Consider the following 252,476-nt stretch of genomic DNA (forward strand, 5'->3'; position numbering starts at 1 on the left):
TGTTAAATTTCATAATTGTTTTCATCTCAATATTTATTTATTGACATTTGGATTGTTAGCTTATTTATATAATTACACATAAAGCTTAAGAGCTTTCCTCTTTTTGGGTTTGGTTTTTTGTTTCTTTTTGCTTAAATACTTTATTTTTACTTTTTGCTTATTTTTATAAAAATAAAGTTGATAAACATATGATAAAAACAAACGTTTAACTAAATTCGATCAAAATCGGAAACATATCCATGTGTTACAAAAAAACCTTTAAATATAAAAAGTATAAAAAATACATGTAAAACTACTTTTTTGACGTATGTGTAAGCTATATTATCAGGTGTTAACATAAGATGTGTCCGTTTTTTTCCTAATTTAAAAATGATTACCAAAATAAAACAAAATAACAAAGTTTTAAATGTCATTCGAAAGAAAATTTTCTGTTGTACAAAATATTTACATTAGCTCTCTAAGATTTTATACAAGTTTTATTAGATGTAGTATTTACTTTTAAGTTACACACATTACTTTTTTTTATAACGAGCCTTTAAATAGAATTTCAAATAGACGAAAGTGAGCATTTTCGACACGTCTTTCTATTCACGTTCCATTGAGGGAATAAAACTTATATTTTTCACCTCTCATCACATGCCCGAAGTACTCAAGATTTTATTTTTTTATGGCCTTCCGTGCCTCTTTATCTTTTTTTATCTGTTGGATGGAGAACGTCATCGTTTCGGACTTTTTTTCGTTTCGTCCACCGAGGAGATTTTTAAAATCTTCCTGCAGCATGACGTTTCAAAGGCTTCAATCTTTTTTGAAGTGACATAGGCATAGAATTAAGAATAGTCCAGAAACCGCATACTCACATCAAACAGAAGGCGACTCAACTACTCATAAATGAGAAGGTTTACGTTTTGACCCATTAGTTTCATTGTAGACATCGCTCAGTATGCAACTCCTGATTTGTATTCAACTATATCGTGTTGTGTTCTTTTAAAGTTTAGAAATACTGCTAGGATCTTAAAGAAACAGGATGGGATCACATTTCATCTGTAATTTGCAAATGAATGTGCATATAACAAATGCATTACTTAAAAATTGAATTCTTTTTCCATCTGTCAGATTGTCGGAGAAACAAAATGGAAATTTCGTTAGTGTTGCCAGGGTAGTAAATTCTTTTACCCTACTTTGCTCATCTAATGAAAGAATTAATGAAAATTAGACCTCAGATTAAACAACGCCATGGGAGACATTTGAACGACATTATCTTTAAAACAAAAAATGTTAATTAACATGATATAGAAATATCTGTTTTATGTCAAATAAAATTTGTTTTATATTTTAAATTCAAAGTTCATTAATTCAATTACTCTTATTAAATGACTCTTTACTTATCTACTATGTTGGGCCAATTAATGTTTTCGCGTGCACAATAAAATTTTAGAGAAATTAACAGATTACTTTTTTTTAACTTTATTTTTCTGTTTTGATTTTTTTTTCCCCATCAAGCAACATTACCCGGCGACTTCACGAATGCACGCGGCGAAGGTAAAGCTGAGTGGGGGAATTATTGGTCACAGTCCGATGTATTCAGATATGATTCTACGCTCCTTCTGGACCATTCTTAATTCTATGGGCATGGGTGATTTCATTCTTTATTTTGTCAATTGAAGTATAACGAAAGGCATACATTGACCCATAGACGAACTAACCTGACTTGAAATTAATTATTTACAGCGTTTCGTTTCGTCAATGACATAATACATAAAAGTTTTTGATGCAAGTTTTTATTGCCGTAATTTTATTCTTGATATCTTTGAAGTAAAATAAAAATGTATAATGATCTCACATTGATTTGAATGGTACATTTTGTCGGTGAAAACTTGCAGTAATGTAAGTGTGAATTTGAACACAAATGATGACGGGTTATTTTGACTCAATGGATATTCTCAAGTAAAAATCTTGAAAAGGGAAATCAAGTAGAGATCGCATCAAAATGTAGAAGTCGGCGCGTTTGCCTCCAATTTTCTTTGGTTCGATGCATGACAGGGTTAATACGAAATATTGGTTTTACACGTTGTATATTTATACTTATTGGGGAGAAAGAATTTAAAAATCTCTATGATTTTTTTTATTAAAGTAACTCATTAGCTATTGCGATAAGACTTTTCTTAACCGTTAAGAAAAAGAAAAGGTAAGAAATTAAAAAATATATATGAATAGATTTTATTAAATTTATAAAAATACTGTAAGGGACATAGACTTTCGTAACTGAATTTGATACAAGTAAACACAGTTTTTCTATCGTTCGTGTTTGCAATATGGACATGAGGAAGAAGCCCTCCACATAATTTGGCAAACTCACAGTAAAAGGGGTAGTGAAATTAGTAGATTAGTAGTAATTCAATTGAAATCGGATTAAAATCATTTATTGACAATTCTTAATGGAATTGCATTGTATTTTTTTATTTTATTTATTAGAGAAATCAACAGTAATACACGTAAAAAAATATAACAAATAAAATAAACAAGGAATAAAACCAATGACAAATATCCACAAAATAACATGAAATAATCGTACAATACATATAAGTGCGTTTGTGTGAGTGTAGGTGTGAGAGAGGGTGGGTGAGTGGGTGTTATAATGGAATGAAGGTGGACATGTGTGTGTATATTATTGCACAAGTGTCAAAAATATATAAAATATGAAAAATTAGATAAAAAATAAGAATTTATTATAGAAACCACTATGTTTAAAAGAAATGATGTAAAAATACTTGCTACACTTCCGTTTATTTTTCCGACCAATTAGCGCTTTTGCCCTCTTATGGGCATCTTCAGACTTCATACAGCCTGAAGATGCCCATTATAGGGCGAAAGCGCTAATTGATCGAAAAATTAGGTGGGCGTGTATTGTAAATTAAGTATTTTTAATTAGTCACTTATATGATAATATAAGTTATTACATCATTCAATTAAAATCGCGAATTTTAAGAAGTGTATGTCGTGTATTGAGAAAAACATAGCTTTTTTGTATTTTTGAAATTGATAGGAATACCTAAGGTCTTTAAAATGGTTTTTGTGTATGGAGAGGAAGCACTGTAATAATACTTGTCTGCTGACAAATATTCCCCTAGGAATCTATAACAGCCACGGGTGGATGGTGAGGTTTAGGATCCTCTCAATGCAATGCAATAAGACTGATCACTTTACCTTTTGTTTGATATAATTGATCCAGATAATCTGCCATTGGAATACCAATGTAGTGCCCATTGCACCACTGGATGCGGATAAGGAAATAATGATAATTTCAATTATAAACCTACAGCAAAAGAATTTAATAAATCTTAAAACCACCTTAACGCATAAAACAAAGTTAAACATAAATATTGGCCACGCCTCGCTAGATCTTTAGACCGGATATTTCCTCTTTGAGGAGGAACCGGATGGGGCTTTCCGCGCCCCGGAAACACTGTTTGTCAGCCATGGCGGGGGTGTCCGGTTCGCTTTACTATACCCTTAATCATCCCTTAAGGGAAACTCAACTTTTTGCAACCCTTAACTTTACACATTTACTTTTATTATAAAAAGTTTTTGCCTAACGATCTTCTATTTTTGTTTTTTTTTAATGAAAACTATTGTTGTACTTTGAACTAAATTGATACGGCCTGCTTAATGTTTGTTTATCTAAGTAAATGATTTAGTTTATAGCAAATGAAAGAACAAAAAATACCGTTTTTTTAACATTTTTAAAGTAATAAAGGTTTATGAAATACTGCCCAGTAAAAAAACAATTTTTAGCTAATAATAAGTTGTATAATAATATAAATCGGGTTGTGGTCCTGTGGCTAGTGTCTCGGACTCACGGAACAAAGGTCCGTGGTTCGAATCCCACTCTACCCCAACTCGATTCCATTTTCTAATAGTGAGTTATTTACAACTCGTTGAAAATGGCCCTCAAAATTAAATATTTGGGAAAATCATAAGAACACAAATATTTCTTTTTCACTTTTAAAATAAAATAAAAAATAAAAAATACTTCAAAATTTGTCATTTTGAATTCCCACAAAAACGGTCATTTTATTAGCCACGTCTTTAATACGTCGGGATTCATGTTTATTTGTTCCTGCTCATTAAAATTTGTGTAGAACAATATCGCAAATTTTGACGTCACCACAACCAAGGCCAAACACAGCGCGTTTTTCTACGAACGTGTTTTTATTGAATTTATTTTTTAGGTTTCTGTATTAAAACATTTCATTACAATATCCATATTTATTTTGAAACTACAATTAATTATTCTAATTCCATTTCATATATTTTTTCGGTATTCGAAGTATGTGATATTTTCCTATTATACACTTTTATAGTAACCGCACTCGCTTGGAATAAAATGATTAATCAGTGAAAAAGGGCAATACATCCAGATCAAAGCACTAATTTTTAGTCTATAAACTACAGTCCTACATGTGACAAACCTTGTTTTCAGTCAGATCTTCGATCGATTCAGGAAACGCAGTCAAAGAGTCCGCTGGATCAGCAAAGTAGCGTTTTGCTGGACAATCTTCGACGATATGCTCGATAATTTGCCTTCGGACACCAGTCATAAATGCAGCTTAAATATAATTGGCACAGTCCCACAAGAGTTAAACATTGTATATTAAGCTCCGAAGTGTAAAGCCCCTGTTGGTATGTGTCAACCCTTGTGGTAAAGGGTCGACAATGGTATGTTTGACCACGCGACAAGAATTCTGTTTCTCTATTGGTCAGTTTATTTGGTGACGTAATGAAGCTTCATCGGGGGGGGCATACAAATATTTAACGCTTTGGTGAGTTTGCATTTTGTGAAAATACTGCCTTCATAATTTTTTAGGCGATTTTATCGCCACATGCTGACCAATTTTGTTCATTTATTCACTGTCCATTTTATTATTATTTTTTGTAATTAATAATCACAATGGCCTTTAATAATTTAAATGTAGATTTACATTTTTTGTAACTCAGAGCGAAAACATTTTAAGAAGGAAATATGGAAGTCTAGGCATTTACAGAGCTTATGGCCTGTCATTGGCTGGTTTAAGTTAAAATGTTTTCCCTCTCTGTTGCAACAAATTTTGATCTAAATAATTCCTTAGGGAGAAAATCCAGCCTCGTTAGAATCATTTGGAGCTCTCATACTCAAAACATTGTTTATTATATATCAGTGTAGGTCCAACGTCTCATGCACATCCTATTATTTATTTATTTATTTTTTTCTCACTAAAACAAAACACGTTATGGAATTTATAAGATGGTTTCAATATGTCGGTAGAAATATATATTATACAAAATGTGTCTCAATTACATTATGAGGATAACTTTTATGTTATCAGTGTTAGTATTGCATATGTTAGGATCAGCACAAAGATTCAGCACAAAGATGCTAAAGCTACCAGATTTCAGAGAGCTCCTTCGGGCAGGTTTTCTCATTTGACAACGAGCAAATTTTCCGTGTATGTGGGCACCGCCAAGGAGACTCATGTCCTCAGGTGCGGTGTGCGGTATGTGGTGGGCAAGCTTTACATGTTAGGATGGGTGAAGATGTGTATGGGTGTGTGATTTTTTTTATGTATGTGACAATGTGTAGTATGTAAAATATTCTAAAAAGTAATAAAAAAACAAGAAAAAATAATACGTACATGTAAGTACTTATAAGGGTGTGCAGTGGTTTGACTTTGTGAGGAATGAAGTAAAAAGGGAACGGACGCAGCAAACTCCGGTGACAACTGATATCAAGCGGAATCGATTTTGCCTACTTTACAAGGCATCAGGTTCTCGACGTCATGGACGTCCTCTGCTGACTGTTCGTCGGCAGTTTGTGTCAGAACCTGACTTGGGAGGATAAACAGGAGCTAGGATTTGACAGGGATGCATGGGAGATCTTTTTGGACACCATATGGTGGCAAATGCTCCAACTAGGGAGCGGACATGGAATAATAATAAGTACTCATATTCACACATACATATATGATTACATGTATTTATGTATATGTAAATATTTAGGATGATTATTTTAGAACATGAATAATGAAGTTATTTATTCATATAAAAATAAAATAAAAATTAAATAAACATTTCAATTTACAAAAACATGCATATAAATTGTAATACGAATAATTTTTACAAAACTACCTTAAACTTATTTTTGTACTGCCATGCCGTGTCATGAAATATATCGAGATTTAATCGTTGCTCATTTCCAGTAGAGTAAGTTAAATTGAAAAATTAAATGAAGATAAAATTGTTGTAGTTGTCGAGACGCTTGACTCACACATGGACGGTTCTGGATTCGATTCCCGGTGAGAACACAAAAATTAAATGTGATTTTTCTTAAGCCTGGGTGTTACGTGATGTAATTCACCACTGTAATTGGGCCTTCTGGCCTGTTGTGGTGCAAAAAAAAATCTATCTATGGTTGGCCATGTAGTCACTTATTGAAATATTGTAATAATGAATTGATCAACTGATAATTCAAGGGAGTAGGTGGACTTACAGAAAAGGGAATGTAAGATTTACAGGGTTGTTCTATATTTATCTACTCTCACCCTATGCTGATTAGGGCACTATATTGAAACATGTAAATGCAGTGTATCTGAATTTTATTTTAAATAAATAATCTGTTACATGACGTTAAGGTTATCAATCTAAGGCATGAACCGGTCCAAATACAATGAAATAATGCAGTATTAAACCACCTACAAAACATTTTTTTACATCGACCCTGCTAAGAGTCGAACCCGACCAAGCATGGTAGATGAATAAGCCAACCACAACACTATGAGGCTGAATTTTTCCTACTCGTTTTGCTTTTTAATGATTCTTCTCATCCAAGATTCTGGTTCTATTTCACACACACAACTTACTTTAGTGTTTTTTCAACATTTTTCTTTATTAATTCAATGGAATTTTCACTTTTTTTAATAAAGTTCTCTCTTTTGCCTATTTATTATATTATATCCAGATGTTTCCTATAAAGATACATTATTTGATAGAATCTCGCATCCATTAAGGTTTCAGCATCTGTTTTTAGAAAATAATGAAAAAAATATTAATATTCGAATTCAGCCGTCTTGGAACATTAGACAAAAAAAACGGCAAATAAGTTAAATAATTACTAGAGCATAGGATTGATAGGAAACGTGCTGTTAGTAGCTAACACTAACGACCAATAACAGCATGTGTCCTATCAGAAAATATTTATATTAGTATTTTTTGGAGTGTAACTCAAAAAATTTAATCCACATGATAGGACACATGTTGGTAGTGCTCGTTAGTGTAAGCTACTAACAGCACAATGGTTTTAAATTATTGAGTAACATTTAAAAAATGCTCATGTGAATTTTTTTTTAAATAAAAGAAAAAGTTAATCCAATGACAGTATTTTATTTTGGATACCTTACCAAAATGGAATTCTACCAATTAACTGCATACTCAATAAACAAATTATTGAAAGACTTTCAAACTAATTCGGCCTAGTGGTGTAATGGTCAGCGTATTTGCCTGCCATGCAGGAGGTCTCGGGTTTGATTCTCGACATGGTTAAAATGAAATATTTATTTAAAAAGGGTGTTTTCACATAAGAATATTTCATAGTCCCTGGACTAGTACCTAAAGCGTAAGACTGATCATCTTACAGTCATGTAACAAAAACCATCAATATTTGCCGCGATTGGTATACCAATGCAGTGCCCTGTGCACCATTAGGTGCGAAAATGGAATGATGATGATGATGATGTTGAGATGTTTCGCGATGTGCGTGTTTATGTTTACAGTTTCGCCACATAATTACAGCCCTTAAATCACGGCATTCAATCACTACCCCGTTTCCCTCTCGCTACCCCATAACATGGAAATACTTGTATAAACGCGTCGTCAACATGCATTTATACATGAGGAGAGGTGTCATACCATATATTTTGTCCCGTTGGGGTAAGGCGGGGAGAGTGTCATCATGGGCTATGCCGCACTGAGCTAGGCGAAAACCAGTCAACCCGAAGTTGTTTTTACTAATATTTCAAAAGGTGTTAAACTAACATTTCACAATTCCTGTATTAACACCCGAAGTGTTAAATTGATCACCTTACTTTTCTGTATTTAAAATACGCTATTGACCTGCACAAGATTTTCAGCGGAAACGGAAACTTATTTAAATAGGTTAAAAGTCACTTCAAAACGCCCAAAATTTGATGTTTTTCTAAATTTTATTAAATAATTGTATAAAACCACTTACCAACTTTTCTATGTCTACCGGTTTCGAGACGTACCCATCTTTTCATCAGGACACCAATTAAAACAACATGCAATACCAATAGTTTAAATAAAAATTCAATAAAATAACATCACATATCACTCGTCACACGGGCTGTAAGAACTGTTTTATTTAGGTGTTTTTTTAAGTACGTACGTACATGTTTTGTATATTTTTTAGATCATTAGAAAGTGAATTGTAAAAATTGATTGTTGTATACAAAAAACTGTTTCTTTTTCTGTTGGTCCGCTAATTCCACATTTTTTTAATATTTATTTACAATATGGAGTTGGGACTTACGTCTCATGAAATGTGTAATAAACTAAGTAAATAAATAAATAAAATAAAAATTTCATCTTTTTATGAACACTTATTTTCTTGCACAGATGATCAAAATACGCTGCATTCAATTTGACAATGGATCAAAGCTTGATTTATTGACAATATCATTTAAATTGTCATCTCCTTCTCTTTCCTAGTTCCTCTTCCTGTTTCTTTCCAAACGCATTTCTTGATCCCACATTCCTCGTCCTTTAATGTGTATATCTTTAATATTTTTGATAGACACCTTCTTTTTAATTTTAATAATAAATAAAAAAATAAAATGCATACTGCAAATAAATCATGTTTTTGTAACATCAGCATATGTTAATTTTGTTTTTCTTTTCTTTTTCTTCTCATTTATTTTCATGGTCATGTCATACCTTATTTAAATGCTATAAACTTGTTAATAATTAAAAAAGGAATGTCCTACGCTCAGACGCTGAAGTCTTTGTGGACATTTTTTCCAATTTATGCCATAGCTTAAATTTAAGATGTATTTTTGAAAGTGAATTTTTGTAATTAACATTCTTTGTAAATATATGTATGGAAAAATAAACAAATAAAAAATAAATATTTTCGTACAAATTTTTCACCGACTCCTCTTTCGACCAGTCCGTTTTTTGGTTGGCTGGAAAAGATTGCTTTTGCAATGAGTCCGCCAAAGTAATTATTCTTTTTTTTAAAATAAATAAATAAACTTTTTTTTTTCATCATAGATATATATAATTCGTGTGCGTACATTTTTTGTTATTATTCTCTATGTACCAACAAACATTTGGGCAAACTCAAAATATTGTTAATATACTATTTTCAGTAGTAAAAGTATTGTTTAAAACCGTATATTTGAAATAGGAAAATATCACTTCTTTTCAATTAAAAATTAGTACGTATTAGTAGTAGTAGTAAGGGTCTATGAAATATTTTCGAGTAAAAAAAAAAAATTTTTGTACTTATTGGTAGCATACAAAATATTTTTAAATTAATCATTTTACATTCCCGCCAAAACGATTCATTGCATTGGTCACGCCTCTAAGACGTCACAATTCGGTTAAATTTCGACGTTTCTTGGGACGGCTTAAATTTGACTATAACATGGCCACGAATCTTAAGGTCACAATCGTCAAGGCGAAATATGTCACGTTTTCGTTGAGACATATTTTTTAAGAATTTTATTTTGAAAATTATGAATAAAAACATTTTTCCATAATTTCCACAATATTCATTTTAAAAATACGATTAATTTATCTAAATCATTTTCACATATTGTTATCGGTATTCGTAATATGAGATATCTCCCTAATTTCAGTTGTGGGTTGGCTTACTTTAGCATTACACCGTTTAGTCGAAGGTACCGAAGGGTGGGGTATATTGGGGCACGAGGGTGGTATGGGGTTACTCGGCACGGGGTATGCTCAAGGGAAGCCCTGGTGGCGTAAGCATTTAATTACCAGAATTGAATTCTCACCCGTAGTGATATTTCATTTTTCGCATTAATAAATTTTGTGACGGTGGGAAAATAGGTAGGAATTGTTAGTGATATTAAAATATTTTTTGCGTTGGATTAATTTTCCGTTTGCAGTTCTGTAAAGAAATTTAAGATGTGATTTCAAGCTCAAATATTGTCCTTTATGCTTTTTTCATTTAATACGATTAGAATTATTATCGGTTATCCTTTAAAGCGTAGTGGTTCAAAATGTGGCATGGAGCAATCGAGAGTCACAGTTTTTTAAAGATGGTCTTAATTGCTCAACTTCTTTTTTCAAAATTATTGTTTAATTGGCATTATTTTATACTTAATTATAGTTATTCGTTCTTATAACTTTTTTGTTTTGGGGCAATTTACAACTAATAAAAAATAACTTTGCCTGACCACGATTCGGTTCTTTACTGTCTTTTTTGGTTACAATTTGCATTTTCTTCTTCTTCAGCCTTGTTCTCTCTTGTTCCCACAACTGGATAAAGGCCTCTTCCAAACGTCTCCATTCCTTCCTATCACCCGCTTTCATCGTTCATGTTTTACCGGCTATCGAGGCAATATATATTTTCTGTGGCCTTCCAACACTTTTTTTTTACTAGCCCATGGTCTGAACTTTATTATTCTGTGTGATTACCTACCATCATTTTGCCTCACCAAGTGTCCTTCTCACTGCCATTTTAATTTTGTTAGGAACCATTATTTTTTGGATGATTTATTTTGTAAAACAGTGGCCTGTGTACAATGAATTGTTTTTCAAAATGCACCACGTGCCACATCTACTCGTATGTTACATACAAAATACGAGTGCAGAACAATCGGTAGTGTATAGCTTATTGCATGTAGTATTTTAAGGAAACCCTGGGAATATTGTAAAGATGATAAAATTATATTTTTCAATATTCTATATCAGATATTTGTACGATTTAATGCATGTTATTTTATATTTTTTATTTAGACAACAAATAAAAATACAATATTACTACAGTCATTTCGGGTGACATTGGACAAAAACCTGACTTATATATGACTGATTACTTTCTAAAAGAATAAAAAAAAGCTTTTTCAAAATATATTTTTTTATTTGTGTGGTACCACCGCTTGAGCCCAAGAGTAAGTATCTTTTAGGTAATGGACACAAATGCATGTTTTTTTTAATGCTTTAGATTGGAAGAGTATTTAATATCAAAAAAATATAGTTCAATGTTACCCGGAGAGATTTTTTATTCAAAAATCAAGAAATTCGTTCATAGAAAATACTTAAGTCCAAAGTTACCCAAATATCAATATAACATTGAACCACCCATAAAAACATCACTAAAGTTATTTTTCCATGTAATTTTATAAATTTTGTGGTCAAATTTAGTTATATTGAGCATTCAGAACACCAAATAATTCATAAATTTGCAGCTAGCTCAATGCAATAAAAAAAAAATTAGAAAAAACTTGTAGAAGTGGTCCAATGTTACCCAAAATGACTGTACTGAATACAATATTTGTTTATTACACACAATTTTTTTTCTTGTGTTATTGAAATATTTTCATAAACAATCCGAAAATATAAAATTCAGTACTTATGTGTATATTAAATGAACACAAATGCAGATTGATTTAAAAAAATGTGTGTTCAAGTTTGTTGGAGGAAGATCGTTGTATGTATAAAAAAATATAGTAATACTTCATTCTCAAATTTAAAATAATTATAAAATAACGACATTTTTTAAAAGTCTTATTCATTGACCAATCACATATGTGTTTATTATTAAAAACATTTTTTCATTTAAAACCAGATACCAGCTAGAAATGAGTAATTATTAAGGAAAGAAAATTCAATCATTTTTAAGTGAAATCAATTATCATGACATATTATTTCTTTATTTATGGACTTATTAAATCCATTCAACATGGGGAAAACACATTTCCTTATAATACATGCAGGCGCAATTGAAATAAAATACAACTAAAAAAATCAATCTTAGACAAAAAAAAAAAAAAAAATACTACCTCGAGACAAGATCTGGTATATCTTAGTTATGTTTAAATCGAGAAAGACTTAAACTAAAAAATAAACATCAATTACATATTTATAAGGCAAAATATATGCAAAATAAACATAAAACCGGCCAATGCTTATTTAAAATTTGTGGATTCAAGTATCCCTTGCAATCGTATTTTATTATACCGAAAAGTGAATTAATTTTTCAAATATATCTTTAAACGTCTAACTTATTCAAGTTTTAAAAACATTTAATCCTGTCTACGGCGAAGATTTCTGATCCTGAATCTACCCTTTTCCACCCTCCCTACATATCTGAAGTTCCTTCAATTCTTCTTACTATTTCTTTTGTCAGAGCACCGAAAGTCTGTTCTAAATTCACCCCAAATCACCCACCCCGGATATAAATGTCATGGGGAGCAGAAGTCGAGGACATTAAGTGTGATCTAACGGCGGTGGCTGGATGTGTGGAAGGCCAAATAAATAAATATTGCCGACTGCGACACGGTATCAACCGCCAGTACTTAACACTCGTCTGACGTTGCTCTCGACATTTTACACAGCACGGTAGAATAATGGTTAACACGTTCGCAGACACTTTTTTCTCATAGCATCCACTTATATGTGCACATGCCAAAATATTTTATTTGTTTAATATTGCACTTCCAATTAGACCGAAGTCGATGGTTTGAAGTAAATTTATTTGATAAAATAAATAAAAACAATTTCTATTTTAACCATTTATTTTTTTTACCGACCGGTTTCAAAGCGTACAAGATTCTTCATCAAGGTATACTTAACTAAAGAATTATATCATATTTTATTTTAACAATAATTACTAAATATTATGCTACGTATGGAACTAATAAATCATGTATTTTTTTCTTATAAGAATCTTGTTTATTTAGTCATTTATTTATTTTTTCTGTGAATCGTTTATTCAATTTCTAAGATTTCCAAGTTGTCTTATTTTAATATTTTATTTTCAACGTAAAGAACTTTTAATCCAGTGTATTTATTAAAATGACGATTATTATCTATCAGATGGTTTGCGATTTAAAAAAAATAATATTATTTTTGTAACTAAAGTGTTTTTTTTTAACTCTAATATTAAAGTATCTTATACTTTTTCCTATGTAGATGAAATTTATTTGACTTACATATTGAGACACCTTCGTTGTTGGCGGTTTTTTAATAGGGACGCAATATCACCTCCCACTATATAATTACTTCAGTTTAACGTGGGCTATAGTCGTCTTTTTACTACTTATAAATTATACACTGACAAGACCACTATTTAGTTATGACTGTAGAATAATGTTTAAATGATTTATTTCACAATAATAAATAATCATTATACAGGTAGCGCTGTTTTTGTTTTTATGGAAAACCGTTTATGATTACCGAGTGAAACACAGTACAAACTTGACTTCACTTGACTTTAGTCTCACGTTGTTATGAAATCTTGATATAACTTGATGTCAAGCAATAAAGTTAGTTTATTTCATTTTTTCTAGTAAAAACTGTTTAAATTATTTTTTTAAATATCTCTGGAAAATGGCGTGGTGATACATCTGAAAGAACCACACGAATGTAAACGGATTTGTCCTTAGTAACTTTATTGAAGTGTTTAGTATAGTGGACACAACACGATATTTATTTCCGATTTCCTCTACACTCATCCATCTTAAATTGATCGTATACATCAGTAAACACTCATCTCAAAAATCGAAGTCAATTCTTGCATTTATAATTTATTGTGTACAAATAAAAATCATTGTTTTACGTAGTGAACGATTTCTTATTTTATTTGACAATACAAAAATCAATTGTAAATTATATTATAATACAATTTACAAGTTTTAAGCAAATATATTATTTTCATACTTCGGCACCCATACACACGCACCCTCTCCTCATTCATTCCCACACGCACATGTATCCTCTCCCTCATTCATTCACGCATACACACATTCACATACACATGAATACAAACGTCACACAAATACAATTACTAAACTTCTTTTCTTATATATTATGTGTCATTATATTTACAGTGGATTTTTTTAATTGGCTTTAGTATTGTTAAGATTTTTCTAATTATTTTGTTTATGTAATAGCTGTGAAAATCCCAAATAAAATAAAATAAAATAAAATAAATAAAATAATAAAAAAAATAATAAATGTGATCATGGTTTATTGACAAAAATAACAATTACTTTAACTACTTCATACACACTTAGGTAATAAATTTATCTGGTTCATTTCAAATATGCCTAACTAGGTACAACCTGTTTTAAGGCAGACATTTTCATGCAGAATAAACAATAACATTACTACCTACTAGTTAATTTATTATACACTTATACAATATTAGTTTATTCCATTTATTATTTAAGAATGTTTTTGAGTAAATTTTTCCGACTTTTCTCGACCTTTTTTTCACCATTTTACAAGTTTATTTAATTGAATCCGGGTCATAGTTTTGCAATGTTTGGGTAAAATATTGAATATTTTAGGGCCCAGAAACCTAAAATTTCTTTACCCGAATTCAGAGTTTGTAGTGGACCCCATGACACATCTTTTAGTTTGACTTCAGGTAGTGTGGGTGTGTTCCTTTTGAGTTTGGTAGAATAATTTGCTTTCACAAATATTATTATGCTTAAAATCTATAATTGCCTTTTATCCAAGGTCTCAAATTCCTCAAACATCTTGACGCCGGGGTACATAAAGGGTTTTTTTTTAATAATTTGATTATTGATTTAATAGCAGATTCGAGAAGTTTTAATATTGATTTATTAGTGCCTCCCCATCCTATTATGCCATAAGTTGTAATTGAGTTACACAAAATAAAAAATAGTTGTTTGAGTTTAATTAGGGATAAGATGTTACGTATCGACTTGAATATATTGGGAAAGTTTTCTAATTTTTTGTGTTTAATATATTTTATGTGTTCTGTCCATTTAAAATATTTATCAATAATTATTCCCAAATATTTGTATTGTATTTATGCATATTTAAATATTTCGACTAATCTAAGTAAATATTATGGAAGTATACATATTTGATCATTTTATAATGTTTACCATGACGTGATGTATTTTTAAAGTGTGTGTCCTGACGAAAATACAAGTATGTCCCGAAACATTGAGAAGTCGGAAATACTCTGTTTTTAATAACAGTTACATAGACCTTTGGCGAGTTTTTTTACTTATTTTTTATCTAAAAACTACTCGTATAATGAGTTTGTTTACGAACTATTTGTATGAATAAATACATGTAAAAGCATGGGAACTCATACCCAGTTGGAGGTTGACAGAAGAGACCGATGTTTTGGGTTGAAGTGTATTTATTACATGATTAATAAATAGAGTGTCGGAGAAACTGCGTAAACGTTTTAATTGAGTCACTGAGCACTTAACTGAACTACATGTTGGAGCAGATTGACTGTGTTATCTGACTGTGTTTATCCGAACTAAATTTTGTAACTGCATATTTAAACTGAGGATATTAAAAGTTTATTTTTTAATTTTTTTATTGTATTATTATTTTTGTTTTTAATATTAAATAACTCTTCTGTGTGATGTCACTGAACTCTTCCTAAACAGCTTAACCGATTTACGTGCGGTTTTCAAAGAAATGTAGATCTTTGCTTTGCGCGTGTTCATAGATTTCAAAATTTTTAATCGAATATGTAAAAAAAAGTTAGAAGCATAAATCTTATTTTCATCGACCTACCAGACGAGAATGCATTTACAAAAAATGGAAGGATGTTGTTTTTTTGTGTTAAAAAAAGTTTGTGTTTTGATGTTCACAAACAACATTCGTTTCTTATGGATCTGATTCTCTCCTTACATTCCTTATAATTTCATCCCATTTATTTCTGTTTACCGGATTTTTGGAAACACATATTAAAATAATATTAACTGGCATTGTTATAACAATACATTTTTAAAAATCGCATTCCTAAATAAAGTGGACCCCTGTTGGTGAGAAGACCGGAGTTTGACGTTTGCAAAAAGAATGCTATATTTGAAAAAATATTTATTTTATGTTTTGGAATTCAACCATAAAAAAGTACCAAAGTACCTACTTAAATGGAATATTTGAACATGAATAATTTTTAATTTTAGAATTAAACCATAAACAAGTACTTAGCTACCTACTTATCAATGAAAAGTCTTTTTCCGAGCTAATAGCAGGTAAGCCAACGTTCGGGCAGGACAACGTTTGTCGGGTCAGCTAGTTGTGTATAAAATTTTAAGATTCAGTATAATTCCTTAAAATGTGTCCATGTACTTGTAATTTTCTCAAACTGAACGGTTTGGGTAGGTAGTAAGAAATTGCCATAAGGTAATGGTAGGCAAACTTATTTGTCAAAAGAGCCGAATATCAGCGGTACGACAATTAAGATTTATTTTGCAAGCCAAATTTATATTCGTATAAAAAGGTTTCCTCAAAGCCAACGGGCCTTATTATGTGGTAGAAAATTTGCGTATTCTTTCTCTATTTCAACTAAAAATTCTTTGAATTGGCAATTCTTGACCAATTGTGTTGACAACTTTGATTACTAATTCCAAAATATTGAATTTCTTTTGGAGATGTCTTCGCGCTATTTGGTGAATGATGCAACGATAAACACGTATTTCACGATGATAGAAACAGAACCTTTTTTATTTCCGGTCACACTTTTTGTCTCATCTGTTGAAATTTAAACTATTTTATCGAGTGTAAGATGATGTTTCTCTGTTCGTTTAATAACAGCGTTTGCAATATCCTCGCCACGTGTTTGCCCTTTAATGGCAATAATCCTAAAAGTTCTTCATTAGGACCAGTTAACAAAATAAGCGAAGAGTGAAACTTGGGTTGTATGAGCCGCGCTCAAGTGCCTAAAGAGCCACATGTGGCTCGCGAGCCGCGGTTTGCCGACCACTGCCTTAAGGCAATATGCCCGCCCGTATATATTGTATATAAAGTGTAAAAAAATAAATATATTTTCTTGTGTTCATTTTACTTTGAAATTAGATTTTGAGGTTGTGTACTAATTCTATGTTTCTCATCGATTTAATATCCGCTCGTATCAGCAGTTTGTTAATAGTCAATTGAATGTTCTGATTAAAAAAGAACACGTTAACCAAACTAACTAAAGATAAAGCAAATAAATTATAGAAATTTAAAAAAAAATCGAATTGATTCTTTTTTACATCCCACCTTACTGCTGACTTATTTTCAAACAATGTTTCTCATTATTACCATATAGCATTATTTTTTTGGTGTATTTTTTAAATTTTCCGAGTGAAATATTAACCTTTGCATTTATAATATTAATATAGAAGTATGGATGTTTTTATTTTGATTTTTGTTGCACTTTTGTTTTTTTATTTTATTTTCTTTCGCATACTTTTTGAAACTAAAATAATATAAAAAACTCATTTTATTAATTGGTAGGGAGAAATCGTAATTTAGCAATAAACCTGACAATGTACAAATATGTGCTTACAATCTTCTTCTTCTTCTTTAGCCTTTTATTCTCCCCTACGGGATAAAGATGTGCCTCTTCCATACCCTTCCATTTCTTTCATTTGGTTGCTGCTTGCAGCCAATTTTTACCCCCCACAGCGGCTATGTCGACGGACCATTTTCTTTGAGGTCTTCCGACGCTTTTTCAAGGTCTCCATATTAACATTTTTGAGGTCCATCATGTAGAGTCTAGTCTTGCAACATGTCTTGCATATTGCGAGTAGAATGCAGCAATGTACAATTTCTTAAATAAATAATTAAAAGTAAATTTAAAACGAAATGCACAAAATTCTCTGAACAGTTAGTAACAAATTAAATTTAATTGCGTAAAATAGTTAACTTTTGGTCATGGATTTAAATAAAAATAAAAAAACATTTTAATAAATATAGTTCTGTACATTTACAAAATATAATAAACACCCTACATCAATGATAATTAATTATCCATGCATGCCAACCACCCCTATTTTAGCATTACAAATTCTCACCCTTGATTCCACATACATTATTTTATTTCTGACGGAATTCTGTCGCTAGACTTCGATACTTCAAAACATTAACTATCTACCCCTTGTGACGCCAATAGCACAGAATAGACAAGCATTTATATTTGACCATAGCGTTTGATTATTCTGAAGGGGCATCATGAACGAATATGAATAAATTTGGCCAAAAACGTGTGCCTTTTTGCGTAAATATTTTTCCTGAAATACTTTCAGATGGATTGAAATGTGAAAACGCGTCTCTTGAAATTGATTTCTGCATAAATGGAAAACATTTTTGAGAGAGAAATTTTGAATTTCAGGCATTAACAGGAATTATGTCCTGTCATTGGTTGTTTTAAGTGGCAACTTTACGCACTTTGTAACATTCACCATTCTTGGCAGAATATGAAAGTTACAAAATGCAAACAGGCACTTTTTGCATATTTCATAAATGCATATTTCATCAATTATTTTTCGTGTTTATTTTTGTGAAATTAGAGGGCCTGAAACCTTCATTGATGCGGCACCCAAAGTTGTTTTTAGATGTTTTTCTTATTTCGCTTATTTGAAAAAATAAATTCGTTGCTAAAAAAAATCATAATTTTTATTTCATTTATTTTGTAATCTGAAGCCCCAAATTTCTTATTTTTTCATGTAAACATAATTTGTTTGTGCTCTGAGCCAAAACTCAAAATGAGAAAAGTTCGTATTTATCTAATACAAGTCTTTGTATATGAGTATAAGTGGATCAAAATGTAAAAAAAAAAAAAAAATAGAAATATTTTAATTTTTTAATACAAAAATGGTGAACGTTTCAAATAATAGAAAATGGAAGCCTGGGTAATTACAGAATTTATGACCCGCCATTGGCTGGTTTATGTGGGTACTTTACGCACTGTGTAACATTCACCATTCTGCCTATATATGAACATTCGTATTTCTTAAATTCCTCCATCTGCTGATTTTTGTTGAGTTAAAGAGTTAAACCTTCATTGATGCGTATAAGATTTGTCTGATTAAATTATTTACCTAAATATCGCGTATCCATAAAACAGTCATAACTCGAAGTGGTAAAATTTCTCGAAGAGCCAAAAAACTAAATTACACGTTCCGTTGTCTAAAAACCACGTATTTTTAGAGCGTTTTTTTCTTTTTCTTTTTACCTTTCAAAGCAATGCCGATGTGTCATATACATCTAGATTTATCTTAAAAAATGCCATAACACTTTGAAATAATCTCAATTGCCTTAACTCACCACATAATTATGTTTTTTTTTTTTAATTTCTTTGTTTTTTTTTACAATATACATAAGAGGTTCAATAAAGTATTATAAAAAAGATAATTACATAGAAAAGAAAAACAATGGTAAACTAAAAATCCCACAAAAGGCATGGCCTGTTCGTGGGTATACAAGAAAGGTTTATTGATTTTTGCTCCTATAATAAATAGACAGTTTTAATATTTTTGTATAACTTCTGTAAAAAATTATTAGGCATTTTTATAGTAATTAAAAAAGGAAATGAAAAATATAAAAAAACCTAAAAATAATCCTTATTTTTAAAGGGCAATAAAAAGCACCCTGCAGTATTGAAAATTATTATCCATTACTTACAAATTTATTTTTATACGAATTTTTTCCTAACAAAGTCATAGGATTTGTAAAAAAAAACTTAACCTAATGTTTTTTTTATGATTGAGTGGATATTTCAATGTAAAAATAATATAGAAATATTAAAGAAAATAGCTTAAAGGGCGACTTTTCAAACTGGGTCTTATATGACCCCACCACTGCCACAAAAGTATTTTTTAAAAGTCAGCGGGCTTTTAGAGTTAGATAAAATCATTTAAATATGACACCATCTGAGAAGGGCGGCATAAAAATAGGTGATAGTGTGTTATACAGCCATCAAGCTGGGTAAATCATAATCTAATTCCATTTTTTTTAGCATATGATGGTTTTTTTCAATAATGCATGTGTACTTTCCGTATGTATGTTTCTTATATCGATTATTGAAAACAAATTTATTTAAAGCATATCCCGAAAATAGACATAAATAAAATGAGTTTTGGTATGGCGAAACTATTTATAATAGATTGTAATTCTGAAATATCTCCAAAAACATTAACAATATAATGTCCTCTCTAAATATCCTTTTAGCATTGTATTACATCTGTAAATCCATCTTGACCCTTGTAACATTTACTGGGGTAGATTTCATTACACAATAGTTTTGCATTTAAATGAACACGTCAGAATATTATTTAAATAATAATTATTCCCTGACAGATGCGGTACACATCTTTACACGGCTACACCCCTCCATTTATCATCCCCAATGGAGTCGATGAGGTCATTTGAATAGATTTGACATGTAAATAAAATGCCGTAAACAGTTTAATTTTCATCACATGTAGAAGTAATAATTGTACAATGGAGAATTTAAATTAAATTGGAGTGATTTATTGTTTATCAAATTCGTAAATTTAATGTTTAATCAATCGAACAACTTATAACTAAACGTATAGTATGTATACACAGTATTGTGTATTTAATGTAAACACACACATGCAGATTTAATTATTTAAAAGTGGAGTTTTTATCAAATAATATATAAATTTACAGTACTGGTTTATATACATATATTTGAAACAATCTACAATACCTAGAATATGCGACCAATATAACAATAGATTTACCGAGGCTGATATTTTTCGTGACAATGTATGTAAATTTAGGTCAAAAATCATAGAAGTTTTGAGAGAAGCAGATATTAAGTTTATTATTATATACATATTTTGAAAGAAATTGCCATTTGGCAATAAGCCCGCCAATATACAAATAACATTATGTACAAAAAGTTAAATAAATATATAAAAATAAATAAATAAATATTTTTTCATTTCGTTTATTTTACATTTGTTTTAACAAAGTTTAAATTGTATTAAGTGTAAATAATTTTTTTGGTGTGCGCATGAGTGTCCTATACTGATATACAAAGAAATTGTCAATATTTGTGTACAAACTGTTTGTTTACCCAATAAAATAAATAAATATATATTTATTTATTATTCAAAAGGAGATACATACATATTATGTATGACACCATGCCTGAATGATAGCTTCAATCATTCTTACGTTTATTTAAGTTTCAATTACATTTTTTTTAACACATTTATATTTATTCTAAAATATATATTTCAAATAATACGTCACACAAAATAAATTGACAGTGCAATTTGAATGTGAAAAATTGTAAAATAAAAATACATAATAATTATAGTAAAGGGAAGCCATCCACTGTGAATTTTCTTTTAGCACCGTAGAAAAATGTCGTTATCCATAGAGATGCAGTTCAGTAAAGACATTGCTCTTTCTACTGGCTTTATAATTGACAAGCTAGTTCTAAAAACTATAAAATAAAACAGCTTAAACTGCCAATGTCTAGGGTGGTCATTGAAAACACATAAAAATACTCTCGATTACTCTTAAATTGATCGCAATCTCACATATCCATCGGAAAAAATACATAAACCAATACGCATTTCTTATTTTCTCCAAACCACTGTAGCCAAGCATTTCCAATAAAATTACAATCACGGATAGTATTCGTACTCTCTTATACCTCAGAAACTTCTTTAGAACCATCTCTAGCATAATGATTGTACAATGCATTAAAAAAAACCAACCTGTAGCCCACAGAATCAAGAAGATTCACATTGTCATTCTTAAGATGTAACATGGATGGTGCCGAATCGTGCTAAAAGATTAATTACAGCTTAAAAACAGTACTTTCTGGTTCGCTTAGCAAAAATGATTCTTATACTGTTTTATAAAATTCGTTAATCCACGAAAACACGTATAACTCAGTGAAAGTAACCAAAAATCGCTTACCAAATACATAAATAAAATTTTAAAAAAAAAACATTTTTAAAAAAAAATCTGTTTATGGAAAACAAAACTATGTCCACATCGGAAATAGCTCGTTTAAATTATATTTTTTTTCCTATTTCAAACTATAAAATTACTGAAATCAAGTGCGATTTGGCGAAAATTAAATGTACCAATTTTCTTTGCGTCCCCAAATTTATACGATATCATATAACATTCTATTAGAATCATACAATTATCTGTGTCAACCAGTTTCGCATCAATCTTCAATCAATATAAACCAATGATTATTTGTGACAGCATGTTCCTCTTATTATTATTGTAAAATAATATTTTTAATCAACGAATTAATAAATCAATGAACGCGAAAGTCATCACGATTAAAATTTTAGTTAAATATTTGTTTTTGGTTTTAAAACACAACGTTTTTATTTCGTCATTACCATAACTTAAATTGTATAATAATTTTCTCCCCTTGCGTAAGTTCCTAGTGGCCGTTGGTGTAAAGTATTGATGTGTAATAATTGATTAAGATCTAAGTCACTAAGCACATCATTTGGTGAAGTTGACTCAACAATGCACTCGATTTTTTATTGACATAAATAATAGCTACGGTCCGCTAAATCGTCATAAAAAGGCCTTTGCAATTGCTTTACAATAATCCTTTGTCATGTTGGTGAATTTTACGGATGGGTCAATCTAAAATCAAGATCATTATTTAGTTTTGTTTGTATTACTTTATTTTATTTTAAATACTCTTTCGTCTAAGCCTCACTATGAGGTGTGCCTTCTGTTCGCCCTGCTAAACCTTTTTTATGTTTTTGATTATTATTTTTTATAATGCTGTATTATTTTGAGTCAGATATGTGTTCGAAATGGGAGAATAAAAAATATTATTTATTTTAAATTAAGGCCATTAATGCTTGCATGAAATAAATATTACATTTCAATGTGCAATATTTTTCAATTACAGTTTTGTTTCCGTTTTACCGCGGTTCCAAAAATGATAATATTCCGTTGAGTAAATAAAACGAAAGAAATTTTTAAGTTTACTTTTCATTATACTCAAATGATTATTTCTTTAATAAATAATGAAGGTAATTTAAATTCGTTATTTACAATAAAAACCATGAGTATGAATTTTGTTTTCTCTAATAAATTTAATATAAAATAATATCTTTTTAAATAACTAACGTATTTAATTAAAACGTAATCAAAATATTAAATAATAATTTAAGATTGAACAAAAGGAACCTAATATTACATAAAACTCACTCAATTCGAAATTTCATTGCATTTGTTCATGTTATTTTATTAAGTTTTTAATTAAGAATATTCAAATAATTAAATGAAATCTCTCTCTTAATTCGGCCATCTTTGTGTGTTGTAAATAGCAAATTATATATAAATATTTCAATTTTATACTATTTACAGCAATAACGTGATTATATATATACGAGGATAGTCTTCATCAAATCCAAGATAAAATTTTACTCTTGAGATTAGTGTTAAAATATAGAATTATTTGGTATAAACTAAATACCATCATTTTCGTGTTAATCTTAATCTCAATTTTGCAACTACAGAGCGCATGAGAAGTTGGGATTTTGGTTCCTTGTTTATAATTTAATAACCAATAAATAAAAAATCTAAAAATCTTGTACGAATTGATTCTTTTGTAATTTTAATGACTTTTAAGTTACCAAAAAAAGTCTTAAATAACGGTATTCATTATTTATTCAAAACAAAGAATAGCTTCTCCTTTCTTTGAATGAACTAAATATGTTTTGAATGCACTTTCTTAATTTCTGCAGCTTTTTGTCAATAAACAATATTGAAATGTCGATAAAGTAGGAATTGCTTACGCTTCAGTATCATCCCTTTTATTCACTATTTATTGTTCAGAACAAAGCTTCATACATACTTTAAACAGGGGCGCGTACTACCGTATGGGAGACGGGGAAATATTTTAAAAGGAACTATTCTCCCTTGTGTCATTGGGGGGTCTCAACATGTCTGAAGACTTTAATATTTATGAATAACGAAAGCGAGTTCTGAATATAAAAATATTTTTCTACGCATTATCTTAATTTATCTTAAGAAACAAGTACACGAATTTTATGCATTGCAAAATTAAAGTTTTAGTTTTTGAAAATATGTTTAAACAATTTTTTGAGTACGTCAAAATGTTTGTGTAAATGCTAGGAGTGTGAGAACTTTATTTTCCTTAAAAGTTATTTATCCAAATTTTACACCCACTTTTCACACTGTAACATTCACCATTCTGCCTATGTTTACATCCACATTTCCTCAACCCTTTCATCTACTAAATTTTGTGGCAAATTATTTTTATTATTTATTTATTTATACTTTTACATTGTTTGTATTATTTTTTTATACATAATAATGTTCCTTCACTGGGGTCCCGTGCCGAGGGAAACATTTTACAAAATGTGAAACATGCCTAAGATTAGCTATTTAACAAAGTTAACAAAACAATAACGATAAAAAAACGTAATTAAACCAATTAACTTAATTATAATTAATATAATAAACAAAAATATTCATAAAAAACATAACCAATTTATATGGACTAATTCATAAAATTAAAAAACAGTGCATACATTTTACATATTTGGCTTGATCCAATTCAATTTGTTAGTATTTATATAACACTAGCGGACTTGACAGACTTTGTCCTGCCCGAACGTTGGCTTGCCTGCTATTAGCTCGGAAAAAGACTTTTCATTGATAAGTAGGTACCTAGGTACTTGTTTATGGTTTAATTCTAAAACTAAAAATTATTAATGTTCAAATATTCAATTTAAATAGGTACCTTGGTACTTGTTTACGGTTGAATTCCAAAACATAAAATAAATATTTTTCCAAATATGGCATTCTTTTTGCAAACGTCAAACTCCGGTCTTCTCACCAACTGAGGGGTGTACTTATGTAGGAATACGATTTTTAAAAATGTATTCAATTTAATATTATTTTATTATTATCAAAATTACAGTAAAAAGAATAAATGAGTAGAAATAATATGAAATTTAAGGAAAGAATCTGATTGAGATTCACAAAAAACAAATGCTGTTTGTTAACATTAAAAAATAAACTTTTTTAAATACACAATAAAACAACATCTTTCCATTTTTTTGTCAATGCATTCTCCTCGAATGCAACCCTGGTAGATCGATGAATAAAACTTGTATGCACCTTACTTCTTTTTTACACGTTAAATTGATGATTTTAATGTCTACAAACACGCACAGCGCAAAAATCTATATTTCTCTGAAAACCGCACTCAAATCGATTAAGTCGTTTAGGAGTTCAGTGACATCACACGTACAGAGGAATTATATATTTAAAGATATTTATTTTACTTCTACTTCCCCTTGTCCCTACTATGTAGGCGATGAGGATGTTTAGAGGATCTTGAAAGTTTTAAATGTAAATAATTTGTTCGCGGTTTTCCTTACGAAATTTGGTTGGTAGAGGAAGAAATATAATTAATTCGTAATGAAAAAAAAATCTTGCTTAGTTGAGTAAATTTGATGAGAGACATCTAGTCTTTAAAACATATTTGGGGAGGTATTTGGTGGATGCTTTCAATGTTTGCTTTTGTGAAGTGAAAGGGCTGAAACCTTAATTGAAAAACATAAAAAAGTGTTCTCATGCGTTGCCTGGTAGGTGAAATAATTCAGTCAGATAAATCTCACCCACATATTCCAAATTTTTAGTTTTCTCTCTCCATTGCAATAGAAGAAAAATTTATGTATTCGTTTAGAACAATGTCAATTACATTGTGACATTTGTTTATAAGATAAATTTAAAAAAAAATCATTGTTATACGAGGTATAATAAAAAATGTACAAAATGTTTGCATTCCAAATTTAAATACCTTTGCAATTTTTCTAGCCTATTTTTTCATCATATGTATATTGCTACACATGTTCATAATTAATTAATTAATTTTCAACCATTTTGGACACGTAGTTGGTTTTTGACAGACAAACTAGTAAGACGCGTTTCGGTGTGATCGACGAATTTTTAAGATTACGCTTCTTGGCTTGTTCTTGACTTTTTGACAAAAATCCTGGCTGCGTTGACGCCTCTGCCGCCGTATTTACAGGACTTGACCTCCTGCAACTTGTCACGTTACCTTCGTTCTTCTGAAGAGGATTATGCAAGGACGACGTTTTGTGACCATAGAGGAGATAAATTCCGAATCGCTGACGGAACTGAAGGCCATACATAAAAGTGCGTTGCAGAAATGTTTCGATAATTAAAAAGTACACTGGCAAAAGTGAACCTGTAGCAATTGCACAGAAATCTTTAATCCGAGTCATCTTAAAAAAAACATTTCGCTATCCAAGTGACTTGCTCTTCAAAGAATTCAGAGTACTGAATATTATTCAACAGTATATATTGAGAACGGTAGTGGTTACACACATAAAGAGAGACATTTACCCAAGCGTCAACCACAACCATAATACAAGATACTCTAATAGGGATCTGATACTAATTGAAGGGGTCAACACTGTTCTGGCATCGAGACAACACTATAACGTCGGCAAAAAGGTCCATAACCTTTTGCCAGAATCGTGGAAAGACGGGAGTGTTGTCAAGTTACGGAAGGTGTTGACCTCGCTCTTTCATGACATTGGTCGTAGGAAGTCAGAAAATTTGATGCATGCCACGGATTGGAGAACCTTACTGGATGTCAAAAATAAAATATAAAAAATAAGGAATAATTAAAAAAATATATATTTATAGATGACAACCATGAAGTTTCGCATAAATAAATTGTCTATGTTTTTATGAATGTATGTATGTGTATGCGCATGGGTGTATGTACGTGTGTGTGTATGTACATGTGTATATATGTGTATATTTATATATACATGTGTGTATATATGTGTATGTCTGTATGTATATGAATCAAAATGTGTATCCGAATAAGTTTATATTTTGTTTGTCTGTGCTCTATATTAATTTGTTAACTATTATTATATATAAAAATGTAATTGCCTAGCTTGGAACGGGGTATGTACCCTTGTTAGCTGGGCAAAGTGAATATGGAATTGTATTTTGATAAAGAGTGTGAATAAATAAATAAAAAAGTGTAAATGAAAACTAAATACCAGCAGGCAACATTCAGCTATCGTCAACTGTTTTATGCTAGAGACTTCGGCCCTCAAGGCCTCATTTTTCGGCTCTTCGCGCCTTTGTTGATAAGAATCTCGGTCACCTAGAAGGATCGTCCTTTTGGGCTTAATTTTTTTAAGGGCCACACAGATTTAAGCTTTTTTTAAAAAGAGAATATAAACTGCCAAAATCACAAATTTCGTTCAATTATTTAGTAAAAGGGACTGATTTAATCCCGGCTAATACTCCGGACTGTTAAAATAAAGTAATTTCACTTTTCATCCGTGAAATGTTCCCATTGAAACGGCCCTTTTAAGGGCCGCGGGTGAAAAGGCCCACACCGGGGGGTCACCTATTGTTCCCGGAAAATCCCCGCAGTGCACCTTTTTATTCGTGACCCCATTTGTGTCCCATATTTTTCCCTGTCACCAAAATTCTTAAATGATGCCATGTCGATACTTGGGGGTCGTCAACATTTGGTAGGTGACATGCTGATTTTGGTTGCTAGAAAGTTCATTCAGGGATGTGAAAAAAAATTCTTTGCTAATTAGTACATATTTTGCGCTTAGTTGAAATAAACCAAACAATTGTTTAAAAATATTTTATATTTCTTTAACGATTGAGAATATTTTGAGGTATTGAAATAAAATGTGACACAAACGTCACATTCCAATTTTCTACATTTTTTATTCGTTTCGAAAAACAAAAAATACTTGTTTTTTATTTGCAGAAAGCTTTCAAAACATTTGGCTAATTTAAATTTTAAAAATTTAGTTACAAAGGGTCAGTTACATAAATATTTGCATTTTCTTCATTAACGTTTTCCTTAAATAATGACGATTAAGTGGCAATTTATAATATAAATAAAATACGAGTAATACTTTAATCCACAAATTCGGAATATCCGGTGACCGGTTTTATCGCTTTCGCGTCTTTTTTGAGACTGGTATCATTATTAAGGAGTTTAATATATTTATACAAACTTACTTTACCTTTGTTTTGTATAAATACATTGAACTCCTCGAAGATGTCGCAAAAGCGATGAAACCGGTCATTGGATATTCTAAATTTGTGGGTTAAAGTATCACTCGTCTTTTATTTATATAATAAATTACAATGAATTCCATCAAGAATTTTCACTTACAAACTTAAATTTTTTAGATTAAGTAGTAGAAAAGTCATTTTTTAGATGAACGTATGGTGATCAGTTTTACGATTCAGGTGCCAGTCTAAGACAGTGAGTTAAAATACTGCATCGTAAAATCACTTTTAAATGAAACATTCTTTATTTATTTAACATTTTCATAAAATGTTATTTGTACATTGGCGGGCTTATTACCAAATGAAAAAAAATGAAATAAACGTATTTGTTTATGAATTACCTTAAATCAATACTATTACTCAATGGAAAAAAGGAAAAAAGAGGAAAGAAGAAATGAGGAGAGATTAAGGAAGAGAAAGGAGATGTTTCTTCAGACGTGATTCAAATAGAGATACTGTAGTAACATCTTTGATGGTGGATGGGAGATGATTCTACAGTCAAACCGCATGGATACTATATGAGTTAGAGAAGAAAGAGGAATTGTGGATGGGTATTAAGATAGTGCCTTGAAAATTAGAATGAAGAGGTTACTCATAACCTGATAAGCGTTGAAATTTTTCACGCAGGTATATAAGAGCGTTAGTACTATGAAGTACATTGAACAGAAGTGAGAGGGATTGATAGTCTCTCCAGATATTCACGTGCCAGAATCGAAACCGGGACCGCAAACACGGTTGGCAAACGACCAAACCATTACACTACAGTGCAGACATATCTCCAATGAAATTTCTTATTCTCGATTTTAACCTAAGAGCATCAATCGAGTCTAAAACAAAAACTCTTGTCCAGGATTTTGGTTCTATTTCACAAATAGAACTTTATTGTTTATTCCCATTGATACTGGTAGCTGAAAATGGCAACCATAATTGGAATTCTTGGATAAATCATAAGAATGTATTTTTTTTTTTTTTAAATGGTTTTCGATCCCGTACCATCTTAGTAAAATGTTGATTTTAGTAATGCTTCCTTTGTGTCTGTTATAAAAGGGGGAAAATATTTTGAGATTTTAAGAATATTTTTCATTGTTAAAATATTCCTTCACACGTTCCCGTCTAGCATAAAAAGTGAAAAGCACTTTAAAACTATTCGTGTTGTTAAAGGCAGGTTAATCTTTAATTTTAAGGTCAACTTGAGCATGTAAAATCGAAAATAGCACCCGTAACTGGCGTATTGCATAGACTTCGAGGCTTGCTTCCTCATTCCGTTTTGTTTGCCGTCTACTACGCTTTAATTCATTCCCACCTATCTCATTTATCATGCATATGGGGTTTTGCCAGCAAAATTCAGATCTCAGAAATACAAGTTCTTCAGAACAAAGCTCTAAGAAACATTCTTGGACTTAAACGGGATTCCCATGTCAAGGATATCTACCGACAAACAAAGATACTTCCTTTCAAGGTAATGCCACTGCATGACATAACCAATACTATTTTAAATATCATCAACTTTTCTGCTCACTCAAATTTCAAATACACATTTGGTCATAATATTCATAATTACAATACGCGTTATTCAGGGAATCTTCATGTGTCTAAGTTTCGCTCAACAAAGTTTGGCAGTTAGTCCTAAGAAAATATTGGCCATTCCGAATAAAATAAACTGCCTGATGAGCTAAGACACGAAAAACTGAATAAAAAATCCCAAAGTTTCGCAATTAAAAAATATTTCTTAAATCTTTTTGATAGTGATAATTATTAATGTAGTTTAAATAAGATGGTGTTTTATGTTTCTTATTCAATAATAATTTCTTTTTATTTCGGATGTATTAATTTGTATGATATTATGTATTGTCAAAAAAATGTTTTTTCTACCTACATCTATGCATATTTTGTTTTATATGTGGAGCTACCCACAATGGCTCCATAAGACAGAAAAATAGGTAATACCCTCTCTTCCTTTATTCCCATTGGCAGGTATATTAAATTTTTGAAATGTCACAGCGCAGATGGATGATTTGTTTATTTTATTATTTTTTCATTAACGCCCATAAGGCATTTACAAAAAATAAAAATAAAATTCACGCTAACATACTAAGGAATAAACACAGAATATACAGAAAAAATATGTGAAATTAGTTAGAAAGGATATAACAAAAAGTTTTGCAAAGTAAAAAAAAACAATTATAACAAAGGTATGCAAGAAAAAACAGTAAGCATATAAACAAAAAATGCAAAGGTTTAAGCTTATGAAATCAATTCCGTAAAGCAAACAAAGTAAATAAAGTGTTACGGTAAGCAAGAAATACAAATTTAAGTTAAATTAATAAAAAAGCAAGCATATCTTATCGCGAAAAAAGAAGAAATAAAAAGATGTATATGATAAGGAAATATAGTAATTGGCCTTTGAAGATTTTTCTACTTGTTCTGGAAACTGGGGTAAAACTTTACAATGTTATGTCTTCGTTTTTTTCGACGCAGTAAATTTATTTTTGTTTATTGTTAATTATGTTTTATATTTAGCGATGCGTTTTGAATCGGAAATCGATTAGCGATTAACATGTAATTCTATTGAGTTCAAACCGGACTCAGGTGACAAATAATAACTATAATATTTGTATTCGAAACTTCATTTTCGGACAGGATTCAATTTGGCGAGAGAAAAGGAAACGGGTCTAGGAATTTATATACACATTATCAAAAACGACCTTAATTAAAATTTTCCAAGAACAAATCTCTACAGAGAATCAACGCCTTTCATTACAGTCCGCAGAATGTGATAATAGGGTCAAAGCACGAATGAATGACCATTTAAGGTTCAGTTGTTAGTGAAATTTACAATAAAGGTATAAATTTCATTATTTAAGCGTACGAATAAAAGAAAACAATAAAAAACCCTTTAATTTCCCTAAATACTTTTACTTTTTTATTGAAATACGAGTATTACAATTATAATTAATATTACTCTAAAAAATAGCAGAATCGCCAGTGAATGACCACTAACACCCCAGTAAAAATAATTCTCAGATTTAGTTACATCATTACATTATAAAACACCCTTACACATTAGAATATGGATATATTCAAAGAATTGCATAAGAAATAGCATCAAATATAACACTTACCACACCTTTTCTTATAAAAACTTTAAAAATTATAAAATTTTCTCTTCCTTAATCTCTCCTCCTTTCCTTTATCCTCTTTCCTCTTTTTTCCTTTTTCCAATTGAATAATAGTTTTGATTTAAGGTAATTTATAAACAAATACGCTTATTTCTATTTTTGTATATCTTTAGCTTTTTAATATTTTTTTTCTATTGGATATGTTCTGTAACTTGAATTATAAAAATAAAACTTTTATTTAATTGGTTGGTTGGAAGAAATTTCCATTTGGCAATAAGCCCGTTAATGTACAAATAACATTATGTACAAAAAGTAAAATATAAAAAATAAAAAAAAAACGCACTATTACCTTTTGACAACTCAGTTCAAAACTGATGGATTTGTTTCTTACCAAAAGATGTGTCCGCCTACTGCTTTTGTCACAGTTTCTAGTGTTAAAAGTTTTTTGACTGGACACATGTAGATATTATTATTATTATTGTATTGTGTTATATTGTGTTTCATTAACCAATGGTCATTTACTGGGGGGGTGGTCATTTACTAGTGCTTTGACCCTATAAGAAGGAACCTTCACAATCTTATAATAATTCCAATAAAATACATTGACATAATAAACTTATTCATTTAAAATTCAGTTAATTTATTCTGAGGTGGTGTTTTTCCGACATAAAAATCTAATCGATTTGTCTGTTTGCTATAAATAAAATAATCAAAACCAATTAAAATCTTTTTCGCATTTCCTGTCCTTTAATCAGCGTTCTCTTTGTTGGAATTGCAGCTCTCAAAGAGATCAAATATCATTTTCAGTTTTGTATTTTTGTTGGGAGCTTTCAATTAAAACCATTTTTTCAAATTCATTGCGCGTTCGCTCGATTAAACAGCAATTATTGTTGTTTATTAAAATTTTCCAATTAATTGCACCTAACTGGGGTAGAAACAAGATGTACAATAAAATTGAAGGAAATAAAGGGTAGGTCCAGCCACAGATCAAAGGGACGAAACAGTTTATACTTAATTAAAAATCAAACGCCCGTCGCAATTGCTTTAATCAGTTCTTAATAGTTTGATTTTGCACAGCTATTTCGAGAGAAAAAAAACTTAATGTCTTCTTCATTTATAATAGTTAAAATACGTATTGAGTTTTATTACACTTTTAATTTTAATTTTTACCAGTGACCGGATTTCGTCGTAGCCGATTTATTCATTCAAATACAGTTCCACCAATAAATTTCAATAGAAATACTCCATATCCTTAATTTGTTTATTTTTTAAGTTAGTTTATATTACAATATGTATATCTACTAATATTTACAAAAACTTTGATAGCATAATATATGTTTATATCATCTTACAGTAAAAAAAAAAACATTGATTTTTTAATTCATTCATACTCTTTTCTTTCTTTATGCATTCAGGCATCTCATTATACGTTTTTAAACTTTTGTAAATAATGAAATTTTGTAATTATTTAATTTTTTTAAATGACAATCTTATTATATATATTAACACTCCATACAATATGTACTAAAGAGAATTGATAGGTTTGATTCATGCTCTTCATTCATAATTCGTTTAATCATTAAATCAAATGCAATTTTCCACTCTCAATCATCCTTTACCACTCCTTATCAATTTCCTTCTTTTCCTTTCCACTATCTTCTTATTTTGTCCATATTTATCTTATTTTAATATACAGTATTTTTATTATTTATATAGTTTAAACTTCAAGCCGTCGTCGCTTTATTACAGTATTATTTAGTGAATACATATAATTGGATGGCAGGCCCTACTATGTATACATTTTATATAGTTTAACAAAAAAATTAATTTAACCTGTACATCTGTTTGTGTTCGAAATAATTAAAATAAAATAAAATATCTTTATTTATAGTTATATACTTATGAAAATGTTTATTTAACATTATTGTATTATTAATGAAGTATTTGGGTATTGGATTGTTTTAAAAAAAAAAAAACGGGATATTATGTACATATAAGTTAATTTTTCATTGGTATCCAATTGAATCCTTTTCGCATTTTTCTATTTTTTTATAATATCTACCTTCATTTTACGCTATTATCATGAAATTTTTTTGAAGTATTTCTGATTGATTTCAAAATTCCGTCATTGATTAAAAATAATACTGTAGAGCAGTAATCTATATGAGGAATAATTATTGTTTTATTGAATGAGTTCTGCAATGTTTCTGTCTAATTTATTCCTTAGTCTACCGAGAAAAAAATATATTGTTTTCAAAACATGCACAATGTTTGCATTCAAAGTTAATTTCGAATCTAATATTAACCCAAATAATACTAAATACAATAAGTCAAATGTAATTAATGTAAATAATAAAGCTAAAATCTGAAATTTGTATTACCGAGAAAAAAATATATTGTTTTCAAAACATGCACAATGTTTGCATTCAAAGTTAATTTCGAATCTAATATTAACCCAAATAATACTAAATACAATAAGTCAAATGTAATTAATGTAAATAATAAAGCTAAAATCTGAAATTTATCGCAACTCAGAGAAAATAATTCTTTATTTAGAGAAGAATATGGAAGTCTACGCATTTACAGTGCATATGACACATAATATAGACTAGTTAAAATCGAAAAAAAATATTTTAAATCTCACTACCTGTTATTATGTCAATATAATTATGATTTCATAAGCTTATATTTAAAAATAAATTTTATGCAAAATTACGCGAAAATGTGTTAAGCTACGTCAACCTCAAACGGAGATAATGAGGAACTTTAGTTCTACGGGAAATTGGACACACATTTTTTTTAAGTGCGCCAAAAATTAAAGCATAAAATTGTACTGCAAGGTATCTTGAAAACGTATAAAAATGATTTTTTTTATAAAAACGAACTACTTTGAAAGACACAACTAGTTCATATGAATCAACCAATGATAAGAGAGTTATGAAAGATTTGCGGTTTACGGTTAGTGAATGGAACGATCGGCAGAACTGACCGAGAAGAAGCGGAAGAGAACTTGAAACGTCAAACGCAGAGTAATTTCAGAAATACAAAATTTCAAAAAATCATAGCGCTCATAATACATACATAAAAATTTGAAAAAATACATTTGGCCTAGTTTAAAATAAAAAACCACTGAACTTCCTTATTGATGTTTAATATTGGTGCATTTTTCAAAGATATGATTAATTATTTAGCTTAGCTGCTTAGTTAAATATATAAAAAGTTCATAATAGAACAATAAAAGGTGATAAAGTTGATATTTTTTTTTTATGAAAATTTAACAAAATGTGGGCTTACACATTTTTACAGAAAACCCTAAATGCCTTTGTAATTACAATAGTGCAATACTGTTTTAAACAATGTTACTTCCCAAAAATAAGGACATGAATCTATAATTTTTACCTTTTTTAATGTAAAATTATAAGTACTTTGATGTTATGGAAAATTTTGAGATTTCTTTATAATCAAAATTCTAATGAAAGCTTCATGTTCTAAACCAGACGTTAAAATTACCTTGCGATTTACTTGCGAATCCCCAAATTACAAAAAGTTAGCTGCCGTTTTTAACAAACAAAACTTGTCGGCAATTCCGGCAAAGGAAACGTCTATTGCGGGCTTAACAATTTTTTGCATTATTGTTATCATGTTAGTCACATTTTGGTTTTAATTCACAACAATACTTTATGCATCTTAATACAGTGTTAATATTGTGTTTAGTCGAGTTGCGCAGTTTTTGGATAACGCGTCGAGATATTACAGAGAATTTGTAAGTTTATTTTTTTTTTTATTTTATTAGGGAAATCAACAGTTCTACATACATATTTTTAGTAAACAAACAGATATAGTGTATAAACTCAGAACCAATAACAGATTTCCACATAGTATACAAAGTTAGTAAAGAATATATATATTACATATCAAATAAATACATACAATTTATACATATAAAAATGTTATTTTCAAGTACTCAATAATCAAAGATTTTTTAAATATTTTTTAAATAACTTATCAACTTATCAACTATTTTTAAAAATTTAAACTTATCAAACTATTTTAAAAGTAAGAATATCACTCTTGGATCATGACATTAACTATTTTTTTTCGATTTAATGGCTTGACACATTTTGCATAACTCCGTCCAATCACAACACATGTACGGGTTATCTGCTTGATAAAGCCGTATTAATTATCTCGTATCAATACGTAAAAAGGGCAAACACAATTAAACAGTAAAATCTTAATTAGATAATCATTTATTTTACAGTTCAATATAACTTTGTCTCTTTTGAAAGGGGGCGAACTTTGTTATGTTGGCATATTTTTTTACTATATTTTTTTTTCAGGTGTCATCCATAAACCGAGTTCTGCGCAATTTAGCTGCGCAGAAGGAAAAACAATCGCAATCCCCTCCATCAGGATCTCCGGGTGGAGTTGTGTATGATAAACTTAGGCTACTTAATGGACAGGTAACTAAATTACCCTTTATCATTAATTTCAAATCAAATTTTGTTCATAATTCTTATAACTGCTTAGAAAAAATGACACCATAGAATTGTCGTAGTGTATTACAAAAAATATAATTATTAATCTTTATAAATATAATTCTTCTGTACGTGTGATGTCACTGAACTTCTCCTAAACGGCTTAACATATTTAGGTGCGGTTTTCAAAGAAATGTATACCTTTGCACTGCGTGTGTTCGTAGATATTAAAATTTTTCCACAAAATCTTGCACCTGAAACAGACTTATCACCTTAACTTTATAAAACAGATGATCGAAATACGTTGCATTTTGTTTGTCAATACAATATCCTATGCGCTACTGGGTGCGGATAGAGTGATGATTTTTATTTTTATTTTCATTTCAATTATCCAATGAAATAAATATAAATAATTAGACACCTTGTATAAATATGCATTTACATTTCATTTTAATTATTTTTTTATTTGTGGATGTAGCCACTTCACAGGCCCATAGACACGTTCTGGAATGTCTGTGTATTATTTTTTTCCATCAATTACAATTATTGTTTAATACTTTGACACATTTAATGTTTACATCTTTTACATAACTTATGAAAACTTAATTGGTCTTTTTATGTTATAAAATCTTTTTTTTTTTAATACTTATTGTGTATGACTATGTTTTCTGAATTAAATAAAATAATGTTATATAAAAAAGAAATAAGAAAACGGATTTTAAAAATATATGCGAGAAAAGAAAAAAAAAATTGAATAACACTCTGAAATACTACACATATTATAAATTATGTTGATGTAATAAGTTTCTCGATGAAGAAACGGGTTGTTTTTAAAAAACTAGTAGACTGAAAAGTCGGCAAGTGGTTCATATACAAATATTTTCTAACATTTGTTAAAAGATTTTATTTTAGTAATAAAATTAGGGATGAAATCACTCATACCATTTGATGACACTTAAATCCACAAATCTAAAATAACCAATGACCGGTTTTATCGCTTTCGCGACATCTCCGAGGCTGGTATCTTAATAATAAAGTTCCATGTATTTATACAAAAATAGTGAGGTTAGAGAATTAATTAATTAATTATATAACAGACGAAAAATACCGAATATGCTAACCGAAAAAATCTCATTAATTATAGTTAAATTGTTCTTAATTATCACACTCTGAAATTTTTGAGAACGTACTTATAAAACGTAGAATCTTATGGATGTATAAAAAATAAATACAACTGTCAACATAATGTATTTTCAAAAAAGTGCTCCTAATATAAGATAATCAGATTTTTTAATGTTGCGTGCAATAATCACATATGAAATTTATATTATCGCTCCACGAATACTCAATATGGCATCAGGCTTTGCACTAGATCCACCCCATGTCTTTGATTTAGTGGTTTTTTTTTAATGAACCTTTTCTCTGGCAAGCCTTCTAATTGTGTTTTGGTGTCAAGGAGCCTAGAACCTGGATGCAACCAGGAAAATATAAATTAATTTACTTCTACTAGAATTCCATTTAAGAAACAGCACTTCATATTAGGGTCTCCTAGAATCCCACGTTAGGAACAAGATCAGTAAAAACAGAAGAAAATTTACTTGAATTTAACTTCAAAACATGATGAAAACATACAATTAAGACTATAATATTGTCGATCAGTAAAATACTGATCATTTTGAAGGAAAAAATATTGAAAAATAATTCAGTGAAACTCACGTATATACCAAATCAGAATGGTACAAAAACGTAATCACTGCATCTGGACGGGAACTAACATGTTTTGTTTGATCGTTGAAGTGGGCACGCTGGATTATACAAGACGTTTTTGCTTGGTTTTTGAGAAACATCCTTATCTCATATAAGGAACGTGTGCCATATTTGGTACATCTCCTCTAGTAATTGAATTGAATTGTTTTTGTTTGAAGTACTTTTTTACAAAGTGTTAGTTATTGTGAGTTTATGTAATGTTATTTTTATGAGTACATACAGGGTGTTCTTTAAACCCTACATCCGAAACCACAATGATCAGTATGAGCAAGAAGACATATTGGCACATGAAAATATTTTTTTAAAACAAATAAAATTTAAAAAAATAAAATTTCAAAAAAAACAAATGGTTGCTTACTTCTGCAGGGGTGACACGAGGAGTGAGAAGGGGGAGTCTGACACTGCACCGCGCTCCCTTCACTTCTCCCCTGCAGAAGTAAGCAACCATTTGTTTTTTAAATATTTTATTTTTTTAAAAATTATTTGTTCTAAATATTTTTTTTAAATATGGTAATATGTCTTCTCGCCTATACTGATCATCGTGGTTTCGGATGTGACAGTGTTTAAAGAACACCCTGTATAATGTTGTGGCTCAGGTTCTTGATTGTCACATCCCTGTGAGGCTAGTGACGGTCAATTTCTTTAGTAAATTGCAATTAATGTTTTATTGAGCATGTTCTTTTTTCTTTCCATAGAGTGCAGGCTGGCCCCGCGCTCCTTGGTACCCCGCCGCCCGCTCCCCCTTCCTCCCCACCCTTAGCCCGGGCCCGCCATCGCATCTTGTTCCCGACCTGCCCACACCAAAAAAACGTAAGTCACAAATATTATTGTACACATCTGGATGACGTATTATAAAATAGACACGTCATAAGCGCTTAGTAAATTTATCTATTTGCTTCAATTTAAACGATACATTTTATTGGATTGAGTGCATTTCAGCTTAATAGGTAAAACGCGTGTTGAGCGTAAACGTTAGTAATATAAAAAATAAATGGGATGTACAAAATAATCCAATGAAATTTATTTTTTACGTTGAATAAAATAAAATTTATTTCGTGGGTAATTGCCTCCCTTACGTTCAGTCTATAACGGACTTTCTTCATGATCAGAGATCACACTATGCAGAAAATGCCGTCGTATGTGATAAGAAAACGTTTTTTTTTCTATTTTGTATTTCACAACAAAAAAATATGCGGTTGAAATGAAAATGTATTCCCCACTAGAAAACCTGTGCTGTGGAACACATTTAACAATTTTAATTAAATTTTTGTGTGTTTATATTTTACGTCACACCTGGCTGGCCATCGCAGAACTACTAAATACGCGGTGGACATGCTTGAGTTCATGAACATGTCATCATTTTTAAAGGCTCAGGGCATGTCTATGTGTATTAATATATCAATGGGTTCATAAGTATGTATTTGATTTTTCAAGTATAGGTTCTTTATATATTCACGCACTATTAAATTTTACATGTAAATATTTTCTTACAAATTTCTAACTAAATGTGGGTATCTTAGATTATAGGGGGACCACGGTTTCAAAGTAAATTGTATTTCCATTCGTTAATATATTTTTTTTTATTCCTTCTTGTATTTTGAGTATTTTGGTATATTTTGGCAGACTATTAAATGTATTAAAATGATTTAGGTTCAATGCATAAGTAGGTACATTGACCATAGTATATTGTTCTCTTTCTAAGTACCAGATGCAGTTCTTCAATGGCTTTCCCGGTTTCCATGTTATAATAATTACACTCTCTTTGTGTAAAATGGAAGATATATATCACATCATTTGTAAATATAATGTAATTTCAGTAGGCAGAAAATTATTAATGTTTTAATCACATTTTTCACCATTTGATAGCCAGTTTCGTAGATAATAATGAGTTACACTAAAATGAAAATCTAAGTTGCTATCCTTTTTTTTTAAATTTTTGCACTAAGGCAATAGATGCACCTTGTTAGGGAATAACGTGTATATTTAAATCACATTGGTGCTTTACGAGTAAATATAACCAATTGGATAATTTTTAAAAAAAGAATTCAAGCGCACGAATCGACAGCAGCACTGCCGTGCTGAGCTTAAACCGCCAAAACTCAAATTGTGTCGTTTTTAAGTTGTTTATTGATTTGCAATCAGCATTTAAGCTTTTTAGCCAAAAGTGTATTCAACTCTCGTTTCACTACGGTAACTGAAAAATTATAAATTAAATACCTACGCATGAAGTAACCTCAAGTTTTTAGCCTATAAATGATTAAAGAACAGAGATGAAGAACATTTAATTGAAGGTAATATATAAGTATTTTTAAACAAGTAAATCTCAATGATATTGATAAAAAAAATCCATTTTTAATTTTTTTTAAAAGAAAAGATTTTCGAATTCGCATGAGTAACTATAAAATTGCCCAAAACTAGTTCAAACGCAGTATTAAAACTTGATATGTCCGGAAAAAAAAAGCTACTTTAAGTCATTATTACAGCCTAATAGAATTCAAGGACTGACGTCGAAAATAAAAGGCCACATTGTCACATGGCATAGTAATGATCAGACAGGTGACGTGGCGCAGTTGGTTAGACGGCTGACTGTGAAACTGGCGTCGCGGGTTCGATTCCCGCCAGTTGTAACAAGAAAATCCATAAAAGATTTTCTTCTCAATTGGTCTGGGTGTTGTGGTGAATTTTTCACAATCCACTCTTTACCACCTGCTGACAAGCCTCTAAAACAGAAGCTTAGCGGGTTATTCCTTTAATTTTATTTTTTTTAATCGATGTCAGTATTTAAAAGTAATTTTGATTTTAAATATGTTTAATGTTGTTATTTTGTGTATTTGATTATGTATGTAACGAAATTTGTATAATTTATATTTTAATATTTATATCTGAATATTTTTTTATTGGTATTGTCTTTGGAATTTTATTAATTATACTTATTTTTTTGGATTGTTATTCGATTGCATCAAATGTTATTGTAATTTAATTCATTTTAATATCTATTTTTTATTGTTAATTATTATAACTTAATACGAGCACAGGCTTAAAAGCCTTAATAAGTTCTTGAATATGTAAACGAGTGTAATTTTGAATAAATAAATGTTCAGCGTTTTGATAATTTAGATGAAATCCTTGTTAATCCGAATCGTTTAACAATGTTAATAAATGTTCAATGAAATGTTTATTTTTAATTATATGATAATACCGAGTTCAGACATATGTTTGGCATGTCGTCACAAAAAGTTTTGCCAAGAAATATTATCGCATAACACGGGCAAGTTAGTAATTAGGTTGAAAAGATGAGGAACGCCATTTTATTCTGAAAGCGCGGAAAACACTCCGGTGAAAATGGCGGGGAAATTAAAAACAGAACTTCAAACCTTGTCAATCTGTGCGTGTAAATATTTTCAAAATCAAACTCTTAGTTTGACTTTCTATCTGCATAATATCAAACATGCATAGGGCACTTTAATAGCACACTAACCAACAAAAATATTATTGTATTTATTAGTGAAACGGGATCGCTGATGAACAATGTAAGGATAGTCAGACGAAGGCGAAGTAATAATCATTCAAAAAAAAAAAAAATGGTTTATTAACAAAAATTACAATTTCTTTATCTACTACATACATACTTAGGTAATAGATTTTTCTGGATTATGTCTAGTCTGTCTATAACTAGGTACAACCTGTTTTAAGACAGACATTTGTATGCAAAAATGACATATTATAATAAAATCACATGATTACCCACAAGTTAATTTATTATAAAGTTATACAATATATTTACCATTTATTTTATAAAAATGTTTTTTAGTGAGTTTTCTGATTTTTCTCTACCTAAATCCAGTAACCCGTTTATTATAAATTTGTTTAATAGAATTCGGGTCATGGTTTTGTAATGTTCGGGTAACATATTGAATATTTTGGGGCCCAGAAACCTGAAATTTCTTTGCCCAAATTTAGAATTTGTGGTAGACCCCATGACCCATCCTTTAGTTTGACTTCTGGCAGTGTGGGAGTGTTCCTTTTGGGATTTGGTAGAATGATTTGCTTTCACAAACATAATTATTCTAGATATATATAATTGCCTTATATCTAATTTATCAAATTCCTCGAACAACTTGATGCTGGGGTACCTGAACGGCTTTTTTAAAAATATTTTAATAATAGATTTTTGAGCAGATTCGAAGTAATGTCTTGTTTATTGTAAAATTCTCGCTCTACTTGTGAATATGGAGCGTAATCGTTCAGTATTAATTATAAACTAGAATGTCATGAAGGGCTTTTTAGTTATTTTTTAATTAATTTATTTTATGTACAACTTACGATTCCCGTTCGAACTATCAGTTGTTAATGATTCTTTATTATTTTTTTATCCTCTGTGCGTCCAATTTAAGAAATACATTCCTTAAGTCAAGAAAGTTTGGGAACGTGTTGGTATTAGGCATTTTATACAGCCACAGTTAGGAACGGGTCAACTCGGGCGGAAGATTTAATTTCATTTTTATTCTTTAAAACATTCTTTGATGGCGGGAAACCCCCGCCCCGCCGCCACCCACCGGGTGCCACGCGGCATCGCTTCACATTAAACCTGCGGTTCTCAAAAAAAATCTTCAGAACAGATACATCATACTTAGTGAAATATATATACATGTATTTAATTATGTATGTTCTCTATGTATATATTCGGCATACTCAATGGTATAATCGATGTGCCATTATTATTGGGGCGGATAAAATTCTATATTCCGACTCGTAGGTAGAGAAACAATGAAGTATTGTTCATCGATAAGCATAGAACAAACAATGACTTTAATTCTTCAAAAAGACACGTCTTTGTCACTCGAGACAAGAGCTGGACTTTTTTATTTAAGTTTACAACGTTTTAAACGAGCACTAGATGAATAGTCCAAATCTTGTCTTGATGTCCTTTAGGTTTATCAATGTTTCTTTTCTTCTTTTTTAATGTTTTTAACTGTTTTTTTATTATTTTTTTTATTATTAATCAAATTTTATTTTTATTATTATTTATTTATTAAAATTTATTTTTATTATTAATTAAATAAATAAATTAACACATTATTTTTTTATATATTACAACAGAGATGAAGAGCACTTTAGAGAAGGGAATATAGAAGTCTGACATCTACAGGGCTTATGACCTCTCATCGGCTAGTTTAAGTGGTGACTGTGTAACATTGACCATTCTGCCTATGCTGGCAAGATTCATCTGAAATTATTGAACCTACATAAGTAGGCAACTACGGATAACATTTTTTAATTTGTATACTTCTTCTTCGACTACGTGGTTGATCAAGATGTCGCCAACCCTATAAATGCCTAGACTTCTATATTCCCTTCACTTAAGTTTTCTTCATCTCTAATGTAATATGTTTATGTTTACAGTTATCTAACGGGTTGAATCAAGTCCTTGTCAACAAAAATTTAGACAAACATTAAAATTTTATTTATGTTTTTTATCGTCATCATTCTTTCTCTGCATCTAATGGTGCATAGGGCGCTGCATTGCTACACCAATCGCAGCGTATTTTGGTCATTTTTATTACATCAAGGTAAGATGATCAGTTTTCAGATCGACACTTTAGGTGTTAGATCAGGGACTATGAAACAGTGCGGTTTGAACAATATTTTAAATCTGTATATCAATTCAGAGTCACGCATCTTCACCACTACACTACTTCAGTTTAGAATATTTCTGGCTTTAACTCCAAACCAAAGCTATTTTTCTTTTAGTAATGTAGACATAATTGTTTTTTTTATGAGAAAAACAGCGAAAATAATCATTCTTATGATTTGCCCATTTATTTATATTTTGGAGCCATTTTAAACTTAATTTTATTAACTCAGTAGCAGAAAATTGTAAGTGCGTATTGAATTTTCTCGAGTTATTGTGCCGTGAGATGTTCGCACTCTTTACTCTCTTTTCTGATTTTTCAGATCCTATTACAGCGTCCAGATCATACTTGACACACGGCAGAATATCCTAAAAAAACTCTATGAAAGACTAAACGTGCGTAAAAATATGATAAATCTAACGGGAATTTCGTTGTGGTAGAGCCGTGTTAGAACCTCGGATCTCTGATCCGTGAGCCTACAACAGTACGCGATAACACAACCCAGTTTATGATAAAATCAACATTTTTTATTTCCTGTTGGAAAAAAAAACATCAAAAACAAAAAGCTTTAAAGCATACGAAAACAAAAATACAGTTTTTAAAATATGTTTTAAAGAAGCAGAAAAATCGTGCTCTTAAGCTTGTTTTTATAAACCTTAAGCCTGTTTCTTAAATGCACTGTTTAAAACTAATTATTAATGTCGTAATGAAACTTTCTTTTTCATACAATTTTTTTCTCTGTTTTTGATGTGTATTATTATTTATTATTATCTTTTTCTGAAATTAATGAATCAAATATTTTTGTGTACCAGATATTATGTTATTATCTTATTTACACTTACTGTAAACTATTTTTTATTATTTGTTTTTAACAATAATTTGTTAATACCATTTTTTTTATACGTACAAGTATATGTATATTTTTTTTGTTTAAATTCTTTACAAGTTATTCTTTAAAATTCTTTATAATTTTCTTTTAAATTCAATTACTTTTCTTATATCCGTATATATATTTTATTTTTTTTACTATGTACAGTTTCACTTTTTATTTTGCTTGGGAGTATGCTTTTTATTGTTTCTATATGTATACAAAAAAGCGCTGTTTATTTTTTTAATTATTACTTACTATGTTTGTACTAACCTGTATATTTTTTGTAAATGCTCCTTGGGCGTATTGTAAAATTGAATAAAGAAAAAATAAATAAAAAAAATAAACCGTACGTTTATTTTTCTTCTTCTTATGTTAACGACCTTTCACCTTCCTACTGGGGTGTTCTAGCCAAAGCCGAGTTTGAAAACCGTAAATTTGATGTTATTTATTTTTAGTTGGATTTTATTTGAAAAATACTTTTTATTCGTAAGTTTGAGAACCGTTTATTTATTCATATAATGTTTTATCTCCTTTCAAATTACTTAAAGGGAATCTTAAATACATAGGTATCTTAATAGATTTTTTTACCGAATGTTGTATTTGATTATGAATATAAATAGGTTGCCTTTTTTTAATAAAAAAAAACGGAAAATATGTATTTTTTATTAAAAGCACATTTAAAATTGATTGATTTATTTTACCGCAAACATCACAATAAATTCTTAAATAATATAAAATAGTTTTTGTTAGAATATGGCTTTTTTATTTTTTAAAGGAAAGAAAGAAACAACTTTTTTTATGCCTTAATATCCAGAATGTGTAGATTAGTCCATTCGACTCACTACTTGAGAGTTCTTTGGGATAGATCTTCCGGATTTTCGTAGATCTTTTTGCCATTAACACAATGTGTGATAAAAAAGAAGTGGCATAGTTGATCTCGAAGTGTTATTATTATTTTTATTTATTTAAGAAAAACAACAGTTGTATAAAAATATATAATATAAAAAATAGTACAGACATCCAGTTAAAGTTTTTTACCAATATGAGAGAACATGTTACACAGTAACGAGAAAAATACTATATTTTTTAAGACAACAATATGAATGTTACAATATTTTGAGTTTGTCCAAATGTTTGTAGACAAAAGACTGGATTTCACCCCCTAGGAAGTCATTAAGGGTAACAAATTACAACACGGATGGAGAATATTTTAGAGAGCGGAATATTTAAGTCTAGGCATTTACGAAACTTATGACCTGATAATACGGTGTATAAAAATTAAAAAACAAAATACATAAGATATTTCACATACTAGGCAACGCATACTTGGACAAACTCAAAATATTGTAATAAAACCAACTGAAAATTGTTTTTTTTTTTAATTGTGTTAACTTTACGGGACAATGAGGAAGTTCAGTGGTTTTTTTTTATTTGTTAATAGACTTAAACTAAGCCAATTTTTTTTTTTAATTTTTATATATCGTATTATCAGCGCTACGTTTTTTCAAAGTTTTGTATTTCTGAAATAACTCCGCGTGTAACGTCAGAGGTTCATTTCCGCTTATTCTTATTCAGTTCTTCCCATTGGTCAAATCTTCCATAACTCTCAGATCATAGGTTGATTCACATAAACCAGTGACGCCATTCAAAGTAGTGCGTTTTTATCAAAATATTTTTTATTATTTTTTTTGTTCCTTTTTTAAGAAACTTTGCAGTACAATTTAATGCTCTAATTTTTACCCCGCGTAAGAAAACATTTTTGTATCCAATTTCCCGTAGGGCTGAAGTTCCTCATTTATTGAAATACGCTCTAAGAGATAAGGACTATCGATAATATTGTTTTATAATTTTGAAAAGAAAAGACAGATGAGAAATGTTTCCCCGTTTATAAGGAAAAGTTAAACCATGGAAGGAAGAAGATTCTTCGTATCAGTCAAAATAAGTATAAGATTTTCGAACCAGAAGTTTAAAGAATCTATTCTGTATTTTATCTAATTGTGATATATACAGGATTTTAAACAATAGAAGCAAACTCAAGATGGCTGCGAACGTGTGCATTTTATAAAATTTTGAATGGTGCAGTTGTTTTGAATGGTTGAGTGTTGCGTATAATAAAGCCCAGGTTTCTGTAAGATTTATTACGGATGCCTGAATATTGGAATCAAATAAGAAATTTTTATCAATTATTACACCCAATTTTATGTTGATCGTGTTTTTAAATATAATGCATAAAATTATTTCATTGCCCTTGGTTGTCTTTGCCACATAGTTTTGTGTTCTTTTTGTTCAGTTTCTTGGACATATGTTTCTTCATATAACTGTTGTTATTGACTTGAATTAAAGTACATGTTATGTACTTCTGGATTACCTTCTTTCACCACAAATATGTTAAGGCTACCAGAGTAAAGAGAGCTCCTTTGGGCAGCTTTTCTCGTTCGGCAACGAGCAACTTTTCCGTGTATGTGGGCACCGCCAAGGAGACTTATGTCCTCAGATGCGGTGTGCGGTATGTGGTGGGCAAGCTGTTTTCATACAAACGTATTCCCGTATTTTTTTCCTGGATTATGGCACTAGAGCAATGATCTATCACTAAAATTATTAACTATTAAAATGAAATCCCTCTTCTGCAATGCTAATCTCAACTTGGAAATAAGGCAAAGATTGGTAAAATATTATGTGTGGTCTATATCGTTGTATGGCTGTGAGACTTGGATTTTGAAAGTGAACACTATGAATAGGCTGGAGGCTTTTGAGATGTGGTTGCATCGCAGAATGCTTAAGATGTCTTGGACAGACCTGATAACGAACTCAGAAGTCTTAAGTCGAGCTAGAACGAACAGAGAACTCTTAACCACCATTAAAGTTCGTAAAATTTCATAGCTGGGGCATATAATGCGTGGAGAAAGTACCACTTGCTTCATTTAATTTTGGAAGGCAAGATTGAAGGTCACAGAGAGGCTGGAAGAAGACAGATGTCTTGGCTGCGAAATAAACGAGACTGGACTGGCTTCAGGTTTTGTTTTATTTGATACATTTATTATAGTAACTTGGGCCATTTAAAACCCTTAAAAGCGCCCAGTTTTATCTGCCGTCTTTAAACGTATTGTATGAAAATATAACTATTTTTGAAATAAAGAAAATGCATCAACACAGAATAATTTATTCTGAGACTCAGGACAAAAACGAGACAGCGAAACGTCGATTTTGTTGATTGTAGTTGGACAAAATGAGTTCGTTATGCAGTTGTCTTTTTTGCACAAAATTTATTTATTTCTACTAACAATGAAATATATTTAAAATACAGATATATTCAAATTAAAAAATACACCATTTATTTTTAAATGAAATTTACAACTTAGATGATAAAATAAAATTAACAATGTTTTAAGAATGTCCAAAATGTTTGTTGATTATGTGTTAGTAGGAGGCTAGTAGGTGAATTGGTTCAGCTGGATGAATAAGACAGCGGAGAGAATATCACTCCCTCTCACTTCTGTTCAATGGACTTCATAGTCCTAACGCTCCTAAATACCTGCGTGAAAAATTTCAACGCTTATCAGTTCATGGTTAACCTTTTCGTTATAATTCTCAAGGCACTCTCTTAATACCCATCCACAATTCCTCTTTCTTCTCTGACACATATAGTGTCCATGCGGCTCGACTGTGGAATCATCTCCCATCCACCATCGAAGATGTTACTACATCATCTCTGTTTAAATCACGTCTGAAGAAACATCTCCTTTCTCTTCCTTAATCTCTCTTCCTTTCCTTTTTCTTCTTTTTACCTTTTTCCCATTGAGTAATAGTTTTGATTGAAGGTAATTTATGAACAAATACGTTTATTTCTATTTTAATATATCTTCAGATTTTTTATCTTTTTTTTCTATTGAACATGTTCTGTAACTTGAATGATAAAAGTAAAACTTTTATTTTATTGGTTGGTAGGAAGAAATTGCCATTTGGCAATAAGCCCGCCAATGTACAAATAACATTATGTACAAAAAGTTAAATAAATAAAATAAATAATAGCGGTTTGAACTCTTTTACCTCACAAAAGTCAACAGATGGAAGAGTTGAGAAAATGTAGATGTTTAAACAATGTCAGAATGGTGAATGTTCACAGTATGTAAAGTGGCCACCTAAATCAGTCAATGACAAGTCATAAGCCCTGTGAATGCCAAGACTTCTATATTCCCTTCTCAAAATGTTTTCCCTCTCTGTTGCAAGAAATTTAGATCAACAATAAATTATTTTAAATATTAATTTATTGATATAAAACACATTTTGTAAACACTAATAAAAAACATAAACGTGTCGGGTAGGCATTTACAAGAGAGTGACAAAAAAATCTATTAATCATTTTTTTTCTGGCTCCATCTTTTCTCTTAACTCTCATTTTTATTATTTCTTTTGATGGCTGCAGAATAATACGCGAATAAATAAATAAAAATGTGTAACGAAATAAAACAATAATCCCATTAGGTCTGGAATGTCCCATGTTTTTGAACCAATTGTAGCGTAAAAATCCTTTGCTTTCTCTCTGTCTCTTTGAGCCAGAATGAATTTTTTGAAACTCATTTCGCTTTTTGGGTATTTTGTATTTGAAACCAGGTGGCTATTGTTAACTGTGAAAAACCCGTTTTTACAATTGAATTCAGAACTCTTTATTGGCTTTTCGGGGTGTATATTAAATTTAATACAAATGCAATAATATTGTTTACTTGAAATATATTTTTTTAAACCCTAAATATTTTTTGCCTATTTTGCTGATTGTATGAACACCTTTTTTAATATAAAAAAATATTTGTAATTCTCCACTAAATACCGGACAATTGCCCAAAAAAAAACAAGTTAAAATCACATTGAAATTTTTAGTTTAAAACACTAACTTGGTGATTATTCATTACAATTAATGAAATATAAAACAACTTTGTTGTTAACGTCTTTTTATTTTTTTACGAACCGGTTTCATTGCTTCACAAGCTTCTTTGTCAGGGTATAGTTTATTAATGAATTCTATCCTTTATTAGTTTAACAGCGATTACTGAATATTTACTCAGTAAAAATCAAATGCCGCCTATATAACACCTGCACAACACCTGTTCTCTTCTACGGATGCAAATCGTGGCACCTCACTAGAGCCCAAAGCAGCGAAATTCTGAGTTTTGAGAATAGGTGTCTTAGAAGAATATTGGATGTGCGGTGGTTTGACTTTGTAAGGAATGAAGTAATAAGAGAACGAAGGCAGCAAATTCCGGTGACAACTGTCATCAAGCGGAGGCGATACTGTTGGCTTGGCCATGTGCTGCGGATGCCTCCTGAGAGCCTTAACCACGCTTGCCTACTTTACAAGGCATCAGTTTCTCGACATTCTGGACGTCCACTGCTGACTGTTCGTCGGCAGTTCGTGTCAGAGCTACGGGACGCGAACCTGACTTGGGACGATGCACAGGAGCTGGCAGCTGACCGAGAGGCTTGGAGGATCTTTGTGGACACCATACGTTCCAACTAGGGAGCGGACATGGAATAAACAAAAACTAAATATTACATCGATACATTTGGAGTTAATATTTCGTGTATTTTTGTCTTATTGTTCTTTTAGAGATGGGATGTGTGAAATAAGACGGATACGATCTTTAAAACTAAACAGGTGTGGACTAAATCATTAGTTAACTATACCTTGATTTACCAAAAACTGATGTGCATTGTTAAGATTAAAAACACAATCTCTTTCGTATTCTAAAAATGAATATCCTCTAATTTTTGGTAGTATATGCATTCTTGTTGAATGCAGCTTGATATATATAAACAAACTTAGTCACTATGGTACGTTTTCGAATCTTTACTTTTAAAAATCTTATACTCTATAAGGCGCTTCTATGTATTAATTTGACAATGTTCCAGATAATTAATTTGTATAAGAGGGAAAAAGTTGCCTATAAATTATTTTTTTTGTTTTGTTTATTTATCAAAAGCATACGAAAATTAACATATAAATTATCAAGGTCCATGAAAAAGTATAGAAATATAAAAAATAACATTTTAAGGCGTTGCCTAGTATGTAGTTGAAATAATTCAATTTTATGAATCTCACCCGCATAAATAAAGGTTTCAGCTCTTTAACTTCACAAACATCAACAGATGAAAGAATTGAAGGAATATAGATGTCCAAATATAGGCAGAATGGTGAATGTTACACAGTGTGTAAAGTGGCCACTTAAACCAGCCATTGACAGGTCATAAGCCCTGTAGATGCCTAGACTTCTATATTACCTTCTCTTGAATGTTCTTCATCTCTGTTGTAAAATGTTAAATTATCAAGTCCTACTGAACTGCATGAAATGCAGTTCGTCAGCAGATGCATATAGTTAAGTTCTAATAAATATATTTAAATAATCTCATCTCTTAAATTCTATAAACATATAAAAACTCTTATTACTATGGAAAAAAAAAAAATATATGTACATCGATAATAAAAAATGGTCTGAATAAAAAAAATAAAATTTCCATTTAAAAAACCACGTTCCAAAAGCCAGATTTTCAGCAGACGTCTTTCTCTTGAGCCAGATAAGTTTTTTTGATTTTTTAATTTAACTGGGAGCATATATTTATGAAGAAAAAAACATATCAAAATTTAAAATAATGGTCAAGACATATGATAAACAATTTATAAATTAAATATATTTGCAATGTTATTATTAGAACACACATAACAATATGTATGATATGTGTGCCCTATTTTAAGATTTAAATAAAAAATATTATACATTTTTGGTATATTGGACTCTAGTGCTCTTTGGCAAATATTTTTTTTTGTACAATTAAAAGTACATGATGAAATATTTTGTACATAAAACCCCAAACACACAAAACCTGATTTTTCCTTAGTCTCACTTTTGAATTCAGATTTTTTTAAATGATGTTTTTTGAGTTAGTGACTTTTGCCGAAACGGCGACGATACCATGTATTCGTACTTGTATTTACACCAGTTAACATTTAAACGTTTGTGGTTTGCAATGTATCATTGTTCACTATCGGGGTTGTGGTTTGTGGTTCACATAACCCCTATCTGCGAAGTATACCTAATACTTATTTATCCCCTCCAGTGGGGGTACCTTAGGTCTACAGCTATCACATTCGATTAAGGGATAGCGAAATGCAAGCAACGTTTTGATTCAAGGCTAATCATTAGCTCTGTAAAAGCCCTGAAATCCACATTATATTTTTCAAACGACTCAACAAATCTGTTCTAGTATCTATTAATTTTGATGAAATACAATCGTCATCATCATCATTCTCTTCTCCAAATTCAGTGGTACATAGGGCACACCATCGGTAAACCAAATGCAACGTATTTCTATCATCTGTTGCATAAAAGTAAGGCGATCAGTCCTCCACTTCAGGTGCCAGTCAAGGAAAAATAAAATATTTAAATAACCATTACAATCAATATTTCACGTTAATTCCATGCCTGCAGTCGAACCCAGGATTTCAAGAATGGTAAGCGAACGCGCCAACCACTACACGACCGGGCCGACTTTTTTCTACTCAATTTCCTAATTCGGGATTTTTAGGAAAACAGCTATGGATTCAAAAACAGTCGTCCAGGGTTCAGATTTTTTTCACATACTGAACTGTATTCGTCGGATACTTGGGCCCCGATTACAATGAGAAGTTAACAGTTGTCTTCGACTGCCTATAAAGAAGGGTCTGATATTTGAGTACGAAAATGAGTATATTTGCATGAACATTTGAAGCATCCTCGTCGGCAAAATATAATTGAACATGCTTAGAAGAAAAAAATGTTTACATATTCTGCTTTTCATACAAAAAACTTAATTTAACTTAGTAGATACAATTTAAGATAAATGTTAACTTTCCATTGTAATCGGGGCCCTGGGCACAGATCTTGTGCATTACTTGTTTACAAATAGTTGGGCATATTTAAAATATTAGACGGCACTCAGGGAGTCGAACCCCGCTCTACCACAACTTGATTTTTTTTTGATACGTCGTTTCTCCGCAGTGATAGGCAGAGATAATAGAATGCCATGTTACTCTGCATTTGCATACATACCTCGCTTCCTATACATTGATTCATCTTCTCATGCACGCGCGCTGATTTTTTCAACTTTAGGACACGTCCATCTACAAGTACTTGTTGGGTTTGGTCATGCCATGTCTTTCTCTCCTTCGTTTACTGAGTATATCAACAATTACATCGTTAATATTTTTAGCTGTTCTTTTATCGTCCATTCGTTGTACGAGTCCAAACCAACGCAGAGCTCCGTTCGTGATTTTGTCGATAATGCCTTGAATAATACACGGATCTCGACATCTGTGCATCTATCGTTCATTGTTTTACCACACAACCGCCTGAGTGATCGCATTTCGACATCATCCAGCCTGTTTTTATCCTTGTTTTTTTAATTCCATGCTTCGCTTCCACAATAAGGCTAATGAGTAATGCTAATTACTGCTAGCTAAACGGGTGAAAGCGCTTCTAGGGAAATATCACATTTTTTTACAATTTCTAATTAATATAGATCTATGAAATACTGTAGAGTAAAAAAAATATATTTTTTTAATTTATAAATTTAAATGCCTGCAAAAACAGTTCATTGCTTTGGCCACGCCCCTAATACGTCATGAGTCAGATAATTTTTTTAACTTTGTGACTATAGGTACGAAGGTTTTCACGGTCACTGTAATCAGTATGTTTCTTTTTTAAGCGAAACCGTGTGTGTTGGATTTATTCCGACGTTTCGACTTCCATTGCAGGAGCCACCTTCAGGTTTTTCGGCTACCATTGTCGGAGCCATCTTCAGGTCTATTGTTTGCGACTGTTTAAATTTCAATAAAACATCGCCATGAATCTTGACGTCACAATTGTCAAGCCCAAACATATTGCGTTTTTGTAAAGATATATTTTTAACAATTAATTTTTTTAATTATGTACAAAAACATTTCTCCACAATATCCATATTAATTTTGAAAATACAATTTATTTAATTAATCTGTTTCACATTTTTATATTTTTACTCGTAGAATGTGATATTTCCCTATTGGTCAAATAAATAAGTGGAAGTGTATTTGACATTAAGAATTGACAAAAAATAGCATAAATTATTATTTTTTATTTTTTTTAAATAGTTCTACATAAAAGTAGTTTCAAACTTAAATAAATAAAAAAATCCGATACAAAAACAAAGCATATATTTTCGTACGTAAATATTTCTGATATCTTCAATTTGAGTTTCCGTTGTTTCACCATGATTTGGGCACTTAGGGGTTGCGCGAATGGATGTTACGGACACGAAGCCTGAGGGTGAAATTGTGATCAAAGTGATATACCCCTGCTGTGTATCTACCCGACTCCTCCCCTTACTCCGACCCAGAGCCGCCCGTGGCTACTAGGGATGAAAAGGCCATTAAATAATGTATCAGATTATACCTTTGACGATGTACAACTATTTCAATTGGGGTGGCGAATTAATTTAATATGTTTACGCATTAATCTGTCTAATGTTATGGTACTCACATGTGATTTGTTTTGCTGTGGGTTGGCTAATTAAATGATTTGAATCAATTTTATGAATGGCTCAAGGATTTCCGTCTTAAAGGTTGATTTTCTTTGGAGGGAGGGATTTCAGTTTTCTTTCATAATATTGTTCGTACTTTGTTTATTTTTTATAGTTTTAAATAATAATTAGCCCAGTTATATTTCATTACGTGTTCATGTAAGTGTTGCTAGTAGTAAGTTAGTGTTGTAAAAATAAATATATACATTGCAAAAAATTCAATGCAATTCGAAACGTAGGTAAGTTCGAACGACACACGGCACAATAACTCGCAAAAAAATAAAACAATTTTCTTTTGACAATATTTGAGTTTGCCCTTCTTCAACTTATTATGGAAGGAAAGAAAGAGGCAGATAGAGCAGGTGGGGTATGGGACAGAAAAGAGCATCATGGCTCAGAAATCTCAGACAATCTGGTTTAGTGTACCGGGTGCAGCAGCGCTGATTAGACTGGCCCAGGATCGTGATGAATTCAGAATGATGGTCGCCAACTTCCGGTAGGAGCGGCAAAAGAAAAAAAAAGAATTCAACGTAAAAGCAAACACATTATCTTGTCGAGCAGAAAAATTTCGTTGAAGTGCCGTAATATTTTACCATTTTGTTTTACTTTTAGTGCTTATTTTCAAATTAAAAAAAAACAGACACAACTTATGTTGACGCCTAGTACTTAAAAGGTCCATTGCAATAATTATAAATATCCTATCAATGTGGTTTTTTAGATTTTTGCTTTTGAAAATTTCAAACGGTTGATGCAAAACTCCGGTTTTAAGTTAAATAAAAATCATATTACAACAGAGATGAAGAACATTAAAGGGAGGGTAATATAGAAATCTAGGCATCTACAGGGCTTATGATCTGTCATTGGCTGGTTTAAGTGGCCACTTTACACACTGTATAACATTCACCATTCTGCCCATATTTAAATATCTATATTTCTTCAATTATTTTATCTGTTGATGTTTGTGAAGTTAAAGAGCTGAAACCTTTATTTATTCGGGTGAGGTTCATCTAATTGAATTATTTCACCTACATACTAGGCAACACCTGAATTTTTTATTTTTTTTCAATTTCTATTCTTCTTAATGGACCAGGTGGATTTATCAACAATAATTGTTAAACATCAACAGATGAAAGAATTGAAGGAATATAGATGTTCAAATATGGACAGAATTGTGAATGTTACACAGTGTGTAAAGTGGCCACTTAAACCAGCCAATGACAGGTCATAAGCCCTGTAGATGCGTATACTTTTATATTACCTTCAATTAAATGTTCTTCATCTCTGTTGTAATATGTTAATGTTAACAGCTACCCAGGGAGTTAAATCCAGTCCTTGTCTACAAAAATTTGGACAAACTCAAAATATAGTTGTTATGGACAATTAAGAGTGGGCTGATAATCTTTTTATCCTAATTTTGAAATGAAAGAGGTCTAAAAAGTTGCCTTTTGGATTACTCGGAATGCAAAACGTATAAAAAAAAATATTCAATACTACTTTGGCCCTCAATCAGAGCTTCAAGTTTTCGAAAAAGTCGATTTTTGGCCGGCTGTCATTTCGTATTAAGTTGAAAAATCAGTCCAATTAAATCTTGTTAAATAAGCATTTTAGGGCGTGAGTTGCACTGTGTTTTGTAATAAACGGTTAGCATTGTTTTAACGAGTTATTGTTTTCGTCAATATTAGCCAGGCGCTCAACGGAATCAGTTCCGCGGAGTGTAAACTTTTTGCATTTCGGTAGTTTTAAAACGTGTTAGAATTCGTAATGTGATTAAGTTATATCTTTAAGAACAAAAAAATTTTTTTATCAATATAAATAATCAACAAAATGTTCAGACAGTAATAAACTTCAAACCTCGGTTGAGGGCCAAAAGGAGTATGGAATATTTTTTAAATAATTTATAGGTTCAATGTGATCCAAAATTCAACTTTTTAGACCCCTTTCACTTTTATGTCTAAAAAAATAAAAAACTTCATATATCATCGGCCAACTCTATGAACATTCATCATTATTATTTATTATTGCTGTAAATGTTTGTGTTGCTAAGCATTCTAGTCATGTTTCCGTATTTGAATAAATGATTGATCACGAATCTGACGGCAATTTTGTTTCTTTAATGAGCAAATTACCACCTGAAGAAAGAAATCAAATTGATAACCTAGTTTAAATTTGCGATATTTTGTACATTGATCATTATTGCAGTGAACCCTTCCCTTACTAATCGGTATTAGGTCTACCAGTTTGCATAGTATAGGGATGAGAATACAGTACAGGGTTAAATCTGGTGCCAAGCCATGCGGAATACAAGATACCGTATCCCGTACAACTGTAGTAACAACTGCACCCAACACAAACGGACCTACACACCCTTACGTTACACGTATTACGTCACAGGTGGGGTACATCCGGTTCGCGAGCCTTTTCCGGCCACCAACTTCCTGTTACGAGTCCTTGCATCAATTATTTATTTGTTTGGTTTATTCACGACCGACAGGCGTTTTCGTATCAGGCAAATATGATTGGTATATTATAAAATCAATTATTTTGTGGCTATTATATACTTACACATCCATATTTACTTATTTTTTACATATTTTTCTGGGCCGGAGGGTTCTCAACAATTTTACATCGATCGATGGTTGATAGGTTTCTTCATTTAGGTTTTTAAATAAACAAATAATTTTTGATAATCATTGTCCAATAAGTCCACTTCTATTCACTTTACATAATTTTAAACACGGCATGAATTCAAATGGAAAAAACAATTAATCTTGTTAATTAAATCGGCATTCACTTTGTAACACTTCATTATAAATTATTATGAAAATAAAACTTTGTTATTAGTGTTACACAATATTTATTATTTTACAACAACACTACTACAGTTTCGGGAGAGCACTCACTGCACTTACCCACTTAGACCCGCGTCTGTTCACACTCTTTTAGCCGAGCGATGTCTTCCCACATAATCTTAGACTCAATTATTGTGATGTTCACTAATATGCTAAATTTTAAGAAATAAATTTTACCTAATGTCCTTTACCTCATTGATCATGTTTTCATATCTGTACTTTAGATAACTATCCATTTATATGCTAAAACCTTAGATAAGTGGAATAAAACCCCCCTGTTCTAAGTTTCAGTGGTTAGTTTTTTTATTTTTTGTTTAAATTCTATGACATTGTGAACAATATTCTGTGTTTACTTTATTAGTTTTATATCACCCGTCGATGAGATGCTCTGCTGAAACTATAGTAGTGTTCTTGTAAAAGAATGAAGATTGTGTAACACTAATAACAAAGTTAGATTTTCATAATAATTTTAACAATGAATCGGCTATATTTAAGTTTTTATTGATCACACGAAGACATTTAATCACCAAAATAATGAAGTCAATACCTGGGTAATTGCTAGCTAATCTGAGTATTGAGTAATCTGGGTAAAAAAAGGCAAAACTGTACGTAACTAGTTTTGTGGTTTTATGTCTGGAAAACCTGATGTGTGTATTTAATCATTTTCACATATTTTAATGTATTATTGATAAATATTTCATAGATGTAAAACATCATAAGGGCGAAATATGGAGTTTTAGGTAGTTACGCTTATGACTCTTAGATCCTTTTAGCCGTTCTTTCGCTGTTCATTTGCTCTACATGTCCAAACCAACGCAGCACCCCTTTCTTGATTCTGTCAATGATGCATGTCTCAGTCTTACACAGTCCATGGATCTCGACACTCGTGCACCATTGTTTTACCACACATTCGCCTGATCATTTTTCCAATAGAGCTGGCATTAGAACTCCACTGTTTATCGTAGGAGGTTATCCTACGATAAACATATGTAGATTTCAGTGCACCGTTCACCCTGTTCCCGGCACTCACCCTCCTTTCAATATATTTCTCGGTCTTTCCATCCCTAGTAAACATACTTCCCAGATACACAAACCCTTTTCCGTGATTCAAAATATCTTCGTTTACACTGATCTCACATTTAATTATATTTTCATCCCTTTCAAAAACCATCACTTTCGATTTATCAACATTCATAAGCAAATCGTTTTTCTTGCATACATCGTACACTTTTGTTATCAAGAATTGCAGGTCTTCTTTGCTGCTAGCAAAAAGCACGGCATCGTCAGCATACAGAAGACAGTAAACAATTAAACCACTCATTTTTGCTCCCATTCTTAATTTTTTCAGTTCTTTCTTACAATTATTGATATATATGTTGAAAAACCAAAACAAGCCATTACTTTAATTGAATTTATACCAATACATTGAGGTATACGAGTATTTTTCCGAACAAAGATTTTGATTTTTGAAAAAAGACTCGATAATGTTGCTATTTTGCTAATTAAATTATTGATGTAAGCTGTCCATTTCAACTGTCTGTCTATTGTTAGTCCTAAATATATAACATGTCCAATTTTAATTAGTCGTTCTTCGTTTATGTAAGCTTTTATGTTATGTTTTTTTGAGATTGATTTGGCTGGTTTAAATGATTAAAAAGTCCTTAAAGTTTTATTATGATTTTTACCCAAAGTGGGTAAAAATCATAAGAACACAAATATGTATTTCGACTGATCTCTCAGGACGCCCTTCATATATTACACACTGTCCCATGTTTGACGCCGAGGAATTAAACTGTAAATAAATGTACCAAACTGTAAACAATATGGCATATTTTTCGACAACTAAAAGAAAGTAATGAAAAACAAGGCACTGCAGGAAGACATATGGACATTTTGAGGACCGTAATGATGAAAATATAAAAAAAAAAATAAAAAAACTTTACATGTAAATATATATAAAGCAGCTGATTTAAAATAATACAAAAGATAGATACTTTTTTTCTAAAGTGGAAGTTACGTGAAAAATGCTTAAATGTGATCTTTCACTCAGCAATTACAGTACTTGTAGTAGCTGTAACCAAAATATAAAAATACTTAAAATAAGTACTATTTTTTTCTATTCTCCAATAAAAAAAACTTGTAAGTTAGTAAAAAGAATTCTCAAAGATGATCAAATCGCTGAAAACAGGAAAAGTTAAATCCAATATTTAAGATAAAAGTAACCACTCTACGACCCAAAATTTGAACTTATTTTAATATTTAAATTTTCTTCTGTTTTAATAATTTAAAAATCTTCTACAAAGCGTCGTACAAAAAAAAGCGTCTCTTGAACAATGCGCACTTTTTTTATTTTCCCTACAGCATTTTAAAATTCCACCTTCGTTATTTATTTGAACATTTTTTTTTATTTCTACGTTTTTTTGTTTATAACTTTGCAAAGCTAACAACAGAACATACCCCGTTGTAAACAAGGCTAAATATACAAAAATAGAATTGGTAGAATAAAATAAATATTACGAGAAGCTTCGTTTCCTTCGACTTAAATCAGTCATGTTTATTTCGAGCGTAGAGAACGGTCGACTAATCTATTTTCGGTATCGGTAGTGATTAAATCCGTTGACTTTGGCATCAGCACCACAATCCTCGGTAGTATAGTGGTAAGTATCCCCGCCTGTCACGCGGGAGACCGGGGTTCGATTCCCCGCCGTGGAGAATGTTTTTTTAATATACATTTTGTAATTCTCTTTGCGCAAGTCAGATAGCAATGAAGAAGTTCACTGTTTTTTTGTTGTTTTTCTTACTTTTTTAATAATAGACTATTTACTTTCGGCCGTGAATAATTTGTTCAAATTGTAGAACATGGTTAAAAAATAATAAAATGTACAATACATATTAAGTTTATAAACCTTACATGCATATTAAGGAACATTATGTATTATTAGCACGCACATATATAAACTTTATATAAAATTATTATTGACTTCTAACATTTAATTAGCTTTGCATTTATAATTAAGGAGTTTAGGCTTTAGTTTTTTACTATTTTTTTTATCAGTTTTGAAATTTTTATACTTTAAAACATTAAAAAACCTCCATCTAAGGTCAGGCTGAGCCATGTTAGATGGATACTATTCTAACAAGAGGACGCTCCGTATTAATTTATTCATACTATAATTTTATGCAGATTCCGTGGTATTTATTTATTTATTTATTTTATTTTTATTTTATTAGGGAAATCAACAGTTCTACATACATATTTTAGTAAACAAACAGATATAGTGTATAAACTCAGAACTAATAACAGATTTCTACATAGTATACAAAGTTAGTAAAGAATATATATATTACATATCAAATAAATACATACAATTTATACATATAAAAATGTTATTTTCTATTAAATAAATATACTTATTTGTGCAATTTATTTATAAAATAAAATTAAAAAAAAATATAATAATATCCACATATGCACATTATGTATGTTGTCTACGTTAGTAGATAAAACGAAAAGAATTATTTTTTTTATTTGTTGCATTGAAATTACTCCACCAGTGACATCACAAGTATTGGTGAATTGGTTTTCTTTAAACTGGAAATCTATCACAAAACTATCTCATTGGTTGATTCACAAGACCTCGTCACGGCATTCAAAGTTAGTTTTAATTATTTTTTTTCATATTTTTTTCATATAGAGAAACCTCGTCCGACATGCTCTAATTTTTACCGCGTGTAAGTAAATATTTTTTATATCCAATATCCCGTAGTACTGAAGTTTCTTATCTCTTCCAACCTTTTAAAACAATAAAAAGCTTATTATTGTATGGTGTTGTTTTTCTGAAAATAATTGAAGACTCTGGTCTCTGGTATTGCAGGGTCCCACAAAATTTGGACCGCTGAGCATGCAAGATAGTTATTTTGGGGGCTAGGCAAGCAAAGCAAGAGCAAGCATAATCTGGATACAAAGCAATTGTAGTGTCAATTTAGTACCCAATGCACCACTGGATTCTAAGAGGGAAATGATGATGACTATCATCAAACCCAAAGAGGATCTTCAATACCGTAATGACAAAATTGCCAATCATCAAAAAATATCAATCACTCAGGTGGTAATATTAGTTAGATATTAAACCAGTGAACTGGAAACATATACGTTTTAAGGACCTCTTACCGGATTATGATGATCTTATTAAATCCTTCAAAGGGGATGAAATTGCACGCTAAGGAGTGGGTAGGAGGAGTTTGGCACTTTCTAATTATGATTATCCATACTCAGAGTACACCTGTTGACAGGAGAGCTCTGAAACTTAGCACTAAAATTACACACGCGAACCCCTGAAACCTGAAATTCAGGATAATAACTTTTTAAAGAAAGTGTTATATAATGTGTTTTAATTTTTGCTTTCGGAATTACGTAGTTTTTTTTAATATTTTCGTTTCCTTGTTAAATTACGTATACATTCCTGTATTTTAAATATACTCGAAAAGGGTATACACGTGCAGGCGCACGAGCGTTTTAATCTCTATGACTACCCTAAAGTAAAAATTCCTACCATGCGTGTAATACCGAGTTTGATTCCCAGCAAGGTCGACGAGAAACTTTTGAAACGTTATTTTTCAAAGTTTTAAGACTTTTATTGCAGAAATGTCATTTGAGTTCCACACTGAACAGTTACGAAAAGAGACTTTAACCCTTTCTCTTCAAAACGTTAGAAACTAGAAGAAAGGTAAATGATTTATTGTATTTATATAAAATTGTTAACGGTTAATTGGAAAGTTCAAGCTGTTTGAGTTATATAAAAATTAGTGTTCCTAATGGTCGTACCTAAAGGAACTCAAACATATTTCACGTGGATTCGTTTAAGGATAATGTGTCCTTCTTCAATCCAATACAAAAAATGTGCAGATTATACAATAGCACTGAAAACGTAGAGATTGACATTTTTGACACTTGATTGTTTAGGTTTCAGAAGCATATACAATATGCTTTTTTATATTAATTTATTCATTTTTACAATAATTTGATTTTGATAACTTACATTGCTAGTTTTATTTTGATACTAATTTTATTTGTTGTTTTTATTATTTTTATAATTATAAATGGACCTCTCACAATGATTATTCAATTCTAATAATTTGTACTGTTACTTTTCATCGTATTTTATTTCATTTTATTATTGTTTATTTATTTATCCATTTAAAATTAAACTAGTTTAAATATAAATGAAATTATTAAGGCATTTTAGGCTATGCCCATATTTTTAATAAATATTGTTCCAACATTTTTTCATCTAATTAAGAAATATGTAAGGTTTTATACATTTTTTTCTATTTTGTTCCTGCATTGTATTATCTCAGTATGAAACACATTAGGATCTACATATTTTTTATAAAATGTTTCTACATTTTTTTATCGCTGTGGAAAACATATCATAGTTCTTCATATTTTTTAATATATTGATCCTACCTTGTATTATCTCAGTAGAGAACGTATGCAACGCTTTACAATTTAGATATTTCGTTACCATATTCATTTTAGTTTTATTCGAGGATTTGTGTGGTGCATAGGTCACATGAGATGGAGGGGATTTGCTTCGGTAAAAGGTTTAAATGGTCTTATGCTTTACTTGGCTTATCTGGTCGGTGGATAGGAAAGTTCAGGTGGGTGCTTCGCCCCCCGGAACTTCTTCATCACACTATCCAGGACAGAGATGCATACTCTAGGGTAATTGTCAACACTGGGGTAACTCGGATAGACACAAAAATAAGAAACGTGGTAAATGAATAAAATAAACCTCTAAAGGAATCATGTAATTTATGAGAAGTGAATTTATTTACATATTCAAAATTACACTACCATAAATATTAATGATCTTATTAAGGCTTTTTGAGCTATGCCCGTGTCAAGTCGTGATAATTAACAATAAACATATTACATAGTAAAATTAATTTGAATAAACTTTAATGACATGAGATGCAATAGAATAACAATCTAGAAAAAATGTATAAGTAATAAATAATAAAATTCCAAAGAATACGATGCAAAAAAAGGAAACAGAAATAATTTTTAAAATATAAATTATACAAATTAAGATTCACACATAATCAAATATACAAAATAATGGTATCGTTAAAATCAACAAAATTATAGTAAAATATAGTAGTATAAAAAAAACAAAATAAGAGTATCATTGAAATCAACAGAAAAATAATGTACTCGTATTTATAAAAACATAATTAAAATGATAATAAAGATATGTTTTCAAGAAACTCACTCAATACTTCAGTAAGAAATATAAGAAATAGGAGTAATAAATAATATGCTCAATAATGTTATTAATTTTAAGGCGATAAAAAAATATTCGCAATCTAATTAAAAGATTTGCTATTCCGGAACGCCTATGTGCCAATTTAGTGACTAAATCTACGAAAAATAAGAATTTAAAACAAAAAACATATTTTGAAAACGTATTTTCTTACCTTAATATATTTTTTTTGTGGGGTTATTGAAATTAATATAAAAAGCAAGCTTAATAAAAACAATTGAGGTTGCACTGGAGCAAAATATAATTTAATTATAAATTAAATGAGCAAATTATTAGCATTAACTCTTACATACACACTGATTATGAACTTCAAATACACAAGTATTATGTTTTTAACCCCTAACAATACACAGCTATCAGCACTATTTAAATCGCAGTTTCCTCCCTTAACGTTCTATCCAGTTAGTGTGATTAACAGCCTGAATATTATAGAGGGTAAACTGACGGGGTAGTTTTTACTAAGTAGGGTGGTTTAAAATCATAAACTCACCTCTTCGTTACAATATTGACACATGTTATTATGCTTTTGTTCTGCCAAACACTTTATATATTTATTTTCTGCATATCAGGTGTTTTTCTAAGCGTGATATAATTCTGAATTAAAATGAAATAAAAAAAAAAAAATTCGAATACGTTTGTTTTCAACGTGTTCAAACAAATAAAAACAAATGCATATTTATATCCCACAAATAAATTAAAGTTACAATGCAGAAAGCAGTTAGTCCACAATTTCTAAAAAATAGATTTTTATTTTCATTTTCATTTATTTAATTTTAGTTACATTGAAACATTACAGAGTATCCAATTAATTATCAATACATTACAAAATATACATATCAGATTTATTAAATAGAAAAGAGAAAAACAAAGGCATGTCAAATTGACATACATATTACAATTTGGAAATTGCCCTCCTAAGGGAAATCCCACTGTCATGAAATATATGGACATCCGAGGCGATACGATTAAATAACACGATTGCTGATTGATGTTATCGGGTGTCGTCAGGTCAATTCTTTGTTCTGCTAAAAACACTTAGGCCGATTTCATACAAAAAGCTGTAATAATCAGTGCAGAGGCAGTTCAGTGGTTTTTGTATATTTTTTATTTTTTAATATACTATTAAACTAAGCTAATTTTTTTTTAATTTTTACATATCGTATTATCAGCGCTATGATTTTTAAAAGTGTTGTGTTTTTAAAATAACTCCGCGTGTGACGTCAGAGGTTTCCATAACTCCTATATCATTTGTTGATTCATATGAACCAGTGACGTCCTTCAAAGTAGTTCGTTTTTATTAAACTATTTTTTTTTTTTCGTAAATTTTCAGGAAACTTTGTTGTACAATTTAATGCATCAATTTTTACCACCTGCAAGATAACGTTTATTGAATAAAATTTTTCGTAGAGGTAAAAATCCTCATTTACAGAAACCCTATAGTACTAGAAAAATCTTACGGTATAGATGCTGATGCGATCAAGTTCTCTTTATAATTTATTGAACTGGATAAATACATAACGATCTAATTTTCATAAATTCTTTAATTTAAAATTATATATTTTAAAAGAGGAAGTCACCACCTCATATATTCAAAGTTTAAATGAGGTATCACTGAATATTAAATCTGGCAGTTTTCTGCAAAATGCATATTTTTGGTTGTGGTCAGCCAGACTTTAAAATATCACCAATATACCTATACCGTGGTGTAGTGGTCAAGACGCTTGACTCACGCACGGAAGGTTCCGGGTTCGATTCCCGGTGAGAACACAAAAAATTAAAATGTGATTTTTCTCAAGTCTGGGTGCTCTGTGATGTAATTCACAACTGTGATTAGGCCTCCTGGCCTGTTGTGGTGCAAAAAAAATGTAAATGTAAATGTAAATATATCATATAGTTAAATGATTTTAAATCTGGAAATATAATACATCACTTTAGTTTAGTTAGAATGTAAGTTTAGTTATACAATTGTAAAGCGCCCTTGAGGTGATTTTTTACAAAAATGGCGCTATATAAATCAGCTAAATAATATTATTATTATTATCATACATGGTAAAATAGTAAAAATAATAATAATACGACACGAAATGCCGAACGCTCTCAAAGTGGTACGGAAGGTCTGTTGATGCCTGTCAATAGTCCGGCTTCTCCTGAATGAGTTTTCTGTGGTTTCCTCGTCTTAAAGCAAATGCGGAGAAGTTCTTTAACAAGTCCACAACCGATTATCCAACTAGATCCTCACGCTATAGTCAGAGTAATTAGAAGGAACATACCTTTTGCGACAATGTTTGATTATGTCCAAATGCTTGCAGACTGGCTGGATTTCCTCCCTAGGGAGTTGTTCATATTTAAATTTATTTCAACAGAGAGGGAAAAATTTTTGAGGAGGGAATATGGAAGTCTAGGCATTTACAGGGCTTATGACCTGTCATTGGCTGGTTTAAGCGGCCACTTTACACACTGTGTAACATTCACCATTCTGCCTATGTTTGAACATCCACATTTCCTCAACTCTTCCATCTGTTGACTTTTGTGAAGTAAAAGGGCTGAAACCTTTATCACGTGGGTGAGATTCATCCGGCTGAACCAAATCACCTACTAGGCAACGCCTGAAAACAATTTTTCAATTTTTATACTTCTTCTTTTACCAGGTAGTAATTCAACAATGTTTGATTATGTCCAAATGCGTCAAATGTGGATGTTCAAACATAGGCAGAATGGTGAATGTTACACAGTGTGTAAAGTGGCCACTTAAACCAGCCAATGACAGGTCATAAGCCCTGTAAATGCCTAGACTTCCATATTCCCTTCTCAAAAATTTTTCCCTCTCTGTTGAAATAAATTTAAATACCTTTTGCAGTTTATATAATCCTTATAAAAAAAACTTCTCATCCACCTTGCTCGGAATTGAAACTAAAACATTAGCACGGTAGGCGAACACGCCAACCACTACACAACGTCACAACAAGGCGGACTTATCTCCACTTGGTTTCCATTTTGAGGATTTTTTAACTTAATAGTATCCATAGAGTCGAAATCACTCTACTCGGGTTCTGTATCAAAGCATTTCACACACAGATTTATATTATTCACCTGCCGGAGTTTGTCACAATGTCCGCATTGATTAATACGTTTTTTCAGACTTTTCTCAATATTATTTTTAGCACCAGATAAAGTTACTATCATCTTTACCTTATCCGCACTCAGTGGTGCTTATAGCACTGCATTCGTTCTCCGAATTGCAGCGTTTCTGAATGATTCCTCCTCTTCGGACTAGTTTCACAAAAAAGTTAAGTAAGGTTAAAAAATTCCAAAGTAAAATAATTATTGTTGCGTTTTCAGAAAAATTGTGAAAATTAGCTGTGTAAACAAAATAAATTTCACCCGTTTTGACAAAGTTGCAACAAATAACATTAAACTTTTTTAACTTGACTTTTTAAAGTGCAACTGGCTCGCTTTTACACGCTTCAGATTCCAGCCAGGGTCAGTATTACAATGAAAAGTAAACAGAAATATATGCAATTGTCTATGTACAATCGAATTTTTGGTATGTGTTTTTGTTTTTAATTTTCTTATTTTTTTATTTTTATCTATTTAGGAAAAACAACACTTGTTATAAAATATTTAAAAATCAAAGTTTTTTACAAATAAAATGAGAGATAAAACATGTTACAGACTAAAGATAAAAAATAATATTATATTATTTAAGACAAGAAAAAAAAAACTAGTAAGAAGGTTAAGGGATAAGGAAATTGAGTGGAAGAATGAAGGAGAGGGATTTTCATAACATAATTGACCGATTCAAAACTTAAATATGACATTAACATGAACATAATTAAAGGAACATAAATATAATAAATATTTCATTTTACAGTTTGTCAAAAAGTAATTTTTTGAAGTCACAAAATTATGTTGGAAAAATTGAAGTATTTTCGTCAGTTATGTGTAACTAAACATGTTTTGATCCTAAAAACATCAAAATATACACAATTTCGTTCACTTCTTCTGTTATCGGTGTACAAAACCTTACAGGTAATGAACTGAACAAACAGTAGTACTAAAACAAAGAAAACATTTCAAAAGTAATACTCGACTCGGAGACATTTTTTAAATTTTTGATTTCCATATTTCGACATGATATTACATTACAAATGTGGAAAGTAAGTACTTAAATGTGTCATAATTTAGCAACGAGTGTCAGCTTATTTAGTATGATATGTGCAGATGCGAGGAAAATAGGGTAAACTAGGGCGTATTGTGTCACGGGTAGGGTTGTCAGATATCTGATTTTAGTCTACCCATTAGAGGCAGTTTTTAAAAAACTGCACTGTCAATTTTTTTTTTAAATTTATTTAAAACTTTATGACATGACAGGTACATTATTATTTACAAGACGGACCAAATTAATTTATAAAGCTTTTTGGTGGACATAAAAAATATTCAGAAGGGTTCAGTTTTTTTTTAATGAGAAAAAAATACAATGTTAACCATATTATTTTTTTCAGTGCGACGCGACGTTTGATAAATTTCATTAAATGTTTCAAAATACGCACATTTAGAATTATCTAAAAACGAGAAATTTTGCGCTCTTTGGGACAAGCGTCATGTATGTATTTCATAACCGCGCTTTACTTGTAAGCAATGTTTGTTAGAAACGCACTCGGTGAGCATGGCGTGTGATGTCAAAATAAAAACTAAATACGGCAATTAACTATCATTAAAAGCGGCGGCATCGAAATCAATTATTTTTGTGTATTTGGTTATTAAAAAACATAATTTTTGCTAGTGAGTTCGATTCTTGGCATGGTTTATATAAAATGTTTATAAACAAAAGGTGTTTTTACATTAAAATATTGCATAGTCCCTGGACAAGTATCTGAATTGTAGGCTGATCACCTAACATTCGGGTTACAAAAAATATCATAATACGCTGTGGTCGGTATACCTTTGCAGTGCCCTTTTCACCATCCAGTTCAGATAAGGAATGGTGATGATGACGAGTGCATTTTATTTTTAAAAATGTACCGTCCATTTTTTTCTGGCAACCCTAGTAACTGGGCATTTTGGCACGGAAACACGGGGTAAGTCTCTCCACAATGGGGTGGCGTTGTATCCCACATGAAGATAACATGGGGTGAGATTGTAATGCCCTATAATGTCTCTACCCTAGTAGTTATTGACTTTGTAACGCCAATAAATGTAACATGATTAAATCAGACATTTTATATATAACCATAATTTGGGGATCCGAAACATTTTGCTTTAGAATAGAAACATAAATTATGAGTGATCATTTGAGTGTGCAATCGATACAATACTTAATAATTTCCCTTTCTCATTTATGTATTTAATGGTGCATAGGGTACTCAATTTATTCATCAATATTTGGCGCGTAATAAACTAACCAAATTTAACATTTTTTCAAATTTATTATAGTTTTTTTCATATTTGTCGGCGTGTATAAAAACTGGTTTTTCTTGTTAATTTATTTAAAAAAATATTATTCTTAGTATATTATAATAAATGTGGAACTCACCCGGAAACCAATGTCCACTAAGCCTGACCTACTGTCGTCTTAAAAACCGTTCAAAAGGTGAATCACGCGTTTTCTGTACCTATGTAAACAACAATATAATCAAAATGTCCAAAATACTGATTGCCTGGAGCGGAAGTCAAATTACTGAAAGAATTGCTACGTTGAAAAAATGGCGCTAGACTGGTCATGTTGCTCGCAGTTCAGACGTTAGATGGACCAAACGCCTCCTGTTCTGGCCTTCTAGGACCACTACTAAAAACTCCAGACGACTTCAATTGCACATTAAAATTAAAAGAAATAGTCATTTGGCTACTAGTTTTGTTGATTCTTCCATAAATAGTGATCATTTACAGCAAAGGGGAATCGTCCAAATAAGCTGTTATGCACAGCTTACCATTATATTTGACTTTCGATAATAATGTTTATGGTAACTATGTTTATGGGAAAATTAATTAAATAATGTATGTAATAACTTATATTCACATATAAGTTATTAATTTAAAAATACTTGGTACACTTCCACTTACTTATTTGACCAATTAGCACTTTCACTCTCTAATGGGCATCTTCAGACTGGTCTGAAGGTACCCATTAGATTTTATTAAATTAATAACCCAAGTATATTAAAATTATAACTTATATGTTAATATAAGTTATGACATCATTACCAAATATGAATTATAAAACATAATATTAGACGAGGAAATATGGAAGCCTAAGTATTTACAGGGCTTATGACCCATCATTGGCGGTTTTCAGTGGCCAATTTGCACACTGTGTAACATTTACCATTTTGCCTTTATTTGACCATCCATATTTATTCAATTCTTCCATCGGTTGATTTTAGTGAAGTTTATGAGCTGAACTTTTTATTGTCTCAAATGGGCATCTTCAGACTGGTGAATATTATACAGGGTAAGGATAATTTATATAAAACTAAATATTATCTTAAGTGTAGGTACATATAAAAATAAGTTGAAAAATATACAATACGCAATATTTAAATGGAACAGAGTGAGACAAATTATTGAAACATGTGTTGGCGGTGTACTTTAAGAGAAGATGTCGACATATTTCACGACAGTGGGCCTTCCCTTAGGAAAGCACTTTCTAACTTTTAATTTTTCTTTTTACATTTTGTTATATTATTTTAAGAACATAACTATCTACTATAATTTGTGATCTATTATTGTATTAAAAATGAATTGGGTCTTTTTTCTGCAATGTTCTAAATATTTGAATAAATAAATGAAATGAAATAAAATCTACTCGGCCAATTCCACGGTGGTTTTGCTGCAGATGGCACATCATCATCATTCCTTTTCCGGATCTAATGGTGCATAGGTCACTGCATCGGTACACCAATCGCAGCAAATCTTGATAACTTTAGTTACATGAAGGTAAGATGATCAGTCTTACCAGTCTAGGGACTATGAAATATTCTAGTGTGAAAACACCCTTTTCAAATAAATATTTCATATCGACAATGTCGGGAATCTAGCCCGAGACCTCTTGAATGGTAGGCAAACGCGCTGATCATTACAACACGAGGCTGACAAATGATGATGATGATGATGCAAATGACACAAGAGAGCATTAACCCAAGTTGTCTCTTCTTTACACCTGCGAGCTCCTGCTGTCCTAGAAGGCCATCAACGACAATGTTTCAGCCGTATTTATTTGTTTAGATATACGCCCAATGGGCATTTTTAAGGACATATTTATACATAAAAAAATATTATAAAGGAAAGTAAAAAAACATAATGGTATATAATAGACTTGGTGGGAGTGGAAGCGGGGAAGAGGTGTTTATAATTGATTTAGTGATCGTTTGAAAGAAGACAACTTGTTATCAATGAAATCAAGACTGGTATGTTTGTTGGCAGACCTAAGAATTCCGGGCATAGGGGAATGAAAACCATAGTTAGTTCTATGGTTATCGGTATGAAAGAATAAGTTTTGTCTAATGTTTCTAGATGGGATATTTTATTTGATTAAGCATTTGTATTTGACAGAACTTAGAGACACGAGATTCACATGAGGGTAGCTGAAAGTGCTACTAGCATTTTTGCTGGTCTCCTGGCGTCTAGTGATATCAACATACTAAACTTAGAAGCAAATATGGAAAAGAAGAACGTGAGCCTTTGCTGTGACCCAAAAAGCTTAATCACAGTAGTGAAATAAGTCACAGATTACAATTTCCCTAGTGGTGCATAGAACACTGCATAAGTACCTAACTTGCGGTGGACCATCTCATAGACTGAGATAAGGTGATAAGTTTTACACTTCATGTGCCAGATCAGGGGCGATAAAACAGTTCAGTGTAAAACTGATGTAAAATGTATCTCGTCGACACGCATATCATCGAATGTGGGATTATGCTACGCAGTAAACTGTACTAGTGATCGACCGAAATTAGTTATAGTTAGGCTACTGTTCTAGTTTCGGCTGAAACCGAAACTTATTTAACCCTGTCAATACCAGAGTAAAATATTATTTTTTTTGCATTTATAAATTCTTCACCTTTTTTTTTAACTTGCTTAGTTTCCAAAAAGTATGTACTTCAGGCATGACATTGGGGTCAGGGGGTGTAAAATAAAGGTACAGAGTACAAAAAACTGTTTATATGAAAAAATGCTCAAAATCGCATAAAGTAAAAAAATGCATGAGATTTTTTTTAATTATGCATAAATTATCAGTATAAAAATAAAAAAGAACTTGATTATCGTGAAGTTTTTTTTAAAATTAAAAACAATTAAGAAAAGAATCGTTTTAAAATACAAACGTCAGAACAAGCGTGAGTTACCAACATAAAAATCATATTGTTTTGTAAATAATATATTTTTGGCTAAATCCATGCAAAAAATGGGAAAATTGCTAAAGAAAATAAAGATATATTATTATTTTTCTTCGAGTACCTGAGGAATGACGCTGGTAATGAGAGGGTTAAATTAATTTATAGTTACTTCAAAATGCCAATAATTTGGCGTTTTTATTAATAATCATTAAAATAAAATAAACAATGAAATAAACGGCAAAGATTTAATGAGTCAATCAGTCCATTTTTAGTATTTTTTGTTTCATTGTTGCAATATACATATAACTTATATATAACAGTTATTCAATGTACGCTAAAGGAAATGTAACTTATTAACTATAAATGAATCACAACAATGTAAAGGATCTTGGAAACGAACTATAGTAAACCAATTACAAAATCAGTCCAGTTTTAATTTTTATGTTAGATCATGACAATGAAATAACTAATTATGGACAACAATACTATAGTTCTAACTGTGCTTATTTTTAACATGTAAATAGCAATGTATATTTGAGATACTTTCGTAAAAAATAAAACATAAAAGTTTTCAAAAATCTGCTTGTAAAAAAATATTAAAAATCGGTGTTAGGGAAAATCGAAAATGCCTGTCCGACGCGTGCTGCTGTGAATAATGTAATCCGGCACATCCCGACCACAGGTTTCGGCTGAGCCAAACTTCGGTCGATCACTACACTATACTAATCATCAAGAAGAGTACTTATACTCGACTTTGTTAAATTAGATTTTGTTTTTTTATTATTTTTAATTTAGAGTAGCCATGAAGTCAAAAACACAAGTCCGGGGTTCTGGTTCTATTTCACACAAAGAGGTTGAATAAGGTTCCATAATGCTGATTTTTTTACCCTCCAAGACAAGGAACAAAATGCTTGAAAAATCGAATTTAATTATCGAAATTTTAACCTGGAATAATCCATTGCAATACGGCACCCGCTGGCATTCATCATATCACAAAATGATATGATGAATTTTCTGAAATTTTTATGACACCCCATTTGTCACCGATTCCCGTTTTCCTGCTTAAATTCAGTTTCATTTAAGGATTTTTGCAATTCAAAGACACGCATTTATTTAAAAATTATAGCGCCCCCAGACAGGCTAAATTACCAAGTTATTAATGCAAAAAGTCGCTGTGTGTTTTTCTGACAGCTCCAAATCTTTATGTTCCTCCCTTTATGCCAATCCTATAAAGACCATATAAAATGGATTAAAATGATCTCGTTACAATGTTTGCCAGTTAAAAATACCCCAGGGTAACGTGGGGATAACAGGGCTATGGGGGAAGTCACGTTCGAGTGGTATTTACCCTGTAAAATTGTGTTAAGCTCCCCAACATGATACTTCCTTTGTGTTGAAATGATATTTGATACATTAATTGAGTCACACCGCTTTACTTTTCATTGCATATGCCACTTTACATCTTAAATATCTATTTGAGATACCTTCTGTTTATTTACGTGGGGGTATCTTAATTCGAACAAATTAATACAAATCTTTATTTAGAAAAAGCACGTTTACAGACTTCTTAAAAACATGAAAATACACCGAAACATAGTTTTACTCAGTTTTTAAAAAACGCGATCCAAAAATCAAATAAAAAAAAAATCAGCATTATTTTTTTAATGCGTAATAGTTTAATGAATATACTACTATCAGGCAACAGTCGGCTATCGGCACTTCAAGCCTCATGTAATCGGCCCTTTGGGTTTCGTTTTATCGGCCCTACGGGCATTAGTTTTCAGCTAATTAATAATATGTGGATTATGTGGTCAAATTCAAATTCAAAAGTTCAAAGCTTTCATTTTATGTCTAAATTAAACTTCAACTGTAAATAGGGTCTAGATTTTTAACCGCCCCTTCGCTCTGTCACTGCAGAACATGTAATCTAGATTCTATTTTTAATTTGTAAACCATTATTCATTTTTGTAGAGCGTAAATGTGGGCTTGATTTCTAAATGTCCGTGCACATTATTTTTACCTATTTCCTTATTTTTCCCACTGCGAGACGTGCTGTAATCTAACTCCCATATAATGAGAAGGTTCAGTGTTATTATTATTATTATTTTATATATATATTTTATTATTTTTTTTTTACAATAACCATAATAATAAAACAGAGTATTAAAAAAAAAAATATATATTTTTAAAAAAAACACAAAAATATTCCTTATTATTAAAAGGCAAAAAAATAAATCATAGAAAAAAAGAGTTCGTATTATTAGTTTGAATCCAGGAAAGTGTATGTTTTTTAAAAGAAGGAAAATTTTGAAAGTTTGGAATCAATGAAATAATTAAAAAATTTTGGGCCTATAAAATATGCATGTCTCTGTGCGAGCCTCGTTTTACAATGTGGTATTTCTAGCCCACGATTCCTTCTTTGACTTGATCTATTTGAATTACTCGTAAATAAATTATGAATATGTTAATTATTTTTTTTATTTGTTAATTGATTATTAAACTATGCCAAATTTTTATTTTTTTATTTTTTATTTCGTATTATCAGCGTTACTGCGCGTCTGACTTTGACGTAGTTCTTTTCCGGTTATTCTCGATCAATTCTACCTATTAGTCTATCCACGGCAAGCAAACCGGAAATCTTCCATAACTCTCTTATCATAGGTTGATTCATATGAACGAGTGACGTCATTCACAGTAATTTGTTTTTATAACAATGTTTTTTATTATTTTTCTCGTACATTGTAAGAAAACTTTGCTGTTCAATTTAATACTCCAATTTTTACTGCACTCAAGAAAACATTTACTGCATCTAATTTGCCGTAGGGCTGAAGTTCCTCATTATTTAAATTTAATATTATTTTTAAAAATTGCTCTAAATAAATCACGAATATACTGAAAAAATTGTATTTTAACCTTTTTTGTATAAATTGTATTTTAATAAATTAAAATTAATAAAATTGTATTTTAACCTTTCGTAATAGTTAAATTTTATCACAAATTCGACTTATCAAGAATTAATTCAATCGAGCAGATTTTGTTCGATATTTTGATAATAATTTATTAGAAATGTGTATCTGGGTATTGTTTTCACCTGTACGGGCTTTTTCCTCTTTATCGCATTATTTTGATTTGAACAAACACAAGTTGACAAAATATAAACAGAATACTATCACTAAATAGCAAAGAAATTAAGAATTCTATGGAATTATTTCTTCAGACAATTCGAAAGATTGTTCAATGTACCGTGAAAATATTAACAATGGTGTCCTTACTTTGAATCTGTATTATGAAAATTATTGTTAACGTTTTGGTAAAACATTTCACATGTTAGATTATTCCAATTTATTATTATTTAATTAAAGTTATAAGAAAAACATATTAGGTGTTAAAATAAGTACTGTCTGTTTTTTAGTTTAAAATTTTTTAATTCAATTACTTTTATTTTAACCATTTTTTTTTTCTTTTTTACTATGTAAAGTTTCACTTATTATTTTGCACAGCAGTAAGCTTTTTATTGTTTCTACATGTATACTAAAAAGCGTTGTTTATCTTTTAAATTATTACTTTCTATGTTTAAACTTACCTGTATATTTTTTGTAAATGCCCCTTGGGCGTATTGTAAAATTAAATAATTAAAATAAAATAAAATAAATAATAACAAAAATACACTTTTAAAAAATACATCTTAAAATGAAGCTATAACATGAATTTCAGAATATGCCCACAAAGCCTACAGCGTCTGAGGGTGGGCCATTCCTTTTTAATTATTAAAAAGTTTATGGCACATATATATGGAATGACATGACAATGAAAAAAAAAATTCACTATTAGAAAATGGAGTCAAGTTGGGGTAGAATGGGATTCGAACCACGGACCTTTGGTCAGTGAGTCCGAGACACTAGCCACAACCCGATTTAATTTTAATTATGAGCGCTAAAGTCAAACAAAATGGTAAAGGCTATACGTCATTCGAAAACAAAATTTCTGTTCTACAAGATATTGTGTTTACGTTTACGTCATATATATTACAGCACCCTCTGTTGGCCGGTCTCGCATATTGTGCTATGTTCAGGCACATGACCTTCCAGCTGATATGCAATTTGGCTGGGCTACTTGTTTATTATAAACATTTAATATTATTTTAAAATAAAGTGCATATTCTTTTTCAAAAGAAAATCTGGAATAACAGTGTCACAACTCAGAATTTCAGTGAATAAGTGTCATAACTAAATATTCCCGGGAATAGCCGTTACAACATAAAATACTTATTTATGTTTTTATTAATTCGTTAAAAATTACACTCGTTTAAATATTAATGAGCTTATTAAGGCTTTTTTGGATGTGCCCATGTCAAGTCATAATAATAAAAAATAAATACTAAAATTAATTTAATTTAATTATAATGACATGTGATACAATAAAACAACACTCCAGAAAGACAACATATAAATAATAAATAATAAAATTCCAAATAAGGCAGTGAAAAAAAATCTAATATAAATACTAAAATACAAATTATACAAATTTAGATTCATTTATCCTCATTTATAGATAAAATAATAGAACCATTAAAGTGAATTGATTTTTTTATATTTGGAATGATAATTGTGATATTTTCTAGAAACTCACTCTATCCTATAGTAAGTAATAGAGTAATAAATAATATGCCAAATAACAGTGAGTAGGTACTTAGTACAAAATAAAACAGTATAAAATAAAACAAAAACACATAGTGAAAAAAACATAAAAATATCAACAATTTGTTGATAAATTACCTGGTCCATGAAGAAGTATAGAAATTGAAAAAATAATATTTTCAGGCGTTGCCTAGTATGTGGGTGAAATAATTCAATTAGATGAATCTCGCCTGCATAAATAAAGGTTTCAGCTCTTTAACTTCACAAACATCAACAGATGAAAGAATTGAAGGAATATAGATGTTCAAATATAGGCAGAATGGTGAATGTTACACAGTGTGTAAAGTGGCCACTTAAACCAGCCATTGACAGGTCATAAGCCCTGTAGATGCCTGGACTTCTATATTACCTTCTCTTAAATGTTCTTCATCTCTGTTGTAATATGTTAGTAAAAATATCAAGTAAGTAAGTACAAACATAGTAAGTATTAATTTTAAAAATAAACCACACTTTTTTTTTGTATACATGTAGAAACAAAAAAGCATGCTGCAATGCAAAATAAAAGGTAAAACTTTGCAAAATACAAAAGAAAAAAAAATGGATGTAAGAAAAGAGTTTAAAAAGGTAATTGTAAATAACTTGTAAAGAATTTAAACAAAAAAATGGTATCAACAAATTAATGTTAAAAACAAATAATAAAAATAAGTTTACAGTAAGTGTACATATATAAGTTAATAATATAATATATGGTACACAAAAGTATTTGATAAATTAATTCCAGAAAGAGATAAGGTAATAATAATACACATAAAAAACAGAAAAAAAAATGCAACAAAAAGAAAGTTTTATTACGACTTTAATAATAAGTTTTAAACAATGCATTTAAGAACGTTTTAAAATTATAAATTGTTGTATTAAAAATGTCTATTTCAAAAGTAAATTTTTTGGCTAAGGAATGTAAACGCGATAGAAGAGGAGTGTAAGGAGTGTAAGGAATGTACATTACAAGACCATGAAAAATTATCAAAAATTGATGTTATATTGAGTTTTTCTACTGACATTTCTTGGTGGAACTGCATTTTAATTATAATAATAAAAATACTTTATAGTTTTATTCCACTTTTATTTATAATTATTTTATAATTTTTTTACCAGTGACCGGGTTTCGTCGTGACCGACATCACCAGTCTGACGATGTCGGTCACGACGAAACCCGGTCACTGGTAAAAAAATTATAAAATAATTATAAATAAAAGTGGAATAAAACTATAAAGTATTTTTATTATTATAATTAAAAATTGATGTGATTGAGATATTAATGTGATTCGTTATGCACCAATTGGAGTGGATAGAAATTATGATTATTATTATTAATTTATTGTTACCATTTAATTTTTGCAAATGTTACCATTTTTTTCCAGTTTAGTTCCATAAATTTATCTAGACGCATACAGTTCCGGGATATACCTTGGAACTAGGAGCCTATCTGATAAATATCGCCATAAAGTGAAAGTCCCTTGTACGTACAGTAGGTACTTTGTATGGAGTAGAAAGAGCCTTATACTGGGAACGTAGATAGCGAGAGGCCTCCCAAGAAGTCTGGAGGGAGGGTAAGGTGCCACAAATCCAGGGTAGGATTGAGTATATGTTTACGTAATTATTATTTTAATTGTTACTTTTTTTTTAAATGCAAAAATATAAATATTTGCGTCTTTATAATTTATATGAATATTTCAATTTTGAGTCTATTTTTAACGAGTTGTAAATAACTCGATAATAGTAAATGGGAATCAAGTCGGGGTCAAGTAGAGTTCGAACCTCGGACCTCTGCCACGTAAGTCCACAACAGCTACAAGACCACAACTCGATTATTACAATAAGTACTTACCATTTTTCTGTTGCATTTAATTACATTTTAGTTTGTATTGTTTTGTTAAAATTATAAATTTCTGAAATGCAATTTTTAATTCATTTTGACATTGTTTTTTATCAACTAGCTTTAATTTAAAGTCTTTTGACTTCTTTTAATGTCGCTTTTTATATTAAAAAATTCAAATATTGTTTTTTTGCTAAACTATCTGAATAATCGCATGTTTTGTATTTTTAACTTGGTAGTACACTAAAAAAACCAAAAAATTAATATTAAAAGTAATAAATAAAAATTACTGAAAGTGTATCGGAAAGGGAAATAAACATACTATCAGTTATTTAAATATAAGATTCGGAATAAATAATAATTTTAAAAAATGATCGAATTCGCATTTTTTTTTTTTAAAAAGCATATATTTTAAGCAATCAAATAAGTCATTATTAAAGAAATTAAAAGACAAGAAACGAAAGTTAGTTTTTAAGAACAACAATCTAAAAAAGAGTAACAAATTACAACAGAAATGGCTAACATTTTAGAGAAGAGAATATGGCAATGTAGGCATTTACAGGTCTTATGACCTGTCCTTGGCTGGTTTAAGTGGCCTCTTTACACACTGTGTATCATTCATCATTTTGCCTATGTTTGAACATCCATATTTATTCGATTCTTCCATCTGTTAATTTTAGTGAAGTCAAAGAGCTGAAACCTTTATTCTTGTGAAGAGATTCATTTGATCGAATTATTTCACAATTTGTCAATCTTAATGACTCCCTAGGGGGTGAAATCCAGTATTTTGCCTACAAACATTTAGATAATCTCAAAATATTGAAATAAAAAAGAGTGACGAAATACGATGAGACTATTTACTCCATATTTTTGTAATCTTGAAAGTAATAGAGGGAAACATTTTCCTTTTTTTGTGTTCAATTTTTCGGAAAATTTAGATTCCGTGTCAGTACGGAAGCAACTCAATAATTGTTGTATATGCATTGCTGTGTGAAGGACGCAACGCAGACAAACATATAGTGACCGAAGGCCGGTTGAATCGATTTTATTCCGATGGAAATGGCATGTTTACTTTATTTTTTCAAATATTCAAACGACCAATTTAGATTTATGATTGTTTCGTTCCGACTTAACAATAATCTTAGTGACTTATTGAAGTTAATGTAAATTTATTATTTAAATTATTGATCTTAGTGACTTATTTGCGTTTATGTCATTTTGTGAATAAATGAAAACATGAGTTTGGTGACCTGACATAATAAAAATAATGTCATTATCTTATTTTTCCTTTTGTTTGTTTTTTCCAATCTAATGAGGAACTTCAGCCCTACGGGAAATTGGATACAAATAAATTTGTTTGCGCGTGATAAAAATTAGAGCATTAAATTGTACTGTAAAATTTCTAAAAAATGTACCAAAAAAAAAATATATATATATTTTAATTAAAACGCACTACTTTGAATGATGTCACTGGTTCATATGAACCATCCAATGATATGAGAGCTTTGAAGGAAATCCGGTTTGGTTACCGTAAACAAACCAATCGGAAGAACTGTCATAGAACAACCTCTGAAAAACTTTAAACAATCGTAGCGCTGATAATACAAAATATATATTTTTTTTTTAATTTTTAGGTTAGTTTAATATTCTATTAACAAATAAAATAATAAAAAAGACACTTAACTTCCTCATTATAACTCGTTTAATAAATGCCTTGTTTAAACCTATAATAATTTATTTTTACTGTGCTTTTATTTCATAGATTCTAGGCTGAAAATTCAAAGCCTTTGGTATAATATTTAACTCAAAATTTGGTGCTTACTTCGAAAAATATGAAATAATCGACAAAAGAATACAAAGGTGTCACAATTGACATACTTTTGTTGAATTTCCCAAAAAGTTGATTTCTATAGTTGAGTCGTTTTAGTCCTAAAGGTGCGATATAATCAGTGCATGTGCAAACTATTCGCTTTTAACTTCATTTTGAACATGCTTATTCATAAGAATTTCAATTATTTAGTTAAGTGTATTATATAACAAAATGCAAACAAAATCAATGGCGGGTATTCCGATACGCGGGCAGTAATTGCAAATACTGCTCGTTACGACATCATTTCTCAAAAATCCCTCATTGTACCTCTACTAAAAACCACATTGGCTCAGCACTGCCACTACTGTAGTGGAATAAAATTGTATTAACTACCTTCAAAGATAAAGAATATAAAACCACCACAAAGGTTTTTCAAGACCTGTGGCGATGTGGCTTTCGGGTAAGGTACAATGCCCTCGAAAATCAAATTTAAGAGACTGCTGACTTTGTAGAGCGTCTTCGCTGTCGAACAAGTCCGGTATCTGTATGCATGACAAAGACGATGCTCTACAAAGCCGATTTGGCCGGCAGTTTCTTTCTTAAGCCCGATGTCGTTTATTGAATACCGGCTGCATATTCATTTTTTTATCACCCATATATATATTTACTGTTCTTATAGGAGATACATATTTCGTGAGTGGTAATAGCGGGGTGGCCCATTGTCATTCGAACAAATATAAAACTATTTCAACAAGTAATAATAGATCGCCTTGCCATCTCCTCTTGTTGACTATTGATGCGATACCCCACCAGGCATATCATACAACTTGAGTCTATCTTGAAACGGGTAGACCTACATAGAGTATGGTAGTTATCCGTGGCTCTATTCCACTGGGTTCCTCTTGGGTATGCTTGGGGCCAATAGTTTGCAACTTAGAAGGGATGGGTCTACACTGACCCATTTTTTCAGACTGTTAAGGGGTTTCATCGATAACTCGGCCATTTTAGAGAGTATCAATGTTTATGTTCCTGATGGCTATCTCCGACAGCGTCAGCACAGACTGTTTTACCTCCCGGTTTCCAGAACCAACCTGCCTCTGGTCATGCCGATTGGAAGAGCAGTCAAGCAGCTGAACATTATCACTTTGGAGATCGACATCTTTCACATTGGTGAAACTATGTTTAAGAGGCAAATACTCTTGCTATTAGAGAGTATTATACCTTAATAATGTCGAACCATTGCTCAAGAGTTCTTGGTTTGATATAAAGTTCCAATTTAACGTCTTAAATCATGTGTTATTTGTTATGTTACTTTGTGAATAAATAAATTGAATTGAATAGATAGATGCAACAAAAACTATTAAAAACAATCAATAATTTTATAATGTTCACATTTTATATTCACCAAATAAATAAATAAATATAATATTTGCAAATTGCAAGAGGGATGGAGAGCATTTTCATCATCATCGTTCCCTTTCCGCACCTAACGGTGCATAGGACACTGGATTGGTACACCAATCGCAGCATATCTTGATTAATTTTGATACATAAAGGTAAAGTGATCAGTCTTACGCCTCAGGTACCAGTCCAGGGACTATGAAATATTCTAGTGTGAAAACACTCTTTTAAATAAATATTTCATATCAACCATGTCAGGAATCGAACCCGAGACCTCTTGCATGGTCGGCAAACGACCATTACACCACGAGGCCGATTTAAATGGAGAGCATTTGAGAGAAGAAAATATTGAAGTTTAAGCATTTATAGGACTTATGACCACTTAACACACTGTGTAACATTCACAGTTTTTCCTATGTTTGAAAATCCATACTTCTTAAATTCTTCCATCTGTTGATTTAGTGTAGTTAATAAACTGAAACCTTTATTGTTGTGAAAAGATAAATCTGATTAAATTATTTCACATAGTAGCAACGCCTGAAAACAGTTCTCCAATTTTCAAACTTTTTCCTGGCCCATTTTGTCAGATCCTTTCTTTTGTTTAAAAACATTTAAACAAACTAAAAATATTGTATATACAGTAGTGTTATCAATTTTTTATGTGTTTATTATTAAATGCGGGTCTGTATGGGCGTCCCCACTTCTTGCGGGGGTGCGGCGCGCGCATTTGGGCGTAACTAATGCTCCTCCCTTATATGGGGTCTTACCCGCCCCTCACCCCTCACAGACCGGCATAGGGGTGTCGCCCACCCCACCTTGACGGCTTACCGAAACCGGTCGCCGCTTTCCTCATACACAAGTTTATGAATATTTTTAGATGAGTTTCGGGTATTTCCGACTCGAGAGGGTTAAAAACATTTCTTTGATTCGGATGTTTATTGATGTCGATTGAGAGTTAAATTTAGGACGATGGGTAAAATAAATTCTTATAGTAAAATTCGTTTAGAGATCTTAATTATAATCTACGCGAACGCATTTTCTACGTGTTTATTTTATTAAAACATTTAAATAAAATAATATATGTAGGTTACCTTTATTAAAATGTCGATTTTTTTGCTAGATTTTTGCTAGTTTTTACAGAAAATATTTTAAGTTATAATATTAATTGGTTAAATTTTACATGTTTATAAATTATTTTTATAAATTTCCTATGAAATTATGACCCTTAAAAATACTTCTTAATTTTTTTTTTTTTATTATATATAACCTTACTTATGCATAATTATTATGATCTTTATAAACATAAAGATAAATGTGTTTTTAGTATCATTTTTACTTCAATAATAATAGATAAAAATAATAGCAATGTAAAAATGCCCGTTATGAGAGGCCTGCTTTACAATAATTTTACTAGGATAATAATTTTATACGAATTTCATACTTTTAAAAAACATGCAATTTCTAGAAAGTTTTGTTTTTTTAAATTAAACGCCGGTGACGTCACAAGTTCTCGTTCTAAATTCTAATGACTGCTGCGTTGGCTACCCGAAAAATCTATCGCAACACTATCATTGGTTGATTCGGAAAAAATTGTGACGTAATTCACTTTTGTGAATTTTTAACACTTTTTCGATAAACTTCGCTGTACAATTTATTAATACTCTATTATTTACCGGATGTATAAAATCATTTTTTAGATCTTATTTTCCGTTGAACTGAACTTCCTCATTACAAAATTACACAGAATGGATAGAATTATATTTGACAATTAATTTAACTTGGTTGTGGTCCCGTGGCTAGTAACGCAAACTCACGGATCAGTGATCCGAGGTTTGGACCCCACTCCTTCATTTGATTCCCGTTTCAGAATTATTTTCAACTTGTAAAAAAGGCCCCCCAATATAGGTAAATATCTTTTTTTTTTACATTTTAATGTAATAAAGATCTATGAAATAATATCCCGTAAAAGAAAATTCTGCTAATTTTTAGTAATATATATTTTTTTTTAAATTTGTAATCTTGTAAATCCAACATTAAAAAAAAAATCTTTACAAAACTCGGCTCTTAAGTTAATTAACAGATCAGCTAGAATTGATAAGTAAGAGGTACCCGAACTTTTTAAAAAGCAAGGGTGCCTGTCCGTAAATACTATTCTATGGCTCAAATTTGTTACTAGATATCGATTTGATAGTAACTACCAGAAAAGGTATTTACATTCACATAATACAAGGCTAGCACAAATTGAAAGCCTGTTAGTACCGAGGTATGTTAACAAGTATGGCCATAGAACACTTCATTATACAATTGCTAAAATTTTAAATAAAATTCCTAAGCAGATTTTGAAATACAATGTATATTAAACTTTTAAGGAAAAAATAATTAAACGGCTCATATGTAACAAGGCTTTATATTGATTATTATTTTATGTTAACAATCATCTATTTATTTTTTTGCATATAAAATTTGTGTAAAAATACGTATGCTTTTAGTTCTTAATAATGTTTATATTACTTTTTAAAATTATACAATTTCTCTAACGTTTTTCTTTTTAAAGGAAAAATAAGAAACCTGCTGACAAGCCGGTCTGGGTCTCATTATTTTTCCTTTTATATTTATTCTGTTTATGTTTTACCTTCTTAAATAAAAATAAATACAAAAAAAAAAAATCCCAAAAACGATCATTCCATTAGCCAAGCCCCTAATACGTCGCGATTCATGCTTATTTGTTCCTGATTATTCTAATTTGTTTGTAACGAATCTTGAAGTCACAACTACCAAGGCCAAACATGTCGCGTTTTTCTAGCAACGTATTTTTATTAAATTTCTTTTTTAAATTTATGCATGAAAATATTTCTCCACAATATCGACATTGATTTCAAAAATACAATTAATCATTCTTAATCCATTTTTCGTAGCATGTGATATTTCCCTTTTGTAATATTTTAGTTAATCTTAATAACACAAATTAGTGTTTACATAAATTTAAAAAACGAAAAAGTTACACGCGTGCAACGAATATTTTCAGTATGCATACCTAGCTACTAGCTACGTATTCGTATTTCCTATATCAACGTATGTACTGAATATCTAGGTATCTTGTCCTTGATAGTAGTCGTTGTATACGCGGGATGCTGCTTGTCGAGTTGCGTCTAGTCCCCATAGCAATCGTCCGAATTTTCACGCACCCGCTTTAGGTTCATTACGTTTTTGATTTTTCCTAGGAGACTCAAGAAAGATAAGAGCATCCAATTTGTATAATGCAAAGAAAAACAACTCCAATACAGTTTAGGATAAGGCTTGATCTAGCGTATTATTGACATTTGGCCCAAATTTAAGAATGACTGTCTCAGGACTCTCAGGTCATGTTTTAGGTGTTTTTATGCTTATCTCCTTTTCACACCAACGGGTACCGTCCTAGAAGACCGTCGATGGTGATCTTTCAGTTTTATTCGGCGGAATTAAGAGACGCGAAATTGACGTTTGAGGAGGCAAAAGTGCTGGCCAACGATACGGCCTCCTGAAGGCTGAAGGGTGGTGTCAACATGAAGAAGAAAATAATAACACCTACAGCTTCACCTCTAGACGCGCCCGTGCTCCGTCAATTTATTGATCGTTAACTATTATTTTTTATATTGTAATGGATAACGTATATAGCGTATTACATAATTCCTTAAGCGTGCTTTACGGAAGTGAATATATTCGAAACTGAATTTAATTTGACTTAAAATTTAAGAAACAGTTTTTAGAAAAACAAATTATTTTGTCATCACTCGCTGAGAATTTATTCAAATCAAAATTTTGTAAACCATAAATAAACATATATAATATAAAAATTTGATGTGTAAAGTTTTACATATAAGTTTGTATGTATATCTACGATCATACATACTAAAAATAAGAACATGATTATTTTTTGTCAGCATCCCTACTGATAAAAGTCACCGCACGCGCCTGGTGCCAAGCAAGTCAACTATTTGGCGTGTAATTAAAGATTTTTAATTTTTTCATGAATTGGGAGGTAGGGTAAAGTGTGGGTGACAATGCTGCCATCGTACACCTGATAATATTGATTTGGCGAGGTAGAATATTTGTGAATGTCCGGACACCTCTCATTGAGGTCGCGCTTAGGGATTAGGGTGTTGGAAAACTATCACATTTCTGGAGCCCGAATCAGATCAATTGGGTCTACAACATTTGTGGTTCTAACCGGATCATGCCACGTCATACACATCTTAGCTACGATGCAAATATTGCGAGAATCTTTTCTTGGCCGAATAATGTCAAAAAGTGGTGATATCGACTGGCTTCTATGATCTCCTTATTTGTTTATCCCCGACTTTACCCAATGGTTGTACTTGATAAGAAAGGTGTACACCAGAAAATCAACCACAATATTGACACTTAAGAACATCATCCGAAAAGAAATTGCCTATTTAACACAAGAAGTCTGCAAAAATGTCATTATAAATATGCTTGAAAGAGCTAGTTTTTTGCTAGGAAAGAGGTGGTCACTTGATCGACATTATATTAAAAATGTATTGTTAGAAACCACGTCAATCATCAATCAATAAAACATTAATTTTGTAATAGTATTTCATTGAAAAGATATTAAAAAAAACATCGGCCTGGAACATGAAACGCACCCTGTACATACTTATGTCTGGGAACAAGGTACTGCAGGGAAAATTATACATTCATCGGGTTAGGAAGTAATAATAATATGAAAGCAGGAATTTCTTTGTGTAGGCTCTTTAGCCAAAGGCTCATCTGGTAATAAAGCTCAGCTTTATACATAGACAACTTCAAAGGGCATTTATCTATACACGCTTACTTACATAATATAATACCAGGTCGTATATGCCAGGAGCGGTTTTTCAATAATGCAGATTTGGCTATTTTTCCTAAGTAAAACAAAACATCTCAATGAGGCTACAGGTACAAATGTTGTGTTTTGTTACGTGAGACTCAAAATTTTAGCATTTTTATACTATCATAACTTTAAATTTTCCATGTTACACACTTGCCATGTCTGCCTAGATTATGCCATGACTATACCTATTGGTTACGCGTGAATGTTTACTGCCATTTATATGTTTTGGCTGTCGGCTTTTCCTTGAGAAGTAGGAACCTGAGCAGCCTGGCAGTACCTACCGCATTGCAACAGTTCACAAATTCCATTTTCAAATAAAACTGACAGCTGCAATTTTTTCCTTAAAACAAATGATGGCTTCTGCGATCCGCACTATAAACTAACAACAACAAATAATATTTGTACCGCTATCTTGCTATATGCACAAAGCAGAATAAGAAAGAATCTAACATCCGCATCATTCCCGCATTAATACCTGGTGGAGCAAGAGGTAACACTTCAACACAGGTGAGTCGATTTCCATTGCATATTAAGTGGCAGAAAACGTCCTTAGTAACGTGTGTGTTGGCTAACCTTGTTGGACCATCTTGGATCAGTTCATGCGATATATAAGCTATCGAGGAATTAACTTTTGCGCCTCTCTCTCGCGTCACCACCTATTGAACATTTAAATAGATTCTAAGATTGTTCAGGTCAATTATGTAAAATCATTGTATTATATATCATTAATGCCAATCTTTTAGATCTTCCAGAAGCTTGTTGATTGTTGACTGCCTTAAAAATTAAATATATATATTACAAGAGAGGGGAAAATATATTTGAGGAGGGAAATATGGAAGTCTAGCCTTTAACGGTGCTTGTGATCTTTGTGCACTATGTAAAATTCACCATTCTGCCTTTTTAACATACACATTTCTTTAACTCTTCTATCTGCTGACTTTTGTGAAGTAAAAGAACTGAAACTTTTATTGAAGTGGGTGAGATTAATCAGCCTATCTTTAAACATTTGAATTTACTAAAAGCATCAGTAATCATAAATTTATTTTATTCTCTAGTAAGAAATCATCATTTCTGAATAGAGTCCTGGAGCCGACCCTTATGTATGGAAGCGGTGTATGGAATCAGGAGAAAAAAATTAAGTTAGCTTAATGCTGTCGCAATACAATCTCTCCGGCAAATGTGTGGTGAAACTATGTACGATAGGTGCACAAATGTAAAGATCTCTCTGTTATGTAAGGCTGAGATAAGCATTATCGATGTTAGCGTGCGTTGGTGGAAATTTAGGTCAGCGAAAGACTGCTAAAATGATTTTTTGATGTTAATGTTAATGGAAGCAGAAAGCGAGGTAACCGAGAAAGACTTAGCATGACCAAATCCAAAAAAAATTTGAAGGTGAACCGGTAAAAATTTGAAATAATCGGCGTCCCCGCATTAAATGTATTAATGTAGAGGAAACGAAGTATGATTGCAAAAAAATAAATTAAATGGCGTCCCCTATGGGAAAATTACTTTTATTATTCTGTAACACCATAATTTATCTATTCGCACGAGTGATGCATAAGGCACTGTATCGGTACTCCAATCGCAGCGCATATGCATTATTACAAGTAAGGTAAGGTGATCTGCTTACTACACATCCCTGTCCAGGAACCCTGCCAGGAATCAAACCCAATCAATTTTTAAAATAATAATAAATATTTGTGATATTATTATTATTGTTATTTGCCGAAATATTTCAATTTTAGCGCCATTTTCTTTCAGTCGTAAGTAACCGTGTTAGAAAATGGAAAACAAGTTGTGGTTGAGCGGAATTCAAACCTCCTGCTCCGGAGTCCGCGACACTAACCACGAGACCACAATCAGATATAAGATATCCTTTAATTAGAAAATACAGTGGTTTTTAAAAAAGAAAAATATGTATCGTATTAACATCGCTATGATTGTATAAAGTTTTTTTATTTTTTTACACCGCCCGTGATAACACGAATTGTCGTCTGTGAGTTGTGCTGCCATTTAAAAGTAGAACCCTGCAGATGTAAAAATACACTAAACGTTAAAAAAATGGCTACTCGGAGACCGAAAATTTACCACAATACATAACAACGTTATAATTGATTTGTTACTGTGTGATTTGTACAGTGTCAAGAATGTTCAGATTATACAACACCATTGAAAACGTAGAGATCGACATTTTTGACGCTGGTTTGTTTAGGTTTAAGAAGTGCATACAAAATGCGTTTTTATATTGATATATTACATATATACTTTTGATGTATATACACTTGATGAATTTGATTTTGATAATTTTTATTGTCAATTTTATTTAAATATTCATTTTTATTTTATTATTAATTCGTTTAATTTTCGCAATTTCATTGAAATTTTTACAAAAATTGCAATTTAACTAAATAATTTATTTTGCTAATTTTATATAAATTTGTATTTAGTTAGTGTTAACATGTAATTGATGAAAAATAAGTAGTGTCTATTTTTTTTATTGTTTCAATATTTATGTGTATTGTGTATTATTTTTTCATCGTTTGTAAACTAAATAAATAAATAAAAAAATACTGTTCACTAGAATTTGTGACTTTTCAAAGTAGTTCAATATTTCTAAAACCAATTTTTTTTTATACGTTTACGCGAAACTTCGCCCTACAAATAAATGCACATTTTTTTACCGCGTATAAATAAATATTTTTTTATCCAATTTCCCGTAGCAGTGAACTTCTTCATTGTAGATGTTTGTATATAGACATTAGTAAAGTACGTTTACCTCAACAATTTACTCCTTTAATTAGAAAGCTGTTTCAAAATTATTGAAAACTTTATGTCCTGAAGAAAACTAAATTCATTTTCAAGGAAATAGTTTTGAAAATCGGATTGTAAATAACCTTGTGATAATTACACGATTAAGTAGCGTCAAATCTTCAATACTAAATTTACCGTTGACAAGTAGTTAATCGAGTTAGAACAGTTATTAACCACAGTTAGTTAATTTGACACACTAATTTGACTCTCAAAGGGTTGATTCGTTTCAGTAGTATGAACAATATTTTCATGAGATATATGTATATAGAAATACTTCCACATCTACCTGAAATTACATATATTGACGTCATTGACATCTCATACACATAGACATGCCCCGAGCCCTCAAAAATGATAACAATAGGGAAATATCACATACTACGAATACCGATTAAAATATATAAAATGTATTAAGAATTATTAATTGTATTTTCAAAATCATTATGGATATTGTAGAGAAATGTTTTCATACATAAATGTAAAAAAAAAATTTGATAAAAATACGTAGCTAGAAAAATGCGACGTTTTTGGCCTTGGTTGTTGTTACGTCAATATTTGTGATATTGTTCTATACTAATTTCTATAGCTAGGAACAAATAAACATGAATCGTGACGTATTAGGGGCGTGCAATTGGAAGGACCGTTTTTGCGGATATTCAAAATTACAAATTTTAATGTTTTTTATGCTGCTAATAATTAGAATTTTTTTCTAGACCGTATTTCATAGACCTTTATTACTTTAAAGATTTAAATGGAAAAAACGTGAAATTTCCTAGTAACTCATGCACAAACGCTCAGTCGTGCCCAGCGCGTATTTAGTCTTTCTTTAAACGCCATTTCAGCCAGGCGTGACGTTTTGCATCGAAGCCGAAATGTCTGCTTGTGTAATGAAAACGTGCAAAAACTTTTCGGACAAACATTGTTAAAAAGATTGTGTAACTATTCATTAGTAAATATTTGTTCATGAGTGATTAACAAAGCTAAAAACATATTTTTTTCCATACGTCAAACTACGCCTAGCGGCACAATTGCGAAGCTCTTCTTAGTTTGCACTGATAGGAATACGTTTTTAAAATATAATAAATGTGAGTTAATATTATTTTTATATTCCCAAAAATCAAGTGAAAATAAATAAAAGGGTGGAAACGTAAAGGAATTTAAAGAAAGAATCTGATTGGGATCTACTAAAAACGAATATTGATTGTTAACATTAAAATACAAACTTTTTTATGTACCAAAAATAAGCATCTTCCAATATTTGGGAGCATATTCATGACCGTTGAACGCAGCCTTATTATGAACAAACAAACTCAGTAACTATGGGTACGTTTTCGTGTCACTACTTTTTGAAATATTTAACTGTATAGGGGCGCGTCTGTGTATTAATATGTCATTGATAACCGTGTATTTAAATCAAGCCAAAGAAGCCACAGAGTCTCAAAAATCCTTATTTGGGTTCACTATCTGCTATAGTTACCCAAAGAAATAAAAGAAATTGAATGCCAAAAAGTTATTACACAATTAGAAATATAATCTCTTAGGCTCGGGGCAGGCTTGAAAATGCTTCGGTGATATGGTGTTCACACGAGGCGAGATATTCCCTCATGTTGAGGGATCAGAAAAAAAATCTGAGGTATCTCCTCATGAGGGAGTGTGGTAGTTATGCGTGGCTTTATACCACTGCATCCCTCTTGGGCATGCCGGGGACCAACAGTTTGCAATTTGGAAGGGATGGGTTCACACTGTCTCGTTTTTTCAGCATGACAACTCAGAAATTTTAGAGATTATCATTTTTTATTTTCGTAGTTCTTTTGTACATGAGATTTCGCTTCATTACCTGTATAAGATAAAAAATAACTCAAGCTTTATTATTTTGTTGCTTTAATCCATATTTATTACCGCTTTTAAAAATGCACTTTTGACGAATATTTAAAGAGGTTACACTGTAGGGGCAAGTGGTGTACTTTTGGACATTTTTTTTTTGTTTGTTTTTTTTCTCATATGTTAACAGAGATAGATATTTTTTTGTTTCTGTTTCAGATTTATAATTTTATTGCCTATAGCTTACTAATTTTCAAAATGCTCGAAATTGTACCCATTTTATATAATAGCTATTTTCACAAAATATATGTTTTTGTCCACAGGTACACACATATGAGTGTACCTGTGAACTCCATCTCTTCCAGAAATATTTACGCAGTCTTTTCCAGCTTTCTCATCACGAATCCAATATTGCGGAACATAATTCTATTTTGCAATTCCCAATTGAAATGCGCATTTTCTCACCGTTACAGTGTTCCAAAATGAAGATTAGGCAATCATGAATCTGCTTTTCATCTTCCTGGCTAAAAATATTATTTCTTGCTTAATTGGGAGCCTTGATATGTTTTGAGCGTGTGTTTTGTGCGTTTTCATCATAATTAAAAAGCGTTGCTTTGGAAACCTTATATTTGGCTACCGTTGCTCAGATACTCTTCCCATCAATAAATCTGTCCTACTGAAAATCTCAAATTCACATTTCAAAAGTCCGTTAAATTTGAGGTTAGAAGTGTAATAAACTCGTGCTTAAACACTTTCAATTATACACTTGTAATATACAAACAGTAAAAAACATACGTTATCATGTGATAAAAAACGTAGTAAATATTGCACAAAAACAGACATTTTGTTGCAAATAAATTCAGTTCACAATAACCAACGTATTATGAGTAATGACAAGTTTAACAAAAATGTCTGGGAAATTTTTATTTTTTATGTAGGACCATCATACTTAAATTTATTAAGGGCCAGTGGCACTAAAATAAGTTCAGAAATTGCTTGGTTTTGGTAAAAAGTTAGCAAAGTATTACAAAACAACGCATTTTTTATGAATTTTGACAAAAAGGAAACAATTATTGTTTAGCAATAAACATTTCAACTTATCTTTTAAGAACCCGGGCATTATTTTTAAAAATTCTCTTTTTATCTTTATTCTAGGAAAAACAATTTAACATATTGAGGTACTGCTGCCAGATTTGATGTATTTTTATGTAAATATTGTTTTAAGGGTGTTGTAAATTCTGATAACGAACCGTTTCGGGAGAAATTGGTATCGGTTCATTTCAGACGATTATTCCGTAGAGTGGCCACGCTTTGACACAATTATCCGTGTATGTAAATCATTGCAAAATAAAGGTCTGTTAAATTAATTCGCTTTCATAATCTTCAAACAGACAGTAATGTAATGCGCAGTACACGCGTGTAGGTGTAGGACGGTTATGTCGATTATCAGTTAAGGGAATTTACCCATGAGTTGTCACTCATTGGTTCAGAAAGACCTATGTTACTAGCGTATTAAGTACTCCTTCACGCGTGCGTTACTTCGTTACAGGCCATAACAGCGCATTTTATTATTTAAGCTTATACTTTACACTTCAAAGCCCGCTTTTTAAACCCCGTGCGGATATGTAGGCCGTGACGACCCTCTCTATACACGTGTATTTGCGTCGTTTTCATTTATTATGATCCGCGGCTCATCAAACGTTGGAAACGGAAGAACCATTCACTTGTAATTAATGTACCCCTGAGTTAGGAATACCTAAATAGTCGCATCCCCTTCCACACTCTCGTCTACCTTCTCGTTCCTCCTACGCGCCGCAGAACGCTTTGCCACCTCAGTCGGGAAATATTAAAGACGGTATCTCACTTATCTCGCGAGATTTATAGCGGTTGGGTATGTTACGTTTTGCAAATGCCTGATTTAAATACTTTTAACAATTAGGTCTCTCTGGACTTACTTTTTCCACATATAATTCAAACATAAAATCAAGCGACGCCAAAATTACTAATTTTAATGTAAGACAGTTTTGAAATCAAGAAGAACACGCAAGTTCTATCAAATACATCGCACACTGAGAAGAAGACTGTTGTAACTCAAAATTACTGATTTTACAGGAGAGCAAAAATTTAGTTTCAGTATAGGTACATAAAGTTATACTTCTAAGAAAAAGTTAAAAGTTTTTCAGAATTTTTTAAATATTGTATTTGTAGTTACATCAGGAATAAATAAAAATGTAAATATTTTTGTTTAAATATGGAAAATATAAAAACATATAATGAAAACAATAAATATAAGAAATTGAAATTATTGGTATAACTTCTCAGATATTTGTGATAGAATTACGACTGTTTTAGTTAAACATGCAGAACGAAATTCACGTTTTAACTGTGCCCATAACTCTAAATCGATAAATTTTAAGCTAGATTATAATTAAAGCCCTGAGTTACAATAGTCTTCCACTCAGTGTGCGATATATGAATTACACCAAAATTCAACAAGCCAATTTATTTAAAACATAATTCTTTTTAAAAAAACCTTGCTATTCATTGCACATTAGGTGCGGAAAGGGAATAATGATGATGATGATGATGATGATTCATTGCACATTAGGGTGGGCCGATATTTTTTTTCGAATTTCGAAATGAAAGGGGTCTAAAAAATTGCCTTTTAGATTGATCGAAACGCAAAAAATATTTGTTTAAATTTTTGATACACTGGCCCTCAACCAAGTTTTCAAAAAAGTCGATTTTTGCGCTAAACCGGCTGTCATTCAGAAAATCAGTCCAATTAAATTTTATAGTGTACATTAAACCTTATTCAATAAGCATCTAAGGGCGTGAGTTGCACTTTGTTTTGTAATAAATGGGTAGCATTGTTTTAATGAGCCATTGTTTTCGTCAATATTATGTAGGCGCTCAACGGAATCAGTTCCGGGGAGTGTAAACTTTTTGCATTTCGGTAGTTTTAAAATGTGTTCGAATTTGCAATGTGATTAAATAATATATTTACTTAAAAAAATAAAATTTATCAATATAGATAAATAACAAAACATTCAGACAGTTATAAACTTCAAACCTCAGTTAAGGGCCAAAAGTAGTATGGAATAAAAAAAATTAAAAAATCCTTTCAATGTGATCCAAAATGCAACTTTTTAGACCCCTTTACTTTGATGTCTTAAAAAATAAAAAAAACTTCAAACATCATCGGCCTACTCTATTGCACATGTTTAAAACATGAAACAACAGAGAAGAAAATAAGGTAATCTAGACATTTTCAGGGTTTCTGACCGGCCATTGTACCAATATTTGAACATCCATATTTTTTCATCTGTTGATGTTTGTGAAGTTAAAGGGCTGAAATTATAACTCCACATCTCTTAAAATATGTTAATCATCACTTAGGGGTGTACTTCAGTCCCTGTCTTCTAAAATTTGGACCCACTCAGAACATTGTTGATACATTTTTTATGATGCAATTTTTGTACATTATATTAATAAAAAAAGGAATAATTCGAAAAAATAAAAATGAAACGTACCAATATTTTTCGAAATAAAATTATGTTCGCCACGTAAATTAAAAATTAAAAGAACTTTTTTTTTTTAAAGTTCAGTTAACACATACGTTTTACCGGCGCAACGACATTTATGAACTTAATATTTTCGTGCGCCAATGGCGTATATTTTATCTTCAAATACAATTTAAAAGAACCATAAAATTTTATATAAAACATTATATAAATTATATATAACCCGTTTTTGAAGCCATAAATCACAGAGTAATGTTTAAATAATAATGTTTATTAATCTTGTTTTATGTTGTCGCATGAACCCTTATTTTAAAAATGGGGGTTGTAAATAAGAAAGAGATAAATTTAAATCAGGTACATGAGTTTATTTTATATACGTTCGCCGTACAAAACAGCCCTCTTTGCACCTCATGCATTTTATATCCTTTTTTATGACAACTCTGAAATCTTCCCTTGTGAAGGCGAGAGAGGGGGGAGAAACCCTTGAATTTTGGTCCTGACAGCTTCAAAATATATCGGGCAAAATAAATAATAAGTCACACTCCAATTTTTTTGCTCTTTTTAGAAAAAAGAAAATGCAGTGTACAATCTATGAGCACTCAAATACTAGGGTGTTTACTTTTGACAATGTTTTGAGTATGACTAAATGTTTGCAGATAGGCTGGATTTCCTCCATAGGGAGTTATTTCGATCTTAATTTGTTGCAACAGAGATGGAAAACATTTTTGACAGCAAGTCAACGGAAAGGAGAGTTGAGAAAATGTGGATGTTTAAACATAGGCAGAATGGTGAATGTTACATAAAGTGTATAAAGTGCCCACTTAAACCAGCTAATGACAAGTCATAAGCCCTGTAAATGCCTAGACTTCCATATTCCCCTCTCAAAAATGTTTTCCCTCTCTGTTGCAACAAATTTACATAGTATATGTTTACATTACACGCCCAGAAGGAATTTACAATTAAAAGTTTCTTAAAAATAAAAATTGACAAACAATAATAAGCTGTAATTATTATGCCTCTTACACAGTAAGAGTAATAATGTCCATAAATCATTTACTATATTAAAAAACATACAACAAATATTATTCAAGTGTGCAAATCAATGTTTTCATATTGTTAATAAATAAAAGAATCACTAAGTATTAAGATAGAATTAACGAGTTAGTAACCGTGCAAATAACAATCAACGAAAATAAGAGTCAGGAACTAACCCGTCACTGCCTTATTCTTGCATTCAAACTAAAAATATATATTTGTTAATATATTTTTATGTAGATACTGGGATTATTTTTTCGGTCTGTTTTTTCAAATTTTAGGTATGTGGACAATACTGCTGTCATAAGAAAGAAGGACGTTTCTACATAAAACTAAAAACGGAGAAAATAAATATTTTATAATTCCTAAATTGGAAAATTTGCTGTTTGAAAAATTCTACAAAAATTAAATATATTATTATAGGACAGAATGTATTATGGTTGGCCCTAACGGAATATATATATTAATTTCAATAAATTTTACGTTACATATTTAAAAATTATCATTTTTATTTTCTTCTTAGTAAAAAAATACAAGAAGATATGTAATACTGTAAAGAAAAGACGTTTCTGGCTAGAAACGCCCTTTTTATTTAGTAATTAAGTAAATGTCTTTATTTTTTAGTGTTAATATGCCAATAGATTCTACTCAACTAAATAAAATAGACGTTACTGCCCATTTACTGCTTTTCAAACTAGTAACGCTGACCTAATAATCAATTAACTTCGAAATTACCAGCAGATCTTAAATTTAATTGAATACAAGTGGGTACATTCATTTAAGATGTTTTGAAAAACGGAATGGAAGAAAAAATAAGTATTTCAATCGGTCTTTTACAATTATATAAGTCAAAACAGCCTTTTATATTTAGTAATGTTCAAGACTTTTTGCAGTTAAGTCTCATTTATTAGTAAAAATAATGGGGTTGTGGTTATTTTAGAAAGATAACTCAAGTACCAGTAGATGCGTATTTTTTTCCTGGTTCCGAATATGTATTTAAATCATTTTCGAAAAAAATGTTAGATGCGTCCTTCTTTTTTATGACTGCAGAATAATTGTAACTCAACCCGATATTTCTCATTTTTCGATAAAATTCTCCTTAAAAATCGTTATTTTAATAAGCATTTTGATGATTGCAAATAACCAAAGTGTATTTAATTGGTCTGATTGCATGACTCGAGTGTAAAATCACTTTAACATGCCAAATTTAAAAAAATCACCTAATCTGATGAAAACTGACAAAACACAAATAACTGTTTTGATGTGAACAACTTTTTTTTAAGGCTCCTTAGAAAAATCACCATTATTTTTTTTATTAAATATTTTTATACAAATGACAGAAGTATATACGTATTAACATACTTCTAGATGATTTGATATAATTGAATAAAAAAGCTTGTTAATCTCTAGAAATAATTGATAAAAATAATATCTAAACGTAACAAATTGTGTTTACAACACTATTGCCTTACGTATTGTTTATTGTTTGTGAATAAAATTAAATTTCTAATAACTGTAGTAAAATCATATCAAAAAGGGGAAAACCTTTAACGAATTTTATCCGAAAAGCTTGCCGCGGTCCTAGAATTAGTTACTAGCAATAACTCCCATAAAAAGTAAATAAATATTTACACTCAAAAATATAAATGAATTAAATTAAAATAAAAAACTGTAGATTTTTACCCTGTAATCAATGTTGGTTAACATTTTTCTTGAAGTATTTATTCGCTACATATTTGTAGTAGACCAAAAATATTATTTTCCATATTTAATCCTCCCCAACCCTTACATTTCTATCATTTCTTTTCGTTTTATTCCATTTGCCGGTCCATTGTCATGTTATCTTAGGCCGGAAGAAGGAAAATCGCTCGGAGGGGATGTTGCGTCTCGCTCAGGGGTGGTTATGTTGCGAGAGAAAAAGGGACAAAGGACTTTTTCACACCGTTTTCATCGACAAAAATTCAATACGACTCAAAGACAGTTCTTTTTTAAATTGACTTCTTGCTCTACGGTTTTGGATATTGATTTTTTCAATTTAATTGGAAAGAGGGCGTTTGATTGCATTTTTAATTAATTTAAATATTGACAGATGTTTGAATAGAGATGGAAAACCACGTTCAATAGATAATTTGCAAGTTTAGGCACTTTCAAGGCCTTTGTTTTGTCATTTACGTATTTATTTGATATATATCGCACGTGTATTTCTAATATGACACAACTCGAAAATCGACGTTATTTTTACGTTTTGTTACTTTTACCACTATTTTGTATATTTGATTATGTGTGATTCATAATTTGTATAATTTATATTTTTAAAATTATTTCTGATTATCTTTTTTGCATTGTATTCTTTGGAATTTGATTATTTATTACATTTACCTTTTTCTGGATTGTTATTCTATGTCATAATAATTTGATCTATTTAATTTTACTATGTGTTTTTATTGTTATTTATTGTGGCTTGACACGGGCATAGCCTAAAAAGCCTTAATAAGTTCATAAATATTCAATTTTGTAATTTTGAATGAATAAATAAATAAATATATATTTATTTATTTATTATTGTATACGGCCTAAACCAATTGTAACAACTATATGAAGTAACATATGTACAAGAAACTGAACAATAAGAAAATAAAACTATGTAGCAAAAACAAACAAGGGGAATAAAATAATGGTATATGATATATTAAAAACACGATCAATATATAAACACCGCGAGCTAACCCATACCAACAATAGGGAGGAAATCCAGCCAGTCTGTAAGCATTTGGACATACTCAAACATTGTTTAATTAACTACCTGGTAAAAGAAGAAGTATAAAAATTGGAAAATTGTTTTCAAGCGTTGCCTAGTAGGTGATTTGGTTCAGCCGGATGAATCTCACCCACGTGACAAAGGTTTCGGCTCTTTTACTTCACAAAAGTCAACTGATGGAAGAGTTGAGGAAATGTGGATGTTCAAACATGGGCAGAATGGTGAATGTTACACAGTGTGTAAAGTGGCCACTTAAACCAGCCAATGACAGGTCATAAGCCCTTTAAATGCCTAGACTTCCATATTCCTTTCTGAAAAATGTTTTCCCTTACTGTTGAAATAAATTTAAATAACCCATACCAATCCGTCTTTGTCCCACACTGTTTAAATATCGAAGAGATCTAGGAAAAGCCGGAAGATCTATCCCAAAGAATTCCAAGTTGTGTGGCGAATTGACTAATCTATTCATTCTGGACCTTGGGGCATAAAAACAATAGCTGGCTCTCCGAAGATTTGATAAATAGCAGATTTTGACTTCTGGCGACAACGTTGGGAACGTGAAAATAAATTAATTGCTATAGAAATCGAACATCACTTATAGGGATTCATATTTTGACAATGCATAATTGTGCCACTTAAGAAATACATGTACGATATTCATAAAACAAATATTCAATAAAAAAAATAACATTATAAATATATTATACCTTTATGTCACATTGTTTCTGTCCCAAAATAAGGTTTCTGTAACTCGAGGTAGTATTTTTTTGGTATGATTTAATAAAAAATAAGGATAGGAATACTTTTGAAAATATTTTTGTTTAAATCTCCGTTGAGTAACGGTTAAGATGCTTGACTCACACACGAGAGGTTCTGGGTTCGATGTCCGATGAGAACACAAAAACTAAATATGATTTTTCTTCAGCCTGTTTGTTCTGTGCCACCATTGTAATTAGGCCACTGGGCTGTAGTGGTGCAAAAAAACTACAAACTGTCTGATAAAAGAAGAAGCATAAAATTTTAATCGGTTTTTTCCGAAGTTGCTTATTAAAATAAAAAATTGAAAGAGGAAGTTCAGTGCTACAGGAAATTTGATTTAAAAATTAGAGCACTAAGTTGTACGGCGAAGTTTCTTGGGATTATTATTATCGAAGTATGAAATTTTATTTCTTGTTATGTAATTATATTATTTTTTATTTTTCATATTGCTTCAAAAGCAATTATTTTAACTTACTGTATATTTTATTGTTAACTATTATGGCTTAAAACGGGCACAGACTAAAAAGTCAAAATATGTTTGGGAACATGTATACAAATATAATTTAAAATGAATAAATAAATAAATGTATAAAAAGGCATGAAAAATAATTTCAATGAAATTGAACTACCCTAATTGGTTGACACATAACAACAGAGAGGAAAAACATTTTAGATAAGGTAATATAGAAGTCTAAGCATCTACAGGACTTATGACCTGTCATTGGCTGATGTAAGTGGCCTAAATTGTTCTTCTCATCATCATCTCTGTTGTAATGTGTTAATGTTAACAGCTCCCCAGGGAGTTGAATCCAGTTCTTACGTACAAAAATTGGAACAAAATCAAAATATTCTTGATAAATCCACCTTAATCGATGTCACGAGTTCTTTTATATCAACCAACTTTAGAGTGATATCATAGATTTTCATTTTCTCCATTCAATTACTTATCCTACTAAGCAACTCCTTAAAATAAAATTACTTTTCATCTTTCTTCTTATACCAGTCAGTTTGTATTATTGTATGTTTTACACCACAACAGGCCAGGAGGCCCAATAACAGTGGCACAGAACGACTTTAAAAAATTCACATTTAATTTTTGGGTTCCCACCGACCATCGAACCCAGAACCTTCGGTGCGTCAGTCAAGTATCTTAACGACCACTCAACGGAGATTGAAACAAAAACATGTATATAAAGTCCTCATGTTTGTAAACAAGACTGGACACTTAAACCAGGGCCTCGATTATGATGGGAAGATAAAGACGTCATACCTTCACCTTGACGGTATAGTTGAAGATAAATTCCGTCTAGCGATTATAAAGATATACTACCGACCCACATTTTCAAGTTTTGGGTAGGTACATCGATATGAATCAAGGGGAAGCGTACGTCACGGTACACAAATCTACGCTCTAAAATGACAAAACTTCAGTATGACGTCATAGTTGAAGATAAAAGTCTCCCGACCGACTACAAAGGTATAATACCGATACCCCCAGCATCAAGTTTTGATGTAAGTACATCTGTTTCTACCGACAGGTCTAGAACCCCTCGATACATTTATCTACGCATTAAAAGTGTCAAAAATTTTGTCCCACCGAGCAGTTTTTCCTTTTATTATGATTTATTAAAAATTTTAATCATTTTGAGGTTGGCATTTTTTTTCATAAAAGCCTATTAAAAATATGAGAGAGAAGTAAGTAAGTTTTGAAGTCGAATTAAATTCCGACATAACTGTCACTTTAATAAAACGAACGCCTTGATATGAAAATAATGTCGCTAGGTTCTATCCTATTAACAAATAAGAGTATCTAGGCATCAGACACAGATTATATGCGTCAGAAAGTTACCACTCTAAAAAATAAATAAATAGAACACACAGAGGTAAGATACAGATAGTACAGAAGTTAAGTATACCGTCTCGATTTATACAGATGAAGATAACGTTCATAATCGAGGCACAGCCAACGAAATGTCATAAGCCATTAAAAAAATATTAATGCCTAGACTTGCATGTCTGATTTTTCTCGAAAACGTTTTCCCTCTCAGTTGCAACAAATCTCAATCTTGATTACTCCCTAAGTGGTGAAATCCAGCCTTGTCTACAAACGTTTGGACACATTAAAAACTGAAAGAGCCTTTTCTCCAATTCTGAATTTTGTTAACAATATACCGCAGCAAGGAAATCTCGTTACCCCGTAACAGTACGCGTCATATAATCAAACTGACATATCCATTATAGAGAACGCTAGAATTTGCCGGAACAGGGTGTCCCAAAAGTATTCGGGTTATCAACTTAAATATTTATTATATATTATGTATTAAATACGTACATTAAACACAGTAGACCTCGGTTCATTCGAGCTCCAGTCATCCGGATTGCCAAATATCCAGTAGAAGTCGGGTTGTGGTCCCGTGGCTAGTGTCTCGGACTCACAGACCAAAGGTCCGTGGTTCGAATCCCACTCTACCCCAACTTGATTCTATTTTCTAATAGTGAGTTATTTACAACTCGTTGAGAATGGCCTTCAAAAATTAAATATTTGGGTAAATCATAAGAACGCAAATATTTCTTTTTTCAATTAAAAAAAAAAAAAAAAAAAAAAAAGTTTTTGATTTTAATTTGATTGCGCAATCAACTTTGCTGGCCATTTTCAAGTCAGGTTTTTTCAGTTCAGTTCCGAAAATCGGTTTTTATTAAAGAAAATTCAATTGAAATAACATAAAAATATCATACATATCTATTTATTATAGGAGCAAACAATTCATCAACATGTTTTGTATACCCACGAACAGGCCATGCCTTTGTGTGATTTTTTGTTTACTATTTTTATTATTAATCTGTATTTCAATGCTTTGTAATTATTATTTTATTGAATACTCCGTTTTATCTCTTATGTACATTGTAAAAAACCAAAAATATATAATAAAATATAAATATGTTCTTTTGTTTGGAAAAAAAGGAAAAAAGGAAAAAAGGAAAAAAGGTATCTCTAATACAATAAAATTATAGACAAACATATTAGGCACTGTAAATCCTCACTAGATATAGTAAATAAAAATAAAAACAAAATTTAAACAGCAGATTAAGAAACATTCGTTAAACAACTCATTAATTAAATATATGTACATTGTTATTATTAGAACACAAAAAATAATATTTTTATATGTGTCGTATTTCAAGATTAATAATAAAATAAATACCTGTTCTGAGGTAGGACAGCATTTACTTATTTTTATAAAATTTTGCATATTTATGTCTTTTTGGTATCTAGAGATGATTTAAATATCTTTAAAAAAATAAAAATATATTTTAGAATTTGAAAAACTTACCACAAATTATAAAAATAAAAATAATAAAATCTGGCAAAGTGTATGAAACTGAAAAAAGCATATTGAAAAACTCCAAGAAAGTATAAACTGACAGAAAAATAATAAAATCAAGTTTATTTAAAAATGTTTTTTTTTTTTTATATAAAAAACAATTGTTTTAAATACGACACAATACCAAAAAACCATCGAATCACACACAAACTCTTAATGAGGAATTTCAGCCCTACAGGAAATTAGATACATAAAATGTTTTCTTGCGCGCGGTAAAAATTAGAGCATCTAATTGTACTTCAAAGTTTCTTGAAAATGTAAAAAAAAAGAATAAAAAATATTTTAATAAAAACGTACTTCTTTGAACGACGTCACTGATTCATATAAACTAACCGATCATATGAGAGCTGTGAAGGATATCCGGTTTGCTTACCGTAAACGAACTAACCGGGAGAACTGACAGAGAAGAACCTCTGACGTCACACGCGGAGTTATTTCAGAAATACAAAACTTTAAAAAAATCATAGCGCTGGTAATACGATATATAAACATATTTTTTTACATTGGCTTGGTTTTATAGTCTATTAACAAATAAATTCAAAATTAAAAAAGACTGAAATTTCTCATTGCTGCTCCAACTTTCATTCCATTTTTAAAAAACAACATTTTAAATAAATTTTTAATTTGTTCCCCGCTAAACATAATATTGTGGGAGCTTATTGCATATACGAGTTAGTAAATTTTTAACGTGATTCCAAATTGCTGTATTATTTAAAAAACAATAAAATCTGGCACTCATCTATCTGGATAATAGGAGTTTTACTGTAATACTTCATAAATTTACAACATAATAACAAACTCAAAATCAAGGCTTAAATTTAAAAACTGATAACTACTTGAATAATCATATTTTTTTATATTTAATCTAAATTTTGAGAAGAGAATATGGGAGTCTGGACAATTACAGGGATTATGACCTGTCATTGGCTGCTTAAGTGGCCGCTTTACATACTATGCAACATTCACTATTTTGCCTATCTTTAAACATCCGCATTTCCTCAAGTCTTACATCTGTGGAAAAAAAAGAGCTGAAACCTTTATTATATGGGTGAGATCCATCCGTCTGAACCGATTCACCTACTAGACTACGCCTAAAATTTTATTAATTTTTAAGCTCCTTATACTAGTTTGTTTAATCAACAGTGTTTTTAGTATGTCCAAATGTTTAAAGATGGCTGTATTTTCTTTCTCGGTAGTTATTTCACTATAAATTTATTGCAACAATGAGGGAAAACATTTTTGAGAACGGAAAATAGAAGTCAAGGTGTTCGTTTTCCTCATTGCATTTTCATAATTTCAAAAACGTTATTTTCAATTCTTATATTATTTACTTGGTTATTTATTTAAATTTAAGCAATTTTAGTTTTTTTAACAATAGTCTTTTAATATTAGGACAAAACTACTTATAATTTCAAACGCAAAAATCGCCATCTTAGGACAGGCTGAGCCACGTTAGGAGGCTAACCTTACCTAAGGACTTAAATGAAATTAAAATTAAAAGTGTTATATAGATTCTTTGGTAATAAATATGTATATTTGTGCAATAATTTTTTTTTTTTTTTTTTGAGTACGTAAAATGGTGTTTGTGCTCTTGTGCGTGTGGGTGTGCTTTGAATTGTGAATATAGGTGGGAGAACTTTATTCCTACAGATAGCTACAATATGTATTTTTTGAAATAGGTGAGTTTTTTGCGAATTAAATAAATCAAAATAAGTGGTCTCTGAATAGGTGCTACAATTTACCAGCCTCAAAAGCGCGTCCTGTCTCCTCGCCTTCTTGTACCCGACTCTGATTTCCAGTAGTAATAGGATAATTAGCATTCGCATTCGCATCGTTAATAATGAACTTTGATAATATTAACAAGTGCTAAATGACCTTTCTAAATTAAATTAAATGCTAAGCATAGTAAAATTTGGTTTGGCTTTATTACTTTATTATTTAAGTAATGTAGGTACTGTTCGAATTCGTATTTATGAAAGCTAGTGAAAAGCTATCAAAAGTTTTTTTTAAATGAAAACTTGATTATTTTATTCCGCTATTTAAATGATAATGCCCCGCCCATTAAATTGTGGGGCAAAATTAAAAAAAAATGTAAAAATAATTTTATTTTTCATAAAAACGAACTACTTTGAATGACGTCACTAGTTAATGTGAATCAACCAATAATGAGAGATTTGTAAAAGACTTCCGGCTTACGGTAAGACAACGGACCAATCGGCAGAACTGACCGAGAAGAAGCAGAAGAAAACTTGAGACGTTCCACGCTGAGTAATTTTAGAAACACAAAACTCTAAAAAATAATAGCGCCGAAATACGATACATAAAAAAAAAAAATGTGTAATTTATAAATTAAGTTTATTGTAAAAGTGAAAACACTCCCTCCACTTACCCTAAAAACCGTTTTAAAGGTCGTGGAGCTTACTTATTAGATTTCCTTATCATCATCACATCATTCCTTTTGCGAACCTAATGCATAGGGCACTGCATTGGTACACCAATCGCAGCGTATCTTGATCATTTTTGTTGCATGAAGGTAAGATGTCTAGTCTTCACTTCCGGTACCAGTCCTGGGACTATGAAATATCATAGTGTGAAAGAACCTTTTTAAATAAATATTTCATATCAACTATGTCGGGAATCGAACCTGAGACCTTTTGCATGGTAGGAAAACGCGCTGACCATTACGCCGCGAGGCCGACGCGAGATTTCTTTACACCGAGCTCATACTAAGAAATGACTTTACCCGGAACAACTATTTATACGGATAAGAAAAGGGTTACTTATAAAAACATTTGCGACCTAGAATAACTATACTTAGCTTATCCCATCGTAAATTTTTGACCATGTGACATTTTTACATACATTTATGAACAAGCTGCGTAGCAGCTTGCGCAGCTACAAATCATCATCAACATTATTCTCCTTTCCGCTTTTAATCTCAAGGTGGAGTTTTATCACCATTACTATTTTCCCTGTTTATTAATCCGATAGCAGATTGTCTCATTTGTTCATATCATCTCTATGCAGATGATTTACAACTATATCTTCATTGCAGACCTGAAAACACCAGCGAAGTAATAGAATCGATGTGTTAACTAATAAACCCATCTAAAACATAAATTATGTTTGCGGGTAGTCAAAGATTGCTTAGTAAGCTAGACGTATCTTCACTTAATCCTCTTAATGTCAATAGTACCAATATTCAATACAGGAAATCCGTAAAAAATCTAGGAAAACAAATGCTGCATTGGTATACCAATCGCATCTTATCTTGATCATTTTTTGTTACATGGAGGTAAGAGGTCAGTTTTGGGCTTCAGGAGCCAGTCCAGGGACTATAAAATATTATGGTGAAAAAACATATTTTTAAAATAAATGTTTCATGTTAACTATGCCGGGAATCAAACCCCAGATCTCTTACGTGGTAGACAAACGCGCTGACCACTACACCACTAGCCTAACTTTACCAACAGTTACAAAATACGTTATTTCTATTAGTATTAATACCAAAACAAAACGAACTAAAAAAATGTCAAACACAATAGACGAAATCAAGTCGATCAAGATCTATTAGGATAGTTACTTTTTGATTTTTATTTTAATAGTAATTTACACTAGGAATTTCTCCTCAAAGAACAAACTGTAAATAAGCAATATTTTCTTGGCGTTACGAAACTTTTAAAAGGGAATGTTCAATGCATAATGCTTTTTTTCATCTATTGATATATTTTACATGCCCCTTAATTTATTTCAAAATAAATTAAGACACATTATTTCTGGTTGCGATACGATCCCACTTACTATTTAATGACGCTCACACTTACACACACCTTAACACCACACTAATACACTTACACACACATCTACACTTACTCACACATCTACACTTACTCTCATACAAATACACATAAACACACCCTTTTGTTGTAACACAATTAAATAATATACATGATTCTTATTTAGAAACTTGCTGGTTTGTCTTTAAGCCGTATTTTTTTTTAATGTTATTATATCGTTGTCGACTGTTTATTTCTTTAAAATAAATAAATAAATAATTGAAAAAGAAGATTCTTAGATATAACATGCAAATTGACATTGGCCATAAAAACAATAAATTACATACCAAAATATGTTATTGGTAAACATTTAGACAATTGGATGTATATATTGTTATTTAATTAATTTAAATATGTTATATTTAATATCTTTTATGACATAAATACTGTAAAATTTAACAAGGATCGTTATCAAAACATCTGCTTAAGAAAATGTATATGTATGTTATGTAAATTTGGTCATCGTTCATCATGTTGTGACAAAATTGAACCGCTCTCATTGAGAAAAAAAAACGCATTGAAGAAAGTCACATGCGCGTTGTTCTACAATAACAATGTTTGTTGTCTTTCCTCTCAAACTGACACTAAGCTGATTCGCAATAGCAATAGCACTTAACTCGCAAAGCTATTTGCTTTAACATGCTAATCAAATTTACCAAAATAGCAATATTTTTTTATTTCTTGTCTCTGGTCCAAGTTCACATCTTAGTCCCCCCAAATCCGTGGAGTGTCCCCCCGTTCTGTCCTACAGTATTCCACACTGCGCTCCCTTATCGCTACTTTCCACGTGAACGCGTTCGTTACACCACCCCCGAACCCATCCCCCACCCTCTACGATTTTCCCTCCCCCGAGCCTCCACTCCCCCGAATTCTCAGAGGACTCCAGATATGAAGTTAATACATTTACGGTGCAAAAGTTGTCAGGCTTAAGGTTATGCGTTATTCGGCTCTTGGAACGAAACATAACATCATTTATTTTAAACAAACACAATTTTGCGTGTTAAATATCTCAACAGAGAAGAAAAATACAATATGTAATTCGAGACTTTTACGTTTTTATCAAGTACCTAATTTTTTTGCTGTCACCTATAATGTATAAGAGAAACAGTTTTATCTGCGTTAAAAATGAGAAAATTCAGTGTTTTTTTTTTAAAAAAATTATTTGTTAATAAACTATGAAACTAAGCAAAAAAATGTTTTTAATATCAGTATATCGTATTATCAGCGCTACGATTTTTCAAAGTTTTTATTTCTGAAATATTTCCGCGTGTGACGTCAGAGGTTCTTTTCCGGTTATTCTCGATCAGTTCTTCCCATTGGCATTCACGGCAAGCAAACCGGAAGTCTTTCATAACTCTCATATCATGGGTTGATTTATATGAACCAGCGACGTCATTCAAAGTAGTTCGTTTTATGAAATATTTTCTTATAATTATTTTCGTATATTTTCAGGAAAATTTGTCTTCCGATTGAATGCTCTAATTTTTACCGCAAGCAAGAAAACATTTATTGTATCCAATTTCCCATAGGGCTGTTCCCAATAAGAAAAAAAATATTGTGATCCAGTATTACAAACGTCATCGGTACACATCGAAACAGTATAAAATAAAATCGATATTTCGGTATCTTGGGTCTAAAGGGGCCAATATCAGATTTAATTTTTCTTGCCAACATTTTGTAAAGGGTTGATGGCAATGAAAAAATACGCATATTTAAAAAAAATATATATACGTACATATGCGGTAGTGTTTTCTTTTTGATAATAGTTTCAAACACCTTAAACAGTTTATTATAGCGTCACAAAATAGCTCTAAAATTACTCTGCCGTTACATAGTGATTTACGACATTGGCCCTTTTAGACCCCAGACATAGATTTTAAACGAAAATGTGTATATTTGTATGAAAAAATGTGTGTATTCGTCGGTAACCTGTAATTAAACTTGTTTCGAAAAAAAAATGTGTATTTACATATTCTACTTTTTAGACAGAAAATTTTATTAATTTGTAGGTAAAATTGAAGATAAATGTTCACTTCCCATTGTAATCGGGGCCTGGGGCCATATTTAACAGAGCTTTCTTTAATTGTCCATAACGTAAAATCGAATTTTGAGTACGAAAACGTGTTTATTTTTATGAGTTTTCATCTAAAACGTGTTTAATTACGTGTTAACGGTGAAGATACTTTGAGAGTTTTTTTAACAAATGTTCACATTTTTGCCGAGAAAATACTGTTTTACTTTATTGACAATTGAAAATAATATTGTTCCCATTGTAATCGGGGCCTTGGTACCGACGCAAATGCATGTAAATGAAGTACAGCATTAGAAAAACAAAGATGAAAGTAGGCCGAGTGCTGTCGAAAAGCGATCTCTCAGACGACGGCGTGTATAATAGGTGCACGAATGTCGAGATTCGACTTAAACAGCGTTGATTTGGACGCGTAGAACGAACGGACAGCGGGCGAACGACTACAAATATTTACGATGCGAATATTAATGGATGCGGAAAACGGGAAAGAGCTAGAAAATCAAGACATGATTAAATTTAACGATTACTTGAGATGGACATGTCGAATGTCGGAATAATCGGCACGCGTGTATGGGAACATGTATGAATGTAGAGGAAACGAGGTCTGTATGCAAAGGCAGAATGGTATGGGGTTATATTACCATATCTGCCTACTGCTACGGGGAAACATAATACATCAAATGTTTTATTATAAAAATACTTTTATAAATTTGGGTGACAAAGTGTTGTTCCCTCTGACTATATACCTATTGCCATCCCACTTCATTAATCTGCACCGAGTTTACATTCCTTAAAAATAATTTAGTTAACTTTCCTTTATTTTACTCCGTGTATATTATTACAGTAACCTTCATATTGCGTTACATCATCCGACCAACAAAAGGTGACCCACAATATTTTTATTTTTAAAACAAAAGCGCAACAAAACAAATAAAACAATGGCGGCCGTCACCTGTCATCGCATCCCTTTTTCCGCCAGAAAAAACTTCGGCGTGTAAAAAAATGCGAACTGCCGTTATTTTTTACGTAACGAAACACAATACTTGCCAGTTTGTCGGACGGGAGATGCAATTCCACAGAAAAAATGACGATTCGGTGTTTTAGACATTTTCTCACGAATAAATTACGTGTACACATATTATTGGTGGATTGAATTTCTTCTAGCCGTTCTCCGTATGTTGTGTTCTGTGGGTTCCTGTCAGTCAGATAATTTTGAAATACAAGGGTTTTTTGTAAATTTAATGACAAGCTGTTAGGCTGTCGAATGTCTCAAAAGCGTCCCGTGAAATAAGCGCGTTATGTGTATAAATTTGCGACAGATTTCTACTGACGCTGTTTGCCAACTGCGCTTGACTGTTTTTTTTAACAGAAAAATGACCACAAAAACATAATAAGTTTTATCTGTACTGTATTTTTTAAACAAATTTTGCAAGCTAAAAAAGTTGTGCATAATAGTATTCCTTGTTGTGTACTGCTTGATACTCGAGGTCCTGGGTTCGATTCTTGGGAGGATCGACATGAAATATTTGTTTTTTGAAGGTGGTCAAAACCGAAACCAAACAGAAACCGTCACAACTCGTCGCTTCAGTTCGTTTTTGTCCAACAGACCAAAACGCAAATCTGAAAAAATAGAGCTTCAAATTTTTTTTCTGCGAAATAGGCATAAATAATAACCCTTAACTTAAGACAAAATCGTTTTAAAAAAACCCTTATATATCAAATATACACTACAGTTGGAATGCTTTTGACTTTAACAAATGATAAACGATAAAAACATGAGTTTTTCTATATGACAAACAAAAATCTTATTTTGTATTTGACCAGTTTTAATGATATGAACCGTAAGATTTTTCTAGTGCTGTGGGTGTTTTCTGAAAATTGAAAAACACCGTCTTTGTAATCGACACCATTTTCAGAAGGTGATTAAGGCAGTATTTTGTATGAAAGCGGTCTAGCTGTTTTTAGCTGAACATAGATTGACCCTTCTGCACCCGATAACATCAATATCTTTTTTTTTAAATTGTGGACTGGCTGAATAACTACGTTCAATTATGACTAATGAAAACACACCGCACTATAGGTAAAGGACAATAAGAAAACATACAGCCACATGGCGGCGGTATTTACCAACTATCTACAAAAGCATCTCTTCGGATATCCATCTTTATTTTGCTAACCATAATATTGAAACAGTGCCTATTTATTGAGGATTTTACTGCTTGATTCTTGGCATGAACGCTTGACAAATTTACTACTATGCTCTTTGTTACCGTTTACTTTTTGTCAATTTATTGATATAATTTTAACTTGCTAGAATTCCACTCGTTCATGCGCTTTGTAGTTGTATGACTATTGGTAATCTAGCTTCCATTTGTAAATGCTATCAACAATTAAAACAAAAAAACCTTAAGGAGGGTCTAGAATTCCAACAGTCCATATGCTTAGTAGCTGCAAGACGTGTTTTTTTTTCAGTTTCAGTACTGCAGAGGGGCGTTTATTTAATAATTAAAAAATACAAATAAGAATTTGTTACCCACTAAGTCTAAAGACTTTTCGGTGGGACACATTTTTTATTTTTTTAATCTCACTAATTTTTTTATATCTATTATTGTTTTATATATTTTTTAAATTTCATTACCATACACTAAATTTGTTTGTCAATTTTTAAAATGTGTAAGTGTAGCTGTAGCTGAAAGACGCGCTGTAACCAAGTTCCTATCTATTATAATTTAAATTGGAAATGAGGAACTAGAATCTCAACCGGCCATGCGCTCTGTAGCTGCAAGATGTGCTGGGATATTTATTTACTGTACAGCGCCTTTGAGGTGATTTTTTAAAAAAATGCGCAATATAAAATATCCAACAATATATATACAGATATACAAGAAAATTAAGAAAAAAACAAATAATCTGGTTGAGAGAAAAAAATTACAGTACTTTTTATAAACACCTACTTCATCATCATTCCCTTTCCGCACCTAATGGTACACTGGTACACCAATTAGTCAGCTACTGGTGGCTAGGTCAGTTGTGCAAGTAGGATCCTTTGTTTTCTAGGGGGAAAAAGTGAATTCTAAATTTAATACTATTACTCCTTCTATCACCCAGCAAATAGGCTAAAAATTTCCGTGGCTTTAAACAGGTAAAAAAATATTACATTATGACGAGGACGACCAAGGAAGACGTAGCATAACCAGATAAACCAAAATCTTTAGTCTGATCATGTCAAAAGCAGACACAACTGAGAGGCATGATGATAATATTTATGAATGTGGAAGAAGCTAGGAACGTATATCAGATGTGTACGGCGGTCCATCCTCTCTGCCTAACCCTACGGGGAAATTGCACGATTGTAGTAGTAGTAGTGCGAATGTTTGGACACACTCGGTAAATATTGTTGATTGAAGTATTACGGTTACCTGATTATTTTTTCATTAGATTTATTACGTCGGACATTTGTTGCAACCGTCAAATTGAAAATTCCTTTCTTAGCTAAATGTTTTTGTGAGATATTTGATATTATATTTACTAGAAGACTCGCGGTTTAACCCTTTGCCAGCCAGGTGAGCCAGGCGAGTTATCTCGCCGCGAAATCTGAGACTATAAAACCGATAAGCGTGTCTTTAATCCTGTACGAAGTATGCCACTCATAGTTTCCACTTCTTTGCGTTAATCGACTTCAACACAATCTACATTGCATCAAAAATATTATCATTGTTTCTAAACTGCATTGTTTGGTTATTATTATCATAAATAATCATAAATCTTTTGCTCATTACGGTTTACGTAGGTGGACATAATCGAAGGACATGCTTGGCAAGATGTCTAAAAGTATATTATGCAAATTTTGTACGTAAGATAGATAATACTGATGATTGTAGATATTTTTCGATAATACTCCCACACCTAGTCAATATCTTTTTTAAACTATGTAGGTGTCTGCATAGTTTAGAGTAAAAGTAAATTTCTGCTTTACGCTTTTTATATTGTATTTTCTATAACTTTACATAATATATTATTTTATTCGATTAAAAGTCTTCAAAATGGAAAGTGGTCGAAAGTGAGTATTTTCGACACCTCCTTCTGGTCGCGTTCATTCAAGGGAATAAAGTGCCTTATTTGTTGTATTTTTTGTTATGTCCTCTTGTTCTCATCATTTAGAAAAAAACGGACGCAATTTATGTTACCACCAACGAATTTTGAAAATGTTTTCATTTTCAATTGTATTTTTAAATTTGTAAATTGTTTATAACCTCTCTATGCGTAAAAGCCCTTTGGGCGTTAAAAAATAAATTAGTTAATAACATATTCTCCTTCATTATTTTACAACAAATTGGTCAATAATTCATAGCATCTTATCCGCACACTGCGCAAATACCGTGAGCATGTTTGGCAGCTTTATTATATTATACTACAAGTGAGTCAATAATGTATTCTCCTTATTTGTTTTCTCCTTTATTCCCTCGATTGAACGCGAACAAAAGGAGGTATCGAAAATGATTACACTCATCTTCTTGACATTCCATTTTAAAGGCTTGTAATCAAATGTACAAGTTTGTATGTGGATGACACAGTGTGTGCATTCAGAAGTTTTCGTTTATCCTTAATAATTACCTCCATAAAAAAAGTTGATGAATTTCTGTAACTTTTTATATTTTTAAGTTAATTCATGCGAATTTAATTAGTATTTTTTGATATTTCAGTTAAAGTGTTTTACTTTCAAATATGAGTATTTTAAATCAAATACAATTAAAATAAATTTAATAATGGTTCGTGAAAGAAATTTATTTATTACCTAAAACTATTCAAATACGAGTATCTGCACCACAATATGTCGGGTTATCGGAATCAAAATAAAAACTTTAAACAGGTAAAAAAAAAACTTTTGTTAGGTACTTATCACCTGTCTGGGAACTCAATTAAAAACGACGCGAAGCCTCTTTACTTATTAAATTAATGCGTCTTATAAAACTCGTAATTTATAATATGTAATATATATTTTCATACACGTTCATATTTGAAAGGAGTTAAAGTTTATCAAATACTTCCATTTTAACGAAATCCTTTTACATTTTATGACGCGTTGAATAATGAATAACGAAACTGATATATTAAATATTATTATATTCATAAAACGCACACCAAAACCACAAAAAGCAGGTTCCCTCTTTATACAAGCATAGGTAAGTACTATATAAAAAAATGGATTAAGATCGGCGGTATAAATATTCACGCGTATGGCAACACCCACTTCGTTCTGCGTTCAATTTTCCCGCGTTATATTTTCAGTAAACCCAGTTCATATGTTAGTAATAGGTTTCTTTCACTCTTTATTCTTTCAAAATACGTAATGTTTGATACTCAAGTACTTTGTAAGGCGGTTGTAGACCCATGGTAGTCTCGTTGATTCTGGATCAGAGTTTCGAAGTTTGAATCCCACTTTACAAAAACTTCCTACCCATTTTCTCGGTTATTTATGAGTAACTGAAAATGGCTCCAAAATTAATATACTTGGGTCAGTTTTGTAGTTTCATTATTTTTAAACTCAACGACAACTTCATTAATGAATAAAGTTTAGTGAAATATGAAAAAAAAAAATCGTACGTGCGGTAAAAATTAGAGTATTCATTTAATTATACTGCCAAGTTTCTCGAAAATGTTTACAAAATCAATAAAAATGGTTATAATAAAAATGAACCACTTTAAAACGTCAAAGGTTCAGGTGAACAATAACCTTTTAATTATGGCGTTGTTATATGTTGCGATAGATTTTTGGTTTCCGGGTAGCCATGTTTTCCACCGTTTAGTGTGTTTTGACAGGTACGGATTTATTAATTTATTTTATTTTATTAACAATATTTTTGTTTGCATTTTTTATATAATGTTAATGTTATGTTTTAATGTTCCTTTTAAATGTTAAAAAAACTCACTTACTTAAACATGGGACGTCACGGGACGAGTAATTTAAAAATTACAAAACTCAAATCATAGCGGTGATAATATAGCCTACAAAAGAAAAAAAAAGGCTTTATTGAACAGTCAATTTAATTTTTAAAAAAACACAAAATTACTGAACTTCGTCATTGTATTCGATAATTTTTGGTCTCTAAATAAATTGGATAGATTTTTTTTAAATACTGCCCTAAATAATGTTTTGCTTTTGATTGAGCCATATTATTATTTTTGATGTATTTTTAAAATTGATTTCGGTCTAACGATATTTTTATTTCACTATATTCCACCATGGCATCAAAACTTCGAGCGAGGGTGTAAAATATTTGTTTTTAATGACCAGTACCTATTCAAAAGGCCGTGGAAACTTCTTTCATTTAATTAAATCGTAAACTCAAAATGAAAATACAGGTTTATTTATGAGAAAAACTATTGTTGAGGTAAAATCAAAAAATGCATTTGTTAAAAAGCTATCTAATATTTTGATTGTTTTGTTGAGTTGCTTAAAACGTTTTTCAAATCTCCACTGGGCAGAGCAATACCTCGTCCTCTGGGTGAAAAAATATACGGCGGCCATTTTAAAATGAAAACCGCGCGCTTTCCACAAAACGCGGCAATAAAAATACTTTATCGCGGCGCGGTTAGCAAGTAAAGCGGATTTATGGCGGGCTTATCACGGGCGGCGCGGCGCGGGAAACTGCGAAACACCCCGCGGGAGAGGGGTGGAGAAAGAGATTGTTCTAAACTTTGAATTTATATTGTAACATTATATTAGGCTGTAAAATGTTCCCGTTTCTAGCTACTACCCGACGAAATTGCTTTTAAAGAGTTACATAATGTCCTACGTCTAGAACATTTTTTTTTTCAAATTGACTCTTTACCGCTCTCAAAACCCTTTGGCGGTGGATTATGGAACCTTTTTTTTATCAAATTACCTACCTACTAAGAAAATCATAAAAAATGTATAATCCTAAATCATTTCGTCCCGATAAGCTGCCATATCGTCAGTTTGTCATCTGGTGCTCAGACATGAGTGTAAATTGTATAAAATAAGAGAGAACGCAACACCGTATTTGTTCCCAGTAGCGTGCACAAACTTAATAACCAAGGTAGACAATGATGAAATTCAGTGTTTTTAAAAAATATATATATTTTTAAACTGACAAAATATACTTTAACAAATTACAACAGGGATGGAAAATACCTTTAATAATGGAATATGGAAGTCAAGATATTTACAGGGCTTATGACCTGTCATTGGCTGGTTTAAGTGGCCACTTTACACACTGTGTAACATTCACCATTTTGCCTATGTTTGAACATCCATATTTCTTCAATTCTTCCATCTGTTGATTTTAGTGAAGTTAAAGAGCCTTTATTGTTGTGAAGAGATTCATCTGACTGAATTATTTCACATACTAGGCAACGCCTGAAAACTATTTAATTTTTAAACTTCTTCTTGGACCAGTTGGTTTCATTACAATATTGGAGTTTGTCCAAATGTTCATAGACAAAAGACTGGATTTCACCCCCTCGGGGGTCATTAAGATTAACAAATTACAACAGGGATGGAGAATACCTGAAATAAGGGAATATAGAAGTCAAAGCATTTACAGGGCAAAATATTGTGACAAAATATACTTTTTTTAAACAACATTTTTTTCTAAATTTCTACGTATAGTATTATCATCGCAGTATTTTTTTAAAGTTTTGTATGTCTGATATTACTCCTCGTATGACGTCTCAAGTTCTCTTCTTTGTTTGTTATTAGCCGATAAAACTAAACTTATATAACTAAAATACTTCCTTTTAAGGTGATGCCACTGCATGACACAACCAATACTATTTTGAATATCGTAAACTTTTCTGCTCACACAAATTTAAAATACACATTTGGTCATGATATTTACAATTACAATGCGCGTTACTCACGTAATCTTCATGTGTCTAAGTTTCGCTCAACGAAGTTTGGCAGAAGGTATCTGGAAAATATTGGCCATGCCAAATTTAATGAACTGCCCGATGAGCTAAAACACCAAAACTTGAATAGCACATCCAAAAGTGTCGCAATTAAAAAATATTACTTAAATCTTTTTGATAGTGATAGCTTTTAATGTAATTTATATAGATGGTGTAAAGTACTATGTTTCATGTTTTATTACTATTTCGGATGTATTAGTTAATACATCGTTATGTATGATATTATGTATTGTCACGAAAATGTTTTCTTTATATTTACGGTCCCAAATGAGTTTTTTTTAACAACTCCTGGGAGTATATGTACTTTATGTATTATATGTTTTATTAATATAAAAAATTAAAATAAAAAAAAACACAAAAAACATTTTGATTTTTATCTTATTACCATCACTGCGATTTTTTCTAATTCGGTAATTTTGAAATAACTCCGCCCGTGACGTCACTAGTTGTCGGTGATTTGTCCTGACTGTTGATTTGGCTTCCCGAAAACCGGAAATCTGATGATTTGTTGAATAGCACGAACTGAACATGGCGTAGTTCAAAGTAGTTTTATAAAAAAATATTTTTAATATTTTTTTCATTGAGTTTTGAGAAACTTTGCCGTACCTACAATTAAATGCTTTGATTTTAACTGAGTGTAATATTTTTTTTCACATCCAATTTCCTGTAGCACCGAACTTCCTAATTACAATAATAATCAAAACAAACATTTATCTGTAGAAATAATACATAGAGATATTTGCTTACTCCCAGTAAAGCAACAAATCAGGATCAGAGGTTCGAGCCCCACTCTACCTCAAGTCGATTCCCATTTTCCAATTGTGAGTTATTTACAACTCGTTGAAAGTGGCTCTATTAATTGTTATTGTTGTATTTGGGTAAATCATAAGAACGTAAATATTAATTGAAAAAAATATATTATATAATGTAGGCATACGTTTATCTAGGTAATATATTGTTGCATTTATTTTCATGAATAAAATAATGAAGGAGTTAAAATCAATATGGAAAAAATGTTAATAATACCATACATAAGAAACTAGAGATTACACATAATATATCGTGTACGATTAAAAAGAAAAGAACTACAATTTAAGAACTCATTGTACAGTTACCTGAAGAAGTAAAGTAAATTGAAAACCTGAAAATATATTTTAAAATTATGAACATGTTCTTGATAAACTTTCATGTAAGGTGTAACTTACTTTTAAAAAAAAAGTTTCATAATACAAAAATCTAAATTTCAACATTACATAATTGATTATGTATGTACTATTTTATCACTTAGGATAAGTAAATTTATGCAATAATGATAAGTTATGAGTCTGATAAATAATTTTGTTTTTTCAGTAAATGAATTGGACGGTCTCAACTCCGACGAAACGGGTTCTGGAGACAACAGCAACGCCGGTAGCAGTGCAGGACCTGATGATGACCAGGCTAGACTAAGGCTGAAGAGGAAGCTGCAGAGAAATAGAACCTCATTTACTAACGATCAGATAGATAGCCTAGAAAGAGGTAAATGTCTTATTTATGGATTGAAATAGTATTATAAAATGGTAGGCAATATAATTATTTATAGGATATTTTTAAAACACATGTTGAGAATATGGAAGTTTAGGCAAATGCCCAAGCATTTGAACGTAGTTATGCAGAAAGCAGCCAGTCCACGGTTTAAAAAAATGAGATATTGATGTTATCGGGTGCAGTAAGGTCAATTCTATGTTCTGCTAAATACAGCCAGACCGCTTTTACACAAAAAAATGTATGTAATCGCCTTCTGAAAATGGTGTCGATTACAAAAACGGAATTTTTCTATTTGCAGAAAACACCCACAGCACTAGAAAAATCTTACAGTTCTTTGAAAATCATTAAAACTGGTCAAGTAAATAATTAGATTCTTGTTTTTCATATAAAAAAAGCAATGTTTTCATTGTATATCATTTGTTAAAGTCAAAAACATTCTAACTGTTGTGTAGATTTGTATATTCACTCTTTTTACAAAAGTACTATTATCTCACATTTCTATGGCTGGCTGCTTTCTGCATAACTACGTTCATTTGATCTGCCATGTTTTTTCACCTCAATCCATCAGCGCCAAAATAAATGTAAATTTTATAAAAAAATATTTGTTTTTAATATTGTTGCTTCACCTTCGTAATGCTGCGGATATCCTAATCAATCTTCTAAACGCATCCTGTGGTCTTGTCCCTTTCTCCCTCTCAATGAATGCCGAATGGAGTGACCCTTTTATCAGTCCTGTCGGGTATACAGATCTGGTGGCTTCCAAAAGGAATTTCAAGGTTAAAAGGAGTTTCAAGATTTCAGCGAATTTATCACGTCAAATCAATTGAATCCCAGTTAGCGAAAAATTCACATCCCACTTTTCCTCAATCCGACGAAGTAGATATTATGTACTTCTGGATTTCGTTATTTGAGAACAAAGATGGCAAGAGCTCCTTCAGGCAGCTTTTCTCGTTCGGAGACGAGTGATTTTTCCTTGTATGTGGGCATCGCCAAGGAGACTTAAGTCCTTATACGCGGTGTGCGGTACCTTTGCGGGGGGCAAGCTATCATCGGCTGGGTTAAGTGATCACTTTACACACGGTGTAACAATAATCATTCTGCCCATAGGCAGTTGACTTCCATATTCACGCATGGCATCTGTTCTGTATCCTATATATGCAAAAAATTAAGAATAGTCCAGAAACCGCAACGCGCATCAAACAGAAGGTGACTAAACTACTCCTTAGGGAGTAGTTTTACGTTTTGACCATTACTTTATATGCAGACGTCGCTCAGTGCGCAACTCCCGATATGAATTCAATTATGCCGTGTTGTGTCGTTTTAAAGTGTAGAAATACTGCTGGGATAAAAAAACAGGATGGGATCACATTTCATGTGTAAGTAGCAAATGCATGTGTGTAGCAAATGCATTACATCAAATTTTAATTGTATTTCCATCTGTCAGATTGCCAAATAAAACAAAATGCACATTTTGTTAGTGTTGCCAGTGTAGTCAAATTTGTTACGCTACTTTGCTTATCTAATGAGAGAACTAACGAAAATTGGACCTTTCGGATTAAAGAAAGTCGTGGTGGACATTCGACCGTCATTATCTTGAAAACATAATGACATCAAATATTATTTATCATGACATAAAAATATCCGCTTTATGTAAAATAAAATTTGTTTAATTTTTTAAGTCCTAAGTTCATTAATTCAATTTCTCTTATTAAATTACCCTTTACGTATCTAATTATATGTACGAGTATTTATGTTTGGTTTTGGTATACATTCCCATGCATGATGGTTTTTCATAGAGAAAGAGAGATATGGAGAGAACAAGCGACATCTATTTTTAACGGAGGAAAGATGTCCTGTCCATACACATCTTCCTCGCCCTTCGTTAATCTGCATAAAAAAAAATTCTTTAGGAATAGTTTAGTTGATTTTCCTCAATACGCAACTGAATGAGAATTTCCTGGGACTCTATAAAAACTGCGGATGGGGTGGACTTTAGGAACCCTTCAATATTGACCCACATCAATAAAGGTTTCGCTCATGTACCTCACAAAAATCAACAAGTGTGAGAGATAAGTATATATTTTTATTTGCAGAATTTGAGCGTACGCATTATCCGGATGTTTTCGCGAGGGAAAGGTTAGCAGCTAAAATTGGACTTCCAGAAGCAAGAATACAGGTAAAAAAAAACCGTAATATTAAACTATTTAGCTTCTAGTCGATGCCATGTATTGTTCTCTTCATTTTAACCCTGCCTATAATGGGTAATACTAATATGAAGGAAACCCGATTTCATTAAAAAAATCAATAGAAAAATCGCTGAAAATATTTTTGCTTTTACAGAACAAACCAAATTTTAGAGTGATTTTTCAAACAGTCATTTGTCAGAATTGATGATTTTTTTTATTTTATAGAAATAAACGGCACTTAGTGTCTTTTACATATTAGTTGCATTTACATTAAAATACATAAATGTAAGTGAAATTATAAGTAAAATATAGTATTTATCGATTATGGAATATTCTACCCACTAATGTTAGAGTCGCCCCTTCTTTATTTACATGTAAGTCAAGATTGAAATGTCACTATCTAAATATTTAATTTGTTCCTTTATCCTTCTTCTTTCCTTCCCATCCCCTATCCTCTCTTCATAATATAGTGTTATTTTTTATATTTTTTATTTTGTTAATCTTTGTTTTTAATTGTGTATAAAATTGTAAGATTCAATATGTCCCATGTCTTGTAATTTTCTCAAACCGAACGGTTTGGGTAGGTAGAAAGAAATTGCCTCAAGGCAATATGCCCGCCCGTATATGTAAATTAATTTTATATGAATATAAACTGTTGAATAAATAAATATAGTATTAAAAATAAATTAAAACTAAACAGTTATTTACAAATTAAGAAGTAAAAAAAAACATTTTAAAAATAATATTACATATCAGTTACAAAAATATTGATAAATATATAATATTGTATCAAAGAAATGTTTTGAACCTGGAAAAAAAACTAAGAAATCAATCCAAATAAATCAAAACAATTTTGAATAATACCATACGATAAAAAAATAATTAAATGTATTATTATTTAAAAATACTACTTAGGTAACTAGTATATTCATAAAAAATACAGATATAAAAACATTAATAAAGAAATTTAAACAATAACAACATCAAACGATCACGCCGTTTTCCCGTAAGGGTAGGCAGATAGGAGAGAGTGCAATATCACTCTGTCTTCGCATACAGATCTCGCTTCCTCTACATTCGAACATCTTCTCGTGCACGGACTTTTGACATGTCCATCTTCAAGTATTTGCTCGATTTGGTCATGCCATGTCTTTCTCGGTCTTCCTCTATTTCTGATACCTCAACATTCGCTTCGTAAATATTTTTAGCCTTTCTGTCGCTGTACATTCCCTTTACGTGTCCGACGCAGAGCTTCTTTCTTGATTTTATCGATAATGCTTATCTCAGCCTAACATAATGTACTGATCTCGACATTTGTGCATCTATCGTATATAGTTTTCCTACACATCCGCCTTAGAGATCGCATTTCAACAGCATTCAGCCTACTTTTATCCCTGTTTTTCCATACTTCGCTCTCGTACTTCAGGGTCGGCACCAGTACTCCATTTTTCAATTTCAAAGTGAAATCCCTTTATAATCAAATAAATAAACCTAAAGGGCTTCTTTTAAAGATAGAGCGAATAATTATAACTCTTAGTTATTATCATGTTTTGGAAGGTACAGACTGTCAAAAAAATTAGTAATCGCTTAAAATCGGATATACAACCTATTTTTACAATGGCAAAACCAAATAATTATAAGTGGCTTGTTTGTCTATGAGTTGTGAAATTATTTTTCGTTACTGTTGCTTGTTAACTCTGCTGTCATAAGAAGTAAGGACGCATTTAACATTTTTTCATTTCATATTTGAAATCAGAAAAAAAATACGCATCGACTAAAAATACATCTCTCTTCCTAAAATAACCACAACCCTATTATTTTAACTAATAAATGAGACTAAACTGCAAAAATTTTTGAAGATTACTAAATATAAAAGGCTGTTCTGACTTATATAAATGTTAAAGACTGATTAACATACTTATTTTTTCTTCTATTCCGTTTTTTAAAACATCTGAAATGAATGTACCTACTCGTTTCCAATTAAATTTAAGATCTGCTGGTAATTTCGAAGTTGATTAATTATTAGGTCGGCGTTACTAGTTTAAAAAACATTAAATGGTCAGTAACGTCTATTTTATTTAGTTGAGTAGAATCAATTGGCATATTAACACTAAAAAAGAAAGACGTTTTCTTAATTACTAAATAAAAATGGCGTTTCTAGCTAGAAACGTCTTTTCATTGAAGTATAAAATATTTTCTTGTATTTTTTTTTACTAAAAAGAAGATGAACATGTTAATTTTTAAATATATAACGTAAAATTTATTAAAATTAATACATGTATTCCGTTAGGGCAAACCATAATACATACTGCCGCATAATAATATACTTAATTTTTGTAGAATTTTTTGCACAGCGAGTTTAATCTCTGAGTTACAAAATATTTATTTTCTCAGTTTTTTTGTTTTATGTGGAAACGTCCTTCTTTCTTATGACGGCAGAACTGTTGCCTTAAGGGAAAATTTATAAAAACACCAGCAACCTTATACCCTTAATAAAAGGTCCAATAAAAAAAATTATCCATATTGAATCCATGAAATTAGTAACGAAAATGAAAGTAAGTAAGTACTTAAATAACATACTATAATCTGCATTCTTCTTTAGTGTTACAAGGTGATTGTGTCGGACAAAAGTAAAAGCCGGCATCGTAGTTTGCAGATATACAAATATGTATCTATCAAGACCGTTTACATATGTCCGATTAGCTGTCTAATGAAACGTAAGAGCTCAAAGGGGTCCATACACGTTCACCGCTTCACCATAGATTACAATATGACACTCACACAGGGCTCGCTATGTTGCCGGACTGCATGGCATAAAGGCTTCGGTGTTGCAATTCAATTATAGATTAACTAATGGTGGCAGGTAGGTACTTGGAATTGAGGTGGATAAATAATTGTGTTAGTTTGGCAAACAGTTTGCCGCATTTTCAAAACTGTTGCACTTCCTTTGTGGATTTAGTAGATATTAATGAGAAATTAGATGAGAAATCATGATCGTCATCATTTCTCCATCCATACTCAATGGTTCATAGGGCACTGCGTAAGCATTTAAATTGTAACGTATCTAGATCATATTTGTTACATGGAATTTAAGGATGTCAGTTATATTCTGGATGTGCCAGTCCAGGAACGGTGAAATATTTCAATATAGAACCACCTTTAAAAAACAATATTTTGCATCCATTCTGCCAGGAATCGAAACATAAGACTTTAATAATGGTAGGCGAACGCGCCAACCACTGCAAAATGAAGCGGTCTCATCTCCACTCGATTTCCTCTTTCAGGTTTTTTAACTTAGAATAGCTATCGATGTGAAAATACTCGTCCAGGGGTCTTATTCTAAATCTTCTCGCAGGAGTAGAAAAGATTCTCACTGTATTATTATTATTTATAAAAAATTTGCATTATTATTTTATAATGTATTCCATGTGATGGTTTTTGAAAGAAATATAAGTATGACTAAATATGAAATCACTGTGAATGTGGTTATACTAAAACAGATGGAGGAATTCGTGTATCTGGGAAGTATGTTTAGTAGAGATGGAATGACTGAGAAAGATATTCAAAGGAGGGTGAGTGCCGGGAATAGAGTGAATGGTGCAGTTAAATCAACTTTGACAAATAAATGTTTGTCGCAAGAGACAAAATAAGCAGTTCACAATGGAATCCAGGTCCCGACCCTGATGTATTAAGCAAATAAAGATATGGAAAAACAGGAATGAAAGTAGGCTGAATGCTGTTGAAATGCGATCTCTCAGGCGAATGTGTGGTAAAACTATGTACGATATCTATCGTACATAGTGCATCTGCACAAATGTCGAGATTCGTACATTACGTAAGGGTGAAATAAGCATTATCGACGTGTAGGGCGATAATAAACAGCGAAAGAACGGCTAAGAATATGTACAATGCGAATGTTGATGGATGCAAAAATAGAGAAAGACCGAGGAAGACATGACGTGGCACAAATACTTGAAGATGGATATGTCAAAAGTCGACATAATCAGCGTACGTGTAGAGGAAGCGAGATCTGTATGCAAAGATATAGTGATGTGGCGTTTTATCCTCTCTGCCTACCCTAACGGGGAAACGGTGTGATGGTTTGTTTGTTTGTTTATAGTGTATTCCTCACTCGGAAATCCCGTGCCGATGAATAAATTTTAAAAGTTTTTCGTCAAAGTACCTTTTTTAACAAAGTACTTTTAAGTATATGTCGGTACAATAAAATTTAGTAAAACATTATTTTTTTCAGTTTACATACTTTTAATTAGTCAAAGAACTATTCAATTCAATAAAACTTAGTAAACAAAATATACAACATACATTTTACATGGTCTTTGACAAATTACAAAACGTGTATAGAACGTGGGGATTTTTATTTTTTGCATGAGTTATATTTGTTTTATAAATTAAGATTTGTTGATAAGGATTAATGCAAAATTACAAGCAATACAATTATTGAGCCACACATTCATTACCGCAGCAGGGTGTTAATTTAATTTTATCAAAGCAAGAAAATGTGAACAAACTAACCATTTTTAGAGTAATGCTTCAATGTCCCCCTAACTTTTCCATACAAGACATTGTTTCAATTTATGAAGGTACTGGATATTAGACTTTAAAAAAAAAAAATCTTTGACACATTTCTGGTCATTTGGCTACAAAAGTAGATCCCAGCAATGCTCATACGAGGTTTTCCTGTAATTTGAATGAGGAACTTCAGCCCTACGGGAAATTGGATACAAATTTATTTTTTTTGCGCGCGGTAAATATTAAAGCATTATATTGTACGGTGATATTTCTTAAAAATGTATGAAAAAAAAAATATATATTTTTATTAAAACGCACTAATTTGAATGACGTCACTGGTTCATATGAACGATCCAATGATATGAGACCATTGAAGGATATCCGGTTTGGTCACCGTAAACGAACCAATCAGAAGAACTGTCATAGAACAACCTCTGACGTCGCACGCGGAGTTATTTCAGAAATACAAAACTTTAAAAAATCATAGCGCTGATAATACGATATATAAAAATAAAATATTTAAAAAAAATGGCTTAGTTAAATATTCTATTAACAAATAAAAAATAATAAAAAAGACACTGAACTACCTCATTATGTAATACCGAAAACACGTACGATTTCCGCTCAGAAAAATGTCTCCTTTGTGGCCCCAAGAGTGTTCAATGTCCTGGATGAACATATTATATCTACAAAACAAAAGCCATTTTCAGGAGAAGTGTACAAGTATGGGTTTTGTCTAAGGGAAGAAACCATTGCAGAAGACTGCTGCGAAACATTGCAAAGTTTTTATATGGTATTATTAAGCGTGTTGTCAAGATGTTCATTGAAATTTATGTTGGTGTAATAATTATTATTTTTAGTATTATTTAATAATATGCATGCTTCTTTTCTATTTTGTTATATCCCAACTTAACACGGGGCTTTTGGCCTCATACAGTTAGGAATACGTTATTATTTTTTTGTAATATGATGTCTTCATATGAATAAATACATTTAAAAATATTACAAAACAAAACCTTAATAATGGTTGAGAAAAAAAAACAACACACAAATGTAAATTCGATATTAAATAAATTAAAGGTACTAACATAGCTGTAAACAAAGAATATTTTACAGTACGTTGATATTTCTGTATAATATTATTAATTCTAAAAAAAAAACAGAGTTTTGGAAAAAAATATATCAAAGCCAACATAAACATATTCACAATACCAGAGAAAAGATAAAAATCAGACTCCGATTTAAAAAAGGGGTGAAATAACAAAATTCTATTGTATATAAGGCATTAAAAAATATTGTATGGGAAAAAACATTCACGAAGATTTTTTTTTTTCTAAATTCAAACTGAAGGTTAAGAAATATGTGTTGAACAACTTATAAATAAAATTACCGTACCGTATTTTGCGGACGATAAGACGCACCCCAATTTTTGGTTTAATTTTTATGAAAATTATTCCATAAGACGCACTCTTTTACCATAGTAAAAAAGTGCGTCTTTTGGTTCAAAAAATATGGTACGTTGTTATTAAAAAATGTTGAGTTTTGGACCAAAATGGTCAATGTTACACAGTGTGTAAAGTGGCAACTTAAACCAGTCAAACAGGTCATACAGGTCAGTCAGACAGGTCATAAGTCACGTAAATGCCTAGACTTCTATATCTTTTCTCTAAAATGTTCTCCATCCCTGTTGTGATTTGGTGAATCATTGTTATTATTAGAGCACACTTTAGAATATATTTGTGTGTACCCTACTTCAAGTTTAAAAATAAAAAAACGAATTTAATGGACAAAATCGCGATCAATATCGATTCTTTTTTTTATTTCAATTTTATTTTTTCATATATATGTACCTTACAAAATGGAATATCTTAATTCATACGTATAGAAAAAATTAGGTATTTATTTTTAAAAAAACACATAAGTATACCTAATATCCAGAGAATAATATGTTTAAAAAGCAAAAGAATCTTGTAACGAAAAACTCCCTCAGAATCGTGAAAAATGTCAATGTCAAGTAATATTGTTCAACATAGAGATAGCCTTTCCAACAGGTATAACCATTGGCAGGTTGGTCCTGTATATTGGAATGTTCAAGCCTGTGGCCTTATGCTGTAACTAATTCGTTTCGTTAATTCATTCGTATTGTTAATTCATTCATATCGTATGAGAAGGAACGAGAGCGAAATGTGGTTTTGATTGCGTTAGAATGCGATGGATATATGGCGAACGAACGAACTTGCGAAACGAAATAGGGAAATATCACATACTACGGATACCGATAAAAATACATAAATGTAAAAAATAAATTTAATAAAAATACGTCGCGACGTAGAAAAACGCGACATGCTTGAGCTAGTTGTGACTTAAGATTCGTGATAATGTTTTCAATAAATTTGAATGATTGGGAACAAATAAACATGAATCGTGACGTATTAGGAGCGTTGCCATTGGAATGACCGTTTTTGTGGGAATTCACAATTACACATTTCAAAATATTTTTCATGCTACTAATAATTGCCAATTGTTTTTTTTTTGCTGGACGGTATTTCATAAACATTTATTACTTTAAAAATATTTTTTAAAAAGTGAAATTTCCTTATTGTGACAGAATAAGCCTGCTGGGCGTTCAGCACTATTGTTATTTACTACTTTAACTTTTGTAATGCGTTTTTTTATAGAAGCTCTCAGATTCTTTTTAAAGACGATTATTAAAAAAATAAATAGTTTTTGTACTGGTACTTTTTTAATGAATGAAACAAACAAATCTGAAAAATACAGGTAAAAAAAAAATTGCGTTAAAAAATGTTTATGTGTTTCACGACTTCTTCATTCAACGCATGGTGTTCTATTTGTTATGCTTACCCCTACAAGAAAATGCCGTTTTGTTTTTTTACGTTTGTGGCGAGAGCGCAAATCTCTTATATTTTTTTCATTTATTTCAGGTGTGGTTTTCAAACAGACGCGCAAAATGGCGACGCGAGGAGAAGATGCGCAGCCAGCGCCGCAGTGCGGGGCCCACGGGCAGCTCGGGCGGGCAGGGGGGGCCAGGCCCGGGGGGCCCGGGGCCCAGCGCAGGCCCCGGCGGGGGCCAGGCCCTGGATGGCCCTCCGAGCCCGGTCCCGCCCCCATACCACCACGCCACGCACCATCACCATATGTACGCGCCTCCGCCACCCCTGCCTATCGCGGATTCGTACAGGTATTTATATAACAGAATTTCATTATTGGTAATTTTATAATAAATATTATAATAAAAATTTTATAATAATAGTATCATGCTAACCGAACGACACATCAAATAAAATTTACCACAAATTAGTCAATAACATATTCTCCTTATTTGTTTTCTCCTCTATTCCCTCGATTGAACGTGAACAGAAGGAGGTGTCAAAAGTGCTCACTTCCGTCTACTTGTCATTTTGTTTTAAAATCTTGTAATCAAATAAAATAATATATTATTTTGATCTGTTTGCAAAACAGTGAAGAAGGTAAAAAATATACAAATAAGCTAAATTAAAATATGAGCAAACATATTACGCACTGTCTACTCTCACTATAGTCCTTAAAATATAGCTTGATTAGAATGACAGTTGTCAGCAAAAGTGACGACATAACTTTGTAGTAACGTCTAAGGAGTGATTTATATTGACACACGAAAAATCATTTGTATCTGGCATGTTAATTTTTTTTTATATAAAGGTATTCACATATAGTTGGTGAAAGATGTTTAGTGTTATTATTTTTTATTTTATAAATTTTATTTATATTGTGATATCTTTTAGTGTCAGTGAACTGAAAATAAATAAATAAATACAATGCTTGACATGTGAATCAACATAATTTTATCAAATCAGCTTTAAAACCAAAAAAAAACTCAAACAAACCTAATTATTAACGACGTACTTACAAGGTTACATCATTTTGCAAAAACGTTAGAGATGGGACAAATTGATCAATGTAAATTAATCTAATAAAAAAATAATTCATTTGATGTTGTTCATGAAAAAAGTATAAATGTCTTATTTTTTTATGAATAATTGTCTTAAACACACTATAATAGGCTTGTTTTTGCGTTTTTATATCAATTTTCGGAAACAGAGTTTCATGTTTGCATGAAAAAACTTATAAAATCGATTTGATCAGTGATCAGTGATCAGTAATTTCTTATCTCTTGTGACATTAGTCTGGCAGCTGTCATTTTAATCAAGCTATATTTTAAGGATTATAGGTATGGTGAATACCTGTTCTGAGGTTGTTTTTTATTCGCTCATTTTTAAATTAGGAAACATACGGACACAACTTATGTTAACTCCTAATAGAATAAATAAACTTTTGAGAAATAAAGAAGATCATCATCAAATATTTATTCATACCTCGTGGTGCATGGGGCACTGAATTAAAAAGTACATGCAGTATTTGTATTACAGGAAAGTAAGGTGATCAGTCTTACGCTTCAAGTGCCAGTTCAGGGACAGTGAAATATTGCTGTATAATACCACCTTATAAACAAAAATGTCATGTTGACCCTCCCAGGAGTCGAACCCAGGATCTCAAGAATTATAGGCGAACGCGTCAACTACTGCACAACGAGGAGGATTTATCTTCACTAGATTTTCTTTGTTGGGATTTTTCCCAGAGAGCAAAAACACTCGTCTGGGGTTCTGGTTCTATTTTATATGCAAAACTGTATTCTTCATCCGCCTTAGCACAGCAAATTTTATAATTTATTCATAATTTTATTTACTTAATCTTTATTCAATTTACAAACATCGTGCTATATTATTTCCAATCGAGTTGTCGTCCTGTGGCTAGTGTACGGACAGAGAGGTTCGAAGTTCGTACCCCATTCTGCCAAAACTTTTTTACCATATTCTAAGAGTGAGTTAATTACAACTAAATGTCCCCAAAATTGAAAAAAAATTGTAAATTATAAGAACCCTTTTTTTATATCTAAATAATAATATTAATTTTGTCTTTTTTAGTGAGTTGGAATCTGCCTTTCTACGGGCCCCCATGTCCGGCATGGGAGGCTTCCCAGACGTGTGCCCTCGCGACCCTTCCCCCTCTTCACTGGGGCCTGCCTACGGCGGCTATGGCCAAGGGTACGGGCCTGCGCTCTACCATGCCCCGTCCAGTCCTTCTATACACCAGGGGTACCACAGCAACGGGCATAATCACCACCAGTTTGGCAGCAATGGAGGCTCATCAGGTTAGTAATATTAAAAAATAATTTTAATTCAGTATTAAGTTATAGTTGTTAATAATAAATATATCTTTACTCCACGAACTAGACATAAGAAAAATACTAACATCTATGTGCGAGAAAAGAATCCTGCAATTCTTCGGACACGTTTCCAGGGAGAACTCTAGTAGTTTGAAGAAAACCATCCTCCTGGGAAGTGTCGAAGGAACAAGGTCGTGTGGACGTCAACTGACAAGATGGAGCGGCTTGGTCACTGAATTATCAGAACCATCACTGACAAATGCCTACAGAACAGCACAATACTGTTCCAGATGGAGGGATACTGTCCACGTATCAGCCTTGCCTGATTCGGACGTGATCACCATCCTCAGACATGAGGCAAGGATGGAAGAAAGATAGTTTATTTATTTATTTATTAGTGGACATTGTCCATGTATACAATTTATACGGTTTAAATATTACAATAAAAGAATAGTTTAAAACATAAAAAAAAAAGAAAAGAAGCATTGACAAACATAAGGGACATCGAGACAAGATCTGGACTATTTATTTAGTGCTCGTTTAAATCGTTGTAAACTTAAACCAAAAAAGTCCAGATCTTGTCTTGAGTTAACAATACGACAAAGGCGGGTCATTGGAGAATTTAGGCCATAGTTTGTTCTATGCTGATCGATGAACAGTACTTCATTGTTTCTCAATCTACGAGTCGGAATATTGAATTTTACTTGTCCCAGTAATGATGGAACGTCAACTATACCATTTAGTATGCCGAACATATATATGGAGTCAATATTAGTTCTACGTTTTTGTAGACTAGAAATATTTAACATTGCTTTATTTCAGCATAAGAATAATTATCTCTCTCTAGTCCGATCATCCACGCTATTTTTCGAAGCGAGTGATGTTGGACTGGTTCAATGTAATTTATGCGATTGACATAAAATGGAGACCAGACCACGGAGGCATATTCTGGAAGAGGGTGAACAGTTGAGCAATAAAGAGTTTTGATTGTACGGACATTAGTGAAATCAGAGGATATTCTGTTAATGAAGCCAAGTAATTTCAGTGATTTATTTACTGTATTATCTATATGCTCGTTGTTTGTCAGTTTATAGTCCAAAACAACTCCTAAATCTCTGATGGACTTAACTACATCAATTTTGGAGTTTTCTAATAGGTACTCGAAGGAAATTGGTTGTTTTGATTTATGAAATGACATTACTTTGCATTTTTTAATATTTAGTTCTAATTTATTGACTTTACACTAACGGTTAAAAGAGTTAATGTCTGATTGAAGAAGAAAGCAGTCTCGTAAAGTTTTAATTATTTTGAGAATTTTGTTGTCGTCCGCGAAGAGCCAAAAACGAGAGTAAGATAATGATTTAGCAACATCATTAATAAACAAATTGAAAAGCAGTTTTGCTTAATTTACAATACATATAATATTTTGCGAACTTGTTGAGAAAACTAGCCAAATATATTGATGAAAAAAAAAAACTTCATTTACAACATATGCAAAAAAATGGAAGTGGAGTGTGGAATTGGAAAACAAAGGATAAAGGTAGGCTGAATGCTGTCGAAATGCGATACTTCAGGCCATGAAACTACTTATTTATTAAAAGTGCATGTCATAACTGATATTTACAGGTTGAATTAAAAGGTGTTACAAAAATAAAAATAAGGTACACAAACTTTGAGACCCGTGCGTTTTGTATTTTAATGCTAGGACAAGCATTATCGACAAAATAAAGAAAGGAGTGCTGTGTTGGTTTGGGCATGTAGGGCAAACGAACGGCTAAAAGGATTTACAATGTAAATGTTAATGGATGCAAACAACAAGAAAGACACAGCATGACCAAATTAAACAAATACTGGAAGATGGACATTCCTAAAGTCACAATAATCGTCGTGCTTGCTTAAGAAGATGTATGAATGTAGTGGAAGGCCTGTATGCAAAGATAGAGTGATGTGGTCTTCTATTATCGGTGTAATAGTTCATTTGTTTGTCAAGTTTATGCTTGATTATGAATATTCACATATAAATCAATTCCTCAAGAAAATAAATTGAAAAAAAGGAATAAAAGGAAGGCCTTATTTTACTGAATAACCATTTTCACCAAAACATTATTGTTTCAGAATTCACAGGCCTCATTTCTCCGGGAGTATCGGTGCCTATAGCAGTTCCTGGTCAGGGTCCTGATATGAGCCAACAGTACTGGTCTCGCCTGCAGTGACCTTGGTGGCAGTAAGCGAAAATTTGGGAATCAAATGTCAGTTTTCGTGTTACTAGGAACTACCGAGATTGTGAAGTGACTGAGAACTAATCCATATGTTATAATGCTGAATAGATTAGCAAAATAAGAATTGTTCAGATTTATGTATCCTTATTGCGACAACATTTTTAAAGTCCATTCACACAGAAGCAGTGATAAAATATACCAATAAACTTCTCAGGAAATTTTCTTGTGGCGTCGTATTTAGGCATCGTGTTGGTAGTGGGAATGACCCAGGTGAAAATACTGATCTCTTTTGTAAGAAACATTTTTTAAATGCTTTCATTTAAAAATTTTAATAATTCGTATTTGCGTTGGCAATATCCATTGAGTTATTTTTCTTTTTTAAAAGTATTTTTAATATCTCATTAAGATAACACAATTTTGTTTTCACAAATGTTTTTTTCTGTTTGCCATCGATGAAAAAATACACAAAATAAAAGTCCTTCATCAAGCATTACATTGTTTAAATTATCTTCTTAAAAATGTGTAAAAAGTTACTTAGCAGATATTTCCAGCGCAACAATGATATACAGTGTGATATGATTCTTAAATACTCCAGGCGCAAGTCATCACAATTGATAGCTTCGATAATTACTTATTAGTTTCATAATGAAAAACTCTGATACTTGGTATAAAAATTATATCAAAGAGTTTAATTCAATTATAATAGCAAGGACGTGAGAGTGACTAGGAAGGCAAAACCCGAATAAATAGAGCCGGCCGCCTAGCGCCGCTTGCAACATAAACATATATAATGTACCTACACATTACTATGTTAGTGCCTATACACTAACATATAATTTATGGAAACACTACATACAGTTTTATTATCCTTTGTATCACAAAAGAAGCCACATCCTTAAAGGACCACTGGTTAAACCTGAAGATGTCAGGACACTGGTAAGAGTACCTAATAGCCTGATACTTTATGGATCTGGACTTGGAGAGGGAGACTTAACAATATGAGAACACTCACCCTCCACTCTTTAATAGTGATGGCGAGAACTAATTTACGGGTACCCGTGACAATAGATCTGCACAGGTCATAGTGACGTCAGGAGCTTATATAGCACTGACCACCATCTTTCAGAATAGAACAGAATATACAGTTATAAGTATTTCCTAGAGTTCTCATCAACCTAGTTGAATAAATTCATGTATATACCATGATGCAAAAATACATTTATTCTTGTAAATTGAATAATATTTTCTTTCAAAACTATGGTTAGTTCTTTTTTTTTACTAAGACGACGAACGTCTCTACTTACCTGGCGACATTCATAATTAAACCTTGTTCAACGAGTCTACAGACCCCAAGATCGTTATTTCACTTCTTGTGTCATTTTTTTATATAAAGGTCCTCTGACATCATGCACCATGTGATGCAAATTCTTCTTCTTCCTCAGCCCTTTTCCGTTCACTTCTGGACAATAGCCTATACATTTTCCATATTGACCTGCCCTATGCAGACTGTGTCCAGGTCACACTGACATGCCGGTACCGACACCGCACTCTCCGCGCCGCATTGTGACCGCTTTGCACTTCTTTTTGCTGTCCGAGCTTCTGGCTAGTAAGCTAAAAAAAGCATGAGCATTGGATGTGGAATAATAAAATCCCTCATGAATCTTTTATTTCTCCTACTGAATTCAGTTATTAAAATGAAAAAAAAAACATTTCTATTGAGTTTGTCAACTTTTAAGACCAATCATAAATTCAATAATAAAACTGTGTAACTTTATACAGCGATCATTTTGTTGATGTTTATTGGAGCCAATTCAAACTTCTGTTTTCAGTTAGTAAGATGAATATTTCTTATTTTGCAAAACCAGTATTATGAACCAATGTCTTATAATATTGCGATGACAAAAACTAGTTAATGAATGCAATAAAATTATGATTGTAATTTAAAAGTACCTCATAAATATGATTTCTGGGGTATGTATATGATATCAAAACGTATTTTGTACATATTTAAGTGTTTGATGGTTGTGTAACTTCTAGGATAATATTATTCAAACAGTTTAGGAAAACGATATGATAAATATTAACAAGTAGAAGCATCTGTAATACAAACCAGTCCAGTCACAGGATCGTTAACAAATTTAACGTTTAAAAAAATATTTTTTTTCATTACCTGACTAACTAGAAGTGTCAATGTTGAGCCAGGAATTTCACTTATTAAACCAACACACGAAAAATAAATAATATTAGATCTTCAAAAAAAATATTCTTACAAATATTCTATTTCAATTCATATGTACTTATATACAAATTTGTTTATACGTGTTCAGAATTGATTGCAGTTTAATATATTTATAATTATAGTATTCTGAATATAGTCAAAAAGATTTTGTCAGTTAACATGGTTCCGACATTGATCCAAACATAATAACAAGCTGCGTTTAATTTTCAATGATAGAAAATGCGATGTTAATATTTCTTTTTGGTCATTTTAAAAATCATATTTAGGTGCTCATAAATATTCAAAATTACCCTTTGAAGAGTTTTTGTTGTCAATCATCTAAAATCTAAACAATATAACGATTTCAAATTTGAGAGAAGGCACACAATATTATATTGGAATAGGGATACTTACACCCTGTTCAACAATTAAACTCTCTCAATTTATTTTGTACTAACCACAAGGTTGAATATTGCCCATTACGACCATCAACTAATTAATTAATTGGTCAATGATTACAGTGTTGCTATCTGGATGCTTCTGTACTTATGTATATTTTACAATCAGGAAAATCTGTAATCACAGATGTTTATAAATATATACATAAATTTACGAAAGCATATTTCACATATCAATAATAAAAGTGTATTTGTAAATTTGGTTTATCTAAATGTGGATTGATTTTCCACTGTTTACAAAGTAAACATAATACAAAATTTGATGGATACAAGCAATGATGTATAATTTAATAGACCTGTTACAAGCCCGTAGTCGATGGTATGTTAATTGACGGGTAATTATCTTCCTTTAACTTAAGTCTAAATCAGACGCAACGCAGAGATATGCCATCACGCATTATAAGCCCAAATGGACACATTACTTACTTTTTACTAATTTTTTTATTTCACTTTTGATTGGACAAGGCACATTATACCAACAATATAAGATATGCCAATGACACTGTCATCTTGGCTGATAACATTATTGATCTTCAAGAACTCCTTATTAACATAAATTATGCCAGAGGATTTGGGCTTAAACATTAACATCAAAAAGACAAAGTGAATGTCATTTGGCAGGGCAGTCTACTCTAACATTACTTTACAACTAGGTAATGAACTCTTGGAGAAGGTGGATTAATTAAAATACCTAGGCATTATATTATAAAGCCTTTAGACCCAGAAGTGGAGGTATAATGCAGGATCGAAAAGGTCCGCTGCATATTCAACACAATGAGAACAATATTGTGTTATTGAATTTAAAACTTAGGCAGAGAATGGTGAAGTGCTATGTTTGTTATTTTCTGTTGTGTGGCTCAGAAACCTGGACTTCGAAAGCACGCACTATGAACCGGTCGGAGGTACTCAAGATGTGGCTTCACAGAAGAATGCTTCGTATGCAATTTAGAGGTCCCGAAAAGAGCAAATTACAACAGCGAATTGTTAAAATATATCCAGTTCCATATGATTTCCTATCTCGGTCACATCCGGCATGGAAACCAGTAGATTAATTCCAGAGCTTATACTGATGGGCAAGATTGGGGGACTACGTGGACCTGGCAGAAGGCAAACAACTTGGCTGCGTAACATAAGAAACTACCAGAATGAGGTATGTGGAGGAGTTGTTCCGGGCAGAACAAGATAGAGGCTTTTTTAGAAATAATTACCAAGGTCGGGGACATCTAATAAGACACAACAAGAGGATAAATATTTATTCTCACTCGAACTTTAATTGTGTATCGTAATTTTGTATTCCTTTCAATCAAGTTATTGAGCGCAATATTAAATATGAGGGAATAACGTGTCTATTTGTTATACATCGGGATGTTTTTTTTTGTTGGGTATGTGAAAAATGCTATCTTTACAATAAACACCTCATTTATTTTTCATTCTGATTCCAAAAATCAATCAGAACTCGAAGAATTTAAATTTTGTATTCATAAAATTAACATTACGTATTTATGTGTTTGTTAAAAATACTATTATGTACTATTTTAGTTAAGTCTGAATAAATTAATGTACATAAATATTTAGAATTAATATATCAAATTCACAAATGGCACAAGAACTACAAAGCCGATATTAAACATATCAAAACATTGTATAAAACATTATGTACCTTGGTATAGAACTAATTAAGGGTTTCATGTAATATTATTTAGGTATGTGATAAGTAAATTTATGTTGATTCTGTGTGGTTAATGATCTCTCAACGGCAAAGTGCTAAGTGTGTACTAAAATGACATTTCATGATTATTCAAATTACCAAACATATAAGTATTATTATGCACTAATAAAATTATGAAGTGTGATACTTTTTAAATTTGCAAATGTAAGCTGTAATTTTATTTGCAATAAGTTAAATCTCCAAATCAAAATTTTACAAATCACTATTACTTACTAACTTCGATTCATAACAATTATTTGTACCCACATATTTTTGTTACCGCGAAACCGTCCAATTTTGCCCTGGATGGATATTTTGCCCAAACAGTCTAATCTATGATCAACCTTTAAAAAAACATATTTCCATTTGATTTCGGTAAACTTGGTACCAAATCCAGGGCAAAATTGGACGGTTTCGCGGTACCATAGATTTATTCAAAATATATATTTTCATTCTTGTCCGCCAAATGGACAATGTTTAAGCACCATTTAGTCGAAAACGTCATTTCTCAATACTTTTTCTGTCCTTTCATTCCTATCCTTCCCTTCATTCATTCTTGTGGTACATATCTTTAAATCAACATATAAGATTTGAACTTTACTTAAATTAAAATTTAATTTTGAAATCATCCATGGGGGCAAAAGCAAATCTTTATAAAAGTTGAAAAATATAAATAACTGCAACAGTCACCATTATCATCCAACATTGTACTATCAGAAAAACGCTACGCATCATCGTATCCTATCCTTTTCTCAAATATTTTCAATCTAGAATGATATTTCATGTTTTACATAATACAGTCTGCTTTTCACGAATATTAATTTTCACCAATTCTTTCTAGCAGTTGTTCAATTTTAGAAGAGTTGCTTAATTTTATGCCTCGTTTATTATGTACAGGGTTTTCTAACACAGATATTGCAGTACTATGAATAATGACATAAAATTAATAGACACATTACAAGCCTATAATAGATCGCATTTCAATAAGCAAGTAATTGCCTTCTTTGCTTTCATTCTCTAGCAAAATTTCGTCATGATCAGACGTGAGATCATGCTATGAAGAATAATGATATGAAAAAAGTTTAATTACAACTGTAAAAAAATAGTACAGATCCATCCAATTCAATGGAATAAGTAGATAATTAGTAATTTTTTAAGTAAATTTTTGACAATTAAAAAATACATCAATAATAAACTGCCAGCTAGTGTCGTATCCGTGGTAAGTAACATTGAAATAAACACCAACTATAGAAAAATATACTTCTCATCCTTACATAAATGATTGCATGTGTATTGTGATTTACTTACCCTTTTTTTAAATTGTTGAGCTAGTATAGAAAAAATGTGTCTATTATATGTCTATGACATAAAGATGCAATGAGGAAGTTCAGTGCTACAGGAAATCGAACATAAAAGATGTTTTCTTACACGCGGTAAAAGTTAGAGCATTTTAATTGTACAGCCTAGTTTCTCAGAAATGTATGATAAAATTTATACAAACAAACTACTTTAGACTACATCACAGATTCTTTAGAATTAACTACAGCATTGTTATGTGTTGTGATAGAATTTCCCGTTTCCGGTAGCCATTTTTTTAAATGTATTTTTAAGCTACAGGGCTCTACTTTTATATCAGCAGAACTCACCGGCGAGAACTTGTGAAACTTAATAAACCTTAAAAAATCATAGCGATTACTATACAACACATAAAAAAATTACTAAAAAAATTTTAGCAAACTAATCTATAAATAAACTTTCAAAATAGTCGATTAACAATTTATTTTTTTTAAATGACTGAACTTCCTCATCGATCTAGACTGATTTTAATTCAACGGGTTGAATTGTTTCTTTTTAAGTATAAAACTAGTACATATGCAATATTGAGCTCTCTCTCTTGGATCACAATCCTGGGGACAATACCAATGTCTGCAACAAGCCTCATTTGTTCAATCCACTCATTTCTGTCCACTGCCAGTCTTCTCATAGCTGCTACAGCTCACGTCCCTGATCACTTGGTCCATATAGGCTCCTCTCGGGGGACCTCTGTAATTTCTATCCTCAGCCATTCCTTCTGCGGTGATAATAAGCAGGCCCTGATATATTTTTTCAATGAAAATCTATCAACTGCAGTTTGCTCTTTGTTGGACAATATACTATGGGGGAAATATTTTTTAAATGTCTTATCGATTTATAAACTACATTTTCACAAAAATTGAACTGTAAAAATCACGGGAAAACCGTATTTATTACGTTTTTATCTTTTTGAGTCGCCTTGTAAAATAAAATTCATTTTTACATAACAAACATTGAAAACGGGGTGTTATTTAACACTATACTATTATCATTATACCAATTTTGGTATTCCTGCAACTGAAGAGAGAAAAGGCACTTGGAAAACATGAAACATGTGGTTTTTGAGTATTCTAGAAATAAACTATGCTATTTATGATAAAACTGTTTAGTTATTTTAAGTACAATCCAGAGTGTAATTTTATGCAGGTGAAAATTACTTTTGTTAAGAAATACTTTCCAAAATAAATATTTCGCATATTTGTTAAAATTAAAAAATGCAAAATTGAACAAATGTCTTTTTAATGTTTTATGAAAGTCTATCCAGCTGAACTCTTTGCCTATGAATGAATAAAAAAAAACACATAAAATCAACAATCAATAAAACAAAATAATAATGTATAATATTTATTTTGTTACTTCCCCAATATGGTGTGTAAAAAATATTGTTGCATTGATTTACCAGGTAAACATTTTTATATTATTATTGTCCTCTTTGTTTACTTAAGTAATTTTGTGTGGCATAATGTGATTCACTGTTTGTTATATAATATAAACATTAATATCTCGATTGCATACAAGAATTGTGATGTAAAATTATCGTAAGTTACATTAAATTTATTATCTCCTAATGTATAAGTATCCTTAATTGTTTTACCTTTAAGTAAATCAAAGAACATTTCAATAAAGACTATGTTTTACAATTATTTCATTTATTTCTACAACCTTTTCATTGAAAAGATACCCTGAGGTAGTGACAGATAAATATTGACGCAAGAGAATGTGTAAGACGATTTTTTGTAGACCAGTAAAATCGGCAACCCGTGTGGTGTAATAGCTAAAACGCTTACCTCATACACGGTGCGAATTTTTTTTGGTTTAGTAAAATTTAGCATGTTGCATAACATTATAAATTATAATTATATGATACGGTTTTTTTTCAGATTAAAATGGTAGAGATATGTTTATTATTTTTAAATAGTCCTTTTAAATTTATCTACAGCCCATTTTTAAAATTTATTTATAAGTTTTAGTTTAACAACTACATATTTATGTACCATTTGGTCTCTCACATTCTATAGTGTGTCAATATCCACCTGTCAATGCTTAATATTAAATACAACTGGTGTTTTTCTTGCGTGGTAGAATTGTCAAACTAATAACTTTTTAAAACAATTTTTAACATTTAATCTCTCTAACAACACTCAATTTAATAATGGTATGCCTTACACTTGAACAACGCTTGCAAATTGTCGAAAATATAAAAAAAACAGTATTTTAGGGCTCTTTGTGAAACCATGAATTTACCGCGTGACAAATTTGATGATAACATTATTTCCAGAAACAGTCCTGTTAATTGGCCTCCACAATCCTGTGATTTGACACTATTAGATTATTTTTAATGGGGCTACGTTAAATCCATGGTCTATGGAAACATACCAACAACTCTCGAAGCGTTATATCTTTTTTTTTAATAATGTGTATTTTCATTCTTTCAAATTTTTTTTTTTAACGCCTTCTATGAAATAATTGCTACTTTTATTTCAATTTTAAAAGTTCTCACGCTTAATAAAAACACCAGTTATATTGATTTCATACAAATCAAGAAAATATAACTACATAAAATGAAACGAGTATGCATCAATGTGTATTCTAAACATACAATTTATTGTCACCATTTAAATCCTATAGCAAAAATGAAAATCTGTTTCTTCAAAATTTCAGATGAATAGAAGATATTAATAAAAAAATATCCGATTTGTACATACAACTACCTGAACTTTTAAGAACACTACTGTTCTATAATGCCCCGAAGCTGTACAAAAAAGTTACATTTGACGTAATGAGAATGTTCAGTACAACGGAAAATTGGATATATATTGATTATCACCGATGACAACTCGTGGTTACGTGACGGGGAGAGTAATTTCAAAATTATATGACTTTGAAAAATCATAGTGACGATATTACGATACATAAAAATGATTTTTTTGAGATAGTTTGGTAATTTATTGACAAAAAAAAACAAACTTCCTCATAATGTTTTTTTTACGTTTGTTTGATAGATCTCATTTTCAATTTAACAAAACAAAACAAAACAAAACAAAACAAAACAAAACAAAATAAAGCAGATAGTAAAATAATAGGCTTAAGTTCTGTAATCAGATATTTAGAGTAATAATTTTTATGAATATTTAAATAGTCAATAAATAATTCATAAAAAGTTGTTACAAAAAATAAGAATTTTATTTTATATAAAAATAATGTTTTGAGACATAAAAAAAACTGAAAGACAAATCTCATATATTTTCTCTTTTAGTTAACTATGGGACTGAGAAATTTTTCTTTTCTAAATAATTATTGATAATTCCGACAAAATGGAGTTATAATCTCATTGGATAAAGTACTTAACATATCTTTAGTTAACTAAATAAAAAGCTAGGATACAACATTTAACTCTAATGTGGAATAATAAGAACAATCCATCATTTATTTTTATTTGTCAGTTTTAAGAGAAGGCACCATTGTATAAAGATAAATCTTACTGAGGAAGATTAAATAAGCAACAAACATGAGTTAACACAAACAAACATTAAGATAGTAAATATGCGATCTGATACATAAAACACTTGTATAGGTTTGTATTATTTTTATATTTTATTATTATAATTAAATTTAATAAATAATAATACATATCCTGGTTATGTTAAGGCTGTAGTTCGGTAAAACACATGAAAAATGATGAAATCATACGATTTTACCATTTTAAAACGACCGGCCCTTACCAGTACCGGTAAGGGCCGGTATGAAGGTAATAATAACCTAAATAAGATATTGTTAGAAATTAAATATAATACACAGAATTATATTTTTTAAAAAAAGGAGAATTAATTTCTATATAAAAAGGTTTCAACTCAAATATTTCAGTAACCATTTTTTTTTTTTAAGTTAATACTTAAAAAGCTTCTGTAATCAGAAGGCATCATTTTACGTAGAAATAAAAGAAAATGTCAAACATTTATGTGATTTGCTTGTATTTCTTTTCAAAAACATAAAATTAAGATTTTGCTTCCGTTATCTTCATTTTCAATCTATTATCTTTTTAAAGTATATTTTTTAATAGAAATACCTTTAAAACGTATTGTTTTTATCAAATTTATGTTTTTTTATTTTTTATTATTGCACGATTTTTTAAAAACATTCATTTTTAAATGGCAAAATTGTATGATTTCCTAATTTTTCGTGCGTTTTACCAGACTACAGCCTTAAGTAAAAATATAAGTAATTGTAATGGAATTTGGAAACAAAAAACTTATACCAAGTATTAAGTGGGACTTTTCAAATTAAATTTATAAAATTTATGTCATATATTTTTTTATAAAAACAATTTGTTAATAATATTAATTCAATTCAATAGAAGGAAAAATTGAGGAACTAAAATTATTAATACTTTTAATACTAATTTTAATGAAGTTTAATGTGAACTAAGAGGACTGCCTCGTTTAAAAAAGGTTTAGAAACATTTTTAGAAGATAAATAAAGAAGTGAACACACAAAAGCGAAAATTGTCCATGCTACCTTCAAGCATGTATATAAAAAACAGCTCATATTCCTGAAATGATATTCAAATTTATGTACAAAGTTTACATGTATGTACATATTCAATAAAACAAATTAATATTTTAAAATTAGATTCAATGAGATCATTAAGACGAATACATTAGAGGTGTGTATTGGAAAAGTTATTGCTAATATTCTAATGTGTATAAGGCCTTTGGAGTTTAAAAATAACAATTCATATAATTTTCATCACATGTAAATATGTATTACAACTTTTCGAAGCTCATGTAAAAATTTGTACATTTTGTACTTTGTACCATAAAAATATTTTAATTAATATCAAAATTAGTCATTTAAAATATCATCAATATTTTTTAATAAATCATCTTCGCTAAGTTTCATCCCGATAGTTTTAGCATTTAATTTTCCATCAAAAGTTTGTTTAGTACAACTGGAAACTAGATCGGGAACAGAATCAGATAAGTTTGTATTAAACCCTGAGTTACTATCAGTATCAATTGTGGATCCTGTATCAATATTGTCTTTATTACTGTTACTCTGATTTTCCACATCTAATTTTAAAGAAATGTCTGTTTGTTCATCACTTAAATCATCATTTTTAAGCGCAGAATGATCACTTTTTTCTAAATCAATTGAATCGCTATTAAATTCAAAATTATTCAATTCAATATCAGGAGTAGAACTATCAACCATATTTCTTTTAACAGATTTATTATCATTATCATCTACAAGTAATTTTCTTTTCAATTTTGGTTTTACTAAAGGCACGACTTGGACGGTTTGTTTACGAAGTTTAGAACAAGGCGATGATGTTCTAAAGGACTTAAGGCACGCTTCAAGTGCCTTATCATCAACAGGTTTGATATTTTTTAAGGTCGGTGTGTTATTAGCTTGTTCATTTATGTCATCTGTAGTATAAAAAGTTAAAGATTTGACAGGGGAGTTCGTAGATGAATTTTTGAACTTTTTCCTCGCTCTTATTTCGCTGAGAGACAACACTTTAAAATCATTTGACCTGTCTACCTGTCGCTTTAGACCCCGCTGTCGTTTTAACCCCGAAGTCTGAATCTCGTCTAAACTCAGAGATTCATACTTCAGGGGTAACTTTCTCCTATTTCTTGAGTTTTCCACCTCTTGAGTCTGCAGAGTGGGTGTTGTGCTTGGGCTGTCGTAGGAATAAAAGGCAGCGGCTTCTTCTTGAATCTTTTCCAGGCGAATTTGCTCCAAGGTTTTAATAGCAACCACGTGCTTCCCATCATCCAAGAAGTGATTTTTAACCGGTGTTAAAGTGGGAACACTTTCTGAGTCTGATTCTGTAAGAAGAGATAAAATCGAGTTTAATCCATAGATTCTCGAGTATTTTTGGGACATGTGATAAATCAAGTACACGTAGAAAAGTGTTTCAAATGATTTTTCATAAATGTATTTGTTTCGTTTATCTCTCTTACAGAAAAATACTCTTTATAATGAAGACGGGAAGGGACAAAGGGAAACAAAATGATTACCAAAATCATGTGAAATAATTTCCAACTTTATTGAATAGATAAAAGTCAACACAAGATAAATATTACTCCAAGGGTTATCATACATTTTGAAAGCATTCAAATGAAAGTTGAATTTCACGGAGATATTAAAAATGCAGGTGCACATTTTTCTAACATGTCAATTTAGAAAGGAGTTACAATTTAGTTCAACCAATATTCGCTTACCAAATTGACGCTGTAAAAAAACTGCACAGCGGAACCGCAACATAACTTAAAATATATTTGTAGCTTTGAGTTGAAAGATTAAACAAGTTTTATCGATAAAATAAAAGTTGAGAAATTTCATACAAAATTGCAGTTGCAACTATATTCAAATCTTCCAACTCTTTCGTATAAAAATTATCTTGTAAGGAATATTTGAAATTACAGGACATAAAATTATATTGAGCTACTTTCTCTTTTAAAGAAAGCTATAAATAATACTGAAAAAGAATATTAACAATACAATTTGTAGATGAAATCAATTCACCATCAATGAATCGTTCCTCGTTCGATAATATAAATGACAAATACATACACCGTCAGATTATTCTTATGCTGTAGCAAAACAATTATCAATGTTTACATTTTTATAATGGTACAAGATAGTTCATTTTAAGTATTTGAATAAATAAAAATATAGTTTTAAAGAATGGAAGAATGAAAAATACTTCTAAAGTATTTTATGAGGAAAATGACGAAGATAATTTTGCAACATTGAAAAAGTTATAACATTTTCATTTTATAATGAGTTTCAAAGACGTGATAGGAAGAAAATATTTCAAATGAATACTAAGCAATCTTCTATTTATAAAATAATAATAGCAGGCATGGATATGTCCCCCTCTTGATGAGATCGTATAGCTACCAAGAATAAGGTGAGGGTTCAATTCCTGGCAAGGTCAACTAGAAATATTTCATTTAAAAGGGTGTTTTTTCAATGTAATATTTCATAGTACCAAGAATGGCACCTGAAGTGAACGGCTGACCATGCCTTCGTGTAACAAGAACAACGATCAAGGTATGCCGCACTTGGTGTGCAGATGTAGAGCCCTCTGCATGATTGGGTGCGGATAAAAGTAAGTAGAAGGAAAATATCAAACACCAAATTAGAATCTAATATTCATATTTTCCGTGCTTTGATAGTGTGGCTAAGAGTTTTTAAAAATATTTTTAATACACATTCTATCTAAATTTGATTACATATATATTACCCTACGTGAGTATATAAATATGTTATATACTTCATTATTGTTGGTATAAAAATTTAACAAAAATGACAAATGAGCACATGTAAAAATGTTACAATATATTTTATATAAAATTTTCAATTTCAAATTATATCATGATTGTGTCAATGCGTGGAAAATCTATGTGGTACGTACTTCGGAAAGCATCTAATAATTAATCATTAGTAATTGTAATTTCACATCTTTCACAAAAATATGAATGCAATAATTATTACCTACTAATTTTTCAATGTGTTATTTCTATTTTGATAATTTTGTAAAAATACAGTGGGTATCTACTTACATAAATACATGTTAAAATTTTTGTTAAGTTAAATAATATAAGTTTATTGAAGAACTCGGGCCTGTTTAAAAGAAAGTACTAGTTATTAATTGTACATTTATTAATGACATGTTTGATTAAATAATTTTTTAGTAATCTCGCTTTATCGTCTATTCAAAACTAACAAAGAAAGTTAAAAGAAATGTTTTCTTTATTTTGTTACTAAACGGCTCTTAGAAAATCCATAGAAAAAAAAACAACATATTTCAGAAATTTTATGCATATTAATAAAACAAACATGACGACAAAGCAGTTACATATTTAAATTAAATCTAATTTTGAAGGATAAAAAAAATTCAACGCTTATAAGCGTCCAGTATACATATTTTTATTCTAAAATTTCGTATGCGTTCTTCTAAAGATGTTTTAGTAAATTGTATAGATATTTTTATTTCATTTATAAACAGCACACACACACTCGGACATAACTCACACGCACACAATTATATATTATCAGTACAGCAATGCGACATTAAACAATATTCTCAACTAGAAAAAACTCAAATGAAAGAAAGAAAATACATAATCAAAGTTGTTAAAAATCTAATAAACATGATAGATTCTTCCATTTTACGGTTCGAATCAAACTTAATGACAAAATTAACAAAGATTAGCTTTGACTTAGAAATTCAAAGTCGAAAATGTTGAACATTACATTTAGTTGGAAAATAATTTAGGCATTGGGTAAAAAACAGGCATTACAGAAAACTGTATAAAAATTAAATTATAGATGAGTCGCCCATTTCTGAAATTCATTCTGTCCAGTTTCTGTAAAAAATTCATGGAGAATGCCATTTTATGGCTTATTTAAGGAAGGACATAAAACTTCAACAAAATATTGCAAAATGCATCTTGTGTCTACTTCTAAATAATATCTCTTGACCATTTTTGTGCATTTAGTTGGCTTCGTGTAGTGGTCAGCGCGTTTGCCTACCATTTAGGAGGTCATGGGTTCGATTCCCAACATTGTTGACATGAAATATTTATTTAAAAATATGGTTTTACAGTAGAATATTTTATAGTCACTCAACTGGCACCTGAAACGGAAAACTGACCATCCTTCCTTCATGTAACAAATAATGATCAAGATCGAGTTTTTTTCATAACTCATTCAATCTGTCAAAAGACGAGCCGCGTGAATGGAGAATAAAATCGAGGTAAATAAAAAAAATGTGTAAATTATTGTCTCAAACTAAATTCAAAGTAGGTGCAGTGTAATTGACCATTTTGTTTAAGTGTCTTGATGAGTTTTGATGTTTTACTAAAAAGTGACATGCAGTTGACGCATGTTTAGGAAGAATGAAGTCTTTACATCAATACATTACGATGCAGAAAGTTTTGAAAAATGGCAATATAAATATTATTTGATGTTATACACACATAATGTGAAAAGGAGATAGTTTAAACAGTTATCATAAAAGTATGAAACAGTCCGCAATGTAAATGACAGTTGAAATTTTGTGGTGCCATACACTGATACCATATAAATAAAATTTGCCAATATTTAGGGAAAAAATCGTTATATGCATTTTATGCAAATTCAAATTTTTATTTTCGTGTTTTTAAGGTTAAGTACCTAGAAAAAATTAGTTATAAATGTATTTTTTTTTAATTCAATAAAAAATAACACATTGCAGTTTTGCTTGAAAAAATTCAAAATAATTTTAATTATACCATTGGTAAATATTAATAATCTCCAATCATTACAGTTCTTACAATTTTTCTGCAGTAAAGTCTTGTACAATAATTATATTTTAATGAAATTTAATTTTTTCAATACATTTTTCATTTCCTCAGTTTTACACTTTTTTTAGTTGCTCCCTTGAAAAATGTAAAACAGGGGTCTTACTGTATCTCAAAACAAAACAAGATGGACAAGACGAACTTTGAAAAGGAGCGACTCAGATATACAATTTGACAATGCATAAACATAGATTTTAAATTTATGAGCATGTCAGTTGACGTATTTTTCATTTGCCCAATGCACCGTTTGAATTTAAATAATTCATTATTATAATATGTAGTTAGTTCAAAAGCATCTTTAATTAGATTAGTATTGTTACGTGGGCTAGCTTTTCTAATATTATATAAAATTGATACATGTAGTATTATGCTATTTATACATAAACTAGCATTATAAAAAAGGTGCTACATTTTTTATTATGTACTTAAATTAATAGGATGTGGTGGATCTCAAAATAAAAAATATTTTTAAAAATCATTTAAACTCAAAAGGATTAACATATTTAACTTTAAAAATAAAATATTTTGCTATATATAAATATAAACACACATAATTACTCATTTAAATATTAATCGGTTAAGAGAAAAGGATGCGAACAAAAACCACTCCAATATGTACTAAATATTAAAATGTTCTAATTAGCCGTTGCATTGTTACATTAACATATTCTATCTAGAACCTTATTATAGATAACAAAAAACAACAAATATTAAAATAAAAACAGATTAATATTAAATACAACAAATATAAGCAATTATTACTTTAATTATGAACATTTAAAAAATTATGCAAAATTTGTAGTGAAATTAAACAAAAGCCTGTAAATTCCAACATTAGGGTATAAATAATTCAAGGAATTACAAGTTTTAAAACTAACTAAACACATTATATCATTCTAAGTTTTCCACGCCAATCTATATGTTAACTTGTTTCCACTTTCCAAATAAATCATATACGCAATTTACTTTGTCGAGTAATTACGATCTTTGGGAAACATTGTTTTTCGAGCAATTGATGTAAGTATTTTTGTATGCATTTCAATTTATTTATTTGAAATTCAGGGGGACTTAAATTTTAAGATTGTTATGCACATATTTTTGAAAAAAAAAAAACATGTGATTCAGAAATGTTGTACTGAGATGTCAGTATTTTACGAAATGTTAGTACAAGAATTAAATCATTTTTTTTATTTTAGTCGTGGGATTGAATATCTTTTTTCTTATTGAAGAAAACTTCCAAAAGTATAAGAATTGTGTTTTGGAACACCTGTACCAAACGTACAATCACACTTTACTCCAGCTGACATCTTCGCTTTATGCAAACTACACAAATTGTTTAGAAACAAACTACATACATATATACGAAACTAATCAACATTACCGTAAGTCTGAATATGTTCACAATTTTACAAGTGTAAAATGTTGTCCTGTGGTATGGTGGTTAGCGCGTTTAGCTACCTGACAAGTTTGACATTAAATATTATTAAATATATTTTTCACTGCAATATTTCATGGTAAATCTGATCATTTGTCTTTTTGTAAAAATTACGATGATGATACAATACTTGGTAGACCAATTCAGTACCCTATGCACCAGCAGGTGTGTGCAAGGGATTCATGATGAAAATTGTATCAAATCCGACCAATAAATATTGCAAAAGTGGTTAATGAAGGTTTTAATTAAGGTAAATAATAATTACTAAAAAATTGCATTAAATAAAATTTGAGTTGTAAGTTTAAAAAGCGATTTCAAGTTAAATATAAACAGATTGTGAAATAACCAAAGTTCTGATACAATTTTTTGAGTTTTTTTTTTTAAACATCCTAATCTAATACGGAAACACAATGTTTCCGGCGAGATAGACTATAAAATATAAATTAAAGTTTTTTTTGTTAGAAGTTGCTTGGAATTTCTAGCACACTTTATGCAATATAAGTTTGGATTAAAAGGTTTAAAAACTGTAAAATGCAAAGTGACATCAGGTGAAGTTTAAAACATTTAAAATTATAATTACTATAGTATTTTATTTTAAAAACTACGATATAATTTACGCGATAAATGAAAAAGTAGATACAACGTTATATCTACATAATATGTGGAAACTAATCCCAAAACTAAAGGATTACTATTACTTAATTGACAGCAAGTTATAAGATTTGTCAAAAGTTTATTTTTATTACAAAATAATTGCAATTCTGTTAGTATTTCAAAAATGTATTCTGGTGTTGCATTTTAAAATTATTTTCAAAAAACTACATTTGTTGGAGTATCTACCTAAATACATATTATTGTGAACATTTTACACAGAAATCAGATGAAACATAAGCAATGTCGCTACTAACAAAATATAAACCAATTGGGTAAATTTCATACTTATTTTCCTTCATTTTACATTAATTTCAACTCGTTTTAGCCATTCACAATGAAATTGTCAGCCTTTTAAAATATATACAACATCCAGGACAGATGTGAAAATAAATTTGCCCTGCAAAGTTACATAGTGAGGAAAAAAATCAATAAGAAATATCTAGTTTTTTATGTCTTTATGGTTGGGTTTTATCATAGAAAATGCTTGATAAATCTACATAATATATGAGGTTTACAAGCCAATTTTTTTTTTCCTAGATTTGTGAGTTATCTGTCAATTCTCAGCCATTTTGGAAGCGTAGTTTGCCTTTGACAGACAAACTAGTGAGACGCGTTTTGGTGTGATCGGATATTTAAAAAAAAATATTCCTTACAGCTTCTTTGTGACTTTTTGACAAAAACCAGATCGCATTGATGCTCCAGCCACCGTATTCATTGGACTTTTAGTCCCCTGTGACTTTTTCCTGTTCCCAAAGAGGACTATAAAAGGACGTTTCGCAACCATAGAGGAGATTAAAGACTGAATCACTGATGGACCTGAGGACCATACCAAAAAGCGAGTTCCAGAATTGTTGAATTGAAGATTGGAAAAAAAGTGTATGGTGATTTGATAGTGAGAAATAAATAAAGATTTTTTTTGATATACACAAATTATTAACATTTTTTTATCAAACTATGTATTAGTGTTGTCAAACTGTGTTCATTGTTTATGAAAAATCACAGGGAAAATTTATTTGAAAAAATCCTCATGAATACTTTTTCACGGTCTTGTCTCATTGCAAATATTTTATAAATTGTGTGTTTTTATATAAATTACACGGTTTTTCAAACATCGATAAATAAAATCAACTCATTTTGATCGTAACGCAAGAACATGGTGCTATTTTAGCATATTTTTACCGTTGAAAGATTAAAATATCTATAAATTGCTTTCGATACAAACTATAAATCAAGAAGCAAGTCTTGAAATTTAAAAAATTTATTGATTGAAAAAATATTTTCCTCAATGTTTTAATGAATATAATGGTTCATTTTTACAATTAATTGGCACTATTCTAATTTCGTTTTATCATTTTATATACCTAACCATGTGTAACAGAAGTCATGTTTTAATTTTGAGATTAATTTTCGATACAGCAGAACCTCTATATTCATCATTTATCTGTTCCTGAGGATCTAATGAATATAAAAACAATTCTTCCCATAAGAAAAAACTGAAATTCAATCAATCTGTTCCTAACTCCTAAAAATGGTACAAAAATGAAAAAAAAACCTTACGTAAACTCTAACTTTACTGTACTAAATAGATATACATAGTGGTAGAAGTGGAAGATGAGGAAGGCTAATGTTAAGAGCAAGTGTTGCTATCAATTAAAGCCATATAGTAATTCCAGTTCTAATCATGGGGTCCGTTTAGCTAATTAGTAGTATTGGATTTAGCAAGGAACTTGTCCAATGTTATCTGTTTGTGTCATCCTATGTGCCAGTGCCGGCGGTGGGAGAGACGACAAATACAGAAAATACCAACGAATATGGGGGGGGGGGGGAGAATTTGACATCAAAATGTGACGATTATCCAAAAATTTTGAATAAAGGGCTGACGATTGTAAAGGTTCCACTATGTTATGTATTCATTTTGGGCCCTATAAAAGTATGAAAATGAGGTCACGTTACTGAGCTACATACAGTACATTATAAATAATTCACAATTTCAATCATAAATTGATTATACTTGCAGTTTGTCAGTATGTCCATTACAATTGCCCTTTGAGGCATACCTAGAGATTATTTTTCTTTACTTGATTGCAATGTCGAATTGCTTAATTAGTTATCATGTAACCATTTTCCTTACTAAAAACTAATTATTACATTGACATTGGAGTATACAATATTGTTGGTAACCTTGTAATACCATATTTTATAAAAAAGTTTAGTTTATTTCATTTCTCTAGATTCAAATATGTGATAAAAGAATAGAAAATTTACACAATTCCTGTAAATGAATGAAATTTGTAAATATAATTAAATGAAAGTTTTGACAACTTAAAAATGAAACATTTTAAAATTGTAAGTTGTTTTATTATGCCCATATTTTTCTACTGCAGGCAATCAAACTACATACATATCGTACCATGGAGGTAAGATTCTGTAACTAGCATTTAATTACTTACGTAGGCTCTACTCACTGTCAAAATATGGAATCTCTCGCGGTTTTAATAATATATGTATTTTTATACATATTCAGTGAAGTTATCAAATATGTCATTATTTGAATGAAATCAGTAAAATTTGGAGTAGGTGATTAATGCATAATAACATGGTATAAAACTTCAAAATAAAATGTTATTTATTAATGTAAACACTAGCTAAAGCCTTCTAAAAATAACCTTTTCAGCTAGCTGTAATATAAATGTAATATTACAACAAAATAAATAAAAAAGAAAACAAAACAATACAGATAATTTTTGTCAGTGCCTTACACTATGTAAAATTTTCATGTCAATTACGTTTATACAAAATCAGGAAGCAAGATGAAAAAAATGTATTTCAATTTCATTTTTATCAATGAAATGTTTCCTAAAAATGCTATTAAATGCATAATTAATAACGTCATCTTGAATTCTTCATTTAGTTTTATAAATTCTTTTAGTTTTATAAATCAGAATACATTTAATAGTTGTCAATATAAAAATCATCATGCCAATGCATCTAATGCAGTCAATTTGCTTCTACACAATAGCTTTAATACATATATACTAGGGTAATATGAGATAATAAGCACATTTTCAAAACAAATTCCAACCTTTAATTTATGCTTTCAAAGACAATGCTTATGCGTAGACATTATTTGACTTAATTTAGTAATAAGCCATACATAATATAATCTTGCTAGGTTTATAATATAGCAAAATATGTCAGGGTTAGTTTATAAATGTTAATAATAGTTTCATTTAAAATATATCGGGACAAGAATCATTTAAAACAAACATTTTTGTTATTTTTTTTTTTAATTTCACACTCTTAGGTGCTTTGGAAACCATTTACTGAAAGCACTAATAGATGCCGATACTTCAACATCAATTTTATATCGTATTTTTAATTATCCGATATGATTTTTTTTTAACAGACCGTTAGTGAATAAAACGTCTATAAAGAAAATAATCATATTTATACATACAATCAATTATCGTATAAATTTAAATGATAAAACCTTGTGAAGATCTTTCTGTTCCTCCAAATGTTTGTTCAAAGCATTTTTTTTTACAGATAAGAATTTAAATGCTATGCATTTTGACAATATGAAGAGTACACACGGCTAAAACAGGCTCATTGCTTTTTAAAATTATTTTTGAGATATTAAGGCCATTTTTTTCCTCCAGTATGAGTTCAATAAAGTGGTATGATTAAAAACTAAAAAAATGTGGCTCCCTGTCTTAGAAACTAGAAAATAAATATGGGGTCACGGCTGGCAAAATAACAGTCAAAATACGACAATCACTGCAACAGACACGTTTCTGTAAGTTCAAGAGAGTAGTTTTAAAAAAAATTATTAATGTAGACATTTTTGTTTATTTTGTTCTGTGATTGTGGATAAAAATATATATTACATTAATTGAAAACCTGTTTTTCTTAAATACGTGAACCCAGTATCTCTCAAATAAGGTCTCAATTCTTCTTTTTGCTATCCTGTAAAATACTTTTTACTTAATTAGTCCGTTCTTGCCGTGTACCCTTCTAAATAATTATGAGTAAATGCTTTGTTATTTTAAATGCAAAAATAATATATATTTAGGAAGGTAACGCAATTGATTATGAATAAGATTCTTCTGGGCCGTTAATAAATCTTTACGATATCATTATATTTGATTCATTCATTATAACGTTGGGAGAGCACAGTTCGCGAGTGGTTAGCTGCGATGGCTCGGTGTCAATACAGTCGCATACCTTCCTCGAAGTTGACGACCAGAGAATCGGGAGATAGGCCGGAGTAGGCGGCCGCCAGTGGGGTGAGGGGCGCTTCAGGGACACGAGGGCCCATCATGGGAGGCTCCGAGGGCACTAGAAGTAAACATAATTTTGTTAGACCAGATAAATTAATGAAATAGTTCTCCAGCGAGCAGATTTTGTCGTGAATCCTAACCGACATATCCTGCTCGCACGTAAAATAATATTTTGTTTCTAATCTCCCGCCAATTTCACCATGTCAATGTACATAGTCAAATGTGAACTTTTATCTTCAGACATGTCGGATGAAAAAACTTTTCCATAACTGAGGTCCCGGGTTCGATTCCCAGAAAAATATTTTTTTAATAGGTGGTTTTTCACAGAAATATTTTAGTCTCTGGACTAGCGCCAATTAATTAGCAGTGAATAAAGAAATTATGATAATTTATTTAAAAATTTGTTAAGTAAAAATTTATCAAATTTATTGCTAAGATATTTCATATAAATAATGTCACCAGCATTTTACTGAAAATCATTCAAATTTAAAAATACATACAGATTTCGTGTGGAAAATAAGAATGGACTGGGTTACAGGTAATTACAATTAAATAATTACTATTATAGTACATGGTTACAACTATAAAAATCCTTGGATATCAAACCATGACAATGGTTAATGAAACCTTTAATCAAAAACCATTTTGTTAAATTTTATTATAAATAAATACCACTGAACTGGGAAGAATAATACTGAAGATTAAATAGATCAGGTAGTAAGCACGCTACATATTTTGAATACATAATATATTTTTGTAGGCATAGTATTATATTATTTATTTAAATCAGTAGTTTTTTAAAATTTTGGTATGTAAATTTACTAGTCAAAGGGTGATCCTTCATAATAACTTGTATTGAGTTTAACCCATGCTGTTCTTTCATGGTGAATTTGTACTTCAATAACTTAGTACTTAATGTTATTTTAATGAGCCTTCATTGCCAAGTGGCATTACCAGGAATTCACTAATTACCTCAGACTCAACAAGAGCTGAAAAGGGATTAACCCACTAATAGGAATTTGTGCCCTTTTAAGTGACCACCTTTGGTTAGCAAAATGACAGGATCTATGACACATGTGTACATATCAATAATAGTCTAAGAAGAAATGGAAAATGACTAATAGTTTTAAATAGAGGGTCCCATGACAAAATAAAGATATGAATTATGTACATACTTCAAAAAGGGTTCTCTAGATTATGACGTTACTGTGATTGTATGAGCGTAGATAATAAAGATTTATGCATAAATAATTGCCTGGACTATGTCAGCCATATTACAAAAAAAATTACCTAGGCTTTTTTTACCAAATTCATTAGAGGAACAATAAATGTGTGAATTTTTTACAATTATTTACATCTTTAAATCTAAATGAATTTATTTTTCATTTAAGAAAGAAATAAACACCACTTAGGAATTTCAACATGTAATATATAATGATATAAACAATTAATTAAAATTGCTGCAAAATGGCATTTTTTTATATGTGTTATGTTATTTACTTTACTTTTATTATTGTCAGTCTTAATACTAACTTATTACTGTAATAAATGTTGCTATGCTGGACTGTCAAAAAAAAAAAACTTGCAAATAATTCTTAAAACTAACGAAATACTGAAACTACAGAGTAAAGAATATTAAGGGTATTTAGTTACTTTGGCGTTGGTGCCAATTAGGCTGGTGCGGAACCATGTTGGGTGGATGATGGGGAGGAGGGGAAGGTGGAACCTCTTCTCCCTGTTGCAGATGTAAAGGCTGAACATTTGTCTGAAAACAATAAAGATTTTATTATATTGACTGACCTGTGGAGATGGGTCCCCGTAACTTCATTATCGCCTTTAAAGCCTGAGTCTTGAACTATGATGTCACAGAGTCTACATAAAGTACATCACCATCATCATTTCCTTGCCATATCGCACTTTTATTTTTTTATTATCAAAATCAAACCTTTGCTCTGTCAGCTGTCATCTGACATGCAAAAGAAGTAGATTTGTTGCATTTTTCTCGGACTGATAAATTTGTTATTATTTAATATTTTCTCAAGAAACCAAAAGTATTACAATTCTCAAAAAATAACACTCTTAATTAGTTAAATTATGATCATAAATACAAAAAACTTAACTTATGAAATATATAACCGTTCTAAAATGAGAATATTGCGACAATCATAAAATAAAATGTAAAGATAACGCTAAAATAAAATATATTTATAGGTTAGAAAGGTCCTTTATAAAGCAGAACACATTTTGGAAAAATCACATGTACATTAGTGTATACTACCGTGATTCTCCCAAAATGTGTTCTAATCTAGAAGGGGTGTTACCTCTTGTAAAATGAGAAGATAATGTAAAAAAATTCATCTGTGACTTAAAGTTTAATAAGACACAAAAGATTAGTTGAACAGCAACATGGAAAATATTCCGAAAATAAGTTCTCTGATTCAAACTTCACAAACATTTTAAGGTAATTTATACGCTCGGATGTAATACTAACTTAAAAAGGCGTTTATACACTGAAATATTTCGTAGTACACTTACCGGTTGCGGTAAAGGTTGGGAAGGAGAGATTCCATCGGGTCGAGATTGGGGCCCCTTGTGCTGGAAAGAGCAGTGTTGCTTGCGGCAGCCGCCAGGCTGAGTCTCCCAATAGCATGGGATCTGCTTTCTATTTTTCTGGTAGGAAAATTTTTCAGATTAGATGTACGTCTATCTTCGTACAACAAATACAAGATATTTTGTATATTTTTTAATGTACTATATGAGTCGGTAAATGTTTTATCGGGATATTGTGTTTTTATGAGGTCATGGTAAATTTAGTAGATTTTTTTATTTTTAATATTGTACTTGTAGTGCAATTCCCATTCATGCTGCTATGGATACCTTAATCAATCTTCGGAACACATTTTGAAATTATTTTTTTTCAAGAAATATTTTTGCATTCTATTTTTAACTGACAAATAACTCCGTATTAGAAAATAGGAACTAAGTTGTGGTAGAATGTGGTTCGAACCCTGGACCTATGATCCAACACTAGCCACGGGACTTATAGATTCAGTCGGGTATACAGATCGATCTGGTGGCTTTCGAAAAAAAATCCATATTTTTAAGTTTTGTAATAATTTTGGCGAACCGATCATGTCAAAAATATTTTATTTAATCCCTATTTTCTTTAATACAAAGGTACCCAAATTACATAGAAATCCTTCATACAGCTTTTCCGTTTAGCAACAAGTTTTAATTTGTATGTGGGTGACACCAAGGAGACTTATGTGCTCATATGTGTGCGTAATATGTGGTGAGCAAAAATATAAACTGAAATATACCCAACTTCGACTCCCCAATATATAAACTGAACAAAAATAATACATTAAAAGTGTAAGAAAAAACTCACTCTCAGTTCCATGTGTCTAAGTTTGCATTGAGGGTCGATACATTTGCCTTCTTGCCAATAGAAGCACATAGTTTCACATCCTAAAGCCTTAGGTTCGTGTCGAAAATTACAAGCATCCCCCTATAACATATAATCACTTTTAAAAATCATGAAAATAACATCACTTAAAATTACCTGTAAATGCAAACAAACACAACATTGTCTTGGGTTTAAAGACGCTTCAATTCAATGTAAAATATTTTATCGCGAAATATACCTAAATATAAAAAAATAAACGAAAACTATAGGTAACACTTACCTTAGTACAGGTGGAATAGTAAAAAAAGTAGCAATCGGCTAGTTTACGTGAGTTATCCATAGTTTCAAAATGTATTTGTTAACACTGCAAACAAATACAACAAATCAATAAGTGTTCACAATATTCGTTATTAATTTAATGACATAATATACAAGCGTAAAACGCCAGCATTATTTTAAGCCAAAACTGTCTCAGTTGCCAATTAAAGGACGTAAAACACATTTATTTACACGTTATGTTATCAAACTGAAATAAACTATCCAAATAAGAATTATTCACTAAACATACACACATACAACTGATAAAATAGAGAATTGTAATCATTTAGGTAGATCGAGAAAATATACCCATGCTTGAAAAAGTTATGACAGGATCGAAAACCTAAAATAGATACACTTTGAATTGGTCATTAGATGTGAAAAAGACACGAGTTATAAAAAAGTTATGTTTACTTACGTATAAAAATGTTGGAATAAATCACTGTTACAGCAATAATTATAAATTAACTAAAACTAGTCGCCGATGTTAAGACCACTTAAAAAATTATGGCGATTGGCGATTTTCTAATTTTCTATGTTATTGCTATGGCGGACAGTGTGGCAATCATAGAGTAAATAAATGAACAGTGGCAATGTGGCGAGTACAGTTTGTGCATAGACTAAAACCAATAATAAAACTTGCCATGCAAAAATAACCGTTATTTTAATACGTACAAGAAATATTTTTGATAACTTGTTAAAATAACCTTTTTTTATATCGAGCTATTTTTATCAAATTATTTATTATCAATCTATTTTTGGTTTTCTTTTGCGCCAAAAATAATGTTTTCGTCTGGATTCCAAGCCACATTGGAATATCAAGCAATGAAAAAGCGGAATCCCTAACGAGGTGGGGATTTGTAGTTGGGAATTAAAAGACGACCGGATGGATTTCTCAAATATTTTTATTTAATCAGAGAAGTTTATTTTGATTTTTAAAAAGTGGAGTGGAATTTTCCTAAATTAACAAAGGAAATTTTTTAAAGGTATATCCAGCTTTATATTTCCTCCGAACCTTGGTTTAATAGCGCGTGTAAACCTAATAGGTCTACGATTGTAATTTTTTGTTTTATAATTCGTTATTTTTTTATGTCTTTACGACTGGGAGGCAAAAATTATTTGATATTTTACTTTTCTTTTTTATAACCTTTCCAATTAATTTATCTCAAATTCTTTCTTGTAGAAAACTTTTATTAATCAATTCTGTTTTTTTTTTTTTTAAGTTCAAACTTTTCCTTATTTTGATTGATAATACTTGTTTCATTGGCATAATTATGTTTTAATTAATTCTTTATTTTTTCACAATAAATTCTTTTAGGTTTTAAAATATTTTTACATCATTATTGCTCCCTTGCATTTATTATTTAAAATTGTTAAAATTTAATAGTATTATAAGATAAGGTGTATTATTTATATTGTTATGATAAGATAATTTTGATTGTTTTGTTGTAGTTTTTCTAGTTCTTAAGTTTTACCTTTCTTTATATATTTTACGCTAAGTTTCTCTTTTCTGTTAAATAGGCGCTATAAGGCTTTGGTGGTTTTTTTCTGTTGGTTTTTTCAATTTATGTTGGAATTTTGTAAGTTTAGTTTTATATTTATTATTACAATGATTGTTTTATGTTATTCATGTACATATTTATTTTTGTTGTTTATTGTTTGTATCTATATTGTTAATCCTTTCGGTTTGCGTTGTTCTTGTATTTATTGTGAATTCATGTAATTTGTTTTTGGCTGAAGTTATCGTGGTTTGGTAGGTCTTAATAAAGGGGAAAATACAATCATTAGGTCCTTCAAGAGAATAAAATGCATTGTGATATGTGAATATAATATTTTTCATAATTTCAATTTACATATCATATTTTGTGGCCGTAAAAATATGGATATTTATAACAAATTACCCTTTCATTTTATTATTTGCGTATTATTTTACTCAAAATACAGTTTATTAATTTTTTTAATAAACCTGCTAAAGGGGAAAAGTATTCAAACAAAATATTAAAGTCTGTCTAACACAAACGGAATTTGTATTTTTACTTAATTCACCAACAGACACTAACACAGTAACATAGGGTTATAAAAAAAATTTAACCTACCGTATTTCAGTAGAAAAAAATGACAATTAATTTTCTGTTTCATATATAAGAATAAAAATTGTTTTTATGTACAAAAAAAAATATGTTTAAACGCTTTCAATATTGAAAATAAACCTTTTTTATCTTTCTTTGGTTAAAAAAGCAAATTTTGATTTTGTATTGTGTAAATCAAAATTTTATCTTATTTTATTTTATCTTTATTGATTGAAATAAGAAGAAAAAAATATGGTTTACCAATGAAAGCAGGCTATAGATTTATTTGAATTATTTTTACAGCTGGGAAGTTAAGAACTTTTATTCCAATGATTTTTTTTTAATACAGCAACACTGTATTTTAGCGCTGACAATATATTTTGTATCATAGACAATACTTTTAAAAACCGCGACAATTTGAATTTGGGGTGTCGATTCGTTGTCAATCCAATGGCAAAAAAAAATAGAGAGAATAATAAATATTTTTGATAATAGTGAATTTGATTTCAATTACTAGAAGATAAATTTTATTATTATTAAATAAAAATATTGTTATAAAAAAATAAATCAACTTTGTTTTTAACCACTTATTTTTTATTTATCTCTAGACGAGAGAGTGCGGATATTATCCATGGCTTTAGCAGACTGAGTTTCTCCAGAGTATGTTTGGCTACAGTTTATTTATTTATTTAAAACTTCAAGTACAAAGAAAAAAGTACTTTGGCGGACGGTTTAAAAACAAGAAGGAATGTGTATTTAACTTTCGAACATTGCTCTGGACTTTGATCAATTCCACGTTTCCGAGGGGACTTTTAGAGCAGGATTCTCCCACTACTTTGACGAGAGTCTTTGTCATGTATTGATTTAATTTTATAATATGTATGCCTTAAATTTAAGTTTGTAATGCACATATTATTTATGAAATAAAAATTTAATTGAATTGAAAATCAGAGTCTAAACAAAAAACAAATCTTTAACTAAGAACTTAATTCCACCTTATATTCCGTTGTCTCTATTAACCATGCTTCCTTGCTTCTCTTTTAGGTAATAATTTATTATGAAATGTTACGTAAAGAATGCCGATTCATTCAATAAAAGTGTATTTTGTTGAACGTTTAGTGTATTAAAATTGTATTATTTACTTCCTATTCCATTCCACGCCTAAGTTTATTGTCATTGCAAAAAGATTTTTTCTGAGAAAGTGTTTCCGATTGATATTTTTCGTTACTTGTTTATATGTATGTATAAGTAAATAAAATCAAATAATGTCATACTCGATATTCACAAAAATAGGAGCAGTCACGTGATTGTACTTCATGCGCTACTGTCCAGATGCCCGATGTGGTAGTAAAATATAAATTAAATTTACATAATACTCTATACAATTTCCAAAATTTTAATTCAACATTTTCCTTTGTAAATCCTGTAATTAAAATAAAATTTATAAAGATGAAGGTTTAAACGATTAAAACCTTCATCTTTGAATGTTATATTATTTATTGTTTCAGCTTGTGGAAATTTTTTTTGAATTTATTTAAAATAAAACTGCGAGAAATTTAAAATTTAGAATTAACAAAATCCGCCGTGGACTTTCTAGTAATAGTTTTTCTGAATTCACAAACCATATTATGGATACAAACCATTCATTTTATTCACACAAAATTAAACTTTTGCATACGGTCATAAATAAAGGGATCATAATGAACAATTCAGAAAATATTGAAATACAAAAAAAAATAAATTCAGAGAAAACTTTAATTAATAATATTTTATTTCAAAATGCATCACCTGCTATCAATATTTCCCATAATTAGGAAAACCCCACCCCCTCCACCTCACATTGCCTTCCCCCTTCCGCCCGACCCTATCAGTACCTATGTATTAATCTGTTTATGTATTTTAGTTTAGTTTATATTATACCTGAGGATGGGTAATACTAATTACCCGAAACTAGTCGTGTTTTAATGTATTAAACTCTTGTGTGGTAAATTTACAAAGTTTTTTATTTGAAATAATTTTTTTGAATGTCATTTAAATCAAATTAATAGTGAAAATAAGTTAAATCAAATCATAAGCAAAATCACTAAAATTATTATACACATAACCTGTTCTGCCTGTAATCAATTATGTTAGGACTACCTAAATGAATCTAAACATTGGCTCAACATTTGTCATAGGCACGAGACGATCGTCAAATATCCACTACAATAAGGTAGTGGCAACATGTTGGAAACAAGTGACGGTCGAGCATATGTGGTGGCAACAGTTGCTATTTGACGATTGTCAAATGTTGAGAATGTGTGGAAACAACTATTGACAATGTGAAGTCACCCGCAAACATTAATTGAACATTTAAACTTAAATAATTTCATTTTTTTTGTTCCGCAAGTTTAATGTGTGTCGATCACAAAGCCCAAACTGTCTGCAATTATTTTATTGTATAAGCACAATTTTAGTACTTTGGTGCATCATTCTGCTTTGGTTACTAATTTCTGAAACAATAACATATAATTAGAACTACAAATATTTACCGAATTTCATTTATTATTTTGACAAGGGCAGTTTGTAGCTTATTAATAGAGCAAAGCTAACGAAAACTGACAATGCATACTATTATTGAGGTATGTGGCTTTATGTGGCGATTTGTGTCGTTTTGAAGCTGGACGATATCTCCAGCTACTTCGTTTGCCATAGTACTATCCTATGGACCTTTCATCTAGATGGCCTTTGGTAATAAATTAGGAAGAATATTAACTGCACATAATGACACTGACTGGCTTTCATGAGCCCCGAGGTACTTCAAGAGATTCAACTTTATTTTACTCCGGTACCCTGGGAACTGGCTGTCCCTATAGTTGAGAAGATTTTTTTGTTGTGTCACTAAGAACAGGAATTATAGTGCTGATCCCAGTAGCGCTCAATTTTCTTCTGTTCTCTGCATTTTCTTGCCAGGCCTTTCATTTTTTATCTCTCCATGTCTGAAACAAATACAAAAATAGATTTTTAATGTGGAAATATTTTTAAAACTAGTCATCAAAATAACACTATCGATAATAACAATTCTTACAATCTTCCACTGGTCAATTGTTTTTGGGGAACCCAACTGAGCTGATTCATCGGCCAGCCACTTCCACATCCCATTAATCAATAAAAGACTCTGAGGACATGTGAAACGGCCAGCTGCGAGCTCTGTGTGACCACCCATGAAGGCTATTGGCGCTTTGACTTACACGTATTCCATGTGGGATCTCCTACTGAAATTTAAAATGTAATAATATGGATCAACCACGTTCTGTAAAATGTTTCCTGAACCTAATACAATAAACTACCCAGTAAAATGAGAACCCAGAACATGGCTCCTAAAAACTTCTACTATGTAAGGTTTACCTTTTCCTAGAGAACTTTAGTGAACTACGTTTGAAAGTGTTTATTTGATTATGAAAATGTCAAACTTGATTGTATGGTTTTCATTAATGAATTTACGATCATGTTAAACATGACTTTGTCGTTATAAGATTAGGTACCATGTTAAACAAATGTTTCGTTTTATTTCTGTCCCAAATTAAGTTCTGAAAAAATATATAACATAATAAATTCTACAAAAACGATCATTACAACTTACTAAGCCAACTTATTTTACTTAACTTACCGTTTTAGAGTATTTTCCATCATTAAATAACATAACAATCAAACGGTGCTAAATAATATTCTAATACGCAATCTACGACATAATCTGATATTCAAAATGTAAATATTTTGAATTATGACATAATATGACATTTAATGAAAGATGTTGCCATGCATGAGGTTGAAATGTGGCAAGAATAAAAAATATAATAATCCCTGATCGTTAAATTTAGGTCTATGTTCCATTTGAATCGAAACAATGTATATTTGCAGTGAAAAACTTTTATCTCGTCAATTACACTGGGCAACAAAAAATAACTTGTTTTGTCTCAGAAAGAAACATGCGATTCTGATTTCAATTTTTCTCTCTAATTCAAATATGATTTCAGTTTTTCTCCATCAAGCAAGGTTTCCATGATACAGGCATTTATAATTTCAAACATTTGAATACTTTCTCCATTATTAACTGCACAATATTTGAACATTCTGACTTACCTAGAAACTGTAAATAACATTTTCGAATGCCTGACAAGCTGCATTCTCCAGCGTATTCAAAAGTTTCTCAAACTTGTATTAGTGATCGTATTTGTGGACCCACAAATATTATCTGTTCAATTTTTTGCACCACTAACTTTAGATAAATTCTGTTTGAGATACGTGAAACAAAATGTATTGTCCATGGTTTTGACGAAATTCTGTGGGTGATGGAGAAATTCTGAATACACATATGAAAACAGAATAAAAAACTGCATATTGGTGACAAAAATCATGTTATTGCCGACAGTTTTTAAAAAATATGTTGGACCCTGACATAAAGACGTCTCTTAATTGCAATGCATATAAGAAAATGGTAAGCAAGTGGATAAAACGTTCGCCATTTAATATCCTGTGAATTATTTCTTTCACATAATATTTCATCTGTTTTGATTACACCTCGTTATTGTTTTATCTTTTGTAATTTGTTTATATTTCTTCTTCTCCTTGATTTAGATCAATTGCTTTGGCTAGGGGGTAACTCCTAAGACGTTGAGTTCAAGCTATTCTAAATATCTCTTTGGTGGTCTTACGACAAACGACGACTTTTTCGTAGACCACGATAAACGGGATTCTTGAGCTGACTATTCTTTTAGTTTGATCTCTCCAGAATCGCCCCCTTGTTCTTCTCTACCACGTACTATGTAAATTAGGATATCGCAAGTCCGTCTAATTTCTTGATTCCGAATTCGGTTCCCCAGAGTTTTCCTTTCGGCTGCCCTTAACCTTTCCGAGTTAAACCGTGTAAAAAATTCGCGAGCTCCAGAAAAGGGTACCAGGAATACCTCAGCTAAAATCTTTTAAATACAATTTATTAAAAAATATGGCATTATGATTGTCATGGTCTTTATAAACCTGTTCCAAAATACTGTTGCGAGAGGATAGTATGTGACATCGCACTCCTCTCGCTACTACACGTTGAAAAACACTTATCTAAAGTCATTTATCAGTTGGAAGGGGGAGTGCGTGTAAAACTTAACGTGAGAAATCCGGAGTTTCGAAGTTATTGCTGGAAACAAGCCACCAAATAACAAGAAGCTCACGTGCGAACTGACTAACGTAACGCATCAAAGATTATTAAACTACAGAGCGATAAATTGTAGTGTTCGCTGTTTGCATGGGGAAACGTAAAGATAAATGTAAATTGTTATTGAAAGAACTAGGTAGAAAAATATTTTCATAATTTCGATACGTTCTTAATATTATGAAATAGGATTGTAAAACAAATTAAATCAATATCGTTATCGACAAAAAAGTTATTGAAAAAAATATGCAAAAAAATAAATATACATAAATATAAATATATGTTTGTATCCGGCTTGATAAAAAAAATATTTTGTTTGTAAATACGCGAGATAAAACCTTTTTCTACGGCCGCGAGAGCGTTTGGAATTTCACCCTTCGGGGGCCCTAGATACCCTCATAGATCCTGAAAGGTTATTATATTTCAATTATTGTTGGTAATTACATTTCTGTCAATTTTTATTTTTATGAATATATTTTGTAATTTAAATCTATGTTTAGTTTTTTTTTATTCATCCAATAAAAAACACATGTAACAACAATAGTTCCTGCCTTAATACGGGAAATTTCTAGCACCAGAAACAAAAAACCTCTTTAAATTAAAAAATGCTGTCAGGAATACAACACATTTAAGAAAGAAGTGAAAAGTTTTTTTTATTAATATATTTCATAAACGGTCAATGTTTTTTTTAAGCCACATTTATAATTCTTTTTTGTGTAGCTCTGATTCGTTTATTATTATTATTTTTGTAATTTATTTGTTATCCTAAAAATATTCATAATTTAAAATAAAATAAACAAACTATTGTAAGACGTCACTCCCCATTATGTTCACAAGAATTGTTTTTTCTTTAACATAATGGGAAACGTTAATGAAAATATATTTATTTAATGAATATAAAAAAATATATTTAGTAGTAATATTGTATACTCATATTTGTTATCTAAATAAAAAAAAAAATTGAAAAATGGCAAAAACAAGTGAAATAAATAAATTAAATAAAAAATAAATTTAACTTTTTATAATTATATTATCACTATATATATGGATAGTTTTTCAATATTACTATATTTTTTATTAAAAAAATAGTATTTGACATCTCGAGTCAACCTCCTAATTCGTGAAAGTTTTTTATTAGCTCTGTTCATTTTAGTTATCATAACGTTAGAAGACTTCAAAGACAAATATTTGCAAAACGCGGTCACGTTTTTGACGCACCTAACTTTGTGAATATTGTTAAAGGAGAATATTTGAGGTCAAGTAAAAAATAAAATGCGTTAAATCCTTTGTAACGCTAAAATTCGAAAATTTACCCTTTTTGAAAAAAGACCCCCTTAAATTGTTATAACAAAGGAAAAATTTGCGTTAAATCTTGTTAAATATAAAATATATTGATTTCCTTAAATTCACTTATTTGCAATCTTCCCGCCGTTTTTCAGTCGGGATAGGCAAAGAGGATAGAACGCCACACCACTCAGTCTTAACATACAGACCATGCTCTACATTCAAACATCTTCTTATGCATGCACGCCCATTATTCTGACTTAATTTTGTTAAATTATCATCATCATTTTTAACCTATCTGCACTTAATAGTGCATAGGACACCGCATTGGTTCTCCAATTGCAGCGTATCTGGATCAATTTTATTAAATAGTAGGTAAAATGATAAGTTTACGTTTCAAGTGCTAGTTCAGGAACAATAAATGCATTGACCAATAAAAAATATAGTGAAATCTAAAAAAAAAAAACTTTACGGTTTGGTGTAAACAGCTTCTTTGGATGACAGAATTTCGAAAGACGCGAACGCGGCTGTTTGTTTACACAAAAAGTTCATAAATATAAAGCTTGATCGCAGTGAACCCAACAAAACGGAAAAAATAGTACTCTCAGAAAATATCCACTAAATCAATTCTAAAAATACCACAAGTAAATAAAATCGGTGCTACCTAAGCAAATGTTTTTTTAGGTTCGTGTTGGTTTAAAGCAACTCTGGTTGAAATAGGGTTCATATTACTATAGTATTAATTATTGACTAGCAATTATTAATGGCTATCGTCAACTGTTACACACAAGAAAATTTAACCCATCGGGCTTCATGTAGTCAGCCCTCCAGGCCTCGTTTCATTGTTCCTCATTGAATCGGCCTATCGGGCCTCGGTTTTTTAGGATCTCGGGCACCTAGAAATATCACCCTATTGGGCCCCATTATTTATTTATTTTCAGTTCACAAACAGTAAAATATATCAAAATATATATATATACAATACATAATAAATAAATAAATCATTTATCATAGATTTATTTGCAAATAATCTTAATGACGTACGGCGTTTGCTTTCGAAATAATTCGTAGTATTTTTTCTTTTCTTTTAAATTTACATTTAATTACGATTCATTTTATGTTCGAGAATCTTTTTTAACTTATGTTATGCTACTTGTGAAAACCTGTAATTGGCTTATTTGTTATTTGTTTTGTTATATATGTATAAGAAAATGATAGCTGTTAGTTATCCAAATAAATAAAATAAAATGAAATAAAATAAACAAATAAAATAAAAAATAATGACATTAAATATCTGTCATCAATTATATGTAAACACCAATAATCACATAGCAAAAATTAAAAATGTTAAATAGACCAACATTAAATTTGTATGTAATTAATCCAATTTATTGAAATTTCGTTTAATTTTAATGAAATTTAATTCAAAATAGATATACTTTAGTGTGTTTCAATGTCATCATTTGTAAATCAGTCGTCAGTTGCGTCGATTACTGTTTCGTTAATTTCTATACGAAGTATTTTTTCGTAACTTCCTTTACGTAGAAATAATACAACTTAGGACTTTTGAGGGTTGTATGTCATATTGTGATCTATGGCAGATTTATAGCACATTGAGAGTTTTCTCAGACCTTGCTGACGGTTAATGTTTACTATTCGTTACCGGAATGCCCTGCAGCGCTCTTTCATTTATTTGGTGTATAATATATGATAGCATTGGTGAATAATTTTTTGAAAGATTTTTAAAAGTATTTAATTTATTTATTTTATTGGGTAAACAAACGGTATTTTTTTTTTTTTATTTATTAAGGAAAAACAACAGTTGTTATATAAGAATACAAAACATAAAAAATAGTACATAAATCCAGTTAGAGTTTTTCACAAATATAATGAGAGAACATGTTACACAGTAAAGAGAAAAATAATATATTATAAAAGACATGAGAAAATAAAAAAAAGAGCTTGTAAGAAGGTTAAGGAATGAGGAAATAGAGTGGAGGAGTGGAGGAGAGGGATTTTCATAATATAGTTGATCAATTCAAAATTTTGATATCATAATAAAATAAACATATTTAAATGAACATAAACATATTAAACGCTGACAAATGTTTCATTTTACAGTGTTTCCAATAGTTTTTTTTTGAAGTCACAAAATTTTGTATTGAAAATATCTAAATCCCCATTGTCAATTTGTCTCCCCCCACAAAGTAAATTAAATTTGGAGCAGATACGATAATTAAACGAGTTTTGAACATATTTTTTTTTGGGCAGTAAATTATTAAAAAAATGAACTTGTCGTGTTGACTTTACGGGACAATCGATTGAAATACGCTCCAAGAGAATTATCGTTAAAATTGTTTAAAATTTTGAAGAAGAAAGACAGATCAGAAATGCTTCTACGTTTAGTAAGAGAAGTTAAACTATGAAAAGAAGAAGAGTCTTCATACGAGTCAAAATGTATAAGAGATTTACGATCCCGAAGTTTAAGGAATCTATTCTGTATTCTATCTAGTTGTGATATATAAATTGTATATCAAGGATTCCAAACAACAGATGCAAACTCAAGATGGCTGCAAACGTATGCATTATATAAGATTTTGAGAGATGCGGTTGTTTTGAATGGTTGAGTGGTGCGTATAATAAAGCCTAGATTTCTGTAAGCCTTATTTATAGACGCCTGAATATAGAATCAAATAAGAGTTTTTCATCCATAATCACACCTAAACCTCTCAGCTCGTTTTTCCGGACAAGACAATTACCGTTAATTTCACAGTTGAAAATAATTTTATTTATGTTTCTAGTGAACGAAATAACGAAACATTTATCAGTGTGTAAGAATAGCTGGTTATGGTAGCAGTAATCCGCTAGTTTATTTAGTATGTACAAAATATATTGACAATTTCTTTGTTTTTTTAGTGTTTTAGTAAACTTATGACAATATATTTTTTTTCAAATATAACAAAAGTAAAATATAAGAAATGAAAAATATGTATACAATAATAAACATGAAATATCTACTTCTCTCAATATTTCTATGACTTTTGGCTTAAATTTACATACATTGTCATGAAAAATATCAGCCTCGGTAAATCTATTTTTATATTGCTCGCATATTCTAGGTATTGTATGTTGTTTTAAATAGTTCGTTGACGCGTTGTCTGTGTAAAACAGAAGATTTTGTCATGTCGATGTCGGTCTAGACCGAGAAAATAAAATCATACATCTAAATGGCACACGGAATAGAAGTCTTTAAATTAGATTAGAGGAGTCAATTTTATTATTTATTAATTTGTATAAAAATAACTGGTCAAACATTATTATCTGATTATGAATATAGTTTCTTCTATGGTACTCCATACTTTCAGCACAGTTGGAGAAGTTGAGGTTCAACTGGTAGTCGACCTGTTTAAAGAATTTTTGTTATACCTTTTCTAGTCTGTTAATACTAACATTATAGGAAAGGTGACCAAATAGGAGTACAGTATTCTAGCTGGGGACGAACAAATGTTTTGTAATGTTTTTCATAATATGTTTAAATGTTTACGATATCCGCATGATGAGTCTTATAATTTAACATGATTTTATCAGGACTGATTCAATATGAATATTAGACATTACTTTGGTATAAATAATTTATTTACTTTATTTTATTTAGGATTTTTACAGCTATTACATAAACAAAATAAGTAGAAGAATATGAATAATACTTAAGCCGATTAAAAAAATCCACTGTAAATCTAATGACACATAATATATAGGAAAAGAGTTAACGTAATTGTATGTGTGTGACGTTTGTATTCATGTGTATGTTAATGTGTGTATGCGTAAATGAGTGAGGGAGAGGGTGCGTGTGTGTGGGTGCGTAAGTATATATATTTTTAGTTTAAAACTTGTAAATATATTAAAAATGGTACAAGAAAGAGCTCGGTAAAAAGTTTGAAACCTTTTTGTTAAAATTTAAAATTTAATAATATCACCTCAGTCGCGAATTTGACTAGCTCTTATAGAAAAATGGGTGTTATTGAAAGAGCAAGGAAAGCTGACCGCCGCGCCGTTTGTTTGCGTGAAATGCAAAATGATTGACATTTACTTATATTTAATTCCAGTAAATTTTGCTTGCAATACTGAAATAATCTGTCGAGATCTTCTTGCATTTTTGCACTGTCTATATGAGATTTAATGTAGACGTAAATTTCCATATCATCAGGAAAGGAAATGTATTTACAATATTTAACTACTACTACTACTACTACTACCATCACACCATTTCCCCGTAGGGGTAGGCAGAGAGAATGGCCCGCCACACACGTCTATCCTGGCATACAATCCTAGCCTCTTCCACATTCATACATCTTGTCATACATGCCCTACGGTTCTGTCTGCTTTTGACATGACCAGACTTACGATTTTGGTTTATCTGATCATGCCACGTCTTCCTTGGTCGTTCTCGTCTAACGTTGCCGTTCATTTTTGCCATATATACTTGTTTTACCATTCTCTCGTCGTCCATTCGTTCTACGTGACCAAACCATCTCAGAGACCCTTTCTTAATCTTATCAATTATACTTGTCTCAGATTTACACTCTCGCCTGATTTCTTCATTCGTAACCCTGTCATACATTGATTTCCCACACATTCGTCTAAGAGATCGCATTTCAACCGCGTTCACTCAGCTTTCATCCTTCCTCTGCCAGTTCCATAATACAATTCCACAATATTTGAAAAAATAATTTTGTCGTAAGTATGCAGTAAACGGCCTATGTTAGAACCCTGTGGTACACCAGTAATGTGGTATTTTGACGTCATGTTATTTTTTATAAAAAATTAAGTACAATAAACAGTAAACAATTTATTTTTTTAAATCCCGAATTTATTTTTATACAAGGAAACCCATTCGATTCAGAATTGTTGTTTTTTAAATACATTTTTACATGTTTTTTTACACGGTACTTTGTGGATGGTATCCTCCATGTAATAATAGGTTCCAGTGAATAAGCGCCGTGGCGCAGTTGGTAAGACAGCTACCAGTGAATCTAGCGTCGGGGGTTCGATTCCCGCCAGTTGCAAGAAATATTTTTTTTCGATTTTTCTGGGTGTTGCGGAATATTTTTCATAACTTCCTTCCATATCCTATTTTCCACCTGCTGACAAGCCTGTAAAGAAGAAGCTTAGCGGGTTATTCCTTTTTTTTAAATGCCTGTCGGTGAACCAAGCAAACATATAAATTTCGTTTCTGTTAGCACGCAGACTGGAATATTTTATTTGCATACTTTCTGTCGGGGTAAACTGAGGCGAATAAAGATCTGAATGAACTGTAAATGCCTCTTGCTCTCGTGTGGCGTAAAAAAATATGACTAAGTCCCCTTTCAAAATATAACACCAATTTTTCAGAGAACCATTTTGATTTTTTTCGTCCAAGTAAAAACAATTTTACTCAGGGCAAGCGGTGGCGAGTAAAAAATGAATCTCTCGATCTTTTGATAATTCTGACAATGAAAATAACTTGTTGCTCTTTCCTCTCACGTTTCTCTGTGGATTTCTCTAAATGAGAAATGCTTTTAGCAAGATTGGGGGTGTTAAAATTATTGTTATTCTTGCTTAGACTTGCATTGCGCATACTTTACAATGGAATAAAAGAAGCATTCACACTTAACCTTTCCGAGCCTAAGCGTATAAATAATCACGAGTTCTAGAGAGAGTACTACCAGGAATGCCCCAGCTAAAATGCTACTTAAAAAGAAAGAGTAATTAAAAAAAAAAAGCATGAGAAACCTTCGGTTTATTGTCGTTGCGCCGGCAATATCTGTTAAGTGCTTATTATTTTAAACAATATTTTTAATTTTTCATTAAGATCACACAATTTTGTTTCAACAAAATATGGTTAAATGTTAAAATGAAATGACGTATTTTTCCTTTTTGTCACCAATAAAAATGCATTTAAAAATAACATCCATCATTAAAAGATAGATTGTTTAAATTATCTTCTTAAAAAAAATCAAAATGTCACTTAACAGATAAAGCCGGCGCAACAACATTATACATCATTAGGTATGTTTTTATAATGATTTTTAGCTGATTTTTTAGATTCAGAGGAGTTGCTGTTTCAATATTTTGATGAGTCATTGTGCATTTTTAGTCCATTGTTTTTTAGTTGAGATTGGCCTATTCTTGTTTTGGCTCTTTGTATGTGAAAGTGTTCTTATCGTGTTGTAATTGTGTATGTCAGGAACTTTTGTCAGCGAGATGTCATCGTCTTTGATGTGTCCTTGTGTACTTTTGTGGATTTGCTTAAGTATTTCTAGTTCTCTCAGGCTGACTATGTCTTTATAGTTTTTATAGAGTTCTACTGTTGGCTTAAGGTAGTGTTGATAATGTGTGTTTTTAAGTATTTTGTTTGGTTGCCTTTGTAGTCTTTGTATTGTTGTTTGATTTCCAGTTTCTCTAAAATTGTTTGGTAATTGAGTTTGTTGTAAACATTCCTTGGTACATTAAGGTTTTTTTCTTTTTGCGAAATATGTTCTTTTATTTTGTAGAACATGCAGTTGAGTTTTGTTAGTTATTATGATTATCATGGTAGTGTTCGTGTAACTGTTTCATAATATTTCAAAACAGCGGGGGTTGAGAAGGGGAATCCATGTATAGTCTAACGCACGTAATCCAGATTTTTGTGGTTATTGCTGGAAATAAGCGACCAAATGGAAAGAAGCACACGTGCGAACCGACTAATAAATCGAACCTTTTTTGAACTCTAGTTCGTTGTTTGCGCGAGGGAAGAGCAAAGACAAATGTGAAATATTATTGAAAGAATTCCGAAAAAAAACATTTGAATAATTTGGATACATTCTTAACATTATGGGGTAGAATTATGGAAACAATTATATCAATATGATTTTGATCAAAAAGTTATTGAAAAAAATTCGCCCTGGGGGACCCTAAATACCCCATTGGACCCGGGAGGGTTGAATAATACAGTAAAAAATGTGGGAATTATTGCTGATTTTTTCCAACTCAAAAGCATGCTTACCGAAATAGCGAAGCATGTTGAATGCTTTTGCCAAATGCTAACATCGAATCAGAAAGTTAACCAGATATTTAAAATCGGATGCAGTTTGGTTGAACGACGTATAGTTAAATAGACGAGTTACAGTCGATGGCATTTCAACTCGTGGCTAATTTATTTTTCAAAGGACTTTCGTCGTGATCAGACGTGATGCTACGCAGAAAAATACCGCTGTGAGAAAATACTCTTATTTTAGGCAATGCAACGTAAGTTGAGGCGAACACAGTAATTACACAAATGTACACTGCCGTCATAAACAAAATGGTAGTTTTTTGTCAAAAATCATAAAATGAGTAAAATTTGAGTTGATGTCCTATAACAAATTTCGAAACATTGATTATATTGTGGCAATGAGCAGTAAAAATAATATTTCAGTATGAAAAACGATGAAATATTTTTAAAATTTACATTTAAAAATTTAACACAATATCTAGAGATCCATAAACAAAAACTCAATGTAGACGTGACACACACAGGTTTTATGATTAAAAAAATGTTGACATACTGTGTTTTCACAGTTTTTTTTTAATTTGCATAAAGTTGATAAATACTGAAAAGTATCAAATCTCAAAATACGACTTTTAAAAAAGCGATGCCGACGGTAGATAGCTTGTACGGGTCTAGTGCAACGGTTCAAAAGCAGCCAACCATAGAAAAGCGAAACTGAGATAATGCACTTTTGTGAAAAGGGGAATAATCGAATCTACGCAACAAAAGACATGTTTTTTACTTCCACAAATGATAAATAATGCATGCATTCGTTTTATTATAATACAAAAAAGAATTTAATTATGTATATGACAAGATTTAATGATTTCAAAGTCTGGCTGACTACACAACATAAGATGTGCATTTTGCAGAAAATAGCTAGCACTAGTAAAACTCTGATTTGTTTTATGTCATCATGTACTGATCACATTATTTTATGTTTATAGTATTAGGATACTTCATTGTAAAGAATCACTTTATTCATTATTTATAATAACTTTGAAAATAGATGAATTATTTTTAAACTGAGTTTTGGTGATTTTTTTAAGTCTCGCTACTGCAAAACCTAAAATATGCATTTTACAGAAAACGGCCAGATCTAATATTGAATGAAATCTCATTTAAACTCAAAATGTATGCGGCGACATCTATTTTTATGACATATTGACATCAAGGAATTTTCAGAATGTGATTTTTACAGTTTTTTACAGACGGCCTGGCGGTATTAGGCAGAGCATAGAATTGACCTTCTTTAACTTGAGAACACCAAAATCTTTTTTTTGAATTGTGGACAGGCTGTTTTCTACATAACTACGTTCAATTGATCTACCTTTTTAGGCGGAACCCCATCTTAAGAACAAATAAAAAAAATGACAAAAATTTTGTTTTTAGATCTATGACACCTTTTTGTATGCATGCTGTAACTGGTTTATACTTTAAAAGAAAGAATTTATTTTGAAATCTTAACTGCGCCTATTATGTGAAGAATGAACTTTTTACACACTTTGATTTATAATAAGATAAAAATTAGGTTTAATATCCAACAATTGAATATGGAGATGTGGAGCGGAATCCAGTATAGTTCTGAATTTGTTTTACTGTAGGCGTAAGCTGAAAAGAGTCTCACATCAGAAAATTAATACAAACAGAAGTAGAACCAAAATTATAGCCTTCTAAATGACTGCAGGGTATTCATCTTACAGTCCAATCTAAAATCTTGTCTACGACAATTGGCCATAACCAGAACCCCTATGACCCTTTCACGGAACCCCTACGTTCCGCGGAACACCTTTTAGAAACCGCTGGTTTAGTGTATAGTGACTCTCGAACCCCCGTGTGCGAAGCAAATGAATTAGCCCTAAACCGTTGAGCCTCATATTTTCAATAATTTAAATATTTTCAAAACAGTGACATATACATTTTAATTACGCAATTAATTGTTATTTTTATTTATCACTCCCAGGAATGAGAAAAAAAACTTGTTTGGAACGGATCGTACAAAAAAAACATTTTTGTGAAGGTGTAAAATATCAATTAAACACAATCTAATATAGTACAGTATTAAAAAAAAATTATCACTACAAAAAATATTCAAATCATTATTATATAATATTCAAAATATTCAATTAATAATTATCGTTTTTTATGTTCATCAGGCAATTTATTAAATTAGGAGCAAATTTCTATTCTGTTTTTAATTCCATGTCAGGGCAGATGAAGAATATTGTTTTGTGTTGGCAATAAAACCAGTATCCTGGACGAGCGTTTTCGACTCGATGGCTACTCTCATGGTCAAAGAAGCAGACAGTTAGGACTTCCTCATCGAAAATCAAAATTATATAGTCTTAAAATGCGTGAACTTTATTTCTCACTTTTTTTATAATTTAGCAGTATTATTTTTAAAATTTTCCCTACCTTTCCTTAACCTTTACTTTTATTTTTTGTTTATTTGTTTTTTTATGATAATTTCTTGTTATTTTTATAAATATTTTTTTATTATTTTTTTTATTGAGAAAACATACAGTACAATATCATAGTTTTATAGTATATGCATTAAGACTTAATTCAAATGGACCAGTGTAATTTCCATATTAGGTATATAATCATCACATCTAATCTAATTTTATGATCTAAGGTTATCAATTAACTGTTTTTAGTGCAAAAAATAAAGTACATGGTTTAAAAATTAAAATCAAAGTAAAATGGTAATTTTTAAAATTTTAAATATACTACTAACGTATTTACATAAATGGAAATAATATTAAAGTTATTAAAAGGTAAGAATTAAAATTAATAAGAATAAAAAAAAACATGCTGAAATGCAAAAAAAACATTTTCAAAAAGAAAAACACATATATATATACACATACATGTTTTAAGGAATTCAAAAAAGAAACAATAAGAAGAAACTTTAAAAGTAATAAAAGACAACAAATTTAAGTTGATTTAAAAAACACCTTCAAAAATAATGACACATTATAGTACGAAAAGCAATATGTAATTTTTAGAAGCAATTCCAAAGGAAAAAATAAAGAATAACAGGTACAGCAAGTTATTTTTAAAATTTGAAAAAGTAATATTAAAAGAAGATTTTAAACCAAAGGTAGATAAAAAAATTTAATTCGAGAAATGTTAGTAGTAAAAAAAAATTCAGTACAGAAATTGAATTAAAAATAACAATATTAAAGTATGTAATGTGATGTGATGTAAGAAAAAAAGGGGTAAGAACTTATTATAATAGGTCAACGGGAGTTTAATTCAAAAGTTTTCAATACACTGTTTTTAAATAATTGTAATCCTGTATGATAGACATCTACTCGTAAATGGTTGAAAAAGCTGTTAAAAGTTGAACAAGATCTATGTGAAAACGAATTCTGACAATAGTTTATTGATTTGTATAAAAACAGACGGTCAAACATGATTCTTCGATTTATAAGAGAGTTTATTCCATGGTACTGCATACCAGTTGCGAGTGGTGATATTATTTACAGGTAAGCTAAACAAAAATATAATATATTTGTACCTACATAGGAAGTACATAATATAATGTAAGTAATATATTCTATAAATTGATATTTTTCTGTGGTTCTGTGTGATACAACAACTCGATGAAACTTCGGTTTTTATTATATTATATAGATATATTATCCATTACTAAAATACATAATTCATTTAAAAATAATTTAAAAATACCACGTTGAATTCAGACGATATTAGGTATTCAATTAAAATGTCAACTGGCTGAAATGTTTTAGAAATTAATAGTGCTAAAAACGGCCGCGTCGAACGCTATACGTCCTGCAATATGACGCATGAAAGAAATTATGGTCTTATGTCAAAAGTATCACCTGAAAGAAAAATAGCCCTTAAGAAACAATGTTTGAAATACTGTTTTCCAAAGTAAGAATCTTCAAATAATTTGTGTAATCTGTAAGTTTAATCTAGTAGAAAAAACCCGCAATGGGATTACGACATTCAAAATATAGTATACTTATTTGTATGAACAAATAAGCCGGAATAATCGACTAGTTTCTTGGCTCACCGCAAGCGCTGGGCGCGCTTTATTAATATTAATATTAATATTAGGATAAAAATACGAACGGTGGAAATGATTTAAAATAAATGGAAATTATTTATTTGTTTTTCTGTAAATAAAGTTAGAGTAAAACAAGTTATAGTAAGCTGCGCATAATCGCTTCTATACACGGTTTTGAGAAATTTGCTTTTTTAAATAGATATATTTTTAAGGATTAACTCGCTAAGCCTCTATTAAGAGGCTTATCAGCAGGTGGGAAAGAGGGGATATGGAAAGGGGTTATGAAAAATACACCACAACACCGAGATCAATTGAGAAAAAAAATCTTTCCTGATTTTTTTTCTTGCATCTAGCGGGAATCGAACCCGCGACGCCAGTTTCACAGCTAGCCGTCTAACCAACTGCACCACGCGCCTTTCTTGTATTGTACAAAAAAATGTAATTTTATTAAAAGTTTATTTAGGTTCTTAAAATGTTATGAACCAACTTAATAAAGCATAAATAAATAAATAGCGTTCTTTACCTTCAACATCATTATTTTTTAAGCATCGAAAACAATCACTGCATGTTGTTTTTGACCTAGCTTAGTCGTCGTAAGTCTCCACAAGAATTTTATGCGCTTCAACTGCAGTTTTAAAAGACAAGTATTGCAGTAAAATTCCACGCGAATACTCTTTTTTGACAGAAAATTCGACATGTTTAACGCTTTGAAAAAAATGTTTTTCGCTCTTCGGGGAATCACATATACTTTAAGTCATTTCAAGCCTATGGAGCTACACGATGAAGTTGGTGGTAGTATTGTGCGATGTACAAAAGACAATATGACTTCATCTGTCGTGAAACAGCGATAACTTATACAAGTCCCTATTATGTTTTTGCTTTCCTAAATTAATTAATTTATGATTAAGTAATCTGAACATGTTTAGACATTGAAACATTTGTTAATAAAATGAAAGATAAAATAAAAATCCATAAATTAAAAGATTCATTTCAAACCAAGGCATGTCTTGTATGAATCCTATGCTGGAGCGTTGGCGTATTTTGGGCGCCACAACGTCCCGTCCACGTCCCTCCCAACCCCAAAAAACCCACACCAATATCTCTCCCAAAAACCCACACCAAAAATCCCCACAAAAACCCACCCGAAAGTCCCCTCTTAATCTCCTCCCCCGCATTCGTTCCTTAGTCCACTATTTCAACCCCCGCTGCCGCGTCATCTATTTAACCCCAGAATTCAAATAGATTATAAAAAAGTGGCTGCTACTTTTTTACACAAGGTTGGCTTAGAAGTTCATCAGTTACAGTAAAAAGTAACTCATTTATGTATTTATTTATTTAAAAACAGAATGAACGTTCGTCATAGAGTTTCGCAGTTACCTAAATACTTTTAATAAAATCTGTGCCCCAAAGCTGAAATGCTAAAAGTCACATTTGGTCAATTGTTCTGGAGAGCGGTTTGAAGTTGTAAAACTCTTTCAAATGTATCCCGCGAAGTAAAAACATTTATTGCAGTTTTTTATAGGTTTTTGAAAATAATATTTAAAAAAATAATTAAAGTATGGACTATCAAATAAATATGGGACTTCTGTGTTTTTTGTTCTAACCGCCCGACCCGCGCCCCAATTCCTCCTCGGACTTTAGTATTAAAAGTAATGTAGAATATTGAATGAAAAACAATGTATTTATAAAACTTTCTTTAAGCAAAATCATTAATTTACGTGCCATTAATTATTTATGTAAATAACAGGTAAATGTAAATTTAATGGCATGATATTAATAGCAATAAAACAGTAATTAAAATTAAACATTATGTGAAAAAAAACAAAGTTAAATAATGAAATAAACGACAAAAGAAATCACAATGGTTAAGTATGGTTGATTATGACCATAAGATTTAATCATGTGCAAAATCCCTCGCTGCGTCAGAGGTAGTTTGTTTTAAGAATTGTGGAATTCGTTCGGTATCCACTGCTTCAATACCAGCAAAACGTTGAATTTTGTTAAAAGTATGAGTATTATTACTACATTACTGGTGTTTTAGAACAAGCTATATCAGTAGTGGTATACCGGAGGACTCCAATGTTTTTAGCATTAATATAATCTGAATATGTGAACAAAATTACATTCATAATTCAATTTTGCAAAAAATGTGACTTCCAGTATTTCAGCTTTGAGGTACAGAAATGTTTTCCTTTTAAAAATTTCATGAGAAATATTTTGGGTGGGAGCAAATCGTCATGATCATAGAACAACGACGTATGTGATTTTCTTTAACATGAGATGAGAGAAATTTAAAAAAAAAATCGTACTGTATGTCACAACTTAAATACGAAAGTATATCCTTTGATTTTTGGGTGACTTTTACTACTACTACCATGACGCCATTTACCCGAAGGGGTAGGCAGAGAGGATGGACCGCCACTCACGTCTTTTCTTCAAAATAGGGTGACGAGGATTATACTCAAAAGAAATATCTATTCTAATGTAGAAATAATGCACAAAGAAATTGGTTTTCTCACAGTAAAGCATCGAATTAAATGTAATGTAGCAATATTTAGACATAAAATAATTAAGGGGATGAATTAAATAAAAATAATAATAAAATTTAACCAACAATATCATACATTTGTAACAATGGATACAAAAAAGATAAGATTACCAATGAGGAGAAAAACAGAATATCAAAACTCATTGTACAAGGGATTGAAGCTGTACAATGAGTTACCTGAATAAATAAAGGAAATTAAAAAAATCGAAATATTTAAAATTAATTAGAAAAAATATTTTAATGAGAAATTTTGATAAAAAAATTGTATTATTATTAAAAGTTTATATTAGTTCTTAAGATGTTATGAAGTAACTTAATAAAGAATAAATAAATACATTCCTAGCTTATTCCACATTCATACATCTTGTCAGACATGTCCTTCAGTTGTGTCTGCTTTTGACATGACCAGGGGTGGTATTCTGGATTATCTCTACCCCTTAGAGAGTGATATATTTGAAGATTTTAATTTTTTTCTGTGATATTTAATAACCACACTGATGAATAAGCCAGCCGTGTAACCTTTATATGAAGAAAAAATTTATTCTCAATTTAATCACTCTCTAGAGGGTAGTGCAGATCTAGAATAACACTCTAAACTTGAGATTTTGATGTATCTGATCATGCCTCGTTTTTCTTGGCCGTTCACGTCTTATGTCAATAGTAATTCTAGCCATATATATCTGTTTTACCATACTTTCGTCATCCATTTGTTCTAGATGACCAAACCATCTATGTGACCCTTTCTTAATTTTATCAATCACACCTATCTCAGATTTGCACTCTCGCCTGATTTCATCATTCGTAACCCTGTCATACATTGATTTCCCACATATTCGGCTTTCGCCTTGTTCGCCCAAACAATAACAACCCAACAGTCATGAACAATGTCAAAGACAAAATAAAAAAGACAGAAAGGAAACGCGGTTAGACTTTACTTTATATTTTATTTTACAATACGCCCAAGGGGCATTTGAAAAAATAATATGGTTAAGTGCAAACAAACATATTTTAAAACTGAACAACAGGGTTTTTTTGTATACATGTAGAAACAGATAAAGCATGCTGCAATGCAAAATCGAAAGTTAAAAAAGAGAAAAATATGGGTATTAGAAAAATGTTAGGATTAAAAAGCAAATTGAAAATAAATTGAAAAAAAATGTATTTACAAATTAATATTATAAATAACTAATAAAAGTTAATTCAAAGTATGCACATAAGATAATGATTTATAACATATGGGACACATATTAAAAATGTAAAAAAAAAAAATTGTAGAAACAGATAATATAATAATTACACATCAAAAACAGAGAAAGAATTGCATTAAAAATGAATGTATTCTCGTATTTTCCCCCAGGATTATAGGACTAGAGCAGTGATTTTTTTACGCAATATATATATTTACCTTTGGCATGACTATTATTTTGCTTCTGTGATAAATTATTTCTTGTGGAAGCTAGGACCATAAAAACACCCATAAAATCGCCTAGATTTGTCTGCTGTCTTCGGATATACGGTGTACAAAAGTGATAAATATTTTTTAATAACGGAAAAACACACATCAAATTTCATCCTGATAAAAAAAAAATTGGCTCAATTTTGTGGGGCGGTAAACAAATCAAAGAAACCTTGATTTTGTCGATTTTAGTTAGGTATGTTCAGTCCGACTGCAGTCTCGTTTTCTTTTTCGAGCAATATCAGGAAGGCATATGCGGGAGAGTAACAGAAAAACTATGTTTAAATATCTATACGCGTATGTATGTATGTGCATTTGTGAATGCGTATATGTTCATGTGTGTATGTGTATGTATATATCTCGTATATGCATATTCATGTGTATATATGTATATATGTATATGTATATATGTATATGTATGTATACATGTATATATATATATATATTTATATATGGATGTATGTCTGTGTATATGTATGTATATATTTATATATATTTATATATGGATGTATGTCTGTATGTATGTATGTATGTATGTATGTATGTATGTATGTATGTATGTATGTATGTATGTTGTATGTGTACATTTATATTTACTTACTATTTCTTCGTATTTCTTCTCTTCCTTCCCTATTTTCCCATCCCATCCCTAGCGAACTGCGCGATTTGTTTTTTATTTATTGTTTATAACTATGACTGTGTTGTTTTAAAAATAAAAAAAACTATTCATCAAATTTCTCATTCTCCTACTTTTGCCGTGCTTGGGCCCGCGACCCACCGGTTGAAAATCATTGATTTAGAGGACAGGTGAGTTCTAGGTTTTTAAAGTTGGAATAGAACCAAAAATGTGGAAATTTTAAGGTTGAGTTTACTCTACTGACATTTTAAATTAAAGTAAGTAATACACTGGCCCGTAACAATGTCGGTCGAAACCCCGTCCCTGGCGAAAAATTTGTAATTAAAAGCAAATTCAGTATTTTTCCTATTAGAGAAATTGAAATCTATCGAAGAAGCTTTAACTCTTTTTGAATTTTGGCGCTTCTTTTTCCACTAGTCTAGTCACCGCCTTAGGGACACGATTAATCAGAAACTCTTTAAAATCAGTAAATCTACTAAAAAAAATTGAGCTGATACCAGGGAAATTGGTTTGTATCCCGCAGGGGTGAACCGTATATAGAAGCGATTATGCGCAGCTTACCATTATATTTTACTATCCATAAAAATGTTTTACTGTAACTTTATTTACAGAAAAACAAATAAATAATTACCATTTGTATAAAATTTATATTGAAAATAAAATGAATCATGTTGAAAATAAAATATTAAAATTTGATAACTTAGGAATCTTAGAAATTAAAAAAGCGATTTATAATAAGAAAACAATCATTAATAACCAAATAACCAAATAAACAATATTTCTTTTTTTCTTTTCCTGTCTTACTTCGAAAATAATGATATAAAATTACCACCAGTCTAAGAAAAAAAACGACTTGATTTATTGGGTCCACGTGTAGTATTTAGTGAACATGATAAAAATAAAAAAGGAATCAACTCATTAGTTACGTTAACCTTGACGAAGAAGCTTGTTTACTTTGAAACCGGTCGGTGGAAAATAAAAATTAGTGGTTAAAAACAAAATTATTTTTTTAATATTTTAAATTATTTCCACCATTCGTATTTTTATCCTAATATAAATATTAATATTAATAAAGCGCGCCCAGCGCCTGCGGTGAGCCAATAAACTAGCCGATTATTCCAGCTTATTTTTTCATGCAAATAAGTATACTATATTTTGAATGTCGTAATCCCATTGCGGGTTTTTTCTTCTAGATTCAACTTGCAGATTACACAAATTATTTCAAGATTCTTGATTTGAAAAACAGTATTTCAAACATTATTTCTTAAGGGCTATTATTCTTTGAGATGACATAAGACCATAATTACTTTCATGCGTCATATTGCAGGACTCGCTCGACGCGGCCGTTTTTAGCACTATTAATTTCTAGAACAATTTGGCCAGTTGACATTTCAATTGAATATTTAATATCGACTGAATTCGTAGTGCTATTTTTTTATGAGTTATGTATTAAAGTTATGGATAATATATCTATATAATATAATATATCACGAAGTTACGTCGTTTGAGTTGATTTCATGGATGAGAGTTGTTGTATCACACAGAACCACACAAAAATATCAATATCAATTTATAGTACAGTATATATTACTTACATTATATTATGTACCTTCTATGTAGGTACAAATATATGATATTTCTTTAAAGCTTACCTGTAAATGAAATCACCATTCGCCACTGGTATCCCGTGAATGACCTGATCAGAAGATTTTGGCATTTCTTAGAACGAAACCAAGCATTTTGAGGTAGTCATTACATATGTAAGGTATATGAAGATTAAAAGATAACTGAGCGTCAAGCAAGCGCCCTTTCAAGCCTCACTCCGTCTATGAGATAACGATAGTATATTGTTTTGGACGTTCTTGTGTATGCCATTACAAAACATTTAAAGACATTGAAGGACAATTTGTTTTATTTGCCCCATTAAATAATATTTTGAATGTCACACTGAAGCTTAATACATTCTGAAAAATGTTCACAAAACATTTTTCTTCTCTTCCCCTGCAATAAGATCTATAATTGCACACCAGATATGCTCCTGAGTTTTCATTTCTCACAGACTTAGCACATTTTTAAAATGAAAGTGTCTGCTCTGCATTTGTTCCCATATTATATCATGATCATAGAATTAAAAATAGTCCAGAAACCGCATACGCACATCAAACAGAAGGCGACTAAACTACTCATAAATGAGTTGGTTTACGTTTTGTCCCATTAGTTAATTTATAGACGTCGCTCAGTACGCAACCCCTGATTTAAATTCAATATGCCGTGTTGTGTCCTTTTAAAAAGTAGAAATACTGCTAGGATCTTAAAGAAACAGGATGGAATCACATTTCATGTGTTATTAGCAAATGAATGTGTATTGAGTAAATGCATTACATAATAATTGCATTATTTTTCCATCTCTCAGATTTTTGAAGAAACAAAATGAACGTTTCGTTAGTGTTGCCAGGGTAGTAAATTTTTTTACCCTACTTTGCTCATCTAATGAGAGACCCAATGAAAATTGAATCTCGGATTAAACAACTCTGTGGTGGACATTTGACCGACATTATCTTTAAAACGTCAAATATTATTTAACATGATTTAAAAATATCCGGTTTATGTAAAATTAAATTTGTTTTATATTTTAAGTTTAAAGTTCATTGATTCAATTACTTTTATTTAATGACCCTTTACTTATCAACTCTGTTGTGTCCATCAATATTTCCGAGTGCACAATAAAATTTTAGAGAAATTAACAGATTGCTTTTTTTTTTTTACCTTTCATTTGGGTTATGAATATATTTTTTCCCATCGTGCAACATTACCCGGCGACATCACGAATGCGCGCGGCGAAAGTGGGGCATAGTGGGAGGATTTTCGGACACAGTTTGATGTATTCGAATATGATTCTACACTTCTTCTGGACTATTCTTAATTCTATGGTCATGATAGAGGGAACACAAGTGTCATAGAATTTTTTTTTCTGATCTTGGGGTCAGGGTTTTTGCATATATAATTTTTCAAACATCCCGAGATAACTGCTGCCTTGTCTACATGACCCATCACTTCACATGATGAAGCCGTTTGCCTACATTTTTCACACTCAGAAACCTTAATTTTTCAATTTCTACGTGTCTATAAAGATTTTAGACACTCAAATTATTCTTACAAAAGCATTTTTGTAAAACAAAATCTTGTACAAATAACTCCCACGCATTACTTAAGCACTATTCCTAACACTTGAAAGTTACGTATTTATATTATCAATTTCATGGCACGATATTATGACGTCACAATCACTTAGAATAAAGCGCCGATAGATGGTCGGATAAACATCTAAGTTATCTGGAACATCAGAAGATAGAAAAATAGAGCGTGTTTAACATACCCTGTACCTATTTAAGAAGAGGCGATTTTCCATGCTTTATACCCCACGATAAATTTCAATGAATTTTAAGTGTTAACCCTTTAAAACTTAAGACTAAAAAAGGATTAAAAAATATATGAAGAAACTTATTTGTTTATTTATTATTTATTAGAAATATTTTTATTACAGTCCATTCAACAATGGCAATCACATGTCCTCATCATACATACAGGTACAATTGAAATTAAATACAAGTAAAGAAAATTAAACCTAGGACAAAAAATTAAAAAAATTAACTGTCCAATTAATTGCCAATGAACAATAAAATTTTTGTGCAAAAAGTTAAATAAATGAAAAAAAAAAATTTAATTAAAAATATTTCCCGAAGTTTGCTTCTACTCCATATTGTTTTTTTAAAATTTCTTTTTCTCTCTCTTATTTTCCACATCCCTATTTACTATTTTTACGTTTATTTTATACCTTTTTTTTTTAAAAATCCATTTCTTTTTAAAATTAAAAAATTTGAAGGCACACCTTGTTTAAATATTTAATTGTTTGAATTTTGTATTATTTTATTTTTTATAATCTAAGCATGTTTTTTTATATGAAGCTGCTGTGTTATAGTATTTATGTAACATGATACTTTTTGATATAAAAAAAAATAATAAATCTATGATTCAAGGCACTGCCCACCGTGTAAATAAATAAGTACATAAACTATTTTTTTGTTAATTTTTTTAAATTACTTCTTTCGTCATAATTATTTATTACTCATCATCTCGACAGCCCTGGGTGGGCCTTGGCTGAATACAGAACTTTTCTCGTTTCTTGTCAGTCTGCTGCCTTTCCTCTCCAGTTCCTCACTTCCAAAGATGTCCTACTGATGCAGTCCATCCATCGTATTTTGGGCTTTCTTGGTCTTCGTCATCTTTGTAGCACAGAGATAGTTAGGCGTTTTATGGGGTTTTCGTCAGTCACATACGTCGTACATGTTTTATTATGTACTTTGAATTATGTTAACGAAATTTGTCTCCAAATAGGATACTGGTTTAAGTAGACACTTTACACACTATGTAACATTGAACCGTTCTGCCTATGTTTGAACAATTACTTTACCAATTTTTTCGTTTGTTGACATTGACGTGGGTGAGAACTATCTGACCGAATTAATTCGCATACTAAGCAACGCCTGAAAATGCTTTCCAATTTTTACACTTCTTTTAAAAAAATAAAATATTATGTATAATGTTATTTTAATAAGCATCACAATAAAAGGGAAGATGAAAGCATCTCTATATAATATTTAGTTTTATTTAAAGTCTAAAGATGCCCATTATAGGATGAAAGCGTTAATTGGTCGAAAAAATAAATGAAAGTGTACCAAGTATTTTTAATTAGTAACTTATCTGTAAATATAAGTTATTTCATCATAAGGTGTATTTAGTTTAATTATTAATTTATATTATTGTTACACTAGTAAAAACTCAGTAAATTTAAGTTATTATGTAAATTTACACGGAAAAAAACAAATAAACAATAAAAATAACGATAAATGTATTTATTTTGCCTCTTGATTGGTAGTTCAAGGGTTAAGCGTTAAATACATACAAAGCTTTAAGAATAGCGTAAAAGTGAAAGCAATTTATATAATTTTCTTAGCTAGATGTTGCTTTCTCACTTGAAAAATGCGCTATTACCCAAGAAAATTCTTCAATTTCTGCCTAACGTTAACCCCTTGGTTAACGTTATTTGCAATGTATCTTAAAGGATTCATGTGGTTTTATTTTTTTTCATGAATGAAAAACTTCAGCCCTATGGGAAATTGGGTACAAAAATGTTTTCTTGCGCGCGGTAAGAATTAGAGCGTTAAATTATACGGAAGTTTCTTGAAAATGTTTAAAAAAATAATAAAAATGCACCACTTTGATTGACGTCACTGGTTCATATGAAACAACCAATGATGTGACAGCTGTGAAGGATATCCGGTTGGCCTACCGTAAATGGACCAATGGGAATAACTATCAGAGAACAACCTCTGACGTCACACGTGGGTTTATTTCAGAAATACAAAACTTAAAAAAATCATAGCTCTGATAATACGACATGTAAAAGTGTAATTTTATGTTAATTGGTGTCCTGACGAAGAGACGGGTACGTCTCAAAACCGGTAGACAACGAAAAGTCGGTAAGTGGTTATATACAAATATTTACTTACATTTAGTAAAATGTTTGACCTCAAAGTTAATGCTTTAAATATTAATAATATAATTTTTTCATATGTATTTATATATGTATTTTTTTTATACTTATGTTCAATATATGTTAAAGGCAATGTATGCCGTTTATGTAAAATTAAATCAATAAATAAATTATCACAATTCATAATAAATGAACTCTGATTAAAACAAAAAAAAAATGTTTTTAAATCTGAAGCCTTTTCAACCATCAAATGCATAAACAATTTTTTTTTTCCAAGAAAAGGGTTAACTATTGAAAAGGCATCGTTAAATGTCATTACATTACCAGATTTTTGCGTCTGGGTAGATGAAGAAAACGCTTCCGTGTGTGAAATAAAACCAAACCCCGGACAAGAGTATTCGAATCAATGTGTGCTCTCAGTTAAAAATCCTGAATAAAGAAATCTAGTTGAGTTTTCTGTTCTAAAAAGTGATTCTAGACTGCAATATTTTATGTTCTTGGGCTGGCACCTGAAGCGTAAGGCTGATCACCTTACCTTCATGTAACAGATGATTGATATGCGCTGTATTTAGTGAAACAATGCAGTTCAACATTGGGATTGGCCAGAAATATACATTTTTTCATCCCACTTAAAAATATACTTATATTCCCGGACTTGAAACCTATGAATTCAATGTTGACTTATGGTCTAATTGGTTGGGAAGTAACAATTGCACAGAAATCCTTAATCCTAATATTTAAAAAAAAAACCATTTCGCTATCCAAGTGACTTGCTCTTCAAAGAATTCAGAGTACTTAATATTATTCAACAGTATATATTGAGGACGGTAGTGGTTACACACATAAATAGAGTACGGCGCGCGCGAACTAAGTGTTAATGTGCTTGTTATATCGTGTTTGTTTTTATTAGCGAACGCATTGTTTTCGTTGTGTCAACATGTCTGTGGAGTTACGCAGTTCTAAAAAGGAAATATTTTTGGTTGGGGATATAAAACATCAAAGTACAGGTTCTAAACTTCCCTCTAATGGACAAGTGCTGGCAGTTTTATTTTATAATATTCGCAAAGTCAATTTAAGCGTCAATGAAAGTGCAAATCTTACTATTCGCGAGTTCATTATTTATTTGGAAAAAGCACGTATACCGACTAAATAATTACCTAACTGTGTTAAGAAACTTATAGTCTTATACCAAGATTGGAGAAATTTGCAAAAAGATGCAAACAAAACTCAAGATGTGTTTGAGCAGCGTCGACAAGAGTTTGTTACAAATACAAAAAAATTGTTTGATATTGCACATGCCGATGCGCTGCAATTAATAAAGATAAATGAAGATAAGATTTTCTTACATAAACAGAGAGAGCCAGGACGACCCGGTCATTTAGCTGGAGTGGACAAAAATTGACAGAAAAGGAGGAAACGGCGAGTCTTAGAAATATCCAGGAGCAAAAGCGGCTGGCCACTTATTTGGCATCCATAACACCCTCTACGTCTTCTCATGAGCCATTATAAGAAACTTCATTTTTTGATTCTGAAGTAACGGACTTACAAGAAGATTAGTCAATTCCAATTGAGAGGAAACAGCCCGATACTATTAAAACTTCTGTGAAGAAAAATTTCGTTACTCCGAAACTGGTGGCGGCATTAGACAGATGTCAGTTAAGTATGAAAGATTCTGTCTTTATTATTGAAGCAACTATTAAAGCACTTGGCCACAACACTGATGAACTTTCTATAAGCAAGTCCTCCATCCAAAGAATTCGTACAGAAAAGCGAAAACAGCGCGCAGAAGCTATAAAACTTAATTTTCAAAACGATGTACCAGATACTGTAACTGTCCACTGGGATGGAAAACTGTTGCCGGCTTTAGATGTACGCAAATCTAAAGAGGAACGTCTAACAATCGTTATTTCATACGATAGTAAAGAACAACTTATTGCTGTGCCAAAATTAGAAAACTCATCGGGAAGCGAACAGGCACAAGCGATTTGGAATGTTATTGTTGACTGGAATCTTGAAGATAAAGCACAGATCCTCTCTTGTGATACTACTGCTTCTAACACGGGGCGAATGAATGGTGCATGTGTGCTTCTCGAACAGAGAAATGTTGATTTTTGCTTGCCGCCATCACATCTATGAATTGGTACTAAAAGCTGTGTTCGAGGCCAAAATCAGCCAAGTCACTACATGTCCCGATATCCTTTTATTCAAAAATTTTCGATCAAACTGGAAAGACTTCAATGTAGAGAAGATACAAAGCCACAAAGAAACGCTATTACGTCTGAACGATTCTAAAATTGATGAACTTTTAGAGTATTACAGAACTGAATTGACCAAAGAAATTGTAAGAGATGACTATCGAAAGTTAATAGAGCTGTGCATAATATTTCTTGGCGAATATAAAGTTAATGAATTTAAAATTTTGCCTCCAGGCGCCATGCACCAAGCAAACTGGATGGCGAGAGCTATTTATTCATTAAAGATATCGTTGTTTAGCTCTCAATTCAAAATGTCAAATAAGGGCAAAACAGCTCTATTATACGTCTGCCTGTTTATCGCGACATCCTATGTCAAGCCTTGGCTGCAATGCACTTTAGCGGTAAAAGCGCCCTACCAGGACTTGAGCTTTTTGAAGGCTGTGAAGGCATACAAAATGGTCGATAAAACTATATCAAAAGCGGCTATACTGAAGTTTTGCCAGCATTTGTGGTATTTAGCAGACGAAATGTCTATCTTGTCTCTATTTGACGATGGTATTAACCAAGAAAGTAAGGTAAAAATAGTTGCTAATTTGGCCAAAGAAAATCCATCGGTCCACAATAAACGCTACATTCCATCGAGAGAAGAACTTAGCGGGCCTCTTTTCGAAAAAAACATCGATGACTTTGTTTCCATGAACAGTAGATCCTTTTTCAGGCGACTCAAAATTGATGACAGTTTTCTCATGGAGTGTCTTTTTTTATTTATTTACAATTTTAAAAAACCCGTTAGGGTTACATTAGAAATTTAATATCGTCTAGTCATTTTATGTCTCGTCTAGTCTAGTTAGTTCAGTCATCATGTGCTTTTCCAGATTGATTTTAAATTTGTCTCCAGTAAAAGTTTTCAAGTAGTAAGGTAAGTCGTTGTAGTGTTTAAGTCTTAAGGCGGCCTCCGTGGTGTAGTGGTCAAGACGCTTGATTCACGCACGGAAGGTTCCGGGTTCGATTCCCGGTGAGAACACAAATATTAAAAATGTGATTTTTCTCAAGCCTGGGTGCTCTGTGATGTCTCTGTGATGTAATTCACCACTGTAATTAGGCCTCCTGGCCTGTTGTGGTGCAAAAAAAATGTAAGTCCATTATGTAGTATTTTTTACTGTCCTGTGTTTGTCTTTGCTTTTGCTTACTTCGTGGCCTGCTAATGCTTCGTTTCAACACGTTAAAATGAAGGTGCAGTCACTAAAAGCAGTTAATGATACGGCTGAAAGAGCTGTTAAGTTGATGCAAGACTTTCATGGCTTAATCACAGTGGACGAGGAACAAAAACAATATTTATTACGTTGCGTACAAGAACACAGAAAAGTATATCCTGACTGTAAAAAACAAACCTTAAAAAGAAAATTTAATTTATAAGGTCCTTTAAATATTAAATATGTATAATACATAATAAATATGAAACAATAATCAAAGTACCATTGTTTTATTTACAAAATAAATATTAAGTTAAAATATTCCCCTATGGTTTCCATACAAACTTTTATATTCAAAGTTTGACATCAAGTCGGCACGGGTTATCGCTATTTGATTTTAATAATATTTATTATTTCAGTTATTAAGGTCAAATGGAACAAAATAAGAGGGTATGCGTGTCTCAATCTGTAAAAAAATTGCCCTTATAGTCTGGGACACCCTAATGTATATGTATCAAAATGTGTATACAAGTAAGTTTATATTTTATTAGTCAGTGCTTTCTACTGACTAGCAAACTATTATCGTGTATTAAAATGTGATTGCCCAGCTTGGAACGGGTATATACCCTTGTAAACTGGGCAAATTGAGCATACAATTGTATTTATGATAAAATGTAATTTATAAATAAATTAACTAAATAAATATGGCGATGACAGTTGATAACTTTTATAAAAATTAAAAGTTAGCCTCGAGATAGTAATAAAATGTTGAATGGATGTTTTTTTAAAAATATTTTGCACAAGACATCTTTTTTTTCAAATTGAAAAATACATCATTATAATATTTAATGTTCAGTGAGGTTACTCGTGTAAGGGTAACACATTAATCCATCATGGTAGAAGGTACTTCTTCATTAGAAGTTGTATCAACTTCTCTAAGTATAATATCGTATACACTTGCATTGTACTGAATAAGCCAAGAATGTATGTTTTAATTAGCGGTTTCTTTACAGTTATTATTTTTTTATTTTCTTGTACCCATAATATGTCGCAGCCGGATTTTCATTTTAGCCGGAATACATTTGGCTAGACAAATTATAAAACGGCTCCGTATTGTAAAAGGCCCATTGGGTTGGCTTTACGATGATGAAATGTCGATATTGCTTGGATCAATGCACGTCGCATCGCTTCGGACTGATTTTGCCTAGCTAAAACCGATAAAATTGAGATCTCGTATTGCCGTTTTCCGCACCTCAAAACTGATTATATTTTGTTGATTTTTCAAAAATAACCATAAGAATGAAGTTTTCTGTGCCGGCACGTTTTGCTTTTTTAAAAAATAGTCATCATATTTTAAAATCTTTGCTAAGTGTACTTTTTCTTCTGAATACCATTATTATTACTATGTTCCATTGCAAACCAGTAAATTGACAATTTGTTTGACAAAGGCAGTAAAAGTCTTACATCGGTTATTGTCTAGTTGGGCAACAAATTGTGAATTGCAAATTGTTAACGGTTTTTATTCTATCTTCTTGTTTGTCTTCCCTTCGTGGACGAGTATATATAAAAGAACATAAATAAATCGTATTAAAAATTAAATATCATACGTCCAAAGATGGCAGATAAAACAAGGCACTTTTGAGTGTTTTTGGATGGCCCGAGCTCTAAAATATATTATGAAAATAAAAATAATATAATAAAAGCCAATTATGAAAAAGAGAGATTGAGACACGCTAATGGTTAATATCAATAGGTGCAAAAAAAACATCGCTCTAGTGCCATACTCCAAGCAGAAAATATAGGAATACGTTTGTATGAATAAAAATCCAATTGCACACTATTTTTTTTTCTTTTAAAAGGTAAAAATTTCTCCGATGTATCCAATTACTAAACATCTGTTTTTACATCAACTTTTCATTTCGTAATTTGGAGATATCCGACTGAACAATCTTCGTTCGTTTTTTAATGGCCTTTTCATTCCTCAAGTTGGGTGTTCTGGGCACAACTGAACGATTGACGCTACGTTCAGATATTATATAAAAAAAACTAACAATTGAAATCTATTGCAACGCACGGAAAACATTTTTTAGAAGAGAATATCAAAGTCTAGGCACTAACAGGGCTTACGATATGTTATTGAATCAAGAGTGTGTCCAAATGCTTGAAGACAAGGCGAGATATAACTCCCTAGAGTGTGATATTTATGCAACAGGTGGAATTTTTTTTTGAGAAATCGACAGATGGACGAATTAAGGAAATGTGGATGTTCAAACGTTAGCAGTATGGTTAATGTTAAAGTGTGTAAAGAGGCCACATAAACCAGCCAATGACAAGTCGTTGGCCCCGTAAGTGCCTTCTTCTTCTTCTTCACGTGTCATGTCGGGTCCCCCCGACGTTGACGATCACTTGGGAGAAAGCTTCCCTATCCTGAGCAGTGCGAAACAGCTCCTCCACAGTTCTATGTCGAGCCGGGAGATTCTTCGCACCCCTGGTCCATTTAAGGACCGCCCGGGACTCGGGGCCATTGTTTGGTTTCTCTTCATAGTGATATCCTGGGAATTATTGACCAACGTGGTTTCCCGTTGCCTTCTTCGGTGGAATTTTCTGTCGGGGTTACCTACCCTTAGCTGGAGGGGTCCCGTTTTATGGCGCCGCACACTCGCCATTCATCCTCTCCTTATCTGCTATGGCACTGATATTAATGCCAGTGGCCACATTGCCCAGGGCTCGCGGGGCCAAAGAGACCACTCATGGACGCTAGGGAGTAGGACTATTGGTAGTGTTGCTGATGGAATGCAACTGCGGCATTACACGGCATTTTATATGTACATATTTTCCAGCAAAATAAGCACCACCGCGGCCCTACCAAAATTTGAGCCCGTAAGTGCCTACACATCCATATTTAAATTTGTTCCAAATTTAAAAACAACCACAGCGCAACATTATTTTACTTACAGAATATTTTTCTACAATGAAATGAACAAAGGAAATGAAAAGTACAGTCAGGAATAAAACATATTTAAAAAGAGGTAAAAAGTTATATTTATAATTCTTTTTTGTGTAGCACTGATTCACTTTTCATTTTTTTGCAAATGCATTCTTCTCGAATGTAACCCCGATAGATCGATGAATAAAACGTTTATGCTCCTTAATTATTTTTTACATTTTAGATTGATGATTTTAATACTTACGAACAATCAGAGCGCAAAGATCTATATTTCTCTGAAAACCGCACGTAAATCGGTTAACCTGTTTAGGAGGAGTTTAGTGACATCACACGTACAGAGGAATTATATATATAAAAATGTGACCTCACTCCGAGGTTACCCGTGCCGAGGACACTTAATAATATACTTATTTTTGTTACATGTTAGAATAAACAAGACTTCTATACACCGGTTTTTTTGTGTAATTTATATGTTATACTCGGTCTCGAGGCTCAGTAATCAGCGAGCTTGCCTAACATGCAATAGGTCTCTGGTATGATTCCCGATATGGTTGACATGAAAAATTTACTTAAAAAGGTGTTTGTACCATAGAATATTTCATAGTCCCTGGACTGGTACCTGAAGCGTAAGACTGATCCTCTTACCTTCATGTTACCAAAATAAACAAGATACACTGCTAACATATTACAACAGAGATGAAAAACATTTAAGAAAAGGTAATATAGAAGTCTAGGCATCTACAGGGCTTATGACCTGTCAATGGCTGGTTTAAGTGGCCACTTTACACACTGTGTAACATTCACCATTCTGCCTATATTTGAACATCTGTATTCCTTCAATTCTTTCATCTGTTGATGCTTGTGACGTTAAAGAGCTGAAACCTTTTTTTATGCGGGTGAGATTCACCTAATTGAATTATTTCACCCACATACTAGGCAACGCCTGAAAATGTTATTTTTTCAATTTCTATACTTCTTCATGGACCAGGTAATTTATCAACAATCTACAAAAATTTGGACAAACTCAAAATATTGAAGAAACACTGCGATTGGTGTACCAATGAAGTGCTCTATGCGCGCAAGAAATGCATACTTGAAATGTATTTTTCAGATTAATCCGTCGTATTACGATCAACATAGGTGTAATGGAGAGTATTTTTCTTTATGTTCCTAATGACTACCTTAGACATAGGCAGCTTAAGCTTTTTTATCTTCCTGCTTGCGGAACCAATCTGCCGATGGTAATGCCAGTAGGAAGAGCAATGTCCTTACACAACCGTATCTCTTCGGATATCGACATCTTTCATATTAGTGAAAAAAGTTCAGAGAGAATAGCATCCCTTTTCTTTAATTGCTGGGTATTTTTATTTTACCACCTTTGTTTATTAAAATTTAAATAAAATTTTTTTCGTGTTATGTATGCCTTGAAACATTTTTGTAATGTACATAAACGTATAAAATAAAAAATTGAAATTAGGTGCGGAAAGGCAAAAATGATGATATGTTATACTAAAATTATTAATAATTAAAAATAAAATAAACACATTATTGTAAGACGTCACTCCCCATTATGTACCTAAGAATTGTATTTTCTTTTACGTAATGGGAAACGTTAATGTAAATACATATATTAAATTTATATAAAAAAACTAGGGGCCCCGACAGACGTTGTTCTGCCCGAACGTTGGCAAAATACTTTTTATTAATAAGTAGGTACCTAGATACTTGTTTGTGATTAAATTCCAAAACTAAAAATTGTAAATATTGAAAAGATATTGAATTTAAGTAGGCACTTGTTTATGGTTGAATTCCAAAACATAAAATAAATATTTTTTCAAAGATGGCATTCTTTTTGCAAACTTCAAACTCCGGTCGTCTCACCAACAAATGAGTGTACTTATGTGGGAATACGTTTTTTTTTTTTAAATGTGTAGATTGTAATATTATTTCAGTGTTCCCAAAATTCCAATAAAAAGAAATAAATGGGCAGAAATTATTAAGAAGTTAAGGTAAGAATCTCATTGAGATCCACAAAAAACAAATGCTGTTTGTAAACATTCCAAAACAAACTTTTTTTTTTACACAAAAAAACATCTTTCCATTTTTTTGCAAATGCATTCTCCTCGAACGCAACCTTGGTAGATCGATAAATAAAACATTTATGCTCCTAACTTCTTTTTTACATATTCGATTGAAGATTTTAACGATTTATTGTCTACGAACACGCACAGCGCAAAGATCTATATTTTTCTGAAAACCGCACGTAAATCGGTTAAGCCGTTTAGGAGGAGTACGGTGACATTACACGTACAGAGAAATTATATATAAAGATCTATTTAGTAGTTATATTGCATGTTAAAAATAAAAAAAAAAATCTTCTCATAAATCCTTTCCTTCAACTGGATTAAATTTCAATTTTTATAACTCCCGGGGAGTGAAAATCAGTCCTGTCTACAAATATTTGGACACACTTAAAATATAGACAATACCCAACAAGTTTTAGACCACCGTGTGCGGTACAAACTACGTATATCAAGGAATACATATAGCGACAGGTAGTTAGTTTAGTACAGTGCTTAGCTGACAGTGACGTCACTAGCCCTTGGGAAATAGGATGAGCCGAAGTGAAAAGTGCATCTTTCTAAAATAAAAATATTTTTTAGGATTTAAAAAAAAAGTTCACATGTGAATGCACACCGCGAAACATGATGAGGAATATCATTGCTATGGGAAATTAGATAGAAAAAATGTTTTCTGATGAGTGGTAAAAATTAAAGCATTAAATTGGACGGCAAAGTTTCTTGAATATGCATGAAAATATTTTTTTTTAACAAAAACGAACCTATCACTAGTTATTCCGAATAAACAAATTATAGAGTGGGGAGATAGATTTCCGGTTTCTGGGAAGCTATTCAGCAATCAGCAGAACTCACCGAAGAGAACTTTTGACGTCACATGCGGAGTAATTTCAAAATTAAAAAGCTTACATAACCATTGCCCTGATAAAACAATACATAAAAATACGTATTTTTTTAAATGTATTATTTGATAGGCTTTTTAACAAATTTAAAAAAAAACAATCTCTGAATTTCATCATTCTGCTACATTTTTCTGGGGGTTAAAAATGTTCCGATAAATTATTTTTAATCTTACTCATGAAATTTTAATTATTTTTTTTATTTATTTTTATTTCATCAATATTTACGGCGAAATTGCTTTTTACAATACATACATTTAACGTGGACACATTTGGTTCGATTATTTTTAAAATCAAATAATTCATTTTTACCCAAGATTTATAAACAAAAATAAAACCTGAAAACAATATAACACATTCATCATTGTCATTATTTCCTTTCTGTACCTAATGGTGCACAGGGCACTGGATTCGTACACCAATCGCAGTGTGTCTTGATCATTTTTGTTACATGGAAGTAAGATGATCAGTCTTACGCTTTAGATACCGGCCAAGGGACTATTAAATATTCTAGTGTAAATATACCTTATTAAATAAAAATTTCATGTCAACCATGTCGGGAATCGAACCCGAGATCTTTTGAATGGTAGGCAAACGCACTGACAACTACATCACGAGGCCGACAAACAAATTCAGTAGCAGTTTAAAACAATTAAAAATAAATGTAAAAATTAAATTCAATATTTTATGGGATTAATATAACAAGATAATCATAAATTTGCTGTTTCATATAATAATTAAAGTAAAGTTTAATTACCATTCACCATCTTTGAAAAAGTTCAAAAGGTTTGTTCTATGGGAAAATACCTTACATTAAATAAATCCTATACGTGGGAATAACTATTGCGAGTATGAATTTATGAAGTCTGTTTAATACATTTGTTTAAAATTTATATGTTTTAGGTACGCATAATTTAAAAGATGAAAGGGAAATTTAAAAAGTCTTAGTTTTGTAGATATATATGATGCACCAGCGTACCATGCTTAAGGTTCTGGGTTCGATTCCTGGGAGGGTTGATATGAAATATTATATTGGAAATATTTTGAGTTTTTCCAAATTTACGTAGACATGGATTGGATTCCAACCCCTAGGAATGTATTGAGATTATCACATAATGACAGAGATGGAGAATATTTTAGAGAAGGGAACATAGATGTCTAGACATTTATTAGGATTATGTTCTATCATTGGCCGGTTTAAGTGATCACTTAAGACATTCTGTATCATTCAACTCTTCCATTTGTTGACCCTTATGACGTAAAATATCATAAACAGTTATAGCCGGGTGAAATTCATCTGTCTGAATTATTTTACCTACTAGGTTGTGAAAATATTTTTTAATTTTTCCAGTTAATTTAATCAACAATATTTTTAGTATATCCAAATGTTTGTAGACAAGGCTGGATTGCACCCTCTAGAGAGTTGTAACAATGACATTTAGTTCAACAAAGAGAGAAAACATTTCATATAAGGGAATGGGTTTATGACCTGTCATTTTCTGGTTTTGTGAGCATTTTAGACACTGTGATATTCAGCTTTCTGCCTATGTTTTAAAATCTACCTGTTCCACCTATCTTCCATCTGTTAACTTTTATAAAATAAAAGTACCTTTTTTGATGTGGGTGAGTTAACCTATTAGGTAACCCTAAAAATGATTATTTTATTTTATTAAAATAATTGTACATTTTTACAGTTTTAACATTTTTACTAAAACTAAAATCCCACCAAGCCACTTTCTGTAGCTTGTTAGTAGAGATTATATTTATACTAACTTATATAATTTTATCTTCATTTATAAAAATCATGAATTTACATTCTTTACTCTTATTTTGCTTTTGTTACATTGTGAGTTAAATTTAAGTTCTTTCGGCAATAAATTAAAAATGCTGGGTACTAAATATTTAAGAGTTATATTACCATACTTATTACATACTTTTGGTTCTACCAAACCATCATTATACGTGAAGCGTGTATTATGTATTAATATTCATAATATTTTTGGAAAATTAAAAAAAATAATTTTTAAATTTTTTGATTTGTAAAATCCTCTGCTAACAAAGAAACGCGGTATCTTTTTTCGTAATGAAAACGTATTCTTGTGTTTTCTTCGTGGATTATGATACTAAGGCAATGATTTTTTTACGCACTAAAGATATACACCATAAACGTGTCCCTATGGTTTTATTTTGTTGACAAATTGTTTATTATGGGAACTAATACCATTTAAATACCCTTAAAAGCGCCCAGTTTTATATGCGGGCGTACGGTATAACAAATATAAAAATTATTATTGAAAAATGGAAAAGGTACTGGTACAGAAAATCTAATTCTGATACTCTTTCCAAAAAAAAGAAACATAATCGGTTCATCTACAATGTTTTGAGTTTGTCCAAATTTTTTGCAGAAAAGAACAGAATTTAACCCCCTAGAGAGCTGTTAATATCAACATATTACAACAGAGATAAAGAAGATTAAGGGAGTAAAGAAGTCTAGGAAGTATATTAAACCAGCCAATAACAGTTCGTAAGCCCCATAGATCCCTTCTTCTCCTTCTTGTGCCTTGCCGGGCCCCTTCGACGTTGGCGATCACTACAGCAAAAGCATATGTATCTGTCCTGCGCTACTTTTATATTTCGCAGCCAGGACGACTGCTTATTGATGTACTCGCCGTAGTGATTCCTGGGAAAAGATGACCAGAGTGGTTTTCTGTTGCCTTCTCTGGTGGGTTTTTCTGTCGGGGTTACCTTCCTTCAGCTGGTTGGTTATAAGGCGCCAAAAACTCGCCTTTCATCCTTTCGTTATCAGCTGTAATCACACCGTTATGAGTGTGATCCTATTGCCCAGGGTTCGCGACGTGGATGCAAACAAGTTGGACTAGCCAGTAATGCTGCCGATGGAATGCAACTGGGCGTTTGCAGCATTTTATAGAATCGCATCCTCCAGCAAAATGTGACTCACTGCGACCCTACTGACAGTTTGAACCCCCATAGATCCCTAGACTTTTTTATTTCCTTCTTTTAAATGTTATTCATCTGTGTGTAATATGTTGATAATCAGATCATGTTTTGAGGTGCGGAAAACGGAACAGCGGAACGCCGATTTTGTCGATTTTAGTTAGGCGTTATCAGTCCGAGGTGCTGTGATTTGCGAGAGAGTGGCAGAAAAATAATGTCCAAATACCGATTCATCAATATTGTTTGGCACCGCGAATCCTCTTAAGGCGCCATCAGTTCATAAAACGGGGCTTTTTAAAGAGTTTCTTTTGAAAGCCATGGCATACTTAAAGTTTCATTTGCTTTAAAACAATTTTTAATCTTTTATGCATCCGACAGCGGAGTTCAAACCGCAATTTTGCATAATTTATAACATTAAAAACAATTTAATAGATGGGTATAGTTTATTTCACATTTTGAAACAGTTTTTCTCCTCACCAGTATTTGCAACGGACATATTCAATATAAAATTAGTATTGTCAAAACATGCACGTTTTTAGATTGATTATTATTCTCCATTAAAATAAAAACTTGTCTACGATTACTGACCACGTAATTAACTACATATTATTTATTTATATTATTTATTTAACTTTTTGTAGATAATGTTATTTGTACATTAGCGGGCTTATTGCTCAAATAGAAATTTCTTCCAACCAACCAACAAATAAAAGTTTTATTTTTATAATTCAAGTTACAGAACATATTCAATAGAAAATTAAAATTAAAAAGGCAAAGATATATAAAAATAGAAATAAACGGACTTGTTTGTAAATTACCTTAAATGAAAACTATTACTCAATGGGAAAACGGAAAAAAGAGGAAAAAGGAAAGGAGGAAAGATTAAAGAAGAGAAAGGAGATGTTTCTTTAGACGTGATTTAAACAGCGATAATGTAGTAACATCTTTGATGGTGGATGGGAGATAATTTCACAGTCGAGCAGCATGAACACTATATGAGTTAGAGAAGAAAGAGGAATTGTGGATGGGTATTAAGAGAGTGCATTTTACAGCAATTCAACGGGCTGTAGGTACTTGGGTTTAAAATTGCAAGCGCTAACCGAAACCGTCCATTTCTCGTTTGTTCTTAAACTAAAAACTAAACTAAAACCAAACCAAAAATTTGGAACGCTTTAGTTCTATACAATAGAGCTTAATGGCTTCTCTAGAGAATTATTAATCTGAGGTTTATTCATTACATTTATTTACTTCAACTTTTGTCTCTCACTTAGTATCAAAACTTCTCAGTGGTACTCAATTTTTCTAAAACAGGGTTGATTTACACACGTACACATATCAACATTAAGGAGGTTTTCTGGTTTGACAGTAGAATTTTTAAGCATTTTTTGGGATTTTTTGTGAGAACCAATGAAAAGATAGAACTTTGGAGTTTTTAAAATTTAATTCTCTGTATATTTTATTTGTTATATTTTTGTTACATGTATTACTATATCCCCAATAAAAAAAAATAAAAAAATAAAAATAAACATAAATTCGGTCTGATTTTTCCCAAAATTTAAAATTTACATAAAAAATAAAACAAAATTGAAAAAAGTGTAATTATATTTCAAATTAAACGTAGAGAGTATATACTCGTATTATGTAAACAAATACTAGGTTATTTACATTGTAAACAATGGTTAATATAAATGTACATATTAAATAGTATGAATATTATAAATTAAGATAGTGTGTGTACAATAGTAATAAATAATGTTAGAATAAGTAAAGATGTTAAAATTATGTTATGAATATAAAGGTATTAGTAATGTTTTTCATAGATTTCAATAAAATAAATAGTAAAAAAAAAAAAAAATACCAACACTTTCGCTGATTTAGAATATTTCGTACAAATAAAATATGTAATAAAATGTAATATATAAAGTTTAAAAACCTTGTATTTTGTCATAAATAAATAAATAAAAATAAAAATAATAAAGACCAATAATAAATTTAAAATCTGGATTTTGTGCTTTACATTTTACATGGATACCTCCTCTCAGAATTATACAGCATCCTCTCGTAACAGTATAATATGAAAAAATCTACGAATTTTGCAAAAAACTACAAATATTATGAAAAAGTTTTATAAACACTACTAGCACATTTTTTTCGTTTTATAGCATTTTAGCTGAAATATTTCTGATACTCTCTCAGGAATTCGCGGATTTTTTTTCACCGACAGGCGCGGAAAGGTTAACAACCGTTTTTGGGAGATTACTGAATGATCATGGATTAACGCAATTTAATATTCGTTACTAAAGTTATTCGTACAGCGCGCATTGGCCGGATTGACGCTTAATTATCAGTTTAATTCCTTAAAGGGTTTGTAAGACATTTTCGTTACAGAAATGAGCATATTATAAGTAAAAACACTCGTAAACACGACAAAAGCCTTGGTTCTAAGAGTTGAAAAGCTGTTTCACACACTCCCTCGCTTAAAAGACAATCATGCTTCGTATTATCTTTTCCTCTCCGCAGTGGAGTCTGCGAAATGTACACATTGATGTTATTTATTGTGACAGGGAAGCAAGGACGCGGGTCTGAGCTAAAGTGTATCATTGTGAATGTGTTCGATTTCTGTGCCAAATTCACTTAGAAATGGTAGTTATTTATCTTGTATTAGTAGCACTTAGGATTATAATTATGAATGAAAAAGTATCTCCGTAAAATGGCCGTAAAAATAAAGTATTAGGTGTTGACATAATTTTGTCCATTTTTTTCCAAATAAAGAACAAGAAGACACAACAAAAAAAAATTACTACTAATTAGTCAACAATGTATTCCCTTTCATTATTTTACAACAAATAAGTCAATTATTCAAAGCATCTTCACCGTACACGGAAAAATATCGCGGGCAGGTTTATTTATTTATTATATATACGGCCTAAGCCAATTACAACAGTTACATGAAGAAACATAAATACAAGAAACTGAACAAAAAGAGCATAAAACTATGTAGCAAAGACAAACAGCTTACCCACCACATACCGCACACCGCATCTGAGGACATAAGTCTCCTTGGCGGTGCCCACATACACGGAAAATTTGCTCGTTGTCAAACGAGAAAAGCTGCCCGAAGGAGCTCTCTGAAATCTGGTAGCCTTAGCATCTTTGTGCTGAAAGAAAGTAATCCAGAAGTACATAATATGTACTTCATTGGATTGAAAAGAGAGGGAAGTGAATTCTTCACTGACTGGGATTAAATTGATTGGACATGATCAATTCGCCAAAATGATTACAAAACTTTTTAAAAGCGTTGAAATTATTTTTGGAAGCCACCAGATCTGTATAGCAAAGACAAACAAGGGCAATACAATTATGGTAAACAATATATTCATAAAAACGAAAAACATAAGACTTTTAGCTAAACAATGCCAATCCAACTTCATCCCACACTTTTTTAGTCGCGAATAGATCTACGAAAAGCCGGAAGTTCTATCTCTTAAAATTCCAAGTCGTGTGATAAATTGACTAATCTACACATTCTGGACATTAGGGCATAAAAACAAAAGTTGCTCTTAGAAGATTTAATAAATAGTAGATTTTAATTTCTGGGGACATGGTTGGGAACATAAAAATAAATTGATTGCAATAGAGATGCGACATCATTTATATCATTAAGTATTTTGAAAATGCATAGTAGATCTATCTAAGTTCTACGTCTCTCCAATGAAGACAGATTAATAGATTGCTCTATTTCAAAATAGGAATAATTACCCCTTTGTAATCCAAGCGACCATGCCACTTTTCCTAAAAAACGGTGTTGGACAGACTCGATATGGTCACCAGCTTTACCAGCTTCATCCCATTTTTTTGAAAGTTTTTATATTTAAAAAAAAAAAAACAAAATACATTGGCCTATAACTTAAAAACTGTTTTTTTTAAAGAAATTCGAGCGTTTATTAAAGAAAATATTGTACAATTCTAATATTTAAAGTATTGTCTATGGGAAGTAACAACATTTACCCATCTTTCTGGCAATTTGTGGATGTCATCCTAAAAAAACAGGTCGTCTTTTGAATCAAAGAACGAATCGAGCCTGAAGACGAGCGTATTCCGGAAAGTGCATTCTGCATCGACCGAAACAAATGGAATTCAGAAGGCGCCAAGTCAGAACTATATGGCGGGTGGGGCAGAACTTCCCATCCGATATTTTCCAAATAGTTTTTAACGGGTCGAGCAACATGTGGTCGAGCATTGTCATGTTGGAAAATCAATGTCTCGTGTCTAGCCTCCCATTATGGCCGTTTTTCCTTCAATGCTCTCTTTAGACGAATCAGTTTTTGTCGGTACAGCTCTCCAGTAATGGTTTCACCCTGTTTTAGAAGCTCATAATACGCAACTCTCTTTTGGTTCCACCAAATACAGAGCATTTTCTTGGCAGCGTGAATATTCTTCTTCGGGTCGGTTAAGCTGGTTGGCCGGGCTTCAAATACGAATTGTTGCGCTTCTGGCTGTCGTAATGAATCCATTTTTTGTCGCCAGTTATAATTAGATGCAAAAACGACTACTTTTTATGACGCTCGAGCAGCATTTCAGACATGCGAAATCGCCTTTCTACGTCTCTCGGCTTCAACTTGTATGGCACCCAATTTCCTTGCTTTTGGATGAATCTCAATGCTTTTAGGCACTTGAAAATGGCTGCTTGAGTCACGCCTAATGCCAGCTCTTCTTGTGTTTGACACGAGTCTTGATCGACTATTGCTTCCATTTCTTCATCTTCAAACCTTTTTGGCAGTCCAGGCCGTTCTTTGTCTTTGATATCAAAATCACCACTTTCAAAGTGTTGAAACTTCTCGAAACACTGTGATTGATATGCAAGAGCATGTTTGCCATACGATGACTTTCAGCTGTAGTTTTCTTTGCAAAAAAGAGACTCTTTTCGAGAAATTTTCCATTGACATTCACATACTAGGCAATGCCCGAAAACAATTTTCCAATTAAAAAAAATAAAAAAATATTTGAATAATTATGTGAAATAATTCAGTCAAATGAATCTCTTCACAACAATAAAGGTTTTAGCTCTTTAAGTTCACTTAAATCGACGAATTGAAGAATTGAAGAAATGTGGATGTTCAAACATAGGCAAAATGGTGAATGTTACACAGTGTGTAAAGTGGTCACTTAAACTAGCCATTGACAGGTTATAAGCCCTGTAAATGCCTAGACTTCCATATTCCCTTCTTTAAGGTATTCTCCATCCCTGTTGTAATTTGTAAATAAATTTGTTCTGGATCACTTAGTAAAAACAATATGTGTTTGGTGCTAGAGAGACTGCCCGGAACAAAAAAGAAATCATAAAAAATAGCGCTTATGAAACGTATTTTTGATGAGTTTAAAGCTTTCAAAGGCTTTTATAATTTGTCAGTATAATATAAATTTAAATTGAACAATCTTTTTTTTTGAGGAAGTTCAGTGCCACGCGGTAAAAATATTTACATTTAATTGTGGGGCGAAGTTTCTCGAAAATGTATGCAAAACGTTATAAAAATAAACTTCTTTAAAAGTTTACGGTTCTTTTGTTTTTTTTTAAAGTGAAATATTTGCGTTCCTATGATTTACTCAAATATTAAAATTTATATTAGTTGTATATTAATCACTATAAGAAAATGGAATCAAGTTGGTGTAGAGTGGGATTCGAACGACGGACCTTTGAGCCGAGAGTCCGAGACACTAGCCACGGGACCATAACCCGATTCAATAAGTTCTGGTCAAATCGAGTTTCCGTCAACAGTTGTTTAGAATAGCCAATCAATTACGTGTTGCGATAGGTTTCCAGAAACCGGAAATCCATCACAACACGTGATATTTAGCGTGTAAACGTCCGCGTCAACTCACGCACGACCACTCGTGACGCCATGGACGGATTAATTTTAAAATCACGAAACTTAAAAAAAACATATCGATGATAATATGATACATAAAAAAAATGTCTTAGTTTTATGGAACTCGGTCTATTTGTACTAGCTAAAAGTCCTTCAAAGTGCCCGTATTTCTTTGTACTTGAAGATTTAATTAAACAAAATAAATTTTATAAGCATTATGCCAAGAAGTGTTAGTTAAATGTACCTTAGTTAAGGTACGTAAATCAATATTAAGGATAATATTGTGAAAACCGTACAATCATCCGAGTGAAGGCCTTTACAAATCTTTAGACCTCCTTGGCTTAAGGCAAATCTACATAAGGAAAGTAATACTCGACATTCACAAAAAAAGGAGCACCCAGGTGATTGTGTCATGCGCACTCAACCAGGAGTACAGTAAGAAACGATTTGGTGATTCCAATACAGCGGTATTCCAAAAATCATTTCTATATAACTGACCTAAACTATACAACCGGATACTGTGTGTTTGGAAATCTGATAAACTATCAGTATTGAAAAAAAGAATAACAATTTGCTTGACAGACATTGGAAGTAAGGAATCTGAGAATTAATTGAGGATAGTAATCTAAATATTATGCTATCCCATTGAATAATTTATAAAGTTATTGTATTTTTTAATGTTCCTATGTATTATGTATGTATGTGTGTATATATATATGTGTGTATATATTTATGTATTTGTATATGAATGTATGTAGTATGTATGTGTGTATGTATATATATTTAATTTAATTTTTACATTTAACGTAAACTATTTTTTTTTCTACTCTTTTGGGCTGTAACTGTTTTTCTATTTCTTTAATATTATTTTTATTTATGGGAAATATATTCGAAAACCATATTTGCCTTGACAAATCGGTTTCTTAGAACAGACATTTGCCCATATAGAAACTGATTGCAACATAAGGCATACTAATATTTCAGGCTTGCCGACCCTTCATATACTGAGCCTATTCCTAGTACCAGCAGAGCTTGCCAGAGTATTTTTTGTTCAATTTTTGTAAAAATGTATGTATAAACTAATAATAAATAATAAATTAATACTAACCTTGAGATGTACGCTGAACTTTCGTATTAAATTAATTTTAATTCAGGTCGTGTCACCGTTCGGAAAATAATTTCTAAGTTGGAAAAGGAGATGTTCTTTGTTCGAAATAAATAGTAAATATAGGGAGTTCACACCATACATCATAACAGGAGACTGTAATAAGACGCTGAGCATTATAAAGGGATTGACACGGATCAGAGCTGTAGGGCGTTATCTCCATAATAATAAGTGACTAATTTTAATCATCATCAAACTTTTATCTGTATCTGATGCATAGTATCTTAATCATCCGTTAAAGAAGTTAAAGTGATTGGTTTTAAGCTTCAGGCGGTAGTCCAGGAACAATAACATACTCAATATGTAACAAAATAAAAATTAAAAAAAAAAACATTCATAGGAAGATTACGAAATGTAATAGATTTAAAAAGTAGTATTCTTATATATAAAACAATAATATGTCCACACATACATTACTGTTCTTCCATTTTTTTATGTGATGAATGAGAAATTCAAAATAAACTAATTCTTTAAAATAAGGCAATGAGGATTATACTAAAAAAAAATATATATTCTAATGTAGAAAGAATGCACAAAGAAATTGGCTTGTTCACAGTAAAGCAACAAATAAATATAATGTGGCAATTTTTAAACATTAAATAATTAAGGGGATGAATAAAATAAAAACAATAATAAAATTTAACCAACAATGTCATACATGTGAAACAAGGCGTAAAAAAAAGATTACCAATGAGGAAAAAAACAGAATCTCATAACTCATTGTACAAGGGATTAAAGCTGTACAATGAGTTACCTGAAGAAATAAAAGAAATAGAAAAAATTGAAATATTTAAAATTAATTTGAAAAAATATGTGATTGAGAAATTTTGATAAAAAAATTGTAATATCATTAAAAGTTTATATTAGTTCTTAAAATGTTATGAACTAACTTAATAAAGCATAAATAAATAAATAAAATATCACAGTGAAAGCCCACCCTCAACATAATTTAATCTAAATCTTGCGCGGCTTATAATATTTATTGTTTAAATATATACAAATATGAATATGCATACTCGTATGTACCGCATGCAATGAATGTGTATGTACATCAGGGGCGAACCGTGTATAGAAGCGATTATGCTCAGTTTACCATTACATTTGACCAACCATAATGATGTTCTACTGTAATTTTATTTACAGAAAAACAATTAAATAATTACTATTTATTTTTAATCATTTCCACCGTTTGTATCTTTATTGATAAAAATAAAAATATTGATAAAGCGCGCCCAGCGCCTGCGGTGAGCCAAAAAACTAGCCGATTATTTCAGCTTAGTTTTTTATACAAATAAGTATACTTTATTTTGAATGTCTTACTTGCAGATTACACAAATTATTTAAAGATTCTTGATTTGGAAAACAGTACTTCAAACATTATTTATCAGAGGCTATTATTCTTTGAGATGGTACTTTTGACATAAGACCGTTAACTTTCATGCGTCATATTGCAGGACATATGGCACTCGACGCGGCCGTTTTTAGCACTATTAATTTCTAGAACAGTTTAGCAATATATCACGACGTTACGTCGTTTGAGTTGTTTTCATGGATGCGAGTTGTTGTATCACACAGAACCACAGAAAAATATCAATTTATAGTATGTATTACTTACATTATATGATATTTTTCTACAGCTTACCTGTAAATAAAGCCACCATTCGCCACTGATGTATATGTTTTATTAGTTGTGCATATACCTGTGTGTATATGTATGCGTTTATTTAATATCTGTACATGGATGACTTAGAGTGCGCTATCGATATTTTTATTTATTATCAATTATTACATCCATGCAAAATGTAAGCGTTAACAATGTTTATTTACTCACTTTAGTTTTTTTTGTCACATTTTATATTTACATCTTTTACTTAATTTATGTAAACTCAATTTGTTTTTTTACTTTTTAAAATCTTTGTTTTTAATATTTATTACCTACGACTGTATGTTTTCTAAATAAAACGATTTTTTTTTAAGACTTTTTGGTCGTATTTTCGGTTTTGTTCATACTAAAAATATTTTTTTTTCTTTGCATTTTACAACAGGTATAGATACATAAAGTACAAATTCAAAAAAACATTACATAAACAAACAAAAAAATTCCACAAAGGCATGGCCTGTGTTTGTATATTAATTTATTTTTTAATTTAAATGAAGTCTACTGGAAGAATACGTCAGAAATCAACAAGTTAGAAATAAATGTTACTATTAAAACTAAAATTTTATGTCAATAAAAACGAGAAAATTATAACAAAAGAGTATGCGTTCATAAAGGGAAGCTATTTAAATCGTACATTTAGTATATTTACACGTAATTTTAATTAATTTCAATTTTATGTATCGTATTTTTTCCAATTCAACTCTAATGATTTCATTACCTCTTTCACTGTGAGTTTCGTAAATTATATTCTTCATGGCCAAAATGCAATACACGAACTATATAAGAAAACGACGCATGTTTTACGATACTAAAATTGTACTAAATTATACATTTTTAATACGTATAATACTGTGTTTTTCAAGGCGGTAATATTTTAAGCTTGAAAAACTGTATAAGTAAAGAAAATTTGATTTCAAAGTCAATGTCAAGGTAAAAAGGTGTAAGAAATTACAATAAGCTCCCCAATGAACTAAAAACGATCAAATCTAAAATATCTATAAATAAATTCAAAGTCAATTTAAATAATTTTTTTGAACAAGTGTAAAAACTGCATTCAATTTTAATTAGCATGAATGTATTATTATTTGCTGTTTTTCTATATAAATCCTATAAGTTTTTTTTCTCAAGTACTCGTATATTTAAAATTATATAAATTCTAATTAATAAACAACTATAACAGTGTAAGTCACTCTCCAAGCACAAGAGTTAGTCTCTTTTTTTTGAGAGTTACAGTTTTAACATTTACTAGATTTATAATATTAGGTTTGTATAGAACATAAAAAACATGTACAATATATGATATATACTAATAAAAAAAAGGAATTTTTACATTTTTGGATTTGGTGCAGTATCATCGCGAGGTCACAATAGACACTGTTATATAATTTTTAAGGTACAGATGTATATTCTTACAATTGTCCACAAAAAACTAAGGGTGAGTGATATGTTAAGATAATAATATATGACACTGATTCTAGGGCTGGTCTTGAATAACAAGGGGTTGCATGTCAACTGGGTAACTTATTTATGATTGTATGTAGAAGTTGTTCATTTTTTTACTTCAAAACTTGAGGGGCAATGTAGTTATGCCTAGAGGTGAGATTCTGTAAGAAAGTAATTAAGGAGCGGGCCTAAGGGTCTCAGTACCTCCCGAATCAATCTTGGTCAGTTGATGACTCAAGGGCTTAGAGATGACTTCTGGAACTTTAACTTTTTTTATAAAATGTTCGAGCGGCAGATAGACGAAATCGGTTCTCTTGTCTGCGGTCAGCTCTTTACTTAAAGCAATGAAAAAGTTCAGTGCTACGGGAAATTGAGTATGGAAAATGTTTTCTTATACGCGGTAAAATTCAGAGCATTCAATTCCACGGCGAAATCTGTGGAAAATGCAAGAAAAAATTGGTAAAAACGAACTACTTTGAATTGAGTCACAAGTTTTTGCTATTCATCCATTCAGCTACAGCGTTGGATAGATCTACCGTTTCCAAGAAGCCAACTCACTGGTCAGGAAAACTCACTGAAAACTACTAGCGACATCACGGGCGGAGTAATTTTTAAATTATGAAACTTGAAAAATTCATAGCGTTCATAAAATACGATATATAAAATTAATAAAAAAAGACAGGCGCCGTGGCGCAGTTGGTTAGACGGCTATCTGTGAAACTGGCGTCGCGGGTTCGATTCCTGCCAGTTGCAAGAAAAAATCCAAGAAAGATTTTTTTCTCAATTGGTCTGGGTGTTGTGGTGTATTTTTCATTACCTTCTTCCATATCCCCTCCATCCCACCTGCTGACAAGCCTCAACATAGAGACTTAGCGGGTTATTCCTTTTAAAAAAAAAATGTTTTTTTGTTGTTGTTTAGTTTAATAGTGTGTTTTTTATTTTATTTATTCTTATTCATTTTCATTTATTTACAAACTATTTATTAAAACGTTTATTGAGATACAAGTCCCAACTCCATGGAACCAAAGTCTTGTGTTGAGTTGGGACGAATATTTATTTATTTACTTTTTATTTCACGTTTTACATGACACTTTTTTTTTATATATGTACAAAACTTTTACAGTCAATATTACCATATTTACTGCACACTCGTATAACAAAAGCATTATCAGTAAATACATGGCAAATCAAATACAAAAAGAAACATGCAATAAAAAAACATTAAAAATATATGAAAGAATGACACATAAAATTGAAAAAAAAACAAAACTCAAATATTTGAAAATCCATCATGGAGTTTCTTACTCTAATCCATCCTCCTGAAGAAGATCCAGTCCTGAAACTCTTTTTTGAAAATATGTTATGTCCTTGAGAGCTTTACACGCTCTTCCGAAACATTAAACACTCTCGGTGCGATGTAAGAGAGGTGTCTCTGAGCGAAAGTCGTGCGGGTTTTGGGTTTGACATGATTCATTCCCAGGAAAATGAATGTGACTTGGAGAAGAGCAGCAGGGTGCAGGGAGGAGGAATGGAGACAGATCCTGGAAGACAGAAAGGCCCACAACGGGTTTTAGCGTTACTGATGAATGCAACACAAAAACAACTTAAACGAATACAAACTTATACCACTTTCGGAGGGAATTTTGAGTAGTTTACAATTTTAATCTTTAACCTACTTCCATTGTCCACTAAAACAATTCATAACGAGAAAATGTTCAAAAAGGCTGCTAAAAAATGGATAGTGGAGCTATGAGAAGTGAAATGAATTGTCTCATTCGCCCAAACCAATATTGAATCACTTGCTCCACAAACGTATAGTTTATGTTATGTTTTTGTTATTTTATTATGTGTTTTATAAAATTAATAATATAATTTAACATACGCATAAATACGTAGTGTTTAAAACTGTCTGACCATTTTGTTATTTCTTTTTGTACATTAAATCTTCTTTATATAAATTCTCACATGTAAAGAAAGAAAAAAAAAGTATATTATTAAGTGTCTTTGGTACGGGTAACCCCGGTGAGATCACATTATTTTTATTATTAATCAATGTTTATAATGAGAAAAAAACAAAATAATCAATGCATCCAATACCGTTCTATGAAGAACTCATAGAAATACAAAAAACTAGTAAGTATTCAAACAATACAAATTTAATCGGGTTGTGGTCCTGTGTCTTTATTTACAACTCGTTGATAATGGCCTTCAAAATGAAATATTTGGGTAAATGGTACATTCAATATGGGATTGCTCTGAACTATTATCTCTCATCAACTTCAGGGTGCCTGAAAGAATGACTAGACAGGTACCACCGTTTTATTTTTATTTTATTTTTTTATTTTCTTTTATTCAGGAAACATACAGTACAGTTACAAAAGTTAATATTTTACACAATTGGACTTAATTCTAATGGACCAGTGAAGTTTCCATATTAAAAAGCAATTATATGTAAGGTTAATTATGAAAGTATAAAAAAGAGAAGGAAAAAGAAAACATAAATGAAAGTTGTTTAAAAATTAAAATTTAAGTGAAAAAAATATATTTCAAGGTTTGTAGTTTGTAGTGAGTATTTACAAATGGAAATAATATTAAAAATGAAGAAAATTTGTAAGAGTAATTAAAAATTAAGAATTAAAATAAAGAATGAAAAACATGCTCAGATGTAAAAATAAAATAAAATAGTAATAACATTTTTTTTAAAAAAGGAAAAACATAAACACATTTATTTTAAGGGATTCAAAGAAACGATGAGAAGAATCTTAATCGAAGTTTTGTAGCAACAATTCACGGACAGTGTATACTTGTAGACTTAATTAACTCGGCAATAGTTTTTTCCACGTATCTGATATATTTAGTGTAGGGTATTGTTCCTATAGAACGAACCTTTTGAACTTGTTCAAAGATGGTGAATGGTAATTATATTTATTTATTCATGCATTTGAAAATATATACAGATTTTGTTCACTTTGCCCAGCTGTATGAAATAGTACTTATGATTTTCTTGTTGTATTACTGAGGAATGTTTAATTATTAAAACTTTCTACTTAATATGCTGTATGATTTTTTTAGTATAAATCTTGTATAATTTTTTATAAATCTTGGGTACAAGGAAATTTATGTTTAAAAAAATATATATTAAGCCAAATATGTAAGTATTATAAATGTTTGTAAAAGGCAGATTTGCCGTTTATGTTAGTAAAATAAATCACAAGAACGCAAATGTTTCTTTTATAAATAAAAAAAAAAATGAAAAAAAAAAAATAGAAGTCACTGAAGTTTTTTTTCAATGTAAGTATAATTAATTTTATTTTGATTCTGTATGTTTATGGATTATTAGGACAAATAGTACCCATTATTTAATTCAAATATTAGAATTTCTTCCCACGATAACGATGCTTTGCAATCGCCCACGTACATTGCCAGTAGGTGCCAAAACAAACCCACATGGATATGAATAATACTTTTCTTTGTTAAATACTACTAACTTTAATATTTCATACGATGCTATGCGAATGTATCTTTTGATATATTATATTTTCATTTGTTAGTACAAATTTTTGACCAACTCTTCTTTGTCCGGTCTGTTTTTTGGTTGGATGGAGGATATTGCTTTTAGAATAAGTCCACCAAAGCATTTATTCCTTGTTCTTGAAGATTTGAATAAATGAAATGTTGATGGATGCAGAAGTAGAGGAAGACCGATAAAAACATGGCATGACTAAATCCAACAAACACTTGAAGATGGACCTGTCAAAAGTCGGAATAATCGTCGCGCGTGTATGATGAGATGTATGAATGAAGAAATAGCGAGATCTGGATGCAAATACAGAGTAAAATGGCCTTCTATCTTCTCTGCCTACCCATATGTGGAAACGGCGTGATGGTTTAAACAAATAACAAACGCTGTTATATATTTAACGATGAGATGCTATTTTTTTACACTGCACAAACATAAACGCATAGTCGTCAAGTATATTACTGAATGTATTTTTAAATATAAGTAAATACGCCTAAGTAGTGTGAAAGTGTTCTCTATATTTATGTGGATGAAGAATACAGTTCTATGTGTAAAATATAATTAGAACCTTGGGCGAGTGTTTTTGAGTCGATGGCTGCTCTCAGGCCAACGTCCTGAATAAGGAAACCGAGCGGAGATAAGTCCGCCTCGTTGTGAAGTGGTTCGCTTAATCGCCTACCAGTTTTTATGTCCTGAGTTCGACTCCTAGCAGCGTAGACGTACATGTAGATATTATAGATTGTTTAAACAGAAACATGCTGCATTTTGCTTACCAACGTCGCTTAGTACGCAACTGCCGATTTAAATTCAATTACGTCGTGTTGTGTAGTTTTAAGTGTCAAAATACTGTTGGGATTTAAAAAAAAAAAGAAATAACCCGCTAAACCTCTTCTTCAGAGGCTTGTCAGCAGGTGGGAAATAGAATATGGAAGGAAGTTATAAAAAATATACGCAATATTACAAGGTAATAGGGGGATTACATTTCATGTATAAGTATCACTACTCACTTCACAAATAATATTATTTTAAGAATTCAACAAGGCGGACATTTTGTTGGTATTGTCAGAGTTGTCGAATATTCCACACGGCTTTCTATTAATAAGCCTTAGTTTATATTTTACTGTATTAATTTTTGCAAAACGATTATTTTATTATTTTTGTACGTTTGTGTAATAAAAGTACCTGTCTTTTTTTATAGTCCAGTCAGGAAAATATTTTTTGTGGTAAAACATAACATAAGATAACACAAAATTATCTTGTGTTTGTTCGCGGTTTGGCAACATTACGCGGCCACTTTGCGCATGCGCGCAGGTGTGATGTCGTGGAAGGGGGTGGGGGTATTTGGCAATTTTTGGACACCGTGCGATGTATGCAAACTTGATTCTACGCGCCTTCTGGTATATTATAATCCTATGGCACGTACACACCCTCCTCAACACAAAGACAACTTAAACAAATACAAACTAATACCACTTTCGGACAAAGGGATTTTGAGTATTAGTCAATTAAAATCTATAGCCTACTTTCACTATCTATTAACACTTTGTATCCCGGAGCCGTGTCACGTGATTATACAACTACGCGTTGTGTCCCGGTCCCGTGTTTTCACGTGGTTTACCAGCTGTCCAAAAAAGTGCATTTTATTGACATTTAGTGACTTTTGTAAGTACTTTTTCGCCGTTGATAAACTACTTTGAGGTGATTTTCACAAAAATGGCGCTATATAAATTATCCAACCATAACAATACGTGAAAACATGGGCCTGAGACACAACGCGTGGTTATTATAATCACAAAGCACAAAAAATGGAGTGAGCCCCTGTATATGTGCAAAAATTGCAACGTGGGTCTCCATAAAGGCTAATGTTGGCAAAAATATCATACAAAAATGACTTATTGAATTGTTTCAAATAAAACTGAAAAGCTTTTATTGATTTCACTCAGTATTTTCATAATTATGACACTTTTAAGAAACCCTTCACAAAGCATGAGATTTCACAAAAATTGGCCGGGCACATGGTAAATTCTATGTGTATTCGGCCGGTACTCAATGTGTTAAAAAAATTAGTAATTAGAAAATGTTCAAAAAGGCTATAAAAAATGGATAGTGGAGCTAGGTAGAAGTAAAATAGATTGTCTCATTCGCCCAATATATTCGACTATGTTAATCATAGAACTAAATAAAATAAATAATTAAAAAAAAAAAACAAAATTGAATCAACTGCTCCACAAATGTATATCTTACGTTATGTTTTTGTTCTTTCATTGTGCGTTTTGTAATATAAAAAAAGATGTACATAAATTAATTATAAACATGAATACGTAGTGTTTAAAACCGTTTGAAAACTTTGTTAATTATCTCTGTTTATTAGGTTAGTCTTCATTGTTTATTCTCAAATGTAAAAATATTTAAAAAAAAGTATATTGTTAAGTGTCCTCGGCAAGGGTAACCCCAGTGAGGTCACATTATTTTTATTATTAATTATGGTTTATAATGGAAAAAATATGAAAAAATAAATAAATAAATATCGCTAGCCCAAAGCAACAGTGAGATATCTCTGAAGAACATATTCTGAGATAATCGGACTTTGAAGTATGCAAAGGGTCTAACTTAATTAAATTATATGAATTAGATTATGCATTCTATATTTTCACATAGGTTAACTACCTAACTTGAATATTGTATTATTTGAAAACATTCAATTATTTCAGTAATGAAAATATCTGCCAGTGTATATATCAGTGGCGAGTGGAGATTTTATTTACAGGTAAGCTATGAAAAATATCAAATATTTGTACCTACATAGGAGGTACATAATATAATGTTAGTAATATATACAATTAATTGATATTTTTATGTGGTTCTGTGTGATACAACAACTCTCATCCATGAAATCAACTCAAACGATGTAATTCGTGATATATTATATTATTTAGATATTTTATCCATTACTTTAATAAATAATTCATTTAGCAATAAATAAAAAATACCAATATGAATTCAGTCGATATTAGGTACCTATTTAATTGAAATGTCAACTGGCCGCATTGTTCTAGTAATTACTAGTGTTAAAAACGGCCGCATGGAGTGCTATATGTCCTGCAATATGACGCATGAAAGTAATTACGGTCTTATGTCAAAAGTACCATCTCAAAGAAAAATGGTCCTTAAGAAACAATGTTTGAAATACTGTTTTCCAAATCAAGAATCGTCAAATAATTTGTGTAATCTGCAAGTTTAATCGAAGAGAAAAAACCCGCACGGGGGTTTATTCCTCAAAATAGAGTGTATTTTTTTGTATAAAAAAAATAAGCTGGAATAATCGGCTAGTTTCTTGGCTCACCGCAGGCGCTGGGTGCGCTTTATTAAAATTTATATTTATATTAGGATAAAAATACAAACGGTGGAAATGATTTAAAATACATGGTAATTATTTATTTGTTTTTCTGTAAATAAAGTTACAATAAAACATTCTTATGGTTAGTCAAATATAATGGTAAGCTGTGCATAATCGCTTCTATACACGGTTCGCCGCTGGTAAATATAATATGTATTTGTGTGTTCGTTTTGAATCAACGTAAGCGTATTGTCACACCTACATTACATTGTATTCACTCCATTTTGAGGTTACCTACAGTACTCGTATTGTATGGGACCCGTTGCACATTATTCATTAAGTGTGTATCAATTCAATTTTATTATTTTTTTTTTTTTCAGAATAAGGTTTTTAAATTAACCATGCTTTAAAAAAATACAATTTATTACATTTCTTGATTTAAATATTTACAAAAAGGTTTCGAAAGTCGGTATGAACTTTTAAAAAAAATCAAACTTCTTTCCAAGCTCTTTCCTTTACCCTTTTCAATATAATCACAATTTTTTTTATTATATATATACTTACGCACCCACACACATGCACTCTTTCCCTCATTATTCACACATGCACCCTTTCTCTCATTCATGCTCACATAAACACCAATTCAAAGAAACGTCACACACATACAATTACGTGAACTATTTTCTTATATATTAGGTATTATTAGATTTACAGTGGATTTTTTCAATTTTCTCTAGTGTTTTTAATATATTTCAACTTTAATATCTTTACGAATCGGGTTGTGGTCCCGTGGCTAGTGTCTCGGACTCACGGATCAAAGGTCTGTGGTTCGAATCCCACTCTACCCCAACTTTATTTCCATTTTCTAATGGTGAGTTATTTACAACTCGTTGAAAATGGCCTTCAAAATTAAATATTTGGGTAAATCGTACATTCAATATGGGATTGCCCTGAACTATTATCTCTCATCAACTTCAGGGTGTCTGAAAGAATGACTAGACAGGTGCCACCGTTTTGTAGCAACAATTCACGGACAGTGTATACTTGTAGACTTCATGAACTCGGCAATAGTTATTTTCACGTATCTGATATATTTAGTGTAAGGTATTGTTCCTATAGAACAAACCTTTTGAACTTATTCAAAGATGGTGAATGGTAATTATATTTATTTATTCATTCATTTGAAAATATCTAGAGATTTTTTTCACTTTGCCTAGCTGTATGAAACAGTACTTATGATTTTCTTGTCAAAAAAATTGAAATATTTGCGTAAATTATAAGAACGCAAATATTTCTTTTTAAAAAAAATAATATTTTTTTTAAAAGTAAAAATCCCAAATAAAATAAAATTGGACATTTTGGGTTTATCTTACTGTTACTTTAGGCTAGCGATATGTGGGAGTGTATTTTATTTTAAAATAGTTTCAAACACCTCAAACGGTTTATTACAACCCCACAAAATAGCCGTAAAATTACTCCTCTGCAATGTTGTAATTTACGACTGTTAAGGAATGAATAAGGTGTGAAGATTACCTCGTCCTAGGAGAATAAACATTTAGATAGTGGACTGTAGTGTTGAGGAAGGAAGGTTGCGCAACTTTACTAACCTACTGATGAAAAGGCGTGACGTGTGCTGGAACTCTGGTGAAGCTGGCAGTCGTGAGACGCTGGCACAGCTTGTATGGAGCTGGCGGTCTAGATGGACGCCGGCACAGCTCGCTTGTTGAATGATTTGTTGGAAGCACTTGTTTTATGTAAAATTAGCATTGAAAGTATAAAGTTTTTTTCCGGCACACACTCGTGGAATTATTGTTACGTGAAGTGCGTTAGAAAATGGGAAGGACGGGTAGGTGGGTATAGATTTGATTGAGAGTTGGTCTAAACAACGACATTGACCTTTTTAGACCAAAGACAGAGAAATATCAATTTAATTTATGTTTTTTATCGTACCGTGTTGACATGGTGTGAAATAGGTCACTGGTGTTCATCTCCCTTAAGAGAATCTAAATCACACGGACATTCTTCCTGGATTGTTAGGAATTCTCCGTTATTAATATTTATGAATATCATTTGTAACTTACTTAGATACAACTAAATTGTTTGTTCAACAAGCATAAGTACGTTTAATTAAACTGTTAGTAATAGGGTGACCAAACCGAAAATTGAACCAGTAGGACATTGTCAAAAAAGGGAAAATAATAATAAGCTGTATTGTTAGCAATAATTATTATAGTGTTTTATTAAGTTTTGTATTAAGCTGATAAAACTGTTTTCGAAATCCGGTAGAAAAAAAATACTGTTCTGGAAAAAAATCTGTTGAAATAAATTTAAATATGAACAACTCCCTAGGGAGGAAATCCAGCCAGTTTGCAAGCATTTGGACATACTCAAACATTGTTGAATTACTATCTGGTAAAAGAGAAAGTATAAAAATTAGAAAATTCTTTTCAGGCGTTGCCTAGTAGGTGAATTGGTTCAGCCGGATGAACCTCACCCACGTGATAAAGGTTTCAGATCTTTTACTTCACAAAAGTCAACAGATGGAAGAGTTGAGGAAATGTGGATGTTCAAACATGGGCAGAATGGTGAATGCTACACAGTGTGTAAAATGGCCACTTAAACCAGCCAATGATAGGTCGTAATCCCTGTAAATGCCTAGACGTCCATATCCCTTCTCAAAAATGTTTTCCCTCTATGTTGAAATAAATTTAAATAATTATTTTTGTTGTATGAGATTATTTCAACAGAAAAAATCGCCATTTATAATTATATTACTTATATATAATGTACATGCGGGTTGCGCACGGGTCGATAAGTGGCTCAAGCTAAATAGGTAAAAAATGCTTCCTGATTATGAAATTTCGTCTGGAAGTTCATGTGAATTTAATATGTTTTTATGATTATTTTGGTTGATTTTGCTTTTTATGTTTACGATGATAAAAGGGTCAATTAGATTAAATAATTAAAATTGTAAATCTACAAATAAATAAATATAGGAACAAATAAATTATCATTTTTTGTAGACTCCCTATAAAATAAATCACTGCTCGCCACTGTCTGGGCGTATGTAGATAGTAAATAAATACATAATGCATGTACATATATGGAGAGAATTTACATAATTTAAAATCCTATTTTATTTGACTACTCAATCGGTAACCCTGCGTTTGATTCAGTTACTGAGATGCGGGATTTGGGTGTGATTTTTGATCAGAAATTGTCTTTTATCAGTCACATTAATGATATTAGTAGTAGATCTTTGAAGACGCTTGTGTTTATTTTGCGCATCACTAAGGACTTAAAAAATATAAACACTTTAAAAAATTTATACACCTCCTTGGTGAGAAGCATTTTGGAGTATAATTTTACAATATGGAGCCCTTATTATGCCTCTCACCAAATTACCATAGAAAGAGTTCAGAATAAGTTTTTGAGATATGTTAATTTTAAATTAGGAATACGTTATGAATTTCGTAACTATGATTATTTATTAAATACATTAAATTTGATTAAATTAAGGGACCGGAGAACTATTAATGATTTATTAGTTCTATTTAAAATCGTTAATTCAGTATTGGACAGCCCTGAAATTTTGGCCATCATTGGTTTTAAAGTACCAGTTAGAGTGACTAGGCTAGTTCAACTTTATCACTGCAACAATCATATCTCAATATATTCTAGCAATTCAGTACTGAATCGTCTACATGCGCTGGGTAATAAACATTCGGATTTAGGTAACATATTTTTATTGAAATTTCCAGCTTATAAACAATAGGGTATTTTCATAAACTGGGGATATGATTTCTAATGTATTCAGTATTTAAAGAATATTTTTACGATTCGAACCATATAACTATCAAAATCTGAAACGAATGTTTTCATTTATAATTTCCTATTTAAAGTTTGATAGAAATAAAACGGCCCGTAACTGGCCAAAAGGGTTGATGACGTCACGCGTGACTTATATATCCTACGTTCACTCAAATCCTATACTGAGATACTCCGACGCGGGCGGTTTGTGGCTTTTTATTTGTTTTTTCTAGTTAAATTTCGTCTTTTCCTTTGTTTTTTTTTTTTTTCATTTATAAACATCCATAGCATTATGACTAAAATTGTTTTTTTACAAGGAAAGTCCGATAACTTGCCCAAAATAGATATAATCATGATGGGTATTTTTTTCTCATCCAATACAAACTTTTTAAGTTCGAGTATAGAAATGTAAAGGCCGTAAGGTAAACAAATATATAATGTTTGCTTCCAGAATGTATTCATTCAAATAGTTGTATTATTTGCATGTACTATAAATATATTGTTTAGCGTACATTTAATGCAAAAGGGAAGTAACGTGACTTTGACACAACATAATCCATAAAATACCATTGCTTGTAAACATCTCTGTTGCTCGAGTGCGTGTTAATGCCTTTTTTTATTAAACGTGATTTACTTAATACATCAGCTAGGGTAAATTACGGAGACAGTGCTATAGATTACATTCAAGTAAAACGGACGGGTGATATTTGAATGGTAAAAGGTCGAGTCACCCCAGCAGAACTTAAAGTTAGAACCAAATCGTACTCGGTGACGTTGATTTGCGATGAAGTCTAGGAAATAATAGATTCCTGCAAGTGTGAAGACTGTCCAGCATCTCAAGGTCAGTTGCCATTTTGTAAATGCAATAAATTTCACAAATAAATAAGGTAGGTTTTCATACAGCAATTTTTTTGTAATTTTATTTTTTATTCATATAGAAAACCAACAGTTCCACAAATTAAACTAAGTAACATAAGTACAGAAATATAATACAAATATAAACAATAACGTTCAAAGAATAAACTATTTTAGTATTGTAGTACCTGTCAAGCTTTATAAGTGCTAATTTCAGTACCTACTGTTAGTAAATGTTTATAGTCTACAGTCTACACCATAAAATATAGTATTTCGTACTGAACAAGACCTACGGAAAAAAGAATAGTGGTTTGTTTTTTTTAACATCTCGTTTCATAACGTTCAAATGCGTTAAACCACTTTTTCTACATTTTTTCATTAGGTACTAGGAATGGCGAAAAAAGCTTTATTTTGCGTCTTCACCGTAGTGTTTGTGCACATCGGAATTAAACAGTACTTGTATTTTATAACTAAATACATTTTATGCGCGTTAATTAGTTAAAACAACCAATTACAACAAAAACAACACGTAGGCTATACAAATTCGTATGAATTTGTTTGAACGGTCAGTCAAATTCGTAACGCGTGACGTCACAAGCCCATACGGCATCCGAATGTTCGTTTTGGCGCCAATTCAAAGTATACGTTTTTAAACCGCTCTGAAAAATTAACGCGTGGACATAAAAAAATAAAAACAGTACAGTTACCATCGTAATTTTTTTTTCAATTTTTTTGCAAAATAAAAAAAAAACGTGAAAATACCCTATTGTACAACTTGTAAAACATTTTAGTGTGGAATCAATATTTTAATTATGTTTTTTCTAAGTAAGCATTAAAAAAGTTGTTACTGTATATTCTCCACTGTAAATACTTATGTTTGTATGTAATGTAAAAGGTACTTGTACCGTTAATTCTTGAAAAAATAAAATAAAATAATTGTATCTGTGCGACGTTTTTATTCATGTGTGTGTATGTGAAAGGGTGCGTATGGTCTTATGAGGGTAAGTTTGTAGGGTTCGTGTGTGAGAATGCGTAAGTAAATAATAATAATTGTAAAAGAGTATTTATAACAAAGATGGTGTAGGAGAGAGCTTGGTAAGAGGATAAATTATTTCATGTTTATATCTACATTGAAAACCTTTAGAAAAATATTTTAATTCGTAATGTTCTGATGCTTTGATTGTATTTTAAAGTGTGGTAAATTTCAAAACCTTATTTGGAAAAAAAAGTTTATTTTAAGATTAAATTGGTATTTAATTAATAAATAATGTGGTCAGTGTATTTCAGGGCGACCCCTATCTTAGTTCGACCCGTAATTACATTTGCTTCTAACTATGTCTCTGAGATGTAATTACACAATACTGAACCTCAAGTTACAACGCGTTCAACCCTCTTTAACTACTCTGTGTTAGGATACCCGATAGCACTAAATTATAAATTAATACATGCAAGTTGATTAATTAATTTTATTTATTGCACTGCTTTACGCCACCCACAGCCAGTAAGATTATATTGTCCGCCATGTTCACAGCTCCAGGATAATAAGGAGTTAATTGGGGGATATCGGTGTCACAACGAAGAGTATAAATAGAAATACAGTAATAAATTAATTTTATATTATGATTTTTAAGTCTATCGAGAAATTTTAAAATGATACGCAAACATTATTTTGTAAATCGACACTATTTAGTCATAACTTTTAAAATGTTGTAAGTTATAGGGCAGTGTACAATACACACAGTTTAGGGGCGTGCGGTGAGGTTTTTAATTAGTCAATCAGTCACTTGGTACTAGGTACACAGATAAAAGATGTGCCTACAACTAATACAATAATTCGAATTCAGGTTTGAAATAAATAAAAAAGCAATTTTATGCCATAATTTAAGCATAAAAGAGTTATATTTCATATTTGAATATTATAATACCAAGAAAGGGGTGCTGCGTTGGTTTGGACATGTAGAGTGAATGGACAGTGAAAGAACAGCTACAAAGATCGACGATGCAAATGTTGATGGATGACGAAAACGAGGAAGACCGAGAAAGACATGGCACGATCAAGTCCTTCAAATGCTTGAAGATGGACATGTCAAAAGTAGGAATAATCGGCGTGCGTACATGAGAAGATGTATGAATGTAGAGGAAACGAGGTCTGTATGCCAAGATAGAGTGTTATGGCGTTTTATCCTCTCTGCCTACCCCTACGGGGAAACGGCGTGATGGTTTGTTTTTAATACCAAATTGTAACCGATTGAAATACTAAGTTTTTTATAAAACAGTCATAATATATGAAAAATAAACATGGATTGGCTTGATAGAATTCCTTCCACAGAGCTACTAAAGATCTCAATTTGCCCATGCGCGGACTCGTGAAATCAGTATTGGGCTACCGCTTCATAGAAACTAAAAGACTTTCAAAGTTGCTTATTCTAGAATTTGATGAAGCGCTGTGAATTTTATTTCAGTTTACGCATGAAAGCATTGGCGAAAGGTCGTGTATGGGCTTGCCGCAATTTTTTACATGTTATTAATGAATGAAAAATAAACCCTTCACGGATCGCTACAATGAACAACAAACTAATTAAAAAAACATTTGTTTTAGCTACTAATATAAGTTAACTGCTGATATTACAATATAAAACAATGGGTGCTGATTGTTCAGAAGTCAAATTATTAGGGATGCATTGGTTCCATCTGATCTACGGACGAGCCGTGCATGACGCATTTATATATGTATATATATATATATATGCATTAGGGTGGATCGATCTTGTATGGAGAAAAAAAAATTGAAATCATCTAAACGGCCCTATGCGGAAAAGATGTGATAAAGTATGTGAAATAAGGGAAAAATAAAATAAAAAATATTTTTTAAGGGTAAGGTTTGCCGCGAGGGGTTTGAATTTTAGATTTTTATGTTTTGGTTAGATGGTTTAAGATACTAAATGAATGTTTTTCTGCAATATAAATATGCATAAATTATAATCATTGACTAGATAATACAGTACAATGGCTTTGATATTCCACCCTTTCCCCTAATTCTCTCAAATCAGTTCGTAAAAGTGCATCAAACTGAGCGTGCGGCCGTCAGAATAGTACGCGCGACCGCTGTTCCCGATAAATAAAGTAATTTTATATTTTGTTAATTGTGTGAGTCGATGAACTTGAACTAGTTTTGCACTATAGCGATATTAAGAAAATACATGTTTTGCCATATTTTCGGGCCTGGTTGTGATATGCCTCCAAATATGCTTTCAACCTGTGAAAACGTAATCCGGTACGTATTTTGGCATTTACCAACATACGACACAAATAAGACAATTCTCCAGCATATAAATATTTTTTTAAGAATTAAGATGATACCTAACAACGCACATCAATCACAAAAATTAAGTACAAGATCATTTTATTTATTAATTCATTTATTTTATTGGGTAAACAAACAGAATGTACAATAATATTGACAATTTCTTTATAAATTAGTGTATGACACTCATGCACACACCAAATAAATTGTTTACACTTAAGACAAAATTTTAAATTATGTTAAATATAACAAATGTCACTGATAAGAAAAAAATACGAGCAAACGGAATCAGCGTGTGAGCGAGACTTCTGACTTTCCTATAAAGTCGGATATTGTTGAAACCCCATTCAAAATTCTCAAAGACCTTACACTTAAAGAAGATTAGATCAGTATGGCGTTTTTGATCGAGCAGGGGTAGCTATCGTGTCAGCTGCACTTCAAGATTTTGGCCTTATATCTCTAAGCAACATATCGAACGTCATTGATTGAATTTTATTTTAGCGTGAAAGAACAAAAACACAAACCACTTTACCATCTCAACCAGTTGTAGCAAATTCTGATCTGATTAATTTATATTTTAACAAACATAAAAATAAGACCCTAATATTACGAAAAAGTGGAAGAAAAATCAAAACAAAAAACACACAAGTCTGGTAAAAAGAACTTGAGTCTTGGAAAACTATTTGTAAATGTCAGAAGAGTTAAAAAAATTAGAAAACACAAGATAAGGTCTGATATTGTTCTCATAAAGTTGGTTGCGATTGGATTCGATGGAACATTGGTTTGTGTGCCAGTTACATGCCAATAACGTTCTATTTGGTCATAATTTTGCAAATTTAGATGGAACTACAATTGGGCTCAAAAGATTCACGGGAGAAATAGAAAAATTGTTAGATGGCAAGAAGCTGCCTATTGTTTTATTGTCCTAAATAGAAATGCAAGCTACTTGAAGTAACTAAAAAGAAAGGCTTAACCACTGATCAGCTATACTTAATGGACATTGTAAATTTATCAACTTTGGACATTGCAATTAAAGTCTGTCGAAGAGAACCCCTAGAAAAATTTAGCACTATAGGTGGCCTAAAACCGCAAATATGAATCATAAGCTGTCTGCATCTCATAATAATCCATTCGAGATTTGAGTGACATTAAAAAATACCATTCAATTGAGTTAATATGACCCAGTTTAAAAAAAGACTCACTTTGTATCCTAAGAATGTAATTTTATCAGTGCTAGCTGACAAGAGAAAACACGCATGAAAAAATAGTTTTCAGGAGAATTCCGAGAACCAGCAAAATAAAACGGACTACACTTGCAACAAATTTCCGAATATTCTAATTTCCAGAGTGTGATATTTGTGCAACAGATTATGTAGATTTGACTTAAAAAGATAATCTGGCAGAGCCTCGAATGACTGAACAATTTACCGATAAGATGATTTCAGAAGCAATAGGAGACACATCGATTACTAAGGAGGCCACACTACCTTCCACCAAGGGGTTTCCCTGTCACAATCAAGCCACACGAATTGTAAAAATACTTACGGAAGCATCAGTTTCTGTCTGCAGAAACCGAAAAAGAAAAAATGTTTAGTAAAAAATGGCAAAAATTAAGAAAATTAATGCCAGTGTTTAAGACTAGTAATAACCGTCAACTGTAATTTTGATGTTTTTTTTTTAACATAAAAGAAGATAAATTTCTGAAGCTGCTCAATACATATTAATAATAAAGAAAAATGTATACAATATGGTTATGTTTTATCTTTGCAATAAATACTAAAAAAATAAAGAAAAATTTGCTTACCCAAAAATTTTTTTATACTACCATAAAAATTATAAAATACCTAGACTTCAACAGTCTCGCGGCAAATGTTATGGTAAAAATCAATTTTTTTGTTTATTTTTCCCTTTATCTTTAGGCTATAGAACATCTTTTCCGCATAGAACCGTTTTCAATTTCCCAAAAATTAGAAATCGAACGACCATAATATGCATATATATATTTAAACATACGTATTATATATATGTATATATATATATATATATATATATATATATATATATATATATATATATATATATATATATATATAATACGTATGTTTCTATATATATATACATATATATATATGTGTATATATAAATAAATATAGAGGATTTGGAGTACTAATTCAGTGCCCTACGCTCTACTGGGTGCGGATAAGAGAATAATGAAGTTTTATACATATTTGTGCTATATTGTCTTTTACATTTTTTATCAGTGTTGAAAATTTTGGTCATAGTTGTAAATATAACTGAGAGAAAATATGAATTCAGTCATATTTGGCTAATTTGTAAAGCGCCATTTTTGAGAAAAATTACCTCAAGGAGGCTTCTCAATTCTATTTAAAAAACTAAAAAAAATAAAAAAACTAAAAGAAAATTAAACATTAGCGTTCTTTCAATTTACCCAAATACTTCCATTTTGGTGACCATTTCCTTTAAACTTGTATTCTAACCAAGCTTACTAAATAATTAAAAATTTAATGTTGAAATTAAGGGATGATAAACGAAAGAAGTAGTACTTCAGTTGAGATCTGAACTGACTGGGATTGTCAAAGATTTGCAAGTGTGAAGGGAATTGGTTCCAGGCAGAGGAGCCGACTACGGCAAAAGCACGATTACCAAAGTGTTTGGGTAGCTTCCTTGTCAGATCATGGAAAAATTAATAAAAAAACTGTTTGTTTTTAACATTGTTTATTCTCCTTCGTGCTGCTGCGGATATCTTAATAGTCTTCTGAACACATCCTTTGGTCTTGTCTCTTTCCCGCTCTCTATGATGAAGAATGAACCTCTATGATGAAAATGAAGAATGAAACCGAATGAAGCTTCTCGCTACTATCTGTGGCGCTGTCAGATATACAGATCTAGTGGCTTCCAAAAATAAAAGTACAAAATGTTCAAAATGCATTTGTCAAATTGATTGCACCCAATTATGTATACAATCAGAAAAATAAAACTCCATTTATGTATAATAAATTAAATGTTTTACAATTTAAGGGTATTTTATGGAGCAAAATTATTATCTAACAGATGTTCAGCTCGATGTATAAAAATAAATTAGAACACAGCTATCTAACAAGATTTACATCTGTTGATTGCCTAGTAGTACCAAAATTTAAAAATAAATATGGACAACGTACGTTGGATTATATTGTTCCAAAAATATTTAATTTGTTGACACTTGACATGAAAACATGTCATAGTAAAAATATAATTATGTTTTTATTACGTAAGTGATTATTAGACAGAACATTTTTTTATTGATTTATTGTTTATGTAAAACAATTATTTTTTTTTAATCTTTCATTGAATACATTTTTGTTATTTTCGTAGGTTAACCTTTTTTTAATTTCTTTCTTATTTCATTAACATTTTTTAGATCTTAATTTTAATATATACTTTTAATTTTCTAATTATTTTTATTTTTTCTGTAGATATGAATTGAAATTATCGATTTACTTTGTTTAATTTATTTATCTTGTTTTGATTACATTTATGAGCAAACAATATTTGAATGTGTGTTTTTTTTTAATATTTAAAATGTATTCAAGTAAATTACTATTCTTTAATTTTAATTGTATTATTTTACTCGATTTTCTTACTTTAAAAAAAATATAAATATATTTCTTTTAACTATTTTTTATGTTTATAATTTTATACGGATACAGTATTATGTCTATACTCTTCTTATTTGATTATTAATTAAAACTAATGTCTGAGCACCCGATAATAAACTATTATTGAATAGTTTATCGGGAAAAAATATATCTTAATACTTTGTATTCTTTATAATGTATTAATATTGTAATAATGTTAACATATTACAACAGAGATGAAGAACATTTAAGAAAAGGTAATATAGAAGTCTAGGCATCTACAGGGCTTATGACCTGTCATTGGCTGGTTTAAGTGGCCACTTTACACACTGTGTAACATTCACCATTCTGCCTATATTTAAACATCTATATTCCTTCAATTCTTTCATTTGTTGATGTTTGTGAACTTAAAGAGCTGAAACCTTTATTTATGCAGGTGAGATTCATCTAGTTGAATTATTTCACCTATATACTAGGCAACGCCTGAAAATGTTATTTTTTCAATTTCTATACTTCTTCATGAACCAGGTAATTTATCAACAATATTTTGAGTTTGTCCAAATTTTCGTAGACAAGGACTGGATTCAATTCCCTGGGGAGCTGTTTATATTAACATATTACAACAGAGATGAAGAACATTTAAGAAAAGGTAATATAGAAGTTTAGGCATCTACAGGGCTTATGACCTGTCAATGGCTGGTTTAAGTGGCCACTTTACACACTGTGTAACATTCACCATTCTGCCTATATTTGAACATTTATATTCCTTCAATTCTTTCATCTATTGATGTTTGTGAACTTAAAGAGCTGAAACCTTTATTTATGCAGGTGAGATTCATATTATTGAATTATTTCACCTACATACTAGGCAACGCCTGAAAATGTAATTTTTTCTCATCTCTGTTGTAATATGTTAATATAAACAGCTCCCCTGGGAGTTGAATATAGTCCTTGCCTTCAAAAATTTGGACAAACTCAAAATATTGTTGTAATAATGTGTATATTTTATTGAAAAAAGACTCTATGATAAATACCTGTGAAAACAAAAAAAAGGCTTTTAAAAAGTTATCTTTTGTTTCGCCAAATTGATTATGTCCAATCAATTTATTCCCAGTCAGTTTCGGTATATACATTTTTTTTTTAATTTTGTGTATATTTAAATGAACACCCGGGCCAAAGGGGTTAAATCTAAGTAATCTTGAAGAAGTTCTTCTGATTCGTTCTACTTTTTGGATTCGTTGATACGTCAGAATTAAACTTTAATTTTGTTTTTGTGCAAAACCTTTTTTGGTTTTACCATCGACGCAACAGAACTGACTTTATTGAAATTTAAATATGGCCACCGATATCTTCGGTAGTAAAATAAAAATGTCGTTAAAAGTGTGAAAATGTCGTAATTTGAGACATGAATATATAAATTCCCCGGCAGTCTTAAATTTCGTGAATAAAAATAATATATTGTAGATTCTACGAAATGTGCGGAACGTGAAAGTACAATCAGATTTTTTAGGTTCTTATGCCGTGTGTCGTTTGCACACTTTGTCGGCGTTATGGGTCGCATTACAGCGTTTATCTGTAATGCGATCCAAAACGTCGGAAAAGGGAACGTTTTATTCAAATCAAATCTCTAAAATAAACAACCCGTGTTTTAAATTTGTTGCTGTAATAAATCCATTTCATTGCATTTAAAAAAAATATTACAAAATAATTCACTCTAAGTTTAACTGTTGCGAACTCCTGGAAAACGAACACTTTTAGATACCATTCGGCCTATTCGGCACAAAAAGTATTTTTGTAGAAAATATTTAATTTTTACTGAATGTTTTTAGCTAAATTTGAATGCCGCCGAATGGTCGATGTGTGTTAAGAACAGATCAGAAATTAAATATTTAAAATCAAAATATTCCCCCTTAAAAAAACCAAAACATAATTCCATAAAAAAGGATTTGAAATAAATTATCCTTGTAATTTTAAGTGTTTTTTAATGACACTAATTGAAGGAAAATACATCAAAATTTGTGTCATTTGAAATGCTTTTATTTCTTTATAGAACACAAAATATAAGATTTTCCTGTGAAAACTTTCCTGTTCAATTTTTATCGTAACCCGCTTGTTCCTGTGATGGAACCAGCGCCGGCGTTGCAAATTTCGCTCAATTAATTAATATCTTGGCAACTACTTTGAATACTACCACGATGTTTTTGTAACTTTCAAATGAACCTAACTCGTAAGAAAAAAATCACATGTTAAAGGTTAAAATGATAAAAACAAATTTTACTAAAATACTTTGCTTTTATATGAGTACCGTTAAACCTAAGTTTGTCTAAATTTCATCAGGCCAGTAGAAAAGTCGTTACATTTTAGAAATAAAGATTTAACCCTTTACTGCATATCAATCCATATATGGTTTCTAAAGGTTTAGATTTTGTGACAACGTAATAAATTATCTAATTTTGAAAAAAAACTCGAATCTGCAAAGGGATTTTCTGAGAAACGGAACATATTTTTTTGTTTATGGCAAGTCCAATGTAACAATAATAATTTAACGGTATGTACAACGCGTCCAGCTTGCCGAATTTAACAAAACTAGTGCTACATTTATTAGTGAAAAATAAATAATTAAAGGCAAATGACAACTATAAAAAAATGAAATACATATAAAATGAACATGGAATGTGTTGCGTATTTATGAAATTTTCTATTTTTATCTTGTTTTTGAGCCATTTTTTGCAACCGTCATATTTGGCTTCGTATGCATTGCGATCCAAAACATTGTCAACCAGATACGGCTTCGTATGCATTTAAAGTATTTTCTTTGTTTCTTTAGAAATGGATCGTTTTCGCTTCTACGGCACTTCTAAGCATGCAAATCTTATCCTTGATGATTGTTCTTTGAGTGATGATGAGTTTGCCGCCGAATTAATATAAATTTTGGTTACTGTATCTTTTTACATGAATACATACAAAGCAATATATAATTACTTATACATTTACTTGAATGCATACGAAGCTATTTATGTTTTTTCCAAAATAATGATTTATGAGTTTTTTTAAAACTTTGTATCATTTAGTTATGCTGAATTTAACACGTTTAGGAAATAAATATTATTAATTTGTAAATCCTTTACGGTAGAGGGTTAAAGAACATTTTTTATCAGAATACCTTAGAAAATGAATGATTTTAGCTAATATTTATTGACCTGTTTTTTTTATGGGGTGGTTTTGAAATACGCCTATGAAATATAAAATTGTGTGATTTCCTTACTTTAAAATTTATAATAGACATTTTGATTAAAGATTCGAGGTGTTTTTTTGTATTCACGGCTTTATGGGATAAATTTCATATTTTCAAAGGAAAATTTATTGACGAATACCTGCAAATCAAAAGAGGTGTTCCTTTTATCGCAGGTAAATGATTAATTTAATAATAATTCATGAAGGTGGCAGCATAAATTAGTGAAAATTCCGAATATACAAAACTTTTCATTATTGTTTTCCTGGAAACTACTCAAACAACCCCGCACTGAATTCTTCATTTTAATGTTCTGCATTTCGTTTGACAGAACTTAAAATACTTCTAAAAATTCCGTGAATCATAGAGGGATCACAGATTATGTTACAATAATCTTCGAATAAAAGATTAGATTCAAACATTTCAACAAAGCAAAATAACTTCTTTGATAAGGAAATATGTTGGTCTAAGCAATTTTTAAAAATAAATGAAACCATGCCTTAAGTAATCGTGAAAAAAATACAAAAAATGTTACTTTATACCTTTTAATGGAATTACATTTTTTTAATTTTGCAAGAAAAAATTTTTGTTTCAATTCTTCGCTATGTTTTTAGAAAAATTAGATCTCAATTCGACAGCCGATATGAGCATTAATATTTTTCTGAACAAATGATGTTTTAGGGAGGGGGGGTACCTTAAAAAAAGTATATATTTTTGAGAAAAAAAAAAGTTGTTATAATATTCAACAATGTTTTAAATACATAATATAACTGGTATAAAAAGAAGTATAAAAAATAGAAAATTGTTTTCAGGCGTTGCCTAGTAGATGAATTGTTTCAGCCGGATGAATCTCACCTACATGACAAAGGTTTCAGCTCTTTTACTTAACAAAAGTCATCAGATGGATAAGTAGAGGAAATTTCGGTGTTTTAACGTAGGCAGAATGGTGAATGTAACACAGTGTAAAGTGGCCACTTAAACCAGCTAATGGCTGGTCATAAGCTCTGCAAATAAATAGACTTCCATGCTTCCTCCTCAAAAATGTTTCCCTTCTCTGTTGAACAAATCTTAATTATTTCTGTACTAAAATTACAACCCAAAATTTAACTAAATAATAATACATTAAGATGATAGGGTGTTCATATAAACTGCCATAGTAACATCACTTATAAAATCAATGTTATCACTACTAAAACATTGTACATTTTTTGCAAGCAATACATTTTATCCAATTTCCTTTTTTAGAAAAAAAATGAAACTAACGTGCAAATCCTAATACAAACCTTTACCGCAGTTATTGCATAAAAATACAAAGCCAACGTTCTGATACGATACCTTCTTTTAGTTGCTAACACTAACGTGCACATCTACGTCTCGAAACGGGCATAAAAAGACGGTAAGTGGTTAAATACTAATATTGACTAAAATTTATTGAAATGTTTGACCACAAAGTTAATGCTTTGAAAATAAATAATATTAAAATAATTATTATTTTACAATGAGAACTCTTTATGGACTAAAATTATCTCATTTGGTTAAGAGTTTTTATGTATTGGAAATTTCACTATCCCAAAATCTTGTTTAATAAACATTTCGTTCCGTATTCATTTTCTAAATCACGTTTTATTTCGATTCCCCTGTATCAAATTTATTTCTGCAATAAATTAATAAAATAAATAAATGGGACTCCCTTGGTTTATCTTTTAAGGTACAGATATTATAAATACAAAAGCGTATTTGTTTGTTTGTCTTTTTTTTTGTTTCCTTAACGTCGCAACGGAGAGACCGATTAACTTGATAGTTTGCAAAATAATAGCCGGAGAAGCCAAGTATCACAAACTACTATTCATACAGCAAAAATATCACTCCCTTGTGAAAATTCTTCGTTGTAAAATACATTCTTAGTAAAAGAATGAATGCCTTGTAGAAAATTTATTTATTATTAAACATAATGAATATGCTACACCGCCATCGACTAAGAGATTATCGTTTTTTTTTCTATCAAGAATAGTTAATCTATCAAAACAGTGGCAAATACAAATTAAATCATAAGCATTTAAACCCGTAATGTTTTGGAGTGGCAATGTTTTATAATATATTCCTTTATATTAAAGTAATCAGCGCTAGACACTGTACTACACACTACACATAGGGCCTTATTAATAAACTTGGTATAAAGTTACGCCTAGGCATAATTGTAAAATACAGATGGGATCACCATCCGTTTTATAGTGGTAGAATAAGAACGGTATTTCCATCCTTATTCTACCACTATACCGAGGCTGCAGTAGCGAATAGTGATTTTATACAGGTAAGCTATAAAAAATCATACATTTGTACCTACATAGGAGGTATATAATCTAATGTAAGTAAAATATTCTATAAATTAATATTTTTCTGTGGTTCTGTGTGATACAACAACTCTCATCCATGAAATCAACTCAAACGATGTAACTTCGTGATATATTATATTGTATAGATATATTATCCATTACTTCAATATATAATTCATTAAAAAATAAATATAAAACAGCACTATGAATTCAGTCGATATTAGGTATTCAATTGAAACGTCAACTGGCCGCATTGTTCTAGTAATCACAAGTGCTAAAACCGGCCGCGTCGAGCACCATATATCCTGCAATATGACGCATGAAAGTAAATGGTCTTATGTCAAAAGTACCATCTCAAAGAAAAATACCCCTAAGAAATAATGTATAAAGTACTGTTTCCCAAATCAAGATTCTTCAAATATTTTGTGTAATCTTTAAGTTTAATCTAGGAGAAAAAACCCGCACTGGGCTTAATACATTCAAAATATAGTATACTTATTTGTATGAAAAAATAAGCTGGAATAATCGGCTAATTTTTTGACTCACCGCAGGCGCTGGGCGCGCTTAATTTAAATTTACATTTATATTAGGATAAAAATACAAACGGTGGAAATGATTTAAAATAAATAGCAATTATTTATTTGTTTTTCTGTGAATAAAGTTACAATAAAACATTATTGTGGTTAATCAAATATAATGGTAAGCTGTGCATAATCGCTTCTATACACGGTTTGCCCCTGCGAGGCTCATAGTTAATAGTTAAAGTTTTTTTTTTTAATGTAATAAACATAAACAAAATTAATCTTAATTTCCATGCTTATTTACTAACATGCGAAGCCATGGAACATGTTTTCACGTGTAGTTTGAACAGAGAAGGCATTTTAAAGTTCACCTCATTCCACGTTATCTTACATTAAAATTAATAAATCTCAAGACTTCGGTACTGTCAAAACATTATTTAATATTCTGAAAAGCAGCTTCAAATCTGAAATTTCGTTTCTATCACTTACATATAAAACAAAATGACTTCTTCATTTTACATTTATGGTCAAGTTCTTCAATTGAACATTTTACTTAAAATCAATTAACCACAAATACTTGGATGTACCTTCTTTTATTATGATGTTTCCTCTACAAAATGACCCCGTAAAAAGTCAATAAGGGTGGAAAGATAACAGGTTAGCACAAAGCGACGACAGGTAATAATAATAAGATTGATTTGGTACCTGTGTTTGCGCTCTCAAATGCTCCAGATAAATAGAGGAAGGTATAATTAAATGAAACTTTTCGCCATTTGGCGGGTCAAGATCTTTTGTAGAACCTTGTACAAGCTTACACCCACTGGAAACTACCCTTTCCAACTCCTATACACGGGTGGGTTGAGAAAGTTTAAAAGTTTTTCTCAAATAAATATCGGATTCTACTCGATACAATCCACTATTATTATACATTATTGCCAACGTCTGGTCAAACTCTCACACGCTATCACACTTTTGCACACCATGTTATACACTCCCACTTCACTTTGTAAAAAAAATTATCTACATTTGGCTAAAACAATTAAAACATAAAAACATTTGAGTTTCATAAATTTTACCACATCAATTAAGATTTTAGCTCTTTTACTTTACAAAAATCAATATTGAGGGAAAAAATCCACATCACCCCACCGCTGTTATAAATTTCTGAGGGACTATCTATCAGCTACGCTATTTTAACGAATTAACTTTTTACATTTTTTTTCCAAGTGATTTTGGTCAAAATCTAGGGCAGAAAAGTGCGTGAAATCAATTAATATATTATACGACTTATCTACCCTAGTCTTCCTCAATGCATCCGTAATAACTTTATTGAAAAAAAATCAGTTTTAAACAAACATTACAAATATAAACAAAGTTTTCACACATGACACATCATGATATAGAAAATACAAATCAAAATAAATACAAATATGAGAGTTTTTTATTTTATAAATGTATATATTTATGTATATAGCTGTAAATCAGAGGCAGACGGATGAAAATCCAAACATCAAATGTTCAAAACAAGCCTAAATAATCTACTTTCTCTAAGTAATTTCAAATAATTTATGGCATTAATTTGTATTTTCAGTTTATTACTACATAGATTCTTTCATTTTAAAGCTTACATTTCTTCAAAATTAATGGACATGATCATAAACTGGATACGAAAATTGAAATGTCATTTCACCAAATTTTGGATTTGCATCCGTCTGCCTCTGAGGTACAAATATATATATATTCACAAATACTAAGAGGTTAACCCGATCAAAAGTTACCGAGACACAGAGACAAGAGGGATATTTTTTCTGACAAAAGTCAACAGATGGAAGAGTTGAGAAAATGTGGATGCTTGAACATAGTCATAATAGTGAAAGTTACACAGTGCGTAAAGTGGCCACTTAAACTAGCCAATGGCAGGTTATGAGCATAGACATTTTTGCCTTTTCTTCCATTTTCTCTTCTCAAAATGTTATTACTCTCTGCGGCTATAAACATCAATATTTTGAATTTGAGATGAATAAGTCACTCAGATACCAAAACAATATTAAAATTCCTAAATTCCACACAAGTCATGGTTAAAATAGCTTTGTCTTCAAAGGTGTAAAAAATTATAATAATCTCCCCAATGAACTAAAAACACATAAAAATAATATATCTAGATAGCTTTTTCTTCAAAGGTGTAAAAAATTATAATAATCTCCCAAATGAACTAAAAACAATTAAAAATAATATATCAACAAACAAATTTAAAGTAAATCTAAAGAATTTTTTTGAACACGTGTAAAAACTGCATTAAATGTTAATTAGTATGAATGTATTATTGTTTAATGTTTTTTTCTTTATATATCCAATGTTTTTTTTCTCTCATGTACTTGTATTTAAAATTATAGAAACTCTTATAAATAAACAACTACAACAGTGTAAGTCACTCTCCAAGCACAAGAGTTAGTCTCTTTTTTTGGAGAGTCACAGTGGTAACATTTACTTGATGTACCTTTTATGAAATTAATTAATAAAAAAAATGTAAACAAGGATTGAATTTTACCCCCAAGAGGTTTTTAAGATCAACACACTACAGCATACATGGCTTATATTTTAGAGAAGGAATATGAAAATCTTGACATTTACAAGAATTATGAATTGAGAATTATGGTTTGAGTGGTCACTTTGGAGACTGTGTAACATTTGCCATTCTGCCTATGATCGAATATCAATATTTCTTCTATTCTTCCAATTGTTGATTTCTGCGAAATTAACTGCTAAAACCTTTATTGACGCGAATCTTTGAAAGCAAAACATTTCTTGAAGCATTTGGAGTCAACATAATACGCACAATTTCGAAAATGGCGCCGGATTTGTTAGAAAAAGTGGCCAAAAATCGGGTAGACAGAATAGACTACGCAAGTACGCGCGGAATCGCGGAAGACATTATTGTCGTATATAATTTATAATAGTTTTTAAACGAAAACAACAGCAACACAATATATTATATTGTGAAAGGGAATGTTTGGTCAGCTCAATGCCTTTTAGGCATTGTACACTGATAACAGCGGAAATTTAGTGGACTGTATCGAAATTGTTTACTCGTTTTTAAGTTCTTCCGATTATTTCTTTTATGAAACACTTCAGTTTTGCTATATCACGGCTACTGGTATCGTGTAGATGATGATGAGATGTTTATTTTAGGCTCTTTATAACATAAACTTCACTTTGTCTAAAATTTTCTGACACAGGATATGATAAAGATTTATCAGAGAGACACCTTTTCACAATGTGACTTGCTCATAGGACGAAGGAAAAATATAAATTATTGTTAGACGTCACTCTCCATTACGGTCACATGAATTGTTTTTTCTTTTAATGGGAAACGTTCATGTTAATATATGTATTGAATTTATATAAAAATCATATTAATTTGTTATATATTGTATGCTTATATTTTTATCAGAATTAACTTAAAAAAAACAAAAAACATTATGTGTAAGCATAAACTAAAGTCAATAAGTAATCCACAAAAATCCGATAAAGTTATATAAAAAATAATATGGTGTGTGTATCGGTGTGAGGGTGGGTTTGGACGTGTGTGTGTGTTTAATATGAGTGAATATATATTTCAAATCATAATGCAAATTTACATATTTTGACTCGTATGAAGACTCTTCTTCCTTTCATAGTTTAACTTCCCTTACTAAACGTAAAAGAATTTCTGATCTGTCTTTCCTCTTCAAAATTTTAAACAATTTTATTGATAGTCCATATTTCTTGGAGCGTATTTCAATCAATTGTCCCGTTAAGTCAACACGACAAGTTCGTTTTTTGTATAATTCATTGCCCAAAAAAATTATGTTCAAAATTCGTTTATCTATCGTAGCTGCTCCAAATTTAATTTACTTTGTCCCCATTTAGATATTTTTAATACAAAACCTTGTGACTTCCAAAAAAACTTTTTGAAACACTGTAAAATGAAATATTTGTCAGTGTGTAATAAGTTTATGTTCCTTTAAATCTGTTTGTATTATTATGATTTCAAAATTTTGAATTGGTCAACTGTATTATAAAAATCCCTCTCCTCCACTCCTCCACTCTATTTCCTCATCCCTTAACCTTCTTACGAGCTCTTTTTTTTCTCATGTCTTATATAATATATTATTTTTCTCTTCACTGTGTTACATATTCTCTCATTATATTTGTGAAAAACTTTAACTGGATGTATGTACTATTTTTTATATTTTGTATTTTTATATAACAACCGTTGTTTTTCCTTAATAAATAATAAAAATAAAAAAAGACAAATTATAGAGAAACAGTTTTTTTTCAAATGTGTTATTATCCGAGAACTCTTATTTTGAATGTTTGTGTAATAATTTTCAAATACAAATACTCTATTCTTATTTTGAATCTTTCGGAAACAATAAAAGAAACGCATTTGGTCATTTTGAATACCCAGAAGAACTTGTGTTCTGATTAATAATATATTCGTGTGTTCCGTAAAAAAAAGCGTTTTATTTACTATAAATATTTAAAATTCAACTAATTTAAACAATAATTCATCTGCTTCTTCTTCATCATCATCGTCCAGAGATCCTTAGATCTGTGTTGCAGAAAACTAGTTGTTTTTCTGAGACGAAGAGGTCCAACTAAACGTAGTTATGCAGAAAGCAGCCAGTCCATAATTTAAAAAAAATATATATTGAAGTTATCGGATGCAGTAAGGTCAATTATATGTCCGCTTACATACGAAAAATTGTTTTAATCACCTTCTGAAAATAGTGTCCATCACAAACACGGTTTTTCTCAATTTGCAGAAACACCCACAGAACCATAAAATCTTAACAAATTTAAAAATCATTAAAACTGGTCAAATACGTAATTAAATTCTTGTTTGTAATGTAAAAAAAAACTTATATATTCCTTGTACATCATTTGCAAAAGTCAAAAACATTCCAACTGTTGTTGATATTTGTTTATTCACTCTTTTCACAAAGGTACTATTATCTCAGTTTCACTTTTCTATGATTGGCGGCTTTCCGCGTTTCTGCGTTTCTACGTTTGACTGTTCCTTCATTTCTTGGGTGGACTTCCAGGCGAACGTTGTCTAGATGGGATTTTATTGTTTGGTTTCTGTTCCCTGTGAACACGGCTTATTTTGCCTACATGGTTCCTCCAGCAATACACGTATCTCTTTTAATAGTTTTACGGATCTAGTGTCGGAGCGTTTTTTGAGTAATGGACCTTAAGACCTTTATTTTGAAAAATTCTGAGTAGTCCTTAAGTACGAACAGTGTTAGCTCGCGCTTCGTCATGATTGGTTTCACACATGTCTTGTATATTCTTACCTTGCTATCGATACTCATATCCTTATTTCTCCATGTTACATTTATCATATGATGCTTTGTTGACCTGTTCTTGGACTTCAGTGTACAATATGCTATTACTTGGGATTTCTACTCCCTGGTATCGGAAACTCATAACTTGTAACACTGGCTTATTATAAACAGTCAGCCTTATAGGTTGTTTGAATTTTGTAATACATTTTGTTTTACTGAAATTTGTTAAAAATATTATTTTTATTTATTATTATTATTATTATTTTTTTATTCCTCATTGAATACATTTTTGTTATTTTCTTGGGTTAACCTTTTCTTTTCTTTTATTACTTTCTTACTTTCATATTTCATTTACATTTTTTAGATCTTAATTTTAATATGTACTTTTAATTTTCTTACTAATTTTTTTTTTCTGTAGATATGAATTGAAATTCTCGATTTACTTTACTTTGTTTAATTTATTTTTTTTATCTTGTTTTGATTACATTTATGAGCACACACTATTTATATATGTGTCTATTATTTTTTTTTCTTATATTTAAAATATATTTAAGTAAATTACTATTCTTTAATTTTAATTGTATTATTTTACTCTATTTTCTTACTTAAAAAAAATATCTTTAAACTATTTTTATGTTTATTATTTTATACGTATACAGTATTATGTCTGTACTCTTCTTATTTGATTATTAATTAAAACTAATGTCTGAGCACCCGATGACAAACTATTATTGAATAGTTTATCGGGACAAAATATATCTTAATACTTTGTTTTCTTTGTAATGTATTTTATTGAATAAAGACTCTAAAAAAAAAAAAAAAACATTTTTTTATTTTAATTATTTTTTTAAATTTTTATATTTATTATTTCATGTTTTATATAAAACTTTAAAAAAATATATGAATACCTCACTGGGCACAACCCGTGTCGAGGCATTCATTTAGATGATTTAATATGTTATACTTATAGTGCCTAAAAATATATAAATATAAAGTATATACAAAATATTACATATTCACATTTAAATCCACACAGATATATATGCATATATGAGAGAGAAAAAAAAATTAAAAAGAAAGAAAAAGAAAACAACATTATATTATTAGTACAGCTCACACATTTAACTGCTGTGCAGACATTAGGTCAGGTAATAAGCTACTGTCAGCTCCCGGTGGCCCAACATCCGCACAAATGCCAAATATACGAGTATATGACATGTATTCACAGAGACACTGTGTGGATACAAATACAAAACACGAAAAGCAAAAATAATTATACATTAACAAGTTTAAGTCGTATTTGAAATCGTATCACTCTAAAAAAATGCCCGTTTTCTTGTGAATTATCAACTTTGTATTGACTCTAGAAATATACTCTATAGAAGTAAATACAGGTAAAATGTACGCATTTATGAAAGCTGCCTCTAAATATTAATTTAAATTAATCGAACCTGCGCGATTTACGGAATAAAATATTTTGCTAACATAAACAGAAGAATAGCAAATACAGAGATAATTGCTTGCGTTGGATAAACAATACAGAAATACTAATGAATACATTGATTGAAACGAGAAAAATAAATATTATTTGGCTTTTGATGACTGGGCAATTTTTTGCCAATCAATGTGATGTTAGGTTTTTGACGTCAAATGTAATGTAACGTAGCATAAAACAACATGAAAACAGAACAAAATGTCTTAATATGAACCAATGGATAAAATACAAGTATGTTTTTTACACTAACGGTACATAGGTATTTAAACAAAGGTACTTCAAAAAAATTAAACGAAGCTGGTACAATATCAAAATAAATGTTAAAAAATTAATACCTTAAGTGATATTTCGGTGTCCCCTAACTTCCCCATCTGAGACATTGTTTCAATTTATGAAGGTACTGGACATTAGACAATTTTAAAAAAAGAGTCATCGACACATTTCTGATCATGCGGTTACAAGAGGAGATCCCAGCAGAATGCTCGTACGAGGTTTTCCTGTAATTGGAATTATTTAATACCAAAATCACGTACAGCTTTCACTCAGATACATTTATCTTTTGTTGCCCCAAGAGTATTCAATATGTTCAAGCCATTTTTAAAAAAAATCTTTAACGTCATCAAATTGCATAATTTTATTTGGGGAAGCATATTTTTGCAAATCTTTTACCAACTGATGTCTTAAATAAAACGATTCGATCCGATATTTGATTACATTGCTCTAAGAGTGTTCAATGTCTTGTATGAACATATTAAGTTTTCCAAAACGAAAGCCATTTTCAGGAGAAACGTACAAGTTTGGATTTTGTCTAAGGGAAGAAACTATTGCAGGAGAGTGCTGCTTTTCTATTTAGTTTTTCTACTTGGTTTTTTGTATTTTTTATTTTCTCTTTATCTATTGTATACACCATGATCGGTCTGACACACGTTTTGTATATCCGATTTATGTTTCCAATAATCATGTGTTCATTGTACTATACGACATTTTTTAGGCATCCAGATGTTTACTAACTGAGATGGATATGTTCTTATCATCACTATGGCAGCATCATCTGCATGGCATGTGATGTTAATGACCTTATCTCTTTCACTACTTTATTTTATACTTAAAAGCGTTTTTTTAAATAAATTTATTCTGCTTGTGTAAGAAAAGGTTTTTTGCGTATATATTGTTGTGCTATATTTAGTTATACAGGTGTTTAACTTGCTTTGTTTCTTTGTTGTTCTCAATATGTGTTATTTTTTTAATTGTTAATATTATTTATGTCCCGAATTGAGTTGTCGTAACTCCTGGGAATCTAATTAAACGTATAATACTTGTAAAACACTTAATTAATAATAATACATACATTGCATAGAATTAGATACTATTAAGCGTGTAGTCCAGATGCTTATTGAAATATATGTTTATGTAATAATTTTTATAAATGGTGTTGTTTAATAATATGCATGCCTCCACTTTCTATTATGTTTTATCCCAACTCAACACAGGGCTTTTATACCCGTATGCAGAGACAAAACTTAAGGCGAGGAAAGTACATTCTATTGTCTTCAACTTCGGGTTATTCTCTGCATATGAGATTAGAATGCACTTTCCTCACCTTAAATTTTGTCTCTGCATACGGGTATTAGGCTCTTGGATTAGGGATACGTTATTATTTTTTTTTAATTCATGAATTTGTATAAAAAAATACAACATTGCATTTTTCTAGTGACATTTTTTGGTGGAACTGCATTTTAATTATAACAATGAAAAAATAAAAAGAGGCAACCTCCTATGCCTGATGAGGGAGTATACGGGTATTTACACTTAATTACAATTACAATATTTGAGTTTGTCCAAATGTTCGTAGACAAAAGACTGGATTTCACCGCCTTGGGAGTCATTAAGATTAACAAATTACAACAGGGATGGAGAATACCTTAAATAAGGGAATATGGAAGTCTAGGCACTTACAGGGCTTATGACCTGTCATTGGCTGGTTTAAGTGGCCACTTTACACACTGTGTAACATTCACCATTTAACCTATGTTTGAACATCCATATTTCTTCAATTCTTCCATTTGTTGATTTTAGTGAAGTTAAAGAGCTGAAACCTTTATTGTTGTGAAGAGATTCATCTGACTAAATTATGCTTAGTATGTGAAATAATTAAAAAAAACTGCAAAAAAGTAGGTCTTAATACCCGTATGCAGAGACAAACCTTAAGGTGAGGTAAGTACATTCTATTGTCTTCACCTTTGGGTTATTCTCTGCATATAAGATTAGAATGTACTTTCCTCACCTTAAGTTTTGTCTCTGCATACGGGTATAAGTATAACAGTAACAACGCGGGAAAGGTTTCTATTCGGGATTTCAAAAAATGAAATTATTCGACCAACCAATGATGTGACAGCTGTGAAGGATATCCAGTTGGCCTACCGTAATCGGACCAATGGGAAGAACTAACAGAAAACGACCTCTGACGTCACACGCGGAGTTATTATAGAAATACATTTTTAAAAAAAAATAACGATACCTATATAAAAATAATAAAAAAAAAATTTGCTTAGTTGAATATTCTATTAACGAATAATAAAAAAAAAAAAACACGCTGAATCTTCATTGAAAAATAAAACCTTGCATTAAATATATGCTTAAAATGTTTTTTTTTTACCTTTATTTTGCGCGTTGGTCTATCATTCTCGAGGTCTTGGATTCAATTTCTAGCAAGGTGGACGTGAAATATTGTTTTTAAAGGATTTCAATTACATTAGATGAACTAAATATGCTGCAATTTCTTATAAAATGCACCTCTGAGTACGGTATGGAGAATGATGATGAAATTATACCTTTATTTTAAATTTTGTTAAAAATGATTTATTTCTTCGTCTGTTAAATCAAGTAAAAAATGTACTGTGTAAAAAGATAACCAAAAATTCCATACACTTGAAACCATTGACAAAAAAAATTAGTATGTCAAAAAAAGAAAAAATCTGCCTTAAAACTGTTATTAAATAAAATACAAATTTCAAAAATATTTTAAAACAAATGAATTTTTTTTTTTCTTATATTTTTTGTATTAAATGTAATGTAATCAAAAATTAAATTTTAGTTCTTATTATCATGCACCATTTTATAAACCTTAAATTTCTCCGTCTTGAACATTGTAAAAATATAATTAATGTTTAAATGACCGCCATGAAATGTTAAAAGTAATATTTCTTTTTTCAAACTGCGAACTATTTGAAAGGTTAAGCCTTCTCATTTCGAAAACCTCCTGAAAAGTTCAGGAAGCTCCGATCTTGTCGCGCGCATACATGCCAGACGCATAAAAGCCTCCGCCGCGGCGCCGCTCTCACAGAGCAACCCAGAGCGAGCGTCGCGACGCTTCTCTGAAACAATCAACCCCGTCAACTCAGCACTTGTAGTACTGAGATTTCACCTAACACTCAATGAGAATGATATTTAAAATCTTAAATAATTAACATAAAAAAAAAACTATTTCTGAAATTCAAAAGTTTTTAAAGTTTCACTTTTGTGTTTTAATCCCGGTCTTCTAAGGAGCAAGCAACGAAGGGTAAGTCAAAATTTCAATTTTATTAATGTCTTTTTAAACTCGTTAACTCTTGTCCTTGTTTAGAAAATGTCGGGTTTTTGTCTGGAATAATCAGTTAAGTGTCGCGGAAAGTTTTCGCCAAAGCTTATTTATTTATCGATAATTTGTAAGCCGGGAACTTTAATGTAAGCATTTCTTAAAACTTTGGCGTAAATTTTTGACAAAGCACTCAAAATCGAGAGGGTTGAAATACTTTTATGATCAATTCTTATCCGCAGTCTATGCGAGACATAACCAATTTTTAACAACCAAAATATTTTATAATACTAGTTTTGGCATTTCTGAAGAATTTTACGCATAAAAGTTTTTAAATTATTATTGCTGTTATTTGATTTGGGAAAAAACCTTTATGAAGAAATAAAATATCATAATTCAAACAAAGGGTTGAAAAATATGTGATAAACAACTTATAAATAAAATATATGTACTTTGTTAATATGAGAGCACACATTAGAATATATTTATGTGTGCACTATTTCAAGATTCAAAATAAAGAAATCAAAAATAAATAACAAAAAATAATATCTTATTTCTGAAAATAACTGTTTACGCAGAGCACATGCGTCAGTAAAAAAAGTTGACTGTACAATTGAGGTTAATTAAAATCTACGAATTATCAACTATATTAATGCATTTATTAAATAAAACTAATTTTTGTCTAGCATTTTACGCATTTTTTTCTAAAACAACTAAATAACAATTAAAAAAACAATTCTTACATCTTGCGGATTTTTTCTCAAATAAATAATTAACAATAATACTTATATTTTAATTATTAAAAAGAGTATTCATATGAAATAGTAAATTCCTAGTAAAGACGTCATTTACCAATAAGTGTAATTTCACCACATTCATAAAAAACAAATGAAAGTTAACAACAGAGAGAAAAACCGTTTTCTAAAAAAGGAATAGGGAAGTCTAGGCATTTACAGGGTTTATGACCTATCATTTGCTGATTTAAGTGGCCACTTTACACACTCTAAATAACTCCCTATGGAGGAAATCCAGTATGTCTACAAACATTTAGACATTATCAAACCATTGTTGGTATATTACTAAAGTATAAACTTTAAAAATGTCTATTAATTAATTTTCTTTCAATGGTAAGTGAAATAAATTAATACATTTTACGCGACTAAATGACACATGTTAATTTTTTTAATTTCGCATGGGTTGCGAATTTTATAGGCTGTGAAGCGTTAAAATCAGGTAATCTTCTTTTAAATATAAAATTAAGAGGATATGCGGTGCCATACAATTTTTATAAACCGGTGTTTGAACATTGTTTTTCTTTCACTCTCTCGCAAATGCCTCCCCGATAATGTGCGAAAAAGACAACTGCACGTCGGACTTATTATGCTTTAGTGCAATTGTTGTTTCAATGCCTCGTTTTCCGCACCTCAAAACTGTATAAACTTGATTGCATTTTTTTAATAGTATCAGAATAAAACTTTCAGTATCGGTACTTTTTTGCAATTTTCAAAAATAGTTATCATATTCTTTTACCGTCCGCCTAAACACAGCAGATAAAACTGGGCGCCTTTTAAGAGTTTTGGATGATTGTAGTTCCCATACTAAAAACAATATTAAAAAAACAAAATAACTGCAACACGTAAATGGAAAATATGTATTAGACGTAAAAAATCATTACTTAAGTGCTATAATCTAGGGAGAAAATACAGAATTACGTTTGTTTGAAGAAAAGCGAGACCGCGTTCCCTCTTAGTGTGTTTTTAATGATCAAAATACTAGTAGATTGAAGAAATAATTTAAAAAGTGAAAAAAATGAAGCCTTCAAAACTCTTTGTCCAGAAGTTTTAAATTGTGAAATTAGTAACCTAAATACATAGATGAAATAGATAGCTTTTACAAATTTAAAATCGATAAAAATAATCATTTCAAAATATTATATTTCATAAATATTTGTCTTCAATGTAATTTATTTTAACATTTATATGAGTTCATAAGTAAGAAGCTAATATAATTAAACAAAAAAATATATGTGCTTAATCATGAAATGAAAGTAAATTTCTTGAAATCTTTATCGCTATGATACTGTATACTATTAATAAAAATACAATTTCGATAAAACTTTTTACAAAAGTTATATTATTATAAAATAGTAATCCTAACAACAAAAGTTTTTTTTTAATTACCTGTTCTTACGTTTAAAGACTTTCCTGGTTAGAAAATCGTACCATGTTTTTCTAATTAGCATACTGAAACATACGTTTTTAAAACAATTTTTTGGCGAAACGATAACTGTTACCACCGTTTTATAAAATAAACGAAAAAATCTTAATTCTAGTATATAGCAGTGGCAAAAGGTAATTTTATTTACGGGTAAGCTATATATAAATATAATTTATTTGTACCAACATAGTAGGTACAAATTATAATGTTATATATACTATAAATTGATTTTTTTCAGTGGTTCTTAGTAATACAACAACTCTCATCTATGAAATCAACTCAAACTACGTAACTTCGTAATATATTATTTGTGTAGTTATATTATCCATTTATTTAACATATATATGTACAAGTTTATAATTCCGTCAGTATTAGGTATTCTCATAACGATTGAAATGTCAACTGGCCGATTTGTTTTAGAAATTTATAATGCCAAAAGCGGCCGCGTCAAGCGCCACGTGTGTTGCGAGTCATATTATGTCAAAAGTATCATCTCAAAGAAAAATTGTCCTTAAGAACAAATGTTTGAAATACCGTTATCCAAATCAAGAATTTTCAAATAATTTGTGTAATCTGCAAGTTTGATCTAGGAGAAAAAACACGCATTGGGGTTAAGACATTCAAAATAAAGTAAACTTATTTGTATGATAAAATAAGCTGGAAAAATCGGTTAGTTTCTTGGCTCACCGCAGGCGCTAGGCGCGCTTTTTTCAATATCAGTATTTATATTAGGATAAAAATACAAACGGTGGAAATGATTTAAAATGAATGGTAATTATTTATTTGCTTTTCTGTAAATAAAGTTACAGTAAAACATTATTATAGTTATTCAAATATATTAATAAGCTGCGCATAATCGCTTTTATACACGGTTCGCCCCTGGTATATAGGTACTCGTATTCTACACTATGTTCAATTTTTACGTTTCAGCAATACATATTTAGTCAAGTTTATTACAAAATAGTTAAAATTATAGGAAAATTTTACGCTTCGGATGCCAGTTAAGAGGTTTGGTAACATCGCGGAGGAAAACTAGTTTTTTATTTCAAGTCTCTGGGCCGTGAAACAATTTTGGGACTTTAGGGATGCGTGGAAAACAGTAAGACGCAGAAAATAATCTCGACTGCTAATTTGATTTCCGACGATATTTGCCAGAGATAATCCGTTAAGTTTAAAAAAACAAACTTTGTGAATGAGTTTCATTAATCTTTCTTAATAACTCGTTTTCGATTCCCTGCAAGATCAACAAGAAATATTTGTTAAGGTGGTTTTCCACAATCACGTCTTACCTTTATGTATATCATACTCGATTGGAGTAAAAAAAGGCAGTGCCTTGTGCATCTAATGTTGGGCACAAGAAAAAATTGATGGTGATGATAATTTGTTTTGCTTATGCTTTTTAAGTTTTCCTAATATGTTACATATCGCGGGATTGCGAAATGGTTTTTGTTTCGGGAGTTTGCTAATACAGTAATTGAAATAAAATGCTTTAAGACAAACTAAAATTTTAATTTCAGCATTAAAGAGTTATATTTCATAGTTCAATATTATAATAGCATTGCATCGTTTCAATTGATTGAAGTGCTAAATTTGTTTTAAAACAGTCACAATGTACGAAAAAATAAACATTATTGGTTTTAATTTGTTGCAACACAGAGGTAAAATATTTTTGAGAAAGGAATACGGAAATCTAGGCATTTACAGGGCTTATGTCCTGTCATTAGCTGGTTTAATCGGCCACTTTACTCACTGTATTACATTTACTATTATGCCTTTGTTTAAACATTCATATTTCCTCAACTCTTCCATCTGTTGACTTTTGTGAAGTAAAAGTAAATGAAAATATTGGTTTGTTAGAATTGCTTCCACAGAACTACTAAAGATCTCAATTTGCGCATGCGCGGACTTGTAAATTCAGTACTAAGCGACCGCCTCGTGGAAACCAACGGAATAGCGCAGCTACTTATTTTAGAATTAGACGGAGCGCAATGAATTTTTCTTCAGTTCACGCATAACTGCGCAGGCGAAAGATTGTTGCAATTTTATAGAAGTTATAAATGAATAAACACTGAACCCATCTTAGATCGCTGCGGTGAACAATAAACTAAAAATATTGGTTGTGGTTACTTAAATGATTGGTGAACTTATAGGTGATATTATTATATACAAAAAAGTGCCGATTGTTTAGAAATCAAATTTTTAGGGAAGCGTTGATTTCATTTAATCTATGGACGAACCGCGCAAACTACATAAATATTCGTATGTACTGTATAAGCCCAAATATAACGCGGCTTTGAACTCTACGTTACCTATACACGGGTTTTCAGGGCGATACCGCGAAATTTTAGAGGAACAAATGATGTACTTTTAAAAATATCCTAATGAATTTGATGTAAAATGGCCTTTTAAATTAAAAAAAAAATGAGATTAAAAACGTATTTGACCAAAGAAGCAATACGCACCGGACGCGGAATAGGGAAGTGGCTGGGTTGGGGGTTTCTGTGAGGCGTGCTGGTCCGAGATATTAAATATTTTTATTAATAAACCTTTATGAAAACAATACATAAAGAAATAAAAAATAGAACTCTTCAGGTTAAACTTACCAAAAAAAAGTCAGGTTCTTGTGTTTGGCAAATTTTCAAAATAATATAAAAGAGAAACAAAAATTTATGGCAAATAAAACATCTCAAGTATATAAACAATTAATAACACTTTTAAAAAATGAAAAAATAATTTACATACACAGGCACATACATATTTATGTGTATAATATGCGTTCCGTATATACCTACTTATACAATACATAAGTTACATATTATGTATTTGACATTATGGTTTAATTAAATTTACTAAGGCATATTTTAAAATTATATAAAATGTCTCCCTCGGCACAGGACCCTAGTGAGGGAACATTATTTTCAATGCAACAAAAAGTAATACATACACATTAAAAGAACAAATAAAATAAAGTAAATATATACTAACATACATTTTATTTTAAAAATACAGTTAACTATGTAAGGAAGATTGACTCCATCTTCAAAGGAAATAAATTTTTTAAATATTTTTAACAATGTTAATGAGGGTTTTATTCAAATTTAAAGCATTAACTTTGTGGTCAAGCATTTAACTAAATGTTATTAAATATTTTTAAATAACCACTTACCGACTTTTCTTTGTCTAAAGGTTTTAAGACGTGCCCGTTTTTTTGTTCGGGTAACCAACAGCTACATTTATCATACATAAAAATAAAATACAAATAAGCCAATCACGGGTTTTTTACAAGTAGCACCACAGTAAGTAAAAATATATTATCAATCGTAAAATGAACAGTAATCTAATCTAAATTCAAAAGAAAGAGAAAAAAAACACTAACAATTATTTCGAAAGCATCGCCGTACGTCATGATTATTTGCAAATAAATATTTGTTTAATAATTTCAATATAACAAAAAAATTATTAAAAATTTACCATAAACATGAATTTTGCCTGTAATTAGATGAATCAATGTACGAGGGTTGTGTAAAAAATAAGGTTCTCAAACTTTTTTCGGGTTTAAGGTATTTTTTATTTGAACTGAAAATAACATCATTGGAAAGCTTAATTTCTTAACTTTTTTTCAACATAATCATCAGATTTTTCTACGCATTTTTGTTGACGGCTAATCCACTTTTGGAATCTAGCTTCAAAGAAGTCCGCCGCCAGTCCGTGGAGGAATTCGGTGACCGCTTCCTGCACTATTTCATCAGTTTCGAAACGTTGTCCATCCAAGTGTTGCTTTAATTTTGGAAACAAGTGGAAGTCACTCGGTGCAAGATCAGGGCTGTAGGGAGCCTGTTCAACGAGATTCCAGACAATTTTTTTGATTAAATCCTTGGTTTGGCGAGAGACGTGAGACGCATTGTCGTGGTGCAGTCTAACGCCTTTCGTCAGTCTTCCTCTCCGGCGATTTGCCTTGCTAAGTGATCTAATTAGATTCATATTTTTCTCTCAAATGAATATTTTATGGATTTATCTCTGCGTACGTGATATTTTGTTATTTTTGGAGATCCTAATACACAAAATATTTCATTTAAATTTATCAAATATACATGAATATCTTATATTATATTTTTTTATGTGTTATGGTTTACTTGAAGATTTATTTTTTATTTTTATGAAATGCAATTTCTAACGCCACGCCGGTTACGTCACAGAAACTGGTGGGTTAATTATAATCTATGTACCACCATAAATCCGGCATTTGTTATAAGATCATTTGTACAATAATATATCTAAAAGAAATGCATTGGACTGAAATGAAAATATTTATAAAATGTTCGTAATTTTTTGTACAAATTACTTTTGATTATCTTTAACTCATTATTTAAGTATTCAGTAACTTAAAAAAAATCGTATTTTGAATAAAATTTCTGTGAAAAATGTAAACATGAGACTCTAATTGTGAACGATTCAATAAAAGAAGAATACATGCATTTTAAAAAACGACTCCTTTTGAAATTATTGTTCATTTTGAAATCTGCACAGGTTTGACAAGTTCAGCTTTCATGTATATTTTTAGGAACATAGCAATGCACTGCGCAAAACGAGAATAATACGAAATTCAAAACAATAGCCCCCGAGCGTAGGTTGGTTAAAAAAATACTAGAAATTAAAAAAAAAAATGGTTTGCTTCTGGAATAAACACATGTTTTTTTGTTAATTTATACAATTTTTCTAATTTAATAAACAATGTATGTTATAATCACAATATTTTATTTTCGTATAACTTTTATTTCTTCAGGATAACTGCGAACTTAATATGTTTGAATGTTTATTTACGGGTTCGTTTATTTCATTTAAATTATATTGTACATACACGAGTACTTATTTATTATTCACAAAATCTATGCATCACGAGAGCATTTAAACATGAATATGCAGCGTCCTCCGCTTAGGTATGCTCCATTTAACATGCCGTGTGCGAGACAAAATTTTGCGAAATCCTCGCAAATCTGACTATAAGGTGCAGCATCTACTGGCATAAAAAACACTTCGGTACACAATATTTGAAAAAAAAAATATTCCAAAAAGCTACAGTTAATTCAGCAATCGAAATAAAATGACCACACGTGTAAAGGGAAAACTCGGCCATTTCTCCCCAAACGCGTTCGAACATTTTTTTTATAAGGGGCCACTTTTTCGCGTTGCAATGTACGTCAATTGACATAATATACACTATTTGAGTAAGAAAAATCCTCAAAAACTCCATAAAAAGCACTTAATAGCATGAAGACAGCCGGTTAGTGCGCCATTTCTGGTCGAAGGGGTAATTAGAGCATTTTTTTTTTGTTATCGTGAAACAGTGACATCAAAACAATATTGAGTGATAATATATTACTTTTTACACCGTCACTATAGCAAAATGATCATAGAGTTATATTACACACCGCTAGAGCACCAATAACCAAGGTAAGGAGCAATTTTTCTGAAATATAAAGAAGTCGCTTTGCTGACAAACCGGCTCCCAAGATCTTTTGATCTTACTCCGTGTCATTAAAAAAAAAATATCACGTGTACATTAATTTGCCTTAAAAAATAAGTGCCCCACGGAAAAATATTCGACGTGAGATTGCATCTTTCAGAGAAAAAAAAAATCAGATTTTTTTTGCCAAAATGAGGTTTTCATTGCAGTGTTTGGAACAAAATGGAGAACATTTTTTTATTGTTATTTTCGTGTTATTTTCAAAATAGAAATCTGCCTAATTTTTTATTGTAAAAATATGTAAATTGTATTTGTTGGATGCTCGATACCTTCGACCTCGGGACTGTAAACAAGGCCTGTCCTCTTGCGATACGCGTGTTCGAAGAAAACAGGGAACGTTTGATTTTAGGTAAACTAATTGACGTTATGGTTTTGAGTGTCAATCCTGGAATTAATGAAAGGAGTAAAGACTTACGGTTTCCTCCCTTTGGCACTGGTCCAGAAAGACACCGTTATCGTTTGCACTGGTCACTTTGCACGTTTTTGTACGTTGGTGATTCGAAATCACTGTCACGCTCGCGGTACGGTTTTCGTTGTTGTTCGCGGTACGGTTTCGTTGTTGTTCGCGGTACGGTTTTTTATTGTGTTGTCACGCGTTGCTTTCTTGACTCGCCGTCAGGGAGGAGTAGGTACATTGGGATTCAAAACAAGGACCACCGGAATCAAAGGAAGGAATGGCTTGACACTTGAATAAAAGAAAATGAATCCGAAACAGTATTTAACATATAATTATTAGATTTTTTTTAAATTTGTAATGTAAAATCTGCCGGCGGACATACTCAGTCAATCTATTTTTTAAATATGCGGAGATAGTTTAAAAAAACAAACAAGAACAATATTTTTTATTCTCAAGCAGTTATTTGGTCAAATTTCACTTAAATTATTGGTATGGTGCCCAAAATAAATTAATACAATTGGATTTAATTCTATTATTATTTTCAAATATACAAAAGTAAACGGTTTGACGCATTTTGTCTTGTTAAGACTTTTCAAGCCAACCTAAATTCTTATGATATTCCCTTATTTTCAAAATATTTTTTTAATATTTTTTTATTTTATTTGGGATTTTTACAGCTATTACATAAACAAAATAAAAAGAAATA

The 252,476-nt window shown here is 30.9% G+C and overlaps 2 protein-coding genes, 1 long non-coding RNA gene and 1 other non-coding gene across 4 annotated transcripts; 2 read left to right on the forward strand and 2 right to left on the reverse strand.

Moving 5' to 3' along the window:
• Window positions 1-35,614: 35,614 nt before the first annotated feature.
• Window positions 35,615-131,298, forward strand: LOC148281147 (paired box protein Pax-6-like; the record flags this gene model as incomplete). The annotated part of the gene is made up of 7 exons (XM_088227195.1): window positions 35,615-35,737; window positions 38,215-38,329; window positions 116,943-117,110; window positions 119,213-119,295; window positions 126,778-127,034; window positions 128,818-129,044; window positions 131,175-131,298. Coding segments are annotated over 7 exons (1,071 nt in total), but the record flags the coding sequence as incomplete, so codon positions are not given.
• Window positions 59,095-59,166, forward strand: TRNAD-GUC (transfer RNA aspartic acid (anticodon GUC)). Its single transcript has one exon. It is a non-coding gene; the product is annotated as a tRNA-Asp (tRNA).
• Window positions 131,299-141,717: 10,419 nt separating the features above from the next.
• On the reverse strand, window positions 141,718-157,007 carry LOC148281149 (uncharacterized). The gene is made up of 7 exons (XM_088227196.1): window positions 156,883-157,007; window positions 156,427-156,510; window positions 156,129-156,248; window positions 155,276-155,410; window positions 154,394-154,505; window positions 152,685-152,798; window positions 141,718-142,846 (listed from the first exon to the last, which is right to left on the reverse strand). Exons 2-7 carry the CDS (start codon window positions 156,484-156,486, stop codon window positions 141,858-141,860), a joined length of 1,530 nt encoding a protein of 509 aa, XP_088083322.1. The 5' UTR covers window positions 156,487-156,510; window positions 156,883-157,007; the 3' UTR covers window positions 141,718-141,857.
• Window positions 157,008-160,272: 3,265 nt separating this feature from the next.
• Window positions 160,273-162,304, reverse strand: LOC148281150 (uncharacterized). The gene is made up of 4 exons (XR_015822418.1): window positions 162,183-162,304; window positions 161,601-161,787; window positions 161,145-161,511; window positions 160,273-161,018 (listed from the first exon to the last, which is right to left on the reverse strand). It is a non-coding gene; the product is annotated as an uncharacterized LOC148281150 (long non-coding RNA).
• Between the last annotated feature and the right edge of the window lie 90,172 nt (window positions 162,305-252,476).

Source organism: Micrasema longulum, unplaced genomic scaffold, assembly GCF_059751315.1.
Source record: "Micrasema longulum isolate JH-2025_06_02 unplaced genomic scaffold, ASM5975131v1 h1tg000492l, whole genome shotgun sequence".
In the NCBI taxonomy this organism is placed as follows: Eukaryota; Metazoa; Arthropoda; class Insecta; order Trichoptera; family Brachycentridae; genus Micrasema; species Micrasema longulum.

What these genes read in the sequence shown, in the direction of transcription:
- LOC148281149 (XM_088227196.1), bottom strand. Translation starts at nt 156,486, where the DNA reads ATGGATAACTCACGTAAACTAGCCGATTGCTACTTTTTTTACTATTCC. An exon ending in ACTATTCCACCTGTACTAAG is followed by an intron (nt 156,249 to 156,426) that starts GTAAGTGTTACC and finishes TATATGTTATAG; the next exon opens with GGGGATGCTTGTAATTTTCG. An exon ending in GGTCGTCAACTTCGAGGAAG is followed by an intron (nt 142,847 to 152,684) that starts GTATGCGACTGT and finishes CTCTTCTTACAG; the next exon opens with AATCAGACTCAGAAAGTGTT.